This window comes from Cottoperca gobio, chromosome 1 (assembly GCF_900634415.1).
Source record: "Cottoperca gobio chromosome 1, fCotGob3.1, whole genome shotgun sequence".
NCBI lineage: Eukaryota > Metazoa > Chordata > Actinopteri > Perciformes > Bovichtidae > Cottoperca > Cottoperca gobio.
In genome coordinates, this window is record NC_041355.1 from 5,040,028 (window position 1) to 5,259,015 (window position 218,988).

The 218,988-nt window shown below is 42.0% G+C and overlaps 3 protein-coding genes across 6 annotated transcripts; 2 read left to right on the forward strand and 1 right to left on the reverse strand.

Moving 5' to 3' along the window:
- The first annotated feature begins 11,222 nt into the window (after positions 1 to 11,222).
- Positions 11,223 to 44,545, forward strand: dclk2a (doublecortin-like kinase 2a). 4 transcript variants are annotated; one of them, XR_003832292.1, is made up of 18 exons: positions 11,223 to 12,111; positions 17,447 to 17,784; positions 30,498 to 30,627; positions 32,079 to 32,177; positions 32,647 to 32,697; positions 33,798 to 33,880; positions 35,727 to 35,814; positions 37,128 to 37,236; positions 38,414 to 38,471; positions 38,819 to 38,938; positions 39,023 to 39,169; positions 39,254 to 39,387; positions 39,786 to 39,863; positions 40,167 to 40,263; positions 41,085 to 41,165; positions 41,270 to 41,383; positions 41,583 to 42,145; positions 44,183 to 44,319. XR_003832292.1 is itself a non-coding variant. In XM_029432049.1 (18 exons), exons 1-17 carry the CDS (start codon positions 11,706 to 11,708, stop codon positions 43,591 to 43,593), a joined length of 2,139 nt encoding a protein of 712 aa, XP_029287909.1. In that variant the 5' UTR covers positions 11,223 to 11,705; the 3' UTR covers positions 43,594 to 43,606; positions 44,183 to 44,319. The 4 variants fall into 4 exon arrangements, 2 of the variants coding, with proteins under 2 accessions (XP_029287909.1, XP_029287894.1); XR_003832295.1 differs by having other exon boundaries at positions 42,007 to 42,145; XM_029432049.1 differs by lacking the exon at positions 41,583 to 42,145 and adding an exon at positions 43,588 to 43,606.
- Positions 44,546 to 47,326: 2,781 nt separating this feature from the next.
- lrba (LPS-responsive vesicle trafficking, beach and anchor containing) lies at positions 47,327 to 217,305 on the reverse strand. Its single transcript, XM_029434539.1, is given in 60 exon segments — positions 47,327 to 48,620; positions 49,133 to 49,284; positions 52,453 to 52,649; positions 52,970 to 53,033; positions 53,035 to 53,072; positions 57,248 to 57,415; positions 60,166 to 60,321; positions 61,977 to 62,042; positions 63,165 to 63,357; positions 65,230 to 65,319; positions 70,716 to 70,883; positions 84,129 to 84,149; positions 84,151 to 84,282; positions 87,231 to 87,350; positions 88,658 to 88,798; positions 93,988 to 94,100; positions 94,235 to 94,350; positions 95,972 to 96,074; positions 96,243 to 96,360; positions 114,941 to 115,077; positions 116,921 to 117,064; positions 121,674 to 121,688; positions 122,017 to 122,141; positions 135,460 to 135,626; positions 145,473 to 145,581; positions 147,551 to 147,615; positions 157,242 to 157,303; positions 157,990 to 158,123; positions 158,386 to 158,470; positions 160,343 to 160,506; positions 165,612 to 165,969; positions 166,262 to 166,403; positions 166,541 to 166,648; positions 167,209 to 167,321; positions 168,995 to 169,175; positions 169,796 to 169,949; positions 170,597 to 170,802; positions 171,224 to 172,666; positions 178,823 to 179,015; positions 179,138 to 179,261; positions 181,449 to 181,530; positions 181,905 to 182,013; positions 183,038 to 183,130; positions 183,370 to 183,467; positions 184,089 to 184,151; positions 184,912 to 184,991; positions 185,290 to 185,458; positions 186,607 to 186,759; positions 187,079 to 187,187; positions 188,006 to 188,139; positions 189,284 to 189,481; positions 190,340 to 190,486; positions 191,448 to 191,567; positions 192,316 to 192,442; positions 193,135 to 193,256; positions 194,891 to 194,986; positions 195,915 to 196,015; positions 197,250 to 197,481; positions 216,452 to 216,639; positions 216,908 to 217,305. Coding segments are annotated over 59 exon segments (8,895 nt in total). The 5' UTR covers positions 216,638 to 216,639; positions 216,908 to 217,305; the 3' UTR covers positions 47,327 to 48,529.
- On the forward strand, positions 111,850 to 113,466 carry mab21l2 (mab-21-like 2). The gene has a single exon (XM_029434579.1). It carries the CDS (start codon positions 112,238 to 112,240, stop codon positions 113,315 to 113,317), a length of 1,080 nt encoding a protein of 359 aa, XP_029290439.1. The 5' UTR covers positions 111,850 to 112,237; the 3' UTR covers positions 113,318 to 113,466.
- Positions 217,306 to 218,988: the final 1,683 nt, after the last annotated feature.

Below are 218,988 nucleotides of genomic sequence, written 5' to 3' on the forward strand. Positions count from 1 at the left end.
TTCAGTCTCACCGCTCCTTTCAGCATCGTATCTAGATAAGCTGGTGAACACAGTGGAGAATTTAGCACCTTAAAAGCCAGATATTTATTTTAGGAGTTGGTGGAGGTCGAAACGGTGATAACATAGTGACTTTTGGACTTTAATTCACCAAAATATCCAGAAATAGGACTTCAAATGAAGCTAATGTCTGTCGGATGAGTTAACAGGCGGCTGTTTGCTAACATGTTCCCCACATCAACTCTATCAGGTGACATGAGTAGCTTGTTGTTGAAGTGACAACTGGTTAAATATCCACCCCATTGTGAATTTTCTGCAGTAGGTCTTTTTCACAGCACCTATTTTGACTCGTCAAAGTAAAATAAATGTATCAGTGTTACGAATAGTGATCCAGCGTGCACAATACCAGCACCCTGGTATGAAAGCAGCTAAATGGAATTCAGCCATTTATCATATAAAGCTGTGCTTTTCCTGCGGTGGCATGTCAAAATGTTTGTAATAAAAGGCCTATATCCTGTGAGTGTTGACAAGTAACTATTACCCGCAGTAAAAGCCCAAGAACACACACACACACACACACACACACACACACTGGATTCGTACTATATATGGTTCCACCGTGGTCGTACTCACTCCTGTATCGAGTGTAGGGGATGATTCACTGAGCAAAGCTCGTTTCTCTGGAAGCTCACGGCAGAGACCATAAGGAGACCCGTTACCTAGCAACCACTGTGATTGTCTCATGCTCCAGGTGTAACTTCCGCTAAGAAGGTAGCCCCATGTGAACCAAGCAGGCGCTACGCTATTTGAAACCTGTTATTCTTGTATTTCAAGAAAACAGTGAGGAACAAAAGGATGCTGAACACACACAATGTGTTTTTGCACTTAAGGCAAAAAAAAAAGAGAAAAGAAGCAGCTGGTAAAGCTTCAAGGTTGAAGAGAAAATATCATGAGCTCAAGCGGTTTTCCCCGGTATAACATTGACTCATCCAGCAAGCTTCACTCTGTCTCTCTCTCTCCACACGTTCACATTCTGTGATCAATGTTATAATTAATCAAACAGCAACACACAGGACGCTAATCAATCTTATTCCAACCTTTGAAACAAAGCAACTGTCGATCATCTGCAGGTAAATCAACAATACAGAAATACAGGGGTAACACACACACACACACACACACACACACACACACACACACACACACACACACACACACACACACGTCAAAACACATTTAATATGCTTTCCTTCGCTCCCTCTGTACCGCTGTTACATTCAAAATCATACTTGAGAATGATGTCTTTTTAATCAATATATCACTGAATTCATGAATGGTCAAGGATCTGTAGTAAGTTAAAGCCCCAGAACACTTTCTATTTCTCTGTAACCTTAAATACCCATGACTAAATGTGCAACAATGAAAGTTAAAGAGAACATAGAAGTTATCCATTCAAGTTTAACAGTCAAAAACTCTGCTAATCTGTTTCGTCAGAACTGCGTGGGTGTTTCTTCATTAGTTTTGATTGACAACGGCAATATAAGCAGACAACTGTCATCAGATTCTGTATATTCTGCAGCAAATGATATTTCTACTTCCTCAGAAGCATGTGACACGTCTTTTTCCAACTTAGCCCAGCTCACACTGAAGGGGCACGAAGGAGAAAACAAATAGAGAAATCTCTCATGTGAAATAACCAAAGCTGTTTGAACTTTTGCAGAAAATTGGGATATCTATGTAGGATCATCCTGTGCCCTAGTTATAGCTTTTGAAAACACACTATTGAATGTAATTTCAAGAAATAAAATATGTTCAAAACTGCAGACCAGTAATGTTAAGAGTTAACTGCCTTGAATGTGGTGGTGGTAAAGCTGAAAGTGATATATATATATATATATATATATATATATATATATATATATATATAGGCTACAGTGTATATGCACAGGATAGAATATCTATGTTTAGAAACCTGTCTTCTCTGTGACATCTTTCTTATCTTCATACTGCTTATAAATCTGCCTCTAACCTTATATAAGTTTCTTGTATTGTGACCACCACCACCTGTCTCTTCCCAATCAGTTCTCAAATCCTCGGTTATATTGTGATACAATAAGTGCAATGATGTTCGATTCCCCGGAGGATTCTGCTTCACAAAGTTCCAGATATACTTCGGCCAAAAATTCTGTTCAACATTTTACTTAAGTGGGTTCTAGGCGGAACAACGATAAGCTCCGGGGAGAGAAAGGGAAGAGAGAGAAGGAGATTTGAAGTGGTACTAATAACTAAGGCCTGGGAAACAGTGCCATCTATTGATTCTACTCCCCGCCTGCTGTAACGCTGCAGCGATGCATGCTCGTGGGGTTTACCACATATACTACAATTGTCAGCAAAGGTTTAGAGGCTTTTCTTCCACCGCTTTCATGTGGATACTTCTCCTTGCATGTTTTTCCTCTCAGACACACGCTCAATACTCAGAAACGTACTGCAAATACTGCAACGCAGGTTTGCTGAGCACTGGTGAATATTGATGAATAGCTCAAGGTACATGGAGGCTACAACTGTTTTGTATTATTCATTGTTTTATTTTAGATTATTATTATTTTAGGAAGGTGTTGTTTTACCATTTATTCTGCTATTTGTCACACGTCTGTGTGTTGTATGTATATGCCTTGGTAAACTACAATTTAACCTGGTGTACATGCAAGTTGTGTCCTCTTTTATGCTGGCAATGTGGGTCTACTGTATCCATCCCATATTATGTGGCAGCATTTAAACAATATCTAAATCTTTTTAGGGATCTGGGAAAAGGGTTACTGTTTTGCAGGTAGTTTAGTTAAAGTAAAATGTAACCTATTTTATTAAGTAGTTGCTCTGTTGCTATTTCTTCTGATGTAAATTACATGTTTTTTGTCAATTATTTGTCTTGTTGAGCTAAAAGCATGTTCCACCCTGGGGGACAATAAAGTTTTATTCCTTTCTAATTTTCAACCAGGCAGTCAACAACACAACTGACTTTTTGACTGACCACAGCTGACACCAAATCAGATCTTAATTCTCTAAGCTGTTATGACTTTATAAACACAAGACCTCAAATCTGTAAGCTACAATCACAAATTCAACAGCATTGTAACGCTATTAATATTTACCCATTTTGTAATGAATAAAAAGTATTTAGTTTGAAACTGTGAAATGAAGGAGAAAGGATCATTTTAGCAGTTGGGCTACTCCCTTTAAAAACCCAAAAGCCAAATAAAATGTGTCACCAAAGCGCACTCACACCACACAGTGACTGGACCTTATGAATTATCAGCGTGACGATTCATTCAGACTTTTAGTGCGGCAGCTGTATATTCAACAGACTCGCTCGAATGAAGCTTGAACTTACAGAGGGGCTCTGACATCACAGCGGTCTGTAGGAGTTTGATGAGAGGAGACTTATTCACCAGCACCGTGGTTGATATTCACAGTGAAAGACGACCGTCAATGCCCAACTGCTCACAATGCTAATTTCTGACACATCTCTGTGAATTTTATGCCAGATCTGTGGTGACATGCAGTGACCAGTGTAACTGTGCATCATAGTTCACTTTGGGCCATCGTTATTTAGAAGGTGATAATAACGCAGTTAAAACTTGAGTCATCGGCATGTAAAGACACAGTCCTCCCTACATAGAGTTAAATATAGCCTACTATTTATAGTTCATATTTTATGAGTCCCTTAACTTCTAGAGCATACCGTCGCCATCCTGTGAAAACCATGTATCTTAGAAACCTTCCATGAGTCTATAAGACCCTTTTATTTCAGATCATCATTGATACCGGTTTCTAATAAGGCATTCTTTAGTCAGGGTTGATCCGTTGTAATGAATGGCTTTATTGATGGTTAACACAGCATGCTTTATAAATCAAGTAAATGCTTTTAATATTAAGAATTTTGGGGCTCTTGCTTTGTCTTTTTAGCTCTTTTATTCACCACTAAGGTGGATTGTAAAAACTCTTTATTAATGACTTATTACTATTTATAACTGCAGTCTTGATGGCTTATTATAAAGTGGGAATAATCGATTATCAACATTTGTTGCCACAATATTACTAAATAGAAAGATTAAACACCAAGCACATGGATTATTCACAACCTGGCTACCCACAACTTGCTCTTATTAATGGCTATTATGTAAAGCATTAAAATCCTTAGTTCCTACTTATAACACGCTGTACGAAGGGCGTCTTATTATAAAGTGGTACCAACATTTCCTCCTTATCACGCATTTAGCATCAAATATTTACACAACCCATCCCCCCTTTAGCACCATCATGGAGCACAATAGTGTTATCTGATCCGTCAATACCTTGTGACAGCATGTGCAGTGTTTAGGATTTTTGATGGGTTAGTTTATGAAGCTTCTCACAACGATGAGGCCACAGGGCCGATGATTTCTCTGGGGACGAGCAGGACTTCTTGGATGGGATCAGGCCCGAGCGATGCCTCGCTGTGACACGTGTCAGCCTCGATTAGTTTTGGCTGTTCAATGCGTTGACCTCTCCAACTGTAATCTACCAGTACCGGCTCTGACAGATTAACAGTGTTATTAATGTCCAGATGGGTTTTTCCTTGCCTCTGGAGAGGACTCACAGATTGTGGTATTGATCAGAGATGTGTCTTTCTACCGTGGGAACTTCTCAACGAGAGAGGTGTGTTTCATGTCAGGTCAAGGCTGATAGGTGTTCTGACACATAAGAGCAGTGTGGTGGTTTGATGGGATTTTGTGTGGGCGATTTTACACAAAAACACGTTCAATACATTGCCGTTATGTTACAGTTTCAATGCAAACTCATGGACGTAAAATAAAGTAAAACATTTTAACTCCTTCTACTTCTTTGACCAGTGATTCAGCTGTCTCTTCCCTGCAGTCTATTCATCGCTCCATGCAGACTCAACCGTGCTCCAACCAGGTCCTTCCCTTGATGGCAGAGAGATTATTTTTCCTCTCCAGTTATTCCCCACTTTGGAGTCTGAAAACTTATCTCTTCATGAAATACCTCATGTCATCCTCGCCTCACTGAATCATTTCCCCTTTCTCCACACTCTCCAGTCTTCCTCCTGTACACTCCAATTTGTTCTTTTAAAAAATATACCCTTCTGCTCCTTCTTTGCTGTTATTTTTATTTCTATTCCCATTGCTTCTCTCCCCCGTGTATATTATTATGAGGTTCCCATAATAAGGGAAATATGGCTCTGAATCTAGCACTCTGAGTTTTAGGGTTCGGTACTCATTATATTGACGCATCTCTTTAAAGTCGATACAAACAAACCGGCTAAAGAACCACAAGATGAGTCAGTTTTATTTACCTGACGTATAAAAACAAAATATAATGGTATGGATGTTTAAGACGAGAAAAACAGTGAAAAAAACATTCAAGTGAGCAGTGCAGTTTTAGTGAAAAGTAGGTGTAAGAGCCCCATCTAGTGGTCAGACACGCAAAGATTATTTTGGAAGATTAATTTAGGAGGGAGTTCTGGCACCTTTTTGGGCTTCTAACCAAAGTTTTGGTTAATTGATTAGCTAAGTAACATATAACACCTTTAGACACGGTAAATTATTGCTATACAGTGTTACAAACGATAACAATAGTGTCACTTTGAATGTGCTGTGGTGAAAAGTAACACTGACACACCAACATAATACTGTACAAGATATTTAAGCTCGGTTTTTATTAATCTTTTTAAATGCATGAATATGCAGAATAACAATTTTCTACTAAAAGAAATTAAACAAATGGTAAAAAAAAAAATCAGTTCCATTAAGTTTATGTTTATGCAAAGTTTGAACATGAAAATATCAAAACAAACTTACATTATGAGTAAAAGCAGGGAGACTGAGACATATCCTGAAGCCATTTGACTGCATGGCTGGTGTAAAACATCCCCAGCAGTCTGATCCTGCCACAACAACTGTATGCTACACACTAACAGCTATTATCAATACAGTAAATCACTCTGATTCCAATGTATCCCTAACACCCCGATAAGGGAAATGTAATGGGGTTTTAATACAGGTCAGACAAGGTAAAGCAGCTTCGGCTCACTTATAACATCATGCTGAGCTGACCTGGCAGCAATACCGGCTACTCTACCCGTAATAGAAAGTGAGAGAATTGGGTCATTGTGGGAAAACATGGCCCTTCAGAGTCACCGCTGCCAAATGGTGTGAAACCTGAAGTGACCTGCTATAATTCAATTTGCCTGGAAAGGAGCGCTAGGTTCGTTTCATAAGGTTTCTAACCTGGCTGTGGCTGGCTGGCACACATTGTCTGGCACCTGTAGTACCTTTGCCTTTGATCATCCCGAGGCTTAGGGATCCCTGCTGTGTGCAGTTTTTGTGTTGCTGTGGGCAAACTACCTGGTAAAAGATAAAAGTAGAAAATGTAGCCTGGCTGGTCATTTCTATCTGGAGAACACTTAACTTTCCTATGGCAAGAGATTTACTTGATGGAAATACAGTGGCAGTGTGTGTCATTGTTTTTATTATCCTCATAAAAGTTGACAAAAGCGTAGTCTGGTAGAGCTGGTCCTTAAGTTATAAGGGAGACTGCCACAAGTCAAACCTAAAGGGTCATTCATAGTCATGCTTTGATCATTTGGGTATCTTTGTTTTCCTCTTATACATAGATATACAACAGCAGTCAAAACTTCTAAATGCTGCTAATTAGCTTTTATCCTGTGGCTTCCTCTGCACCGCAATGAGTATCACTATCTTATTATAGTGAAGGGGTTTCCATGCCCCTGTAATCCTGCGAGCTGTGTTGTCAGAGGTAACAGCTCCTTGCAGGGTCTCTGAAGGCAAATTGGTCCCAGGTGAGGGCCAGACTACAAGAATAGTGTCTTCGGAAAAGACGGGGCCCCTTCACAGTGCCAGGATCTGCCCAGCCCAGGCTGACGGAGGGCAACGCTTGTGGACTCCGTGGTTGTGCTGTCCCGAAGACTTCTGCACTCATGTGGGTGAATCTTGGAACAGGACGATTTGGAAGGAATGGCCTCATCTGAACATGAGTGGCGTTTTATTAAATGACTTCTTTGCTGGTCATGAGCTGTTGTTTAAAAATAAGGTGCTTCATAATTGTACCTAATACTAGAAGGCCAAAAACCGATGATCAGCTTTGTAGTTGTAATATCAGATCTGCGGCCCTGGTTGCTGGTTGAGTTGGATCGCATAGTAGGAAAGAGTTGCTGGACTAAGGCAGTAAACCCATACATGCAGTTAGGATTAACCCAGTCATGGTAGAGGACATGGAATCAGTTGATCTTGTACAAAGCCTCCACTGCAGAGGTGAGCTGTGAGTCATTGGTGCCTGTTGTAGCAGTATACACCTCTTCAATCTACAGTATGTATTCATTGTGGACTTGGTTTAAATACTTGGACTGTTGTCTGTTGTTGCCTCTTCATCATCTCTGCATCTTAAGCTTCTACATGGCGTTTTAATACATTATATTTATAATGTTATCTATTATATGCTGACCAGTTTTAGTCTCTATTATATTGTATGTATTATATTGCTTTTGCTATGTCACCAAAATATATCTCTGCACTGTTATTCAGTAAGAACTAATGTAGGTGTCTTTATGTAAAAGCTAAATATAGAACTCCCCGTGCCCCTCATCCTAGTGTTAATTGATGAACACTAGAGGGCGGTGGAGTATTTTCTTTTCTATTCTATCATCTTCACTAGACCAGACAGAAATGGCTTTGACCTTGACCTCATGAAAACAAAAAACAGCCATTTATGGATTGAAATGCTAATTAGTGCACACATACTTATTAATTAGTTTAATGACCTTCATTATTTTATGTGGGGGTTTGTACTGACCATAGCTCTCTATGGTCAGCTCTCTACTGGGTTTGAAAATGTTCACCTCAGCTATGGTTGAGATTATGCAATGATGCAACCATGACATCTCTTCATCTGCTGCTTTTCCTCTCTCTTGACCTTTGACCCCAAAGCCATATCCTCTTCTTTATTGACACATTAATCTGATATTGCGTGCGTGTTGTGGCACCTGGTGCCTGCCATGAAAGTAATGCACACACCCACGCATGCTGCCTGCCAGTGAGTTCAGAGACAAATCGTTTTTTTTTTTTTTTTCAAATCTCCAGATGCCTTTTATCTACTTCCTGTCGTCAGATGGTCTTTGCTTCTGAGTTATGAGGATCCATGTGGCAGAAATCCGTTCTTAGTAAGTACAAGATGAATAGAGCCTAATGTAGGCTGGCTTTTTACCGCGTATCATTTTTTAATTTCCTTTGTAAATATAAACATCGTAAAAAGAAGAGATTACAGCAATTTGTTCAAATATCTGATATACACAGATGTTAAGTACCAGAGCCAAAACATTACTTTCAAGTCTCAAAATGAGTAGCCTGTAGTATATTCAAAAGCCACGTGACTTCAGTCTGAAACCAGCGGAGCTTTGAAACTGATCACATGCTTCGCTTTGTTTTCTTAAGAGTGGATTGTTTTCTTAAGTGATTTTCATATAAATGCCTCAAGGAGACTTATTCCCCAAATCCCTCTTAAACTGCATTATATTAGTAGATTACCAAAATTACCAAAAGACACAGTCAGAGGAGGCTTAAGTCTTATCGCCAACCTGATTGTTAGTTTTAATTTAGAGAGAGGGATTCTTGTCATTGAGGGATTTTCTGCTTTGTCATTCTGTACAGGATTTCCCTCTGCCGGGGGAAGAGTATTTCCTATTTGCTTTCTGCTTCGCGACTTCCTCCCTCAAGGCTGCTCAAACAATACAGCCAACACAGCTGGCTTTCAGTTTGAAGAATTCCTAAGATGTTGCTGGAAACGCATTGGTACTATGTATATAGACTTGAATGAAATGGGCAAATCAAAGAAAGAGTGAATACATTATTAAAACCTTGGACAATAGACAGATTAGGTCACTTACATTATGAAATACACAATAAAATAAATACAAGAATGCACCTGCCTCTCCTACATTGACTGACATAGCCTATTTTTTAATGTTCAAACTCATTTTCTTTTATTTACGGATCTTTGTGCTCGACTTTTCTTCTTCTATTGATACTGTGGGATTTTACTTCTTTTTAAAAAATTATTATTATTAGTTTTGACCCAAAAGACTAGCCAAGACACTTGGTGGAAGCTAATTGGAATCCAAATTAAGAATGAATTAAAACATGACATTTAATATTGTTTGTTTGCAGATTCATTAGGACACTATTTCTAATATATATGTGACTTTACAAGGAAATGTTATCGTCAAAAATTGATTGATTGGCCTTCAAAAAGTGGCTTGTCCGTAATGTGTGCTTATAAAATGTGGCAAAGATAGACTTATTAGTTTCTGCTGCACTGGCTTCAAGAATTAGGCTACTGTAGTTGAAAAGTGGGTTAACTCGTCTCCATTCGGCCTGTTACTACCGTTTTGCCCTGCTTTTCTGACAAGCTGCTGTGATAGTGTGGCTCAGGTCCGTGCTGTGCTACGCCAGGTGGTGACGTACGTATTTAAGAGCCTGGCAAAGGGTGGTGGTGAGTTTACGCCATGATCCCACCAGGTGGTGAATAAAACTGGCATTGCCGCGGATAATCCAGGCTCACTGTTTGGCAGACATAGAGGGTCTGGTTTAGTATTTGCTGCACGCGCAGCCATACTGTATTCATGTCCTAAGAGACAAACATAACTTTCTGTATGTTAATTTCTTCTATTTCTACATTTTATATATATATATATATATATATATATATATATATATATATATAACAAGTATAGGGTAAAAAATGTTCTTTACGATAGCTCGTGAAGATATGAATCAGGCTCAAAATAAAAGAATGAATACATTTAAATTTAATTTAATTTACTTAAAAAATAAATGCCGGAATTGTCAGAATACTTGTAATTTATTAATTTGTAAAGAATCTTAAACTTTTACACTGTAGTTTCTGTAGTTTAGGGTTTGTAACGTGAATATTTTGTCACCAGCAGTTGCTTTCAGTTGCTTTAACCCCGACTGGCACAGCTCACATGCTCATTTCCAGGTTCATACTTTCTACTAGAATATGTTCACATGTTTTAATCTTCAAAAGTCTCTTTATTTTTCTCACACTGTCTGAATATATAGGAGTTATGGAGTTGCGTTGCTAGGCTACAGTTTTGGGACCATGTTCACTTCCTGTCACATGGACACATTTAGAATGTTTACTTTTAAAACTGTAAACATTGTGACATGTGTCATTTATAAGGCACAGTTTCTGAATACGGGCTGTGTGTATTTTTGCATCGATTAGGCGTTTTGATCATTTCACAGTATTTAAGCTTTATAATGAGAAATACTTTTTACAATATGGGACCTTTAACTGATCTGCCAGTTGTCAGATCCCTATCCAGATAAATATTGACAGCGATCTTTCATTTACTCTCCAAATGGCCTAATGTTGATTTGTGATTGGTTAATTGATTTTTCAGTTTGTCTCAGGCTAATGTGTTGCTTATACAAAATGGAATTTTAACTGTTATCTATTTTACTCTTTTTTACTTATTATGCTTATGTGCATGTTAAGTAGATTAATTTGCTTTGGTCTAACTATTCTTTATGGATAGACGAGTTAAATGTTTTCACATCTTAAGTATAACCTTCAAGGCCAACTTGTTGATTCATTTATTGCAAGTGTGTTGAAGTATTTACATGTTTTTTTTATCTTTGCACCTCTTTGCTATTCTTAGCATATTGACATAATATATCATATATTTAAATACATATATATATATATATATATATATATATATATATATATATATATATATATATATATATATATATATATATATAAAAAATAATGAAAGCCTCTGCCGAATGAATGAATGTGAACGTCACATCTCGAGGCTAATATTAATTGTCCTATATATATATATATTTAGTTTACCTCTGTTATTTCTAACCTCTGTAGCCTATACTCTAAAAGTAACTCCATACAGTAACTATGTATCATATATGCTTCTCTGTTATTCTTACAGTTTGAACACGCTTTCAGTCATCGAGGATGAGGACTAAACTCAATTGTTTCCATGTCGTGAATACATTAACGGAACAATAGAGAGCATTAGGACCCTGAGCCTCGGGCGGGGAGAGTTTCCCCCCCCTCTCTCATTATCCTTTGATTTGACAGCTTGAGCGAGCGACCAGTCAGAGGAAGGATGCGAGGTGGAGAAGGAGGCGGCTTGCGGTGTTTGGTGCGGTGCGCCGAAGTTTTGTAAAATTTGCTTCGTTGTTTGAAAATCCAACCGGCAGGTCCACTGCAATGTCTGTCAAACACAGCGGCTCTTTAGTCTACCGGATAATCGCGAGCTGACGTTTGGATTACTGCTCCTGCTGCGTTATTGTAGGTCGACAAATCAATTCATCCGATCAGTCAGCTCGGGATTCATTTTCTGTGGACTTCAAGATTATTCCTCGAGTTGTTTCTTATTTTGGAAAGTCATTTTAGCGTTTGGACTTGTCACGAGCAACCGGTGCAGCAAGTAGTCATACAGTGTACTGCACGCGCAGACTGGAGACGCACACGTGTATCCTCCGTCCACCGGCTGCGGGCGCATCGATCCTTCAGCCCTTTGGATAAAAGTTTTTTTTTTCTGTTTGGGATTTCCTTTAAAACAGGAAGAAAAAGAGCCAGTCGACATGTCGCTAAGCAGAAGTATTGAGTTTGAACACTTTGAGGAACGAGAGAAGGCGCATCGGACACCGAGGACTAACTCGGGATCCGGTTCCCAGCCAGGCTCCAGAGGCAACGGTCTGGTCCCCAGTCCGGCTCACAGTGCGCACTGTAGTTTCTACCGCACACGCACTCTCCAGTCCCTCACGTCCGAGAAAAAAGCCAGAAAAGTGCGGTTTTATCGCAATGGAGACAGGTATTTTAAAGGTTTGGTGTATGCCATATCTAGCGACCGGTTCAGGTCTCTGGATGCTCTGCTCATGGAGCTCACAAGGTCCCTGTCGGACAATGTCAACCTTCCTCAAGGAGTCCGGACGTTATACGCGTTGGATGGAGGCAGGAGGATCACTAGTCTGGATGACTTAGTAGAGGGTAAGGGTGATTATGGATGTAACAACCACCTTATGTGACCACAAAGCATACAAATAGGGTCAATACTTAATTATATTGATAATAGATAAAAAATGCATTGATTCAGACATGCAATTGATATTTATAAAAGCTATGTTTTGCTTTGAGTATTGGCTGAATGGCACATGCAAGTATACACTTATTGATATAGCCCCAGGAAAGTTATGCCATAATTTAAAAGTCTCTTAGAACATATATTAAGGGCTTTAATTTGTGCATGTTGCCATTTGCCAAACCAGGAAAGTTTTGTCTGCCAGACAAAATGTTGCTTTGTTCTACTTTGTGCAGTGTCTTAAATCTATCAAATGACCTCTGGAGGACATTACAGTATAATGGATGCAAAGCAGAGCTTCCTTTGCATCATTGACATAACTGTTCTGACATGTTTGACCCAGTGCCGTGCATGCAAAGAAGCAGACCCCTCCTCGGTGCAGCTTTAGTTCTGCACAGGCTGCTGCTAATGTGCTTCAGTGTCCATTGATCTCAGCTGGACTCTTTCCCTCTCTCCCCTCTTTAGTATGTAGTGAGCTCAGTTTGTGTGGGCTTGAAAGTGCCTTGTGTAAGTGCAATCCTGCATGGGAATGAATATGTGATGAATGTGTATGTTGTAGGGCCTATTGGCCGCTCTCTTAAATTGATCTCACCCTTGGGGCTTGAAAGCTTGAAGTTTCCCTCCCCCATCCAGTATCTGTTCATGGCTTGCAGTATATGGGTGAAATAATTGGGTTTAATACTGGAACAGAAGTCATAACATATACACTAAAAGTTAAATTAATTAATAGATATACGATGAGTTTAGTCATGTTGGTAAAGGAGGACTGACCGTATAGTCCCTAAACACATTTGGTTTAGTGCATTAGCATACAAGTTTACTGTACTAGTCTTAAGTTTTTAAACATTGTGTCAAATGCAGACGCCCACTGCAGACACAAATCTAGCACAGTCTTCTCCTACCCTTTCACTTTCCTGCAGTGTTGTTCACCCTGCAGGGACTCACAGTGACCTCTCAGTAATAAGTTAATCTTCATGTTCAGACCTGGTGTGTGTCTGTCTGCACTGTGACCTGCCTGCAATCCTCTTTTAACAGGAGAGGTTACGGCTCTGCCACACACACTCAGGATCCACCGACCTCTTACTGCAGTCTTTATTCTTGTATACTGGTATCTATTTTCATCTCACATCCTCCTAAAACTTCAGAATCTGTGCTACACTCATTTCCTATGCCCCCTCCCCTGAGTGACTGGGGAAGATTCAGGCCAGTGCCTGAACTGAATTCTGTAGCGTCACTAGTTTGGCAATTTAAGCAAACGTTGTTATGGTGAATTAGATCTGAAACAGAACGTTCTGCACTGCACCTCTGCTCTAATGTGCAGGACACTGTAGCTAATTGAGGATCCTGAGCATACAGTACATTACTAGTTGTGTCAGGAGTACTACCGATGCTTCAACAGCTCATTCTGTGAGCAATTGTCTTTTGTTTTTAAAGGGTAAATCACAAAAAAGCGTTGTCTACCAATGCAGAGTTATCTAAAGTTATTACATCTTTTTGAAAGCTTCAATATATTCAATTTGGTACATAATAATAGGAAAGTGTCTTTAAACCAAAGAAACATGGATGTCTCAGGGTCAGCCAGTTCCTGAAGAGTGTTTGCAGAAGAAATTGGCAAATGGTGCTCAAAGCTTTTAAGAAATTACCATTTAAAACAATTAAAAACAATGCGTTGGATAGTTAACTCACCTGACAGTTTTTTGCCATTTCTGACCCGCTGTGTATTATCCTGAGTAACCAGGGCATTGTTTCTGGAAAGTCACATTCATATTGAGTTTTAGAATTAGATTTTAGTTTAATACTGTGAGCACCTCAAGTGAATTTCATTCCATCCCCTTGTATTGTGATAGCGGTCAAAGTCAAAGGCAGAACCTCAGCTAATTCGTCAAACTATCTACATGGCTTGATAACATGAGGGGTAAGTGGAAAAGTGTTTTTCTTTTAGGTTTGGGTAAACTCAGATGTGAGATGCACTGCAGGTGGGCAGAGCACCAAGTGTCTCGTCCTTGTTTATTCGGCCAACTAATGGACAAAGAGAGGGAACAGCACAGCACAGCACAGTTCAGCAGTCTGCCGCCATTGATTGAGGCCTGCTGGGGCTCTTTTGTGTGGAAACCCAATAAGCACCATTCACATGTGTGTCCCTTATGGCTGGATGGGATTATTGAACCAACCAGTCAATTTGTAGGGTTTTTCCATACTAGGGGAGGTAGCGGCGCCGAGCCATGCCAAGAGCAGGTTGATCAGCGCTGGCCAGTTGTTAGTGTTGTTCGACTGCATAGCGCAGCAAGGTCAAGTACCTTGATGACGTGTTGAAAGTGTGCCAGTAACAAACACAGGAAGAGCCTGTCGCCTGCAAGCCTCTTCAGCTCAATGCGGCTGTTTGTGCTTTTCCTCCCTGGAATATTTCAAACTGATCTGCTGACCAAATAGTGGAGAATTGGTCCTGTTGTTATTGAAGCAGCTAATGGAGCTCTGCTAACTTGGTGACAAACACATTGCATTTCTTATAACTTATTCACAATAAAAGCATCCCGGCTCGATTTTTCCAGTGGAAAGCTTTTTATCATAAGGTTTGGTTCACATCAGCAGTAACTTAACTCAGCTCCAATATGAATTAAAAGCTAAATTAAACGATAAATTGGGCTAATATCTGAAAATACGACCGGTAGTGGCGACGCATGTCATCACAGTTTGGCTTGATGCGGCTGAAGCAAAGTGACCTGGGCCCTTTGAAGAATCCTATTGAACTGCTGTGCTAGTGGAAAACCACACGGAGAGGTAGCAGATACTAAACTGGGTTTAGAAAGAGCTTTGTAGTTTCCTATGTGGATATGTGGGGGTACAGAACATGCTGACTCAGGGATTCTAGTTGGGACAACAGCGAGTGTGCAAGCCGAGGGGTTTATTAGCACCAACTGGTGAAGATAAGGTTAAAAGTGGATGAATATATAAAGTCAGAACAACATTTAGAGCCGAGTTGAATTCATAATATCATTCTGAAAAGGATAATCTTCTTAGTGACTTATCTAGAGAAAAATAAATAAATATAAACACAACTTTTTCCAATGTAGTGCAGCCATTAGAGAGGTACTCCAACGATATTCAGAAGTGCTGCACTTTCATTAAGTAAGATGACTCTCAGGAGACTAATAAAAACATTAATACAAATAAAAAGTGGTCAAATTTGAAGCAACATAGGCCAAGATATCCTGATCTTTAATCATTACTATGGGCCAAGCTCAAATTCCCATAATGCCTCCAGTTTATTCCGCAGACTTTATGTTTCTGTTCCATTTTTTGTTTCTAGCAGAAAATTGAAATCTTGGAGCTGAACTAAAACAAACTTTTATGATAAAAAATACTCTCCTAAAGTAAAAGGAAATCAGGTTTTCATTGTCTTCATCAAATCACTATTTTTATTTAATTGTTTGAATCTTGTGAATGACCAAATATTTGCTGTTTTTTTTCTGGATAATTTAAGTTTCAAACTATTTTGATTTCAAATATCTGTGATTAATAAATTCACAGTTTGAGGGGAGCCACTTGATCATGAATATTTATCTGTTGTGGCTTATGGGGTATGGCTCCAGGCTAACACTGCTGAGCTGCATCATGAATGTCTGCCTGATGTGTCTTGGTAATACTTGGCCTATACGTTTAGTCCCTCTTCGATCACTAAATGCCATTTTTAAAAGGGGTTTCTCGGATAGAAGAACAACCTACACATCGACAAATCTGACATTTTTGATATAAACTTTGGTTCGCAACAGATTAAGACCATCAAACATTTTAGATTACCCCGCCTATAAGATGTGGCACAAGGGTTTGTCCGCCCAGTGAAACCAATAGTGCGCCCATATGGCTCCAATTCAATAGCAGAACAATAGAAGGCCACGCATGTTGAGAACATCATGGGGTCACTTCATATATTTCCATAATATTAACACTGTTTTATGATTCCCATTTACAGCCATAGCTTTGGTTATGGATTGGTGTCAGTAAAATCTGCTGGGCTGGTTGGACGGCTGTGTTCATGCTGACCTCATCTGTCGTCCACATGAGGACAGCAGCCAGTGGCGGCTGGTTGGGGCTCCCCTCACATCACCGAGGGATGTTGCACCTGAGACCCCTAGCACCTCGGGGGAATAGATCTGTCACCATCTGAGGGCATTCAGTGTTCTGTCATTGTCCCTCTAATGAATGACAACCCCAGTTATATTTTGTTTCACTTTTCAGCCATAGCTCAGTCCCCCCCCCAGCTGTGGCCTCGCCTTTTAATTAGCCTTTGGTTAATTGCACGCTTAATAAAACCAGGTATCGTGGGACGCACGGCCTCATGTGGCTTTCTTTCACTGCTCCTCGAGTCGTTTGTCTTGACACACATCAGATAACTGAAACTTTCCCAAAAAATACCAAACACAGTGCCACAAACAGCAACCTTGTTCACATTTCTGAGGTATGTCCGGTTATAGGATTATACTTAATGCAGTTTATAAACTAGTGTGTGTTTTTGCTCCCTTGCCATTCTCAGTGCAGTTCTACTAATTACCCAGAGATGCAGAGATACAGGCATGAAAGACATTTTAACAAGCTCTTTTGGTAGCTCTGAGCTCCTTTTTTCTTCTATTCCTGTGAACATCCTCACTGAAGGAAAGTGGATATCTGCTGGAACAGAATTGACGGTATATAAAATATCAAATATGTTTCACGAAGTGTCTGTTGAGCCCAAGTTGATTCTGAATGAACAGAAAGTATCTGTCACTTTCTCTCTCTTACTCAGAATGGCAGCATCGAGTTTCTCATCCAACACTCAGCCTTCAAAACAATCTCCAGACATTCTTGCTGTGGTTTTTATGTACCGGGTCAAGCCCCTGTACTTGTCACATGACTTACTTCTTAAGAGGAAACATTTGCGTGTTAACCGTTGGAATGGAATGCTGGAAGATAAAACAAAATGCTTTTGCTTTGGAGGACGGCCAACGCAGCAGCTCGACAGCTGAAAGGGAGAGAGGACAGTGTTACACTGGCCTGGCCTCTCAGTGAGCCTTTTTGTTTCAGCTGAGGAATGTTAACCCTTTGTTGTTCCACTGATTCGCCTGATGCCATGTGGATGCAGTGTTTTATGGTGCATACCGTACATGGCAGGTGCATTCTGATGCATCTGCAGGTGTTTGTGTGATTGTGTACAATGTTTCATTTGAATAGATGTGGAAATCAATTGTACCAACGTGTCTCTTTCCCCAGGTGAGAGTTATGTGTGTGCCTCAAATGAATCCTTCCGACGGGTGGACTACAACAAGAACGTCAACCCCAACTGGGCAGTGGGCTGCAAGACCGGCACATCACGCTCCCTCTCCTCTCTCATCCCGCTGAAGAGCGAGCTGCAGCGTGAGTTCAAAGACTTTATCAAACCCAAACTAGTCACAGTCATCCGCAGCGGTGTCAAACCCCGCAAAGCGGTACGGATACTGCTCAACAAGAAGACGGCACACTCCTTCGAGCAGGTGCTCACTGACATCACGGACGCAATCAAGTTGGACTCTGGAGCTGTGAGGAGACTGTACACTTTGGAGGGCAAGCAGGTGAGTGTGTCATGATGCATGCTTGGTTTAGTTTAAACCACCGGATGATATTTGCAGCGGTAATCTCCAACCACACTCGTGCAGAAACCCAGTCGGGGGAACAAAGCATTTTTGTTCTTGCCAATATCCATGATCTCATTGCCTAAAATGACATAACATGACAGTTGGAGGGAGTTGGCTGTATTGTTTTCATTGCGATGAGATTGGATAATGTGCATATGAAAACCAGATGTCACTGCTTGGCTGAGCTTTTTAGGCAAAAAGTTGTATCTCCAAAAAGTGCTGTGATTTATAGGCTTCAACTGTGTCAGCAGTCTAGGTAATTACACCCCATTTAATCATGCATACATAATTACACGCCACGATTACTTCAACGAGGCACTAATGAATACATTTAAGAGTTCAGTCCTTTTGCCATATCCATCAGTATAGTTTCCTCCCTTATTAAGCCGGTTGAGACTGTTTTTGCTATAATCCTATCCATCTGGGACACGCGTATAGTAACATTTCTGAATCTGAAATTGTCATTGCGGGTCCCTGGTGTTATGATATGAGGTGAGCTGGAACACATGGTGCCCCTAATCAAAAAAGATTTATGTGACGCTTTCTCATCTGGGAGAAGCCTTAGATAATTCTTCATAATTGATATTGTTTTAATCTCAAATATGTATTTAACTTCAAGGTGGTGAAGTTGTTTAAAGTAAGTAACAAAACAAAAATACTGGGTCAAAATAAACTGGAAATAAAGATATGGGATTAGGAAGAAATGGATTAGAATACAGAAAAAATAAGGTCCATGAAGGGCGCTCGAATGCACAAATGTTGTGTTCATAAAATAGATTGTTGGCTGGAATTTATTTTTACAGAGTGGATACTTCATCAGCTTTGTTGCTCAAATAACGTGTGTGTGTGTGTGTGTCTATTTCTATCTCTTAGTAAATTCCTTCTAGATCAGCTGTGCAGATCAGCTGTTCTTTACGGGCATGAAGAATGTTGTATTGGACTTTATGGGGTGCGCTTAAGTACAGTACGTTGGTGCTCGTGATACATTTGTGATGTCCACCATGTTTTACGAGCTATCAAGTTGTTTTCCTATGTTGGGAGTTGACCATTTGACTAATCATTTGAAGAGAGAGGAGGCTGGCATATCATTAGTAAGATTAAGAAGGAGCACTTCCTGAAAACCTCCCTTTTGAGTCTGCAAGACATTTTATTTGTGTCCATAAATAGATGATGTGTTGTGTAGAAATCATGATATTATCCTTTATCATCAAGTGCAACTCAACTCAAAATCCCAACCACACATCAGGCAAACATTCTGGTATTGGATTAAAGATGGATGCCGGCCAATTCAACCGCCAACATTTATGATACAAGGAAATCATCAAGGGATTTATTTGTATCCATATGTATTCAAAATCATAAATAAGTCATTTTTAGTAGTGATTTAGGACATACTTATACATTACAGATGATGCATTACATCTGTCATCCTGACAAATGTGTCAGTTAGCTTCCTCACCACAGAGTTTTTAATGGTAAACACATCAGCAATTAGTTACAGCAGTCTTTGATAGATGATTCCTTCCCTCTACTGGAGCAGAAATCCACCCACCCATCAATCCGTCACTGTAAATTTCTCCTCCGTCAGATGAATGCTAAAGGAGACTAGAGCTTCTTATTTAACTGGGGCTGTGCTATAATGGGTCCTACATGTTGTCACCGAATGCTCAAGTCCTCTACAGAAATATCTTTTCAATAACGTTCAACAGTTCCCATTTTAATCATAAATCATATAGGTTAATGTTTGATGCTAAAATCATATTTTGTTCTAGTTTTTCAGCCGTCACCCAGTTCTCCTTTTACAGCACTATAATGTTGAAAGTGCTCAGAATCTACAACGATTTTATTGACTTCCGTGTCATAGAGCCTTCACTTGAAAGCTACACTCACTCACTCACACAGTGGCAGCAGCAGTAGCAGTAGCAGCAGCAGCAGCAGTAGCAGTAGCAGTAGCAGCAGCAGTAGCAGTAGCAGCAGCAGCAGCATCAGCAGCAGCAGCAGTGAGTGATTGAGTGTGAAGCATAATGTCAGATTAACTACTTAAAAAATGACTCTTTGCTTTACACTCATCTTACTCTCTTGGCTTCAACACGACCGTCTCAGAATTGAATTAAGAGTCTAATTCAGAGGTTTAACCCATTAAGCCTGTAAAGTGATCCTGACACCAGAGCTGCACACCTGACGATATCCTGCCCATGATAGTAGAAGTCAATACAGTTTGAATGTCAAAGTCAGCAGGCGCTTTCTTTAGCATGAAGCTTTTAAATTCGCTGTCCAGAAATAAATTGTTATATCTGACAACATAATCTTTTCCGTATTTTTCGATACTGCCTACTTAGAAAAAGCCTTCGCTCTAATCTTTTCACATTTTACTTGTCCTCTGCTTGAAGAGGATGTAACTCTCTCTCAGACCAAACGTGTATAATCTGACAGCTTAACTTTGACTGTTTGGATCCCTCTCGTGAAGCCTCTTTAACCTGATAAGCCTCTTTTCCCATCCTCAGCGGTGCCATACTGGTGGCTACATGTCTGTTTCCTACATTATTGCCATCCTGTGAAAATCATGTATCTCCCAAACATCAACTTTTCATGAGCTGAGAAAAACTGTCCTGTTTTTCCGAAGGGTATTGAAATGATTTATTTAGCTTGACAATTAGGAGAATTTTCCACTACATTTTGAGTTACATGGGTTTCACTTGACAGCGAATGACTCATGCATGTGTGTCCTGATGCATTGAATGAAGCGGTAAATAAATACCTTGGCTGTAGTGAAGGAGGGCTTTTTCTAAGTTATTAATAAACGTTTTGGGAAGCTTGTTTTCCTTCAAATCACCAAGTCAGACCAGAAGATCGATATCAATTTCGGCAAGTCCAGAAGTAGAATTAGCTTACAGTACACTAGACTGGAGGCGAGGGGGAGGGTCCATCAAGTTAGGGTTGTTGAAACTACTTTAGAGGTGTGTGTGTGTGTGTGTGTGTGTGTGTGTGTGTGTGTGTGTGTGTGTGTGTGTGTGTGTGTGTGTGTGTGTGTGTGTGTGTGTGTGTGTGTGTGTGTGTGTGTGTGTGTGTGTGTGTGTGTGTGTGTGTGTTGTTCAGCTTTGGTTTAGATTTACTGTAGTATTATCAAATCTGTTAGCAGTTTCTTAAATGAGCATCACATTTTAAAATACCAGTTTGAACAGAACCTGATTTAGATGCTAAAAAAAGCTTTACTTTTATTTCCTAAAAAGCCTTTTCAGTCTGTCACTTGCACACCACAACACAAACAAACACACACTCGGTGCTCCAAATGCCTTCCAGCATCAGCCTGCCATCTGCTCCTCAAATCAAATCACAGGTCCCAGCCACCCGGTCTGCAGGCGCTGCAGCCCCCTCCCACTGATGCAGACACACACACACACACACACACACACACACACACACACACACACACACTCAGAGGCCCCCCGCTGAGGCCCTGGCCACCACCGGATAATTAGACCTATAAGCTGGAAGGGAGGGTTAAAGTGCAGCTGTCAGGTGTGTGTGTTTGTGTGTGTGTGATCAGGGATGTGCATGTGTGAGTGAGCGTGCTTGAACAATACATCTCTGTCCACTCTCCCTCCCTGATTCAAAGATGCTCTTCAGACTGAATGTTAATTGTAGATCTTGGTTATCAGCGCCAGCAGAATCAGCTGCTGCTTTTGAGAGAAACCCCTGTTTTACATCTCAAAGCTGACTGGGCAGGCGGAAAATAAGATGTCCCTATTTTTTATTGTCTAATCGATGCATTCATTCATTTTGGGAACAATTACTTGCTAAGTTGTCTTTTTCTAATGTAAAAAATCATTCAAGGGAACTGTTGAAATAGTGACAAAGAGGAAAAAGGCCCATGTGATGAAACAAAAGGAGCAAGTGTGGAGGTGTTGAATTGTAGAGAGAGATGTTTAAACCCTGGCTCTGTTTGTCCCCTCCGCACAGCAGGCCACTCACGACAAGAGGTGGGTGTGAATGTCACAGTGTCGCTTTTAGAAAGTTTCAGTAATGGTCAGACACAGCCTCACTCCAATCCGACGTTAGAAAGGTGTGGAATAAGAATAAAACAGTTCTGACGGTGTATTCTGGCACCTCCACGTCAGCAGAATGTACTGTGTGAAAACTGAACACCACCGATGAGCTGCAACCTTTTACGCATTGTAGCCTTCGGCAATGAGTGTCAGTCAGTGTGTGGTGCTGCCATTAAAACATTAGAGGTCAATGTGGGACGTAGCCATAAGCGGAAATCTCACTTTTAGATAGAGAAATGAATAATCGATTACATTTGATCTGACTTTCACAAAGGTTGAGGGCAGAACATCACTTGCAAAAATCAGTTAGTTCTTAAAGAACATCAAATTATTCTGATCCCTTCTTAGCAGTGTGCACTTCTTACATTGTCATTTAAGAAAAATGTTGTAGGCAACTATCCTACATGTAGCTGCATGCACAAAGAGTGTGTTTACTTCTGCTTGTTCTAAACCCTTTGTCTCACTTGATCCTGCACATCGGTGCCTCTTGTATTTTGAAGACAAAGTCTGCTTGTTTCGGCCAGCCTTCATCATGCCATGGATTTATATTACAGTAGCTTCCCAATGGCATTGGAGAAGTAACAAGAGCGTACTACATAGGCATTTGTTAAAGTCATCTTTTGCAGAAAATATAGGCATATACCTTTTTTAGATCTTTGCTGTGCACTGGTTTGAAGTTAACGTAACTAGAACATTGATTTCCTCTTTTTAAAAATATCTGCCTAACAACCCTGAAATAGCTTACGGTCACAATCCTTTTGACTCGGTGATGTTATCAGGATGACAGCTAGTCTGCCCATTAACCAGGAGCTGGGAACAGATCTGGACCGTTTAGGCTGCTGAGCTGAAAGGGCTGAATTGCTCGTCTCCCTGAAATCTATAAAAGCCTTTTCAGTACACACAGAGAGAGGAAATGGAACTCGGCACTGATAATTGGAAAGTCTTCTCAGATGTAATGTCTTCGTTTGTTTACATCTTTGCAGTAGTTATGTGGGTGCACTGTATCTTCTACAGTAAATTGAAGTCACAGTTACAGTACATCTTGACAAATCTACATAAGGCAAGAAATGCATGCTCTTTCAATTACATAAAACATTCATTTATCCCTCAATGTTTTTGTCTGACATTCTTAGAGGCAAGTGCATTAGTGCTCCTGCGTGCATACAGTGCGCATAATGGACATTGAAGGTCACTCGCGGGTCTCAACACTGCAGCAGTTTATCAGGGCGCAAATCATTTTAGGCTACGCTGTGGGTAGGAGCAGCAGGCAGGGGACTACTCCCAACAAACTCCAATTAGAAATGTACAATGCACATTTTTTCTTGCTTACTATATGTCTACAGATAACAGTGCAGTAAACGGATAGTCATAGCCATTAGCAGCTTTGTGAATAAGTCTTTGCATGGGACATTAAGTACCATTTAAAAGTAGAAGTACTCGTAGTAGTGGTAAGATCAAATACTTACTATAGTGAATACAGCCCGAGCGTTACAGCAAATCTTCGATTACCAACATGTCATAAAGATAACAGCTAACTGGGTTTTGGGGGCATACGCATTAGTATGAGAGGGATGTTTGTTAGCGTGACACTGAAGCACTGTGGCATCATTTCACATGACACGCTTCTGATGATGATGATGATGATGATGATGGCCTCCTGGCCCCAATACTCTGAACCAGTCTTACAGTACATGTGTTAGCGGGGACGTGCTGCTCTGCTGTCTTGTGCCAACAGTTACAGGGTTTACGTTCACTAAGGTGTCTGAATTCTGCTGTCATTATATTGATCAGGATGATATCTTGAAACACGCTGGCAGTTACAGACAGATTAGTACAAACTGTCTCTCCCTATTTGACTAGCTTGGGTCATGGCCACACGGGCTCTTTCTGATTGTCAGGCATGAGCTGTTTTCAGGGCCAAGTCTGGATTAAACACCGCCATTCAGGTCAACAGCCATGAAATGTGCATGCCTACCTATTGTTCTGTGCGGACATTAGCATACAGCACCATCTGACACCAGTGCACTGACACCATCCAACCAGGAATATTCTCGGCTAGTGATATGCTATTGTTTATTCTGGACTCATTGAAGAATCCAGCATTTACGTGCTGAATTCATAGTAGCGTTTGGATATATTGCAAGTAATGGAAAACACTTAGGTGCAGTAGTATTATCCCACTGATACCATAGGCTTCTGCCAACATAATGCCATGTGTAATCAAACTCATTTAAAAGATGCTCGTCTTGCATCTGCGTTTTAAATATAAGGAAAGTTCCTGGGCCTTGGAATTCTGGTCTTTTGTGGCTAGCTAGACCGGTGGTTAAACTAATAATAATAATAATAATAATAATAATAATAATAATAATAATAATAATAATAATAATTCTTTAAGCTCTTAAACTAAGCCTCATATTTTCTGTCTATACCCTTGAGTTTAATACTTGCGCATTAATATTAGAACTTATAACACATTATCATCATATTATTTTGTCTTGATTCAGAGTCTAAGGAAGAACTATTGTATATTGTACAGACTGTAAAGCCCTCCAACACAACCTTGGGATTTTTGCTTGTATTCTGAACTTTTTAAAACTTAACATTCGCAAACTAAATCCGTGCAAGTCAAAAAGACGAAACCTTGGCGTAACATTGTCTCTGTCTGGCCTTCGGAGATAAAATCTGAAAAATCTTTCTTTTCCCTAGCAGATGGCTTTCACACACACACACACACACACACACACACACACACACACACACACACACACACACACACACTCACTCAGTCTTGGTGGGCAATACAAACACTCTTCATTGTATTTTATAAAGCAAAAGTGCCTGACCCACGTTTCACAAGTGCTGGCATGACACCCTGCATTGACGAACAGGAAAACAAAAAAGGCGGCAGACGACAGAGCGCGGGGGGTGTCAGTGGGCCACGGGGCTGTCGGCTGTGCAGTATGAATGAGTGGAAGCCACATACGGGGAGGGCATCCATTGTGTCCTGTGTGATCTCAACTACTTGTTTAGTTTTGTTTGTCCAAAGCCTGGCCCTCATCCATTCTTTGCAGCGAGCCTTTCCCTCTCCCAACAGGACAGTTGACATCATGATATTCAAACCCCAGCCCACACACACTATTGTTTGTCTACTTGAGTTTAATCATTCAAGCAAGCCCAGATTGCCTCAGCAAGTTTTGGCAGATTGATGTGATGGATGTTTTTGCACAGTGCATATCAGGAGCTGTGTGTCTTAAGTAATCTTGACAACATGGCTCTGATGCTGATGGTGGACTTTCATTTGCACATTAAACACTTTCTATTTTGTAGTTCTCTTGAGGTGTAAATCCTGGCTTAAGAGTGTTGACATTTATGTTCATTGACAGTTTTTTTTATTTGAATAGTGCAAACATGAAATGCTAGTTACATTCCAAGAGATATTAAGTTAATGTGGATCCTTGGAGACTTCTGCTCGAACGGCAATATTATACTTTGAGCATTCATTGCCTATTAGCCACTTTTTAAGTGCTGTAATGTTGTTGGTTTTTAATTGGAGACTGAGTATTATGTTAATTGGTAACAAAAACCAACATTTTATGCATCTCTTGTGGATCTCTTAGCACCTCAGCAATTCTGCACGTCTCCCTCTCTAAATGAGTTGAGTAATCTACTGAGGCTCATTTGGGCTAGAAGTTGTGTGCGCGCATGTTTTGGTTTGTACTCCCACTCTCTTCACTCCTACTTGCACCGCTCCGTTTGAGTGTAAAGTGCTCATGTATGTTCAGACAGCCTGAGGTTATGCACAGTAATCTTTTCCTCCTTTCTGTGTTTGAATATGACTTGGAGGTGAGAGAGAGCCAGACAGTTGTGAAATGTGTGATCGGCTAACCAGTCAGTGGCTGATGTGAGGCAGAGTTCACTGCACTGCCTTGGCTTTTCCCTAGATTGGTTTACAAATGAAGGGAAACTGCCAATTTGAACTTGCACTTCTTTTTGTTTTGAAGTGCTTTTGGCTTCAGTATATAAAGTGTCCCTCATTAATAATGAAATCCTATTCATGAAAACCCAGAGGAAACACTTCCTCATGGTTTTTATTCTTCAATGCCTTCACTGAGTTTGTTTGGTTTTTTTCTGTGTGGTTTAGAGAAAGCAACTTGAGTTTGTAGAACAAACAAACAATGTATTTAACAGCTAATGTATAATGCAGTTAATGTAGTTAATGATGATACTGTTAGACTTGTCATTGCTCATTTTTGTGCTGCTTGTCTAGGCTGTTACGCGTGTCGAGATTTACGGCTCTAATCCAAAGGAATTAAACCGTCTCAGGAAGCAGCCTCTGTCTCTTAGTAAGAGTTCAAACAGAGTTAATAACCTGCTTTAGCTTAAGCATCACCCTGGCAAACTTTATAAGCATCTAGCTAACTGCATGTTCTCAAGTAAGTAACCGTTTAAGTGAGAGTTAAAGCGAGGGCGGGTGATGTGTTTTTAGATATTCTACTTTTAGCTACTTTCAATGGAAAAGAGTTGGCAACATTGGACAATTTAAAACAATATCTAGCTTCTCCAATGTTACCTACCCGAGCCTTAAAGCTTGGGTAAAGAATGCTCGTTACCAGGAAAGGTTATTTCCTTTGTGTCAGCAGGAGAGCTGTGTAGGCTGACCTTCCCAGAGGCAAGAGGCAGAGCTCTCAATCTTTGTCTCTTTGTCTTCTGTCTTTCCTCTGAAGACTCAACCCACCTTCTTTGCCTCTTGCTAATTTGGCTCAGGGTGATGAGCAGCAACGAAGGGTTTGAAGGTAAATGAGGTTGATGCTGCCGAAGGATTACTGTGATCATTGTCGTGTCAGGCTTCACAAGGAGAGCCTTTTTTTTTTCTTGTTCAGTTCATTTACAGCATTTTCCACTGCCCTAAATTCTTGCCACCTGCTGTTTTTGGAACAAAGCCCCTATTTAAGAGCAAGAGAAGACAATTTGCACCCCTTATAAACCTAGTGCAGTGTATTTATACTGTATATGTTGTGAATATATTTGGATAATAGATGTTTTGGTTTGTTTTCAAAACCACACACTTATTATATTTGTTAAAAGCCTTGGTTATTAAGATATATGCGACCTTGACTGTGTGAGAACCTTTTGTTCATTAGTCCTTTTTATTATTACTGATTCCTTTTGATACTTTCACATGGACACACGCTTGAAGCCCTCGGCCTGTATTTCCTCTGTTGCCAAGCTTAGCAGGGCAGAAAGTACAGCAGGACACAGACTCATTGTGAGAGCAAGAGAAGGCCACACATACAAGCGGAGGAGGGTTGTCGCATCTCAGAGGGCAAACTTCAGTTTAGCCTCAAGACACGTTAACCAGCCAATGACAGAAGCCTGCGAACATTGCACTTTACTGATTGGCCGAGACGAGGAGGACAGCGCTTGTGATGGAGTGCCAATGGCTGTTTGTGCTGGCAGTGGTTGGCAAGAGCAAATAGAAACATTGGTCTGATATTCATGCACTCCTGTGCTCCAAATGATCTGCTGCACAGATGTTCTGTTTAAAGAAACCCTTTACACTTTGACTTTTATACTAGGGATAACTGTGAAGTAATAATAAATGATCAAACAACACATTTCTTTAAAGCATTTATGATTTAGTCTTTATTTAGGTATATACAGTCATTTAAACCAGGGGATTGAAAATAGTGCACTTTTAAAAAGTGCATCTAAGTTAAAACACCAGAATAGTTCTTGCCTTTTTAAACCCAGGTATGTGCAGGCATTTGTCTCCATTTCCCTGCCGTCCCCTGGGCATCACCTGCAAGCTGAAAAGTACTTTATCACAGGCCACAGCAGTGCTATCCTTGCAGTGAGAGAGGTGTGTGTGTGTGTGTGTGTAGAGGTGAAAGTAATACAGCCAGCGGCTTTCTCGACAAAGATATATATAATATTCCTTTTCTTCACAATAAGCCTGGTGCCTCAGGTGGTGTTGGGACAAGCATGTCCTGTGGCAAACAGCAATTCAAATAAATGCAGGAGCCTGGCTTGTTCTTGACTTACGCAAAAATTGGTAATTTTTTAAGCAACCAGGAGAGACTCGGGGACGTTACCGTGCCTGTCCAAGAAATAGCCCGGAACATAACCCCCTTTGAAACAGAACATTGGCGTTTTTTTACCAAAAAATAACATGTTAATTAGTGAGCTTTAGAGGTGCAGGTAGGCAGATGTTGTAATGGTTACAGAGCAAGGCTAGCTGTTTGCTCTTGGTTCCTGTCTTTGTGCTAAGCTAAACTAACTGGCTGTAGCGCTATATTTAACAGACACATCTGATATAAATCTTCACATCTAAATATCTGCCAGAAACATAAATAAGCATATTTCTTAAAATGTTTGAGCTGTCCTCTGTCTGCAGATGTCACCACAGTTTTCCTTGCCAGGGGACAGTGCTCACTTCAGCAGTCCTCTGTGGTGCGGTCTCACATTGTCCTCTAACAAATGACCGGCGTGCTCTGTACCAACGCAGCTCACTGAGTGGATGGAAAAATACAGGACGGTGCTCATATCTGCACACCACACCAGAAGAAGCAGTGTGTGGATTAAAGTCAGAGGTCAATGAGGAATATTATCTAATATCTGCACGTAATAGTCTCTCACTCTCACATAGCTTGCTCTACACCAGAATCCATTTTTGACACATTCATCGGACTATCCCTGTGCGCTGTTGCTATGGTGATTCTAACACCTGTGCCCTGACAGTATGGCGTGGCGATCAGCTGCCAAGTTCCCGAGGGAGAGCTCATCTAAAGAATGGCATCCTCTGCAGCTATGTCAAACCTTTGGTATTCTTCCACAGCGCGGTGTAGACACATATAGACACATCTCTTCTACTTTCACTGATTCTTTGTATTTGTATGTGAAGAGGTCATCGGTGGGCCTCAAAGATTAGACAAAAGGGCTTTATGACGGACATGAGAGGCTGTTGTTGATTATTTATGAGCATGTTATAGATACAGCATCCTGTTTAATTTTTAATTGATGCTGTCTGAATGTAGGACATGCAGAAGTGTCATGTGAAGTGTCTTATTAATAATTAATGAATGTGTAACTCAGGCCTACTGTAATGATATTTATTTGTGGTTTTGAATACTCCTCCTTTTTACTATTTTGGTTGTAAGATTTCACACTCCTACTCTACTTCTGTCTCTTTGTCTTTGTCTCTCAGCCTCCAACTCTTCTTGTCACTTTTGAGGTTGTTTGTCCTCTTTAGTAGTCTTTTAGCTATACCGGACACCACACACACACACACACACACACACACTTTCCCCCACTGTGTCAGCCCCCAATCTCCCCTAGAGGATCCATCTGCCACAATCTTATGCCATCTTGTGCTCCTCCTCCTTATCCGTGTGTGTGTGGGTGTGTGTGTGTGCATTTATACAGTACATATGCCTGGCAGTGTGTGGCTGCACTTCTTGTGTGGGTACATATGCAACCCATTGTGATGGTGGTTGGTGGGATATTGAACAGATATTTTCCTCCTTTGTCTTCCTACTTGTCCACGTACAGCAAAAGAGGGATACTCTCACTGTGTGTGTGTGTGTGTGTGTGTGTGTGTGTGTGTGTGTGTGTGTGTGTGTGTGTAACTCACTATAGTTCAAAAGTAACTCATGTTTCTGTCTCCAAGGGTGGCTGGTGGGTGTAAAAGGAAAAGTGCTCTGAGCTGCAGAGAAAATGATGATCACAGTGTGAGACAGAATAGAAAAAACAGCAAGACAAATTACCCTGCAGCACAAACACTAACTGTACAGCTTTCCTATGACTCTGCAGTATTCTGGATGTGCTGTACTGTTGTTATGCTCTGTCTCTCTGTGCGGTTCACTCAAACACATGCAGATTCACACAGTCACAACCTAACCCTACCACACGCATCACACAGACTGTGCTCATTGAAATTGAAACACTGCTGAATCAAACTCCATCCTCCATGTCTTATGACAGAAACTGGGAACGGTCGCTCTGTTTGTTCACCAGCACATTACTATTAAATGAACTACAATCACACTTGAAAAGAGCAGACTTCCACCAAGGCCAATGATTCATTCACATCCTCCTCGGATGGTCCCATTTCCTGAGTTGGGAAGTCATTTTCAAAGATTGTTTTTATTATAAAAGCTGGACAGGAAATGGGGATAGAGAGGGGATCACATGCAGAACAGGGCTGCGGGTCATATTCAAATTCTGCTGTTTATGTTCACGTTTGTGAGTTTACAGTCTTCTTCTGCCTTACTTATGCTAGTGCATTGCATTGTTTCTTGCTCGTTAACGCCATCTACTGTCAATAATAGGCAGTCCTCTGAAGGAGTATTTGCACTGTGGTACAGGTCTGATCAGGTAACACACAAATGAAGGACTTCCAGCAACACATGGACCAATTTCCAGTGTACAAATATTGATGTAAATACTTAAAAACTAAAAAGAAATACTTAAATATAATTCATGCTACGTTTTAGGATCTGATTACTTACAGCCTCTGAATATTATAACAAGTAAATGAGCATTATACCCTTCTGAAAATGATCCATCGCTCTCATCTCTCCTTTCTCCTTACCCTTCCTCCTCCAGATTATCTGCCTGCAGGACTTCTTCGGGGACGACGATGTGTTTATAGCGTGCGGCCCCGAGAAGCACCGCTATGCACAGGACGACTTTGTTTTGGATCACAGTGGTAAGGCTTCCACAGCCTTTGTGACTGGTAGGCTTGACTAAAACTAACTAAGTGTGTGTGTGTGTGTGTGTGTCTCTGTGTGTGCGCTTCCTCACCATTAGTGCTTGCAGCGCTCTTCCTTTTTAGAAAGTTTGTGTGTGTGAGGACTCTTTCCGATTGTATTCTGATTATTATAATTTTAGTGGAAAGAAAATAATCAGTTCTACAACACACATGCATGAACACACACACACACACACACACACACACACACACACACTGCACTCTTGTTGTCTGAGTAACATTTCATTATCGTGTGCTTGTGTGAATGCCTTTGTGTTCTTGTTCGTTACTGTTTGTGCTGTACATAGAGTATATTATGCACACAGGCAGGATATGACCTCTTAAACCAGCAGATCCATTCACTGTCAAAGCTATGTGTTGTACATTGGACAACCTCTCTGGAAGGAAAGAGGAGTTTATTATAGTAAGAGCCCAAAGTATTGACATCCTGTTTCATTTAGTTGTTTTGTCAGGTTAGCTATCAACAGGGAGGTATACCCTAACACACAGTGTGTTCGCTGTTACTGAAGATGAGTGATGGTGCAATGGTCGTAATCAGAGATAGTTTGGAGCTTTCGTCCCACTTACACTCCTGTGCTCCACTTTTAAGAATTAGGTCTTTGAAGGAACAAAACGGGCTCACTGTAACTCTGCTGAAGGAAGAGAAATTGCTTTTCCTTTCGCAAAATGGGTCCAGTACGTACTCCACTGTTGAATCATGGAAGGAATACAGATGTAGGAACTAGTCTGTGCAACAGATCATGCAAAAAGGCACAAAAATGGATTAAATAAATAAATAACAGTCAAACTAACCGCATATATTCTGCTCTCATCTCAAGAACTTTAAAATTAGAGATAAATATCCTCCTTTTAATCAGTCAGTGAAATATGTATCTGGTGATAGGGAACACATTAAAAATGCACTGTGGGTGTGCTTCTGTGTCATTATTTTATACCTCTCACCACCCCCACCCTCATTAACACAACCCTGACAAGTTTACCACACACTTCTTTCCAACATCTGCTCGTACTGCACAGTTACAGACCACCACCACACAATCAGATGTGGCTTGCAGCAAACACCAAAGCTTGGGAGTTGTGCTGTGATCATTTTAGCCTAATTATTGTATTTCAAGAGGAAAACCCCAAGCTGTAAGTGCTTTGCTCTGGCAGTAAAATCACTCGTATCGGTGTGAGAGTCTGGTCTAAACGTTATTTGTCACTCTTTGTGTTGCTGCTTCTCTGTCCCCTCTAATCAAGTTAATTCATCAAATCATCATGCGACATAAATAACATTTCTAGGGTCATATCCCTGCTACAGCAGCTTGTTGGGCATAATCCTGCCACATTAATTCTGATTGAGACGAAAGAAGAAGTTTGTTTATAGGGGAAGGTTAATGAATGCGATGGTCACCCTGAGCGTGTGTGTGTCTCAGAATGCAGAGTGCTAAAGACGTCGCACAGCCGCTCTGCTACTCCAAACCGGACAGCTAGGAGCCCCGGGTCTTCACGACGCAGCAAGTCTCCTGGTGCAGGTAACGAGACCGTACACACATAGACACTGTCAGCATTCGCTCTTTTAAATTAAGAGGTATTTCTGTATATATACACACAACATACTAACCTGTAAGCAGACAATCTGAAAAGTGAAGTCTTGCAAATTGTTTTACAAATAAATAATGAAATCCCTTTTGATGACACTGTAAGGTCACTTGTGGTTGACTTGCTGAGTAATAGCATTTGTTATTTAACAACCTCATCCTGAACCCCTCAGTTGTGACAGAATGACTTGGCAATCTGTGTGTTGCATTGAGAGATGGTGACATTCTGCTGAGTAAAGAATGTTCTTTAAACTGACGTAACGGCATTAGAGGTATTTTGAGTGTCTGCAGTTTTAGCTTGGCCTTGGAAGTTCAAACTGTTTCCAAGTGTGTTGTAATGTATGTATAGCTAAGCATATCTGCCAGACTTTATTTGTTTTTTGTTTTGCTTCTGACACTGCAGCAAGGCAACCTGTCCACTACTCCACCAGCCAGTCTCCAATCAAATCTCCAGGTGAGCCTTATCAACCACCTGTCATATCAATGTATTCTGGGTATTTACAGCTTTCGGGTTATCTTCTGCTCTTGTCTCAAGTTCCCGCTAAAACAGTGTTAGTCAGCGTTGGTTTGTCAGTCCCACAGGTCCATAGGAGTGAAATACATTTAAGAAATATCTTGAACTTAAACTTTTGTGATGAGATAGTGAATGGTCCTCAGATTATGAAATTATGTTGGTTAACCGGACTTACAAACGGATAAAAATGTCCATCCATTGACAGAAAACCTCTGAAACTAATAAGAAATGAAACGTTGTTTGAGATTAATGTTCAGATTTCATGCTAATATGCTAAATCTCAATTTCTGCATTAAATAATGTTTTACTTTTGGTTTGCATTTTCATCCTCCCGATGGCCCAGACTTGAATTCGGGATGCCATGTATTATACACATCTATGTCATTTGAAATCCAGCTGCTGCAGAATCCACTGATTCAAAGCCCTGAACTGATTTGACTCACTCTTCAGTTGTGTTAATTAAATCCTGCTCTCACTGCACAGTTAAAACACACGCCTCTTCATCTGAAGCAGAAGAGGTGCTCAAAAAGTTAAACTGTACTTTTAAAACATTAAAAGAGATTTCCTCAAAGTGCTTCAAAGGCTCCTTTATTACAAACAAGATAAATACCCCAGAGGAGAGTTGAGTGATAAAAAAAACAACCCTCTAAGGGATTGTACAATGAAATAAAATCTGAAACAGTAGTACAGAGATGCAGCCTGTAGGCAGTGTGAAATGATTTTCCTCAGCTCAGCTGGGTTTATGCAGATGAAGAGAATTTGAGGAAAGGTTTGACGCATTATGCCTCCGTGTTTGTGCCAGAAACCAAGAGAGAAGGAGGCAGAAATAGTCTGATTTTGAGAGAATGAATCACTCAAACAAGAAAAGCTCTGCTGCATGCTTGTGTTTCCTACACTAAAGTATATTATGGAAATGTGTTACATAGTAGTACAGAGGATATTTACACCAAATCATTTGAGCCATATGATATCACCTGTCATAAAACTTCATCGTATAGTATGTCATTAAAAATTTTTAAATTTTAAATTTCTCCACATAGTCAACGGTGTCTCCATCAGCCAGATCTCCACCAAGTCCTCCACTCCGTCTCCCACCAGCCCCCGATCCATCCCCAGTTTTAAGGTAAGCTGGTGTATGTACATGATCTATACAGGACAGTGCATGGTTTTAAAAGCACATTCGGTAGGTGTGCATGCATGCGTATTGATAAAACGTCTCGTACACACAGACTGTCATATTGCTTAGAATTGCTGATACAAACTGTAATGAATTGGGTACCATTTGTAGGTTTTCATTAGAAATGGCGAGTTATCTCAGCTGTGTCCACACAAACCCTACATTAAAACTGGCAAAAGACCTGTCCTGATCTTTTTTTTATGTCCATGCTTGCTAGCTTGAATTCTTCTTCTTTCCTTGCTACTTTTTTTTGCCGCATTCCCACCATCTCTAGAGCAGTGGAATAGTGTGAGACTCTGAGCAGGAACGTGTATTGTATCACCGATGTGCTCGTGCGAAATATGAACAAAATGGGGAACCACTCATGAAAGCACCAGTCCATAGTGCTACTAATGGTCAAAAAACCCCCCACAGGTTACATTTAAGGCTTTATGGTCGGTCTTCAGCCAGCATCTGTCCTCCAATGTCAAACCCTTACTAGACATAGCTGTAATAACTCACTTGGTAAAGTGCAGGTCCGCTGCCTCAGAGTGAATCAAGTTAGTGTCGTAAATCTTATGGTGAATTACGTGCTTGTACAAGACGCATAAATTCAGGCCGTACTTTAAGGGTTAGGGATAAGGCAGGATTGTATCGACCTACATACCACAAAATGAAATGATGAAATAAGTCTGTGTGATGTCAAGTCGTCGAGTTACTGCCAGCCATGTTTGACCTACAGATCTGTGTAAAGGCCATGTTGCCCGTGCTGCAGCTCTATTATGTATTTTTGGTAGAGTTAGAGATACTAATCTGATTTATTGATGGATTCTTCTGTAAGCTGCATGTTAGTCCCAAACTACAGAGTTTCTAACTGCTGCAGCTAGCTGGCAAACCTCCTCCAGAGTGCTACCGTTCCTCTCTAAGCCCAGTCAAAGACTTATCCATCCACATTCATTTGGCTGGGTACTAGATTTTTATGATTTACTGACAGCTTTAAAATTGGCAAAGAGTCAGAGTAGAAGAGCACTTTCTGAAAACATGAAATGAGGACGCACAAGGATGACAATAACATAGCTGCTCACTCTGCAAGTGGTCAGGTAAACTAAAGCCACAAAAGAAGTTATTCATTAGAGAAAAAAGCTTTTTTATGTATCCAGTTTTCCATTTCTACTTTGGTCCAGAGGGCTTTCCTTTTAGGCTAAATAATAGATCCTTACTGTAAAGTAATGTGCGTCATGGTGCAGTAAGGTACAGAACACCACTGTACATAATGTAAAAGATCACCGGTTTTTATTTTAATGCTGCATTTATGGCTGACATTTCAAAAATATATAACCAAAAGATGTTGAAATGCCACTGCTGTGCTCTGCAGAAATGACGCTCTTAAGAAATGAATCATTCATTTGGAGCCATAACGGTTTTATGTGCAGTGATGAGAAGTGGATACATGGAGGAGGAGATCTATTCAGTAGCTCTGGCAACTTGTACATTTTGAAGGGCAAGTTTAATTTAGCCTTCATTCACTATTTAAATAATATATTTACTTTAGGATTAATGTATAGGTTGGACTGTGTCACGTCTATAAGCAGCATGCATGTCTCCCCGAACTGTAGCCACTGGTAGTTCTTTTATTTTTGTTAAAGAATTCAATTAATGTTGAACATTTGCTTTTTATTTATGAACAGACAATAATTGAGCATAACAATTGTGTAGCTTGTACATGTTTATTATTAGTCTCCTTTTAATGCCATCTCAAACATTTTTATGCAACACAAGGCCATCACTCAAAGACACTTTTTGTATCCTGCAGATCCCTCCAGCTCATCACATCTCGTCTTCAAATGTCAACGGCTTGTTGAACAACCAACAGGAGCAAAGCAATCAGCTGAGTTCAGAGGGTACGTCTATCTGTCTATCATCTATCTGTCTGTCTCTCTGTCTGTCTCTGTCTGTCTCTCTGTCTGTCTCTGTCTGTCTCTCTGTCTGTCTGTCTCTGTCTGCCTGTCTGTCTGTCTGTCTGTCTCTGTCTGTCTCTGTCTGTCTCTCTGTCTCTCTGTCTCTCTGTCTCTCTGTCTGTCTGTCTCTGTCTGTCTCTCTGTCTCTGTCTGTCTCTGTCTGTCTCTCTGTCTGTCTGTCTGTCTGTCTGTCTCTGTCTGTCTCTCTGTCTGTCTCTCTGTCTGTCTGTCTCTCTGTCTGTCTCTCTGTCTGTCTCTGTCTGTCTCTCTGTCTGTCTCTCTGTCTGTCTGCTCTCTGTCTGTCTCTCTGTCTGTCTCTGTCTGTCTCTCTGTCTCTCTGTCTGTCTGTCTCTCTGTCTGTCTCTCTGTCTCTCTGTCTCTGTCTGTCTCTCTGTCTGTCTCTGTCTGTCTCTGTCTGTCTCTCTGTCTGTCTGTCTCTCTGTTGTCTGTCTGTCTGTCTCTCTGTCTGTCTCTGTCTGTCTCTCTGTCTGTCTCTGTCTGTCTCTCTGTCTGTCTGTCTCTCTGTCTGTCTCTGTCTGTCTGTCTCTCTGTCTGTCTGTCTCTGTCTGTCTCTGTCTGTCTCTCTGTCTGTCTGTCTCTGTCTGTCTCTCTGTCTGTCTGTCTGTCTGTCTGTCTCTCTGTCTGTCTCTCTGTCTCTCTGTCTGTCTGTCTGTCTGTCTGTCTGTCTGTCTCTCTGTCTGTCTGTCTGTCTGTCTGTCTCTCTCTCTCTCTCTCTGTCTGTCTGTCTGTCTGTCTGTCTGTCTGTCTGTCTGTCTCTCTCTCTCTCTCTCTCTCTCTCTCTCTCTCTCTTCTTTTTTGTCTGAGTCCACTATAGCATGGACTCCCTCACCTTCTAGCATGTAGAAATGACATTGACTATCACATTAAAGTGATTCCTCATATTTTCCCGTCAGGGCACATTTTATAATTTGCTTACCCAACAAAAGTGGCAAAGACGCGGCCTCGTGTGGAGGATAAGAGTGGAATAAAATAGTGCTGTGTGAGCAGATACTTATCTAAATGATTTTAGGGCTGTGTGTGTGTGTAGACACAATATTGCTGCTCAGTTCACTAATTGCCACAGGAGAACTATTAGAGATTGCTGTGCACCTTTGTCCCTGTGTGTTATTTTAGTTGCACAGTGTGTCGTCCCTTAATTCAGTCTGAGAGCTGGTTGAGTTCCTGCCAGAGCTCCCTTAATTGTATTAAACAGCAAGTCGTGTCTGTCTCCTGTTGTAATCCCTGTCTCTCCTCAGCAGTTAATGGGAACCGCTACCTGCCCGCCTCCACCATCTCGGAAAAATACAAGATCGGGAAGGTCATCGGAGATGGGAACTTCGCTGTGGTCAAAGAGTGTGTGGAGAGGTAGGTGAAACACATTCACTCGCACTGCGAATGTATAATGCAGTGTGCGGCCGTCTGCAGTGGTCGCGCTGCAGGGCGCCGTGTTGTGCAGCTTAATGAGACGTGCATCATGTGCAGTAACTGCTCCTTCATCTGTGGAGAAAGAACTATCCTATGGATTAAGCCCAGCGGTGAATCCACTTCATTAGCCTTTTAATCTCGAGTCGACACACTGCCCGGGCAGACAGGGGAGATGATGATGATGAGAGTGTCAAGTGTGTGTTAATAATAATAATCTGATGCACCTTCCTAGAAAGTGAAGAGTACCTTGTAAATAAACAGTTATGTTTACAACAAGTATCTCTTACCTAAATGCACACACACGCGTCCTTATGTGTGTGTTAGGAAGCAGGAGATACAAACAAAACGGGGACCCGCTCATCAAAGCATTGCTCCTTAGCAGCACTAGTGGTTTAAAAACTCCACTGGGTACCTTTTTAGTTGTGGGCCCTAAATGAACTGTATGTTGTAGGTTTGGTTTGTTTGTCTGCAGAATTAAGGAAGAGTTACTCTTACAATTGTCTTGAAACTTGGTGGGAGGATGTTTCATGGGCAAAGGAAAAGCTCAAATACAGTTTGGAGCGGATCCAAGTCACGGCGAGGATACACGCATTATATTTAACTTATGGAAATGGCCTTGGCAGAGAAAACACAGACACTAAAACAAACCGAACTGAAAACATAAGAGAAAACCTCTAAATTGTAATTTAAAGAGTAACTCAAAGCCTCCAGTGGTTTAACTTCTCACCTTGCTGCAGTGGTGTACTCCAGAGTGTGTCGGTACACCACGACATCACTGTTTGGTGTGGTCAAAGGTGTAACAGAGCTCTCTTCTGACCACACCCAGCATCACTGATGGGAGGTGAAGCAAAGTTGAAACCTTCAGCCTGACATAGTAGTGACTGTTCTTCATCCTGGTGTTGAGTTCCTCTTTCAGAATGTGTTTGTATCTGCACTGTTTCTCTGCTCGTTGTATAAACTTGGCTAGTGCAGCTAACATACCTTTCCAATAACTGCGGCCGTGCTCCTGCTCACTGTAACTGAGGCTCTCTTGTGAGCACTTGATTTGAATTACACACATTGTTGCAGTTTCAGTGCTGTTTTTATTGTTGGCCCTAATTGCACTGTTTCTGTTCAGGTCCACAGGAAAAGAGTTTGCACTGAAGATCATCGACAAGGCCAAGTGCACTGGAAAGGTCTCACTCTGTCTTTTTCTCCCATTTATTTTCTCCCCCGACCCGTGCAAGCACTTGAAAGGAAGGGTCATATGTTTCACTCTGCATTATTAACACCCACGCACACAGTGTGTCTCTGATCCTCTTACGCCACACAGTTAAATCAGTCTGGTAATGTTTTATTCATCACTTAACTCAAATTATCTTCGCACTTTCACACACGGACAATGACACACGCCCTTGACACAAATTCTGTCAACAATGCAGCCTTTTTTTTTTTTATTATTATTAGCATAAATGGCGGCGTGTAAATCCTGTGCAGTGTAGCACACAGTAACTTGGATTATTTGTCTTTGCCGTGTTTCCAGGAGCACCTCATAGAAAATGAGGTCGCAGTGTTGCGGAGGGTGAAACACCCCAACATCATCATGTTGATCGAGGAGGTGGACACACTCTCTGAACTCTACCTGGTCATGGAGCTCGTCAAGGTACTGTAGGAGGCAATAACAACACACAGTCCTCCTTTCTCTGCGGGGGTTTGATCTTTAACCACTTTGTTGCCGTCGGCACAGGGAGGGGATTTATTCGATGCCATAACCTCCTCGGCCAAATACACAGAGAGAGACGCCATTGTGATGGTGTACAATCTCGCCGGAGCTCTGAAGTACCTGCACAGCACAAACATCGTCCACAGAGACATTAAACCAGAGAACTTGCTGGTAGATATTTACACTCGCACATGTTTCTTTCCTACAAATCCAGCTGCTCAGTGGGATTTAACTGAGAACGTTTTTCATTTTTAGGTGTTTGAGTATCCAGATGGCACCAAGTCATTGAAACTGGGAGACTTTGGCTTGGCCACAGTGGTGGAAGGACCTTTATATACCGTATGTGGAACTCCTACATATGTGGCTCCAGAGATCATCTCCGAGTCTGGGTACGTTTTTTTTAGATAGGGGATACTTTATGGGGTTTCTAGTACTTAGATCTTTAGTTTTCACCAGGGAATGTGCTTTTTACACAGAAACGTGCATGTTTTTTTCATCTGTGAGTTGGTTGAAGTGGAAACATCTGTTCTTTGCACAATAGCAGAGTAGAAATGTGGGTCTGCACTACCGCTGTGTTATAATCAGCCGTGTGGAGATTAGAAGGAGATTGGTATTTTGTGCATAAAAGGTTGTTGTGGTATAATTACCTCCAAATCATTATAGTAGATTAAAAACCTTGTCTTTCCAAAATGACAATATGTTTGTTGTTTCATGTCCAAATCAGCCATCTACTGTATTTGTACCACTGGGATGATGGAAGTTGCCGTGCTCTCCTCTCTTCCCACAGTTATGGTCTGAAGGTGGATATCTGGGCTGCAGGTGTCATCACCTACATCCTTCTGTGTGGATTCCCTCCATTCAGAAGGTACTTCAAAGCTTTAACTAGCTTTAGTTCACCTTCTGCTACATACACTGTGATACTGATCCTGCAGTCAGAGTGTGGGAGGGATTTAATTTAACTTAATGTGATCCATGTTTAATCTAAAGCACTTCATGGTTATTATAATAAGCACAGAATGAAAGGCTAGGTTACAGATGAGGCTACTTATTATTATGCAACGTGCAGTATAGTGCAGGTTTTTTCATTAAGTCGAGGGATGCTATGTGTGCCGAGCAATACTTTATGAATTTCTGTTCGCTGAGTGTTTGTGTTTGTCTTTCTACGTAGTGAGAATAACATGCAAGAGGATCTGTTTGACCAGATCCTTCTGGGGCGACTGGACTTTCCCAGTCCTTACTGGGACAACATCACTGACTCAGCAAAGGTTTGTACCACACACACACACACACACACACACACACTCTCGCACAATTTTATTGTCTTTCAGAGGCTCAGTTTTAAAACTAGAGTGAAGAAACTGATATTATATTAAACGATATAATATGTGTGATGGTGTTAGTCCCCAAAGTAGCCGTTTGATTCTAGTGAGAGCCGTGAAACCGAGACTCCTAACCCAAAACGCAATGTTTCTTACACACCTGACATTATGACCTGACATATTTGATACACTGTGCTGGTTTAATTTCTCATATGAATCTTCAGGTTCCCAGCTTTCAGATGATGTACACCACTTCAATGTGGCATATACTGTTGACTTTTTACCTACCCCTGAACACCCCCCTGCCCCCACCCCTACCTTTCTAAAAAAACAAAAAAAGGGGTGGGATGGTAAAGGGGTTAATGACTAATGACTCCTGTCTGCTGGAGGACACAGAAACCCTCCAATCCTCTAAAGTAATGTCATGTATTAAGGTGACAGCCTGTGCTCAGCAGGCAAGACCAAACTGCTAATTAAACCCACCGCTGTTACAGCGGCCCTGTCACTGCAGACACGTGCACGGTGGCAGACGCCGCAGCATGACGCTACGTGCAGTTATGTAGCTGGAAAAGTAAAACATTTTTATGAAATAATATACTATTAAATCTGTATGACTCACTATAATATAACATTTGTTTATAGCATACTATACTATGACCATTTTTTATGTCACACTTTGTACTATGACTTTCTCATCATCATATTTTTTTATGAAATACTGAAGAATGTTAAGCTTTGATGTCGTCCTGAACTGTGTTTTGTTGTAGGAGCTGATTGGGAAGATGCTGCAGGTCAACGCTGAGGCTCGATACACAGCACAGGACATCCTCTCCCACCCTTGGGTCACGGTATCTAACAGCGCTGTTTGTCTCTGTAGTTGCATGTACACGTGCTCACACAACCTCTAAGCGTGGTTAAGCTAAGTTAAACCATTCAACCTCATTGTGTGTAGGACGACGCAGTCATGGAGAACAACATGAAGATGGAGGTCACAGGTAAACTGAAGACGCACTTTAACACTGCGCCTAAGCTCAACATCACAACAGCTGGAGTGTCCGTCATCATGGTAAGCACCGACATAAACATATGAACAATTAATGATTTAGTAAATGTAACAGTTATATTTTCTCTCAGAGTAATCTTATGACCTTCCTGAGACTGAACTTTCAGTGACATCTTTAATCTGCAGCGTTGAGGTGTTGACAAGGGTTTGATAGTTTGAAGCAGCTTGAACATCTCGGCCCTTTTCCAAACATTCACTGCAGGGTGGTGAATGTCTGACCCAAATACAGAAGATTGCGCTCCTTCTAATTCACGGGCCAAGAATATCTGACCTCAATCATCGTCCAAGAAGACATTAAAGACAACTTATGCTGCTGTAAACATGTCAGACAGGATTTTAGAGATGGAATGATGGAAAAACGTGGACAGGGCAGAAGAAGTCATTCCTGTAGCACACATCCTTCCTGTCTGTCTGTCTCAAGCCTCACTCATTTCCTGTTGTACAGTTTGACTTCCTCCACTCTTCATGTCATCAGGTCACACTCCCCATCAGCCCTCTCTCTTCAGTCTGTCTGTCTGTCTGAACTGAAAGCAGGAATTGGGGGAAGGGAAAAGTGTCTAATTAGAAATTTGATTTGATCTTTGCTGCAAAGAGCCTCATTCCTTGTTGTAAATCTCATTTGACAGTTTGAGGTGTAAACACGGGCCCTGGCCTCGGCCCCTCCTCCTCCTCCTCCTCCTCTCCATCCTCTTCCTCCTCCCTCCTCCTCACCCTTCCCTCACACCCGACCCAGGACCAAAGGGGACGCCTGGAGCTGAGAGCCGGGTACACACTTCATCTCCCCCTCCCCCACGCTCCCTTCTTCCTTTCCAGCCATCGCCCTTCCCTTCACCCATTTCCCCCCCGCCTTGCTCTCCCTCCCGTTCCCTTCCTTCCTGTCTCTTTCTCAGGCCCCCTGCCCTTCTTCTTCAACCGCCAGCTGCAGTAACTGCTCTCAATAACCAGCTGATGTGCACCTCGCTAACACTAACACAACATTCGCTCTGTCCTGGATTTACCCCCCCTTGACTGTCGTCACACTCGTGTTTCTGCTCCTTCGTTCACATTTCACTCCATTTGTATCGATCATAAACTTTTATAGGATGTGAAAACAATCATCTGTGTTTCGAAGGATGTATTTATTTAATCTCGTCGTCATTGAGGTTATTTAACATGTTTACAGTGCTAATGCAAGAGCAGTTTTTTTTTTTGTTGCCTCCCTCTCTGCCATTCATTGCTTGTTAGTAATCTTATTCAAAATCTCATTTCTGTGGGTCAACAAATCTCTAATTGGTTGCTCAGCACTGTTCCATGTTAACGGTACTCTGGCGCCACCTTGTGGAGGAGATTAAGAACTGTGCTGGCACTGTTCGGTAGTTTTAATTTGAAGAGATGGATGCAAACCAATGTGGCTTTATTGCCTTGGATACAATATTCCCCTGCCCATTTTAAAGGACAAGGCTGACGTGATTCTGTATTTATATTGTCAACGAATGCAATGAAAAGACCAAAACCTGCAACGATTTAGTCCTTCCCTCTTCCTGCGACTCTAAGCCAATTGGTTCTCATGGAAGACACACATCTAGATAAATAGGTCATAAATATAAATAATTAATAATTGCAAACAGAAGCGTATGTTAGGGACTCTTTTCAAATACTAGCGAGTATTTAACCCAGAAGGATGGAGTATGTGGGATTGAGTCAAATTAAACATGTCATTCAGTGCAACAGTGTGGCTCATGAATATGTTTTAATATAAATATATATTTTTTTAAATGGATCTCTATGGCACAGAGGAATACAATATATCAAGCCAAATAGGCAACAACTGGTTTTGGTCTTTTCATTGGTTTTGTTGACAATAAAATGGATATAGAATAATGGCACTATTATCTTTTAAAACGAGAACATTTAAATCACACCATGCCACTGCATTGAATTGAGTGGTATGTAAATATAGCGTAACATCTAACAGACACGTGTTTCTGCCTGAATTACAGTTCACAGTTTGTTCCAGGTCAAGTCTTTCTCAAATGCAAAACGGTCAATCGGTCCAAACCAAATCGTGTTTTAATGATCTGAAATAACAGATTAGCACCGAGCTGGAACAAAGTCTGTGCGCTGGGCCGCCATGCTTGTTGTGTTGACTTTGTTTTGTGAAGCTGTGAGTAAGACTAGTCTCTGTCCCTTTTTTTGCTTCTCCCCTCTCCCTGCATTACGTCCCTCAGAATTAGCTCCAAGGCAATGGTATGTACTAACACTTAACGCTACGCCTCGTCTGTTCTGCTGCTGAGATTCAGCACAAGGGCAAATGAGGAACATAGAACGCAGACACAGTTTTCTGTCCCACGTAAGAACACATCATTGGCTTCACTCGAGACAAACGCACCATGTATATTTGATCTGTCGAATTAAAAAGTCAACTTTACTTTCTCATTTGCCCTTTCTCTGCACATAGCATAGCAGTGATGATCTGATTTGCCTTCTCGTGGGGTCAGTCTACTGCGCGAATAAAATACTGTCTTTTTGTTTGATCATCTTTCAGTTATTTATGTCCATTTCCATTAGTGTTTTTCATTGTGTGTGTTGTTCGTTCATAGAGATTATTAGAACAAGTAGAAGACTGGGTCAGCAGGTAATGATTGTAGGAATAAAAATAAATATCTCACTGCAACAGCTAGATCAAGAATAATACGTTTTATAAATTAGGTTTCCTGAATTCCACATAGATTGACCCACAATATCTCTCTCTCTCTGTTCTGATTGGTGTCATTAGAGCTTCAATGGGACACAAATATCAAGCTAATGTGTCTGTTTTTCCAGTGCACAGCTCTAGATAAGAAGACCCTCCAGCTCACCACTCGTCGTCGTCGTCCGCGACCCCAAACTGTGCCATGTCCACCATCGTCTGCTGGCAAACAAGTCCCATCTGCCCTTCCAGTCGAACCAGCCTCGCCAACAAAGTCAGCACTAGCTTCTCCAACCAAACAGGCACCACGCGCCAAAGAATCAAAACCTTGCCACACTGGCGTCACCCTCTAGTGGCAAGGCACCGAAGACCGCTGCTGTGCCTGATGCTACGTCCACCTTTAATGCTCCCTGCTCTCATTCCCCAACTGACGGTGTTGATTTCCCTTTTTCTGCTCCTGTAAGTTTGCTTCATTTCTCCATCACCTCTGTTTCCTCTGATCCGGAAATCAGCACGTCACCCTCCGCTACTCCATCACCCTCTGGCTCTCCTGATCTTTTCCCCTGCAACACTCCCTCTACACCCATCTCCTGCCCTTCTCCCACCAAACCAGCCTCTCTTTCTCCCTCCAAACCAGCCTCTCTTTCTCCCACCAAAGCAGCCTCTCTTTCTCCCACCAAAGCAGCCTCTCTTACTCCCTCTTCTCCCACCAAACCAGCCTCTCTTTCTCCCTCCTGTCCCACCAAACCAGCCTCTCTTACTCCCTCTTCTCCCACCAAACCAGCCTCTCTTTCTCCCTCCTGTCCCACCAAACCAGCCTCTCTTACTCCCTCTTCTCCCACCAAACCAGCCTCTCTTTCTCCCACCAAACCAGCCTCTCTTCCTCCCTCTTCTCCCACCAAACCAGCCTCTCTTCCTCCCTCTTCTCCCACCAAACCAGCCTCTCTTTCTCCCACCAAACCAGCCTCTCTTCCTCCCTCTTCTCCCACCAAACCGGCCTCTCTTCCTCCCTCTTCTCCCACCAAACCAGCCTCTCTTCCTCCCTCTTCTCCCACCAAACCAGCATCTCTTCCTCCCTCTTCTCCCACCAAACCAGCCTCTCTTCCTCCCTTTTCTCCCACCAAACCAGTCCCCTCCTCCTCCTCTCCTACCGAAGAGGAAACATCCCCATCTTCCTCTCCCACAAAACAAGCCTCCCCTTCCCCAGTGTCCCCGGTTAAACCCATCATATTCTTCCCTTTCTCTTCCCCGACCAAACAAGAACCTTCCTCCCCCTCTCCCTTCCATCCAACCCTGTTTCCCTCTCCTCCATCTACACCTCCCAGGTCCACAACCCCACCCTCTCCTGCTGGCCCTCCTTCTCCCAGCCTTCTCCCTGCTGAAGAGCTTATGGAGATGTAAATGGCGATTCTGTAGCCAGTCACTCCTCCTCTTTACCTGTGTGTGTCAGTAATCGTCAGATAAGGAGGTTTAAACTCCACCCGAGCATTTCCAGTAGCTGTAAACTGAGCCAGTGACTGCTGTGTCCATATTGTTCTCCCCTTCTTATCCCACGGGAGTTTGATTGTATATACGTTTGTATTTATTAATGGAGGATGTGGAGAAAGGGAATGAACTGAATCCATCACTGTTCTGAGTGGTTTGTCTTGAGAAGTCATTACTGTATCATGTTAATGTGAATTATTTTATTTATTAACCCAGTTTGACTTGCCTGTGGCTCTTTTGTAAATAAGTATTCAGTACACACATTGTGAACTCCTATTGCTTTAGCACAGACATCATACATAAAGGTATTTCAGCATATCAAACGTCTGAACTTGCTAGTTTAGCTACCTGTAGTGTAATCCAACTATAACCACTATCAGTGTTTCCTCTGACCATCCAGATGCTAACCGCAAGTTTACTTTAAAACTTTAGATTCCTATTAAGTGTTACTATATACACACAAAACAACGGTAATACCTGCTTAAAGTACTAATAACGAATAAGACAATGTGTCTGTTAAACAGCTTCAGCTCTACGTGGAGATTGTGTGCACCTTGAACTCATGCATCTGCAGTGTGGCCATTTCAACCAAAGATTCCAATTGTTTTATTTAAATACATTTTCGGGCCTAAAGTCAAAAAGCAATCAGTGAAAAAACATCTGTATACACAACAGGAGTGTGTTTTTCTATTTTCCAACCCCTCAGATTAATCTCTATTTCATTTAAGTCTTTGAAAATAATATTACAACGAACATAACTGAGTGTTTGGGTAGGAACAGTCATCTCAACCTGAGCAAACATATCAACGACTCTTTGCATGTCCTGCTGTATCTGGCTTTATTTTGTGCACCCACTCTGACACATTCATCCACACACTGTCTGTATTATATGATGTGAACACTGTAGTTGTACATATTGTCAAGAACTTCCGTCGTCCACCTGAAACCTGAAGGTTTGTTGTGTATCTGAGCATTTAATGGCCCTTAAAGTCATAAATAACTGCTGTACAGAAAAATAAATCCAACAGACATTAAACCAAATTGCAGGTTTGTTTATTATGAAAATGAAACTTTCTGCTGCGACTTCAGTACTGCACAAAGAAACCCACATTATTTACCGGTGGATGCAGACAACGCTAGTGTCACATGACACTGTTCCTTCTAAATACTCCAGCAAATAGTTTGTGATCTGTTGGATTTATGTGAATGAATGTGTTAAGGTGACGGGTTTGTGCCTGACCACTAGCTAACAGCTTATTAATGATGCCTTTATCAAAAACCTTGGCTTGGCTGAAAAATGGGGTTCCAAGTTGTACATCCTTAAAAAAAAAGTGTTTTTGTTTTGTACCCGTTTTAAACGCCGCAGCATTTATCCCAGCTGGTGTCAGTAGGGCTAACTCCTCTTTATCTCTTCAGGACTTCCAGCCGCATGCAAACTCTATTCCCACTTCCTGCCTCCTTGCAAGACAAAACCCTCACACAGTCAAGTTGGTACATTTAGCTTCCTCTTATGTATATGTAGTTAAAAGTAGAGATTTTCATATGCCGTTTGTAAAGGGAAATATTTGTATGAAAAGACAGTTTTAAAAACAGGTTTATCATCGTTGTCAAACTGGAGTAACGGTTTTTATTAGACAAAGAGTGGCTGCTTTTAATGTCCCACTGTTTTGAAACAGAAATGCAATAAAGACTTCAAATGAATGTGGTGTGTGTGTGTGTGTGTGTGTGTGTGAGACCAGAGGTCGGCCACTAGAGGGTGCTATGCATGTGAGAAATACACAAACTAAGGACAATTCAAGTTATAAAATTCTATTTTATTTTCAGAACTCGGCACACAAAACACTCAAATTATTGCAAAAAAATATTGGTTGATAGATAACAGTAGTTCTCATATAACTGGAGATTCAAACCACAATCTTTAAAGGAATGTTTTCCCCCCAAAATGAAAAAGATATAAGTGGACGTTTATTTTTTTAGACAAAAGGAAATGTGCCAGTTTAGTGCTGAAGCACATCTTAACATAATCACTGCTCCTGTGATGAACTAAGAGAAAGAAGAAGCTCAGACTGAAATAGAGAAAGTCCTTCCCGTCCGAGAACATCTCACTCTGCTGCTCGCTGCTTTGGAGACGGGACTCGAGAGGACTTTAAAGATGCTAAGCTGGCCGCGATGATATGACGCGAGTCATGTGATCTCAAGACTTTCCATCACAGGCAATCAAGATTTCTATTTTAGAAAACAATTATTCACCTTTTGTCATTTGGGAAAGAAATGTAAAAGAGACATCCTGCTCATCTTTAACATCACTGGGTGGAAAGTTTTATTTTTAAATATCTGGAAGTATTAAATGAAAATGCGATACGTCTGCGCTGATATGTTTTATACGAGTAGTGAGCCATGCACAGGAACCCAATCTCTTAGCAAGCACAGAGGAACACAGGGAATGGAAAGGTTTAAATATGGAGGACTACATTTAAACAGAATATATAGATATTTATATGTATATGTATATTCCCTCTTGGTTTATCCTTCTATCCAATACATTTATTATTTATTCAAACATTTCATATCTACTGGCTGTGTTGCCAAAAAAGCATGTTAAAACGTGAATGACAGCTTAATAATTATTCCCCACATACACACCTACAAGAGAAAAAAAAGATCACTCACCCTAAAGTACACAAATATTTGGATTTTTTTTTTTAAGGTTCTCGCTAGCTCCCAACAAATCCCGCTTTTGTTTTCCGGAGGAGATGAAAATAGACTCTTACAGCTAAAAATAGATTTGTTTTAACCGTACAGAAACATAACCCTCACCCTGTGATTTGTATGAAAGTTTTCTATCTGATCTACAAAATATAGCAATGCCCTTTTTAAAAATAGTTTTGATTTTCTTTTACTATAACAGGACAGGTGTGTTTCTTACATTCAGGATATAGACAGAGTAGTGCCTTTGATAAGTTCACACCGTTTGGATGTTGGTCAGTCGAGTCGGCTCAGTACCTCGTCTGGTACTCGTGGTGCCATCTGTTGAAGTCGTTGTAGAAGAGCACGATGCTTCCAGATGACATGCCGGTTATGATGCACCTGAGAGGAGTCGGGAGGGAACGTCATGAGGCTTTGTTCTTTTACAGCCTTTTTATTTCTTATTTCTTATTCAAAATCTGCGACAGCTGAGTCAAATGTAAAAGTGAGTGAGTGGGAAAGTAGCATTTAGTTCAACCGACTCAAGTACCGCACTGAAGTACAATCATTATAATATATAACTGCATTGCAGAGGGAACATGTGTTTTATTTATTTTTGCTCCAGTAACAAAAGGTAATTGACATTTAAAGTTACTTTTTACATGCAAACACATGATCAGCTTATAAAATGATGGTGAAATTATGCAACAGTATGAAGTAATTATCATCTAAAATATATTAAATGTACAAAAATATAAAACAGAAAAGCAGCAAATCATTAAAAAGTTGAAATGCTTTCGTCATAATTCTTTAAAAACCTAATTGAAGGAATCCATATCAAAATGTTTATGTAAAAACAAAGACCATCAGATTTAAAATCCTTCACTGGCCAGGCTATACATTCTGTGTGTTACCTTTGGTCATGTGACATGGTCATGGAGCGGATTCCTGCGTCACAGCCGGGGTAGGTGAACAGCTGTTTGAGGTCGTGGACCTGCCAGACAGAAACTACACCTCCATCGCCGCCCGTCAGCAGATACTGGCCGTCCCGACTGAGATACATGGCCTGGCAGAGGGAAGGACTTCATTATTCACTTGTTAATGAGCTGGAGAATCTTCACTCTTTGGGACGTTCCAATCATTACAGCTTATACAGCAATAAGTCAGATTTAATATAGTTTTCCAGAGGACTCATCGACATCATAGCCCGACTTCTTTGATCATGTGTTACCTGTCCTTCAATGCTCAAAATAAAACCCTCGCAGCAAAGCTCTTTAACCTGGAACCAGATGCACAAAGAGTCTCCGACTGGACTGGAGACCTTGGAGCAGTTTATCTCTTTATGTCAAAGTAAAGCTCATACAGCGAGGTCATGTGATCCCACAAAAGATCCCAGGTCAGCGGCGCCCTCCTGAGGGGCTTTCTGTACACAGACCCTGACTGGCAACAAAGATGGCTCCCCACAGCGAGGCTCGGAGATTTACTCGTCTCATCTGCTCTTCCTGCAAACTGTAACAGCTGAATGGTTCCCCCGGGAATCAGACGTACACAAATCAAGTCTCGTGTTGGAGTCTATTACGGGCGCAGTGCACAGTGGAAGCTGAAACAGAAACAGTCAGGAGCATCAATCAGCGAGCAACCGTAGCCGATGACATGACGAGGCAGAATGCGACTTCTAGAAGCAGCGAATGACACTAATGCAGAGCGGAGGCCGCTTTGCAAGTGATTCGGCGAGAGACACTTCAATCATCAGCAGCATGTGTGTTGAATCAGGCTCACATTAAAAAGGGAAAAATTGAACTTCAACTGAAGTTGGAAGTCATTTTCAGGAACTTGACTTGGTAAGGAAAACATAAATAACCCTTCAAGAGTCGTACACAGTGGACGGATTTGGCAATTAGGCAAATGTTTTGTATACAAAGCCTTTGTGGAGTTTCCAACCACACTGCTCCGTTTCTCGTTCTCATTACGCACGCACTTGAGATAGGCACAGGACCTGCGCCCGCTCACACAGACCGGCGCACACAATGATGCACTCGCTGGCGAGACGCCTCGAGAACCAACCCGCCTAATTGCCACGTTAGATCATCATCCAAGATGGCTGGGGATGGAGCGTGACTGAGTGCGGCGCTGGTTTGATTTGTGTGCTGTGGGTCCGTTCTGTGTGTACAGTAATTGTCTTGTGTATCAACATTCAGAGTTAATCTGACAACAGCGATAAAGATAACGCTCAATTTAGCCAATCATGATCGACGCACTTAAGACTGAAGCACGGTGCAAACGAGCACATGGGGAACAATGACGAGGCATTATACCTCGCATTAAAATGGCTACGTTTTTATAGAGAAACGTCAAATTTGGACTTTTGAATACTTGGTGGCGGCAGAAAAAGAGAGAAAAACAAAACCTTTATGAACAACTATTATTATTATAACACAACCTTAGCTTAGCTCTGCTTCACTGCGTTGTTAGCTAGTTGCTAACTTTGTTTTTTTTGCATCACGCTCTGAGGGGAACAGCACTTTACCTGCAGTCCTCCGTTAATATAAAAGTATTCACTAGTGCAGCTTTAAATGCGATACATTTATTTTACAAGCAGCCACAGCTTGCAGTTTTCTTGGCAATATTCTTCATGAGCAGATGACATAAACTACATGAAGCTATTTACCAGTCCCTGTGTTATATTAATGTACCTGTGTATCTACTAATGGAGTCCATGACCTTACTGAAGCGCAGCAGGAGGCAGGGGAGCTGGCAGACATGTCAGCCGGGCCAGGTAGGAGGCTGCAGACAGACATTATAAATCAGCCCCTTGCCACTGGGCGGTCAAACAAGATGGCCGATGGCTCTGTGGGAGCTAAGATGGCTACTCGGGCTCGGATGACTAAAAAATGACTCCAGCAGAAACACATGCACTTTTAATGCACATATTTCCTACTTCTTTCAGGGAACGGTGGGTGGATTTTGAGGCTGGGGAAGGTAAGAAAGTTTAATTTATGGCGCTGTTAATCCCCCCGTTACACGGACGAAGGCAGGGAAAAAACTCCTGGAATGGTTACACTGCCTGAGTTATACTAGTACTTAAAAGACTGTAATCCATTCAGTATGGCTTCTGTCACTCGATGCTGCTATTAGACTAGGATGCCGACTGTTAGCCTGTCATCTAACCTCCGACTCCAGACCCTTAGAAATTTACAGTGCAAACATTCTCTCTCTCTCTCGTTCTAAGTGGATACTGCAGGCCAGGACAAACACTTATTTATCCTGGAGTCATACCGTGCTGAGGCTCCGAGGGCTGAGAAGATTGATTCTGGTATGTACATGAGCGCACTAAATACTCCAGTCTCCGTCCAAGGGGGGGGGGTGGAGCTAAGCGAGGTTGAAACTCTCACAGCTTTACTCCAAGATGTTAGGATTTCCGTAATGCCATATGACATGGCTGGAATTTACAACGGCAGAGAGGAGCTGACAAGCCCGGCAGCGGTCCAAACTGTTCCCAAGTCACAGCTTCGCCGCTTTAGAAGGAACTCTGGGAAACTCTACCAGCGTCTAAAACCATCATTAGTTTCCCTTAAAGACACAATAAAGTATTCTGCAACCTGCAAACTGAACACTTGCAACCTTCCCCGTGATGTTAACACAATCCATCACGTCTGCGTGTGCTCATTAATCACATCTTATACAACTTATATTCGGGGCTTTGTGTAGGAGCGAGCCGGTTGGCAGGTCAGGAGCCTGAGCATGAGAGCTTTCTTAATGGGAAACAGGCGTGCGGCTGTCTGTCAGAGCTAGCTTACATTTCCCAGGCCAAACCGGAAACAAAGGGTCAGGAAACCAAAGGCAGTAGCCGCTATCTTGTGTCACTCTAACCACGAGGGAGGAAATGTGGGAAACGGGGAATGTGTCGTCTTGTGCTGGAGGGTAGTTAATGGTGCTGGTGTCCAGAGCTGACCGCTCCTCTGGAATGTTCTCCACCACTGCCGCCGACGCAATTTGACCCGACAGCGGGGCTGTGGATCAAAAGGGCCATTTCCTCTGGTGCATGCGTGTGAAAGGGAATAAAAGAGATGTGACGCCGCACTTTGCCCCGAGGCGTGCAGACCCTTACCTTTCTCAAATCTCAGACCGTTAGAAAGCCTTTAATCAGCGAGAGGACTTGGAACACTGATGTGGTGCAGGCATACATGTGCACTTTCACACGCGCGCGCTCACACAGATATTGAATTTCCTTCACCTTGATGCTGTCTTCCACCTCCATGTGGCCGAGCAGTTTTCCGTTGACACTGAAGTTACAAAAGTGTCCCTTGTCGTAGTAGATCATGCAGTGTCCCTCAGTGGAGGACTGGATGAGACGAGGCCGCAGGCAGCGCTCGGGGCCCTCCAGGGTCCGCAGCAGGTCACCATTCATGGAATGGATCAGACAAGGACCCTCTGAATAAGACACGACGATAACTCAAGTTAGAGAAGCAGACTGATTCACTTCAGTGTTGCTGTTAAATATTAACTGCGATTATTAGTCAACTAATTTTGATGGATTAATTAAGCAAGAAATGGCAGAAAATGCTGTTTTCAGCTTCTCAAATATGAAAATCTTCTGCTTTTCTTGGTTTGATATCACATTAAACTGACAAATCAAGACATTTAAAGACATTTATGACATTTATAAAAAAAAAAAAACCCCGACAGATCTAGAAAATAATCGTTAGTTGCAGCTCAATTTTGGACACATTATTAAAGACCGACAATCGCACCTTTGCAGCCACTGATGACGAGACCCAGCTCTGCACACACACTTGCGCATGTCACTTCACAGTCAGTGGCCCGTTAAGATGGCCCGCGGTGTGGTAAACTCTGCTGGGATAAAAACAAACACAATTGATTTGTATATTACAGAACACAGCGTCACAAAAAAAAACAGTGCAGTACCACTGTTGGTCACTAGAGGGAGTGACATGCAAGAGAAATGTAATCCTTCCTCTGGTCAGTGCTGAGTAATAGAATAACTTTAGCTTTAGAAGATGAAGGCAATCAATCCAGTAAAATAAAGCGTTATGAACAACCACACAGTAACGTATGTGACTGGAAACAATGTCAAAAGGTTGTTAATTATTTCAGCTCAAAAGAAATTAGTTTTATATTTTACCATGTTTGTACAGAAGCTTGTTGCAAAGGCTTTGAGCCTGTGATCCTGCACATGCACTTCTCCCCTCATTCACTCTCCCTTTCTAGCACTTGTCACCCTCCTGCCTCTCCCTATATTTAAAACCTTCTGCCCCCGACTGCCTTCACTGGATCCAGATGTTGCTGTACTACAGAGAGAGAGAGTAAGTTATGGTCCAAGTCATGAAGTTTGTGTGATTTTGTTTTGAGCTGTCTGGGCGAGCGACAAAACAAAATCGCCCTTTTACTTCTCCGTCTGTCTTCTCCGTCTGCGAGCATGTGCACACCAGCATGGAGTTTGTTTCTTTATTATATTTGAACAGATGTAGATGCGTTAATTGCAGGCAGACGCTGTATCAGAACATTTGGCCAAAGTGTAAACATGTAACTAAATGTAGCTGTGATGTAAAACAGCAGATCTGTGCATGTGTGTGTGTGTGTGTGTGTGCATGTAGTAAACTGGAGTGTGGAGTTCATTAGGGCTTCATGTCTCTGGGAGGGGGTCTCGACTTTAGTGACCCCGTGTTCTTTGCCGTTACAGGTCAAGTTCAGCCTAAAGCGAACTTGCCATTTTAGGGATGCATACTCTCGGCTTCCTGTTGTCACTTGATGTATTCATGTGTGTTATTGTGTTTTGTACCCGAGTCCTTTGGTCCACGTCTCATCTTGGACAGCTTATCTTATATCATAAGCTGTCATACAGTGAATGCCAGTGAAATATGAAGCTAGTCGAGTAGTTTTAAGTACTTTTAAAATAGGAGTGTAGTTTATTGCCGACTTGGCCAAACTCTTCAGAATTTGTTGGAGCACTTTCTCTCTTTAATTCAATTATACGACATAAAACTCAACACAAGTTCACTAATAAGACAGATACGTTCTCCCAAAAAGCCACAGCTACTATTAAACCTTAATTAGATTTAGCAGAAAGACTCTATATGAACCATACTGTTCACTGAACCCTCGTGTAGAAAAGTAAACCAGAGGACAACGAGCTAAACTCGCTTGTAAAGATGACGTCAGCCATTTCTAAAAGTTAAAATAACGAATTGGAAAGAGTTTCAAAACTCAACATTTCTAACAACAAATATCAAACAACACAAAAACAACTTTTACTCATAAGTGACATCACACTTAAGTAATGCCAGTTGATGGTTTTAAATCCCGACGTTCAACACTGATGTAAACTCTGGTCACACCAGGTCAGCGGCCCAAACATCTACATTTCATTTAGTTAACGGCTTTCAGTGACTTTGAGGATGTCAGCCAAACTCATGACCTACAAGCCTGTGGATTAAAGCATGATGTTGGATTTTGCTCAGAGAAGATCAATAAAGCTGATATATTGGTGTATCAGTTAACCTTTTTAAGCCTCCACCTGCCATTTGGTTTGAATTAGCGCCACATCTGATTACAATCTTATACCTGTATATGACTAACGCTGGGACACTGAGGAGGGTATCGGCTATCTAGACGTGTGTGTGTGCGCGCGCGCGCGTGTGTGTGTGTGTGTGTGTGTTCCATTTTGGATCCTGTTCAAAGCAGTAGATTTCTCACCTACAAAGCATTCAGGTTTCCATTTAGCTAAGAATCAAATGTGTAATATAGCTGCAAAGATCTAAGTATTGAAAGTATTTCAATGTGTTTGCATTTAGGACTTGTTTTAGGAGTTGTTGTTTAAAAGCTAAACCTCAATAAGAGAACAATGAGGATTTAGAATTCCATAAGCAGATTTGATACTGGATCCAGACTCAATTTGAATGTTATTAAACCACAAAACTACATGTGCCTGTGTGTGTGTGTGTGTGTGTGTGTGTGTGTGTGTGTGTGTGTGTGTGTGTGTGTGTGTGTGTGTGTGTGTGTGTGTCTGATAAACATACTGTAGATAAAGAAACATGTACATATACAAAAATACAATTGTGTGCACCTGAGAACTATGTACACCAATCATGAGATACTAATTTACAGTTATTTTTCAAATTTGGTTAAAGACCATTTTAGTGCGTTCGCTTCCTTTAAAACAGAAACAGGGTATAACTTGTAAATAGAGGTGTCATTGAACCAGCAGATGGCGCTGGTGTCTGTGGAATCTCTCTGCTGCTGTGCACGACAACAACATGTGCCTGCAGCAGGAACCAAATGTGCATAGGTCAATGTGTACATGTGCCTATCAGCCATTCAGAGGCATCTGTGTCAAGCTTATGAAGTGTGTGGGATGTTCCCAGGGCATTATGCATGAGAAGGAATGTGTGTGTGTGTGTGTGTGTGTGTGTGTGTGTGTGTGTGTGTGTGTGTGTGTGTGTGTGTGTGTGTGTGTGTGTGTGTGTGTGTGCATGTGCTCTCATTCGCGTGTGTGCAGACTTAATCTTGAAGCGTTTCGTTTTTGGAAGGGGAATAAAGAGTCTGCTGTCTGTATGTATTTTGTGAGTACATGAGAGTGTGTGTGTGTATGTGTGTGTGTGTGTGTGTTGCAAAGCTTCATGTCTGGGAGAGTCTCCTGCGGTCTGGGGCAATGGAGCATCACATTGTGGTGGTAAGGGGTCGGGATGACGACTGCTTTGTCTGCTCCCCCAGATACAGTGTGGTAACTGCACTGAGACCACTGAGGTTATACTGACACACACACACACACACACACACACACACACGCTTACTAGAACATGCACAGCACATGCATTGGTATGTTCAAACAGAGAACCCCTTTAGGCATGAAATCATTTCATAAATCAATCAAAATACGGTAGTTTCTTAGAAAATATGCAGTGAAATTGTTATACTTATACATGAATTACAGTACAGATGTTGTGATTTGTGTCAGTCCTCGTGGAACCTTCCAACATGGATTGTTCTCCCGTAAGGAAATGCAAATTTGAGCATGATTAAAATAAGGCTCTAGAGAAGTCACTGCTGCTGAAACGTCAGCAAACACAATACACTCTACGCTGCACAGCCTGCATTTAAAGTGGACCTTCTTTTGGTAAAATAAAGTGATCAAAAAAAGAAAAACATGCTAATACATGAGCAGAAAGTTAAAACATGAACACAAAATGTTATCCTTTCTTTATATGAAGTTTGAAAATCCCTGTGAATTAACTTGTGGGAATAAGAAGATGTCTTTCTCGACTCCAACACATCATACAGTATTGTATACGAGGTAAGTGACACGCTGTCTCCCAAATCAAAAACCAATGTGGCTTATTAACCAAATCTCAATTTGTCATAAATTTCAGCCCACTTGTAATGGATCACTTAACAACATGTACGCCATTCTAAGCTGACCAAATTAGCACCGAGCAGGCTAAGGGCTGAGCAATGTGTGTGCGATGCTTTGATCATGGCTAATGCCACATGTTATGGTAACGTAAGAGAGGCCCATGACATTTTTCACTTTTATCGACTAGCGTGACCCCGTGGCCCTTGGATGGTGGTGAACTTTCATGTGCTGGCCAACGACCCCCAACATCACATTTAACGTCTCTAAGTGGCCCTCACTTTCGCTCACATTAAAGACAGATTCTCTCTCTCTCGCTCTCTCACACACACACACACACACACACACACACACACACACACACACACACACACACACACACACACACACTATATCTGGTCTCACAGAAACTCACACACAATCTCAAACACATTATCGAAAGCTGTTCCTGCTGCAACAGTGCTGCGAAATCCAATCTGTATGCAGGAGGCCTGGCCTGGTCAGACGAAACTAGTTGTTACTTTACAGAGGGAGGCCGTAAATCACACAGTCACAACTGTCTGGGAGAGAGAGCACTCAGAGAATACCCCGTGTGTGTGTGTGTGTGTGTGTGTGTGTGTGTGTGCGCTCACATATCGAGCTGCTTTGCTTGTGTACTTACTGCCTGGGCTCTCTCCAATGCTGTTGAGCTTCCCGTTCCAGTACCACAGCAGCAGGGTGGCATCTCTGGAGCCTGACAGCACGTAGCAGTCTCCTCCAATGTACGACTCCGAGCGAGCCAGACACGTCACCACGTCACGATGCCCAAACACTATCTGAGTCAGTTTGCCTGCAAAAACACACAAATATCCAAACAAGAAACTGAATTTATTAATACATTACAAGTTTCAAACTATTTAAGATAGGGTTGTAACGCATAGATTCATAATCTTTTATTTAACCAGGAGTTGCATTTAGATTAAGAATCTCTTTTTCAAGAGGGATCTGATCAAGACATAAAACATAAAAGGAGACTAAATTAAAAAAGGAACCAAAAATCAATCACCGGAAACTTTAAAATACGACTTAATTTAATACATTTTATTACGTAATTTAAAAAATGTACATCTAAAAAGGAATCTGCCTCTAATTCCTTTATTTTGGATTTTAAGATAAATTCTTTCTGCAACATATTCAATGCCAAAATGCCCTTTTTCTAACTTCTGTCAGGGAATAAACGCTCTTATTGCACCTAAACAACAACAACAACTGAGAATTAAAGTATTGCTAGTTCTTTGGAGCCCCTCGCCGTGTGTGCGTTGATCATCTCTCTGCAAGACTAGTAGTTCTACAAGATCCACACAACATCAGACATCTACTCATTCCCAGACAAGAATAAATATTTGTTCCAACTGTGTGTGTATGAGTGTGTGTGTGTGTGTGTGTGCCCGTGCACAAGCAGTGTGCGCTCCATGTGTATATATAAAGAGGCTAATTGCTGTCAGATTTCCAGACCACAGCTCCACTGTCTAGCTGTCTAATACTCATTACGCTCCTCGTAGTGTGACCTCTGCAGTCAAACAGTGGATAGTTTGCAACACATGACATTTCTGCCTGGGTTTCAAAAATTACTGTCCATCAGATAATGAAGCTGTATCACGCTGCAAAGACGAGGGTTGTCATGAAACAAGGCGGGTCACTGACTGAACTTCCAAAGAAGAACAGAGACATCAAAGATGTGAAATGTTTGACATCTTTATAAACACTGACAATAAGTAATGATGGCTGCAGCGATAATGGCTACCATGCAGCTCGTAGTGAACACACACACACACACACACACACACACACACTCGTGCCGCTCACAGACACACACTAGCATGCACACAGACAAATGAAATTGGATGTGTGTGCACGCAGCCGTACGAGGCTATGTGTTGTGCGCACGTGTACCAATCAAGTCTTGTAATTGATAAAATCCCTCAGTTCTTTAACCTGGGGGCTTTAGGGACCTCGGTGGCAGCTGTTGAGCGTGTGCGATTAAACTGTGTTCACGTTCCAGTCGCACACCCCCGGTGGCAGTCGCACAATAGAGCTATCTCTGTGCACCCATCCCACCTTCCCTCCCCTCCTCTATTAAAGACGGGGAGGCCCTGGCCTATAGAAATTGAATCAGAGTCTGTTGTATACATGCGTGTAGGATTCTGAATGAGGTATCGCTAGAAGAGTTGAGCAGCGGCGTACAGAGATGAAGCTTCAGACAGTTTCATTTAGGACCCCTGACCTGTGTGTGTGTGTGTGTGTGTGTGTGTGTGTGTGTGTGTGTGTGTGTGTGTGTGTGTGTGTGTGTGTGTAAAAATGTCTGCATTGCATGCAAGTATATCTAGCAAGTCCGTGGTATTGAGGAATAAGTAATACCACTGTGAAAGGGTGTACAGTTTATTCAAGTATCAGGTATTTATGACTTTACAGTTACTATACTAGAAGAAATCACTAAACTCTACAATTGAAAATTAACCATCGACGGCAGACGCGTCTTGAACTGGCAAGAAAATAAGAAGATAAAACAAAGAGAGCCCGACTGCAAGTAATTGTGTAAATTGATATCAATCCCACCGGTACAGCTACAATACAATTCAGCACGGTGCAATAAAGCAGAGCACTCCCTGCGGGGCACGCAGCTGAGACTGTATCATCTGAAGTTAACTAGCGGCTGCTAGAGGCTGCCGTCTTCATTGCACTCTATGCAGGAGTGTGTTGGACCAAATAAAAAAAGCACACACTGATGATTTCTTTGTCTTTCTTAGGAGAGTTATTAGTAGTGGAGCTAAAAGTGAAACATTTGTCCTGAGGATGGTGCTAGAGGAAAGGCCATGGGGCTTATTAACATGAAGAGGTTTATCGCTTTAATCGCATGAATTCGTTAAATCAAATTTCATGGCATTATTTGCTTATCAGATATCTTATATTCAGAGTTGACATTTTGGCTTGTGGGTAAAAAGGAGGAAAGCTTGTGAAGCGGCTCAATGAGGAAGCGTTTGTGCTCTGCGTAGTGCTCAGTACATTTCATGACAATGTGCCGGTTAGAGTTTGATTTTAGAGCAAGAATTACATATGACAAAAATACACGCTGATGGGGGTTCATGCCATTATATGTCAGAGACCAAGCAGCGAGATGGAAGCTTTTGGATTACGTTTATTCTGTTCCGACCATAAAGTGTAGAGAGCATGGGAACTTTACGAGCAGAAGAAGTAGAGGCTGTATTTAAAGTACAAGTTTTCAACTATTGCATTTAGGTTTTTGAGTGAGTGAGACATGAAAACACTGCAGCGAAGATCCCTCAAGAGTTTAGTGGCAGTGAAAATGTGCATGTTAAGACTCCACATATGGTTTACCTAAATTACACAGGGACAGATGGGTTAACAAGATGGTTGCCTTATTTTTGAACAAAGTTAAATATGAAGCAACACATTTATAGCATGTAAATAAGGCTGACGCATGCACGGGAACCAAATTGTTAGGACGTGACGTGGCATATTTGAAATATCGCGTTCCCGAGGTTTGTGATCGTGATGAAGTGCATCGGGATTATACGGTACCTGAGTCGGTGGAGTAGACCCGGAAGCTCTTGTCCCAAAAGCCGCACAGGAGGATGAAGCGGTTGTCGGCTGTGATGATGAAACACTGCGAGCTGATCTGAATGCTTTGATCCAGCAGGTCTGAGATCTGACGACGGTGACTGCTCACGTTATTGGCTGGAGATGGGACACACACACACACACACACACACACAGATATATTACATCTATGACCCAACACACACATATAGCAGCCCGCACTCCAATGCACCGTCACTTAAGTTTCAGTGCAAAGAAGATTTGCGAGAGAATACATAAAACATCCTGGATGTTAAGTTTACGCGACTTCATATTTTCCGTGCGAGTGGAAGAGTAATGATAGAGCGAGCTCAGTCTTCACCAAACATGCGCACCATTTCAAGTCGGAACGCACACCGCAAATTCACCCTGGTTGTTATTTAGCCAACGGTTGGTCGGAAAGCAAATTTATAGACATTCTCTCTTCCCTAAGTGGCATCTTTTCTTTCCTAGAGGGATATGTCCATCGTGGTGAGTGTTTCTTAGTTGGTGGGGGTCACAAGCACTGGAGAACAGGTGTCAAGAGAAGATCGTCTAGCATGGATACTGAGAAAGTCCAGCATACCTGCTACAACCAATAATTCAACCCATTTTTTTTTTTTAACATTTCCCAAAGCCACAGGCGGCTCAACACTTATCCTCAATTTACTGTGTTTAGCTCAGACTCCTCCTGGAATGCAAACAGTGTAAATATATCACCGACAAGCACAGAAACCCCGTGTACCTCCCCCGAAACACACACAAAAATATATTACATGGGTACATTATTCATGCTTTCGTGTTGGAAAACACTGGCAAAATGTAAGATATGAGAAAACAACAATGTCAACAACGAGATTAAAGATTTATAGGATAGAATTAGCCTGAAAAGTTTGCTTTCGATAACACCGAACCACTACGAAGCTCAATACTGAGGACTGCACTGCCTGTACAGAGAGGCAGTGAAGGAGACGCATATTGTGCGTACAGATAAAGATGAATATGTGAGACTAAACTCTGGTTATATTCAGGAGTCAAGCGGTAAGAGAAAAAGAAATGTGTGGAAATTGTCTAGTGAGACTAAAAGGTGACCACAACATTCACAGGGAAAGCACAGCCGCCCCTGCAGATGTGCGTGAGGTTGTGAGAGGCTGCAGCAAAGTGACGAAGAGGCGAAGGCGGGAGCAGATAGAAGTGGCTCGTCTCTCCCTGCTCCACCAGTGCATCCCATACATCACTGCGGCTCGGCACTCTTCTCCTGCTCATCAACAAGTCGTGAAGGATGAGAGGCGCCCATATTGTCCTGACAGCCGTCCGCCGTGCATTCTCAATCACACATTATTACCACATTCATATTCATTTCCATTGACACGCGTCCTTTCCCTCCGCTCAAATTAAACCAAAGAGGATGCAGAAAGGGAGGGAGGGAAGGGACGATGGAGAGGGAGAAAGAGGGGGAGTTGATGATGAAATGCCGGCCTAGGCCACAGCTCATTGCATTCCAATTTGCATGCAAATGGTTTAGTGTGAGAGCAGGGCCTATATCATGAGGAGTGAACTGGGGCAGAGGCTGAGAAACAACTCTAATCTACTGTCCAGGGACACGGCGCTGCAGACTGCCATGAGTCGCAAAGATGCCAGCAGGATTCATACAAAAAATACGCACAAAAGAAATCCTTTCATGCATATATATATATATATATATATATGCTCACACTACGTAAAGAATATGCATGCGTGCGTGGACTCTTTCACAGTCGTAAATGACAGCCTACCTATCAGAGGGTCAATTTCCACAGGAAGTTGGTACTGCTGGTCCTGCACCGTTGAGCTCTGATGACCTGACAGAGAAGAAGACAGATTGGATTAATATTGTAATCATGTGACCTTGTGAAGTGGATGCTGGCGTTCAGTTCATTATAACCACACTGGGAAATTATAACCATAAAGTCACAGTGTCACCTGCTGGCCTAAGACTTCTCCCGCAAATTAGACATCCATTATGTCAAAGAGCTACCAAGGCCACAGAGAATGACTCTTTATGCTAACTATGTGCTACAAAATGCATTTTATTTGCTCAACCGAGGCTTAAGCGGTAAGCGTATTTTGATAAACTGATTGAAAACATGGTACTAACAGACTTCCCTGTATTAAGATTTGTTTTCAGCCTTTTGGTAAAGAATGCTGCTCACACAGTTGGATGTAGGAATGCAACTCATGATGTTCATTATTGATTAACGGAGTCATTCTTTTTGATTAAGCAATTAATTGTTCAGACTATAAAATGTCTGAAAATAGTCAAAAAAAAAAAATCATTATCAGAATTTTCCAGAGCCGAAGTTGCCGTCTTCAAATTGCTTTTTTTTGTCTGACGCACGCCATCATTCATCGACTGATGATTGGGTTTGAAAATGCTCATTTTCTCAGATCAACAGTCCAAAACCAGAACATGTTCAATAAAGTGTTGATTAACTATGTGCAATGACCATCAGCTGCATCTCCTCAGCACACATCTTGTTTATTATACCAGCTCACTAAACCAATTAAGGTTCATCAGTCTGGTGTGTGGTGCGAGCACGGATCAGCCTTCATCCTCATAGATATCAAACTTATTGTTTCTTCCGGGGGGGCGGGTGGGGGGAGCAGATGAATGCTGAGTAAATAAGGTTTTGTGAAGTGAGAGGCTGATGTATGGAGGTGGACGTGAGACCTAATGCTCGCTGCTGCATGTGTCACATTTGATACTGCTATCCAGCAGACACAGTCAACTGTCTCCCAAATCAACGTCCATCCCATGGAGACGAGTTGGGCCAGTTCCTTGACTCGTGTGGAGGGAATATGAAAATGATTCAGTGGGAGCGAAACATCGTATATACTTGCATAACATATCGTCGAGGTTAATCTAATGCAGAATCACAGTGGCGTAAAAGTCACAGAACAAATTGTGGACACACGCGTCTCACCTGTCAGGCCGTGCCACTTGTTGACGGCAAAGATGCGGTTGGCGGTGACGGTGATGATGGCAGGGGACGTTAGACCTGGCTGGGTGTTGGCCGCCACGTGGGTCACGGGAGAGTTGGACGGGAACTTCAGCACCATGATAACATCCTGCTGCATCTGCTCCGTGAACATCAGCGGCGTCTGCAGGAGAAGATACTGTTCAGGCCCCCGACGACGGACAACGGGACGCAGGGAAAAAAAGGAGCGGCAGGAAAAAAAAAACAGCAAAACAAAAAGACGATAGAAGCAGCCGGTGTTAGCAAGAGGGGAAAAAAGAGGGAAAGGGAGGAAAAGGAAAGAGAGAAAGTTAGGAAGCTCGAGCAGGATAGCGGAAATTAAGTAGCACAGGTTAGGAAAAAGAGCTGGAGGTCGGAGATCGCTTTTGAAACGGCGATGCAGGAAAATCAGGAATGGAAAGAATCTCAAAGACTTCTTAAAGTCTCCTTTCACTGTTCAGAGTGATGCATGTGCAGAGTTTAAAGTGGAGTCGATGTAGCGTCAAGAATCTTTATAAGGTAATGTAACTTGTTTTATGGAAAAACATATCACATGCAGTTTATCATTTGGAAATGTCCAGAGTATAAAAAACATGTCTGGAGTCCGTCTCGAGTACACAGAGTGCAGTGAACTCACAGCAAGGTTGTATACTCCTTCAAATCAATATCATTCTTCTGAGTACAGCTGCAACTAAACATTATACTTATCAGTTCATCTCTTCTATCTTTACGATTAATCGATCACACCCAGGTGACGTTTTCAAAAATGGTTTTCTCTAACCAACAGTCCAAGCCTTAGAAACATTTACTTCACAAAGATATAAAACCAAGGAAATGACCATCGAACCGACTATAACAAAACAAATCTAGTTCACAACAAGTACAAAATAAATATGAATTTAAGTTGCATCAGATTAAACTTAAACATAAACAGACATTTCCTCAGACGCTGGTTAGACAGGAGCTCATATAGAGCCAAAGTGTTTGTACTAAGCGGCTCTAACACGAGGCCATTTTCCTCCTTGCGTGTAAAGAAGAAGAACATCAGTGTTAACATCGGGAACAGACCTGAGTAAATCCGGTGTGTCTGACAGCTAACCAGACGCACTGACAGTATCATTACCACCAGCATGGGCAGAGGCCGACACTCTGACAACACACTCGCATGAGAGGAGGATGGAGAGAAAGTAGGGAGCGTGAACACGTGAAAGCAACGAGAACAGGGGCGTTCTGAAGGAGCGCGGAGGGCTGGGGAGCGTTAGAAACGTGTTTGAATAATGCCGTCTGAATATTGTGTTTGAAAGCTATATGTGGCGGAGTAAAAAATAAAAACATTTCATAGGAATTTGCGCATGACTGAGGCGGATTCAAAGCCTGAGCCTGAGTTTGTGTCTGAGTGCATGTGTGCGCTGGGTGGTGGTCTACAGGCAGCTGTCAGCGCCACAGGGACACCACACTAATAGGGACTCATGGGGCCTTGGCCCATCACAGGCAGGCACACTGACTGCACTCCCTGGCCCTTAAAAAGCCGTCACTTCACTGCTGCTGTTCATTGCCCTCCTTTGCTGATCTCGTCTTGCTCGCGGCTCAGGTAGAAAACCTGGCACAGACCCAGGTTTCCAGCGTAAAGCTGTGCCTCTCCCCGAGTACTTCTCACTAAAACACACATGCACACAAATGCCTGTGATCTTTCCCTTTCACACACACCTCTCTAATGATGAGAGAGGAGATGCTTTCAAACCCAAGGCTTTATTTTCCCACAGTTTCAGACGAATACGGAGAAAGAAGGGAGGTCGAAAAAAGAGCGAGTGAGAAATGTAAAAAGAAAACTTATCTGAAGCAAAGCAGAGTGCAGAGTTACATCAGGGCACACGAGAAGTCAAAGACAGCATTAAACAGGCGGCACAACGCTTCATACTGTAGCTCAGCTGGCTTCTGACCCGTACTGTATGGTAGTATTTTCAGACTAAAGGACTCCAGGTAAAGGGGTCTGTGTGTGTTTCTAAGATTGTACTGTATGTACATTACTCACCACTTGCATGGCTGAGCTTCGGGGTGGGTGTGGCTCAATAAGCAACTGGCAGGGGGTCTGTCCAAAACTCCTAATTTGAGACTCTACAGCCTGAGGGGGGAAAACAGAAAACAGAAAGAGTGTAGTTAGTCTTACATCTTCTTCCTCAAAACTTAAAAGGCAAACATAAAAAGGTGCATAATGTAACAATAAGGAATAGATGCAAAAAGACTGCTCATCATACGAGGGCTGGACTATTTGGAAGAACATTTCTATCTCTTTAAAAGTGCTAGATATTGTGACGGGGAATTTGAGAATCCATTTACAGCACAATAAAATAACTAACATGGTAATGTATGTACATCACATTAATGTAAAAGCACTGTAAATAGTGTTTGTATCCTCACATCTCCCTGCCCCACATCGCATCTCATATTAATACTCAACAAAGAGATGAATACAAACACCAGCGCAGCGTGGGGTAAAATGAGTCCACTTGTGTTCATGCACACATGTCATACATATAAACATACTTTCTCACCATCTGACACACACTCTCTCTCACTCACACACACACACACACACACACACACACCAATTTATCCTCCAAAACCACACACAGAATCGGAGGAGGGCCGGGACAGGAGGGCCGGGACAGGAGGGCTTGTAGGCTGGTTAGATGGTGTTAATGAAGAGGTATAGGACCATAAATGTCAGAGCAGACGCCGGCCGAGCAGCCTCTGGACATCATCACACAGCTCACTGTCAGGCCAACTAGCACGGGATGAAGCACGCCCACCGCAGCAGTGTGTCGCTGCACAGGCCTACACCAACGTATCCCATACTCTACAATATCATACTATTAGCATCAAGGATTGCAACTAGCTAATTTCATTGTCGTTTAATCTGTTCATTACTTTTTCAATGAGTTTATACGTTTGTAAAATGTTTTTTTTTTAAATAACCATGGCATTTGCGCAGATCTAAATGCTTGTTATGTCCGCCCACCAGTCCAAAACACAATGGTAATAAGCTGGGAGCAGAAAAGGTTTGCGATGAAAAACAAAACAATAAATATCCCAGATCAAATCTACACAATAAAAGCGTTGCATGTGCAGGAACTGTACAAACAACAACAACCTCTGAAACATACAACAGACAGAAAACAAAAGATAAGTGTCTGTGGGAATTTGTAGAACAACATTTAAGCAGAAAATCTATCACACAGTCTGATAGATGTTTTATATATAAAAAGAAAAAAGAAAAAGGACAGGCAGAGAGAAAATGGCCAACACAAAATGATGACAGACCCGTCAGTATGTTGGTGTGCACTATGACTGGCTGTGTGGGAGTGACAGCTTGTGTAGGCCGAGACGTTGGAGCCTGACTTGGCGAGGCCTGTGAGAATGAGCTCATGGCTGAGGCCTGCATATGCTATTTCCATGAGAAAAGGGTTTGGGAAGTTAGTCTGCTCATAGCCATTGTCTGAAACTAACCAGAGAGGCTTAGAGAAGGAGCGATCTCCACTGTCTGTTACAAGCGTTTACAGCCAAGCAATCACGCACCAAAAAACAATTACACGTACAGTCCAGACACAATTACTTTACAGTCAACTCTCTACCTTTTTAACTCGGATAGTTTTGGCTTTTTCCTCTTTACCTTTAATAATCTTCAGCCTTTTTGATGCATCAGATTAGGATTTTGTTTTTAGACGAGATTTTAAAACTGTTAGCAGGAGGAGGTTCGGTGTTCAAAACTGCCTGTACTGTACGAGGACCTGAAACACATGCATGTGTGCAAGCATGCTATTCCTGACAGAGATGCCTCCGTGAACAAGTATTGTGGGGAAGACTGGTGTGTTAAAAACATTAAAAATGTTTTTAAATAAAAGGCTAATCTGTTCAGTCAACGATATCAACGTTCACCTTTGCACATGACCTCATTCCTGATCATGACGGAGAATCTCAACGTTTTCCATCTCATCCACACTTAGTCTGTTAGTGAGAGGACGTCAGTGCATCATTCAAGGTCAAAGTGCCTCCCCTCTCCTCTGCCTATAGAGCGGAGCATTTTGCTTAAGCTAATGTGAGGATGAGACTCCTCAGAGCCACTCAACCTATCTTCATTAAGTTCAGCTCTTGACATTTATGAGGCTGTGGAACGTTGGAAAGTAGCTGAGTCTAGGTCAGCATGTCCTATCCCTATATGCCAATGCAATGCTCAGGTGATTATATGAGGGGCCATCCACAAGGCCAATCTCTTTTGGGAGCGCTGGCCCGTGTCTGATGAAGGTTTTCTATATTCTATACATTTAAATGGCTGAGACGCCCTCGGCTCAGATGTCCCAACCTGCCCTTTGATTTACTCAGCCACTTGACAAGATGGATCTCCATGTAAAACATGCTGCTTTTATGCAAATGCACCCAATAACACTCACTCTATGAATAAATAATAACCACAATGGCCTTGTTTTGTTGAAAAGCAACGTGGCGGGGTACTCTGCCTCTTCAGATGTTCATACTGTTTAAAAATGTGGAAAACAAATGCTTTGAATACAGCGAAGGGCACGTTCTCCAAATAAAATAAACCAGTGTGCCTCGTGTTTGGTGAGTGACTTTGGCCGAGTGTCAAAGCGAGTTCACCCGTGTGGGTATATTTCCCGTCTTCTGCCGAATTACGCAAATGCTGTACAATTCAGACGGGGCTCTGTGTTTTGTCGCTGGTGTGAGAGGCTGTGGGATTTTCCATAATCACATGTGAAAGAGGGGAAGCCCTGTGCAGCGATGAGAAGGCAACACACGGTGTGTTTCTCTTTATACACCGAGAGGCAACACAGATGTGCATGCATGCCATGCACACGCACACACATGAATGCATCTGCAGACACACAGCAGTTCTCTCAGAGAGGGAGGGAGGGAGGGAGGGGGTACGCTTTGACTTGCGGCGGAGGCAGGACAGGAAGTAATCATGGTTTTGAAAAACACAGCAGTGGTCTCCACAACATTCCCTAATCTGTGCTGAGATATTCCAAACTCTCTCCCAGAACAGAAATGTACACATAAACACTCAAGCGTGTGCATTTATGCTGATGAGCACACATAAATATACAAAGGTATACACATGCCAATGGATGCATGTATACATACACGTGTATGTACAAACATATCAAGGTACGATTTATACAAAGTGTGTGTGTGTGTGTGCGAGGTTGGGGTCGGTGGGAATTAGCTGCTGCCAAACAGCGTGGCAGGAATACAGAACTCTCTGCCCCAATCTACTACCTTTTCCGACCTAAACATACACACGTCTGTGGCCCATCCCCCTGACAATGAACAGCCCCGGGGCCTGTCCTAATGCAGCCTAGCCTGGCCCAGACCACAGCTCAGGCTGAAACAGTTGTCACTCAGTAATGGCAGACTCGGGGGACATTTTCAGACCCAAAGCCCTCAGCCACCCCCAGCGCTCGGCCATGACGAGGCCCAGGCCTGGAACTCTGTTTCCACCTTCTGCACAGACAGGGACATGCTTCCTTCCGTACAAACACAGTTGAAGGAGAGCTTTGGCTTAGCTCACAGGGATAACACTGCTTTGGTTTATTTAACTAATTAAAGCGCTCAGACTGAGGGTGTTTTTGAAAGGTTAAAAGGCAGCAGATTGGACTCCCAGCGTCAGAAGGGGAGCTGAACAGACTTCGCTGCTTTATTTATATTTTTTACACATACGTATGATGAAATTATTTCATGTGTTAAATATGGCATGTGTGGTATTTTTAAAAACATCAATTTAATCGCCAATTAAACCGCGATATGTCACGGCCAATTCATGCAAACAAACATCCTATGTTTTCCATAAAAGTCGATGAAAATAAGTAGTACTTTCTTTCATTTGAGCTATAAAACAATGCAGCATATTTTCCATAAAATCTAACCCAGTGCACACAACATAAATACTTTAAAAACAAATGAGGCAATAATCTTTATTGCGCTTTATTTACTATAGTTATACTAACGTCAAAAAAACTCATTTAGAATTTTACATTGACAATAAAATTCTAAGCAAAATCTGCATTCCTGCAGTCATAAGCAGGAAGGCAGGAGGAGCCATTTCAATACCACTTCAAATCACATGCACCGGCCTCTGACGGCGCCCAGCATGTGTGCAGATTTATCAGTCCCATTGTCACTGGAATAGCTTTGCACAAATAGCGGTCTACCGGTGATCCAATTTTGTGGTCGTGTGTTAACCAGAAGAATGGGTAATGGGCTGAGTCTGGAAATGGCTGGTGCACATTGGTAATGAATCTACATGTATGTGTGTGTGTGTGTGTGTGTGTGTGTATGTGTGTGTGTGTGTGTGTGTGTGTGTGTGTGTGTGTGTAGCTAAAGGCCAAAGCACATCTGGATGGGAATTAGGGTGAATGAGGTGATAAATCAATGATCTACCCCTAGTGTCCGCGATGCTCCAGTCACTGAGCATGAAGGGCAGCAGCACAGTGGAGGCAAACGGCTGCTCGCCTCGGCCGCTTCATGTACTCTCAACTCGTCTCCATTTAAGCCTCAATGCTAAGAGGAGATTTACTTAAAGGATAAATCTGGTTTTATTACAACTCGAGTCTTATTACCTCCGCCAAGGGCGAGTTATGCTTTTTTGGTTTGTTTGTCAGCAGGATTACACAAAAAACTAATGGCCCGATTCTTATGAAATTTGGGGAATGTTGTAGCATGGACCAAGGAAGAACCCACTCAATTTGAGCGGATCCAAATCACCGGGCGGATACACGCAATATCTTTCTCTTATGGAAACGGCCTTGGTGGAGGTCTGCGCTCTTCGATTGCCCTTCATGTTTTTATTGTTCTGTCCAACATCCCTATTGGTAGGACAAGAAACACAAGCAGTCAGACAATTAGCAAACAAAGCCCTCGGCTGACGGGAGCCGGGTCAACTGGCCCGCTGCTGGCTACCAGCCTTTTAGTGCAGACTGGTGAAGTTGTCAGTTGTTTGTCTGTGGGCAAGCTAGCCGTGTTGTTCTGTTCGGCACGGTGTTTTGTGTGGTTGCTTTCCGGCAGGCACGTGTACCATGTGTGTGTGTAGCAGTTCAAAGTGAGTTGTATGAATAATGAATGAAAGCCAAGAAGGAGGCTTTAAGGCGTTAAAGTGGAACACTTGTTGGAGTGCTTTCAGACGTATCACACATGGGAAAGGCTTTGCTCAGCAATACCTGCCAGTAGATTGTTAGCTTAGCTTTCCCATGCCGTTCTGCAACCAATTTAACATGGCTAATGGCATCACAAATATCCCTGAAATACAAATGCACTGAATGGACAGATGCTTTTATAATATAGTCAGATTAAGCATCCATTTGAGAGTGCTAACGCTCAAGTGTACTTACTGTAATTTGCTGTTTTTCCCCCTTACTCAGCATTATCTGCCAAGGGAGTTAAATCAGCAGCGCATACAGTAAATGAGTATTAAAATGTGTCTGCTCGTATACGCATGGACTGCCTCACCTCTCTGAGCATGGGGTCGTTGATGGAGCTCAGGTTGACTGCACCTTCGTAGGTCAGATAATAGAAAACATTGAGCGCTCTGGTGGCTTCAGGTCCTTGCTGCTTGTAGCCGAAGATCAGATCGATCCACTGGTGGAGCTGGCAGGACACGAACTCGCTCTCCAGAGCCTGTAAATGAAGGAGAGGATCACGAGTATTATAAATGTCAACAGATGCAGAACGTTTAACACACCATACTCCCCAAAAACATGTTCCTCGTCCTATTACTGAGCAGCAGTTTTCACTAATGCCCCTTCAAAAGATGAATTCCTCGGAGAAAAGGCGAACTGCTCTAATTGTTCCTGTGACACGATCTGCCAATGATTTCTTTAATGAGCAAAAAGCAAGAGTAAATCCATATCTGATCATATGGGAACATCAAAACATTAGAGAAGTCTTGTAGTTCATTAGGGAGCCATTCCAGCCTCTCTCTTTGTTCTTTTCTCTGCTGCTTGTGGGCGGATAAGAGCACCGTGTTGCTCTTCTGCAGACGTCTCTTGCGTCGCCATAACGCTGAGATACAAGCCGTTTTCTCTCCTCATTAGCCGGCAAAGGAGGGAAAAAACATTTATGGTTTCCTCATAAAAACAGGCAATTGTGTTAATTTGTGTAAAGCTGTCGCCTCACAAAAGCCCTCTAAACACGACCAAATTAGAATGAGGCAGCCCTTGATTGTCATTGCTGCCTTGTGTCACATTAATTTGTGACAAAACATTAGCCTGTGCTACACTTAAATGGCAATTTATATCATTTAAATTTTTACTGCAGAGACCAACGCATCCCTCACTTAAATGTGACTTTCTGACAGCTCATTCTGCATCTAATTCTTCCCCACTCTCTTAATTACAACTTTCAATCAGGGAGGAAAGCCCGGGCACAAAGAGGAGTCTGTGTGCGCTGGAGGTATGATGATGTTTTAAGCGCAACTTGAGCACGGATTGAATTTTTGATGCCTTTCGCAAAATTCCATAATCTGAACTGATGAGAAGCTTAACAATATAAACGTTCTTTGGAAAATACAAGACCTTCAGGTTCAAAGTAACACAGTATTACTGCGTTAATACATTTTTGTTATCAACCCAAATGTAGAAGGAGCATCATCATCATCCCCACGTCACGTGTAGCTGCTAAATATTATTGATTTGTGTCGATAGCTGTCCAAACTACAGTATGAATGTGAAGATACGACGCTTATACGCAACTTTCTGTTAAATGTGTTTTTAAAGCGTTTCACATAACCATTTTTAATTAGATCGTTTATAGATTTGTATTATCGTTTCTGTACGTCCACTCCCTGGTGTTGAGATATTTTTGATTGAGTTTTTTTTATTGTGTACTTCGACTAAAATTGTATATAGTTTTGAGATGTTTATCACCAGTTTGGATGGTTTACTGCTCTGAGATCTGTAGAGTCGACGAAATTAGCAGATGGGAGAGAAATCTCTCTGTTCTTTACCGTTGTGTGTGTGTGTGTGTGAGTCACTTGACAACATGTTCTGTTAAGGGCTGACCTACGGGGTAATGCTAAAACAAAACAGAGCAAACATTTAGTATTAAACAGAACATCTCTAGAGTCTCAGACAGTCTAGACTCCGTGTCTATCGGTGCCTCCGGCATCAGCACATTCAGAGTGTTAAGTATTTTTAAAGGCTTGTGTCATAAGGCAATCCTTTTTTATTAATGTTACATTATAAGCCAGGGAAACCCTCTTTATTCATGCTCACTTTTAATAGCAGGCAGAGCGGTGTGTGTGTGCGTGTGTGTGTGTGTGTGTGTGTGTGAGAGACAGAAAGAGATCAGTTCATTATGCGCTAAGATTGACCTTTGACGGGCTCCTGCTCCCCTGTTTCTAAAACTAAAGCTGGGCCTGATGGGCATTTAATGTGGGCTGCAATCTACTGTCAATCAGCTCGGGGAAACAAAGAGCAGCCATGTTATTGCAGCTCCCTCTCAAGAGGCCCGCCTTTATGGAAATCACTTGCATGTACCATTTGGAGAGGGAGAGCGGGAGAGCGAGAGAGAGAGAGAGAGAGAGAGAGAGAGAGAGAGAGAGAGAGAGAGTAAGTGAGAGTGTGTGTGTGCTGTGCTGGAAGTGTATAGCTGTGTATTATTATATTTGTTTGTCCGTCTCACAAAAGGCTCAGCGGTACGCTGTGACTGAAGTCTAGGTGCAGGAATTTAACCTCAGAGGATCTCAGAGATTCAAAGAATATCTGTTTCCGCTTGTGGGGATACAGTCAACTGCCTTGATCTCAGTTCTACAAAGATCTTTCAAAAAGTGCCCTCAGACAACAATCAGGTTGGGATGTGAGGAGCAGGGAGAACTCTTTTCTCAATGTTTGACTGGACTTGGGAATTCGCATTTGCAGCGATACATTCAGAGAGCAAGCATAGTATTAAAGAATAAATATGGTTGTATTCTTTATATCGTCAACAACAAATTGATCTGTGCCATTCCTCTTGTGCAATATCCATATAAAAATTAAAAAATCATCAATGAGCCACATGCATGTTACGTCATTACCCTGAATGTGGGTACTGTAGTTTATTTTGAGTCACCGTCCTCACTCGCTCATCAAATTCAGCTGTCTGAGCACCATGTGTATAACTACAGCGCCCAGCTGCTTGAGGAAATTATTTCACCTTCTTTCTTAAAACTTAATTATATATTTATGACCCGTTTACGAAGCTCAACATCTTCAGAAGGCGCCAAATATAGAGTATCGGCAGCCTTATCCATTGCATCACCTCAGATCACCACAGCATACTACGTTTACAAACACAGACTCCAGTAACGTAATTCTAATTATACACTTGAGAATTTTGATCAAATCAACGGTGGCAACAAATGCGGTGCGTTTAACTTGAAGACTTCAGGGGGGAGGAATTTATGCCACTTGATGGACAGAGCAGAAAGTAACGTACAGAAGTGAGGCATGTATCGACAACCCCGTTAACAATGTTCCAGGTGAGCAGGTGAGGAGATTCTCCTTCTGCGGCGCCGCACCGTGGAAACAGTGAGGCAGAAGGTCGGGGCAGATAGCAGATTCCTGAGGTGGGATCTGGTGCCACTTTAGGAGAACCCGGCAGGATTATTGATGGGCCAATTAGCAGCCATTGTGTGTGTCATCCCCATCCACAGGGGACTCTGTGATAATTAATGAATAATTTAGCATGCCTTTATGTAAATGCTGATAGGGGGTAGAAGTCACTGGAATCCCACATTTCTATTGTTTAGGGTTTGACAAAGTACACCTTTGAAGCATAGGGGGGGTCCCCTTTGTTGTGCGCTGTGACTTGGTTCCAATGGCAACAATAATTTGGAATATTCTCCAATGTAAGAACATCATTCACCTCCGTTTTTTGCCTTTCAAAAGCAGTATTCAAATGGTTCTCTAATGTCTCTTCTTGAATGTAATGCTTATTTTGCCGGTCTGCCAGTTTGCAGGGCTTTGATAATTAACATCTTTTCTTTGTGTAAGTCTCAGATTACTTTAATGCTTTCCTTTCTGAAACATCTGTAGCTGTGGTGTGAATTTACAGCCGAAAAAAAAAAAAAAAAAACCCCGGCACAAAAACACTCCCAAGAATGACAGTTTGACTATGTGTCTGTCAATATGTTACTCTTGAGAGAGAGATGTACTCATGCAAGACATGTTATTCTTATTTGAGACATCAGACCGGAGACACCAAATGATTGCAATTAACCAGCTGGTGGACATTAAACCAGGATTACTCAGGATTACTCAGGAGTCCTGAGGAGCGAACGTCTGATCTCGACTCAGTGGCTACTCCACACAGCCTTCTTGGAATGCTTTTTTTTCCTGCTTGCAAGTGGGTGTGATTTATTTTATACCTTTTTTTCTTTTCACTTTGGACTTCTCTGCTCAAAAGAAAAAAGTATCGCCCGTGCTACAGGTCTGCAGGAGTTGCACCGGGCCTATCAGTGAAGTTTTTGGCCTCGCTGCGGTTTGTGGTTAGCTTTATGGTCTGGATTGAGCTGGATTTCACTTTGGCTTTAACGAGGTGACACTGAATGCTCTCCTCCTTTCCCTCATTGGCCCTAAAAAACCCTTTTAAGGACTTATGGAGAGCTGTCTGTAAGGATGTTAAAATGTCACTTAACAAATCAATCCACTCATTTGCATGCCAACGGTGATGTGAGCGCACGCGCATGTGCCTGCGTGTGTGTGTGTGTGTGTCACTGATGGTGTGGATGTCTAATCTAACGCACATGTTGTATGCAGAGTGTTGTCAGCGGCAGACTGTTTTCTTTTGTATCGATTACGGATGAATAAAGCAAACACTTGTCAGGTCTGTATATACTAAAATGACTGTTTAAGAACAAGCTGATCAAAACATCCTGAAACAAAGATTCAGTGTGTGTGTGTGTGTGTGTGTGTGTGTGTGTGTGCCTGTGTGTGTGGGTGAGACATCATGTATTTTCACATGAAAATAAGTTTTGTTCAGTCGTATTGTATTCTTACTGTGAGCGTTTCTCATTAAATCTGTGTGTTACAACAAAATGACCATCCTCAGAGGAAGCCAGTCTATTCTTCTTGCCTTAATACAAGTTTATTATCTCTTGTTTCAATTCTCTTTTTTTCCCCCCCAAGTTCAACAGCCCCTTTTCATTTTCCCTTCTACTTATTCTCTCACTTTAAGCGCTACTCTCTTTCTTCCCCCCCCCTCCTCCTTCTGCTGCTGCTGCTGCTGCTTTTTCTTCCAGTCATCTGATCCTTTGGATCAACTCCTCTGGAGTTGCCTTGCCCTGAGGTTGACAAGCACTCTGATTAAAGGGCTTATTAGCTCGCTGTAAATGAGAAGCCGATTGTCATTTTGAAGCAGGCAAAGAAAGCCTGTTGCCAGCCAGGGGAGCGCAGCGCCCCCCCCCCCCCCCCCCCCAACATGGAAGAGGAAAGAGGAATGAAAAAAAAGCAACGGGTGACGTAAGGAATGAGAGCCGTGGAGCAGCCTCACAGCTAACAAACCATTTCCTTTATTCCCATATTCACACACCGAGAGAACCCCAGATGGGTTGTGTGCGTTACTTCAGTCCCCCCTCCTTCCTGCTCTACTAATTAGACAGGTCACAACTGTGAGAGTTCTGGCTATGGGTCAACGGAGGCACTCGTTGGCAAGTGGAACCTGAAACTCAAACCCCAACTCTCTCTCTCACTCACGACTCCCGTCTCTCTTATTATCCCTCATCCACTTGAAAAGCAAGACTATCATGTTATGGGGTGGAAAGAAGGAGAATGAGCAGTGATTGGGAAAGTATCTCCCCAAAACAAACATGTCATGGTGGATTTGGTCTCAGTCAGACAAATGGCGTAGTGTAGACTGCGAAAGTGGTCCAATTTACAGCAAAGACAATGGAGTAAACAATCCTGATTGAGAAGTAAATGGATGAAGCACATGGTGCAGTAATGCTGTGGTCGTTGTCTACTCTATAGTTTTTAGTTAATGCTCGATAATGACAAACAATGTGACGCAGCAAAACAAAAAATGATCATCTGGAAAAGTGGTTACAGGGAGTTTAGAAATTTAGAAATGTTTTTTTTTGTCTTCAAATATTTTGAGGAAAATATTTCAGCTTCAAGGGGAAATAATTACAAGCTCCTTCACAACTGTCTACTATACTCCCAACAAGAGCTAACAAGCACCTGCAGAGAATCTAACCATCTGTCCACCTCCACGCCAAGAGGCTAACAAGCTAGCAAATACATCACCAGGGCCATAAGACACATCCACAATAGGATGAAGTGAGCAAACGCTAAGTCAACAGTCAGAGCTGATTAAACACAGGGCCACTGAGGCGGGATTCAGAGCGTGCTGAATGAGGGAATATTTGGATTGCTGTTGAGAGGGGCATTGATGTCTCAGATGATTATGGAGTCGGCTGGAGGACTGGACGGTCTCTCTGTCTGTCTGAAGGAGAGGAGGCATCTCAACACGCAGCGGAGATGATTAGGATGAATGAACTCACTGATCCGCTTGAGTGTAGTTTCCCTTCAAGGAGAGGTCATTAGGGTGTTGGGTTATGTGGAGCTGCAGCTTCGTGTGTGTGTGTGTGTGTGTGTGTGTGTGTGTGTGTGTGTGTGTGTGTGTGTGTGTGTGTGTGTGTGTGTGTGTGTGTGTGTGTGTGTTTTAAGGGAACCAAAATAAATAAATGCAATAATGTAACTGCAACAAGCAAACATTCCACATGTTTGATGGTTGATCATTTTTTGGGTCTTAAATTAGAGTAAATTGAAAAAATATAAATTTACTACAATAACTTTTGGATATTTTCATATTAATGATTGATATTGATGTTTTATATTCCACAAACAAACATTTAATTAATCAAAAAGAATTAGATTGATCGATGAAAACATCCTAAATGCTGTGATAATAGTATAAAATACATTTCTACTGCAACAAAACCATCTCTGTAGACTTTGGCAGAAGTAAAATGAGAGAGTGGAGGAGTGCAGGAAAAGGGAGAAGGACAACATTAGTGAGTGAGCATGTCAGCAGCAGTAGATCATCCCATTTCTCAGGCTCTCATCGGCCTCCTCCATTACGTCATTGAAGAGGAGGACGAAGAAGAGAAGGGGGAGAAGGATAGGGAAGAGGGGGAGGCAGAGAACGAGGGGGGACAGCTCGTAAAACACTGAGCACACAGTAAACATGTCTGCCCTTATGCATGACAATACCCCTACAGTGAGCGCTGCCTGATATTAGCCAGATAACCCCCCTATACCCCACGTGCTAGTTCCCATCCAACAACAAGGCTTCCAGAGGAGACACCAGGGGAATAGATTAGCGCTAGGCTAACATGGTAAACTGTGTTCCGTTACATGAGGCCATACTGGGCTAGACGACGTTAGGCTTTTCACTCACTCAGTCATTCACAAGTGCGTAAGTATATCTTAGCGGTCCTTGCAGTGGTTTACCTCAGCTCACACCAGAACTCCCATGAGGTTCCTGAGAGGATAAGACGTGGAGGCTGGTGGGAACGGCATTCTGTGCGACCCAGCGGCCGTCTGATCGGAGAGTGCAGTGCGGATGAGAGGTGAATGTAAACATGTCGTGATCTTTGACTTTGTGTAGCTGGTGGTCTGCGCTGGGGAGCTATCATGTCTGGCTGTATGTCTTGTGGAGGATAAGTCACAGCCACTGTACGTACTGCAAACAATACTTACTTCCGCCGAGGAGGTTAAGTTTTCAGTTTGGCTCGTTTGTCAGCAGGACTACGACAAAAATACTTTATTTGTGAAACTTGGTGGAAGGGTGGGGAGCGGATCCGAATCCCGGGGCCGGATACACTAATTATTTTCCCCTTAAGTTAACATGCGAGATCGGGTTAGTGGTGGTCTGTGCTCGCCGAGTGCCAATCCAGTTTATAATGATTTAAACAGAGGCCACAACACTAAGTCTTGTAAATGACCTTATCAGATGGCAAATAGGACCCCAAACACCCTCTTTCCCCTTCCTTGATCATACACTGGTAGGATCATGGACTTATCTGCCATGATGACATAGTTTCTGTAAGTGCGAATGGCTGTCAGCATATAAAACTGACAAACTTCACAAAAGGACTTTCAAAGACGCCGATAGTGTGAGTATATAGGGTTTTGGCGGTAAAGGCGATCTGGCTCATAATAATATGACACGTGTCTGTTAGCGCTGAGCAGGAGATGTTTACCTCTGCAAGCAAGATTACTGTGGGGTGACCACATTACAGCTGGACGATCAAGTGTGAGGCATACCATCATTGTTCAAAAGTGAAAATTAGCAGAGAGAATTTGTGTTTTAAAGTTTAAAAATCAAAACACATAACCTGATACACTAACAAACAACAGCCTCAGAAGAGAGAACAACTTGGGCCTCAAGAAGCATTTCCTTGTGTGACTACCGGTCATATACAAGTCAGTTATTAACCTGCTATTCATCCACGAAGTCCTAAGAATGAGTTTTGAAGTCTAACCTCCTTAACCAGTAACTTGATGACATCCCATCTCTGCCATTTCTTGCTGAGCATTTGTAATACAGCAGCTTGTGCTACTGAGGCTTCGCAATGAGTTTTACATATAAGGAGTGTGTGTGTGTGTGTGTGTGTGTGTGTGTGTGTGTGTGTGTGTGTGTGTGTGTGTGTGTGTAGCAAAAGTAATAAGCATAAAGTCTCTTAGAGCTGCTGAGACTGATGAAGGGAGTTGATTGTCAGTAGTGGCAATAAGTGTTTCACATTACAGGGAATATTTGAGTCGTTGTTTATTCAATGAGTAATTTGATTCAATGCTGATTGAATATCAACATCAACAATATCATTTAATAGAGCATTTCTTAAAATGTGGGTTTCACAATTACATCTGACAAACAATTACTTAAGAAACGTGTCAGTGCAGTGCAACAGAGAGGGCTCCATTGTCAAATGAAGGTTACTGACTGTGAACTTACATTTGTACATCATGTTAGAGGATCATGTTCCAACTTTGCAATGGAGGAAAGATAAAGAGTCACAACAGAAATTATAACATGAAGATTGCAGGTTCCTAAAACTCCAATATGTCCACAAGGAACGCAACATACAACACATGTGTTATTCCAGTCATAGAATGGCACACACACCTTGCATCACAAGCTTCCCGTCATAATGACACAGCTTTTATTGTCCCAACGTCCACACTAAGCACAAGCATTATTCTCTATATCACAATTAATAACAGAATGGTAGAAAGGATAACTTTAAGAGAATCGCACAAGTTAGTTTGCCGTCTAACATCCATAGAGCAGAGATGTGTTACTTACAGTGAGGTTTTAGCACATGTGGTGGTGACCTGTGGTCAACCCTCTCAGTATCAACTTATGACCCATCACTCAGTTGGCTCTGCCCATTCAACAAGAGGAAAGTCTCTCACTCGTTCTGTGAGGGCAGTTTAACTGATGTTTCTGTCACTGCTTTGAGTGAGCCCATGCTTTATAAGGGGGAAAAGGCCGAAAGTAATGTGCTGCCCGCCTCTCCCATGTGTGTGGTTTGCAGGTCTGTCAGCAGCGCTACAAGAGCAGAGCTGACTGAAGGGAACCAAACATGTGAACTGCAGCAGCAAATGGGCCCTGTAGAGTTCAAATGGGTTAGATGGTGATTGCACCCCACCTTTTCACAGGAAACAAAATAGGCAGTCTTTGTTGTTCGTCAGGATTGGACAAATCAGTGTTGAAAAGATACCTATTGCCTCGAAACAGATGCAGAACATCTGGGAAAACCTTGATTGGTCACCCAATGATCCAGATATATATTTGTTTGATTACAAAAATGTTATTATTGATGTGGAAACAACACGGACACTAGAAGAGGCATTGTATTTCATTGCTCAGAGAGTTTGATATCCGTTTCTGAGTTCCCAGGAACTTATTCTTCCGATTATTCCGACACCACATGACTGCAGCATATTTCTTGCAACGTTAACGAAAGTTGAACATCATTTGCGTATCCGGTCCAAAATGTAATTGGTTCTTCCTTGGCCCATGCTACACCCCTCCACCAAGTTTCATGAAAATCGGGGCAGTAGTTTTTTTTGCCTATAATTCTGCTGACAGACAGACAAACCGATCTGAAGACATAACCTCCTTGGCGGAGGTAACATTGTTATTTTAGGGATTCTGCCTTTAATGTATAAATCACATCCTCTAAAATCTCAACTCAGTCGACCATTAGACGATCCACAGAAGGAGATGGCTGCTGCAACACACTGCGGTTTAGGCTGCTCCACACCAGTAGCAGCCTGGACACATGACAGCACAGGCAAAGATTCATGTCCACACAAATACACACACACACTTAGCAAGCATATACACACGATCACCTGCTATCGCACTAATGGTTAGCAGACCTGAGAAGTGAGATGTGGTCATATATAGTGGAATGTCAGAGAGGCTGACAGTGCCCAGAGACATGTAGTTATCTGGTGGGGAAGGGATCAAGTTCTTAACCTCTCCTTTGACCTACTGGTAAAAACAACAAGCAGCCCCTGATCTCTGTGGCATGCCGCCTCAAGACCCCGTGTCTCTGCGTGGATTTGTGTGTGGATTTGTGATGGGTCAAAAAAAAAGAAAAAAAAGGGAGTGTGTCTTTACAAGCAAACGTTTTTACTATACTGTAGGCACTTCAGTGTAGTGAAGGTGCATGCTTGACTTAAGGCGCAGAGGGGCTTTGTCTCCAGTTAGTCTGTCTACAATCCAAGTTCCTAAACACGTCAAACCCACGGTTTTCAACTCAACTGGAGGCTTCAGTCTTGTGTAAGCCAGAGGTTAAACAACAATCGGTGAAGGCACACACTTTTTACTAAACGTTAGTGATGAACTATGACACTTCAGACACCGGAGCAATATAAACCAGGCTCCAGTTTGATGTAATGTTTATACTTTCAGCTGGATTTTTTTTTTATTACCAACCATGCGACTCTCACTCACAACAACAAAAACAAGCTGCCGTTTTGCACAGCAGCACAATCCTTTACTGTGAGAGGCTTTTAATGGCCTTTCCAGATTGGGCCCTAATTAGCTGTTAATCATCTAGGGCTCATAACCGGAGTAGAGACAGCAGGCATGTGTGTATTTGTAGGAGCGTGTGCATTTGCGTGTGTTTGCGTGTTCTCTCCTGCTGTCTATCCTTGTGTTGCGAGGCCATTAGCAGCAGACAAGCTAAAGAGAGCCAAACAGCCCATTACCTCCTTCAGTCTTCCTCTCTCTTCTCCACTATGCTCATCTCTCTCCCAACAGTACCACAGTCGCCAGCTGACACCCTCTAATGCCAGCTATCTGTCATGACCAGAGACCTGTCCACCCACACATCCCTCCCTCTACCCATTTTTTCCTCTATTCTTCCCCGTCCACCCTCCTGTACTCTGGCTCTTTGATTCTGTCTGTATGTGTGCTGTAGTACTGGACTACAGGGTCTTTTAATGACACAATCTGATCCAATACCGACAGCGTACAGTTAACTGATCAAACCCTCTATTAGACATAATCCAAATGCTGTTTTTGCATGACAAATTCACAATATATATATATATATATATATACACATATGTATTCATGTCTGAACACCATGTGATGCCAACATCTTTGCAGGAATGCATCAATCTGATCTGAATTTCACATTTACATTGATCAGCAATGTTACAAACTTACAGGATGTGACTACATGGTTACAGATTATTCACAGACCCCTCATGAACTCAAGAAATCTCTTATTTTATTGTTTTTTTAAACTGAACTTGTTAAGTGTCTCTGCTACTACACCTGCCTGCTGGGCTCGGCTCCAAACTGGATCAATATCTCAATTTGCAGACAGAACAGAAAGAAACCGCAGACTGCAATTGTATCAGCCTGGCAGCAGTAACTAGCAGGTAGCTGTGCATGAGTGCAGACCATTTGGATAAGTCTTAATTGCCTCTGCAGTGCTAAATTGGGCACAAAGGAAAGGACCAGAGGAAACTGAGGGAGCAGAGGTAGATGAGACTGCCGCTCTTAAACTGGCAATGAAAAGCCGCTTTGTGCTTACAGAAGCACAGAGCACATTAACACAGACGCTGGCAAGTTGGTTTCTTCAGTGCAACTGTTTTGACAGATTTTTTTTTAGAGTATAGTATACAATAACATTATCCAAATTACAAATATTCTTACCGTGAGTATGTTCCACGTCTGCATATTAAACAATGTTTACTTGGGAGAGCAGTAATAAAGATGGAAATGAACACTTACATTAAAGTAAAATGGGGGAAAAAAATAGCAAAACAGTCCTATAATAAAAACATGACGGAGCTGCAACTAACGATTATTGTCATTAGCAGTTAATCTGTTAATTATTTGACTAATTAATGGATTAATTAATTAAGTATTAAATGTCTGAAACCTTTGAAAAATCTCTAACTTGTTTTGTCTAAACACTCTCAAGCCTAGTTATTCACTTTACTATGCAGTAAGTCGTTTTCTACATAAATGACTTAAACCACTGACAAACTAATCGTTTCAGCACTACATGACACGAGTATATTTCTTCTTTAGCACAAATGAAGTTAAACACGAGTAAACAGCATGGCACCTCGAGAACACGCTTCCCTGGATACAACCACCTTGGCCTCGACCACGCTGAGAGCCGAAGAGGGAGAAGTGTGTGATTAATGACAGGGGCCTGGCCATATCAGCAGGCTGGTTAACGGATCCCAACACAAGACTGCACAGGTCACAGAGCACACCCAGCCTCATCAGCACCCATTACTAATGTGGGCACACATCGCACAGGAAGCTACATCTGTTTTTACCCCAAACATTTCACTGAGGGGAAGTGTGGCCTGTGTGTGTGTGTGTGTGTGTGTGTGTGTGTGTGTGTGTGTGTGTGTGTGTGTGTGGGTGTGTGTGTGCGAGCATGAGAGAGGAGAGAACATCTACAATGAAAATATGACAGCAAGTGACAACATCCGACATGCATATAACTACACTGAATAGTTCTGCTTTGGGCCGAGCCGGCGGGAAGGAGAGATCAGAAACAGGATACTGCATCATCTCCCTGCACACCGACACAGTTGCAATCTCGCACACGAACGTGCACCAGATGTGTGCGGACAGAGCGAGAGCAGAAGGAGAGATGGCGAGGTGGATAGGGAGAGGTGAGGTGATGTCGGATCACTTTGCCAACACAGCAATCTGAGAGCTGGGGCGTGTCGGAGGAGCGGGAGGCTCAGGTAACAGGAAGAACTGTGAGATGATCAGGAAATAACACTGTCTCTTCGAATTAGCATTTCCAGCCAAAAATAGGAGGAGCAGAAACCTCTGGCGAGTTTTGGGCTGGGTCATGTGACACATGAGGCAGAGACAGAAATGTGCGTGTATGTTTACAATGTGTATCAGTGACTCGAAGTGTTGACAAAAATATAGATTTCTTTTTTTTAAACATATTAATATAATATATAACATTTGAAACTTCACTAAACACAGCTGTGCTTTATCACTTCTCTGTTCACACACACACACACACACACACACACACTGTTGAACATGTGCTCCACCTCAAGAAGAAGCTTGTTTTCATTAATGTAAAACAACTTTAATTATAGTTTATGTTTAATTCAGTCATTCTGCTGAAGAAAAGTCCTAGTTGTCATGTTATAGCTTTGTTATATTTATCTTTTAATAAAAACAATGGATGCCATCGCTGTTGTGGTATCGTAAAGCGATGTTTTTCAAGGTATTGTATCAAAGTTAGAAATTCCAGTATCGTGACAACACTAGCGACTTGTAGATGTTACAAATAAAAAACAAAGTCTATCTTGACAATAACAATAATGTAACACTTGATATTTGTGTGCGTCCGTCTGTGTTTCTTACCAGCCGATTGATGCGTACGAAAGTCCTCTGGGCTCTTGGCCCAAGGCGGCAGCTCCACATCAGAGACTACAGTGCTGTCCTCCATCACTCCCAAGTTGTAACTGTTGGCGTTGACAAACATCTCGGGGAGGTAGTAGAACTCTGGGATCAGCTCCTGCATGGATAAAGCACAGAGGCACGTTTTTAAAAATAATGCTGACTGAAGGATGTTTCTGAAACAGAAGGCTCGGAGAAATCACCAACCAGCCCAAGTAAAGGGGTCAGATTTAGAAAGGTGTGATCTGAATATGTCTAAGGGTATTAAGGAGAGCTGAAGAAGACCCCAAAAAAAGAAATTAAAAGAAAACAGAAGGACAATCCCCTGTATAAATACAGGACAGAAATGATTTACAGATTGCTCTGCGTGTGTCTGTTACAGTTACACAGTGGAGTTTTCCAAATTGTACAATTATTCATGGTAATTACATTTCTGACTGCCGCCCGCATTTGTGCTTTGGCCACTATAGAAGATGTCAAAAATCTCTGAGAATGCACTTAGTTGTGGTTTTTTACTACTCAGTATTCGTTTGCTTTGTCTGTATCCAAGCAGCAGAAGAAGGGTTGTTTTTTCTGCTCCCCCCCCCCCCCCCTCCCTCATTCCACAACAACAGAAAAAGATAGTAGTCAGCCAAATTCTTTCCGAACTATGATGATTTTATTTGGCTGTCCCAAACAACACTAAGTATTTTCAAACTGGCGGATAGTGAGGAGAAATGTAGTTATGACATGAGATGTAACCCCATATGTTGGAGCCATTCGTCATTCTTAACAAAGCAGAACGTGCCACAATGAGTGTAAACATTGCAATTGAGTTTGCGCTTAAAAAAAAACGTACGTAGATAAATTCGTTCTACCCTCGGGGGCCCAAACTGTAATGTTTTGGTTATGGGTATGTCTCACTGATTATGAAACACAAGGATGGACCAGGATGTCTCAATTCTTGGCTGCTTCATGTAAATAGTAAAACTGTGTGTTGTAAAACAGTTGATAATCAAATTGATAATATATCGTGTTGGTATATATCTTAATATGTACTTTATAAACACAAGGCATGGCTTCATTCCTCACCGCATTAGGGAACATTTGTGCATAGACGAGGAACAACAGTAGTGATTTTCAGTCTAGAAAGTTCTAATATCTTGATGGTTTGATTGGTTGATCGCTAATGTGACTGACAGCGTTTGTTTTGGGGATTTGATGGCGGCCCTGCTGTCTGTGAATGAAGCGCTACGACTACAAGTGCTGACTGTTGCTCTGAAAAAAGGAGAGAAAGATACCAAATGGTTGACAGTCTGACATCAGAGATGAACAAACCAGCTCCAGCACCAAGCTGCTCCAGTCTGTCAGGCAAGCAGCAATGATGACAGCATGCAAATCCTCTGTGCTAAAACTTGAGCCCGAGTATCAGGTTTCAGCATTTTTTACTGATTTTCAAGAGCCTGGTCATAGGCAACATGATCTCTAAAGAAAAATACAAATATACTCAAACAATAGCATCACCACTTCTTTGAGAGTAGCTGCACAGAACATCCACCTTTCATCAATAGGGTGAAATCAACCCAATCAAATGAGCAAGCAAACACACAGGTTTAAAACAACACAGCACTTCCTCACTTCTGAAATCTCCTCACTCCACAAAACCCGACCTAAAACTAAAAGGTCAACCTCTTAACGAGGCCCCCAGCTCACCCAGGTTCACTGGCTGCAGCCTGCTGTAAATTTGAGCTGGAAGTGGCAAACACCCACCACACACACACACACACACACACACAGATCTGCACACACCAACAAAACCTTGAGGGCTTCGCTCCCCAACACTCAAGCCTGCCTTGCATGGGCCATTATGTGCAGTGGCCCCTTTGCTCCGGCGTGGTCAGAGGCCAGCCCCTCTGATCCCCAATCCTGTCCCGTCATGGGTCACTGGAAGGGGCTCTGGCCTCTGGGCTCCTCTGCTACACTTCCACTGTTGCTACCTCTAACCCCTCTGCTCCTCTCTCTCCCCCTCTGATGCCTTTGGGCTGAGACTAGGGGTCAGGGGATTGGGGACTGGAGGTCATACTAGCGTCACCCAGGCTAGAGACACATTGAATCTGGGTGTTGTAACCTATTATCACCCCTTCTTTACTAGTGGGGTATGAAAACACTGGGGCTTTTTGCCCTCTGGCAGGGACAGAGGGTTGCTATCAATGGCCCAAATGCTAAAGCTAAATGGTGTACTTAGCATACTAAATTGATACATCTCGTCCCTAATTCCCCTTTTGCCTGGAACATGAATGTGTGCGTCCAAGTGGATAAAGTCGACGGACTCTCATTCAAAATATGCTAAAATTCAAACTGAACATGGAAACAAACTTTATTTTGATGTGAGGTTGAGCTCTCACAGTTTGATCCACATTGACAGGTCTAGACCGAGAGAGCAAACGAGGGCTCTTGTTGGGCTTTCGCAATCAAGCATTGGCCAGCTACGTGGTAACACAATCCATATGTTTTATCGGCGGGATGTGAGGGAGGGGGGGGGGGGGTGGTAAACGCAATCAAGCGTCAAACCCCCCCCAACACCACCGCTGTTCACCCCCCCCCATCCACTGACCCAGTGCCAGAAGACCAAGCAGAACCCAGCTTTGACATAGAATGTCTGACTGTAGTCGTAAATGTTTTAGGAGTGCAGTTAAAAGTGTGCACTGGGGGGTTCGAAGGCCTTCAGTATGAGAATGACCTGTGCTGTTGCGGGGCAGATCCAACAACTCAGCACAGTTTGGGGGCCCGATGGGCAGGGATTCAAGTCCAGGTTATAGCTGGCTGAATCTGAGACAGACGGCTGGGACAGATGAGGATTAGTCCAACGCTTTGATCAGAAGACCAGGAAGCTTTCATTGCATAGGGACAATGATTGGTAGTGACTGGACATTACTCTTTTGAAACCTTTTCTTCTTTGTCTGTAAGGATAGTGGATTGGGGATTTATTCTCCTGGAGTGCTCGGCCCTTTATCTCGTCTAACTTCTAACAAGTCAACCAGGAAAGTATTTTCACATCGTGTCCGTGCACTGCATCCGTACATGTACCTTAACGTCAGATGTGTCTCTCTGGCAGTTCCTCCAGGCCCGGGACACTGAGGAGAAGGTGCGGTCAGCGTGGTCAAACTTCCCTCCTTGGAAGTTGAGAAAAAACGTGGTGAAGGGTTCCTGTTGATAAGGAAAACAACACTTTCAATCCCTCGTCGCGCACTAAAACATGCAGTAAAAGTCTATGTTGCTTGCAGTTCAATACAGCACTAAGTCAACGGATCTGACTCTTTTTACACTCTCTCTGACAAACTGGAATCCAAAAATGAACAAGTGAAATAACAATAATCCCAGTGAACCGCTAAAGCCAATACACTTGTGCTACTGATGCATTTCTAATCATGTATAATCTTGTTAGGACAGATCAATAGCCGTCTCTCTGACGCTATAGCCCCCAAGTGACACAGACATAATATGCTGGGCCACAGATACAAACCAATACTGTAGATAGCTAATTAAGTTCAGCCTGAAATGACGTACGCTTCATTTGTTTAAGGAGTGTACGAGGTTAACCACATTGTATCTCATCATGCAGCATGGGATTAAACGCAATATAAAATCTCACAAATAAACACAAAAATAGTCGCGTAGAACAGATTTCAGTTACTGTATGATGTTAAGTTTGATCTTTAAGTGAGAGTTATAAGTGAGGGTTTCTGGCAAAGTGGCTTTAGAGTAAGCCCACTAATGATGTGCGGAGATCAATGAGGTAACTCTACTGGGAGTCACTGAGACAGTGAGCTACTGGGACAATAACTGGAGAAAACTGCACGTTGGAGAAACTTAGTAACCTCCCTCTCCCTCGAGTGCAGTATGGGAAGATTAATGGCATCCATTCAACAAAAGGTACCGCTGTGAAATGTACACTGCATATACTCTTCAAAGACAAATCAAATCACATAACATAATCCTTCCGTCATATTCTGTCATAATCCTTCACATATTTACATTTTTTGCTTAAGGGGGGAGAAAATATCATTTAATTGCACTGGTTTTTTTTTGTTATTTACTTTATTATTATTATTATTATTATTATTATAAGGCAACGACTTCAGTGGAATAAATCATATGCAGCAATAAATGAGGGACAATATGCGTGTGATGCAATATTTAGCATACATATACTCTCAATTTCATATAAATAAATGTGTTTCTAGGAAGTAGGTGTCTACTTAAGAGTGAATTGAATGATAATATGGAAACTCCAAAGGGAAACAATGGATGCATTTCATTATTTTTGCGGTGATCAACTCAATCACATGGAAAATCGTTGTACGCAAGGAACCGTCGAAAGGATTCTTGCACGTACAAATTGCATTTAACAAAAATATATATGCATAATACAATAACAAAAAACACAAGATAATGTGTGTGCGTGTCAAATTACCGCTAATTTTAAAATGACGCATCTTTTTATAGACACTTACGATGCGCAGTAGCCACATCATGGTGAAGCTGGAGGTGGAATAGTGGGTGCCATAGTGGAACTTCGGCACCTGATCATCCTCCCAGGACTCACATCGGTCTGAAAAGAATGCCGCCCTCTTGGGGTTCAGAGCACCGATGGGCTATGGAGAAATTCAAACATAAAACATAAAACAGATATGTTAAAAAGTGAAACCTGCAACTTCCTCGAACTGCTGCTTGACATGAAAAACAGAGATAAAGACGAGAGAAATGACAAGCGGGGGAAGGATTACTGAAATTTTACCGTGAATACATTCAGGGGCTTTTTTTGCAGCATAACAGTTGAGGCGAGGCAAATGAAGCTGGTAACCTTTGTGCAATTTCAAATGAATATTAGATGATGTTTCCCTTCAGACGGAGATCAATCCTTTCCCACAGAGTGCTTTTTAGAGGCTGTGAAACAGAGCCCCTGCAGCTGGAGTCTGTCAGAGAAAACTAATGCGCTCCAATGAAAGAGTGCCTACTAGGAATATCAATAGCAAGGCCGCGGGTTCCTTTAATTTATAATTTTATTAATGTGTAACTAACACACTGGTTACCAGCCCTCCTTGTAGTCTAGAAAAATGGTTAAGTTGCATTAATTTTCCATCGCTCTACAAAAGCCAATAACCTGGTGCTGCTCGGCTATTATTTAAATACTCATTTATAGAAATCCCTTTCAGGCTGGTTCAATTTTTATTCGTCTACTGCTGGCTATGCCTCATTCCCTCAAACCCCCCTTCATCTCTCTCTCTCTCTCTCTCTCTCTCTCTCTCTCTCACACAAACACACACACACACACACAGCAGATCAATGGTAATGGAATGATGGCCTTTTGAGGATGAGGGCCTAGTAGGGCGTGGATCAATTGGATCTCTTTCATATCATAGGGTGCCTGTCATAGCAAGACTCATCCAGGGCCAGGCATTGATATTGATCTGTGCAGTGGCTACTGTTTTGTGTTGGTGTAATGGGGCATGCTTGTGTTCATGTATTTGTGTGTAGTGGGAGTGATGCGCAGAGCATTTGTGCAGAATTGGTTGCTTGTGCGGTTTCGCTGTGTGTGCTGTGCACATATTTTGTAATTCTGTAAATAGTGTTCCTGGCTGTGTGCGGATTTTACGCGGAAAACGTAGCTGTGTGTTGACAGTGATACACTGTGGGCTTCCTCAGGGCCACTGGGGGTGGGTGAGTACACACTGTGAATTATACATCAGGCCCATTGGTCTGATTTATAGCCCTAATAACAGTCGGCTCATTAAAAAAAGAAAAGGGAGAGGAGGCATATAAAATAAAAAAAGACTGAAAGTGCCACAGTGACAGAGCGAGAGGGAGAATTGTGTCTGAGTGCATGTGGGGGCTGTTGGTTTGCGCGAGCCCGACATTGTTTACTGCTGTAAATTACTGTGGGGCTCGTCCGCAGCTTACAGTAGCTACAGCAGAGCAGCGGTGACGCCGCCGTACATCAGAGCAGAGCACCCGGCACTGTGCTGATGGAACGCCTGCTGCCGCCCCGCCACAGATTGGCCTAATATGTCGTGGCAAAGAATAGCGCTCTGATGAGGACTCAGACAAATGAACCAATCTCGTAGTTTTAATTAGACCAGAGAGAAAGCCACGGAACGAAGATGTGCCGGCGCTTTGAAAGGGGAAAACATCAGAGAATTAATCTTGGATTAGTCCTAATCAGTTCTTCATCAACGGTGGAGGTGGAGATTGTGTTACACAGCCATTTAAAGCAGCTGCGAGAAAATAATTACAGTTACCAAATCTAAAAGGGGAAGGCAACTCAAAACAAATCTGACACGTTTTGTACACCAAAACACATGCAGAGACAACAGTAAAGAGAAGTTCTTGATCAGAACATCAGAGTGTCACAGAAACAAACAGATTTGAGATTATACATAATGCTCCTTGTATGCCACCCTACCTCAAATAGGTAAACATGGTAGCCTGCCAAATTATCCTCAGGTTGAGAACACAAATAAAATGTGCATGTGGGAAAACACTGCCTTATGGAACAACAAGGATCTTCCTGAGAACTATTATAAGAACATTATCCAGTGCTACTTTGCTTTTAAAACAATAATGGGTCACCGGTGATGAAGCATAATGGCTTACTGGCGATTTGAGCATCACTTGGGCTTTGAGTCATAAATCAAAAGAACCTTTTGAAAGGAGTGTTTATGTATAATGTCCTATTTAAACAGTGAAAATGGTGTGGAGGGCCTGGGGGATAAACATATGGGGCGCGTATGGTGAAATCAATACACCATTAGCTGATGTGGCTGTGAGTAGTAGGTTATAGCACAAAGGTACAGGGAACGCTCAATAAATCCTTACTATTTCTGTTGCCATGTAGATGTAGACTACATAATCTTTGCTTGGGAGGCTAACAATTCTTTTAATTGTTTGTTGTGCTTCATTAAAAGCTGTACAACAACAAGAATGACAATGCTTTCGCCTTGGGTGGAATTGTATGACCCCCGTTGACCAATTACAATCGCCCTACAGCCATCTATATGTAGGACAAGTGCTTTTTTGTGGGGAAATGTGTGCAGAGCTGGGGTGTACGAAAGGAGAGTTACAACACTTCAGAAGCAGTCAGTTCTAGTGTGTGCTTATCGTGACTACAATGTTATCTCGGGGGTCGACATTTGATGTCAGGTTGAGGTTAGAGTTTATGATAAGAAAGTCCCTAGGGTCAGAATGGCTCTGGCAGCAGGGAACATAAATTCTGTGGGGCCTCTGTTGTACTGGGGATGATGACAGTGTGTGACACACACACACACACACGTTCATGGCAATTTGGCTTCTCAATGTCACTGGAGGCTTCTCAGATGACCTGTTTCTATATGAGACAACCAACCAACATGACATAGGGACATGGGGGGGGGGGGGGGGGTAAGAGCGAGAGAGAGATGTGGATGTGAGAAAGAGAGACAGAGTGAGTGGCAAACAGAGGGAGAACACTAAAACAATAAAAAAAAAAAAAAGGAAACAAAGCAGGAGGAAGAGGAGAAACTATGCAAGGTGGTGAATGATGCAGACACAGACAACAGTGAATGTCAGAAAACATTAGGATGCAAAGAAAAGAAACACGGAGCACAAATGATTGTAGATGCAGAATTGAGGAGTGGGGGTTGATTTGAGGCGCTGAGCAGTGCTGCTTGCCCTTTTCCAGACACTGCAGTCTGCCACGGTTCAGTGGTCATACACTGATATCACACGCGTGTCAACAACATGAATAAAACAGATGTAATAAAGATTGGCCCTGCTCCACCCCCCCCCCCTCCTCCTCCTTCTTCTCACTCTGCTGCTATTCTGCTCTCTGAGGGTGAAAAAAAAAAAAAAAAAAAAGGAGCAATGACGGCAAATGATGTTGTTCTTCTTCTCTTACAATCTCTCCTCCCCTTTTCTTTTGCTCTAAGATTGTCGCTCTGTTTCTCCTCCTTTCACGCATCTCCCCTTCATTCACTTAGTCCCCGGGGCTGCGAGGCTTGACTGTGCACAGAGTCTGAGCTGTCCAAACTCCAACGCCGTGCAAAGGAGAGGAGCGGGAAGCAGAAATGAGCTCGGAAACTGAAAGGAGGGCTGCATGTCTGTGTGTATGTGCGAGCCTGTGTTTGTGGGGCAAGTACAACTGTCACATTTCAGCCTACTGGGCAACATGAAGTCAGATAAACAGAGGAATTATGCAGCTTCATACAGCGGGGAAAGCCACACTGGGAGGGATAAACACAGAGGATGGACACAGAGGAGCAGATCGGAAGTGAAAGCAGGACTAGGGAGAACCTAAGGGACAAGGTGTTGACTGTTGGGGTGTTTGAATCTGTATGACAGGGCGGTGTGAAAGAATGGAAGTGTGAGTGGATGGTTCATGTGTCTCTAGTACATGTGCAGGGCTACTGTCTTGGATTACATTGTGCAGATGGTTTCTTTCACAACGTTTGGCTCAGTCAGGCCAGAATTTGTAACATCACAATTATACATCAAGATTTACTATTTCAGTGGAATCTTCCCTATTTGCTTGCAGAGGCAAAGTCAATTGCATTGCAGTTTTGTGGGGAGTTCAACATGACGAAACATCCGAATTCTCACCTTTAACCAATTGCAAACTCTCCTATAATCTCAGATTTTTAGGGTACGAAAGGAACCAGAAAGTCCAGAATGGAGGAAGCTAATATGGCCATGTTCAGACTGACAAAAGCACTGTATCGAAAGAAGAAAAAGGAGAAAGAAAAACAGCCAACGGGGCCCTCGCATAAAGAAGGCTGGATTTTATGTCAAAACAATTGAACATTGTTCAAACGCAGTGCAATATCTTTAGGCATTGCACTTTATTTCATTGTTGGCAAATCAAATTCATGCAAGCTGTTGTACGTTCCTATCGGGTTACTTTGTCACATGAGCGTAACAATGCTACTGTTCATCTTACGTTTACGAAAAACGATAAAATCCTTTCTGCAGGGAAAAATCTCAAGTTATAAAATCCCGTCTTTAACTATTAAGCATTTATTAAACCTTAAAGGACATCGATGTATTAGAAAAACTGGACTTCCTGTAATATGTTGCATTCTGCTCCATTAGATGAATACCTCCACCTCACCCTGCGTGAACATGGGATGCCCTCAGGAACCGAACAAATGCCCTCAAGTGTAACTCTGAAAGGCATTTCCTCCAAGGTATCCCCTGTCCATTAACACATGCCTTTTTGTTCGCGTGGCTGATTTATTCAGTCATTTTATTTCCAGCAGCGAGACAGTACGCTCAATCATCTCACTCTAAAACTAATCCTCTGTCCTCCTACCACTGGACAACATTACCCACAACTGATGTTCAGTCCAGCGAGAGGAGCTGGAAAGTAGTAGGAGTACCTTTTTTTATCTCTTTTGACTTCATGTTTATGTGTGGAAAAGATGTTGAGTTAATGCGAGTAAATAATTACATGTCTACTTACAATATGGGGGAGAATGTTTTAAGCAGTTTCAGCGGAGTGAGTGTGTGTATTAATGTGCCAGGGAGCATCTCAGGGCAGGTTTCATTGTTTTAAGCCCAATCACTTGATGCCTGGAGCTACCAGGGAGTATTACTTCACTTCCTGGGGTGTTGCAGAAGGTCAAACTTGAAAGAATTAAATTATGAAGTTTGAATACTGGAAAACGATAGCTAAACCAGAAGATGGGAGTCACTGAGAGAAGTTCAAATCTGCTTTGACTGCAGCAACTATGAATACAGATGATCTGTATTGTAGGTCAGCTGCAATTTTGGGAAATGTTTATTTGCAAAAACATGAAACTGAGTGTCTTACCTTGGACAGATCTCTGAAGTTGCTGGGCAGAGTGAGGTCGAATTCCTCGGAGTCGTAGTTGGTGATAACCCAGGGGAAGACCGGGTACTGATTTAGGTCATTAAAGGTCCGACCTGCAGCAAAGTGACAAAGCTTAAACAAATCATGGTATCAAGGACGAACGACAAAATGATTTCTGTGTACATTTCCTCTATTGGCAGGTCTGTGCAACAATCTGCGAGAACGTCACACCGGCTGGTGTCCTCACCAGAGATGGTGTTGAGAAAGATAAGGTAATCAAAGTTGGATATCTCGCGGCGTTGCCAGCGCTGGGTCATGTTGGAGGCCTTGAAAAGCTGCTTTGGTGTGGCCAGAGAGATACGCCTACAAAGAGAAAAGACCATATTAAAAACACTCAATCCATTGAAGTGTTTCCTGCCCTGTTGAGAACGGACAAATAGTGTCCCGAAAAAGTAGAGACAAAGTCAGTAACCACGTCACAAGAACAGCAATTAGCAGACCCAAAAGACCCTTGGGCTTATTAGACTTTCGCAATACCAATGTCATTATATGAAAAATCTATTTTTCTTACGGTCTTGCTAATTAAGAAGACAAATATGCAATAAATTTGTTTAAATACACATATTTGTGTGCATGTGCGCACACAGAGCCCAGGGCATGATGTATGCAGTGGGACAAAAACAAATGATCCCCAATCCAATTAAAACAAAGGAAAATAATGGAATTAATCACTGTCAGGGTGTGAGATTAGAGTCATTAGGCCTCTCAAAGGTGAAAATACGACTTTCCTAATACAAATGTCCTACAAGACACACTTCTCCTTGTATTATGTATCGTCACCAAGCAATAATGTGCATTGACATACTTTCTATACAGGTTTCTATATTTCCTTTTTAGATCTCGTCACAACTAGATGTAAACATGTAGAGAGGAGAAAAGACCGAAGGTTTTAAAAGCATTAGGATTCTATCCAATTATGAGCAACCATATTACATGGATAATGAAGTGTGGTCGTGTAATTATCGTCGTGGCACCCTGGACATTAAATAATGTGTGCTGCGCCGGCTGCAGTAGCTTGTGTGTGTGTGTGTGTGTGTGTGTGTGCACCGTGCTGCCCTGTACAGCTGTCCTCAGGTCAAAGAGGCAAGGTGTAACCTGGCCTGTAACTAGTTTGATTAATGAGCCCAACACAAACACACACAGATTCTCTCACCCTAACTCTGTGTGTGTGTGTGTGTGTGTGTGTGTGCGTGTGTGTGTTCATCCACACTGACCCATTACTGAATGCACTTCCTTTACTCAGATTGATTATATATCCTTCAGTGTTCACGTTTACAATTGCTACATGAAGCATTTTTTTTTTTCTTCTTCCCGATATTGAGAAAACATTTCCCTTAGATCCTAAATAATTTTGTCTCACACACGTTACCCTCCCCGAATATTCATGTGTCCCGCCAGACAACAACCGTCATAGCTCAGATTAATGAAGAGAAAAAATGCACAATGTGCCGAATGAAACAAACAAATCCCAATGTGGAGAGATTTATATTTCACTGTGTCTTTGCATTTGGTTTGTACTCTTTCAGTGCAACTTACAGAAACCTGCAGCTACTGCGTGTTCCTTTATGCAAATGTTGGGAAACACTGAGAACATATTTACTTTTCATGCGGTTTCTTATCCAAATCAAAGGTTTAAGGATAGAGGGTGTTACATGCTGTATATATTGTTAGGTCCTTTGAGGCCATTTGTGATTATGGGTTGTATGCATAAAACTGACTTGACGAGAGTGACCAAACCCCAGTGTGCATGTGACTGCAAGAGGGAGAAGGTTGAGTTTGAAGGGTCTATGGTGTATAAGGAACAACAATGTGAATGTTTTCTAATCCCATTTCACTCCTAACTCTAAAACACCCTGCAGAGGATGTTTAGAAACCATCAAAAGGAGAGTTAGTGTGTACTTCTGCGTTTAGCCGTGCGTCTTACCTGGTCTGTGGAAGGCCAAAGTTCGTGCCCACCCCAACACGAGGAAGACTGTGCACCACCTTCTTGACCGTGGCTGCATCTGGGAAGTTGAGCATGACTGCGGCTGTAGACGGGAACAGAGAAGCATCCATTTATTAAAATCGAGGATTATCATATTCCTTATATGGCATAACAATCCCCTCCCTGCTACTCAACTCTTGACTCCATCAGGGTCACCATAAAAAAAGGGGAAATTGATACATAAAAAGGTAATTATCAGGTGCCGTCTTACTTCTGTTGGCCATGAAGATTTCCAGAGCAGTGTTCTGCAGTAGGTAGCGTCTGGAAAAGACGGCACGGATCTCTGTGAACAGCCATTTTCCATGAAGACCTTCTGTATAGGCTAGAATCTGAGAGACAGGACAGGAAAAGAAAGACCAAAGGGAGGAGATTGAATTCAAAGGGGATAATGATGAAAGAAAAAGAGACCAGAGAAGGACATAAGAGACCAGAGGAAGGGAAGAAGAGCAGACAGAAGGCTAGGTTAGTTCATTTTTCACACGGCGATGGCACGGCGGCCTGAACAGCAGGATTAATGTCTTATATTGATCAGCAACAATGAAAAAGAGATCCCTTCAGCAAGAGAATGGGCGCTATTCAGCTGGAAGGAGTGAAGGAAATGTTTAGTTCACTAAAAGGTAATCCATATTACAGCATACAGGTGCAGAGACAATGACAATACATCTATAATAAGAAACAAAAAGATTTTCATATATAATAATGCTACCGTGTGATGTGACAGGGATAAGGTTAAGAGCCTATGTTATGCTAAACATCTGATTAGATATTATGTTAGCTAGCTCCAGATTTAAAAATGCTTCGATGAGCTGAGCTGAGCTTAATCTGTCCCCACGGAGACTGTGGTAGCTGTCAGAGTGACTTGTCCTGATGGCTGCCACAGTGCCCGACAGACCCCGATGCTTAATCCAGCATTTAGATTTGCTGCTAACCTACTTAGCACTGCTATGTTAACTAGGCTTTTGTTTTAACCTCTGCTTTGAGTTTCAAAGCAGTCTGCTGACAGGGGGGTGTACAGGGGTATGGGAGAAAGGTAAAAAGGGGACACTTAGGTTGTCACAGCGTGGTTCAGAGGCTGTGTTATTAATCAAAAATATTCAAATGTGAGCTAGCAAGCTCGGACTCGTGTTAAGGTAAAGGAGCTCATTAAAGTCAGGGGACAGCAGAGGGGACCAGCTGAGGCCTTCGCCAGCCAGCTGAGGACAGCCTCTCCCTCGCCGTCTCTGTGAGGAATAAGATCTGCCTGCATCACAGACTCACTTCAAAGTCTCTGGAGTTCAATTAAATGTGGATTAGTGGTTTGGAGAAGCTGGCTGGGGCTGTAACCGCCAGCCTCCTATCTTCCTTAACGGGGACTCAAGATGACTGTACCAGTCACCATCAGCACATAGATAGTGCAGCACTCAAAACACAGTTTTTCATCATCAAGGAAAAAGTATTTCATAAGGCAAACCACTTTGAGAGAAGTAAGAAAAAAAAAAAATATATATATATATTTAAGCAAAGATCTTTTTCTCCTACATTTAATTTACACTGCAAGTAACTCGTGTTGTATTTCCACATATTATAGGATTGGAATATTGGAAGACTGTATTTTTAACAGTACAAGGGACATAACTAATCACAGCTTTTCATTTCCCCCGTACAGTCTTGTTGCAAGTTGAGATGATTGAATTTGAGAATCTGTTTTCTCTACCGACAGACATGATGGCCATCAAATGACCATGTCATTGAAATTCCTGTTTTCAGGTGTATGAGTAAGTGGATGCTCTGAGTGTAACCTTTGACCTCCAAAAAGGGAGTGGTTGACTCATTTCATCCCCAGAAGTACACTCATAGACCTGGCGATGGATGTTCAGAGGAAGCCCAGAGCTGAAGTGATAAAGTTGCAGTCTCTGATTCCACAGATAGACATGACAGTCGCGGAGGCAGCCAGATATCATATTTGTCACTGGACCGATGAATCTCCTGGAACGCTGTAAATAGCACTCTATGTGCTCAAGATCATTGTCCCTATTGGCGGCGCCCTTTCCCTTGCAGATGAAAAAGCTGAGTGGGTGACAAGGAGCGTGACAAACTATCCGCGCTGTAATGCACTCGCCGTTCTGACCACGTGTGGACAAATTACAATGGTGTGGAGGTTATTGTCCGGGCTGGAGTTATGGCTGCGCCAGCTTCCTCTGTGATAAATAGGAATGGTGGATCAGTCGAGCTCAAAGAGATGAGAATGATACAGAAGCAGATTTCTTTTTTCTTTTAAAAGAACACCAAAACCAGACTCTGCCAGGTCTTGCATCACATTTACGTTTTACTATCTGAACAGTAAAACGTAAATGAAAAGAAGAAGGGCTAATCAGTTTAAAAAAAAAAAAGGATAAAAATAAAATGATTGAGGTTTGGAAGAGGACAGAAGATTCCATAAAAAGGGAACATAAAAGGATCGGGAGCTTATACGTCAACATGATTGGTTGAGTATAAAGCAGTTTTATTGATGTTTCATTTCAAGTGGAACATTATCCATGGATTCAGGTCTGGTGTGTCCTGAGATCAATTTCAAAGCGTCACGCGAGAGGACACAGCCAAACAGAAAACAAAGGAACTAGTCTTGATTGCAACGCTTTCTCTCAGTCTCTCCCCTCTCCATCTCTCCCTCCTCCTCTTCTTTCAACCTGTTTGTGCGCCGGGCTGCTGCTCATTTCTGAAGCACCGTCGTTTGTCTTTGTCAGATGCCCAAAAGACTGCGGAATGAAGAGGGACACATAGAAGAGGGGCCGGGTGACTGTGGCTGCGGTGTGTAACCACACACACACACACACACACACACACACACACACACACAAACTGACACTGCTGAATCTCACAGACGGTCCTTGCCAGTGAACCTTCTCCATCACCCTTTCCTTGGCAAACCATTGTCTCCTTTTCCAACCACTGCCTCTACAGAAAGATGGGTAAAGTCAAGTAGAGGAACACGGTGACACGGATGAAATGTAATTGAAACTGCAGTGAATTAGGGGCTGAGTTAGAGGAGCAACAGACCAACTATCAGCCGCGTGGTTCAAGATAGATGAGGCTCTCAACTACCTTCACTGTCGCCAAGCTGAGCGCGTGTGTGTTTTTGGGCTGATAAGACACTTGAGTTGAAGAGGACAGAAGCAACTGCCAATTACCAATAAAGTAAATCCTTATTGGTCATAACAATTTTTTTTTACCACCAATAGAGTTGCTAAAAATGGCACATAAACGGGGTTTGATAAGTGGTATATGCATATTTGCTCGTTCAGTTTAATGTGCTGTGCATCCTTGAAGGAAAATGAGGTGATTGAAGTTCAATTTGTTGCCTGTTATTAAGTATTTCCGCATGGCTGCCTCAGTTAAAGGATAATGGATGAGGGATTTATTATTACCTTTTGGTCAAATGAAGTGGTGTGGGAGATAAGGTGATGAAATTAATGAGCGGGAGGAAGAGAGGTGATCCATCAACATCAAAACGGAGACGAGGGACAAGCGCGGTATTGGGAGAACTTGATAGAATTCATAACAAAAAAACCTGTGGACTCGTCAGCACGTAGAGTTGCTTATTGCTTTTTATTTCCCAAAAGCTGTCTACGTCGACACTCCTCGACACGTCACAAAATGACTGTTACATGCAAACGATGGGCTGAGGTTGCAGACTTGAATTAATTAAACGAGACTCCCCTTCTCCTTATCCGAAATTACAAATACAAAGTATTGCATATAGTTGCATCAGATCCATGCTGCTCGTGACTCGTTCTCACTCGACTGACCAGAGAATCAAGCAATCTGCAATAACCAGAGTTTCAGTGGACCGAGACGCTGATGGCGCTTTTACTGCAGCGGCAAATGAGAAAGAAATCACAGACAAACACAAGCTGACGTTTAAAGGCTTTTTAAAACTCTCACCTGGTGCATCCACAAACATACCACAATTTACAAATCTTATAATCCTCCTCTCACTATTCCTTAGCCGTATACTTGTTCGCCTCCTCCCCCATTGCCTCAACACCCACCATCCTCTGTTCCACGCCGGTAAACGAGGCCTTGTCACCCCCCATCAGTAAATGAGTTCATCGGACTAACGAGCAAGCAAAGGGCCCCGACACACTAACAAGGGTCTGTTGGCTGCCTGTGCCTCTGGACCAATCAGGACCCTCATCACCGTTGACACAAAGCCTCCAAGAGCCCTCTGGAGCCAATTAAGACAGATTTTGCTTTTGAGATTGAGTGATAGCCAGAAAACAAATTGGAGTAGGAAGGACAGAGGGTACTGTACTGGAGGGACAGAAAGATGCATCTTTTCATTGTAAAGATTTCTTAAAAGGAGGTATGTATTTAAATTAAAAGGCATTACAGAAGGTGTATGGTTGGGGATTAGTTCTTTGGAGGCAGAGCTCGAGGGTGAAACACGCAAGTCATTCAAGAGGAAAACAATGCTCTCTCACCGTAAGAACCAGGAGTCATATGACTTCAAGACAGTGCAGCCACATGACTCTACTTTCACAGTCCAGCAGTTATCCTGTAGCCTTTGTGCCTCAGCCAGAGTAAGATTTAACCAACTGGCAACAAACACCATCTCTGTCTAGTCATGTGCTCCATGACCGTTGGGCGTAGAGTAGCTGGGAAAGCAGTGAAAATACAAAGATGTACTATACCCGGCCGGGGACCAATCAAAAGTCAGGTTTCCAAACCCAAAGGAACTTCTTGAAAAATTAGTTCAACGAAATACACTTTCATTTCGTTGCCCAGAGTAAAGTAAGAAGATTGATACCAATCTCATATCTATTCCTGGGGCTTCCTGGCATCCTCGAGGTGACAACAAAACTCCAGGAAAATGTTCTGCACACAACCCTACAGTAAAACCATACATTTTGTTTTTTACACCTTGGTTTTGGTATGAATATAAAACATATTCCTTTGTTAGTTTTAGAGGTGTTGGTAGGCGTATAATGTTACTTGTGAACAAATAAGCAAATAAGCTAATTTTCCCAAAACATCAAACTATCTCTTTAATAACAATAATAAGCAGTCAAAAATATTCTATCCATTATAACTAGAATTCATATATAGGCAAGAACAGACAATGCTGATAGAATATTGGATGCATTGTCAAGAGGCTTCAAAATAAGTAGTCAAGACTATTTGTGTTTAAATGATTGATAGGAACAATTGTTCTACCATCATGTAACTAATTCAAGATGTAATCACTGGTCACACATAAAGGCCTATTTGCCTCGAGGGAAGTAAAACAAACTACAAGGTCCAAAAAGATAAACACAACTAAGAAGCTGCGCTGGAGTGTGAGAGAATTAAAGCAAAATAAACAAGCCCAGCTTTCCGCAAGTGTAGGTTATGAAGCCTAAAGGCTCAAAGCATTCAGTCCAAAACGTCACCCAGTAAGAGTTTGCGCTCCCTGAAGAAAGTCCCCTTTGAAAGGATCTGTGGGGCCACTTAGTCTGAATTTAGCCTAATAAGGATTAAACCTCTTTTGGGTTCTTTTCATTGTTTGCTAACAGGTTAGCCTTTTCTCCTTTTCCTTTCCTTAGCTGCTTAGTCTTTTTGAAGTGGGAACAAAAAAGGTCTTGTGTGGATTTAAGGAAATGCTGCAGTGATCTTGGGGTTAATTAGTAGAGAAGTGAAGACTTCAGTGCATTAACTCATTAAACATTCAGCATAAGCTATGAGAATGAAAGCCTCAGAAGGGCCCTGACACATAATAAGATACTAAAGCGGCAATACTAAACACTAATGGTGGCAGTAGTAGGGATATACATAAACATGGAATTCATCAATTAAAATATGGCAAGTCATAACCTCAGTTAATAAGACAATGTGAGCCTTTTCAAGTGTCATATATGTTGGCAAACAACAAAGCGATAGCATTCAGGGATGCCAAAGTACAAAAACTTTATATATATATATATATATATATATATATATATATATATATATATATATATATATATATATATATATATATTCAAGATCAGAGCTTCCTTTTTTACCCCATCACAGCTTAGACTGGGGCCACAAAGAGCAGAGTTAGTGGCTCAAAGGTGATGGGGAACAAAGGAAGGATAAGGCCACATAAGTGAAGGGAAGAGGGGTGTGAAAAGCAGCAGACAATCACAAATAGAGAAGATCCTCTCTGCCGTCTTTGCATTAACATGATGCACATTCTTTATCATTAAAATCATACATGAAAAAAAAATTTGGACCGTGCAATGAGGAAATATCATGGTACACAGTGCACAGAGACCCGAAAGTTAACGTTATAAAACACACTTAGAAATTGGACAACGAAATCACAGCAACAAACAATCTGCCATAAAAACCAAGATCAGCTTTGTAGTAGGATGTAGTGCATATAAACTGCTCTCCAAAGACACCAGCAGCTCCATAAAGGACCTGAATAGTATTGCTGGGCACCTGTTGAGAGTCCACTGAAAGGGCTTCACTACGTTGCTTGGTTTGTCATGCTCCTCAGGAAACACTTGCACAACAGGAAAAGCAGTAAAAGAATGTATATGCTTTTCACCGATATTCAGAAAATCAAGGAGACAGCTCAGAGCCACCACCGAAGCGCAGAAGGTGTTTCAGACTCAATGCTATTGGCCCTCCACTCCCCTATAAGCTGCCACGGCAAACATCAGACAGGTTAAGATCGCTGACCGGCTCCTATCGCATTCTCCCCGCTTTCCTTCAATCTCTCATTTTGCCATTTAGTGATGGATAGGCTTTTTTTGGGGTTTGTGCAAGGCTTCGCTGAAGTAAATTCTTTTCTAATCCGCCTATTGTCACCGGCTTAAGTGGGTGTGGGGTGAAAAGTACACCCCTCTTGGGGAATTCGGGGTTGGTTGTCCAAAGCAAATGAGGGAGAGAATGGGACTCGTATAAAAGGAACGGCTGCGGAGACTTTTGAGAATTTGAAGGTGACTCAATTGGACCTACAGGTTTATCAGCAACAAGCATTTCGACTTACAGCTGAAATACAGTGAATTGAATTAGTGAGCATCTTCAATACTCGGATAGATTATGACGCAACTAAAATACAAATGAAGTACAACATTCACTTCGATGTGCTTATAGTAGATGTCTGTTTACTATCTACACCCTATCTAGGTGGGTCTGTTTTTTTTAATGTTTTCCCCTGTTTTTTTGGGGGTGGAGTTTATCCAATCGGAGGTTTAGGGATAGGGTGGGTGTTGTACACTGCATTGACTGTAAATTATCATTTTCAGCAATATAAATAAACATAAACATGTTGGCAGAAGTTATTTGGACATCCAGCAAACATGGAGCAACATTAACGCATACAATCATCTGTGGGTTGGTCACTACAAGTGACTCCTTTTATACTACACATAATTTGATCCATTGTAAATATACAAACTATCTATAAAGAGTAGCCTAATAATCATTAATAGAGGATCAGACTTTGCCTCAGCATTTCATTTTACTAAACAAATTGAATATGACTGATTGTTGGTGTGGAACAAATGTGTTACTGCATCATCTTTTGTAGTTGAGATGCGAGGTTAAAAATATGATGGTGGATTGGTTTAGAGAGGTGACTACAAGACAAAACTATTCATCCTTTGATTTGACTTTATAGTACTAAAGATCATCTGTGTATTAGAATGGTTTTTCATGTAAACTGCATCCTTTTCTACAGAGCCGAAGGAAAGCTCTGTTGTGCTGATGTCTGCTAGAAAGGAGTCTTGGATGAGCAAGTAATCTGCAGGATGCCCCTATGGATGTGCCATTTCAACCAGACTGGATGGGTCATTAACCATAATAGCAATGGAGGAACCAGAATACAGCAATGTAACATTTTGCTCTCTTGCACACCAGATGTCTTTACAGAGAGTACACATATATACATATAAAAACAAATACATCTGGTTAGAATTACTCTTAATTTCTCTTAGGAATTAACAGCTATAATGAATAGTAAATCCTAGTCCTGTCATGTTGCCTTTGTATTCATGAAGCATTCTACAGATATTCTGCAAATACTCAACAACACACACATTTGCTCAAATACCTCGACATATGGATCTAGCACTATCATCTAAAATGCAGCACAGACCTTTCCGACAAAACAAGACTACATTTACAATTCCAATTTGCTGGGCTGGACATCGATCTTTCAATTGGAGCCGGGTGTCTCTCTGACCTCAGCTGAATAACAGAGGCTTGTGTGAACAGCAGGTACACAGGTGCTGATTGTAATATCAGTAGCCTACCAGGCAGACTGGCATCCATAAACAGGCCTATCCATCAGACTGGCGTGTTGCCTTTGACACGCGTGTCAGAGGCAGACGAACGGAATAAATGATGGAGAGAGGGGATCAATCAAAGGAAGGGAGGGGAGGCACCTGCCCCCTGACTGGGCCAGTCAAGCAGCAGAGATGGAGCATGATGGAGGGGCTAGGCTCAGGTGCAAAGAGGGGCGGGCTGCTCTTTGTCTGGAGGTGCTTGGTTAAGTGTGAGCCAGGTCTCGACCACAGTGGTCTGTGGTTGTGTTAAGGTCCAAAGTCAGGTCACAAACAGAGTGATAGAGAGAGGCCAAGCATGTTTATTAGTGAAAAGAGATGGGGTAGTTGTTTGTGTGTGTGAGGGAAGAGCAATTGGAAGGGAGACATTAGTCATCATTAGGGGGTGAGATGACACAGTGTTTAATGGTTCTTTATGTGATTGCCAATGTGGCAATCGTCTTTCCTCGACCTGTCCTACTTGGTTACTATTCGCTGCAGAGATTTATCCGCCTGCTTTACACCGGAGTCATGGATTACATCTCGTCAAGGGTAAAAAAACAAGACTAAGAGCGTACCGTGATGCTATCTGGCTTTGTGAGGCTGTACTTCATCACAGCGGTTCTTGGGTTGGGTATAACTTTTACCATGTTAACCATCTTGGTTTAGCATGCTAACATTTGCTACATATAACAAAACAGGGTACAGCTGAAGCTGAAGGGAATGCCATTAGTTTTGAAGAACTAAAGTATTGAATAAATTCAGAAGGAGCTAGATAAAAACCCCAAATGCCAACCTTATGCTAGCACAAGGGGAAAGTTAAGGTATCACTGAAGATGTGAGTACAACAGATATGAGCAATAAGCAAAAAGGATGATCCAGTATCTTGGGTTTTCCAAAAGCTTTGAGGCCCATCATCAACAAGTCTTCCTACATCACTGTAAAACAACCAACATCTGGCTGGGGGACCACTGACCTCATCCCGACAGGATGAGTTAATCATCGCTGATATAACTTAGCTCAAACAACTGGTGTGTAATACGAGAGACTATATCACAACAATCGACGTGGTTTGAGACTCAAAGGGGAGAGGAGGTGGGGTGCATATGCATTTTGTGTTGTGGAGAGACAGAGAGAGAGATAAAGGGACAGTAAAGAAGGTAACACGACTTTACTGCTCTACTGGGGAACAGAAACTCACTTCAGGAAGCTTTAAACCTTTCTTTGGCCTTATCTCCTCTAATTGGCTTAAATCATCCGTAATTGTTTGCACATGTATTTATGTTGAACAGCTCCCAAAGCTCGGACCGTGACTTGACATAAGCAGTGAGGCAAATCGAGAGGAGCAGTACGATAGTAATTGGGTTTCCTGATGACTGGATGAGCCAAAGTGAGCTGCGGGGAATGATGCTTTAGATTAAACTGACCCTGGTTGTTTAGGATTCGAGGAGAGGGGAAAATCTGAGAGGAAAACATGTGATGCTAAAGAATCTGTCTCTGGTGCGGAACAGTATCGTGTCTCACAGGTGCTATAATTACTGTACCTGGAAAGCAGGAAAGGGGCAGGGGCAGGAAAGAGTGAAGGAAAGAAAGAGAAAGAAGGTCATCCCAACCCATCACTCCGCCGGTTGTTGTCGTGGTGCGGCTCAGCGATTTATTGACCATCGCAGGATGCACTCTGTCAGAGCGGACGAGAAGTGCGGAGGGAATGGATGGTGGAACGGCATGAAGGAGAGACGGAGGGAGGGCACGAGGGATTGAAGGAGACCAATATGAATGAGTGAGAGTGAGGGGATCCGTTTCCTTGGGCTCATTGATAATGACATACCTGCTTGGGCTGTCCGTTAGTACTATAGCACACAGTACTTAGGCTCTAACTGGAAAATCAATAGGCTCCTCTCTCAGAGACCTCTTGCTGCCATGGCTCTTTGTGATTGGCAGCTGCAGCCGAAGGTCGTCCCTGGTGACCATGAGAGTTTGGCGGAGCGAGCAGGATGAGGGGGGAGGGGTGCAGTCCCAGCAGTTTGACACTTTAGGGAGAGCTTAACGATATGGGACTGGTCACTACATAACACCAGGGTGGTTTTCTTTGACTGAGTGACCATCCATTCAGCCACTCCAGCAAACCCCGAGGAGCCATCACCACCCCACTAATTAGAGTTACCAATGTCTTCTCAACGGGGGTTTCACCACTGCATAGTCAAGGCTGGACACCGACCTTTAGGTACAATTTACTGACATCCTCTGTAAATTGTCTCCAAAATACTTCTCTCGCTGGCCTTTAGCTAAAACTTTTTTGGAAAGTGTGGCTGTCCACAGGATCCAGAAAAAGCAGCCGAGTTAAACTTCTATCAGCTGTGTTTAGTTTCTGTGAAGTCTTACACGCAAACAAACTGAGGAGGCCATGTGAGGCACAAATAACACTATTTAAAAGGATGGTTTCTAAAGCAGTGTGATATTTGGGAGGTATACACTTATTGTGAAATCTATACTGTACTGTTTACATTAATTTAAATGTGCTTCGTGTTGCCTTTTAAAATGACCTGTTGACATTAGGATCAAATGATCCTGTGATTTGGGGGTAATTATATTTTAGCCCAGTAAGTGATCATTTTATTCACTTCTTCATCAATTAGTTGCTCCCTAAATGTGTCCCAGTAGCTGACTTTACACTGATAGAATAAATGCTAAGAAAGTAAAGGCAAAGTTATAGTTAGTCGAGTCCGCAAACTGCGGCTTTGAAATAAAAAGCAAAACCATTTGCCAAAGTATTCCTAACTTACTTTCTGCATTTTTCATTCTGTTGTTGGAGCTGTCACACCGTCCTCCTCAATACTTTCACTTTTTTTTTCCTGCTGTGAGCAGATTTTTCATTTCTGGTGTGTGATGGATTGTGGGATAAAGTTGTCCCATCAAAACCACACTCAAAAACAAAATGACTTTAATGTACAATCCAGCATTTTTAATTACACATTTGTTATTTTGTCACCGTGAACGTACTGCATAGTCAAACCCATTTAGAATGAGTAAATAGTTTGGCATCAGGACACGGGAATAGTTAATAATACACTCAGATGGCAATGGGGATCTAAGGGAAGGTTCCTCCAATCAGGTTTTTGCTGGTATTTTCTTTGACCAATCAGCTGGAAGTGGAGCAAATTTCACTTCCTCATTCATGCAATATTAGTAGTCTCCAGGAGTGGCTCTGCAACAATAACTCCACATGCAATATTGATGGCTTGTGTCTAAACACAGAGAGGGTGCTGCTAAACACACACACACGCGCACATACACACAGGCACACACATCTGCTCTGTGACTTCATCAGTTATGCTATCTGCAGAGCAGATGCAGGGGCCTGCCAGGCAATTAGTTGCCTGCGATGATTTTCTTTGAGCCCTCTATGGAGGGAGCAGCTGGGTCCATCCGGGTTTGAGAGACGGCAACAAAATGTGTGAACAAGAGCATCAAAAATGTACTCGCTCGGGTTCACATGTGTGCCGATGTTGGTCTATGTGTGCATGTGTTGTTAGGTAGTGAGACACTTTCCCTGCACCTATCATGTTTCCAGAGAAAGGAGGGGGGGAGAGCACTAACTAAAAAAGCCAAGCCTTGAAATCCCCCTCCCTTATCACACACTTGGCGTTACAAAGCACACTCAACCAGACACAGGGAGGAAACTGTTGCACATTCTGTTGCAAAACAAACCCAATTCTCTCTATTGCCTTCTTCAAATATCTCTAATGTCATGCCATAAAATATAGCCATAACATTTAGAGATGCAAGGTCATTGTTAATATGTCTGTTGTAAATTATTTTTGGAGACTTTTCTTTGTATTTATTGTACGTACAGCACATACTGGCAATTCAGACTGAGGATTCAACAAGTACATGATCCACACCGACCAAATTATCACTGAAATTCAAATTTCACTACAAACATTTTATGAAGTTGGTGAAACAGGACACTCATATAAAAGCAAAAAACAAATATGTTTAAAAGAGAAATGATGTCTTTGAGGTTCTTTTACTAATTGTAAACTATGTTATGAAAACGGTGTAGTATTCACAGTAATGAGCCACCTGGGGGTACTCTGTGTAATCTGGTAGGAGTGGAGAGGGAAAAGAAGAATAAAGCAGAGACAGTAGAAGACACAGACAGAGCAAGGACAGAAGAAGAGGAGGGGGGAGAAAAAAGAAAAGATGAGAGGCGGTGAGGTTACTCATCAGCTGGCAGAGATTTGCACAGGCATGGACACTGTTTTGTGCTTGTGAGGGGATCACTGTGGAGTCGTCACACAGACTCAGATCAAAGAGCTCTCTGACAGGCCCCTGATCTTTCCTCCAGTCAATATAAACCAGGGGGGAACTCTTTAGGAACCACATATAATTCTGAACGTTTTCAGGAGATAAAGGGCACAAAGAAAGAGCAAGTATGAATGAATGAATGAGCGACGTGACCTTTGTCATTAGATATATATTTATATATATTCTTACTATAAAAGACGAGATAAAAGACGAGGGGGGGGAAATAGGAGAGGAGGAAAAAAAATAGATTAGATAAACTAAACTGTCCCAAATGCTCCCAGAGTTTCTCCCAGATGTCCCAGCATTGTGTTGACCATACTTCTGTTTTCCACCTAAGACTGCAGCGTGCAGTTTGGCTCATGAAATGTACTTACGCGTATAGTTTTTTGAGACATGGCTGACCTTTCCATTTAAAACTAGCAAAACAGACAGTTCTAATAAAATATATATATACTGTATCTAGTCCATTCTACTTTATAATAAAACATTTTTTTTAAAAGAGCACAGTTGCTCAGAAATGTGGGTTGATAGGTGGGCCAAAATGGACTCACAATGTCTTTATAAAAGCCTGTCGCCGTATATATTTCATTAAGCTACAGCTAGCATATCTTTCATAATATTTGGACACTTGCTCTCCAAAGTAGTGTCCATTAATCTCTCTGGAGCTGTGAGCTTGATAATAAACAGTCATCCAGAAATCAAACAGCCAGACATCTCTTCTCATTTATTTCTCCCAGTTTCGGGCTTTTTCCTAAATTTTCAAACGTTGCGATGCGGAGAGAAGGAAAGCCAAATCTCAGTTTAACATTTGTTTTTACATTTCACAATAGGTCAAACTGTTGCTGGTCTTGTCACAGTTTCTCTGGATATTCTAGTTCTGGGAAGAATATCCAAATGATGTGTTTTGTTTTGTCGCTTGTGCAGCAAATTCAAATGTGATGACACACAAGTAAATGCTCACCTTGAATGAATGTGACACTAAAACCTCTCCACCTAAGTTAATTTAACTATTTGTTGTCAAGTCAAAACTAATGAAAACTGCAGAATATTCAACTATACGCAATTAAAATAAGATATATAAAACAATATAGCGTTTGTGTGACAAGCCTTTGACCTAGATAAAACATATATGATGTTAATCTAATGCATTTTTAAAAGCATTTACATGAGTTCAGATATTCAGCAGGTCTTTCGCACTGAACTAATTAATAAATACCAAAAAATATTATCATAACTTTGTTTAATTTACTCTCCCTAAAGCCCCATCAGCACTTGCAAAAAGGCAACATGATGAAGTCCAGAAGATGTAACTATGAAGGCTCATTAATCTTTGCCTTTTCTGAAATGTTTGTGGCTTCATGCCCTTGCATAGTTGGCTACTTCATATCAGTAAATAGGCTTCTGGAAAACATTGATGAATCAATATTCTGAATTATTTCTGGAACAAATGTCATCACATTCATGCATATTTTATTTGCACTTTATTTACACAAGAATTGCCCTGCGTTTGCTTTTCATGGCCTTTGAAAAATAAGCTTAAAACACCGATGCAGACGAAATATAACGAGGTTTCCCCCAAACGTCCAAACGTAGCTTTGCAGGCATACAGTCGACCTTATTGTCTGTGATCAACACTTCAAGGAAGCCATTGAAGATATGACAGACTAGTGTGTTTTGTTACTGTAGGCCTAAAAAAAAAATCTGAAATTACAGGAGTGATTGAAAATTATACAGTATAATATAGAAAAGGTTGTAATGTCGCTGTTGATGGTGACTGCTCACGAAGGTTTCTCAAATTAAAAACGCGTATTTAACTGACGCTTTGAAAGAATGGAGACTTAAAAAAAAAAAAGTAGCAGAAAATGTCCAATTAGCTCCATAGAATTTTACGCCAGGCGCCAATAATGACCGCGACCTCGTTAACTGGAATAGCGGACACGTGTTAAAAAGGGACTGCTCAGGCTGCGACAATACTTAGCATAAACATTGCATATGGCTTTCATATTTACAGCATGCTCACGTGTCTAAATATGTCTCACACCACAACCGCTTGTATGTGGGAGAAAGTAATGACTTCTTTAGTCCTCCTACGTGAAGTCTGGGTGACAAGGGGACTTCAATTACAACCTCGGAGAGACTTCTGGTTAAATTATTCAGTATGGACAAGGTTCACAGCGATAAACCCACGGGGAAAAATCTACGCGCGTGTTTGTGTACGTGCGTGCGTGCGCGTGAGGGAAGCCGCGGACACGCGTCTTGTTTCAGTTATTTGACTCAATCTAAAATTATCGACTGTCTAAAATAACAATAAATGTTTAATACAATTAAAACCAATCGATACGTTTAAAAAAAAACCGTACCATGTGGATATCACAGTGAATAGTTTCAGCCACGCCAGCTCAAGCTTTTCGGAGCGTAAATTGCAGGTGCACTCGACACATTTACTATTTTAAACGTGCATTAACGAAATGATAAAAGCTTAAACAATATTCTAAAGGCATGAAATATTAATCGATTATTAAAAAAAAACATACAATGTGACATGAATGTTAACGCTAAAAGACTTCTCCCAGAATAATAGGAATTAGAACAGACCTGAAATGAAGGGAGTAGCCCAAGTAAAAAATAATGACATGTATCTTTCCACTTTTAATTTAATTTACAAATAATGTGACCTACTGCCCATGCCTTGTGTTAGATGTCAAATTTGAAAATGGGGAAATTACACTTAAAACTGATTTTCAAGAATAAAGCGACACAGCCCCCCAGACTTAAATGATCCTTGCTGTCAATTAAGAGAAACAACGCTACAATTACAGAGCCTTTGAAAGATGGGGAAAACACGGAAAAAAAACACATTCAATTTAACACAGAGAGAAACAGAGAACTATCTGCAGAATACAAGTGGGTCTAAAGTTAAAGGCTGCACACTCACACTTTGCCTACACTCCTAATCCTCAGGACGCACCGAGCGAAATTACGCGAAAAGAGCAACACTGAAAAAGGTTTTACTGCTGGCTGAGAGAGTATACACTGGAATCTGCCCGTATAAACCTAAAGGTTTGTGTTTTCCTGTGTCGAATTGGGAGCAGCGCACAGCTCCGCGCGCCTCGACGCTGCTGAGGCGGACTGGAGCTCCTGTGCTCTGATTGGCTGCCTGCACTGACAGCTCTGCACATGATTGCAGGAGGAGAAGCCCGACCCCTTTCACTCTTGCTAAAGGAACCATTCATAAACTACACAAGTCCAGCTCACAGCTGAGTGTGGACGAAAAGTGAGCGGGGGCACAGAGGAGAGACTAACTGCAAGAAGGGATGAGTGGTCACAGACGATGGTTTAGCCTTTAGCGTCTGCAGCCCAGGACACGGATGGTGACCCACAACCTGAATATGAATCTACCTAGCAATGCTGATGAGTTGGACTGATTTTTAGCAGGCTAATACGTTGCATCCCTATCCGTTTCCTCCTCCTCACACTGACGTCCATCCGCTGCTAAAAGCCAAACAACTTTGATTACACACTTTTCCTGGACGGGGAAGCGTTTTGCCTCAGGCTTTACCGGTAAGCATTGGATCCTTCAACCTACTGCGACTCTCCGGTGTACAGCCCGGACCTCTGCCCAAACATGATTGCGACGCAGGCAAAGCTGGTTTACCAGCTGAACAAATATCACAACGAGAGATGCCAAGCTCGCAAAGCGGCCATTGCGAAGACTATAAGGGAGGTTTGTAAAGTGGTGTCGGATGTCCTGAAGGAGGTGGAAGTGCAGGAGCCCCGGTTTATCAGCTCCCTCAGTGAGATAGATGCGCGCTATGAGGGGATGGAGGTCATCTCCCCCAATGAGTTTGAGGTGGTGCTTTACCTCAACCAAATGGGGGTGTTCAACTTCGTGGATGACGGCTCCTTGCCCGGCTGCGCGGTGCTGAAGCTGAGTGATGGCCGTAAAAGGAGCATGTCGCTGTGGGTCGAGTTCATCACCGCCTCGGGCTACCTCTCAGCCAGAAAGATTCGCTCCAGGTTTCAGACTCTGGTGGCGCAGGCCGTGGATAAATGCAGTTACCGCGACGTGGTAAAGATGGTGGCGGACACCAGCGAGGTCAGACTAAGGATCAGGGAGAGGTATGTGGTGCAGATCACCCCCGCGTTCAAGTGCACTGGGATTTGGCCTAGAAGTGCAGCTCAGTGGCCCATGCCTCACATCCCCTGGCCCGGTCCTAACCGGGTAGCAGAAGTCAAAGCCGAGGGTTTTAACCTCCTCTCCAAAGAGTGCTACTCTTTGACGGGGAAGCAGAGCTCTGCCGAGAGCGACGCCTGGGTTCTGCAGTTCAGCGAGGCCGAGAACAGGCTGCTAATGGCCGGCTGCAGGAAGAAGTGTCTGTCCGTCCTGAAGACTTTGAGGGACCGTCATCTGGAGCTGCCGGGACAGCCGCTCCAGAACTACCACATGAAGACCCTGCTGCTGTACGAGTGCGAGAAACACCCGCGAGAGACCGACTGGGACGAGTCTTGCCTCGGAGACCGACTGAATGGCATCCTGCTGCAGCTCATATCATGTCTGCAGTGCCGCAGATGTCCCCACTACTTCTTGCCAAACTTGGACTTGTTTCAGGGAAAGCCTCACTCAGCCCTGGAGGCTGCTGCTAAGCAGACATGGAGACTAGCGAGGGAAATCCTCACCAATGCTAAAAGTTTGGACAAACTATAAAGTGATTGTCGAGACAGAGCCGAGAGACATTTTGGGATAAAACTTCAGAGAAGGACAAAAGATGATTCTGCAACTGATTCTCCAAGCAATGTGAAAAAAAAATCAGTAACAAAATAATGCAGCGAGCAAACCACAAGACCCTTTTTAAATGGAGCAATTGGGCCACTGCCAGAGAGAAAAGTGAAGGTACATTTACAGATAAATGTAATAACTTTTAGTTGTCTTCTTTAAATGTTTTCACAAAGTGAAGAAACTTTTATTTAAATATATGCACAAAAACGTTAAGTGAAAGAATAAAATGTAGCGTGCCAAGTTCCATTTTTTTCATTATGTGACTTAAAAAGAAATGTTAATAAAAATGTTGCAAATTAAATTACAACTTGGCCTCGTGTGTTGACGTGTTTTGACAGCTGATATGACAGGCAAATCTGTTGCATTTTATTTTCGCTATTGTCTGGTGAAGAGAATCATTAAATTATTCATTTTGACGAGAGAAAGCTGACCTGTGCTCAACACTGGGAAAAACAAAAAAGGCGCTTTTGCTCAATTTAAAGAAGGAATGTGCACAGCCGACTTTAGGCCATATGTTATTTTTACAGTGCGTCACAGGCTCTAAAGGATTTTCCAATGAATGTAAATCAACGGACTCGTGCTAATATATATATATATATATATATATATATAGGCCCGGGAGCATCTCCTTGTTTTAACGGCAGCAGCAGCAGCAGCAGCACAAGGCCCTAAAGCAAAACTTAAGTCTTAATCTGATTAATGCTTTTGTTTTGAGATAACGCAGTGTATCTTAGGCTATATGACACCTTTATTGTCACGTTTATATTAATGGATTCTGATATAATTATCACATTCAAATACAAATGGATGCTCTCTAAATACAAAACTACACATATTTACAAACAGTACGATCATTTCATGCATTGTTAAACTGAACAAACGACCACCTGTGGGTCAGCACTCTTCTTCTGTGGTTAGCATGAAGTCAGTACTAGTACCAAAGACTAGATTTGTCAATATTTGTCCAAATTGTACAGTTTACTATTATTACTTTTACTATTATTTTTTAATCATAGCACTATATCTACGTGCAATTTAGATTTTTTTTTTAATTTGTTTACCATTACAAAAATATGCTGGACAATCATTACTAAAGTGAAGACCGTTGTTTTACCCATAAAGACAGTTTAATCATATATTCATTTATTACAAAAACACTGGATTTCTTATCACCACTAAAACAGAAATTATAGTCGTGGCATTACATTTACATTACAAAATATTAATGAAGAAAAAAAGAGTCGTTTTGTATTTGATACCAAAAATATTGTAAATTAATCTTTTCTCCATTTCAATTGAAATGTGTCATATTGAAACTTTAACGACAATAATTAAATCTCATCTTCGACACATTAACAGATGTTTAGATACAGTTGGAAACACACTAAGAGTACCTTCTATGCTAATTTAAAAATACACACTTGTAGATATTGCGGTATAAATCATGTATTCGCCAGCATGCATGTAGCATTTAGCAGCACTGTAGGACATGCATATAGCTTCAAGAGGATGACAATACGAGACGTGATCAATGGAGCTCGAGTCTCTTACCTTTGGATCGATGGCCTTGAAGCCCGGCTCGTCTTCATCCACCTCGAAGTAAAGCTCGGAGGCGGTGATGGACAGGGTGCCTCTCACCACCACGGCGGGAGCCACCAGCTGAACACTGGTGCTCACGTTTACTGGGCCTGGAGGACAGACACACGGCGGTCAGACAAACAGCAGGGTGTCCTCCTCTCCCAGTGGGGACATACGCTGGCTTTTACGCGGTAAAGATGCACATATAAAACTCAACAAGGGATCGCAGAGCTGATGGTCGTTTGCCTTCAACCATAACAGTTAGAAACACAGCGTGGGCCTTCAATCCTGCACGTGGTTCATTCATAAACCAAGGTGATAAGTGGTAAAGAAAAACACGCCAAACAAAACGATCATTTGTGTCTCTTTTTAAAAATTGAGACTAGAATTATATATATATAAAAATACAATTGGCACTAAAGTTGCAGTATATTTAAATTGTGAGGCTAAAAAACTACGGCTACTTCAAACACTGTGTAGTTCACACACTGCAATATGCGATTAATCGATGAGTTGAGCAACACTAGTAGGCTGCACATTGTATGATGGGCCTGTGCGTATCTTTCCCAAAATCAAATATTACAGGCCTGATTATGCTGAAAACTCGCACTAAAATAAATTACACAATTTGTGCAACTTTGAGAAATAATTGTCAAAAATCGACTGTCAGTCAAAATGCATTGATTGCAGGCAGTTGGGTGAAGCTGTCTAATCTCTCATCAATCTTAATTTATGCCAGTATGACAATGAGCGCCCGGCTCAGGGGAGCTGTGGGTGTTAGCGCGGCCCGGCTCTGCACATATGAGCCATTGTATTTGCACATGTGCGCTGGCGGAGGAAGGAGGCTCGGAGCCCGGTCTGATTTCCCAGAGCACCCGCACACTCCGGATGGAATAAACATATATTTATATATATACATATATTCACTCCTCTGCCTCTCGTGAACCCCGTGAGTACTGACATGTTATCCGTGGGTTGAAATAACATTGTTTTTCCATTCAGTCAAAAGACATTCAATTACACCTGAAGCAGACAGCTGCTTTAAGAACCTCTCCCGACGATCTGCACTCTCTTCTCACAGTATACACATCACTTTATTAGACAGGATTCAACGTTTAATCCTATTGTCCTCCAGTTGCGTTATTTTAATAGCACCCTGAGCCCCATTAATGCAGCTAAAGCTGGGGAGCGCTGTCATTGCACATAAAAATGCGGATTACTCTGCAATCCGATTAGCGGACTATATTATATTTAATTAAGATTCTTTAAATATCAGACGCATCAAACGCAACAAAGGACTGACAACATCGTGAGTTGGATAAAAATGTACTATAATGCTGTGTTGAAGTCGTTTGATCAGATTAATAGGCTCATGCAGGGGAGGCGGTATTTAGGCAATGCTGCTTTTTCTTGAATCCGATAATGTCCCATTCCACAGTAAGCAGTATCCTGGGATAAACTCAGCTACTGCAGGTTAAAAACAATGTTTAGAGAGTTGCTACTCAGGCCCTGTGTGTGTATGTTTGTGAAGCAGACAGAAAATATTGTGTTTCCACCAGCACTCTCCTAGGATAGTGGTGCAACAATGAAAGAGTTGTCCAGTTGTGGTATAATTCTGGATAAGGCTTTCATTAAAAGCCTGTTTTCCTTGTACATAAGGGAGTCTGCAATGCTACAACAAAAAAACACTGATATCAAAGCAAAACAGAAACATTATATGGGAAAATCAATGAAGTCCTATGGGAGATATGGATGTCAGTGCACCAAGACAAAGTGCTATGTAACAAACTACACACAGAAAACCCGTGGAACTGCATATGTGGGATATTAAGCTGGATGAAAATGTGAATAAGCATGCTTCTTTATTTTGTCTGGACTGCAGGACAAACAACATAGCAGGACTGGGACGGGTGAGAATGAGTGAGAGGTGAAGAGGATGAGCCGTTTCTTTACCTGTTAAATTCTCCAGGTCCTTCTCCTCTAAGGATGACAGAGTGTCATCGTCTCCGTCAAGTGATGTCTCACTCTCCGAGTTTTGATTTCCCAGAGCCTGACTCCTGATGGACTGCTTTCCTTTGAGAATATCCTCTTCAGACGCTGGAGTGGGGAAAGAGGGCTATTTTCTTTATTATGTTGCCTTTAAAACATTACACGTCACATGCAGTGTTACGCATAGTGATCAATTAAATTCAAACACAACAACATTTGACTTTATTCCAGTGCAGAGTGTGATGGCTTCCATAGTTTCAATGATCATGTGTTTGCAGAATCTATTTTTAAACTGGAAACAAGCACCAGACTCAGACATTTATTATCTGTAATAAAAATAAAAAAACAGCAATTATAAGCAACCCTTACAAACAGTAAACAATGACAGCGGAAACATTATTTTTAGATCGCAAATAAAAAGTGGTTGTGTTTTAATATGAACTATTAGCTTTATTTCCACTGCCTTAGTGTAGGCTGCAGCTACTAGTGGCATAGTGGGAAATAAAACAACGGCACATACATTTTAAAACGTGATTATAATCTTTATTTTCAGACTCTCTTCATAAAATGCACATCAATTTGAGACTACCAAAGTAACTTTAGTTCTGCATTTTGTAACACATTTATCTTGTTTTTGTCAGCTTCCAAAGGGTGGGTATAAACTTTGTTTTGCCAACAGAACAACAAAAGGCCAGATGTTGTAAAGTAGTGGGTTTACCCTCTAATAAAAGCACTGCTGTTTACCCTTTATTCATCAGTTATAGGAGAAATAGCTATGTTATACTTGTAGAGCTATGTGCAGGCAGAAGAGCTGAAAACAACGAGCGAAACGAGGCAGACAAAAGACCGACAGAATCCTAACACTCAACGCATTTTGCCCTTAAACATACATCAAAACAAGCAACATCTCACACACAGATTATTCAAAAAACATGTCTGTTTTTTATAAACAAGGGTCACACACTGCCCATTTTGATTTCAACTCAACGTGACTTGAGGTTCCAAATGGATTATTTAAGAAAAATGGTAATCTGCAAACATTTACAGAGCCCTGCATTCCCCCGTGGTGCATGGTAAGGATCCACAGACAAGTCCGCAGCACAGAGACGGGCTGGCAAGTGCTCCCTCTTTGTAAACATAGCTGACAATATAGCGAGAGCTTTCGCTGCTTCTGTGCATGATTTCCAATGCAGCATACTGGAAAAAACACAGTTTTAATCCAGGGAGACGCTGAATACATATACCTAGTGGATTTTTCTTTTTTTTTTTTAATCATCACCTGCGGGGAGATCAATTGCACTTCCTAAAACTGCAGTCGCGTCATGTGGTTATATACTTTGAAACTGCTAGAGGAGCGAGGATAAAAAATCTCTTGTCATGGAAAATATGCAGCTCACTGATATTTAGACTGGTCTTCCTGTAATTAAGCCTCCCAAGAGGATTCTTTAGTTAGCAGCACTGAAATTACTACCAGCTCCTCTAATACGTACCACATGCCATTGTATTCACACTAAGCAAGTGGACAGGGGGACTTACCAAGAGCTTAAAATACAGATATGTTTGAACTTTGTTGCATTTCACTGGAAACATGGCAAGTAATTATCTTAACACACAGTATAGGCCTTACAGTCTGATGCAACTAAACCTCGTGACAGTCTTCTTCTGCTTTGAAGCACAAGTTATTAATAGTTCTCAGAATAATATACACTGAAGCGAGTGCAACAAAAATACTGACCAGTCAGCTCGTTGTTGGGCTGAGTTTCTCAGAACAGCAAGAAAAGTTATTTTTGACCAGAGTTACAGAAGTGACAGGCGACTGGATACGATTATTCATTTAAAAAACTATATATTAATGTTTATTCTATTCTTTTAATTGGTCAACTCTGAGGTTTTGGTGTGTGTGTGTGTGTGTGTGTGTGTGTGTGTGTGTGTGTGTGTGTGTGTGTGTGTGTGTGTGTGTGTGTGAGTGTTCATGTTGTTTGACAAGCTTTTATCATTGATTCAACTATGTGTCTCCAACAGGGAGTCTGTGACCTCTATGGGGTCCTCAGAGTTACTGCAGGGGGGCTGCCAAATTATTGTTTGATAAAGTTTTTAAAGTCTGTTTTTTGTTTGTTCTTTTCAAAAATGTAAATGTGTGATAATACACATTACAGTTACGTGAATCCTAAGTATTATTAGGAAAGATAAATCCACCTATTTGTAAAAAAAAAAAAAAACATTTGATTGTCTAACTGTTACCCATGAATCCTCGAGCTAGCCTCTGCTAAATCACTGTGTGGCACCTATCCATAACAGCGAACTAGTTAGCTACGGCTACGTATTTTTATTTTAATAGCTTAATATTAAATGCACCATCAAAAAAGGTATGTTTATACACGTCATCGTCCCTGCTCCGTCTCTCTTTCAGCTAAGGGGTCCCTAAGACGCCCGATATAAACTACCAAAGTGTGTGGCAGTAAATTATGAATCAACTCAAATGTAATGCTGTGAATTATACGAATAGCAATGGAAAGGAAAAAATAAATAAAACATTGAGATGCAAACTCACAATCATTCACTTTTTTTTTTTTTTTTTTATAAAATGTGATTTAAATTAAAGCATTCTTAAAAAAATATTACAATGACAAACAATCTATGCAACGAGCATGTTTTATAAAAAATTAAAATTAAACTTCAACCTCATCACTCACCACTCTGGGAGCACAAACGTGCATAAATCCCAACAGGTTACACTTTTTCCAAGACCCCATTTCCCGACTGAGAGGTTCAACTACCTGCTTATACAACTCATGCATGGTCACAGCAATTAAATTGTCAAAATTAACAAATTTGTTTTTAACGGGAGCGTAGCCAGGAGTGTGGTCATGAGGCGAGTATTGATTACCAGAACAGAGACATTAGTCTTCAGGTATTTACTCTGCCACCTCTGGTACACGGGGCCTGGACCAGACCAAATCAATCCCCAGAAAAGATGGTTCTTTCCAGGGATAAATACATAACAGCCTACTCAGGCCTACTGGCAGACACACACACACACACACACACACACACACACACACACTCTCTCTCCTGTGGAAATCATTTTGGCGCAGTATGAATGATAACAGTTGTCCTTACTCTTAACTGCAGAAATGCACATTTTTCTCCATGTTTGAATAAAAAAGCACGTACATTTCCCTTTTCTTAAAAAAGGGACAAATAACACGTTGTTACAAAAGACCACCAAGTAAAAAAAAATTGTTCAATATTTTTCCTTGCTTCTAATTGTGTGATCAAGTGTGAGATTTGAAAAGTGCAGCCACAGGAAGCTAGAAAACAAGAGTAAATTCAGGCTTGATCTTATACTAAATATTTTCTTTGAGGGTTAGACTGCATTCTCCCCTCTGCATCTGATGAATATAATTACAGCCAGATATGACCTTTGTGCTCCGTTTGAAAACTCAGCCCTGCATTCTCATCTTGAGCTGCACTTCCGTAACAAATGTCGGGTCGACTAAAACAAGACGAAAGGTTACATCAGAAAATGGATGCCGTCAGGCTTCAATGTCAAAGAGTTATTTTAATGATGTATTCCCATACTTTGGCTGGGCAGTGTACTCTCTGGAGGTAGCATACCCTTGCCACAACTAGCTCCTGGCTATTTTTACACAGACGTGACTTTGAAATGTTTTTGAATTTGAATGCGTCTTTCTTCCCCCCCCCCCCCCCAGTGAAGAATACAAATACAAATTTAAATACCAGACCAAATACCTGAACTCACACAACACATTCAACACATTTTCATTAGCTAAAAAGAAGTCAATAACAGGGCAGAAGTGACGCGTCTGTTCTCTGTCATGAACTAGCTGAAGGGAAAAGCAGGAGGAATTAAGATGGAAACAAAGTGAAGTTCAGAGGCTTCCTGCAGAAGAACAGCGACCAGCTGGACTCGGGTCTCCAGCTGCCTGCACACAGCAGCCATTACTGCACACCAGAATCCTCCCAGGATCCTGAGATCCCCAACACTTATTGCTTTTAGATCACATTCGTATCGACTCCCGTCACACCTGCCGTTTGTCTTCGGGAATGATGTCACATTTAAGGGGACTTTTTTTTTTCAAGGTGACATATTGAGGACAAATTTTGGGTTCCAGAAATGGCCATTTATTGGTGAGAGAGAAATAGATTGAGCTGGTAAATGTAGGCCCCAGCGTGACGATGATTGCAAACCCTGGTGCGTGCTGGATCGTCTTTGCAGAAATGAGCGATTACATGCACTCGAGGAGAGAAATGCGACTCCTGGTGTTAATGCAGGGACATGTGTCGTTTAGATATTGTGGATTTAAGTGACTGCTGGGAATGTTAAGTTGTTCTCCGACGAGGTTTATTGAAAATCGCCACCTGTCTTTACAGAGAGGTGCACAGAAACAATAAAAAAAAAATGGATCGGACGTATTTAATTACTGAAGGAAAAAGTTTTAATGGCAACTCTGTACTTTGGGTCATAAGAGTATTGATAAAGTTTTTCTAAAACCACGTTCAATTTCCCCACATCCATGCTCACGAGTATAACATTTAACCTGAAGCACCAATACAATGCATCACATTAAAGCAATAAAATCGCGCATTTAGTTTTGACTATAAAAAACATTTCATCATGTCTACTTCTGTATCCTGCACATGAATGCATCAAAAGGCAAAAAAGTAGAGAAGGGAGCATATGAACGCTACTTACCGCTGATACCAGCCACTGTTATGCAGCGAAGAAAAACAGAATGAACAAAATGTCACACTTCCATCTCATTCATATCCACTCAGTTCAAATCTGAACGTCTGAGTGAAGCCTGCTGACATGCAGGTTGATTATTAGTCCAGCTTTACATAATGGGAGACAGAGGATGAAATTACCTTTGTGAAATTCAAATGAGGGCGAGCTATTTTACCGTGTGTTGTGGTACAATAAATCTTTTATTGCAATGGGAAGGCTAATTTTTATTACCTTGTACCTGGTGCTACAACCAAGTGAGTGAGAAAGGGGAGAGCAAAGAGCAGGACGGGACTCGGTGGAAGGGACTGACCGTGTTCGGCCGCGGCCTTGAGCGTAGCCTCCGAGTGAGTGGATCCAGAGGGGTTCCTGATGAAGCGACGTCGCCGCCTTAAATCGTCCTCCCAGTAGTCCAGGCGCCAGAACTCCCTCGGCCGGCTGCAGCGAGACAGAGGTAGCACATGTGTTAGCAATTACCAGCCAGCATGGTATAGCAGCCCGGCATTAGCACTCGGTCCGAGCAAGCATACATAAAGACAGCATTGTGTTTGAGGGGTTTTTTTTTTTTTAACCCTCAGAATCACTCTTTAAAAACATTCACTCAGACCCCAAATCATTGTACTTGACAATGACAGCATCGCCACCTCACAGGATAAGGTGTTCCCTTTTCTTCCTTCTCTGAACTGAGCAGTAAGTACATCACAGTGCAATGAGTAAATGACAGCGTGATCACTTTCCACACACACTTGTGTGGCACGTGCTTCCATTCTAGGCTCATTTCAAGCCCAGCAGGATACCTCTCGTCGGGACTCGTGGCTCGCAGGATAAGGAGAAGGCCATTACAAAACACAGAGGAGGGGGTGGATAGCATTACCAATATTAATCAATGTCTGCAGCACCCATTTTTCTTTCCAATTTACATCTCCCTTCACCAGGCCCCCGGTCAGTAAATCATTCTGCTCTCAAGGAAAAGAAAGTGTTAACTTTTAATGAGGAGCCTCTGCCACATAGCATTGTGCATGTATACTGTGCAACTGTCTGTAGTGAAATATCTCTTCTATTTGTGCGATTTAATTAAAGCATAATCTAAAATATTCATTACCCATGGCTTGGAAGCAGAAAGAAAGTGCTTTTCATTACATGAGCGATTGTTTCTTTTCCAGTTTGAAGTTCTTTTTAGTCCAAAACTAAAAAGTTGTTTGCGTGTCAATTAGGCGGCACGAAAATCCACTTTTTAAAAAAAAGTAAAAACGGCTCATGTGTTAACGATTAATAACTCAGGTGGGGAGGGAAAAACAACACGAGACTGGAATCCTGAATGTCTGACTCGAGACAAATAGTCATTTTTACTTGTGCTAAATGTTCTTTTAGGAAATAAGAAAATCCAAGTCGAGGCTTGTTCTGGAGTTAGTTTTGGTTCACCGTTAGATGTTCCTTAAACCCACTGAAACAATTCACCACAGTTTCATGAAATACTGTAAATCTCTTTCATTCTGCTGGACTGTGTGAAAAGTGAAAATAAGCGGCAGGAGCTACACTCTCATGAAACACAGCACATTTAGAGATGTGCTACCTACAAACCATTTAGAGGCAAAATGGTTTTATATTCCACAGACTAACCCTTTTTGAGAAGATTAAAAGCAGAACTATAACCCTAATGTTACACGAAGATGCATCAAAAGCTTTAAACAATACAAAATATTACTAAACCAATGAAAAGGAAACCATGAGCAGGTTTGTTCACAAGTGTCTGCAGTGTATCCTGTGAAGGTGTAGGAAGACACAGTTTATGGTTTCAGTGGCAGAAACTATGACGGGAGAACCCCAGCATACTTTATGTGATCTACTCTCGAACGCTGCTCCGGCCGGGGGCTCCTCACAAATCTTCAGTCCAACACCAATGATCACACGGGGGCCTCTAAAAAAGGGAAAGGAGCTTTACGCAAGAAAATAAATACAATTTCCAAGCAGGTCCTTTAAAAACCCCCTTGTATGCCCTGGCTAATGAAAACCATTGATTATAGGATTTATCTTGACAAAAATTCTGGAAAAAGGCTGGATGACGAGTGGACAGAGGCGGCTGCTCGTATCTTCAGTGTGGAGGTACATTCAGTTCGTAGAAGAAAGCCAGAAGGTACAACTACGATAAGAGATGGTGTTTGGGAAATCTATGAAATGGCATAAATGGGAATGTAAATGTTGTGGTTCAAGAGAGAGAGAGTGTGTGTGTGTGTGTGTGTGTGTGTGTGTGTGTGTGTGTGTGTGTGTGTGTGTGTGTGTGTGTGTGTGTGTTGTAGGTCTGTGCAGGACCAGATTTCTCACCGGTGACAAAGACTCTGCTCCATGTTTGCATGTGATAGTCTCTGAACGCAAATGGCCACTTCATCATCCTGCCTGCGATGGTATTCATCTATGAAAATAATTATCAAGGTTGTGCAATGGCGCACAGCTCCGAATCAGGACGCACTCGTCTCTCATCTCGTGGAAGAGGGGTGGGGGGGGGGTTTGTCTCATTCACACAATACACATTAATCCATCAGGAGGGGGAAGCATTGGCTGGAGTAATTAGTCAAAGCATTGGGGGGGGGGGGGGGGGGGGGGGGGACTACCTCTGCCAGTCATATTCATCCAGCGCTGCATGAGCAGGCGACAATGGAAGTCCTAATGATGGCGTGCTAGAAGAGGTGGACGCTCGATGAAAGATACCTCGTCATCAATCCCCAATGAGAGTGTCCCGCCGTAACAAGAATGGAGATGTACAGCGCTATGCAACCCCCCCCCCCCATGCCACACACTGAGTGTGTTTCCACAAAGATGATAAATTATTCAGAGCTCATCCATCCTCCTAGGGCATCCGTGGCAGAATTTACTGAAGCGCCATTCTTCAAAATAACAACAATTAAAATAACAAAAGGGCCAGCGTTGTGCTGTGGCTCACGCCAACCACTTGTGTAATTAGTAATTAGTTCGGTCATAAAAGGTGTCTGGGAGGCCGGCTCGTTAAGCCTGAAGAGGCTGTTGTCGGATGATGAAAGTGGGGGAGAGACGATCTGACAGAGGGAGTGTGTTCTTTAAAGAACTTCGATGTCTGACACTGCGAGCCTCACATGTGCAATCACTGACTTTGTGTGTACTAAAGAGAATTTGTTGCCTTTCTAATGTAGACCACATTGGCTACTGAAACAGAGTCCGGAAGAGTTTTATGTGAAGTAGTAAATAGTAATTACCTTTTCTTTTTTTAAGACATCTTTTGGATGCTCTTCAGGGCTCTGGAGTTGTACATTTGAGGAAGTTTACCAACACAGAGGATGAATGGGGGAAGCTCAAGTTTCTCCTTTTATGTGGCCCTGGTGCTCTTTCTTCGTAATCAGTTAACAAAACAGTTATGCCTTCAATTTAATAAACTCAACAAAAGCCATCAACACGCTGCAAGGAGATACTTTACTGGTGGGCTGTTTAACATTTCAATTGAGCTACTAAATCGTCTATTTACATCAAAACAGAGCAGGCATCAAAGTAGATCTGGCATGGTTAGGTGGCATATAAAACAAATGGTGTTTAGTATTAGAGCTGGTTAATTAAATAGAAAGAAAAATGGAGGGCCAAGTTAACTACATAAACTATGTCCTCTACAACAAACTCTCGCCTGACACAGCACTGCCGTTTACACAAATACAAAAGGAAGAAGTAAATGCTAGTATGATGACAGCTGAAATCACTTTATTTGAATATAACTAGTGTTTTTAAAACAATAAAAAGGTCTATAATACAAATAGCCAAAAATGCTATTGTTACACATTCAACCTAATTAAATTAAATGTTCAAAAAATATGTGTTTTAATACATTAATCATATACAAGAGTCTCAATATGTTCTATTCTTTGTTGTATTGAACTTTCCTCAGGGGATATTAAGGTTTAATCTTATTTTAAATATAATACTAATCTGGCATTAAGAAACCCTAAAATAAACACTCCCAATCCACTTCCAGGTCCCCTCTATTAATCATCATATATTATTGGGATTATCAAACGGCCAGTTTAAACATGTTAATAGATTCTCTCTGCAGGTCCTGAAACTTTGATAGCGCTGCTATTTCTATGGCACGATTGTTCGTCTGCTGACGAGGACAAACGACTGCCATCCATCAAGATTCAGTCCGACGGGGTTGTTCCAGAGACGGATGCATCACAGCTTTTTCCCTTTTTTAAAAAGTTTTGTTTTTAAATGAACACCACAAACAGATAAAAAAAAAAAAAAAAAAAATGTCCTTCCTGATTATTTTATTTGAATTCAGGAGTTAGAATTGACCTTTGGCGAATACGGAGCAGGAAAGAAAATATTCTAATATCTCTAAAGCATTTGATATTATGTAAATGATAACATGACCTTTATCATAGCAAGCAGGACATGCAGAGTGAATATGCTTTCATATATCACTACAAGCGACTGCACTTTGGCACAAACGGTCATTCATAACCTTTCTGCTAAATTAATTTGGGTACAGTGAATGAGACCTGCATATGCAGAAGACATTTCTCTCCATGCTTATTTTATATTAATGCCGGCTCCTATTGGCAGCCCTCAAATTGCTCAAACATTGCCGCTATCCCCAAGATCATTTTGCTTTGATTTGCATAAACCATGTGTTTAGAAGAAACGGGAGAGCAGGAATAGATTGAGGATTTGTCATGTTGAGGACTGGTTGCTTGAGCACTGGCTCTTTGTCAAACGGTGGCAGCGATCCCATCGCCGGTATCTCCAGACTCAAATTAAAATGAAACAGGACCAAATACCTTTCCACCGAAATTGTTTGGCATGATTAAGTCTTGCCGAAGTGATTTTCTACATGTGCATTAATGCTTATCCTTCCCACTCCAATGAGGTTCACAGGAGACCATCTGCACGTGTGTGTGTGTGTGTGTGTGTGTGTGTGTGTGTGTGTGTGTGTGTGTGTGTGTGTGTGTGTATGTTAATTCACCTCAGCTAATGTTGTTTACAAGATCTACCAGAGGTAACGTTGGGGTCACGGACCCCGCACCATTTCCATCTTATCCCATTAAATGACAGTCCACATGTAATGTTGCCCATCCTAATTATTAATCACAGGCTCAACTCATTTCATTTGTCCATTTTTAATATGAAATTAAATATTGCGATCCAACAGATCTGTGTTAAAGCATTTGTAAAAAAAAAAAAAAACATTTAATGAAAGAGCAGGCACTTGATTAGACAGGGGGGGGGGGGGAAATCTAAATCTTACATGTGAGCCGAGGAATTCAGTCACACTGAAACTACAGTATTTACATCCTTTGCTTTCATCACACTCTTGTCAACTTCCCTTTTTCTCCCTGAATGTGTGGCTCACACACACACACACACAAGGGTGCACACACACTCTCATTACCCAGACAACATAAGCACCTACCACTCCTACCAATTAACTCCAATTTATCCAAGAGCTTTCAAAAAGCGATCTGGAAAAAAAAAAAAACAGAGGGACTGATATTGCATCTCTGCAACATCCCCGGCTTGTGAGGATCAAAGCACTCCCTTGGGTGGGAGGCAAGAGGCTTCAGACTCCCCACAATGCAGTGCAGCCAAATGAAATAATGCAAATCGAGCCCTAATTACCACCAGCTTAGTGCGCGGCTTCCAATTAGCAGCAATTACACTCAGTGTAAATTCACCAACAAAAAGCCAGACAATTACACTCTAATTATATCAGATTTCCTGGGAGGTAAAAAGGGGGGTGTTTAGTAAGGTAGTAAATATTGACCGAAGAAGAAAAAGAAAAAAAAGCTCTTTCCAAATCAAATGAAAAATGTTGCACTTGATTTTATTGTTCAATGTGAAAATAGCGTCCCGGTTTGCCCTATTGAAATGAGCTACGCATCAACGACATAATAAATAGCGAACACAGACTTCCCCTGCTACATCGGTGAAGTGGTACCATCTGTATTTTTGATGAAGGGTCACATTTTTCCTGTGATTTTGACAACATGCATTTAAGGCCATTTATCACCACTACTGCGAGGTAATGAGGGCATCCACTGGACCGGAGTTGCATAATTCTGCCATTACTGGCCCATTGTAATAATCTTCTGACCTCTAGCTTTCAGAGCTGATCTTGAATGGTTTGACAAATCTGAACACATACCCAACGTTTCCAACACACACACACACACACACCCCAAAAGAAAAAACACAGCTCAAGGTCAGCTGAAATAAAAAGGAGGGTTGTGGAGTTTCCTTTGCCTTGAAGTCGCTTATAACGCAGACACGAGTACGTGTTTATCCTCACGCCTCAAAAACCTGTAAAAAAAAAAGGTGTCTCGCATAAAAAAAACTTTTAAACTTTATAAATTCCAGCTTAGTTTATGATTAAACTACACAAAATTGGTTAGAATTGAACTGATCTAGGGTGAGGGGTTTGCTGATACTTTATTAAACAATAAACTCCCTTTGACTCTCTGTGAACTAGTTGCGTGTCCTGCTTCAGCGTCAATGCAAGACTCCAAGGCTCGGCAATCTCATTCCAGCGAGGCTGTCTGCTATTCATGAGCACCTCCTCCCCTCCCTCCCTCCCTCCGTCACACGGCCGGGCCCATTATACAGCACTTACAGCGCGCTGTGCGTGTGTGTGTGTGTGTGTTTGTGTCAAGTGCAGCAATTCCATTACAAGGTGATTGAGACGATCATATAAACAAAAGTCGGACTAACTATAATGGCCATGTAGTTATCTCTTCATTCGAGAAAATAATCTAACAGGGAGGGGGGACAAAGCTTCACCCCTGATAAAAGTCTGGCTTGAATGGTAAACACTACATTTCTTTTCAGTCATTTATTATGTAGCTCATAATGAGAGTTTTATACAGTTTAATATTGTTTCAAGCCTCATGAATATCTTACTGTATACCCTAAAGCAAGAATTGTGCATATTGTTATACTTTAATTAGACATTCTGTAGAAATGGCTAAATTCTAATTAAAAAATGTGTGTTTATCTATAAATTGTTAGGAAGTGCTGTGCTACAAATTAACTCCAGATTGAATAAATATGTCCTATGTGGTGCTGAACGTGAACTCAGGACACAAGGTTTGGGGGTGTAAAGTAAATCTGCAGCAAGACCACAAGCTGAAGATCTACGAGGAAAGCATGATCCTCATTCCTCCGCTCTCGGGACGTTGGTATTTTATGTGGCCCTTTTTTCCCTCCTGCTTCTTTGTTGCACAAGAGAAAGAGCTGGATTCTAAAGATAAAGGCAATTTTTTAGGGCAAATGGTGAATGTAGCAAAAATAAATGACCTGCTGGTACCACGGTGTAATTACAGTGGCTGGAAGCATACCAATCTATCAAGAGGACGAGGGAGGGGGGGGCTGACACGCTGCAAAGGGGTTAGTCAAAGGAGATAGCCTTTGACTAACTACTGGCCCCGGACGATCGATACTCTGCTGATATTGCATCCAGGAAGAAAGGAGAGAGAGGAAAAGCCCTAAAAACTTCCCAAATGGCTTTTCATTCAGATATTGATCAGCACCCTTTTATCATGACCTTGCTCCACCAAGGCCATATACTTTCTTAAGGGTATATAAAACTCATAAATCTAAGAGTTGCTACGGCGTCACACTGGGCTGTGAGCAGCGAGGCAGGGAGGCAGGGAGGTGTAATTGGTCTTTCTGGGATGGCGGCCCTCTTTCATTCTTCATAACAAGGATTCCATTACATTCCTGAGCTGCTGGGAAGAGGACGAAAAATACTGATGGGTGTAAAAAAAAAAAACACAAAGGAGGATCAAAAAGATGTAAATGGATGAGGCTAAATTGGTTAAATTGAAACCCTCCTGTGGTTTCAGTGACAGTACAGCAACCTGTCACTGTTGGATATGTGAAGTCACTACTTTAACATGCGATTCACAGCCGGGGAGACTCGCACCCCAAGAGCTACGTGTGCAGAGTTCGTATGGCAGCTCAGCTCAACTGAAAAAATATTTTAAAAAAAGACAAATATTTCTGTTTAATGAGGAAAATAAATACAAAAATAAGATAATAAATGAGTGTGAGGCTGATCTTAACTATATTCATCGTCACAATAACCAATTGAAAAGTGGAAAGTAAAAAAAAAGCTAACAATTAAATTAAATAAAAAAAGGGAGAATTTTCTAACTTTACTACAAGTGGTAAAAGTTGATCAGATCAGAAAATAATAATAATAATAATAATAATAATAATAATAATAATAATAATGTAGAGCAAACCTTCACAACTGATCACCGTTTTGAATATTCACAATAATAAATTGTGATAAATATTAAAAACATTGAACAGTGGAATTAAATTGTGAAAGAATAATTTCCAGAATAATAATTAATAAGCACCAGCTTCAACTGAACCACTTGCCTTTGTCTTGTCATTTTGAATGACCCACTGAGTGTAATCTTTTGAGTCTCGGCCTACACCGCAACACTTAACCGTGCTAACATATGGACATCATCAACTGTTAATATGTTCCACCGTGACACTTTGTTACTATTCTTTACAGCCCCAGCCACTGTACTGTATATACAGTCGAGGCAAATGTTATCATTGAGGCTATATTCTAATTCATATCCATGAGCCGGACTGCACGGTAGGGCCTTCATGGCACGTTATTTTATGCAACTGATGGAACGCAAGTCTGTCAAACTTGAACCGTCTCCCCCAGAGATTTAAGAAACATCCTTTTTGTCCCCGTCACAACTTCTCCGTCTCAGACACACGTCACTGTGCATGATTAATGGAGGTGGAGGCTTTTCACGTTAAACCCCTTTAAAGGACTTTAGCGTTGGAGATCCCTGCGTGATACAAATAGTCTTGTTTACAAAAAAGATTAACATTACGGGAGGCAAGCTCACATTGCTGGGTGCAGTATGTTTATAGCGATATGTTTATGACTGTATCAAGGCAGATGGATGACCACAACTCGAGCCACCGGCTAATTGGTTTTGAAGTAGTCCGGACCTGGAGTAAAGGAAACAACCGTCTTCTGCCTCGGATGAGACGGGAGCTGCGGACTGCTGCAGCTGCTCGGTACGTCAGGTCATGTTTGTGTTTAGACTGCAGCGTATTTATAAGCAAACCAAAAGCTATTATCGGTTATAAATGACTCGTTAGGAACTGTAATGGGACTATTTTCAATGTAAAGAAGGGCTCCTTTCAGGCTCAATTTTGGTGAGATATTTAAAACGTAAAAATAGCTTCGAAACAACAGATTGGGCAGACAGATTAGAATCCAATTGTAAAATCTAGAGTATATATCTCAGAGCGAGGAAGCATTGGGGATCCAGCTTCGTTGTTTATTCTATTTGCGAATACAACAAAAGTCAATGTGATGGTCAGATAAGGCAGCAGCTGCAGAGTTTTCCATCCAGCAAACAAGACACGCGCTCAACCTTTTACATACAGATCTGAGCGATCACTCATCGCTATGGTTTAGTGTACACTGCAGCAAGAGGAAAGGATGTAGGGGGGGAAAAACGTCTCCGTCTTGTCTCAGTCTCCATCTTAACTTTTGATGCTTCGTAACAAATATCTCTCTCTCATCCTCGGTTCCATCCATCTCTCTCTCTGTCTCTCTCTCTCTGTCTGTCTTCCTGCCCCTCTCGTGTCGTGCATTTCCGAGAGTCAGTGTACTCTAAACAGTTATGTTCTTGTTTCCTATGGTTATAATCTCCACTGACGTGCTGGAGTCCCATTTCCTTTTTCAGCTCTGCGTGCACAGTACCAGCGCAGCCGTAATGTACAGCGTGTCCATAAAACATGCACGCAAAAGGCAGCGGCGACGTTGTGCAGACCTCGGCTTTAACACATGCATTACATTCAGTATTATGCATCATAATTGTGATTTAGGTCTGGAAGGAAAGCATACACGTAGAGATGAATCGGCTGCCGCAGCTTCTCGTGCGATCGTTTATATATTTCTTTGAAATGCTTTGTGAATAAGAACAGCCTCACTGTAGTAAGCATAACTCTGCGGTATTTTCAGAGCATAATTAATTGATTACTTGGGAAGGTGATACAGTTGCAGGCCAGGAGGAGGCTCAACGTGTGGGATAAAACAAAGCAGGGCTATTAGGGCTGCAGGACAATGAGCAGTCGTGCTACCATTATATGTTTAATTAGTTGATAAGACAATTAATTAAAGGTCAACTTCATATCATTATAAAAATCATTCCATAGTTTAGTTTGAAACCAAATTTTAGAGGCTTTAACAACAAATCTGAAATGTGTCAATCGTTAGATTAGATTTATTTTACACCAGGCACCGAGACAAAAGCAGGGAAGTGCAGCTAATATACAAAATGATATTACGCAGTGGCATATACACACACAGTATATGTTTATTCTCGCTTCATGCATCACATACAATGCTGTATATCTAAAGGGGATATTGTATAAAAAGGAACATTTCTTTAATTAAAAGAGAACAAAAAACAAAACCCTCCTCTGCGTATTGTTGACACCATCTTCTGCATCAGTGGATAAAACTAAACTTTTTAAACGTTCTGCTCCGGCTTCTCTCCCTCAGTCGTGCGCTGGAGAAATGACATAGCACAAGATCAAATAGTAATGCTAATATCAATAGTTTGTCCATTACAGGTCAGCTAACTGTCCAGCGGAACAGTTACAAAGCTGTTCGTTTTCGATCTCACAAGGCCGATCAATACGGGGGCATACTGTTTCAATTTTGCTGCCATTGATTTTCTCTATAACACTCCAACCCCTAAAGCATTCGTCTTTCTGAAGGAAGGAAGATTTGATTTACTGAAGAAAAATTGGAGTGCACATCACAAAGATTTTTTGCCGGGCGGGAGTGTGACATGCCAAAAGATGGATGTCCCCTTGGCTGGGAAGCCTCTAGCCTCAGGGCGTCCATTAGAGCAGTGGTGCTGCAGAAAATGAGCTGCTTATATGAGGGAGGAGGAGCAGAGGGAGAGGAGTTGGTGCTCGAGGTGTGTGTGTGTGTTTTTTTTTGGGGGGGGGGGGGACTAGCTGGAGGTGAGGATTGTTAGAATAAAAAAAAAAAGGATGCTGATGCAGGCTTAAAAAGGAAAGAGTAAGACAAAGTAGCAGAGCAGTAAATGCCAGGGAGTTAACCAAACCTCTGCATCTTGAATAATGTTTCCATTTGCCTCAAACTGACTGGCTACATCAGTAGATTGTCAACAACAGCTCTGGGTAAAGAAAAAAAGAAAAGTGTACACACTGCTTCCACATCACACTTCAACCTTCTTTCAGCTGCAGCCACCTTACTTTTACTTCCCCCGCTTCATGCATCCAGAGTGAATTTCCATGGTACATTAGTCAGCCTATTAGAATGCAATAAAGAGAAGATATGAGAGAGGGGGGGGGGGGGGGGGGGAAGAGGAGAGTAGTGCGAGTCCCCAGAGACTGCGAGTTGGCGTTCTCCATCATCTGCCCTCATCTCCGCTCTCTGTCCGTCGACTTTGTCGAGGTGTCATATACATGAAAGATGATTCCTGACCCAAATAAACACTGCAGCAGTCTGGATGCTCAGTGGACCCAAGCTCAGAGAAAAGGAGGGGGGGGGGGGGGGGGATGGGGGCTGGAGAGATGAGGAGAGAAAAAGAAATGACATCTGCCAGTTGTTTCATTTGTGGCTATCTTGCTGTTCATTTACTTTTTTTCCTCCCCTAAAAAGACAGCAGGCTGGCATGTTGTACACCTGGGTCTCTAGGCGCTGGGACAGAATGGTATGGATGAACAGGTAGTCGCCCTATCTGTCTGGCTGTGGATCTGTCTTTGTCTTGACACTAGATGACAGACAAGGGCACAAAAAGATAGATTCTGCCTCTGTCTGGTGGAAGGAGTCCTCCCTGGACGCCCGTTGATACAACTGAAGCAGATAGTGAAACAAGAAAGAGCAAAAAGGACAAGGAGTGGGGGGGGGAAAGGAGAAAAGAAATTGTATGTTTTGACGAAGTGAAAGGAAGAGAGAGAGAGAGAACCGCAGACCAAGCAGGGGAATGGAAAAGGGAAAATCACCTAACACCTCTTTTCTCCAGGGGCCGGGGCCGCTGTAAGCTGGATATTAAGACACAAATTGCATTCAGGCGGGTCACACTATGTCAGAAGATATTAGATGCCTGCCGTGAGGAAACAACAATTCCCATCAGCTTGTGAGAAAATAATATTTTCATTTTCAGACTCTTTATTGAATGGAAACTTTGGGGAATACGTTTTTATGGCGTGTGAGCAGGAAGGCTTGGATTTTACACCCAAGCAACAAAAGGTCGTAATCATAGCTGCGTATTGTCTTTGTGTTCCTGGATTTCATTTTCACAGCTGGAAAAAGGTTGCAGGTTTCATTGTGTGCATCCGCCCTTCCCCACCCGTTTGTATTTACACGCAGGGATGTTGCTGCATCACGCTTCGTTGTAGTATGGAAGTAGGAACGATCTCTTATATTAGGACGCACGCACGCAGGTGTGCTTTTAAGTATTTTTCCTGCGTCGTTCTTTTCCTGGGTTTTGCAGCACCAGATGTTTCTACTATGCCCGCATACCACAGGCTCTGGTGCGAAGCTGCACCACCTGACCTTCACAGTAATTGACCAAAAATATTGATGTAATGGCACAGGACTGATTGTGATTTATTAAAAGAGCGCTGCACTCCAAGGCCCAGTGCCAATGGCTCCCTGAGCCCATCGGCAGCCATTAGGAAAACCATCAATAGCGCAGCGGCATAAAGGGCCAGTAATGGGGGACTTTTCTGGCCGGGGCTCGTAGAACACAATCTCCATAGTAAATAGCCTTGTGTGAGTACACATGGAGAGTAATAGAAAGAAAGAGATGGAAGGAGGGAGATAGGATCAAGGAGAAGAAGAAAAAACATGACAAATAATACACTGCATCCTGATACAAGAGGAAACAAAAATAGAAAAAGGGAAAACAAAAAAGGCAGCCAGAGATAGACTCCTGATCCAATAGCAAACTAACCCTCGCCAGACGAGTCTCTGGAGAGTCGGTTCAGCCTAACAAGCACGAGCCAGCGGCCGTTTCTCCGGCTCACCATTACACACTACCTGCACAAACAGCCATCATTAGGGAATAGCTGCATTGGATTCTGCTGCCTATTTGGCGAAACAAACAGAGAGGATAGGGTTCCCTCTGTTCTTAATGGGAGCGGAGCTGTTTAAATGGCTTTCATCTCTCGCTCCACTCAATGCATCATTCAACCCACAGCTGACATTTTCACCTTTGCAAATCTAATTTAATCAAAGCCATGAGTATTGGGGGATGAGAAAGATTATGATGAGATTAAAAACCATTACAGTGGTTTGAATAATTTTCAAGGCTGAGAGAATGACATGCTATGAACACGGTTCATAAAAAAACAAAAGCAGGTGCATCATCTCGATTAAAGGCTTTTGTCTGTACAATGCTAACTTATTGTCGCTTATATCCCGGCATGTGGGGAACAAAACAGTTGTGATGAAATATAGAATATAAGGATCGTCGGGTTTTAATTTACAAATAATATATACACTAACAACTGCCATTTACAATAACTGTGTATATAATGTAAAATGCATTATCTGCATGTATGTGTGAAGCTCAGCAAATATAACCACAGAATGTTTCCCCCTATTAACATCAACTCCAAAACATTTTACAAGGTAAAGTCTAATCTCACTTAAGACGACTTCTGGAGTTTGCACGTTTTCTTTACTCTTGTTTTTAGACTTTAGTTTTACCTCTTTGAAGAGCTTCCCCAGGCTCCATGTTTGTCAGTCAGGATGTTGACTATCTTCTGGATGAGCTGTGTGGCCGTCACATGGTCGCGGTACTTGGCTGCTCGGATCAGGTGGTCGCACATTTTCTCCTCGTCTCGCTTCTCCGCCGCGTACTGCGCACAGTTTGACTGGGAAGGAAAGGGAAAAGATCATCATGTAAGAGAAGGTATCATGTGTGTACATTATAAAGGACATGCACAAATGTGTCGAGAGACATGAATATCAGAGCTTATACATTATAACTTGCAAGTATCTTATAGAACATATTCAGTGTGTTCACATATAGAAACTCTACTCTGAGTAGAACCAAATGAAAAGCATAGGGTCATTTCTGTCCTCGTGTCATGTTGATTAATAACAGTGGACACGCATTTACTAATGCCCTCCGGCACACCAAATCACACGATACCCACAATGCACAGGGAGGACATTTTTCTCTGTCGGAATTTGTTATCAGAATGATCCTTTGAACTCTGCGGCGATGGGGAACGTAAAACACCTTCTGAAAATAACAGCTATAATTTGTTTGTAATGCGTTTGGACTTCCAATCTCTGTTTCGGAATCAATTTCAATCTCGTGTTGCGCTCATGGCTTACTGTGAAAGTATTGTTTCAAAGTTATATTCTCGGCATTGAAAGTCAGCATGGAGAAAGAGCTGCGGGAAGAAAAACAAATGTGCCATGTATAGTGGCCACACAGATCATCGGGCTTGCAATGGTGCATTTATATTTTCCTCTGCATGTTCTCAGAATATCCAACTGAAGCAAACGGCTGTAGTATTACAAACTAAAGCTCATTCAATTATTAATGTTGCTTCAGTTGTATATTACTGTCCTGACTAAATTAACCCGCTGGTATAAACCCAGAAACATGGCCGAACAAACGCAACCTGCTTTTCCCAAAGTTACCAGTGAAGAGCTTAATAATGGGTCCTCCTTTTCAATTTGAACGACGACATTTCATTATCCGACAGAAAATCTATAGGTATAAATCAAATTAGAGAGGCTATTCTGCAGGCTGCTCCGGCCTTAATTATCAATCTATGTCTCTTTGTGTGGCATTAAAGTGGGCTTTGATCTTCCAGCAGGGTGACCCGGGAAACAGCAAAAATAAAGAGTGCGGAGAAGAAATGTTCACGTAACCGTTTCAACCAGAGAATGCTGTGTGTCTGTGTGTGTGTGTGTGTGTGTGTGTGTGTGTGTGTGTGTGTGTGTGTGTGTGTGTGTGTGTCTGTGTGTGTGTGTGTGTGTGTGTTGCTTGTCCATTAATCTTGATCAGTGGCACTGAAGGCAAGCAGGAATTGGGACAAGTGAAAAGCTGGACCAAAGGAAGGTACTAAGAGGATGGTGTTGAAAATGCTCCAATTCTAGTGACGCTCAGCTTTATTGCATAAGATGCTGCGTGTTATACTTTAAAAAAACAGAAAACCATGTTAAATATGCGACAACAGAGAGACACTTCTACAAAAACATGATTGAAATGATCCATTTTGCTAAATCTAAATGGTCATGTGGATTTATGTCCTTGATGCAGATACACGGTAAGTAGCGTACCTATGAAGTCCATTTCCATGTGAGACATGTAAAGTCTGCAGCACTAATCAACAGTGCTGGGTTCAAACTCATAACCATAAACAAACACTTCATCACCTGTGCATTGAGCCTGCCCAAACGCCCGAGCCCTCCATGCTGTAATGGGATTTTCTCATATCCCAAGCCAACGACGACTACAGGAGGAAAAAGGCCAAATTCACAGACTCGACCCTAAAATAACAACCAAAAAAGCTGAACACATCAGTAGTGCCATTAAAACCCAATGTTACGCTTGCTTGTAAGTGGAAAAGACAAGTCACTGTTAATTCTCGGGGTCATTCCATTGATGTGAAGTCAGAGAAAATGCGGTGGTATTATGAAGGACTTATGTTACGTTATTATGAAGGCATTTTGTGTATTCTAAAACAAACTGTTCTTTCTTTCCTTTTAAGTGATGTTAAGGAAACATAAGAAGTAAATTAAGAGTATCTGCTCCCATTTGGAATTAGAAACATGCCTCTTTTGGAGTGATTGAAACGGCCAGTGTGCATATTTTGACAAGAAAACAAGTGTATAAAGACACACTCGGAGACAAGCACTTTCATTTACCAAGTTGAAAGAGTCCAGCTGAGAGGACGACAGACTCTAAGCCTCCGTTAGCTTTCCACGCAGACAGCCACCGGGGCACAACTTGCTGGCAGTGAGACCGTTATGACTTGCGACACTGTAATCATGGGCAGCACCTTCCATTACACGGCCTGGCTGACAGGGTCGCCTGGCGTGAGTGCCTGGCTCTGCCGGAGGAGACAGCTTGGTGAAGACGAAATGATAATGGCTGGCATTAATCGAGTCAATTACACTGAGTCGTGTCTCCCGCAATTCATCAACAGTTCAAATAAATAACTATGGATGTGTGTTGGAGTTTGGGGAGGAAATGGGCTGCTGGGGGAAGTCACTGGGGAGTGGAAAGAACAGCAATCATCTCGAAAATCACATAATGGCAACACGCACATGCGGAGACAAAGCTTTGAAACACACATTTAAATCACATTACTCATCACTTTTTGAGCCAGAGAATAAAAACACACAACAGATTTCTTTTGTTACTAACAATTGTTGTTGTGGTTCTCATAATAAGCAGCGGGAAACGAGGAAGTGAGCTTCACTGTGGTGGTGTTGTAACAATGTCAGCCTTATCTAAATGCTGTAGTTGTTGTCAGATGATGCCTCGGCTCCCCTCCTCCTCTCCCTCGCTGGGTTGAGAGGGTTAACCAGTATAATGGGCTGGAGAATGGAGGCTCATTACAAGATATCAGCCCTATGTTTATCAATTAGAGTGACAGAGAAAGGGTCTAGTGGTGCTGCCGCGCCACAGTGAGCCTCCCTTCAACACGGCGGCTGACAAAACCAGGGTCTCAGGGTTCTGACGGTGAACAGGAGGAAGAAACAAAACCAGCAGAGATGTTATTAAAGCGCTTGATTTGCAATCTCTTGACATTGGTGGCACATCAGGGCTACACACTCTCCAAGGCTGGGCTATCGCTCTGCGAGAATCTCCAATTTCTCACATCCGTCGACAAGCACTCCCAGAGGGTTTCATTTACAAACGGGCAGAGAAACTGTCCAGAGGAAGGCGAGACATCAGGCTTGTCCTTGTCTGGTATCAAAGAATGCAAATATACTACAAATAAATTCCTCCTGGAACACAATGGAGGTCTACGGAGACAAGAGGATGAAATGAGAAAGGAGGATGGGGGGGGTCGCTAAGCAAAAGTAGATGCTGAACCAGTCCACCAATTGGTTTCAAAGAGATTCTCTTGCACTTGATCTCTTGGCCTCGAGTTTTCAAATTGCAACATAAAATGTCACCAGGGGAATTCAGACAATGGCTAGGGAAGAAACGAGTGAAAGGAAGAGGAGGGGGAGAAAAATGAGGGCTTAAAAGTACAATGGCGAACAAAAGTCACCAAATGACAATGCCTGACAGCCACTTCAATCCTGAAATGATGCCCCTGTCATGCCGTGCTCCCAAGTATTGATTTTTTTTTTTTTTTTCCCTTCGCTTGGAGCACAGAAGGGGAAAAAAATAATCTAATCCAGTTGAAACAGATCCCTGCTGCTGGCACCGGCCCATTGCTAGCGGCCATCAAGGTTAACGCAGGCGCAACACTTATCAAAGTATCTCTCTCCTCCTCCTCCTCCTCCTCCTCCTTCCCCCTACTCCTCCCCTCACACTGTCTGTGGATGATCTTTAATGGACTGGTCACCATGCTCAGCTGGCAGCCTCTTCATCTCTTCTACCCAGAAACCGTAACTCGTCTTCGCAAAAACCGCGCCCTCCTCTCGCCACATCAGTCTGTGTAGCTGCCATCTTTTCACGATGACTCCGGCTCGGCTTCAAGGTCATGCCAAGTGAAAAATCATACTGTCGTCTGGAGGTGAAAAATAGTCAAATGAAGAAAGGGCGCGACAAGATGAAAAATACACGTCCTCTGGATTGGCCATTGCCTGACATCACAAATACAGGGCATCGACACCGAGCTCAGGCTGAATTAGGGAAAATAATTCTATCAACAATATGAAATATAAGCAGCAAACAGACTTAATCTTTCTCCCTAATCAAATATTGTAAAAAGTCACATCACACGACACACTGCCACAGCTCTGCTCTGCATAAGATAGAAAATCGATGTAACGTCCATGGGGACCTTTTTTCAGAACTGTGAGCTCACCTCAAGCTACTCAGAGAGAAAAGAAACAAGAGAACTGCTGAATAAAGAGGCCGTGTCAAAGGAAACTCTGGAGTAAAGTCATATTTCAGAGGGTTAGCTGGTCACACAAAATGATGGGAGCCGCGAAGGAGGTACCTGGGGACTTCATTACGTAGAAAAGTCAGCGAGACTGAGACTACTGTTCCCAAACCATCGTCTGTAACCCACTTCTACCTCCTGCCGTCTTAATAATCCAGGTTGTACACTAAAAGAAACTCACATCTACCAAGAAGGGATGGAAAGCAATGCTTAAAGATGCCATATGGCTTCACATGTTGAGAATAAAGTCTGCATTATGTATAAAGAGATCTACTTGCTGTACAGCATCGAGGAGTTTTTCCCCTGTATATGACATTTCAAACCGTATCCTGATGGTTTTGCCACATCACAAATGTTAGTTTCTTTCTCTCGTTCTCTTGACAGCAGTTTCTCCCCATAATGAGGTGGCCGGACACCCAGCCCTGCTGACATGCTACATTGCAGTTGCGACAACTACATGACAGCAAGTTGGTGGCAGCTATCAGTCAGAGCGCTGTGAATGATGTGCTGTAAATAGTGTGCGAGGGTTGTGGTTCTCTGGATCTTCCCGTGTGTGTGTGTGTGTGTGTGTGTGTGTTTGAGGAGCTCTTGATAAGCAGATTGTTTCCGTCTTAACAATAAAAGTAATTCTCTTGAGCAGGTTTTTGTGGAATAAGTAAACTGATCTGCCTGATGGATACATTTTAAAATGGGGATGTAATGTAATAGCTTCAGTTAGGTCAGCTCTGGACCTTACTTGAAGGAATACGTCAGACACAAAATTATCATTTGTTTATCAATTACTCGCTCCGTGTAACCTTGAATTAGTGAGGGAAAACTGAATTCTTCTCGCATGAGTCTACGGGGGAACGAAGCATCCAAAAAAACGGAGATTAGTTCTGATGCATTGAAGTAAATGGGGGCCGCGTTCAACAACAGCAAAACTATAACAAAACATCAGTTGCTCAATACTTCCCAAACATGCAATCTTTACTAAAACCTTCTGCATAAACAGTGTCGACCTTGAACAGGCGGCTCCTCGTCCGTGCCAAGTATCAGTGTGCAATTTTCAAGACTTTCTCAATTGTTTTTAATTATTTGTTCTCTGTGGAGGCACGCGAGGAAAACAACAATTTCTTCAACAATTCGGGGGAACACGGGGCGAGTAATTGTTCTACAAATACTCATTCTGTGGGTGAAGTGTTCCTCTAAGCGGTTACAGTAAACCCTTGCCCGGGCACTCAGCTCTGCGATGCACACGTTATCCAGAGAGCAGTGCTATGATAGTGCAACATAATGAGCATCAGCTCAATGTTAACGTCATTAACGTGGGGAAAAGCACCCGATCGTTTTACAAGCTCAGCAGAGGGAGAACAATGACGCCAGGCACTAATTAGCTGCTATCGTCTGGCTTTCACAGGATCTCTCAGATAGTCAATTCAATTACTCCGTATAACAGCAGAAGATGAATCAAGGGAGTGTATATAAAAAAAAAAAAAAAAAAAAACAGATTGAGCAGAAGGGAAGGGTAAGAAAGAATAGAAATGACTTGGGTCTTGCTCAGTCTTCCCTATCTGGACCTTCTTATCTGCCCTTGTGCCCCTGAGCCCACCACATTTCATCCCTAATGAACAGCCCCATAAAAAAAAAAAAGGAGGAGTTCGATTTCTCTCTCCTTTCTATCTCTTGGGCTCCCCTCTCCTTCCTGCTCCTCTGGAAGATATCAGAGTCTATCATTTGCTGTGCTGGGCAGCAGCACCCGATCTGCAGATCTCCTTCACATTAAGGATCCTTTCAGATAGAGAACCCTAAAAAAAAAAAGGTAATTGGATTTCCCCCCCAAGTTATCTTCATCTGTTTCACCCTAAGCCCACTGTAATAACTTACTCTCAGGGCCAAAGATAACTCAATTCTGTCCCACAGAGAGGCAGCGAGAGTGTGAGCGAGAAAGAGGGAGAGAAAGCATACGTTATGTCGGGTATCACTGCCTTCTAAAAAGGATATGAACTCTGACAAGGAGCAAACATAAATTTGTTTTTATGTATTGAATTATTCTCTTTTTCAGGGTGCCTTGGTCTTGCTGCTGCTGCTGCTGCTGCTGCTGCTGCTGCTGCTGCTGGTGAAGTGAAGCAAGAGCTCTCAAATGCATAACAGTGTGGTGAGGGAGGATGCAGATTCATTTCTGGCAATTGATCCTGCAGGACTTTGCAAAGCTCCTCTCTTCCAGTGTAACACAATGACGTCCAAAATGAGTCATTTTGGAGGCCTATTTTCACGTTTATGTCTCAAAACAATAAGCAACCTTTAGTGTCACGGCAACACAATACAGACGGACGATGCTTTAACAAAAAGGACATAGCTGAAAATTATTTCAAAAACCCTCCAACCCCCACCCTCAGGGGGGGATGTTTCATTGGCCTGTTATTTTTATTGTGGCAGTGCAAAATGAAACCGTCGGCTCTGGCTGAGCTTGTATGGAGGCAAAAATCAATACAGCAATATCAGAGCAAGACTTATCAGGGCTTCACTTCTTCTCCGAGGTCACAGAGGAGCAGCTGCATTTAAGTGGGGAATTCAATTGTGAAACATAGTTTGGGGCGAGCTGTGCTGGGTATCTGATTAAGGACAGCGGGAAGATTGGAAAGGTAGAGTAGGTTTCCAATGACAACGCGAAAATACAACTAAACCAAAGTTATAGCTTTCCATTGTGTTTGTAGTCAATGGAGTGACAGTTCATGTTCCTGATTGACCCCATTACACTGGACAGTACAGTACTAATAAAGGCCCACAGTCTCATATATAGTTATATATATATATATGTTACAAATATGACTGAAGGATGAGGAGATCTCAGAGTATTAGAACAAACAGATACCTCCTCTTTGATTACCTCATTTACACTCTTTCTAAACAAGCAAAGACCTTCATGTCATGTTTTCATGCATGCTGGTAGTCACACACATAACTGTATGCTTACTTACAATAAAGAACACAAATGAAGGGTAAGAAGGTTTTGATTAAGTGACATTCAGCTAAAAGAAATAATAAAAACACACAAAGCAGGGCTTAAAACAACAACAACAACTAAATTAATCAACTTGATTTGGAGAGCTTGGAACTGTCAGCTTGTTATGTGCAATGCCAAGCTACTACATGCCAGGTTAGGAATCAGGGACTAATGCCTGGGAGTTTGAGAATTCGAGAAGTGTGTGTAAGCAATTGCATTTATGCATTTATGTAAATGTATGTCACTAACTCACCATCCGGGGTATCATCCCCGGAGTGTCTGTCTCTCATGTGGCAGGTTGCCACTGATAAAGTTTACGTCAGGATCATGAATCGTGACAGCGCCTGCTGACCTGGTCCTGCTGGACACCGGGAAGCCTTATTGACATTTTCCTGGATTCATCCAAACTTTCTATTTCTTTTTTTTTTTCCAACACAACATAATTTCTGTCAAATGTTGTATTTGTACTATGTTGTTTATCCTGTACACACGACATCTATTGCACGTCTGTCTGTCCTGGGAGAGGGATCCCTCCTCAGTTGCTCTCCCTGAGGTTTCTTCCATTTTTTCCCCTTTAATTTTGGGGTTTCTTTTAGGAAGTTTTTCCTTGTGCGATGCGAGGGTCTAAGGACAGAGGGTGTCGTATCCTGTACAGTCTGTAAAGCACACTGAGACAAATGTATAATTTGTGATATTGGGCTATACAAATAAATTTGATTTGATTTGATTTGATTTGAAGCAAGAGGCCGAGGCAGAGCCGGGATCATTTGGGGCTGTCGTGTGCAAGACTTGGCTGCCAGGCAACATACTCTGAGCCATTTCTACATGTGCTGCTCTTGTGTCGGATGAAGACAGCTGCCTAACTTGACAAACTCCTACACCTTTTCATAAAGTAGGTATGCAGTAGAATAGAAAATCTGCTACACAAACCTAGTAGAAACAAAAAGCATGGTCCACCAAGTCTGTGTTAATAATCATGAGCGCAGATCATGTCAGATAATACGCTGTGCAAATGACTGAATGAATAATAAGAGTTCACAAGAATAGGATGACAATTACACAGGAAAGCAGCCAATCCAAGAAAGAGAGCAAAACATGGCAATCACAGACTCGTGCTCCCACCCCTCTGATTGACTTTCAACACTCTTGAGGAATTTTACTTTACCCTCATGTCAGAGAGACCCTTCATTGAACCTTAAAAAAAAAAAAAGAAGCATTTTACTGCGTAGTGGGGGCTGAGGCGGTGGGTTTGAACACAGTCAACCCTTCAGGCCAGCTACTCTCAGGTCTGTCTGCAGATTTTAGTGCTGGCAGGTTCCTGAGAAATGGGGGAGGGAGGGATGGAAGAGAGGGGAGGATGCCATATTCCTGTCACTGGCAAAATACACCCCCAGCGGGAGTATAATGGACAGGATCTCAGCGGGACAGGAAATGATTTTGGTGAGATCTAGAAAGCAGAGGGGGGGGGAGTGTAGCAGAGTTGGACTGGGAAAGGGGCAACTAAGGGTGCCCATGGGTCAGGATACAGTTAGCCCGGCAGCCACACGTGAATGGCAACATTTGTGCTGAGAGCTGGTCGGGAAGAGGAGGGGGGAGAAGTTATGATTCAGGGGCGAGCAGGCAGTTAGACGGTGAGGCGCGGGGATAAATTAACACTACACAGTGTTTGGTTAGTGATATGTGCCAAGCTTGATCTCCCAGCCTCAAAGTACTTCAGTCAGTGTGTATGTTAGTCTGTGAGTGTTGGTGTGTGTGTGTGTGTGTGTGTGTGTGTGTGTTCACGATTAGCAGAACGGTTATGTTTGAAAAGCAAACATTTACCCTCTAGGTTTGCTGTGACAGATCTTAAAACTTGACGGACACGTTTTGAGTAGTCATTGGATCGGCTCCTGCGAGCTCTCACCGACTGAAACGGTCTTTATTTTCCTTAAATATATTCACTGACAAAGCGTAGGAATATCAAACTATTAAACATTTCTATCAAAGGAGTCTCAGTGCAATGGGCCTAAAGCTACACGTGGACTTTATTGTCCGAGTTTAGCAAGCCTCGAGCTCTTGTGGATCTCACAGGAGGAAATGTGATCGCTTCACATTTCTTTCTTGGAACAGATAAAAGACTCTGTACGGGAATCCTTCACAAGCTTCGTTTTCTAATCGTCTCCCTTTCTTCAGAGGCAACACTTAAAGTTGAAATCTGTCATTTTGCTTTATTAATATATCTTAAAAATCCATCTGTATGGTAACAGTGTAGGCAAATCATGCACTTCGATGACAAATGCTGATCAGATCTGTCAGGTCGCACATGCAGTCCGACTTACTCAATTCAGTCAATTATCTTTTATGCAATCTCATCACCTGCAGATTACACTTTGACTGCATATCCCCAATAATGACATACAGTAAAAACAGATGCTAAGAGTGCTATACTCTGTACTAGTTTGAAAAGTTACAAATTTAACGTGCAGAATTTTCCGTGTGACTCATTCAAAATTTGCAGCAGGCTGAAACCACACAACTTTAAAATAAATATATATTTTTGGATAAACCTTTCCAACATTTAAAGACGATTTTGTTTACTTACATCATAATAATAGGTCAATGATCATTTTGTTCTCATATATGTGTGTGTGTGTGCAGCATCTTACCTCAAACTCTGCATGTTTATGAATGTCTTCAGACCTCTGTCGGCTGAGGATAAATTCAGCTTCATTAGCCACACGAACCAGGTGGTCCTTCATTGTGTGACTCAGCAGCCTAGGGACAAGGGAGATGGACATCAGCCCACTGGAAAACTGCATAATGTATCTGCAATTATTATTTACATTTGTGTCAAATGTCAATTTTCTTTAGTCATAGAGCGGTAAATGTCAGACAGATGCTTCGAAACATAAAATCTTGAGCTTCACAGTATTTAAAACATCTGTTTAACACTGTAATATGTGGCAACCTAGAGAAGGGACAGCCATGTAATATCCATAAAATGGTGAAAAACAACCGTGCAAAATAGGCAGATAATCTAATTTGGAAACAAAACCAAAGCAGATAGACCCTGTGACTGGGGTGCAGGTGCTAATTGATTTGTTAATGATATTCATCTGACAAGAGGGAGGATCTCTGCCCGTGTTGCTACATGTGTAGTCTACCTCCCTCTTCTTATCAGTGTTGATGAAACATGCATGTTGTGCGTGTGTGTGCGCAGGTCGAAGAAACCTCTCTACAGCCCTAAAGGTCAGGACTGTGCAAAGTGGAACAATAACAGACTAGGGGCGAGAGAGGAGGGATGGGGGGGGGGGGGGCTGGGACTGACTGTGGGGTGGTTGTGTAGGGGCCAGGGGATGACTGTAACCTAAGCCTGCTGTTTCAGCACAGGGCAGCAGGGGAGCGGAGGTGCTGGGGCCTCTGCAGCCTCCATGGCCCTGTCGAGGCCCCGCTATCAATAACCCAGCCTCTGCCCTTCTTTATGGTGCTCTGTGCTTTAGACTGTACATATGGACAAAACAGACATCTCTTATGACAATTAGGTACTATTAATAGTAACTAATTGTCATAAGTAATCGTAGAAAAGAGTTTTCTGCAGGATTCACAAAGTTATATTCAATATTTTTAAAGACCCTTTTACTACCACATAGAATACGATTTATTATACTGCCCGAAGTGTGCAGAAAAAACCAGTAGGGAAGAAAGAAAGCCAAGAGTTAATTATTATTATTATTATTATTATTATATCATTCTACGTGACAGAAACTACGTCCATGTTTAATACAGTATATGAAGATGATTAGCTCCCTAGCTACTGCAGCCGTGACAGTGTTTGCAGAATAAAATCTGGATTTGATTAAAGAAATAAAATGATGACCAGTTTGGATTGGATGGGAATTTGATGTTCCGCTAATCCTGTTGCGATCACGTTTAAACGACTTGTTCCCACTAAGAGATAGACCAGACACACATGTATACACATGTATGCACTTTGGTGAGTAAACCCCGACTTGAGTTATGGCTGTGTAAGCCACTAAAGTGAATTACAACTCCTGTCCTCTCACAGGACTACAGTGCATTGCTTGTCTTATTAGCATTACTGGGGATTAGCCTCAGCCAATTCTAAAAGCTGAGAATCAATAATGGAAAGTGGGGCTCTCTAAATCTGAAATTGATGAGTTCTAAGACTAAGAGTAACTGATGTGGGAATGAGGGAGTCTTATTAGGAAGAGATGGAGAGGCTCGTATGTCGGGATAATTGAAAACCCAAGAAAGAAAAAAAAAATAGGAGGAAAAACAAAAGACAGTGGCAGACAATAGAGATGATTACAAGCAGATAAAGGCTCGAGCAGAGAGGCATAAACTGACAGAGGGACAGGAGGAAATCAAGAGCGATTTCCCAAGTGTCACAGAGGAACCAGCGATCAGAGCCCCTTGTCACCTTTTACCTAACCTTTCTCCTTTTCCCAATCCCTCTGGGATGAGCACGCACTGAATGGAGCCTTGAACTCAAGGATCTTCCATCCTCGCTCTCCCGAGCTCCTCTAAACACCCCCCCTCCCCTGATTATTGATTGTTGTCCAGAATCTTGAATAGCCACCCTATCATGAGGGCCTGGGGGGGGGCATCTTGATGTGATCCATGAATGGTGGAATTGGAAAGTGTCTGATGGGTCGAGGTTGGAAAGATAATGAAGAAGTGGTGCTGCTGAGAGGACAGCGCTTAGCATGTCAGAGTTACCTACCTGCCTTCGTTGACCAACTCGATAAAGGCGAGACCTGCATTCTTCTGGATGGAGTTCTGCCATTCCTGCAAAGCGGACACGCACAAAATATCAATGAGCGCACAGAAATAACTTTACCAAGTTATAGAAAGTACATTTTATACATGGTCCAGTGAATCACTGATCACGCAGAATTAGAAAGAACTCTGCCACATTACGATGCCTTGGATTAAAGTAGTGCCAATATGTTCCTTCTCAAAGCTATTCAAAATGAACCCACGTTTACTAATGTAGGAGTCCAATACTTTCCTCAGAGTTTGAGTAAAAGCGTCACTAAGAATGATCACAAAGATAATTGTTTTTAATGATATAAAACAGAAAAGCAGGACATTCTAACGTTTGTCATTTTCCGATTTTACTTCAATAACCGTCGATCGACTACTCAATTAAATCGACTACTTCCTTTAGCTCTAGCAAAATCCTTTTCAAGCTGTTCATAAATGGACCTTGTATAAAGCTATTCTTGAGTACATCCTGGTGTCCGTAAGCTTTCCTGCCACCACACGTCTCTTATGTCAGATGAAACATCGTCTAAAAAGGCAAACTGACTGCGTCGGTCAGCGCAGGCTACATAATCAGCTGGCAGTGTAGTGGAAAGGAGTGAAAGAGCCGTGTTGGGAGAGCATTTATCACGAGTAAATACACAAATTTCCTCCTCTTTGACTAACGTTATGGTTCGAGGTGTCAGTCTAAACAATCCAACCGCAGCCGTGTGCAACTTTAAATCCTCAATTTTGAAGGGACAACGAGAAAAGGAAAACTTCGCGGTCGTCGTCCCTCATGTTCTGTTCAATATTTCAACACCTTCAACACAACCGTCAAAAGAATAATAAAGCAACAAGGTCATGGGGCCTGTCTGAACCTCACAGCGTTTCTCCCCCCCCCCCCCCCCCCCCTTCTTCCTCTCAGGGGAGACGGAGAAATATGCACGAAAAACCTCAGATTAGAGACCTAAACTACCAAACTGCTCTTTAAGAAAATCATTAATAACAGCCGTAGATGTCAACATACATTACACATTACTCAGCATTATTTAAAATGTGTCATTTGTTCATAAATCTGCAATAGAAATTTCAGTAGTGGTGAAAATAACCATCTTTTACTCAAGCGCCCAAAACAGAGGATTTTAAATGGAGTTAAAAATGACCTCGAGTTGCGAAACATGCACGAAGTGAAAGACGCACAATGTGTGTGTTTATCCAGGCGTACACTTTTTAAACTCCGCTGTCATCATCTCTTGCGCCGATAGAGGAAACCGTGTGTTTATGTAGCGACTGGCCTTTCAGTAAACCGAGAGAGCCCACGGGGGACACGGATATCAGCGTTGCGAGGAGGAAGGAAAGCTCAATTTACAAGGATTTCTAATACATATCCAAACATATTTGTACATGTGATGATTTTCAAAACCATACAGCCGTTGCCTTTCAGCACAACACACATAATGCCTTCAGAACCAATCACGGATCAAGCCGAGAGAAACCGTCGTTACGAAACGCCTGCATGCGCCATCGCTCTGTGTCCAACTGCACGTCATACAACCTAACACATAACCTCAACTCAAAACTGCTTTTTGTCCTGAAGGTCCATATTGGCATTGACCGTGTTTACAATACATTCCAAATAAAGAGGGCACAGAGGGAATAAAAGTCTGGGCGCGGGAGTGGAAACAGTGTTTGGGAGTTGAGAACTGGCAGAGGGTTTTGCGGCTGAGGCTTGTTTTAGAGGAAGTGTGTGAGAGCAGCCTTGGGGCCTTCTAGTTGAAGCATAGACTGTAGTTGAAGGACATTAACCATGAGTGTTAGCCTGTGGCTGTGGGGATATTCCAGACCGGGTTAGAATGTGCTTTCTGGATTTCAAATAAACACCACAGGAAGTGGGGCCGTAAATAGAGTCGTCCTCTCTGGAGAACCAGAAAACCAGTGACATTCAATTTCCTTTTTATGTGATTTCTTTGCAATACTTGGGAATCTCAGAATTTAAAAAAGCAAAATTAAAAAAAAAGCTTCTCCGTGCAGTTTGTGCATGTTCATCGCCAAACTGCAGCTCGAAAAAAAAAAAAAGCTTTGGTTCTAAATTAGGTTTGACAAACGGCGTAGAGGCCATTGGCATTTTGTGGACACAGACAAAGGTGATAGCAAGACTAATGGCGTCATTATGGGCTAAGAAATGGTTCCTCTAGTTGAATTAAAAAAGTAATGACCCTCATCTGAGGGACGTCTCCCGGTGACAAAAAGGAAACCGACAGGTCAGTGATAGAATATTGGATTGTGGCTGCCCTGATCAGAGGCGTCACAGCTTTTATGGCCACAATAGGGGCCATGACCACAGCGCTACTGATGAGAGGATACAAGCAGCCATTTGTGACCTCTCACCTTTAACCTGACCTCCTAACTGATGATGGGACGGAGAGAGGGGGCTGTCCCTTGATCCTGAACGGACATTTTGCCAGTGTTTAATATAAGTAGTAGGAGCTACGTTTTGCTACTTTTTTTTTTTTTTGTGCGTGTGAGGATGTTTATGGCTGCAACTTTAAAGCTATTCATGGAAATGCCTGTCTCAATCTAACGTCAATAAGACAGCTCTGTTTGGTCTGTGTTCCACGATGATGGCATTGAGTCTAAACACACATGCCATGCACTTCCGTCATTACAGCTGATTATCCATAATCAACATCTAAATATACCACTACCACTGGTGAGAAAACACAGACCTCCTGAGCAAAATGGCCTTTCAAAAAAAAAAAAAATCAGCCTCGCCACAACACAAGGAAAACATTTTCCAACACTGAAGTAAGAAATGGTTCGGCTCTCCCGAAATAATAAATAAGTCGGTTGTGCTTTTCGGTGGCATCACTCATAATCACAAGTATTTGTTGATTTGAAAAGGCTGTGGGAATACAACTTCAGATGGCATGACAAACGCATAAATCCACATATCAAACGTGGCAGTGCAGCAGAAGCAAACTTAAAGAGGCTGCGAGCTACTGATTTTGTTTTTTTTAAATCCCCCCCCCCAAAAAATGTGCTTCAGTTAAAAGTATAGTTTGATCACAGGGTGACGCAGAACATGACTGCTCAAGGACAAACCCGATGGGAAAATAATGCACCTTTTAAAAATCCTAAATTAAATTAGAATAATTCTGTCATTGCTCTAAAGTAAAAGGTTCCTATGACCACTGACATATCAATGACATGTGCCGGCATATCTTGTCATTCCTGAATTACACTTGTGTGTGTCGACGACCACAAAAAAGAACAGACAAGGAAACAGTTGTTTGTAGCCGTGTGACCCAAATGTTTCTGAACACGAGCGTGTGTGCGGATAAGAAAGACACTTTTACAATTACCTTTTAATATCTTATTGGTTATTCATCATTGTGCTTTTGACTGATTAAACGCAGAAGTTGAGTAGTTTAATTATGCTGCTGTGTGTGTGTGTGTGTGTGTGTGTCTACTCTAGCTCCCGACAGTCCACGTGTGCGTGTTCCAATGGTATCTGCTTAAAGAAAAACAGACACTCGTATTGGTGTTTGCGTGATCAAATTCACAACGGAGGGAAAATTTACTGATGTCCAAATATTTATACTGCAGGGTCTCCGAGAGCTTCAGGGACTCACACTTTCATGGCTACAGTAACACACACGGAGTGAAAAAACAAAACCTAAACTCCCTCACACACACGAAACATAACATGTTTTGGGTTTGTCCAACACTTGAGCTGTGTATGAAAAGTATGTTTAAGTAAGCCAGCAGTAGATCATAAAAGAGAGATATGTTTTCTATATCTTATCGTGCAACAAATCTGGTATTTGGTTCCTTCAGACTAATGTCAGTGGGGTTTTTTTATGATGTAGGAGAAGAAGAATACTTAAACACTGCAGCTGTTTCACCTCCAAGTGGAACAGATGTTCACTTCTAAATGAGGAATTAAATAATTACTTCATCCAACGACCTCATGTTAGGACTGTTCCTTTAAGAGATCTGTCGGTCTAGACCTTTCAGTATAAAAAAACGGATTCAAAATGACCTTTCTAATTCCAGTTGCACGATTGGTGAGGAGGATTGATCTTTTGTTTGTTAGCTTTTAGTTGATTTTTCCAGATATCTCATTTGGAAACTCATAATAATTAGTCATCCAAACTTTCTAAATGATTTACTTAAATGCACAACTTTTGCCAGATGTTTCAATAATGGTATGAATCCAACAATATCTTGGTCGTGCCATTTGCTTGTACCCGATATGGCTTGCAGGTGGAACCAGGACTCAAGTAATTGGAAAGAAAATCAATGCAACCCCAAAGGATAATATTCACAAGAATAGCATGTGAAAAATGCCCTCGGTTGACTTTCAATGCCACAAATTTGTACAGGACCAAACTTAATACGTGTATGAACTTCACTTAACAATGCCAAGTGATCGTCAGCCAAATACCAAAACATACTAAATATATTGGTTGCTAAAGTAGAACTGAATTCTGTGTTGAGTCCTTGAAGTAAGAGCGCTGCAGGAATGACCGTAAACTATATGTCAGTTTTGAACTTTGTTATGAAGAGATCAAAAATGCAAGGAAGTGAATTTCCACTCCAGATCTAAGTAAAAAAAAAAAAAGCCAGGACACGATTGTATCAGCGGGACGGCCGAGACAGGATAGAGGGGAGGGAGAAACATAAGAATACATTCCAAGTACTTATAAGTTGGGACCTGCCAGGTAAGAAAACATTACATTAACCGTGCCTGTCGGGAGGAGAGCGCTCTGTCAGGGAAATTCGTTTATTTGAAACACGATTATACGTTGTGTATAAATAACCAACTATTCATGCCACTTGAGGCCCTCCAGTCCCGAGACACTTGAAGCCAGCTCACAGTAAAACCTGCTGGGAGCCAAATTAAAAGCCACTCAATTTTTTTTTTTTTTAAGGAGTCTCCCGTCTGATTCTTCACTCTCAGCTAGACTTCACTTCCTGTCAGGAAGTCCCCCTTGACCCCCACCTCCTCCTCCGACACAACACACCCTGCTGCCCCCTCTCTCGCTGCATAGTTGGCAATGATAGGGAGCCTGCAGAAGTAAGTGTCAGTTGGTGTTACTGTGTTTTCTCTACGTCTCACAGGATAGTACCTTTTCAAAGAATATGTAGCATGATATTATCTTCTGAACTAGAGTAATGGGGGGGGGGGGGGGGGGGGGGGGGGGGGCACTGAGCCACGTGGCATGGCTGTAAAGGGGCACTGGAGCAGAGCACAGGGTGAGGTCGAACAGGGAGGGAGGGGGGGGGGGGAGAAACACTTTGATTTGCACTGATCTTGAACCTTGCGTGCCTGTTTAACAGCACAGTGGGACGTGAGTCTGACTGTGAGGAAAATGATGGGGAAAGTATTTTTGTCCCCTGGTTTCATCACATTCCTCGCCACTTCTCTCACCTTTCTCAGCTCCCCAAGTGCTTCATACAACATGGTCTGCTCTTGATCCATCAAAGCCTCGCTTACAGGGGAGAGGAAGAAATGTGTCCACTGACAGATACAAATGACTATTTAGCAATTCAAACATCATACTTTCCCCCAACATGTGCAACTAACAAAACAACTTGTGAATACTTAATACAAACATACACAAGTAACTAAGCCTACGGTTCAACTCGCTGGTTGTTTCCTTCTTATTTTCAGGGTCACTCGGTTTCCAACTGGTTCCCTCGTTTCTCAGATTATGTTATTGATTGTGTGGAGCATGATGACCGTGCACTCCCGACCTGTTCCTTGACTGCAGGGGTTTAAACTTCTATGCCTCCGCCACTCTTACATCTAACCTGGAGGTCAGAGGGTCAAGGGTCAGGAGGAACCAAGTGTTTGGGGAAGTCAATGTCCTTCTCCCCGCTGACTGGGAGAGAGAGGTGCCCATCTGTTAAACAGGTTAAACTTTAGTGAGACTGGGAACACATGATAATGTGTGCTCATTGGATTAGCATTGATGTTATTGAATTACTATTAAAGGATTATCTGCGTCAGTGGTCCGAACACTTAGAACAGAGTTGTGTGTGTGTGCGACGAATTAAAATTCTTGAATACAGTAAGTTGATGGGTTGGTTCAATCAAATGTTCTCACTTAACGCTACTTCTACATAGTAATTCAGCTAGTTGTGGGGTTTTTTGGTTGGATTTTGATAAATCAATCTCTTGAGTTTTTCTGCTGCCAGTTGGGGGTTAAAACAAGACGAAGACTTCGCAGCCATGCTAGTAGCTTAGCGAGGCACAGTTGTAAAAAGAAAAAGACCATATTTACCATCTTAGTTTAGCATTTTAGCATGCCAACATTTGCTAATTCTTACTAAACACAAAGTACAGCTGAAGCCGAATGTCATTCGTTTTCTATCCGTTTAGGTGAACTGACTAACAGTTAAAGAATAGAAGACTACTGTATGTGTGATTACACTACATTGATTGTATTTGTTGACGTGTGAGGAAGTGCAGTCTTTGCTACCTGGGCTTGACCATCATGAAACCAGAGCCCCTCCGCCCCACAACTCTCTCCCTGCCTTCCACTCCATGCACAGGATGCATTTCTGATAAATGGCAGAAGGATGGATGGCCTGACAGAGAGGCCGGACAATAATGGCTGATCTACAGGACACAAATGCAGCTACTGAGGAGATTTATGAGCCTCTTCTCATCGTAGACTGTTCAGTAACCGATGAGATGATTTCTCAAAGCTCTGGACGGACGGCAGCGAGCGCAAGAGAAAGCTCTTTCTCTTGTCCCGCCGCATTATTTATTTATCAGGTGTTTTGGGTGGAAGCCACTTCAAGGAGGTGCACCCAGGAAACAACACGCTGGCCGTAAACATGACAAAGAGGGGAGACAACGAGCGTGAGAGGGAAACTGTCAGGGCGCATCAGGGGCATGAGAAGAGTGGTGCTTTACATGCAAGACCCTCAATGAATGTGTCTCACAATGGAGAAACTTAAAGGGCCTTCATGTAATATGCAAGAGCTACTTCGAGGAAGCGATCACATTCAATAACCTAGAAATCATCAAATTAACGCAAAAGCATCACATATTAATCTGAGACGGACAAAGAACGGAGAAATAGACCCCTGTTCAACTTGTCATGGGAGACTTTCAGAACAAGCCAGAACCCCCCTTTATTGTTTGTGCTTTGAGTAATTCTAAAAGTCAAATCTATCTAACACCATGCATACATTAAAATAGCTATTCCACATTCTCAAAATGATGTTATAAGCATCTACAAACTGCGTAAAGCTAAAACATTTAGTCACTTGCTCAACTGAGACTAAATTAATCTGCAATAACTATAACAGAATAGAATTTATAGGCTCGTGCTTTTGGAAATTTTTATTTTTCACGCTTTCTTTTTATACATGTTATAAAGACAAATAAGTATATAAACAAAATAAGCATATCTGCTAATTAATTGATCATTTCGGTATTAAAGGGTTAGTTTGAGTGCTTAAACACGGTGCATCTTGAGTGACAACGATGCAAAGTGCAGATACATAAGTGGCTCTTTCTCCTATTTGTCGCAGCTACAGTATATGATCATTAATCCTCATTTTGTATATTCAGCAGTCCTCCAGGATCAATATAACAGCAGAGAACAAGGCAGCATGCCACCCCAACAGTTAATGTCTGATCAAAATGGTCCTTTAATTGGGAGCACGGTTGTAGTTGTTTAGAAATGGGGCACTATCAAACAGCGGTTTACAATCCCCTCCTCAATGCCGAGCTGATGTGGCCGCCAATGTAACTTTCATAGGATCCCTGATTAAAAACTGCTCTGCAGTCCCTAGCCTCCTGACCCTTCACCCTGGCTCCACTCCATCTCAAAGCTCAGGAAATTAATTAAAATTTCACAGAGATTGTATCGCGTCGCATCTCCGATGAAGGTGTGGGGGGGGTGGAGGGGGAAGAGAGAAAAAAAAAATCAATCAAAACCCTCTCCATCTAGACCCGCCACTGGTTGGCTTGAAGGCAGGAAGGAGTCAAAAGATGGCCACAGAGGCACTTCCTGTGAGAGGATTGAGCACTTCCTGTGCCAGAGGGCCCTACAAACTTTGCTAAATAATGTCATCAATCATGGCACCGGCTCACTCTCACTGCCCCACAAGGAGAACAAACACACAAATAATTATACGTAGTAATTCAGCCCAGAGGAAAGTCTGTCCCTGTTTTCCTCTTTTCCCCGGTGGAAAGCAGCACATCGCCTCCACCTTCCTCTCCCCTCCTTTCCCCCCCCCCCCCTTACACAACAATAAAATTACATTTGCATTAGCTGTGAAAGAATTTGGTTGGATGATTTATTGAAGCAATCAACACCACGCTGGCCAATCCCTGTTCCTCTCACAGACGGCGAGAGAGAGTGTGTGTGTGTGTGTGTGTATTGTGGAGATTGGGTGGGGTAGCTTGGAGCTTAGAGAAAGGAAGAAATAGCTTGGGCTGGGGACCAAAGGGGGAAGCGAGGCATGAGCTGTGCAGCGGAGCAATCACCAAGATTCTGCCTTTGATTAGATTAGCATTAAACAACACCCTGACAGATATGACAAATAGGTGCATTAGAGCCTGTCATTCTTCTCTCTTTGGTTTTCTATCTAGCTTTCACTCCTGCTATTCCTTCGTCTCTGGACATTATAGGGTTCGCATTCCCTCCATGTGTCCCACTAGCACAAATCTATGCGGCCCCTGACATCCAAACAGATGTGTAATCTGACTGCATTACCTTTTTGGAGAAGACGCAAAGTGAATGATGGGAACCAAACAGCGTAGGGGTTAAAAGGGGGAGAAGGTGAAGAAAAGAAAGCCAGATGACAGGTGCTATTTCTTTAGAAAATAAAGCTGATAAAAAAACTAAAAAAAGCAATGCGTAGCGGTGAGAGAGGCGTCATTAATCAGATGTGTTTTTGTATTATTGGATATCTTTGTTTTTTCATGGAGGTGCTTTAAATGGAAAAGATGCAAACAAACAGGGCCAGAGGGGAGTTCTTATCTGTTGTCCTTGTCAGAGGATGTATGAAGGGTCTGTGCTTCTACACTGAATAAATGTTTTATGACTTACGTTTAAACTTAGCTGTACAGTAAAGCACATTGTGTTTTTGGTCCGCATGCCTAAACTAAACAGCCTTCAGTAGCTTTGTGCGTCTTAATGCTAATCAGCCATCCTGGAGTGATCTATTGAGATCCCCGATCATTGATCTGCCCACGCCTGCTTATGATCCCAGAATTAGTATTCATGAATCCGGCAGCAGCTAAATAAACTTGGCAACAAAACACCCACAATACAACAGAGACGAGAGGGATAATCAATGTAAAGCACCATCAAATCTACATTATCCCTCCTCATCAGTTTGGCCAGGCCACAGAGGCCGGCGCTCGGGTCAGAGGTGATGCGGACAGGTCGGACACCCTTGACCCTCGAACCAATATTTGCGGCCAGAGATGCGTTTTCTCCAGTTTCTCTGCCCTCACTCGGGGACGGGGTGAATGCGAGAAGGCAGACAAGGTAGTGTGGAGGGAAAGATAAGGCGTTGGATGGCTCACTGTCTCCACTCTGGGCTGTGGATTTACTGCACTCAAGGTTAGCCTGATAAATCAGATTGGTGGAAAAGCGGAGGACAGGGGTAAGAAAAGATATAGATGCCAGACTTGCCTGTGAACACAGGAGCATGACGAGCTCCACCACTGAGCTGCTGGACTTCATACACACGAGGCCTGGAGAAAAATGAAAGAAAGCAGGTCAGAAAGTACATTTGACACTAAACAACACGTTACATAAACCTTCCTCGTTACTCGTGGACACGTATTCATGCACTACGCACACACAACTTGACACGGATTACCCAACCTCGTGCCATCTGCAAGAGAGCAGATAGTATTGATGGGCCTAATGAGCCGACATGATGTTACTGTAAACTAATACATATTTGGGCCTTGTATTACAAGCCTGATTTGGCCAGCATATGTCCCATTGATCCCTAATGGCGAGCTCTGGGCTTTTAGAGGGCAGGGGGCCACCAGAGTGTCCAGAGTCTGCTGCACATGCACAGACGGGAAGAAAGGCAGAGTAGCCTTTGGTCTTTCTAGTTGCTCTTCATATGGCACAGAGACACATGCACAAAAACACACACCTCCCCCTGTCTTCCCTACAGGCCCCCCTGCAGCTATCAATCAACTTTCCATTTTGTTTGGAGGCAGCAGACATCCCAAACACTGCTATTAGTGGCCTGGCCTATGACCTGGCCCTCTAGAAGCCTTCAGCACAACTACCGGCTCTTGGCTCAACGCACACTCATCACATTATTCGATTAACAACTGCCCGGATGTGTTATTGCATTTAAATGAGGACAACACACATCATTCAGGTAGAAGTTTTTAAGTCTCTGTGATGATGTACTTACTCGTGCCTTCAATAAGGAGCTCTTGTCCGTGGCTGCCCAGCAGAGTCCGAGAGAGGAAGGGAGCGAAGTCCACGAAGATCTCTCTCAGCAGAGGAGCCGCCTTCTCCAGAGCATTTTCCAGACGCTCGGAGATACTGGAGATGCAAATCCAAAAACACACAAACGGTACATAAGCAAAACGACATTGGCATGAAACTCCAAAATAAATCCAGTAAATGTCACATTTTTTAATATCAGTAAATGATCGGGGGTTTCTTTATGTGAAGAAGAAGAAAAAAAACATTTGAATTAGGGGCAGAGCAACAATCAGGGGTTTTTAATAACGGATGCTTATAAAACACTGATAGTGCATGTGCATGTGCGTATGTGAGAGAGAGAGAAAAGAAGATGAATCACCTCATATTGGGGGCTGTGTTCTGGGTCACAGGGGAGAGCGGGGGGACAGATGGCAGGCTAGCGCTGGCTGGAACCTGGCCGCCTGCTGCAGGGAGAAACCAAAGAACTCTGTTATTAGTCTGGATGTTGGACAAGGAAAAGACACCACACACACACACACACACACACACACACACACACACACACACACACACACAGACACACACCAATACATTATGCGACCGGGGTAGCACCATAAACCTGTGCGGAAACATGCATCTTATGAAATAATACAATGGTCTCCATTCAAATGTATAGAATAGGGGGATTTATGGTCAAAAAGGGCAAGTGGGGGTACAAGTATTATTTTATGGTTAGATCGTGGATGATGTACTCACAATACGTCTTCCTTATCAATTTACAATTCAGAGGTTTTCATGATGTCAGCTGCAGTAATACTTCAGGCAGTCTGATCATCTTTAGATGGTGTTTTTTAAAATGTCAGCCACACATCAAACACATGCACAATATGAAGTATTTGTTAGAAATGAAGTAATAACTGCATTGTTACACCTGTGTTGGAATGCGAGATTGTTAAATTAAAAAAAGGTTTAGATTTTCAAATTGTTTTCACTCATTAAGTCATTACATACCAATTTAGCCCTCTGGGCTGCTTTTGTGACTGTTTCATTATACAACTAAAAGGTGCTTTACGACTTCATTTTGGAGACAGAGGCTCACAAGGTACAAAGTCCATGTTTGATTGATCTGGCAGTAAATTCACTTCCCTGTGGCTCATAAATAAGCTAATGCCCAGCTGTATATGGAGGAGGGGGATTCCTCTGGTGTTTCAGCGGGCTTGTTTTTCCAGCCAGGACAGTCTCCAAGCAGGGATAACTCTTAAGGAATGACAGACAGTGTAATGTGGGCTGGAATGTGTGTGCATACGTGTGTGTGTGTGTGTGTGTGTGTGTGTGTGTGTGTGTGTGTGTGTGTGTGTGTGTGTGTGTGTGTGTGTGTGTGTGTGTGTGTGTGTGTAAGGTGTTAAGCAGCGCCATGTGGGCTTGGTGAGAGTATCCCTCTCGAGCTGAAGTAGCTCCTTCAAACAAAGAGGAGTAAATGAACATCTCCATTAGTCCTCCCACTGCCCCACTAAAAACACTCACACTCACAAAGCGTATTTACTCAACACAGCTCACTGACACAAAGCACCCTGTGCATACAGCTTTAACAATTATCATTATTCACATGCGCACACAACACACAACACACACGCCTGATTTTACAGTGAATGCACAATCTCCTAAAAGATTCTCTTGTCGCTCCCTCCTCTCTTAAAACACAGACTCCTCGTGAAAAAACATTACACTTTTTTACACACACACACACACACACACACACACACACACACACACACGTGACAAAAAAAATATCATATCATTATTTATTTGATTCATTTAGCCACTGCTGAATCAGTGACTAAAGGAGAGTCAGTGTGCTCATATTATTAATTTAAAAAAAGTTTGAATTTAATGTTATTTAATGAATTCAACTTAATTCATCCTTGTATCAGAAATCACCAACATAAAATTCCTCATGCTCAATCTTTACCTTGTAAAAAGCAATTTTATATTTGGCATTTAGTATGTTTACACCAGTGACTATTTTACATTTGTTAAAAAACAAAATGTTACTTTGACTCTACACAACCAAGACGATAGCTGCAACGACAATTGGATTTGTGTAATTCTATTGTTTTGCGCCGTCTCCTCGAGCCTTTGGTAACTGGATTACATTGTACAAACACAGCAATATTATTCTGCCAGACACACACACAGAGGAGAACAATCTCTAAATAAATATTGACTTTTTCATAACTGTCTCATCCAGGTTATGACTTATCTGCCCTCGCGGAAACACTGCCCTTCTAATATTTGATTGTGTGTGTGTTTGCGCCCGTGTGTGTGTGTGCACTCACTAGCTGCAGAGTCTGCAGAGGTGCTCTGGGAGGAGTCTCCAGAAGAGACTACGGCAACGCCGTCGTTGGGTGTTCCACCGGACACAGACGCAGCAGTGGCTGCTGGGACGGCAGCGCCTGGAGATGGTGCCATGCCAGCTTTCTTAGGTGCAACAACGACACTTCTGTAAAGAGACGACACAGATTATTCATTTAGTGCCACCTTGACAGAACTATTGTAATGAAATGCTGACGATGCCAGTTCACAGCGAGCCTCATAAGACGTTAATGTACACAGTACGTTTGGAACAACACCAACTCATAAATCCATTAGACTGCAAGAGTAATTACAGAGCTACTGTACTGCCACAAAGTACTTTAAAATAGTCACATTCATCTGGCCACAAACCAAGCAGCAACCTTCAGCAGTTTTTCATCTAGAATAATACGCTAATTGTTTACTTGGCCACACCTAATAAAATACAACAGCCTCGTGAAGAAAAATGCATTTCATTTTGCTTGTTGACAACACAGCTTTCACCCGCTGGCGAGCGCGGTGAGCCTTGCTGAGCAGGGGCCAACTTTGAATGTTGTGTTTACCTGCAACCGACTAAATCATATTCATTGCGCCTTTAAACTGAATACAATACAATAACTTTGCATGTATAAAATACCGTCTAAACTTTGCAAAGTTTCCTGATTTCACGATGTTGATCAAAACGTATCTGATTAAAGACGTTTTCACGGTAATTCATTCGACACACATTTCCATTCCAGTCACACGAAAGGTAGTTTTGATTCCCAGCTTAGGTTAAGTTTTCCATTTCCATTACTTAAATTGCTAAAAACAACTTTTTTTTTTATCTCCAATCATTGACAGCTAGCTTAAAGTTGTAAACAGTTATCTAGTCAATGATAACGCTGCTTCTTTAGATGTCCCTGTGGTAAAGTAACAGGAAGTGTTTCTCGTAGTGATGCTGGTACGACTGAGTGGAATTCAATTCCCATCCGCCGAACAGCAGATGGGAGGAGAGCAGCATGCAGATAAGCTGTCAGTTTAGACCAGGGCTCTGACAGACCACTGGCCATATCAAAGAGAGCCTGGCCCCGCTTATCAGTGCTGACACAAGGGAAGCCGGGTCTAATCACTGGCTACTGTTCCCTCTCAGAAACACAAACCGATGCAGGCTCACCAAGATAAGCAGGCATACATCAAATGCACAAAATCTGAATATGAAAATCTGAAATTACCTGTAATCAGAATATGGAAAGAAAAGAACGACAGCATAAAAAAAAAAGCTAACATACATTCCTGCACGTTCCCACGAGTCTGAGTGTATACACACTTTCATGCACACACACACACACACACACACGAGGAGATTTGGGTCTGGCTCCTTGTGGCGCAGACAGATACCTGGCTGCAGTATCAAAGGCTGTTCCCAGCTGATTTAAGGCAGGTGATCAGATCTATTAAAAGATACTGTGAATGTTAAATCCTTACAGCTGACCTTTGCTTGGAGTGATCTATGATTTAGAAAGTTCCTAATAAAAACTAGTAGTTGACGGGACAGAATGAAATCAGTATTGATAGCCAGAAAGGGTGGAGATAAAAGTTTCTGGTCACTTCTTTCTGTTGTGATAGGGAGTGGGCTGGATGGTGGTATCAGGGAACTAGGCGGCGCTGACGTGAAGCACCCCAGGTGTCAACAGCCAGGGAGGGAGACAGAGGCCCCCCCTGGTGTGTGGATGCTGGGAGTGTGTGTGTGTGTGTCTGAAAATATTTGAATATATGCATACGAGTGTACAAATAAATGCATGAGTGCACAAGTGTGTGCGAGTCTGCCGTTGAACATGTCCGTGGATGTGCTTGGCCTTCCATCTGTTCCCCAGCAAAGGCCCAGTGAATTATTCAGCAGGTCATTAGCCACACTTATCATGAGTGGGCCGCCCCAGTCGATTAATCAGCCGTCAGCGGCCCCACTCAACCCACAAGCAGGAGCCCAGGGCTGTGTGTGTGTCTGTGTCTGTGTCTGTGTGTGTGTGTGTGTGTATGTATTCTGGGCTGAGAGTGAATTATTTAAAGGCTTTAACCTACAATGGATAAGTGCAGTAAACACTGAGATTCCAGTAATCTCTGCTATTTCAGGTAAAACAAGTGCAAGAAAGAGTAAGGAAGTGTCGTGGTGTGTGTGTAAAGATACAATTCTCTAGACTAGAGTGTTAAGTGAGCCAACTCTTGCGAGGGAGGAGAGCGTACGCCCCGGCAGAGCTTTGATCTCCCCTTTCACACTCGTTTCACGCAACCCTGTGCATGTGAATGTTCAAAATGTGATTCGTTGACATACACACCAACACATTTACATGTACACACTTTCAAAATTAACTGTGATTAAGTAAACGCCATCTTAAGCTGTGATTGGATGATGATGGGCTTGTGTGGGAGGAGCATTGACTTGGATATTGCACTTCATGCTCGATGTTTGCATCAGAAATGCAGTGTTGGACATACAATTAAAGTTTTACACCTGTAGGTCTAAATGTGCTTTAAGCCTCATGTTTCTTCACCCAAGTTTAAAATACTTTTGCAGGGTGTGGTTTTATTTTTGTTTGATTATTTAATACTGATTTGGTTTCACGGTTAGATGTACAGTTAAAATGTTACTGTGTTTGTTTTGGTGTCTACTTTGAAGTTTCTGCTCTGGATCTTTGTCACAACTTTTTATGGTCTATATTATGGTCAAACAATGTTTATGTGTTTGCATAAATAAATATTGGCTGATGTATACCGCAGCTACTGGATTAAAAATATTTCTATGTTCAACAGTATCAGCCACAAAGACAACATCACACGAGTCCCTAAAACTAAAAGTAATAAAGTGACTTGAAGCCACCTATAAAGTCCGGCGTCGGCTTGTAACAACCTTTATGACGCATAAACGCCTGATTTTTACAGCCAACAACAGCAGGTTACAAAAGAGCTGATTAGTTTGATGCAGGGTCACTAATGGGCTCGTTTCAGGTGCATCGCCTCGTCTGAACCCCCCCCCCCCGTTCTGAACCCTTCATTCGCACAATCTGTGTGATGTAGAACGGAGCCTTCACTCTTTCAGTCGTGTTTGCGTCGGACAGGCTTACCCTCTTCCTAAGCAGTACATTAACAGCATTAACACAACTCATCTGTACATCAACTCTCACATGCATGTGGAGTCTGTTGCCAGGAATGCAAACAACTGCGCCATGTATATCCCCAGTGTCTAACACTCGCATATTCTGCAGAACCACGCAGTCTAAATCATCGGCTTGTACAATGACACTGTTTAGTTCTGGTTAGTGTCAGCAAATATTTGCAGACTGGCTGTCATAACAGGGGCATGGCTGAGAAATGGATGGGAGAAATCCAGCAGGTCTCCACTAGTAAATAAATCAGTAGGGATACTTCACCCCATGACCAACCTCCAGGATTTTATCTGGGAGATCCCGGCTTCTTTCATACATTGCTCTCGTAAATCCAGCCGTCTTGGTAAGTGGGAAGTTGCCATGTTCTGACAGCAGACGTCAGTGCAGAATACCAGCTCTGGCTAGTACTGGTGTCACTGGGAGACTTACTGGTTAGTGGGAGATGCTGAGCAGTGATAGAGTCATTACAACAAGATAATAAACATAGAGCGTGTCTACATGCGTGGTAGGTAGAATTGGTAAGTGTAAGGACTAGAGACAGCTGGCTGATAAAGAGTGGTAACCTCAGGAGATAAGAGAATAAATACAGGCGTAAAAAGCCAGTGACTGTTATGGATAGCAGGGTAGTTTTCATCAAAAGACGTCAAAATAATTTGGCACCTCGGCAGTGAGGTCTGATACTGGGGAAACACAAGGAATCTGGGTAGAGGAACGGATTCAATGTGAGCATAAGTGCATAAGTGTCCTTTCCGTCCTCAGTAGGAACCAATGAGCTCGGGGCTTAGAGCCAGACAGGGTTGGGAAGTGATGGGAACAGAAAATATAGAATATTGCCAGCCTTATGCTTTAACTGGTAATAAATTAATTATTAGTTTCGTGTGTGAACGTTTTTATTTACTCTTTAAAAAAAAGGGAGCAGGGGGAAAGTTTGCCGCCTGTGCCGGGGCTGTGTACCTTGCATGAAGAGGCTCCCATAGGCAACGAGCGAGCTGTTAGTCTATGTTCTCCAGCTCTCCTGACGTCCTCTCTTCCTACTGAGTCTGCTCAGCGGACAGGAGCCAGTCTAATCCCCCTGATATGAGGAGCGCCCTGAGACCTGACAAAGCATTCCTCAGATAAAGACACGCGATCACAGAGATGCCGTGGAATTCCCACAGTTGGGGGTAGGCAGACGGACTAAGTGTGTTTGTGAGAGCGAGAGAGAGAGAGAGACAGAAACGGAGAAATGTTTTCTTCAGTACATGAGAACTTTGACTTGACATTACCTCCATGGAGACTTCTCTCCCCCCCCCCTTCTCCCATCTCTCTCTGCCGATTGTGAACATCTGTCTCAGAATCAACGCTCAAAATTCAAACCAGACCGGTGACCATCCTCTCTCACCTGGGCCCGTCTGTGGCTTCAGTACCAGGCTCTGCTTTTGAAGCCTCAACTCCTGTTTACCCCCAGCACCTCCAGGGGTAATGCAAATGATACCACTTTCATGCCAGACAAAAAAAAAAAGGGGGGATACCGCTTCAAATGTTAGACAGGGAGAGACGAGCAGCAGAGACGAGCAGCAGCAGAGATGAAAAAGAAAGTTGATAAATATCAGTGACACGGTGAAAAGAAACGGCTTCCTGCCAGCTTCGTTTCCCCGTCTCTTCATCCCAGACATGACTCCCGTTTTTCCTTAAGACAGGTTCTTTGTAAGGCGCTTTGCTCGGGATGAGGACTTACATCGACAGCTAAAAGAAAGAACAATGTGTGGGGTGGGGGGGGGGGGGGGGGGGGGAGTCAGAGACTAAGATTCCCCCCCCGGTTCAAAAGGGTTTCTGTTACAGAATGTTTTCCCACCTCCTCGGAGGATACCAAGCTGAGATGTCTTCAAGGTCTGACTTTCAAAAGTCCCCTGCAGTTATGTTGGGATAGATGCTATGAAAACGTCAACTGTGAAGCCTGAGAATCAAAAGCGGATTTGCACCATATGGGCTCTTGAGAAACTAATGAAGCCGTCAGGTCTGCACCAGAGGAACTTCAGACTTTTCTTTTCACAGAATCACCATTGTGCCGAGCAGAGAAACATGTTTTTCTGCAAAGAGCACAGTGGAGCGTTTGAATCAGAGCACTCGCCTATCAAATGAGCGGAACTGCAGTGATGATTCTCTGGCTGCGTCGCCCAGACCTCCAAGAAATGTTGGTGGCAGCAGACTTGGGTCCACCATGATGTCATCGGCTGGAGAGCTCACGAGGCTGCGCAGGATGTCCTTCACATTCTTGCCCTTTGAGTCAGCGGGCAGAGAAGGTCTGACCTCAGAGGACAGCGTGCACAGGGCCTCTGAGATGGCGTCTGGACCGTGAGTCACGCCAGAGGATGACAGGTCTGCGTCGCTTGCGGCCGTTGAGGTGTGGTCGTCTCCGATGCCAGAATCATACCGCCGGAGAGAGACACCGTTCTCCACTTCTAGTCCACCGGAAATGGCGCCGCTATCTAAGAAGACACAAGTAATAAAAGATGAAGGAAGGTGAGGTGTGACACGAGAGATGTTCTCAATCTTAAAGTCGGGACACCTACAATTATATTTTTGTTGACGATTCTCAGTTCTCTGCCCTTTCTTTTCATTCTGTAGTTTTAAATGATGTAGCGCAATACTGCATAGTCAACATCCTCTCAAAAAGGTATTTAAATAAAGAATCTTTTTATTTAGGTGTCAAAAGCAGAGAACGCCTTACAGGTTGACCTGCTGTCCTCACATGCAGATGAATATGTGTGGTGTGTGTACCTGTGCTCCGGGCGGACTGGGATCGTTGAGGGCGTTTCTTGTCATTGTGGGGCTCCAGGATGTCGCGGTACTTAGACACCATGAGGACTGAGATGAAGTAGACAACAGCAAGCGCCAGAAACTGAGCCTGTTTACTGTCCTCCTGGAACAAAACAAAATACACTAAACAGTCTGCACCTTCTTCAGAAAGCAGGGACAGTTGAGTACATGAGTGTTGTGTGCACACACGCTGTCTCTTTTAGAATTATGTCGCAGGGATGCGTTTCCTGTACAACTCACGATATCTCTGAAGACGACAGCCCTGAGGCGGTTAATGTCCATGTCCTGCAGAAGACGGTCAAAGTCTCTGACTGGAGACATCCCACCTGTCACTGCGTCAACAGGACTCTGCACGCAAGCACGGAAACCAAATGTATCATTCTCTCCGAGGGAAGTGCAAGCAGCACATGCACTTTTACACCAATCACAATGTTTATTAATCCGTGTGCACTTCATGGAGTAGGGTAAGGTTTCACAGCTTAGAGAAGCTATCCCTCCTGGGATCATGTCCTTAACATAATGGCTTTTCTATAGAGCCACTGCATTATAAATGAGCTTTAACACCCGGTTCAGGGAAGAACAACACGACTTTACTGGAAGTCACTGTATCAAATCAAAGGGGGCAATGACAAAAAGCCTCGTCTGGAGTCAAAAATAGCAACCAGTGCGGTAATATAATAAGATATGAGCTAATGCAATAGAACGTGGTTGTCGTTGGTGAGAAGGACAAAGGGCGAAGCTCCTTCTGGTTTACTATCGAGCGTAGGAAAAGGGCAAAGGAAGATGTGGCTCCAGTATTAGAGAGATTTATGTTATTTTGTATTTTAAGGGAAACAATTGTACACATTTAAAAACAGCAGAGGACCGTGTTGGATGAATGAGGCGAGGAGATGATTTGGGTTACTTGCCTGCGCAGCTCCAGTGTTGGGCATGGCCGTGTAGCTGCGTGCTGAGGCTTCTGCGCCATGGTTAAATTGGGCTTGCTGACACTCCAGACAGTTTCTCACTGCCATAGCACAAACTGGGGAGGGATGGAGAAATATGTTTTATGTGACATCATATAAGTAAAGTCATTTTCAGAGAAATATGTACAAGCATTACGCTGAAGGCGCTAAAAAAAAGAGATGGCACCCAAAGCAAATTCACAGAGAAATCTCTGCTCATAAAATGAAAACAGGAGCAGCTGAGAGAGACAAAAACAAAAAGGAGAAAAAGTGGGGCCATGACAAGGTCAGTGCTCTGGCCAACTCTGGCAGCATCGTTCACTCTTCCCTGCTCCACCTCTCCCTCCCAAGGTCACAGTGCAAGGGTGTGCTCTTGAATCACATCCACGGTGTGCAGCTCCCATAACAAATGACACTGCCTGGGTGTGCACACGCCGAGTAGGCGGCCAGATACGTCCTTCGTTGCAAAATATCTCGGGGTGCGACAACTTTATGTGGGTTCAAAACTGGCACACTTACCATTTGTAATCTAATGTGCCGCCCCGCCTACGTGAGCCCCTCCCAACCCCCACCGCTCTGTACTTGACAACTGACAAATGTTAACTCTGAGCCATTTAGATTACGAAAGAGGGAATTATTCCGTCTGGAAATGGGCTCGCTCTTTCCATTAGGACTACTCTTTCATACGACCATTTATAAAAAAGAAAAAAAGAAAAAAGGGGGGGGGAGGGCAGGGAGGGGTTGAGATGCTAAAACCTTGTTACAGTCTTCCAAAATCAGATTAGGTGCCAGCAATGGGGAGCGCATACCTCATCAAATATTCATTTCATAACGGCTGCTTTCTAAAACTGGACCTGTAGTACGCCAGCCGCCAAGTTAGCTGGATAATATCCGAGAGGAGAAGCCCTCTTTGTTTAACAAGTTTGCCTTTGTTTGTAACCTTCACTGTAATGAGCATCTAAAAAAGCAAAAGCTGATACTGGATATGCACCATTACATATATACAGAAATGATTTAAAATCAGTGTAGAAAGTACTTCCACACTGAGCGAGTGTGTGTGTGTGTGTGTGTGTGTGTACTGTGTTCATCTGTGTTTGCTGAAAAGGTGCACCACATAAAATGAATAATGTAAGAATTTCAATATCTTTTATTCAGCGTGAGCGTGGCTTGGCTTCTGAGGCTGTCGGAGGGAAACCGTAATAGCCTGGAACAGAAGGCAGAAAAAGGCCTCGGGCTACGCTGCAGTGCAGTGCAGCCAAGGCCATTATGTAGAACTCACTATATCATGATAGCAGCCATTTTAGAGTGTTACCGTGCAGTGGGGTTATAATAACAAGATAAGAGAGTGCTGATACGAGCAGAGTGAAAGAGGCGAGGGAATGAGCTGCGGCTGGAGATGGAGAGCGAGACGACAGAAAAAGAAAGAGAGAACACAGAAGGGAGGGTCAAAAAGGCTACAGGGAGCCATGACTGAGGCTAATACAAGAGGCTACTGCTGGCTGATATGAGGTGGATCGATGAAGAGGGGAGGACAGAGGGCTTGGTTAAAGGAGGAGATAAAAGAAGGAAATTCTAAAAGGAGACGCAGATGAATACAAAGACAGCTACATTTAAAATACAAACGCAGGATTCAAGAATTAAAATGAAAAAAGGGGACAGACAAGAGGTTAAATGCAAATTAAAAATAAAAAAGGAGATCGACCAAACGATGGGGGAAGAGGAACCAAAACAACAACATCAGTGTGTGTACCCAGGCGAAGGCACTGTCGCAGGATGCCTCCCGACGACATGTTCTTCTCAGCTTCGATCTCGGTGAAGTTGAGTGAGCTGGCAAAGATGAGGACGTCCACGAGGCTGATGAGGCGCTGCAAGAAGGTGACTGAAGACTCCACCGTCAAGCCTTGGGATGGTTCAATGTTCTCCAGCTCATGCTGGTGAGAGAGAGGAAAGTTCACACTGTAATACTGAAGTAAAGAAAACATCCTTTCATTCAGAATAGCTTAAGGGCAGGTTGATTTTAAAAGCTATTAACTATATAGTAAGTAAAACATAGATTCTTTTTTTGATGCATTTTTTATATTCATGCAAATTCATGCAAACTATTCAGTTCTTGAAAAGTTGGTTCTTGACCTGCAAGAAAAAAAAAGATCCAAAGAATTGTACAACAAACGCCTCTAAATGTGTAATGCATGTCTGGAATATATGTGACAGCTATACTGATAACTAATCCTGATAGGAGAACATAAAACATTGGTTAAATCCCGTTTTAAATCTGGTTACAGACGAAGCACAACTGAATGCAATTCAATTATAATGGAATTGAACTTCCACCCGTTTCTTAGACGGGGCAGTGAAGTCATTGACGGAGGCAAAGATCATGTAAGAGAGCCGCGGTCACTGAGATCAGACAACACAAAAACAAACTAACAATGTTAGGAGGCAGCTAACTGTGCTCTAATGTGATTGGAAAAGGTCAATGTGGATGGATAACTTCCTGCGATTGGAGCCATCAGCTACACACACACACACACACACACACGACGAGACTCACAGAGGAGGAGGTGGCAGCAGAGAGCAGAGGTAAAATGCCTCCACAAGCCATGATGAGGTTGTCCACCACCTGGGAGATGATGTGAATACTGTTGTGGACAAACACCACGTTCTCACTGCTGTTCACAAAGTCCAAAACTGTCTTTGTGGAGTGACTGAGAGACAGAGGACGAAAAGATGGCTTTGTTAATGAAAAGCAAAAAGGAGAATATAACAAGTACGAGCGTGGTATTTCGACAAACTTAAAAGTGAGAGCACGTGTTTGGTGGGATAAAATGTTATTTGGCTCAAAATAACGCAGCGGCGGTGCCTACAGATCAGACTGTTCCGAGCTGCTGTTAAATAATAACATTGAAGGATAAAAATATCCTACATATTCCATCTTTACAAAAACATTTCCTGTGCTTTGGTCTACTTCTCATCAAGTGTCCTCAATGGGGCATGAATTTCAAAGTATCCCTAGAGACTTTCAGTTGAATGTAACATAAAGTACTGCTTTGTGCAACAGAATATTTCTGGCCAATATCTATTTTTGCCTTTAAAATGCGTACCTATGCAAAGAGAAAAGTTTATAATGTGAAGTACTACATATTACATTTAGTAAGAAGTACAAATCTTCCCACTAATAAAAGATCTGTGCTTTCAGGCAGCACTTGAGGAGGAGAAGGCTTGTGAGATTAAATCTTCTGTCTGCTCCGCAGAGGCTCAGAGAGCCAATAAATCTCTAGTCCATTAATCAATTAACTAAATAATTGTTCGCTAAAGCATCAGCAAAGCCAGAGTCAGCAGATTGTTCCCCTACCTTCTCCACATCTGGACATCTGTCTCAATAGAGAAGAGCAAGTCAGCCAGGAGGCGTTGGTGCATGTGCGACCAGCGGAACTCTGGGATACGGAACATGGTGGAGCGAGGAGCCGAAGTGCTGCCCTCTCTCTGCTGACCTGAAGACGCTGCTGCTGCTGCTGCTGCTGCTGCTGCTGCGGCTGCTGGCTGGGCTTGGTGTGTTTCCTACAGAGAGATACCAGTTATACACAGTTACCTTTAAAAGGAATACTTCACCCACAAAACGACCATTTGCATATCATATAATGCTCAAACCTTGACCATTTATAACACTTTGGATTGATTCGCACGGCACGACTAGAGCGGTTTTAGCGAAAATGCATGCGTCACAGAAGCCTCAGCATGTGTGGTAAGTAGAGCATACGACTGGTTAAATGAGACTTGGATTATACTGCACGAGTTGTGTGAGAGTTTGTTAACGGATATCTTGTTACATGTGGTCCCGATTAACGTCAATTCATAAAGACTTTCAAGAATTCAAGGTAACACGGGGTGAGTAATGATGATATATGATATGAAGTTCTATATAACATCATCTAATGAAAACCCTAAAGTAGAGAACACAGGAAAAGAAAAAGAAGCGTACTGTTGTAGAGGTCTCCTTTAATTCAAGTCTCTCCGTGTCTAAGGCCACATTGGACACGTCCAGTCGGGCAATTTTGATCTCTTTGGTCTTGCTGACAGAGTCTGCACTGTTCTGGGTGTCAGAGGTGGAGGTGTCAGAGGTGGAGGCTGCTGTGCTGCTGTCTGGGGGACTGGACAGGTTTTCTTCTTCAGTGGTGCTGGTGGTCTCTGTAGGCTGGCTTGGTGAGGTGGAGCCTGATGGTGCTGCTGCACCCTCCTGGGCTGTAGAGGGCGGTGTGGTGTCAGGGGGATGCTGCTCGACAGTAGCGGTTTCGGTTATGGAGGAAGACTGTTCATCTTTAACTTTTTCTTTGGGTGCTTCGATCACACTTTGTTCAGGTGTTTCAGCTGGAGAAGTGTCACTCTCCAAACTAGACACTTGTTTCTCTTCAGTTTCACTCTCCTCAGCTTTTTCTTGTACGCCAACCTCCTGCTTCTCATCATTTTCTTCGTCAGTCTTCATCTCATGACCTTTCTGATCATCTTCAGGTTTATCTTCCTCATTTGTTCCTACCTCCCCTTCCTCTCCGGCAACAGCTGAAGCATAAGAGGACTCCTCTTGGCTATCATCAGCATCGCTTGGGAGGATCTGGTCGCTGACAGAAGACGCGTCCACCAGGTCCTCGTTGAAGCCGGAGGCTCCACCCAGCGCACTTTTCTCCAAACAGTCCGCGGGTTCAGGGGACATTTGGTCAGTCTTACCGTCTTGTTCTGAAACCACGGGCAGTTCTGTATCTGCTTCTTCTGTCGTGGAGTTAGATGATTCCTGGTCGATAGGTTCAGATTTACCTTCATCTGCTACAGGTGCATCATCACTCGCAGATGTTGCAGCAGAGTCTCCAACCTCTTCCTGTGCTTTTTTGTCATCAGTTTCAGACTGGCCGCTAACCGATGTTTGTAGATCATCGGCGCTCTCGTCAGCGGAAGTCTCGGTCGCTGGTTCTTGCCGGCTGGTCTCTTCACTTTGTTCTTCTTTATCGTTTGCTTGTGTCACAGTAGCTTCCGTCTCCTTTCCATCACAGGAGCCATCCTTGGAAGACTCCTGAACAAACTTCTTCTCCTCCTCTTCTTCTTCTTCTTCTTCTTCTTCTGCCCTGGCCAGGATGTTGGACACGGTGATGGATGGTTGTCCGCTGCCATCAGCAGCAGCCTCGGGTGAGCTGGAAGTGACGGTGGAACTAGATGTTGAGTCAGGGGACTTCTGGGACAGTTCGTCCACTGTGAGCTCAATGACGGTGGACGGGGCCGTCTCCTCTGCAGGTTGCCCGTTGACACACTGCATGGTCTCCGAGCTCTGGCTGACACCAGAGATGGTTCGGATTGCGCTCAGCGAGCCGGCCGACCCCTGACGCTGGTACTGACTGAACATACGGGACAGATTCTCTTTGTGCTGCTCAAAGGTGACCTGCAAACATAAAAAGAGAATATGATCAAATGCATGAAACGCTTCTAGTCTTGGCATCAATCTACCTAATTAGTCTATTCTTTAATAAAAAAGGAAACTTCTGATTTAATACAACTTGGATCTTATTTCTTTTGTAGTCTTTGCCATCATTCTAATGGATTATGAAGATGGTATTTTACTTGCAAAAGACCTGAGACAGTGACATTACTACAACAAAGTCTGATGGGCACGAAACAAGTAGTAAGATGATCAAACAAGTTGTAAACGAGACATCTTCCAGAATGTTTATGCTACTTTATTTGGAGGTAAAAGGGATCTTTGCACACAACGTGCTATTGTCTGAGTGGAATGTGTAGAAAAGTCATCATGAAATGTGTCGATTGGACATTTAAACATCACAGTAAAATAACGAATCACCACCACCGTGCCAGTTAATGATACAGGTCATAAAAGCTATTAAACGATTCACTTTCAGCAGTTACTATGATGTAAAAACATACAACAAATGCCAAACTTTCATCAAATAAATCCTCCCTCTCTAACTGATATCTATTGATTTACACTTTCAGCCTTTATTTCCTTTTCTCCCTATGAGTCACATTATACCCCAACATCCAGTTTCATCTGGAAACATCAAATTATGAAAGATATTCTCAAAACGCTCTTTAGTTCTGAGCTTATTACTGCATCTAACCACTGGGACCATTTGTGGCTAACTGTGCCATATTTAAAACTTTTCCTCTCTCTTATGCGCAGCTGCCCACAGCCTATTAACCTCCATCAGTCTTCTTACATCTGATATGGGTAGACTAGACTGCTAGTCTATAACGACAATGGTCTGCAGTGGCATTTGAGGAAGAGCCCATCCATGTAAGCAGTCATAGATTAGCAGTAGATGCTATTAGTGTGTGTCTGCTAGCTGTGCTGAGTGCGTGTCCAGCATCGGCAAATCCTCCCACGCCTAATTTAAGACCCTGCATTAATCACTGGGCCTTCGAGGACAGAAAGTCAAAGATGGGTTGGTGGTGAAGGGGGGGGTTGGAACTAGACCCACTTTGCTGCTTTTTCACCTGAGGCTATTTGGACAGAAGGGCGGGAGAGAGAGAGAGAGAGAGAGAGAGAACGAGAGAGGTAGCGATAGAAACAAAGAAAATGAGAAAGCCAGAGATCAAAAGGAATTTAAAAAAAAAGAAATGGCAAAGGAGGAAGAGGAAGAAAGTGAGTCATTGAGAGTGGAAAAAAGGGAAGGGAAAGAAAGAAGCTGATTATTTGTAATTAATTAGGCGTTATTGTTCTAAATTAGCCTGCTACACGGGTGCTCATTAATCTTCTGTAGTGGGAAGCAGTGATTGGTAATCCATAGCTGTTTTCAGAGAGCACAGCCTGCTCTAAATGCGCCAGTAGTCCGTCTCTTTCTCTCGTCCTCCCTTTTTCCCAGCGATCACACAGCAAGACCTTCTACCGCATTAGTTTGAGCCTAATTTGACATTTAGCATTTTTAGCAATTAAAAAGGCTGCATTCGGAGTGCGCTGCTCGGGAAATTATACTGGAGAACAGTGCCGACCATAACGTCATAGATTCAGGATGCAGTCTGTACATTAAGATGATGTATGTTGGCTTTAAATGGGGTTCTGTAACATATCCAGTTACCATTAGACAGAGGTAGTATATGTCTCTGTGGTTTTTTTTTAAAAGAGCGTTTAGCCTTCCTACAATATATATATAGAAACTGCCGTGGGTGGCTAAGACATCAGCGCTGATCTAATCTAATTTCATTCTACTCCATGACTCGGCCTGGCCTCAGTGGGGTATGGGAAAACGTTATGGTAATGTACAAAAACATGGTGGGCTTTTCTAATGCGACAGGTAACATGGTATTAACTGGGCGCAGCACGGCCAGATCATACAAAAAGACTTGAAATGCTTTGGAAGGGGACAAACCGTCATAAACAACAAGACATTGCAATACCTGAATACTTCAAGTTGTTGTAGTTTCCCACCACACTTTTAGAAAAAAAGTATCACAAAACAGACACAAGTCTGAAAACAGGAAATAAAATCTCCTCTTCGCTGCAGGAAAACAAAACTTCTGATCACATTTACACAACAATGTATAGAGAACGACTCGTCTGTGCTGTAGAGCTGATCTGGAATGAGCAGAGGCCCCACACCACAACCTGTATGGTGAGGGTCAGGGGGGGGGGGAAAGCGCTGATCTTGGGAGACCCCCGCAGTAGGAGCCTGGGAGTCCCCATTTAGATAAATAGATAGAGAGCAACCACAAAACAAAGGGGAAATGGGGAGGGCAGCATGGCTCTAATCCGATTAGCTAAATGCAATTCCTCCTCCAAAATCAATGTCATCTGCTACTGCGGTGCTGGCTGGGTGGTTTCCCCCTCTTGTTCGCTATATCTTACTTTCTCACTCGTTGTAAAAACATTTTTCTTCTTAAATTTTCTCCCCTCATCTGATCCAGTTGTTTGCGTACAGTCTTTATCTGTCATTTCTATCAGAACCATCGGGAGACAAGCTCACACACAAAAAGGGCCCTTCAGGATGCTGTACACTAAAATAGCTTTAAGCCAAAAGTCATGGGGTTTGCAGCAGCTGATTACTATACATTTCACTTTATTTGAGAATTACAAGACGGAAGACGTGGAGAACAGAACGGACGATCGGTTTTCTACTGGATAGTATAGACAACACTTGACGCATGGCTATTATCTAGCATTGGCTTCTCAATGTTCTCACTTTCTCCTTTGTCTACTTTGTCAATGTATCTGAAACTCTTTGCCAATATCCACAGCTTGTGTAACGTCTCCATGAACCCAGAGGTTTTATAGGAACCCTATTCTGCGTTTCATCATAAACGGAAAAAAAGGGTGATTAGCAACAATTAAAACTAAACGCTTCCAACTATGCTCAACTTCTACAAGATAATTGTAAAATTACCAGCTCATAATGTGTATTATATTTTGTCAAAGATCTGTTGGCTCATTCCGGCTCATATTTATCTTTGTGCTGAAACATCTGACAGGTATAACAAAGTTAGCTGGCAGAGGGAGCCTGAAGGACGGAGGCACCTTCACGCCCGATCTCTCGCTTTCGGAGATCTCCTTGTTCTCAAACTGATTTGTGTGCAGAGATGGACGAGGGGCACCTTGGGTGAGTGTGTGGGGTTTAGAGCGGGAGGGCTGTCGTGTCAGCGTGCCCACCTGCAGGAACATCTGTCTATTCAGAGAGACGCTTATGCAGATACTTATTTCCTAATCCACACACACACACACAGTCACCCAAAGCACACATCATAACCAGGTTGTTAGTGCCTCTTGCTAATCTATGCTTTGACAGTAGACAATACAGTAAGATAAAGCCTCTGGGTGGTCAGTAAGCCATCTCATTCATGGCAACATGAGGCTAAAATACACATTTTTACACCTACAGATTGGTACGACTTGCAAAAACTAAAGAAATGCCAAATAAATATGGTCCATATGGGCATTCTGATTACTCATCAAGTCAATTTTAAATCTTAAACAGCTGCGAGTAAGGAGCTGAATATCCAGAGTTGAATATATCAGCATATTTAAGCAAAGGGCCTGAATTCTGGACAAAAATTGAAAACTCTAATCTTACACTGGTAAACGTTTGTTGCTTCATCTACATAGCGTGTTCAAAATGTAAAGCAAGTATGAGAAGCAAAACAATAATGCAGTAATAGAAAATGCAGTACAAAGATTCTCAGTCGTGGACAAAACCTCAACAAAAAGGGTGAAAACACTCATTCAGCATGCAGGCATATCATCTCCACACACGCCAAACTGACAACTTTATCACAGTTGACACAAGGCAAACTAATTCAAAAAGTCCATGTAGAGGAGAAGTGTGCAAATATGTATTTGTGAATGCATATATGCACTTATCAAGAGGCTCCCAGTGGGCTGGTTGTATTTATGAGGCCTTGTTTCTCTGATTGTTCTCGCACGGTTCCGATGAATATTCAATGGGCTTGGAAAGAAGGGCTTCCTAGAGCCCAAGAGAAAAGGAGGGCAAAGAGAAAACGTGCCTAGTAACTCACACACACACACACACACACACACACACACACAGCCCTGCAGCAGTGGGAGGAGAGAGCAACAGTGACAAACAGCTTTGGTGCTACAAAGGTGGCAGGAAATCTATCAAACGGGACAATAAAATTGCAATTGAGTTTCTTTAGCTTTTTTTTTTTTTTTATAGCAGATGCATGTATCTTGGTGGCTAGCACCCGCTGCAACTATCCAAGTCACAGGCGGGGGCCCTGCACTGCGCGTGCATTTGTGTGTGTTTTTTTTGTGTTTTCTAACATCTTACAAGTGCAAGAGTTTATACACACACACACACACACACACACACACACACACACACACACACACTATGTGTTAAATTCTGTTGTGAGACAAGTGCTGAGCATTGTAACTAGAGCCAAGAAGAAACGGCATTAATCTTGTGCAATTATAGGGGGAAAAAAGCAATTACAGCCTGTCGTGTACAAAGAACAATAAACATTTTTTTGCACAACACCAAACAAGACACTTTGCTCCGTCGCAAAGTGAGACACCGACACACTGCAGATATATGAACAGATGCAACCAGAATAAAAAGCTTGAGGTGAAACTAAATACTTATGGATCATATGTACATAATAAGCAGCCAATATCTTTAATATTAATATTATATATTTTCTGTCCAACAGAAATATTACAATGCAATTGTTATATTTTAAGAAGTGTATTAAACAGTAGGGATTTTAAATAATCTCCTTGTTTGAGAACTCGTAAGAAAACAAAACCTTAAAAATAGGTTCTCAACCAGTTAGTGAGAAAGTGATTACTTCATACGTTGAACGAATACTGACGTCCAAATCAAGTACTTGAGAACTCGTGCCCATCGGGAGGGGATAATAAAATGTCTTGAATATTTGATGTTAATATTTAATGACAAAACATTAGTTAAGTATGCAGACCTCTGCTGTAGTGCAGTTTCACTGTACCACAATGTGCCCTCTTACAATCAAATACTGTCCTCAGCGGCCAATGTGTTAATTTAACTTAGTTCTACCGCGTTCAGAGGTGTAGAGATACATTGGGGGGGGGGGGGGGGGGGGTTCAGAGCATCCAGCAAACCAACACACACCGCCCTGCTAACTGCTGCCATCACATTGATCATCGTCCACGCAGTCTGTCTGTGCCCCCTACTGGACGCCAACGCTCACAGCAGCCCGTGCTGCAGTGGAGCGTCTCATATCACAAGTACTTCTTTACCTCAGCCTTCAATCTGCCAGCCTTAAAAACCCCCCAGACCACAATCTGACACCAACCTCAATTACTTCACTGCTTTGGAACAGAGTAGCGTAATACGATATCAACAGTGAATTTCTAAAGCAGCATTTTGAATTGAGCTTTTGGAAATAAGAAGTGCCAGAAGTTTATTTTTATCTGTGCAACGTGAAAGACAGAGACTCTATACATAAATAAAGAGTGGAGGGGCCGGTGTGCTCGTTCCCAATGGTTTATGCTGCAACTAGCTTTTAAATTATACTCACTGTATGGCTTCCATAGCTTAATCTGATGGGCACTGAGAGGCAAGGTTCAATTACTATCCTACGCTGCAAGTTAGAGGGTCAGACGATAATGCTCTCTAATTTCTTATTTAATGAATTGCATTATGTCAGATTGAAACTAAACATACGGGTGACAGAGCTGATGGCTGTGACTGAATACTGCTGTCCGTTTGGCTGAAATCAAACTGAGGAGGAGGGCTACAGGTTACAGTAATGTGGTGAATGTTTAGGCTGACAATACTGAAGCAAGATGTGAGTGTGTGTATGTCCAAGTGAGAGTGTGTGAGTGTGTGTGTGTGTGTGTGTGTGAGTGTGTGTGTGTGTGTGTGTTTGGTACAGAGAGATAAAGAGTGTGTGAGCTAAAACGAAGAGAAACAGAAAACTGGAAAAATGAAACAGATGAGGAGATGGAAGAAGATTCACAGAGAAAGATAAACAAAGCTGTGTCTGACCTGTGTGTGTGTGTGTGTGTGTGTGTGTGTGTGTGTGTGTGTGTGTGTGTGTGTGTGTGTGTGTGTGTGTGTGTGTGTGTGTGTATAATGAGTGCTCCGACCTTGGCGTGGGTGATGGACAGGGTGTCCACCCAGACGCGCCAGCCGCCCCACTCATATTTGATAGCGTGGTAAAGCAGGATGCGGAAGATGGCGTACACCATCTCTGTGATTTTCTGCTCCTCGCTGTTTTGCGGGCTGATGTAGCACAGAGAGAGCATCCACTCCTGCCACACCGAGCACTGCAGCAGGCTCCTGAAACAAAAGAGCACAGGGAATATGCGAGTGCTGAATGTGAATCCCACTGGCATGTAAACACCGTGCGTGCACTAGTGTGTGATGTAGTTCTCTATCTTGTGAAGTGGTTGAATTCTTACCTGCGGTTTTCTCGGCTGTTATTGAACAGTTTGATCATGTCTGACAGAAAGACCTTGCGCACCTCCATGCTCTCGGGGGATGGGGGTGAGGTCTTCAGCAGAGCCGCTATTACCTTCAGAATTTCTAGAAGCATTAACAGAAACACACCAGTTCTGTTTAAGGATCGAGGACAAGAGTGTTTAACGGTTTTACAGGGAAAAAAAAGTGCAAGAAAACATCAAAATAGGTCTTAATCTATTCAAAATGTTTGTCTGTGTTGTGTAATACAATACATTGCACTGCAGCAAGTTGTATTTTTAGGGATTTAAAAAGTTTGGACATGAAAACATCCAGCATTCTGCTTGGAAATGAAACCCGCTTTGTGGCCGCAGAAAGAGAAACTACGCGAATCAACAACTAAATCATACATTGGTCTGAACATGTGCAAATCATTGTGTCACAAACTATCTGAACTCCCAGCTGTACACACCTGAAAATATGTGCCTGTGGTAAGAAAAACAGAACAGAGGAGAATAAAAAAAAAAAAAAAGTGCAGCCCATTGATCTTTATCACACTGTAATGGTTTTGGTATCGTTTCAAATGAGCGAGCCAGAGTCTCAGGCCTTCTGGAAGGCTTGGCTTCGGTTAAACCGAGGAGACTGACTGTTTAGATGAATTATCTAGACAATGTCAGTGTCCATTTACTTTGAGTAGAGAGACGGAGGGGCTTGGATTTCACTTGTCTCTTCAGACCTTGGCGCTAACCGATGCCCCCTTGCCCCGGCAGACGGTTGTGTTGTTTCTACGCCTTAGTCACTCAAATTATGAGTCGCTGAACCTTTACCGCCAGAAAATTACCCCAGCATGTACCGGGAATGAGGATGGAGGGATGGCGTATTCCCTTCTTCCCCCCCCCCCCCCCCCCCATTTGCTTTTGGTTCTTTTCCCTCGAGTTAATTTGAGGGAAACGGTACTTCCTCGGTTTGTTTGATTGGCTCTGACGTTACTAAAGACTGCAATCAGGGGGCCATTTTGGGAGTTTGTCGCAGATTAAATCAAGAGAATGCACGGCAAAGGAGAAACAGACCACCGCTCTATGTTCCATAGAATGTGCTCACATGAACGAACCCGTACAAGGTTTCTATGATGTATACCGCCTGTCTGGGATGGTTGGGTAGGAGAGTTTTTAACACAACAAAGGCTTATGATAATCAATGTGTGACTACAGCAGGACCTTGTCAGATTAAGGCTGGTTGGAAGTAAACCTTGGTTGTGATTATATACAGACTGCTTGGATTTCAAACTGATTAAAGCTGTTTTGCAAGTGTGTGTGCACATGAAGGTGCACGTGTGTGTGTAGAGGCACCAGTAGAAAAGAGAGAGAGAGAGAGAGAGAGAGAGAGGGTGATGTTTTCTTTCCTTAGTTGCAATGAATACTTAACATTTAAACATATGAAAAGATTTTGTGAGCTGACGTGAAATTGGAGGTGAGTAACGGCCTGAAATATATACGATGGGAACACTGATCAAAGCCTGGAGTCGCAGCTTATTATGTTGCTGCATATGAAAAATGAGCGTGCACTGTCTAATGGTAATGATGCACTGGGAGGAAAAAAGACATCCATAAAAATGTACAGATTGTATATGTGCGAGTATACACACATTACATACCTTTGCACAGTATGTCTCCATTTAAATACAACTTTCTTCTTAGTCATAAATAATATTATTAAATGTTTAATTATGTTATTATAAAAATGAAAAATATTGAAATATTTGTAATGATAAAGTAGTTTTATGGTTAAATGTGTTTTTTATTATTAAGTAATTGCAACATAATGCATTACATATTAAGTTCATACAAATACTGTATTAACATTATACGATTCAAGCAATTGCAATAAACTCTAAATTCCCTTTAATGCAATTAAATTATTGATTAAAAGTAATAAAAGCATACGCAAACATGCCGTAACATCTTTCACACACTGAAGTGCCATCATAATTTCATTCCATTTCTCATTCTCTATATGCAAATTAATCCGTACAAAACATACCGACTTCCAATAAAACCTGCAGCTGTGTGTATATTTGTCACACAAAGTGTTGGCAACATCCTCCTGTTAGGATTATGCATGACATCTGAGCTTCAGTTGTATGAAAGTACCCTCTGGCTGCAAAATTTATGTTGTTCATTTGTTTGACTGTATATAGCGATTGCACAGTTCCATGGGGAATACCCTCTAGTGCAGTATGGAGCAATAGGTATGTAGAGGGTACGCTGCAGGGGATGATTTAGGAGAGTGGTGTGGCGCAGAGGAGGCACTTACGTGGGTTGAGAATCTTCACAGCGGAGTCGGGGTCCGGATGCTGTTTATGGATCACTTGAGTGCAGATCTGCTCTGTAAGAATCTACCGGGGGAGGGGGATCCAAGTCATAAATATCCACATCGGCATTAACAATAACAGAGACACAAACCCCACTATGGATACACAAAGGCCATGTACACGTTTGCACCGTTGCGTAGTATGTGGCCGAATAATTGTCAAATCAAGTTTCTGCAGGTAGTCGGCTATAAAGTGTATTATTTTAAATAACTCCAACGCAACTAAATTGTCAAGTTGAATAATAAAAGAAAAAACGACGAGGTCAGGTGAAAAGGCAAAGAAATATTGTCACGCAGTTGAACACAGAGGTTATTATTGTACGTCCTTGCAGTCTATCAAGATCATTTCCGTCCCGTGAGCAGAGGCCTGGAGTGTGTGTGCGCATGCAGAGCACTGACCTCAAAGAGCACGTTGTAGGTTGTCATGCTGAACTGGCCGGAGTGGAGCATCAGGCGTTCGGTGAGCAGGGAGAAAAGGCCATGACTCAGCATGACCTCGGGTTTCCTCCTGATCAGGATATTAGAAGGTCAAAGGTCAGTCGGTAAACATCATCATTTGCCAGACCACTAAACTGGAACATGATGTACAAATCGGAGTGGATATCATTGTACTGAAATACCACAACTGTTATTTGTATTTCAAAAAAGGCAATATGAATCATATTGAAAATGTTGTGAGATATCATTTAACTGATTAATCAATGTGAAATCTGTAGCCGTTTTTAAATCAGCTGAGCTCCAGCTGACATTTGACGTGGAGGAAGTGAAAAAGCGAATCCCTGCTGACTAAGTAAAAGCACTTCTTCACAGAAAACTCGCTTTAATCTCTGATCATGGATTAGATCCAATTTTAGTGTTTTGCCCGGCCCAAAGAACTGTTGACTGCAGAGCGACTGTGATACTATCTTGCATCTGGATCACAAGGCTTATAAAAAAAACAAACTGTTGCCAAGACCGGGCTGGAGTCGTTTCTGGTGCTCAAACTATAATCAGTGGTTATTAGTGGGAAATTAAGTGATGAACAGTTTTTGCCAAATGAACTGAATCTCCATCATCACTACCCAAAATAACTCTGGGCATTTGGAGGGACGTGATCTGGAGCACACGGGTATAGTAAGAGCTTTTAATAAGGAGCAGCACTGGACATTTGCTTGCTCATTAGAAACACAATAAAAACAGCTCACAGGTGACACGTATACATCCAAAGTGGGTAACATTAACACATCCTGTTTTGGTTGTGTAATTTAATTGTAGCGGTATAAGGAGATTTTTCTGCAAACTTTAATATCTTCCAGCTGTTCTGTCAAAATAAGGAACCTGACTTTATATGAAATTATAACATAAGTAACTATCAAAAGAAACCACATTGAGATTTTGGAGAATGAAATCTATAATACACATTCAGAGCAATTTCAGACTAAATTTGATTTATCTTCAGTTTATTTCTATTTGAAGGATGCACTTTTGTCTCGACTGAACTACAATTCTATAGTTAAAGAAAACAGTGCAGAGGATTTGGTGACCGTACTTACTTTGGCGGCAAGTATTTCAGAAAGTAGCCCAACACTTTGAGTGTCTGCACTCGTATTCCTTCACTTTTTGAGGCCAAAAGCTTGTAAATCACACTGTAAAAAATTAAAATTAAAAATAATTAGAAAGCAGTACAGTGTGTGTGCCACAGTTTTCTTAAAATAAAATTACATCAGTTCAATAAAAACTAAAGCCACAATTTACAGTGTTGCTACAGTGACACAAGACTGAAGTTATGTCATTTAAAATAAATCTTTAACCATTTTTACTTTGAGTAAAATATATATATTTTTTTTTTACTATGTCAGCAGATTATATAAACTTTGATTATTACCGAATCCCGTTGCGCTGGTCGAAGGCCAGGACCATGGACCCAGGATGTTCAGACATCAGAGCCACCAACAACTGCAGTACATCCATGAGATTGTCGTCCTGTGGGACAGAGAAGAAAGGACTTCAGGTTATTGTGGCGTTAACGGAGAGCAGTGGGGGAAAATACTGCATCTAGTGAAGCTGAAGTGAGTTTCGAGGGGATATCTTAAACTATGAGGAATTCTTAGACAGTTGTATACGACAGTGCAAGATAAAAAAAAAGGCATTGGTGTTGTTGCGTAGTAGCGATAATGTGAGAAGGAACGGTAGAGAGAAGAAAAAAAAACTGTAGTAATAACGAATTACATATCAAGCATCTGAACTTCAGAATTACAGTATGTGCTCCATGAAGTGAAGGGCTGCTAGATGTCGGTGGCTTTTCCAGGCACTGTTGTAATCACCCTTTATTCTGGTTCACTGGCTGACTGACTGAAATGACGGATTCATTTGTTATGCATCACTCCACTGTAAACAAACCACTTCTGTCAGGACGTCTAACTGGCACACTTAAACACTGGAACAATAACAAGGAACAGTGACGCTGCCTTTAGCAACAGGAATTGTTTGCTAATGCTCTGCATATCAGACTGTGGGAGGACAAAGTACAGTAGTGTTACGTCGCCATCTGGTGGCGAGGTCGCTGCTGCTCAGTGCTGCAAGAACAACGGTGCACGTGCTTACCTCATGCATGGTAAGGAGGTAGTTGAGGATGCTCTGCAGCTCATCTTCCTTCACTCCATGATCCTAGAATATAAAATTGGATCATTTCAGCAGGGTTCAGCTATGTTTTGCTCTACCGATGACGTCAGCACAAAGCGATCGCATAACATTTCAAAATATGACCAGATGTCTTTCTCTGATATTACATTTGTGACTGTTTGTTGCTTGCAAATATATTTTATTTACAAGGCATTAAAAAGAACGAAACAATCCCAAGTAATGTGAATATGATGACCAAACGGGGAAGGACATTAAGATTGATCCATAACAACAGTAGCACCACAACCAAAACTCCTAGGCAATATCTATTCTCACATCACATCAATATCCCCTCAATATACTGTATATACAGGCGTTAAGTGGTTTTATATAGAGATCATATGTACTTTTGTTATTTACTTGTTTAAACAATGTTTTAATGGAGAGGGGAAAAACATCCACATACATTCTTAACTGCAGCATATTATTCAGCAATAGGAAGATGTAATGAAGGTTAAAGGCTTTAAGTCATCCAGCTGACGTCTACGAAGAAGTGTGGGTTGACCCAGAGGCAACTACACCTGCTGTTGTGTAAAGTGGCAGCTAGTTTGGTCTTAAGCATAGTGCATTTTGTTGGTGCCATCGGCAATCCGACTGCAACTCCACTGTAATCAGAGAGCATGAACCACTAGTAGACAAAATGTTGGCATTCGAATGTGCCAGATTCCTCGAGTGAGTCAATAAAAGTCCATTTTCTATTTGGAGATGGGGGGAGGGGGGGGGGTGCCGGGTTTCATGAACATACCTTCATTATGAGCTGCTTGACAAACAACAGCAGAAAGGCTCGCAGAGAAAGGATCTCCTTATGGTTTGGCCTTGGACCATCTGAAAACCCAAATGGCAAACAAGGGCTGTTGAAAGTAGCTCGAGAAAGATAAACCAAGAAATGATTCAATCGTGCTCAATCTATTCTGCATTTTAAAAGCAAAGTTCTGCACACCGATTTGCCATTTGAAGGTGAGCGTTGGTGCGGTGTATGTTAACATGTGTGCAGCCATGTTTCTGTGTGCATGTGACATCTAGCCTTTACATGATCGGTGCATATAGTTTAAAAAGAGGAATGGAATACATGTGTATTGTGCATTACATGATATATACAGTGCATTTGTCTGTGCATCCTCACCTAGGCCTTTGGGCACAACTCCACTGCGGTTCTGGGGGTTGACGACCCAGTAGTAGTACTTCAGTGTGTGCATGACCTGCAGCACGGTGCCCACCCTGCGAATGGTGTTGTAGATGGTCACTGTGCTGATGAACTCTGTTGCCAGGTAAGTGTACAGTGTCAGTTGCACCTGCAAAAGATAAAAGGCATATGAAAACACTCGTAAACACACGAGCTTGATTGTTAGAGCAGGAATAATCCTGTTTCAGTGTGTCCTAGCTTCTGAGCCCCTAAGGGTTGTAGATGAGCCGTTCTCATTTACATAGCCGTCACTGATTCACAGGTGGAGGGATAACCTTGAACTCTGAAACACTTGAAATAAAATGTAGGGCAAGACCACACAGAGCAAGAGAGGGCGATATCGACTGTGCACGTCTGTGCGTATTAACCCGCTTTGTGTGCGCGACCTATATCCCGGGGGGGCTGTACCGAATAGTTTGAGGATTTGAAGCTTCGTTTATAACGTTGACGTTCCAATTTCTAAATCAACATTTGAATGCTGAGCCGTTTCTCTTTTTTGCAAGTCTATTCATTCCATGTAAACCCTGCATATCTGCACAGTTGCAGATAAAGATTAGGCTACACTAATATTAATATACCATTTGTAGAATTAGATTCCAGTGGTGGCTGGGGAGGATTGCTTCCGAACATTTCCAGTAACTCCAGAGCATTGTGAAGTCCAGAAGTCAAAATGTATTTGAAAAAGATAGAAGTTAGCATTTAAAAAATTCAGTCCATTCTGCTTTAGTCCATATTTATTGCCGTTTAGCCTTAAAAAAAACTATATATTTAAAGCGGTTAAACAATATTTTGTTCTCCTGCATAACTGTATTATTATTAATATTAATAATATTATGAAACAATAGTATTAATAATATTATCATTATTAATAATATTATTATTATACATTATTAATAATAATAATAGATAATATATTATTATTATTATTATTATTATTATTATTATTATTAAAAATAACATTATTTTTAAGAATAATATTATTATTATTATTATTATTAACAAAACCCATGAGTCTATATTCATTAAAGAAAGTTCATTTAATAAAGTAAGACTCATTTAATCCGGTGAATTACTTTATTCAAATTGGGGATTTTGTTCGAGGATCTTTTTTTTGTTTTGGATGATGTCATAAAATATGACTATAACGATTCAAAGCATCATTCGAAAACCTCAATAGACATTGGGTACGTCCCTATTATCTACATTATTTGTTTAACCAAACACATAAGAATGTGCAGCTGTGTGTATTCGTGTTACCTTGGCAGGGGCATGGATCCAGATGGCAGGGTTGAACAGAATGTGGTCACACAGCTGTTTGAGCAGCAAGATGCCATTCTGCAAGTTGCTGAGGTATCTGGAAAAGGCCAGCACAATTTCCAGGACGGGCCGCGTCACATGCACCTTGGAAAACTGGAGTACAGACAGGGGGACAAAAAGTGCCACAAGAGGAGGTGAAAAAAGGAGAAGGTGATATGTCAGTGAGGCGTGGAAAGCAGAAAGGGGAGGGAAAGGACACATGCAGAGAAAGATGAGGAGGAGCTCCTCTTCTGCCTAACAAGCACACAAACCAGATGTGACCTCCAAATACAGCTGAGGGGAAACAAAGTAGGTCTCATATTAAGTGTTGGTGTTTGCTTGTGGCGTTAAGATCATCAAGATCAGCCTTATTACGGCACTGGGTTCATTACGCAGCAACAGCTACGGGAGGATGGCTCTCCTCTCGTCTCACCTTCTCCAAAGTGTAGCCAATGACGAGAAAGCCTTTGCAGGCCAGGACCTGCTCTTGCATAGCCACTGAGTTCTTCAAGAGCTCCATCACAAAGGATAGCAAAGTGCAGCTAAAAGACAGAGAGACAGACAGAGACAAAGAGAGAGAGGGAGTTAGACAGTGACAATAATCTATGCAAGCTGCTGACAAAGCCCCGACTGTGAAGGGCATATCCTACATGAAATGTGATTGAATGAGGGTGTCGTGTCCCCATTGAGTTAGGTGGACAGATTTGAGTTAGTATCACCTTCAGGGCAGCAGATACAACAACGTTGAAAATTCATAAGCAAGATGGCCTCACAGCTTTCAACCTCAGCGTCACATCAAAAGTTGAAAATGTAAAACCTGAGATGTAAACCTTTTCAAGAACTTACTGCAGGTCTGTTCTCGACAGTGGAATGCTTTAATGTTATAGGCATGGCATGAACACTTGTTTGTTACAAACCACTAAAACACTTCGGACTCGTCCCGACTGACAGACGAGTAGCAGGCCTGCAAAAGTGTGATACTGTTTATACTACAATTCTTTAAATAGTAAGGTTTCTTTAGCAAAAATGCATCATTTTGGGAAGGAGTGGTCGCGTACGACTGGATAAATAATGCGTAGATTACACTGCACAAGTCGTGTGACAGTTTGTAAACACATGTTCTGATTGTTAAACCCGACCTCCGTACACTTCCTTCACCCACAACGCTTTTACAAGATTTAATGGTGAGTAATTGATATACAAACTGTCATTCGGTGGGTGACGTATTCCTTTAATATTTACACTGAGTGTGTTACATACAATCACAAGGGCTCGAAGCAGCAAAATATAAACCTGATTTAGTAAAGGATAAACAAAAACTACATGTTGAATTAAAGTGTGTGCATGTGCGTGCGGTTACCAGACAGAGGTGTCCAGCTCATGGCTGGAGGGCTGGCAATAATCCAGCTGTGCAAACAGAGGGAAGAGGACCTGCACGCCTCCGATAGAGTGTATGCCACTCTGCACTGAGTGAGTCACCACGGCCTTCACGTCCTGTCGAAACAAACACACACGCATGTGGTCTTATTTAACATGTTACATGGCATATGAGTCACACAGACATTTGTTGTGATAATCAGTTGTGTGCACTAAATAAGCTCCATGTGTTGACATACATATTTGGAAGTAGTAGACTCATTCCACAACCGTCTGCTTTTTATCCTAATATGTACTCTGAAGTGCCAACAGACATGCTCAATGTTTGAGAGGGTAAAAACAATTCAAGAGCTCAATACTAGGCGTCGTCTTAGAAGGGAAACTGATTTTTGTTTTTCTTCCAGCCTCAGCTGGTGTCTGTGTTGTTACAGTAGGTTGGCAAAACATTTTCTTCTCTATAGAATTGGAAATTCTGAGCATGGCATAGCAAAGCTGAAAATATAGGTCACATATTCATTCATATTTCACACTGTGTGTGTGTGTGTGTGTGTGTGTGTATGTGTGTGTGTGTGTGTGTGTGTATGTGTATGTGTGTGTGTGTGTTGGAGAAAGCATACGTTGTGCGTAGCAGCAAAAGCGTCCCACACAAAGGAAACAAAGCACTTTATTTGATGAAAGGGCATGAGAGAAAACTCAATTAGAGCTTGAGAAAAGAAAACTCAAAGTGAGTGAAGAAACATTGTATGTGTGTGTGTGTGTGTGTGTGTGTGTGTGTGTGTGTGTGTGTGTGTGTGTGTGTGTGTGTGTGTATTTGTAAGCAGGAAAAACCTCCACGGAGTTCACCACCTTCTTGCAAAAGGAAAGATGGACAACTACTTGCATGTAGTTCCAAACTGAAACCTCAGTCCCCCCACAGCTCGAGCACCAGGATGCAATTTTTCAGCAGCTGCAGCAGCAGTCTGGCTAGCTCAACACTTTTGCACCTCTGCTCTAATGAGGCTATTAAAATGAAAAGATGCCAACTGGGCCACTTTCATTATCGCAGAGGAGGAGAGCAAAGAGTAAAGAGGGGTACATAGGAACAGTGGGAGGGAAGAAGCAGGCGTGCATGTAGTCAATGAATTTGCACCGGCTTTGCTTTAACGTCAGCAGCATGGTGACTTCAGGTTAAAGTTAAATAATGGTAATCCTAGTAATGTCACCTTCAAGGGGAATCAATTGTTACGCAAGCAAAATGCTACATTAAAAAGGGCGTAATTACCTGCAGCATGAGAGCGTGGGGTGAGTGAATAAAAATGGAGGCGTTGTCCTTGGGGGAGGACTCAAGGCAGAGCTGTGCGTCTGTGGCGCGAGGGTTATAAGTGAAGGCGATACTGGAGGACAGCTTGCCATCATACAGTAAGGTCTTATGATGCTCCGCAAACAGCAAGTCACTCTCAGCCTTGTACTTGAATGTGCCCTGAGGAGAAGGAAGCAGAAGAAGGAAGGAAGGGAACAGAATAGTAAAATTAGCATCACATTCTTCCACAGTGTCTAAATAGATTTTGTCAAGACTAACAAAAGTAAAGCACCAAATACTGAACTCTGCTGCAAATATGTTGCAATCTGATCTATAATTGTGTTTAACGTAGTTTATTTGAAGTACCTTTTAAAAATCATACTCACTGCTGCACATCTCTGGACTAACAATACACGGAAAATTGCAACATGTACGGGTATTTCCATTACAGAGATTATGGGCAGAGAAAATGCAGCATATCTGGACATGCATGGATAATTCTTCGCTACTCTGGCGAACTTTTCTGTTCTGGTTTTGTATTTGTGTTATTGCATGTCAGTGGATGTGACGGGGTGGGGGCCCCGAGTGTCGTTTTCTATAGTTTGTGTTCTTGTATGTGCATGCTCTAAAAGTTCAAAATGAAAGGAAGTAGAGAAGTCTAACTTAAAATACTACGCTTACATTCAAGGCTGGAATAAATCACTTTCCAAATGTTGCTGCCCTTAAACAGAAAACATGGCAGAGCATCTCATGTCATGTCTGTTGTGTCATCTCACTGTCATCTCTCGTGGACTGCAAATATTTTATAGTGATGTGTAGAGTGACAGCTGATCAACATTGCTCATTAGACAACCATGTTAATTATTCCTTTGTGTTTTAGGATGCTCTTCCATTTATATAGAAAGGGTATGAACATTTATAAACACAATTACAGATTTAAACTCATTTTAATCATTAAAATGCATCATTTGTGCGAGTCACTATAAGTCTGTTTTAAATGTTTCTATCGCAGACATATTGAGATTTGGGCCTTCCAACCTGGTAGCCCGATCCCAGCTGATAGATGGCCAGGATCTGAGCAGCGCTGAGAGCCTCTCCGAACAGGTAAACTGCCCCCATCTGTCCGCAGAACACACGGTTGGCATCTGCCGTCTCAGACGATCCCAGGAAACACTTGTCAAACGTCTGCAGCAGGAAAGATGTTGGAGTTAGTATTTGAGGAAGACAAAAAAAACAACAACACAGAAATAGACAATTACAGATGAAGGGGGGGGAGGGGGGGGGGAAGGAAGGAAATAAGGAAATCAGACAGGAAGAAAGGATTTTAAAGACCAAAAATAGCCGGAACGAACAAAGGGAAAAGGCATATTCATGTTAGCACTAGCTATAATTGGAAACATAAAACCTCAAACTATAAGCAAACTGTGGCTAACGTGATAATGTTCCATCTTCCTCTGGTCATGGTCAGTGAGGAATAAGCACATGTGTTGAGAATGATGCGGCCACATCTCAATCAAGTTGCCAATTTGCTTTCGGGACAAAGTGACACATGGAGAGGATTATACTACACTGTGGAGGCGGCTTCATTCCTAACTAAATTTGATTTAAGAATCTTATAACTCCGCATGACAGAAAGCAATTCTAGGGATTGTGACAGAGTTCATATGGTGACGTGTGAGAGGAGCAGGGTGTGTACGATATGTAGTCATCTTACACAGTACTATCCATATCCGTGCTAAAAGATGAAAAGAATGGTTTCACCCCCCCCGAGCCCTCTGAAAGCACAGACTGAGATTAGATATATCTGTGAGCGAGGTTTGTTTTGCAGTTTTTTGGTACGCGCTCCTGCAGCAATATCTGGCTCAGAAATTGATATTTGACAGAAATCCGTGCAATCACGTGCTCGAGCCTGAAGTCGCAGCAGGTGCAACTGTAAATAAAAAAAACTCTTGCTAGGAGGTTTCATGCAGTAACATTTGTGGTTTGCAAGAACACACTGGAAATGGACTACATAAAAGGAAGAGTTGGGCGTTTCTTTTTGCCATGTGTTAGATAAGAAGAGCGAATTTATGAATTTATTCATATAGAAATCAGTAACTTGGTGATTTGCAAACAGCAAAAGAGGTTTCAAACTGTTGCTACTTACGTCGCTGGTGTTGACAAACCAGGCGATGTCTCCAAAGGAAGCCAGTTCCCCGTTCACATAGCAGCTAATTTCACTGTTTTTCCAGCGGTTGTAGACGTGGACGAGAGTCACCATGTACCACTGCAACAACAAACAGAGGCAGACTCTCACAATGGGAAACTAATAGCGTTTATCTGAAGCATCAATCACACGACAAGACATCAATAAGTCAGCGTGTGGTGAGAACCTTTTAGTTTACTCAATTAGCCTCCATCAAGTTCCCAGACTCTGTCCCCTCAAGCTACAATCCCACCTACTTACATTTCCAGTTTCCTCCTCAGCCTCACAACCAGTGAAATGGGTTAGCAATGTTACCTCAGTAAAATAGGTTATTATGGTTTCTTCCGGACATAAAAAGGAGGCGTTAAAAATAGAGAATGAACGAATCAACTAAAATAAGTGTTGGATCCTCATGAGGTTTATTGAGGTAAGGTGATGCCTTCATGCCCAGGGGGAGGGAGGAGGATGTTTCAAATTGTCCACAGGCAAAGGATCTTTCTGACTGCAATGGTTTTGCAGTTTGTGCTGTGCCTGGAAGGGACTCAGAATATCGGATAATCCTCCTCTCCCGTCGCCCTCATCTCCCCCCCCTCCCTCCCTCCCTCCCTCCCCCCAAGAGTCAGGTAAGATGTAACGGTTCTTTCTTACAGCGAGGTCTAGATTTATCGTGTGCGCACATGTGTGTTTGAGTGTATGCATGTGATTCATTATGCGTTCGCTGACATACGATTTCTGTGATCAATCTGCAGAGACAGTTCCAGGATTTGTCCCCAAACCAGTGCAATGCATTCTGCTTTGCTTCTTTTTTTTTTTTAATGTCCTTTCATACCTTCTGTGGTTTGAAGTCGTACTTAACACAGTGCTGGAATCCTTTCCCCTTGGTTTTTAATGAGGTCACTATCAAACAGCCACCCACAAAGTGTGCAGAGTAACCCATGCCTTTATTGGTGCGGAAACTGAAAAGAAATGAAGGGAAAATACAAAACACAAAGATTTAGTTTCTGAGCGAGGCTGCACACTTTCATGCCGACTGCATTCAAGGGCAACACGGGTTATTGTCTACAATATATCATAAAAACACTTTAAAAAAGAGTCTCAAAAGGATAAAGATAGCAAACAATAATTTCTCAACTTCAGACTCTTCCCATCCTTCTACATGCCCGGGCGAGATTGGGCCCTGGCAGTGTGATTTAGTGAATTAATCTCTTTTTAAAAAGGGCACAAGGCTGAAGAGGAGCTTTTATTACAGATTCTCTCAAGCAGCTCGTTGGTCATCCGGCTTGGTTATCGTTTTCACAGAAGCCCAAACAGATCCCGGTTGTATAAATTAGATTTTTTTGACAGAAATTAATTATTGGTTGAAAGGACGATGAACCAATCCGCTCCTCAGAGAGGAAGCCATTTTTCATATACGAGACTGAAGGCACTTCTGCAGGAATTGGGATTCAAGTGAATATGAGATGCGTCTTGGCTATACATGTGCACATGCATATGTTCAAACTTACACACCTTAATTAAATGTATTGCACCTGTGTTACACATTTCATGCAAGGCCCCTTTCTCTGTGTTATTAAATGAAACATTTTAATGCCAAACAAAAAGGGCAAAGATTTAGGTTAACTGATCAAAGATTGTTATTGTTACCTACCAGTACAGGTAAGGCTTGTCCTTGTCTACGTTGATGTTGTTGAGAGGATCCATGCGGAGCCATGTGTGGAATGTAAACCCATTCTGGTACGGCCATTTTGCTACAGGAGGCAGAGCTATAGCCTGTTAGGGGAAGAAAACAGGACACGGTATGAGCTGTGGGTCGTGGCCTGCTGTGGAATTAAAGGAAATATTGAGCATTTAAAAAATAACAAAAAACTGTTGGGTTACAACAACAAGTCAGCCTGAAGCTGAGAAATTCAAAAGTGTTTGGGCCAACATGCCCCTCTGAAAACTACATCTAAATAGAGTGTGAGTGTGTGTGTGTGTGTGTGTGTGTGTGTGTGTGTGTGTGTGTGTGTGTGTGTGTGTGTGTAGCAGGGCAACAAAGGAAGATGAGGGCAGACGAGTACTAATAGAGTTCAACCAAATCAGACCTGTGTACTTCTACACGTAAAAGCGTCGTCACCATTGCAATGGAGGGTTGTTTACAGAAGTTCACACACACACACACACACACCTAAAGCAACATTCAATGGCGCACACATTTACACAGCTTCCTGGTAGATGCACATGTAATGCAATGAAAAGTGCATTCATCTTAAAGTTGTTCTTTACTCTGACACACAGACACATCCTGAAGACATTAAATAGATTAGTTTGTCTTAATTAATTTGACTGTTTAGCATTAATGACTGATCAGAGAGTATTTGTAGTTGATTAAAGTCTAAGAGGATCCTCCTGAATGAACAAATCATACCCTGCGGCAGAAAGAGGGAAAAAAAACAGCACAACTTTGAATATGTGGTAAAAGATGCAGGTATGATCAAAGCAATGCTTTTGTAAAGTGTCAGTGCAATGAACACTAAAACTGGAGGGCCATTAACAGTACAGAGCAGACTAATTTAACTTTGTAATTCAAATTAATGAACAATGTTCCAGATATTCAAATGTGTTTTGCTGTAGCAAATGATTCAGTTATGCATATTGTATTGTGTTTTGTTCCATGAGTGTACCAAGGGCATGTGGTCTACTCATCGTCAGCATCATGTGCCATTCTCCAACCAAAACCTAATAAAAGGTTGTTTGGTGCTTAAATAAGCACATTGTGCATCTACAGAAGGACAAGAAAAGGACGCAGCATGTGTGTGCAGCCTGATAAACGAAGAACAAAGTGGTTTTGGTTCAACTAATGTGCAGGGAAGGTAGGTGCAGCCAAACATTCACAAAGCATGATTTCAATACTCCAAAACTGAATAGGCAACAGTCACAACATCACACATTTATTTCAGCAAGAGTGCAATAGCCTTTGAGGCTTGAGAAGGGTCCGAGTTGTAATGGCAGACTAGAAAACAACTGAGAGAATATGTGAAGCTTATCAATTAGAGAAAAACTGCATGGGTCAGTGAATGGCTGGCTCACAGGAAATTAGTGATTCAGGAGAGATCACCATGATATATCCGAGGGCTTCTCTTTCTCTATAATAAAATGTCTTTATATGATGAAGGTGAATGAAGAACATCTTGTACATTGTGGGAGGCAGTCATGGTGGGGTTCCACATTCTGCTGGCTCAGCATTTTTTTTGGTTCTCCATTAATATCTAGCAGGAAATCTTGCTGCTCATGTAATGAAACATTCAAGAGCAGTGCACCATTAACCTCTAAATTCATGCCAGTTAGCTCATCCATGTGCAAACACTCTTTAAAAAGTGGATGGGATGTTTGTTTCGCTCTGCGGTGCCGGGTTTGTTACTCACAGCTGCATTTTTCCCTGGAAAGCTGAAGAATGAGTCAGGGCCATTCCTGTGAGCCATGTACTTCAGAACTGACAACAGCTTCACTGCATGACGAGGCTGAGGAATGAAGAAGACAAAACACACAAGAATCATTTTTACATTACAGATCGTGTTGACTGTCAAAACAGACACACATAAGAAGCATATGAACCCAAGTTACACTCTTTACTTTGTATCCATGCAGCCACAAATGATTCGAAGCAGGTACAGCTTTGGTTCCTGCTTGTTCTAAATTTACCTCTTAAACTCATCAGAGTTTGACATCCAGAGAGATTTGTTCAGCAGTATGCTCAGGATTCAGTGTCTTCATAATACACTGATTATTGTGTATAAGCAACACACATTTATGGCTCTTAACACCCAGAACTCAGATATTGGAGCTTGTTTAGTGGAAGTGATAAAAACGATTTTCAACAAGGTTGTGGTTTACAGTGGGACGTAACAGAGCGCTACGTAGTTAAAGTTCTGCACTCATCCCGTACACCCCGTCGTCTCTCACATATTTCACAAAAAACTAAGTGGAGAGCGCAGCGGTGGCAAGAGCCGAAAGTGGGAGAGTGAGAACTTAAGAGCATAAAAGCAACTTGCCCTATTTTCAGTGACAACTTGATTAGTGTCATTGATCGGTGGGTTACTTTCCTTCTCTACATCCGTCTCTCCCTCTGTGCCACTGGATGTACCAACTTATCTGTTCTGTGCATGCATCATACATCTTCAGTTTATTGAGGCGCACGCTAAATATTGGCTGGAGAAAAGAAAAAACTTAAATTATGAGCTTTTTGGTCATCTTATGAACAACCGAACATTAATAATGTAGTGCTGCTCTGGCAGAGTAGTAGTAGTAGTCTGGTTTCACATGATTTATCTCGTCTCTGTGCGGAGGGCATTGGCCTGTGGGGTGGCAGCAGTTGAAGTGTTGCTAGCACATTCCTCGTGCTCGTCCCAGACAACCAAGACCGATCACCGTGGCATGACTCTGACTCACCCACTGGCCTTTCTCCCCTTGCAGTTTGCTGAAGAAAAGCTTCAGCTCTTTTACTGTGATGCTGTAGCTGGCGAGCACGCCCAACATGTCCACCAGTAAGTCTGCAAGACACACACACACACAAACAATCATACAATCAAACATGGCTTGTTACAATTTATCAAAAAACACTGACAAGATACAGATATCCTGCTGACATTGCAATCCAACAACTCACAATTATTAAAATCTTTATTGGCATTTTGGTCATTTAAAGATGACAGTGAAGCTTCAGAAACTATGCAAGCAGCTAAGCAGCTAAGACGTATTTAAAAGAAAAGTAGGGTGAGCAAGACCCAAGTTAAAAAATAACGACTTAAAATAGAGAGGGCACTCTAGGAGTCATTGGTTATTAGCGACTAATGATGGGGCATGGTATGACAGATTTACTACGAGTCTGCACATACACAACCCCTTGGTTTATCCTTCAAATATAATCATGAGTGGCAGTTATATCTGGCAGGTCTTTTTCCATATAAAGTAATAGCACCGGTATATGCACACAAGTATTTCAGCTTAACTGCTCAGCTCAGCGCTACACAGCTCGTATTTCATTTATGTGAAGAGAGGAATAGACGGTCAGCAAATCTACTGTAATTGAAACAAAACTAAAAAAAAAGTTAAAAGTTGGCGTGCCCCTGGTTTAGGCATTAATCATAAACTGCAACATCCCTGGTTGAAAGTCCAGTCGGGGACCTTCGTTGCATGTCCTTCCTCAGATCTCTCTCTATTTCCTGTCAGCTTTCTACCGTCAACTCTCAGAAAAGTAATGAAATGTACAGAAATATTGAAGAAAAGAAAAGTGTATAACCCTAACACTTAATAAAAGATGCATTAAAATAGATAGGACAGAGCATTTGTACTGTGGTAAATATTACTACTGTATAACTTACTTTCAGCTGCCTAGTTACTGCTAGACTATATCACCCTTGCTTGATCGCACAAACCCTCTAGGCCTGCGCTGTTCTAGCTCGCCAAAGTTCACTGAGCCGAACACTGTAGGATTAATTCGACTAATTTGCAGATGGGCAACAGACTACACTGAGAGTCTGGGGAGTTTGCACAGAACGATTGTGTCCGCTTTCGTTGGCGTTCATCTTTATACTTGCTCCCCATCTACAAAGAATTCAACATCAACCAACACCTCTTCTGGCGTTGGAAAGGATTCAGTCAAGTACAGTTCAGCAGTGCTTGCCATCATTGGTGCTTTAAGCTGGATGGAGCATTTCGTTGCTCCACAATAAGGCTGACCCCTCTTGGTCAAAAACAAAGAACACTTTCCCCATTGTTAAGTACCTGCGATCATGCTGTCGGTGGTGGATATACGCTGCAGCACCTGCTGGATGAGCCCCACGTCAGTGCACGCCTGCAGGTTACGGACGCTCTTCTTGAGGATGGCGGTGAAGATGCTCCAGACCTCGGCCTGACAGGTCGGCTCACACTTGTCCAAGAGCTCCACCATGCACACGATGCTCTCGGGTTCTTGGATGATGAAGTTCATCTCAAGGTCAAACTGGCCGCCGACCAGCTGGAGGAGGGATACAAAGATAAACGTTGAGGAAGGGAGTGAAGGGACAAAGTGTTTCAGATAGTCATTGAGTACATAAAACAAAAAAGCAATAAATAAATCTTTTATCTGCAGCAAAACATAAGTTTCAAAAAGCCATGTGTCCACATTACTATGCGTGTGCACACTCCGAAACCAATGATTAATCATGCATCAGAGCTGCTGCTAGCCAAGTGGATTAAAGGTCAGGGGAGAAGCACAGGTCTCCGTCAGTCTGTTTGTATGTCTGTTAGTAGATTCAACTGTTTACAGCTAGCCTTGGGACACTTGGATAAACCCAGAGCAAAAGAATATCAAACAAGAAGCCTCGTCAGTGAAAACAGCTGACGCATCCAGACAGACTCAAAGTGGGAGAAATGTATTTAGAAGTATTTGTTTCTGCAGGAGGCTCACAGCCTAGCAGACACAAACTAATTAAATACTCGTATTTAAATATACTACACAGTGATAGTGGTGAACCTCGTCTTAATATCTATATTAAAACAGCAAATGGTTACCAGCATGTATACATCTTTTACACTCTGTATTCCATTACGTGTTGGGAGACACATTTTCTTTCACAGCCAATTACACACGCCTTCATCTTGAATAAAAAAAAAAAAAAACAATTTTATTCATAGGAGCAGGAAAGAAAGTACATGCGTCCCACCATGTTAGTCAGCGTTAACAGTGATCTCCAGCTAAAGCCTGTTCAGGAGCCGGTGAGGTGAAATGCTTGTCTTATTGCAAAGGAGTAATGCTCTTTGTGTGTGGAAATAAATTGTACGAGCCATAAATGTCATAATTTGTCACTTGGTAATAGTTACGATGACATTTTTATTATTGAACCCTGCCTAATAGAAAAAGATAAGGAAAATAACAATGTTGATCCCAAATTAATATTGTGAGTAAGGCTGTCATGTTTAAAATCAAGAAGGTGTGACAGGACAAAATAAATGAACGTGTAATATCGCGCTCGGCCATTAGACGGGCTGGATGTGAAAACAATGTGATTTGGTCCAGGGAATGGAAACTGTCCCATTAAAATGAGTGAGGTCGGATTAACTCTGCCCGTGTGTTGAGTACAAGATAGGGAAGGAGGGGACACTGGGGGTAACGCTGCTGCCACAACATCCCTCCAGAAGGGGGGATAAAGTGATGATAACCGACACACACGTCACCTATTGTCCGTTTAACCTCCCCTCACAGATATCTATTCATTTTTTCATGTCAAGTTTCACCATCAGAACAATGACGATCCATCACCTCACACAAGGCCCGTTTCCTTTATCCCCTAACCTTCATACGTTCTTCATAAGATATAATGTAAAATATTTGATACTAACATATATTACAAATACAATCAATGTAAAGTGCTAAAAACAAAAGTCAGAATTAGCTTTGTTGTCTCAAATAATAATTTTTTACATAAATGATATAAAGTCCCCAGAGCTAATATGATGTTAAACCCAAATATATTACATTTACAAAGAAATCTACATGTATACATATTTTAATGTCGCTATAAAACTTTTCAATTAGCAGAATTGTTGACAATTTCCGTTCAATTGAGGTATTGTTTCAGCACTAACCATCTGGCAAAATAACTTTTATTAAATGTATTAATTATTATATAAATCCAGATGGACAAGCCTTTAAAGTTTTTGCAAAGAGCTAAAAAAGCTACCTCTACTGGAGCCAAATCATACAGAACAAACTATAAGTAACAGATGGCTAGATGGGCAAACAAACACCAAGCAGTCTTTTCGGGGGAAATGACAAAACAAATGAAAAACTAAATAATTCCAGTCAAAATACCAACAAGCTGCTAAATTAATTAACACATGCCAATTAATGCCCCACTGGCAGCTTGACTTCTTCCCTTTTTTTGTCTCTTAGCAAGTCATTGATAAATCACACACCTCTCTACAGAGTGCCATGCACTAACTTGGGGGATAGATTGCAGCAAGGTCTGCCCTTAATGGATGTTGGGTGCCATTTTGCCACAGTAACTGTTGATTTATGAGCCTGACACTGTGTGCGAGTCATCCATCCATCAGAGTCAGTTGACCAAGGAGACGGAGAACAAATGTGAGGATGGAGACAGAGTGCCACACTACAGTGACAGACACCTGGCGCACACACACACACACACACAGGGCCGAGTTTGGACTTTATTTGTCATTCCCTACAATCACAAAGATTTTAAACAAATTGAGCAGTGACCTTTCTACATTATCAAGAGTCAACCCCGACCCTCTTGACTGACAAAATAAGCAAAAATCACCAGGAACTTGTGACTGGCGGTGATGATCAAACCAAAAATTAATGACTTAATCAGTACACTTTACATTATATACAGACTAAATGATGCTGCCATTAAATCAACTGTGACACTTTGAACCTTGATGTAAATTGAAAACAAAGTGCAATTTCCTATAGCCGAGTGAGAACATTTAATGGGTCTACTGATGCATGGCAAAGAGGTTTACAACATTTCAATTTCTTAAATTGTTCACTTCAATCATTTACATCGCTCCATTTCAGAAACAGGTGTGAAAGGTTGCCAGCTCCAGCCTCGACTACAGCCAAGGAGAGCTCTGCGGCTGAAAGCTACCAAAAAAAAGTCAGCGTCTTTATGGCATCTAGACACCAGATCCCTGGCTGTGTAACCTGGCCTGGCTGTACTCCCCTGAGGCCAGCCTGAATTAATCATGGCTGAGCAGCCAAGCAGCCACTGGGCCGTAACACAAAGCACAAAACAGGCTTCTATGGTCTCCATGGTGAACAACATTGGAGGAAGGCATGGCTCAATCCTACGCCAGAAACTGAATTTATATCTATTGACTGAGGTAAACTTGTGTGAAAGACCAATGAAGGTGTCGGGATTCTTGGAAAGCTGAGATATGAAATGTCAACAATGACAATGTCTGACATGGGAGGTTAATATTTCTACCACATGCAAACAATAAATATTTTGTATTCAAAGATTATGAGTGTCGTGTAAATCGCGTGTAAGGCCACACATGTTGGCAGTGAGACTGAGAATAGAACAAGTAAAGGATTTAATAAAAAACAAAAAAACAGAACTAATAGGTCTGAACTACACAAAACAGACTTCTACATCTCTACAGACATCATGTCATGCTGATGGTGAGACAAAGCAACAAATGAAACTAAAACTTTGTGCTAAAGGGGAGGAAATTACCCAGCTAAAAGTAACAGGCAGAAACACTGATGCTGCCAAGCCACGGCTGCAGGGTGATGAGCCCCTCTATCCATTGTGTGCGTGCATGCGTGTGTGTGTGTGTGTGTGTGTGTGTGCGTGCCTGCCCATGTTGATGTTCGTCCTTCAGTTCTCTCCCTAATGAAACTGCAATTAATTCTATGGGTGAAATCATTTGAATGCGAAGTCATTTGCCTGCAGAATTCGACAACAGAAGAGCGCTCGTGACAAATTTGCGCTCACGTGTAAGCCTGACTCGAGTTTGTCAGATGGCTTAGATCAGGCTTTGAATTGCTCTGAACAATCAGAACGCAGCACATCTATCACTTGATATCATCTGTCAGTTTGGGATTGTTAGACATGAGGACAAGCCTAGGGGGAAATCTGAAGAGTCAGATGTTTGATTGATTTTAATAAATGGAGGCAATGACTATTTTTGTGATACTTCAGTGTTAAATAAAACATGTAAATGTCATTTTGAGGCTACGTTACATTGGTAAAGGCCAGCTTATGCATTATTAAAACCCAGCTGGACGATGGTTTTCAAGGCAACAAACACACTCAACAAATGGGCTGTCAGAGTGACCAAGCTTTCACCACTACTGGCCTACTTTTTCAACAACACTTCTAACTGGATCTCTTTTAACGAGCTATCTTGTCAAACCAAAGGCAGTTCCAGCTTATTCTTTCTCAAGAGGACCCCCCCCCCCCCCCACCCACCTCTACACCACACAAAACGAAACATCCATCACAGTGACCCAAAACATGAATCGTGATATGACAACATCTCATAATCCTGCATTCGTCACTGCTGATGAACACTCACATTTCCAACATACTGATGCGAGATGTTGAAATGGCTCCAGCAGATAATCTGTCCCAACTCAAATCCCTCTAGTGCTAGTACTGATATGAGGGAATGAGCTTGTGATGGTGTAGATGAGAGAGGAAATAGTGAGGCGAAAAGCATGCATTATAGCACGCTCTATTTATAATACCGTCATCATGTCCTATAAATAAGAAACATGAAGTGAAGTGGTACCAACATGGAGGATAGATTTGGGATCAGTGATGACAATGGTGCAAATCTCCTTTGAACATCTCTGTTGATCAGTAATGCAAAAACAAACTTCATTAAAAAGAAATAAAAGGAAATGAATGAAGGTGGTTGCTTGGATAAATGCCAACAAAATACAAAAATAAGAAATGTGAGGATGGTTTCTAGCAGCACTGGGTTATAAAATAATATACATATTTCTTTCTTGAAATAATTTTAAACTGAATTTCTATATTTATCACAGAAAGATTACACTCCTTTTTTTAAAAGAGTCATATTAAAAAAATAAAAAGGCATAACATGTACACAATTGGCTGGTGGGATCTCCGTCCACAGGCTGATTATGTGACAGCAGGAAACGGAAGTCCACTAATTTCCCGTGTAAACGAATCCACACGACGGAGCAGAGGAGGGCAATGACTGAAAGCTAAATGTGGGGTGGCAGCTGACTCGTTAAGTGTAGCAAACAATGCTACAGCTTGTTGGTGGATTTGGCAACATTTCAGTTCATTGGTAAGACCCGAAAAGATCAGAGGATCCTTCTAACAAGTTTTGAAAAGGACAATACAGTGTACTATAAAAACGGCTTTGACAGCCAGAAGTGCAGTAAAATATGAAATGTATCGTTTAATACCGACTTTATCTCCATTGCATTTTGTATATCTTGAGATACAAAAGAATAAGCATATAACAGAAATGCCACATTTCCCAGCCCTGCTCTCTACACAGTCTGCAGCTGCTCAGACTCCCTCGACACTACCTGTACTACACGAGATTTATGGATTATTACCACTTTTAATGTCTTGCACGGCTTGTTACTCCAGCTTCTGTTGTTGAAAATATTTCCAGAACATCAAACAGACGCCTGGTGGATGAACCAGCCACTCGACAGACGTCAAAAAGCAGGGAGTAGAAGGAAAGTGGTGACAATTATGCATGCAGTGACCATGGGATACACCGGTTCAATAATTACAGCTCACTAGAGGCTTTACCCGATTTAAACTCACATCATAACAAGTTGTTATTCCAAATACACTTCATGAATATTTTATTGGCACCAAATAAGTTTTTGTGTTGAAAGCTAAATTAATGGTTATTCAGCTCAAATTGCTCAATTATTCTTGGTTTTTTTAACTCATTGTTGTGAGATTAATTCATTTTAAATTAGTAGATTGCTCCTCTGGCACTGCTGAGAACATATTCTCTCAGGTGCCTTCCTACCTGCGAGAAAGACACAGAGAGATATTTTAATAGCTGGATTTCTAAGAATATCTTCAGAGGGGCAAACTGCCAAGCTTTTGTTTTAAACAATGGTTGACAAGTCATTTTTACACTTCATTAAACGTGATATTGCCCAGGCAGTAGTGTGATCAACATACCATTTCCTTTGTTGTTCCCTTCACTTGCCTAAGGACACATGTTTGGTACAACAAGCAGAAAACAGTAGATAACACACACACTCTGATATAATTGGCCTGCATAAACCTATGCTGTTTTTAGATTACATGAAATTTAATTGATTTATGCAATCACATCATTTATCCTGTATCTGCACGGTGTGACGGGGGACACAAATACCCAAAACAAGTAAAAGAATAAAGCAACAACCATAATTTCATCCAAATGGAAGAGAGAAGATTTAGATTACGTCAGAAATGATGCCATCCATCCTTCTGTTGCCATGCCACTCAGTCATATTTCACTTGTTGACAAGTGTAATATGCGATGCCAAATATAATCAGCATTCCTGTATAAACTCCCCATTTATTATGCTGCCATCCTCCAAAATACAACTTCTCATAAACCATACTAAATTCTCTTCCACAGTCCAATGCACTTCCCTTAGCAGGAGGAGGGAGGCCTGACAGTTGTTCATGTATTGCTTCAGCAAACACACAAACATAAGTACATGCACTTGGATGACTCCTTGAACCAAAGCAAGAAACCGCATTTTGACCATTTTTTTAATTCTGCAAATAAAGAACTAGTGAAGCATTGTATGTATAATAGACCTGTGTAACACTTGCAATGTCTATCTGGCAATCTGAACTAAATTGCAGGATGGCTGCTATTGTCAACACAAGGAAAAGGTTTGTCAGGAAATGGTCCTCATTTGACATCAGAGTCCAAGCTTTAGGGCAACTTTGACCGACTAAAGTCGTCTGCTTCTGGAACGAGATGTTCAAAACACTTGAATATTGACTAAGTCTGCAAATCTTCATGTGGTCTCTGTCTGGAATAAAACGTCCAGAATTAACTAAATTCATGCTGAAGAATACGTCGTCTCTGTTACTGTGAGGCGACTGTCAGATAGCAGACATAGAAAGAAGGGATTTGATCACGAGTGGCAAACAAAGAATATCATTGTTTGATACAGCGACGCCTTCGCTTTTAGTTTGCATAGTGCCAGTAAATAGAAAAGGTTGGCTGTGGTGCAACATGTTAAAAATAGCAGCTGGATCAGGGAGGTGAAGAAGGAAAGAGAGAAACATCCAGCCTGCCTTGATACCGGGAGGAGTGAAATGAGGATTTGTGGGACCCACACCCTTAATTAGTAGACGTTAAAAGAAAAAAAGGTAGCTTGTATAGTTTTCAATGTGAACTAAGGAAGTTGTGTTCACATGCATAAATCTGTACCAAAGTCCATGGTACAAATCTACTAAAAGATCCCTTCATAATGTGAGTTCAAATGATGTCATTAAGCTAATATGATGCTTCAGCAGTCCAAGTTAGATAAATCATTTTGAGTATACAATCCCCTCCTTGTTTCCCTGTGGAGCTAACCCTAACCCTAACAAGAGGGACTTTTGTACAAAAAAAACACAACTTTCATATATAAACCAAGCAATAGGAATAAAATACCTAATCTGATTTGCTAAGAAAGAAGAGGAAAGGTTTCTCACAACGTTTTATAGCTGAGGTGTGCTTCCGCTCCTGAAGCACCAACATCATTAAAAATTAATACGCTTTTATTAAAACATTAGCCTTCAGAGAATAGTTGCACAGATGCAAAAAAAGGAGTGCAACTATTGTTTAGGTCATTATCTATCCTATCAAGAGACGAGATGTGACAGGATCTGGGCATCTTAGCTTAACAATTTCCTGGAGGAAACCCCAAAAGGGGAACCAGGAAGCTGTCTGCAGCATATCCTATCACCGTTGTTTCATTCCTGTAGTTTGTATGTTACTTTATCACAGTAGTTTCCTTAATCTCTCCATACATTCTGGTCAGTAAATGACTAAAAAGCTTTCAAAAAAAGCAGTTCAAGCATGTCTCTAACAGCTGATTTTGAAACTATAATAAATGTGTAGGCTTTAAAAACGTTGTCTTATAAAGAGCAGAAAGACACGACGCCTTGTTTTTGGATGTTTCACATAAGGAGACAGTTGCCTCTGGGACTCAGAACTTACTGCTGAACCTTGATGACTCGGGCATAATTCAAAGAAACATCTGTGATGTAAGCTGCCAAATTGATAACCTCTCTGATGTTCCAGCATGAACACACTCAACCTTTTAACATTTGCTTGTGACCAGGTGCTGCCTGTCTGATGGTCCTGTAGATGTACGAGGACGTCGCCTGATGTTTGCGACAGTCTGACTGTTTATGGGTTACTGAATCATTCTTATGACATCTCAATGACATGGATTATGGCAGGAAAACGTACCAAAAAAAACAAACATTTGCCTCTTCCATCATATAAAATGTGAGCATTTTCTGCTTACCAGTTCAACATTGTTATCATTTGATCTTTTAGAAGGCGTCCTATTAAATATAGTCATATCACATATCCAGAAATGTGGAAGCTCATTCTAACAAAACGTTTTAGAGCAACATAAAATATACAGTTAAATGCAAAAAGTCTGGAGAAGTTTGCGGTTTTGATCATTTAGCCTCAACATTCGCTACATGTTACTCACAGATCACACAGTGGATCTGTTAAATCTATGTTTACTGCCTACAAGGCAAGAAGCGCCCACTAAATTGCTCAAGCAGATTAAAGGAATAGATGTCACAATAGACGTATTCCTGCCAAAAAGGTTTCACATCATGCTTTTACATCTGCGCCCAAATGTTACATTTCTAATTACCAGTCTGCATTCAATACTAAAGTGATCAACATAGCACATTCGTTCGACAAACTGCGCTTATTCAATTTAAAAGTACAGTAAGACACTCTCTTTATGGTAGTCTCACATCCCAAAGAACACTTTTACCACGACAGTTACAAGACACGAGCAGGAAGAGTCGTGCCAATCACAGGAGACAGTAAACCTGAATATCTGCAGCTGTGTCAGTACCCGATACATCCCCGACCAAAGAATCATGTGTGAACAAATGTGCTTAAGACCTCTCCCAGTAAAGAAGAGAAAGAAAAGTGATCTCTCCCTTCTTTTTTTTTTTTACGAAATGTACAAATGTCAACTCTGTGCTTCTGCAGTGGATTTAATATATGGTGTGGATTGCATGGCCTTCAACTCACCCTCACACCTAACAAGTTCATTCATTTAGGTCATGCACACTCCTCTAGACACGGAGTCTGGTACTTCAAGGAAATGCAAACAAACCAAGAAATCATCTTTCAAAAGGGAAGGCCTGTTACAGTGATCCAAACGTACAAACGTGTTTATATGCTTAAAGAAGATGTTGTTTAAATACTGCATTAGAGTCATTTGAAGTATGCATCTGAACTAGCCGGTACTCATTAGGTACAAGTTCCATTCATTTGTGCTTAGTCACCACACTCTTGACGGTTTTCTCAAAAAAATAAACGTCCTGGACTGACGTGCCGTGTGAATGAACAGTTTGTTGTCATGGTAATAGTTGCAGTTTCATTAAACAGTTCAGCCATTGGAAGAAAATCTGATCATTTCCAGTGTATGACTTTACCACAAAGATATAACACTACACGTTATTGCAATGCTCACTCCATAAACCATAGTTAACTGTGCGAGTCCAGATTCACCAACTTAAAAACGTAATAAACATGTGTATAGTGTGTGTAAAGATAGACTGCGTCTCTTATGTGTTGCCTGTATTCCCTACAGGTTGCGTGCCAGACCTTGGCGACAGATGAGTTGCTGATGCAGAGAGTGTGAAAGCGGGTCAAGGGTAGAGGAAACATCTAGGGGTCGGCAGTCGGGTTCAGGCAAAGGGCCAGTCTTTTTCAGCACCGTTCACTGGACGGCCAACACAGGGCCAGATTTGACTGATCGTCTGTCAACACCTGATCTAAGCCATCATTCAGAAGGCCTCGTTCCATCTTTCAGACTCATACAAGCTTACATAGTCACAAGCCCACATTTCCAGTCAGCGCAGAAGTTTGGATTGTTGTGCCGTCTTGTCTTAGATACACGCAAAGCCTGCCTGGGGTACGTGCATGCGATCAAAAGGGTAACGTTTCAATGCCAATGTGAATCTCACCTCAAGCTCGTATCAACATGATGGCTTTATCACACAAGCGTAGATAAGTAATATGCATGGCAAAAAAACTAATTGAATTACCAAACAACTAAGGGATAGGGGAAAAGCAGATTATATCTTAAGAAGAGTAGAATCATGCAGTCTAACCCATGACTAACAAAGAGGAATATGCCACAGGCTGCAAATATAAAATTGCTTACAAGCACGGAGGGGGGAAAACTAAATGGTCACCATTGTGTCGATAGTAAATATAGAGTAAAACATGGTTGGATATCATCACCACTATATATCTATGAAATTATACAGCCAGGTTCTTGGTCTAAAACATAGTGGACAAGGAATCCATCTGTGCCTCTGAAACCTACTGCACATTATGAACTGATGTGCCATTTGTCAGATTCCCAATGCTATCACTGTGAGCCTTAAAGAGCCATCAGAACAATGTATATCTTAATGTAATATTTACAGGTATGTTTAAGCATAAAGTGTATTTCACACACACACACACACACACACACACACACACACACACACACACACACACACACACACACACACACACACATTAAAACAAGGAAAAGAGTAGAAGACAATGCTACAGAACACCAGAGAGAACATGCGTTGGGATTCAGGCACTCTGCATTAAACCCGTTAGAAGCTTATGTGACCTCATCTAACAATTACATTGTGTTTTCCTTTGAGACATCTCCCCCCACAGGGACTAAGGTGAGCCAACACCCTGAGGCTTCAACATAACATTTCTTTTTCAAAAGCATTTCCCCCATTTACGCTTTAATATTTCACACCCTTTACATCAACTTGGCTGGCAGGCAAGCAGTATTAGCATATCATTACACCCCCTACTGTGAGGAGAGAATAACGAGCTGGAGGGTAAATATTGCTTTCCCGTTTAAAAAGCCAAAAGCTCTTCTATAGTCTTCCAATATGTCCATTTAACCAGAATAGTTATAGTGGTTGCATGGTGTGTGCCTGTGTGAAACCGGTAAGTCATTGGAAATGTAATGCATCGCATTTTCACAGTGGATTACTCGAGGTGTATTTCATACCCAGTGAACTGCAGAAATGACATTGACCTTCGTGACATTCGAGTCATGCACTCCAGTTATAGTGCCGTGTTTGGCGGTGACTATAATGACAAAATATCTCAGTTTGGTTTCTTAGTATTCTGGAAGTTTCGTAACCACTTCGCAAACATCTAGGAGGTACAATGGAAAATGTACGATGTTTTGTTTTGTTGGTGTTGTTCAACCTACGTCAGGTGTGTGTGTGTGTGTGTGTGTGTGTGTGTGTGTGTGTGTGTTTCAAAAAACATCAAACATGCCAGCTCATTAAGGTCAGCATCACCCAAGTGGGTCTCTCACTGGAGCTGGGTAAAAACAGTCCTTTACACCTTAAAACATTCTGAAGATATGTTGTATAAGATTGGCTTACAAAGTCAGGAATAAATATTCCAGGCAGTCACTTGGGGCCATTTTGTCAGCAGGCTCCCTTTGGAGTATTGATTGGGAGGAGACTCTGGAGCGTACATTGGATAACCTGAAGGAACAACAACTCTTCACAGATTCTCTGGAAAGTTGTGGCGGAGGGGTAAATAATTCAGCATAGCTGAGATGTCCCTGTTGCCACTTCCATCAACACAGAAGGTGAAAAAACGAAGGGAAAAGCAAAGCTGGCTGACCAACAACCATGAAAAAGAGCTCTGTTAAGAGAAAGCTCAACTCACCGAACATGGCTAAAACAGCTTCAGTTTCTATTTGAATCCCTCCACTGAGATCCAGGAAGCTCAAGCACAGTAAACACAAGCAAACACTGATTTACTCTTAGTGTCATGCTGCTGCCTGACTGAACTCCTACCTTAACCCTGTACATGCATGATGACGACACTCCTAAGAAAAGGGTTTGGATACCAGAATCAGTGTCCCCTGTTACTAAGGATAACACACAGATCTTCTCTCCGTCAACGGTTTTTACCATTTCTTTAATATAATTATTTATAACTACATGTATGACTAGCACTACCCTTCCTCCAGCATAACCTTCGTGAGCTGAGAAACTTAAGTAAACTACACCACGGCCCCGTTTCATAGAAACATGCAGCGTCACTGCAACGATTAGATGCAGAGAAATGGTTTGTGACTGGTTAATCCGTCACTGGACACTCAGTAATGTTTAAAAAGGAAAACTTGAAGTTGAACACTTTCAATGGAGAATGGGGTCTCCTGTTGGTTGAGTCACTATTCACCAGGGAAATATGGCTCCATCGATTTACTGAAAGCTAATGAGGAGTACAAATACCCAGATAAAAAAAAAAAAGAAATGTTAAAAAAAAACATAACATCCCTCAGAATAATTGGTATTTACAGCTTTAAAACCAGCTTTTTTTATTATTATTTATTTTTTAGTATACAGAAAACAATTAGTCTGCAAAAATAAGTGCACAAAATAATTAGTTGACATAAAAAAAAGGCACCAAATTCAAGCAAATGAATAATTACAATTGTGCTCATTGGGTTGAAACGTGTAAACAATGAACCTAATTGATTATTGTGTTACAATACTGTGACACAGCACACAATAACACTACAACAATGAGTCTTATTACAATTAGAAGTAAAGGCAAAACAACTGTTGTTGACGACAATCATGAAATCAAATTTCTGTTATTTCAGACGGCTACAAAACCCCATAATACAGTATCTCAAGCTTTGTCAAACAAGTATCTCAACATCTCAAGACATTACAGTGTCTTGGATAGCACACGTCTCTTTCAAACATCGTTGAATCCTGAGGCAATCTGCTTGTTTGTCGGCACACATCAGGCGTTAAGGCATGGTTGTTACATTATCGGATCTGCTCGGGGGCTGAATAATGACAAACTATACAGGTAAACACAAAACAGACATCATAGTAGTGGCCATTTAGAGCCAGTTACAGCTAAAATTGCATGCTGGCTAGTCAAACCCTCAAGATGTTCATTGTGTTGATTTTACTGCTGTAACTGTCAACAAAATGCCAAAATGGCCACCAAAAGCATACCCTGTTTTGTTAAGGGAAATGAAAAAGGTCACTTGCCGACCCAACTAGTTAAAAATAAAGAACTCACACACACACACACACACGCACACACGCACACACGTGTAAACAGTGTCGAGTCACGCTTATTTAGACGACAGCACTCAAGTGCTTCAAACTGCTTTCAGCTACAGTGGAGAACGAGGAAAAAAAGGTGCGACTGTGGAATTGGGCTGTTGTGACAGATAACAGAGAGAAGCAGATAGGATTTCATTCATGTGTCAGATTAGAGGGCTCTTTGTTTCTGCCAGAGAGGGCAAAGCACGCCTGGAGAGAGGACAAGGATCGCCCTCGCTCCCGTACCACTTGTGTTATTGTGTGCAACTGAAGGGATCGTTTTGTGCGTTTGTTGCATTCCTGTCTACAATATATGCACAGACTGGTAGGCCGGGAATTTAAATAAATGACCATGTTGATCATCGGGGTCATAACTCCAACGGTATTGCCGTGTTCATTGATACTCACAACTCATACTTTCCTATGGAGTTATTTTCATGCGAGGAGGAAGCAGGATTACATGGTTCACCCCGAATCACAAAAAACCTTGGCACATGTACAACCATAACCGACTCCAGGGCTAGATAAGTGGAAAAATCTCATTGTTATGCTTTTTAAAAAGGTCGTTGCAAATGCCAAAAACGACTAAAATAGTAATATTAAAACCTTTGATACCTTATCTCACTATCTAACTACAGCCATTCTTAGCCGCTAGTTCGTGAGGCAAAATCAGCCTCCGCTAGTAAAATCAATTTCACGATGTTAAAACCCGATGCAGTATAAATTCCAGAGCACAGCTACTTTGAAAGATCCCCCCCCCCCTGCAGTGGTGTGTAAGAAGAAGAAGAAAAAAAGGTACTAAGTAGACTATTTTAAGAAGCACAAGGAAGATGCAGTTTAGAACAATCACTTACGACAGCCCGCGTCTCAAAGGAGGATCCTCTGTGTCAACCTCAGAGCAAGAGATGATAAAGTGGGCAACAACGCACCTTAAAATTATTCTGAACAAATGTAATAAACCAGATTTAGAGGTACAGAAAGCCTGACATTTAGAACAAAGCAAAGGGGGGGTCTACTTTATCTGCAGTTGCCCCTTTTCAAACGGAAACATGAAATATTTACACAGCTGAAACATAGGAGGATCTTTAAGCTATAGCTACAGCATAATATAGATTTAATTAAGTCTAAATATAAATGTATTTAGACTGGCAGTGTAAATATATTATCCTCAGTGGCTCAAGAGGAGTGAGAACAGAAGAAACATTTTCCAAAATTAGATATTTGAAGATATGAAGCTTGTTTTTATAAAATGATGTCAGACATGACACTAAAAAAAGGGTCCTATACATTTCTGTTAGCGTAATAATCATTAGACTGTTGTTTCCCAAATAGCCCTGTAACAGAACAGAATCAGGTTGTTTTTTGAGGGATTCATTAATGTTGGATCCCCTTTGTTCCGGACCATGTGTCTTTGGCACTCTTCGCAGCATACATTAAAAAAAGGAAAAGCATATTCCCTTCATGTAATGTTTCAAATTCGTACAGACGGCAAATAAAAAGACATGAACACAAACTGTGCACCGATGGATTTGGTTTCCACTGTCCACAAAGCTAGCAGTCAACCCCGTGACCTTGACTTCAGGTAAAGCCAAAGTTACATTCCACACAACTAAATCAGCCATCTCCTGTGTCACCTAACACAGGAGCAATGAGCCACAGAGCTTTACATTAGTCAATGCTTTACAGAGTCCTGGACGAGCCTGTGCTCTACTCAGTGGAAGGCAGCATTGTAATGTTAAAGAGTGATAATTAAAAAAGGGATATTGTTGTCGTCCATTTTCATTACATAGTTACAGGATTATTAGCCCTGACGCACTAACCTTTGCACTCCCTTTGTAATAATTATTTTGCAACGTGAAAATCTTTATCTCATCTATTATTATCATCCTGTACAAGTAGGGTGCAACGTTAATGATTTTCCCCCACCTGCCCCTATGCAATTTTTATACATTCATCGTTACATAACTAAAATCCTGTTTCCAGGATAATTCAAATGCTCAGGGACTGCGCATGTGCAACAACAGAGAGGTGAGAAGGAAGCGAGATGGCTCCCTCCTTAGCTCCTTCAATCGTCAGCTACAGAAAAACAATATTTTCGAGATCAGACGAATAAGTAGAAAGATTTACTACCCCGAAGTGGCAATTTTACTCGCACTGGGCAACCCTTATTGTTGAGCCCTGATGATCTCATTATGTGTGATCATGTATTAAATAGGAAAACTGTCTTGTACTTTCAATATTAACTTCCTGCTAGCTGTTCCCTAGCTAACTAAATGACGGATACATCAGTCAGCAGTGTTTGTTGCAGACAACCCAACACCCTACTTTGAAGCTCCTTGCAGCTTTAAGCATCATGTTTTGGTTAACCAAACTAAGAAAAGCAAAACAATGCAGCTTCCTGTTAAACTGCTGCTTACAGCACAGGAGGGCCCACAAAGTGACTGTATGCCACCTGCCTAAAAAGAAGAAGTAAGCGAGGGACTGGGAAAGAGAGTCAAACATTTACCACGTACAAGAGATGAAACATAAAGATAAAACATCGGTGACCATTGGACCATTTGGAATATGACAGGTAGCCAGAAATAGACCTCCAATCGTTTCTCTGGCTTGCTAGATGTTCAAATTTGTTCACCAATGTCTTTGTGCTGTGCAAGAAGCACACTGTATAATCAGTACGTGTGATCTTGTGGGCTGCGAGCTGCTGCCCAGTGTTCCCAAACATATTCACCCACTATGGTTTGGATTTTCTTTGGTGAAACTAAACAATGAGAATACAGAAAGCAGCATGGAGTTGTGAAGTAGGGCATTGATTCTCAGTAGAATTAGGAGTAGCCCTTCATATTATGATTCGTCCTTTGATTCAGTGTAGAACATATTGGTTATTGCTGCTTTTAAAAAGACTAAACAAGATTAAAGGCTTTTTATTATCAAATCAGAAGCCTTATGTTTAGAAGAATAGTGTTTTCATTCAATTATTTTACTGACAATAACCAAAAGTGTGATAAATACGTGGAAGCAATAAAGCTTTCAAGGTCCTGCAAAAATCCTGTGTGGGTGGACTAATATAGGTGTGTAATAAAACTACTAACGCCAATATAAAGAAAATAAACCTGCCATTTAGTTAAATCAGCTACTGATAAAAAAACAAAACATAAAAATCAGGCTATCATACATCTTGAAGTGTGATACCACAGCGCTTGGTTTCAATGCATGGAAAATTTAATTAAAATGGGAAATGTTGCGAAGTTCCCTGCCTCCAGCGCACTAGCTCTGCTTAAAAGAAAACTTTGATATTGTCAACCAAGACGGGTACGATCCAGCGAGCCATGACAAGGCAAACAACATTTCTCAGTAGCAGAGTATGAGAGCGTCTTCCAACTACAGTTAATGTGCGGCTGCGTGTCGAGGATACTCCACCACACGGAGATATTACAATTTTCTCATTTAAAAGCATTATGGATACCAGATTAGTTATTAGAAAGAGGAGGCTTGAAATGGTTTACAACTCCTCATTCTCTCAACTTCACAGTGTAGTACCCTAAAAACACAAGATGTAAAGACCCCAGAGTGTAGTGTGAGGTACAGCTCCTTTGACAGGAAGGATGCAAAAACAAATCCAGCATAATGAAGTTCTGTTTATAACCTCAGCCCATGTGTCACAAGTCATCACAACCACTGTTTTAGGTCACACTAGAATCCCTAAAATAATCCTCCTGAGGAAACTATGTTGGATTCAACAAACACAGTGGAGGACTCGTGCATTGAGATGGCTGCAAAAATTAAGATACTGCTAAAGAGAAGACTCTGGCCTCCGTGGTAAATCAGATTATCACCCAATTGAAGGAGCAGAGGATGTGGAGGGTATGAGAGAAAGAGTGTGGAGGGGGGTGAGCGTAATTAAATGCATGGTGCTATCTCTCAAAGCCCTAAAATGACACTGACCCTGCTCAACATGGCGTCCCAGGGGCACAGACAGCTGATATTTATGTCAAAACATATGCATGGCTCTCTCTCCAGCTCAAGAAAATGCAAAAGAAAAAAACCACACAGTAAGTAGTAGCTATCTCTAGTTGGACTAAAACAATACCTCCTTGTGATATGCATCATATTTTCTGCCTGGTGAATCTACAGTCACTACAGGCAATCGCATGTTTCTTCTGACGCTCATTAGACATGACAGACTGAAGGAGAGTGTGACCAAGAGCGCAAGAAATGATTGGCATCTCTTTCAAACTATTCCGTTTAATATTTAGCTCTGATTAAAATACAAATACACTTTATATTTAAGAAAAAACACTTCAACCAATATGAGCCCCTCACAACGTTGGCAGTCTAGACTTACAGCCCTTATTCTTTCAATATATAAAATCGCAAAAAATAGCATCTTTTTGTTCATTAGTATACAATTAAGAAATAATGTTTGTACTGAAACTCTTCTGAGGAGCCACGTCTTTGTAAAACTGCTCAAAGCTGGAGCTGAAACGCTTAGCTAATAAAAAATTCAATATTTGCTGGTTCCAGCTTCTCGAATGTGATGATTTGCTGCTGCTCTGGGAACATGCCAGGGGACCTTTTTAACCCGTTTGTGCCCAAAGACTATATTTAGTACGATAAGGAAAACTGCCACAACATTTGTTCTGGTTGGTCTAAAGTCTTGAAATCCAGTACAGACGTACTTTGGGCAACTATCTAACAGTACAACGTTTACATTTTTAGTCAGGATTTCTGAAAAACGCTAACATTGTGTATATTAAATGTACAGCGTGCATATCTTTGATATTTAATTAGTGATGATAGATACCAAATACCTGATTGTGCTATATTTTAGTTTCTGAGATGCAGCCATTTTCTAAACAGACCAAAAGATTAAATAACATAATAATAACAACAATAAATAAAAAAGTGTTATAAATGATAAAAAACAATATACAAGTTTACATCTCAGACTTAATATGAAAAATGTAGTAGCTGTATCTAAACTCCACAAAGAACTTTTGTTTTTGTTTAACCCATAAAGACGTAGTGGTTGACTCGCTGGCTGGATGATGTAATAGTTGTGTGTTTAGTAGGCAAACAGCCACATGACGACAAGTGTCCTTACTACAGTTCACTGTGGGGGTTGGTGTTGGAGCAAACTTTGTGACTACAAACATGGAGGATGAGCCTCCCTTTTGAAAAACAAAAAACAAACAGAATCATTGTGTTGCCCTAGTGACAAAGCAGTTTTGCTGGTTACACCTTCAACGCTTCCTCTCTCTCTTTCCCTCTCACCGAACGAGTCACTCTTTTTGAGCATGCTCTCTGCCCTTCACGCTGAACTTCCTTATTACTGGGAGTTTCATTCATTCTCGTGCAGGTGCTGCGAAGCCATTTCATAACTCAGGCAGCCAAAGGGCTATTAGTGCTGCAGACAGACAAAGCTGGATAAAGACTTAAGGGTGGCCAACAACAGGTAGTAGACAGATAAGGTACACACACACACACACACACACACACCACACTACACTTTGCCTGACCTCGATATGTCACAAAAAGCACCAGCTGATTTGCTTGCACAGCTTTTCTGCCATGATCATTCTCCTGACATAGCGTCATGTCTTCTTCAATTAAAAACAGAGCAGCACTGCGTTTTTCCAAACCATTATAATGACACGTTATATATGTAGATTAGAACACAATTTAAAAACTGCATAGAAATTGTAATAGCCATATGAAATTAGACAATATGAGAACTGTGACACAATATGTAAGCCAAGCTTTTGCACTGAAACCAAAACAAAATCTAAACGCTGTAAACCAATTTATTTGATATACAATAATTAAACATACTTTTTTCATATAATGGCAACCAGAAGAAAAGTAACTTAGCATAAGACTCATGATAGTTTCTAATGTGTGCTGTTCACCATTAAGTCACAGTAAAAACCATCGGTGCTAAAGTATCCACTTAATGTTGAGTTGCAAGATAATCAGCGCCTTTTTTTAATGCAGAGGATGATGTCAGACTTTTGAAAGCGTTTAGATGTCACTGTCAGTACTACTACAGCGTGACAGTGTTATCTCGGGGCCTATTCTGAGCTCTTATAATCAGCTTACCAGGTTGAACACAGTCTCCACAATGTCTCGGTTGGAAACTTCTCCAACTTCCACCAGGCCACCAAGCACGCCGAATTTCATCTTTATCCCCCTGATGGGCACTCCGGGGTTGAGCGCCATGGCGCCTGATCTCCCGTCCTTTCCATCACCTGGCTGCGCAGCGCCTGCTGTCTCCTCGCTAGCCATTTCTAAAAGGAAGGAGGACAGGTGGTGTTAACAGGTAAGGCACCTGTTCACCTCCAAATGGTGACAGAGCAGCCGATGTCGGGAGGAGAAAGAGGGCTCCTATCTCCCCTTCAGCTGAGTTGTTGACAGTCTGCAGGCACACAAAACAAACGTTTTCCTCCCCATCCAAAATTATTTAGCGAAAGTGGACAAACAAGGGCGCAAAGATGATTTGTTCGCCGTTGACACTGCGGGACTGGATATGTCACCGCTTCACTCTGAACTACTCCCCTGGTCCGTAACTTGATCCCAGACGGATGGATTAATGCCGTTAAAAGCCGCGAGGAAGTCCGCTGCAGGTAACAAGGTGGGGGGGAGCAGGTGAAGCAAAACCTGTTTTCCCCCTTTCTGCCCGGTCAAATAGCAAACAAGGATACGGTCACTTTAATATCTCCGTACAGCAGTGGAAGTTGCTATTGTCACTGAGTCCAGACACTTGACAGGTATCGCGCTTGGCAGAAGCTAAAAACTACACAAACTGGAAACGGGGGTAAGTCCGGCAGAAGCCCCAGAGGAAGTCGATAAAGGACAGCTCCGTCCTTCCAGTCAAACTCCTCAGACTTGCTTAAATGTCAACGTTAACCCAGCTGCGCCGCATTCTCTTCCTGATTTACCCCGGTAGCTTCAGCTCGTCACCGCCATGACAGTGTAGCCCTTGAGTGAGTGGCGCATGCGCAGTGTGGAGCTGAGTCTGTTCAGCTCATTGGCAGGTGTTGGCGGCTCAGGTGGCTTTCCAGCACGACACGCCGGGATTCAGCTAAAATCAACAACGCTTACTCGTTTATTCACTTACAGCGACTTACATTTCATCATCCTGAAACACATCCTGATACAAAGGCAGTCGTGGAAAGTAACTCATTGCATTTACTAAATGTATACTTTACTTGAGTACATCCATTTTCTGCTGCTTTATACGTGTACACCACAACATTCAGAGAGAAATATTATAGTTGTTACTCTTTTTATATTTAAAAAAATACCATAGTATAATATGTATAATGGAGTATTGTTAGGCTGTGGTATTTACACTTTTATTTTGGTAAAGGATCTGAGTAATTATTCCACCACTGGTATTAAAATGCAATGCTGCTTTATACTCCACTACATTTCATTTATAAAATCGTGTACTTTTTACTTTTATCTCACTGGAAGTTACTTTGCAGACTAAGATTTCACATAAAAAAATATATATTATGAGTTAAGATAATTAGCATTGCTCTAAACTACATAAAAATAATATAAATGTATTAATCCACTACAGGAAAATTACAAGAACAAATGCTTAGTAGACTATAAAAAATGTTTTTTTTAAATGGTAGAATATTATATACAATGTATAATCTATTTCATCCAGTTTTCACAAACTGAAATATGTAAAAAAATAAAAGGTAATGTGAATACTACAAACATAAAGAGTTGCAAATAAAATGTATAATAATCCAATGATTTGATAATGTAAATTTTACTTTTAATACTTTAAGACCATTTTGCTGATAACACTTTTTGTACTTTTATTTAAGTAACATTTTGAACTAGAAACTTTAATTGTTATTATATCATTGTTACATTGTATCACTACTATGCTGATATACTTGTTCAGCCATAAATAAAGCAAGGTAACCTAGGAGTACTGCTGTCTGCCACTAATCTGAATCTTTTAAAAACAAGGTCACCTTTTTATATGGACTAGTAATGTCTTGCTTTAATTTTCTGTAGCCGTACTGCAATAACAGAGGCCCTTATTGCACCAGTTAAGAAAATAATGAGGTGGTAGTTTGACTATAAAACCCAGAGGCATCTGAAGAATGAACAATTAAAAAAAAATACATTTTCTATGTGAATGTTTCTATTATATAATATCTCTACACTTCTGCACTGTGTTTAATGTTATGCACCAAATCACCAAGACAAATTCCCTTGATGTGTAAACTTGGTAATAAAACTTGTTCTGAATAAATCCATATCCCATATAGTAGATTCTAGATCATTCAGCAGCTGTAGATAAGGATCAAATCTTAGAATATAAAAGATGAAAACAGATCATAAATAATAAATCAAAACATAACCGTACCATACTATGAACCCTCACAGGGAATCTTGTATCTTACAATGGTCTAATTTGTTACACAAGCACCAAACACAGCTTTTTGAACAAAAAGAAAAAGTAAAAAAAATAAAAGGGGGGTTGAAATGTATTTTAAACTTTTCCTCAACTCAACAGCACATTGACAGATGTCTCCTGAGGCTGAGGCAGTGGAAACCAAACATTAAAGCTAAGTGACAGATCTTCTTTGCTTGCCTTTTCAAATCAC

What these genes read in the sequence shown, in the direction of transcription:
- dclk2a (XM_029432034.1), top strand. Translation starts at nt 11,706, where the DNA reads ATGTCGCTAAGCAGAAGTATTGAGTTTGAACACTTTGAGGAACGAGAG. An exon ending in GTCTCCAATCAAATCTCCAG is followed by an intron (nt 32,698 to 33,797) that starts GTGAGCCTTATC and finishes TTCTCCACATAG; the next exon opens with TCAACGGTGTCTCCATCAGC. An exon ending in GAGATCATCTCCGAGTCTGG is followed by an intron (nt 39,388 to 39,785) that starts GTACGTTTTTTT and finishes CTCTTCCCACAG; the next exon opens with TTATGGTCTGAAGGTGGATA.
- mab21l2 (XM_029434579.1), top strand. Translation starts at nt 112,238, where the DNA reads ATGATTGCGACGCAGGCAAAGCTGGTTTACCAGCTGAACAAATATCAC.